This window comes from Euwallacea fornicatus, chromosome 25 (genome assembly GCF_040115645.1).
Source record: "Euwallacea fornicatus isolate EFF26 chromosome 25, ASM4011564v1, whole genome shotgun sequence".
NCBI lineage: Eukaryota > Metazoa > Arthropoda > Insecta > Coleoptera > Curculionidae > Euwallacea > Euwallacea fornicatus.
In genome coordinates this window covers 3,187,275-3,397,000 of record NC_089565.1, presented here as the reverse complement: position 1 = coordinate 3,397,000, position 209,726 = coordinate 3,187,275, and the positions used below count along the sequence as shown (strand labels likewise).

At 33.6% G+C, this 209,726-nt stretch overlaps 3 protein-coding genes and 1 long non-coding RNA gene across 9 annotated transcripts; 1 reads left to right on the top strand and 3 right to left on the bottom strand.

Annotated features, from left to right (window-relative positions):
• Positions 1-17,582: 17,582 nt before the first annotated feature.
• LOC136346861 (uncharacterized) lies at positions 17,583-18,950 on the bottom strand. Its single transcript, XR_010733379.1, has 2 exons — positions 18,340-18,950; positions 17,583-18,261 (listed from the first exon to the last, which is right to left on the bottom strand). It is a non-coding gene; the product is annotated as an uncharacterized lncRNA (long non-coding RNA).
• Positions 18,951-19,975: 1,025 nt separating this feature from the next.
• LOC136346860 (uncharacterized) lies at positions 19,976-189,907 on the bottom strand. Of its 6 annotated transcripts, none has more exons than XM_066296349.1 (19): positions 189,527-189,907; positions 151,343-151,501; positions 150,393-150,570; positions 139,759-139,869; positions 76,707-76,840; positions 47,529-47,619; positions 35,772-35,993; positions 33,735-33,903; positions 33,499-33,678; positions 33,231-33,446; positions 32,902-33,175; positions 32,637-32,845; positions 32,264-32,542; positions 28,915-29,263; positions 28,547-28,743; positions 27,858-28,489; positions 26,388-26,693; positions 26,152-26,308; positions 19,976-21,438 (listed from the first exon to the last, which is right to left on the bottom strand). In XM_066296349.1, exons 1-19 carry the CDS (start codon positions 189,562-189,564, stop codon positions 21,158-21,160), a joined length of 4,182 nt encoding a protein of 1,393 aa, XP_066152446.1. In that variant the 5' UTR covers positions 189,565-189,907; the 3' UTR covers positions 19,976-21,157. The 6 variants fall into 6 exon arrangements, with proteins under 6 accessions (XP_066152446.1, XP_066152445.1, XP_066152448.1 ...); XM_066296348.1 differs by having other exon boundaries at positions 32,637-32,851; positions 189,527-189,906; XM_066296351.1 differs by having other exon boundaries at positions 32,264-32,530; positions 32,637-32,851; positions 189,527-189,905.
• Positions 189,908-192,942: 3,035 nt separating this feature from the next.
• Positions 192,943-195,446, bottom strand: LOC136346977 (apolipoprotein D-like). Its single transcript, XM_066296561.1, has 4 exons — positions 195,218-195,446; positions 193,431-193,564; positions 193,169-193,371; positions 192,943-193,110 (listed from the first exon to the last, which is right to left on the bottom strand). Exons 1-4 carry the CDS (start codon positions 195,410-195,412, stop codon positions 192,971-192,973), a joined length of 672 nt encoding a protein of 223 aa, XP_066152658.1. The 5' UTR covers positions 195,413-195,446; the 3' UTR covers positions 192,943-192,970.
• A 2,519-nt stretch (positions 195,447-197,965) lies between these two features.
• Positions 197,966-201,034, top strand: LOC136346936 (leucine-rich repeat-containing protein 70-like). Its single transcript, XM_066296497.1, has 2 exons — positions 197,966-198,226; positions 199,555-201,034. Exons 1-2 carry the CDS (start codon positions 198,223-198,225, stop codon positions 200,946-200,948), a joined length of 1,398 nt encoding a protein of 465 aa, XP_066152594.1. The 5' UTR covers positions 197,966-198,222; the 3' UTR covers positions 200,949-201,034.
• Positions 201,035-209,726: the final 8,692 nt, after the last annotated feature.

Below are 209,726 nucleotides of genomic sequence, written 5' to 3'. Positions count from 1 at the left end.
ACCTGAACTAACCTGAACTAACCTGAACTAACCTGAACTAACCTGACTACTAACCTGAACTAACCTGAACTAACCTGAACTAACCTGAACTAACCTGAACTAACCTGAACTAACCTGAACTAACCTGAACTAACCTGAACTAACCTGAACTAACCTGAACTAACCTGAACTAACCTGAACTAACCTGAACTAACCTGAACTAACCTGAACTAACCTGAACTAACCTGAACTAACCTGAACTAACCTGAACTAACCTGAACTAACCTGAACTAACCTGAACTAACCTGAACTAACCTGAACTAACCTGAACTAACCTGAACTAACCTGAACTAACCTGAACTAACCTGAACTAACCTGAACTAACCTGAACTAACCTGAACTAACCTGAACTAACCTGAACTAACCTGAACTAACCTGAACTAACCTGAACTAACCTGAACTAACCTGAACTAACCTGAACTAACCTGAACTAACCTGAACTAACCTGAACTAACCTGAACTAACCTGAACTAACCTGAACTAACCTGAACTAACCTGAACTAACCTGAACTAACCTGAACTAACCTGAACTAACCTGAACTAACCTGAACTAACCTGAACTAACCTGAACTAACCTGAACTAACCTGAACTAACCTGAACTAACCTGAACTAACCTGAACTAACCTGAACTAACCTGAACTAACCTGAACTAACCTGAACTAACCTGAACTAACCTGAACTAACCTGAACTAACCTGAACTAACCTGAACTAACCTGAACTAACCTGAACTAACCTGAACTAACCTGAACTAACCTGAACTAACCTGAACTAACCTGAACTAACCTGAACTAACCTGAACTAACCTGAACTAACCTGAACTAACCTGAACTAACCTGAACTAACCTGAACTAACCTGAACTAACCTGAACTAACCTGAACTAACCTGAACTAACCTGAACTAACCTGAACTAACCTGAACTAACCTGAACTAACCTGAACTAACCTGAACTAACCTGAACTAACCTGAACTAACCTGAACTAACCTGAACTAACCTGAACTAACCTGAACTAACCTGAACTAACCTGAACTAACCTGAACTAACCTGAACTAACCTGAACTAACCTGAACTAACCTGAACTAACCTGAACTAACCTGAACTAACCTGAACTAACCTGAACTAACCTGAACTAACCTGAACTAACCTGAACTAACCTGAACTAACCTGAACTAACCTGAACTAACCTGAACTAACCTGAACTAACCTGAACTAACCTGAACTAACCTGAACTAACCTGAACTAACCTGAACTAACCTGAACTAACCTGAACTAACCTGAACTAACCTGAACTAACCTGAACTAACCTGAACTAACCTGAACTAACCTGAACTAACCTGAACTAACCTGAACTAACCTGAACTAACCTGAACTAACCTGAACTAACCTGAACTAACCTGAACTAACCTGAACTAACCTGAACTAACCTGAACTAACCTGAACTAACCTGAACTAACCTGAACTAACCTGAACTAACCTGAACTAACCTGAACTAACCTGAACTAACCTGAACTAACCTGAACTAACCTGAACTAACCTGAACTAACCTGAACTAACCTGAACTAACCTGAACTAACCTGAACTAACCTGAACTAACCTGAACTAACCTGAACTAACCTGAACTAACCTGAACTAACCTGAACTAACCTGAACTAACCTGAACTAACCTGAACTAACCTGAACTAACCTGAACTAACCTGAACTAACCTGAACTAACCTGAACTAACCTGAACTAACCTGAACTAACCTGAACTAACCTGAACTAACCTGAACTAACCTGAACTAACCTGAACTAACCTGAACTAACCTGAACTAACCTGAACTAACCTGAACTAACCTGAACTAACCTGAACTAACCTGAACTAACCTGAACTAACCTGAACTAACCTGAACTAACCTGAACTAACCTGAACTAACCTGAACTAACCTGAACTAACCTGAACTAACCTGAACTAACCTGAACTAACCTGAACTAACCTGAACTAACCTGAACTAACCTGAACTAACCTGAACTAACCTGAACTAACCTGAACTAACCTGAACTAACCTGAACTAACCTGAACTAACCTGAACTAACCTGAACTAACCTGAACTAACCTGAACTAACCTGAACTAACCTGAACTAACCTGAACTAACCTGAACTAACCTGAACTAACCTGAACTAACCTGAACTAACCTGAACTAACCTGAACTAACCTGAACTAACCTGAACTAACCTGAACTAACCTGAACTAACCTGAACTAACCTGAACTAACCTGAACTAACCTGAACTAACCTGAACTAACCTGAACTAACCTGAACTAACCTGAACTAACCTGAACTAACCTGAACTAACCTGAACTAACCTGAACTAACCTGAACTAACCTGAACTAACCTGAACTAACCTGAACTAACCTGAACTAACCTGAACTAACCTGAACTAACCTGAACTAACCTGAACTAACCTGAACTAACCTGAACTAACCTGAACTAACCTGAACTAACCTGAACTAACCTGAACTAACCTGAACTAACCTGAACTAACCTGAACTAACCTGAACTAACCTGAACTAACCTGAACTAACCTGAACTAACCTGAACTAACCTGAACTAACCTGAACTAACCTGAACTAACCTGAACTAACCTGAACTAACCTGAACTAACCTGAACTAACCTGAACTAACCTGAACTAACCTGAACTAACCTGAACTAACCTGAACTAACCTGAACTAACCTGAACTAACCTGAACTAACCTGAACTAACCTGAACTAACCTGAACTAACCTGAACTAACCTGAACTAACCTGAACTAACCTGAACTAACCTGAACTAACCTGAACTAACCTGAACTAACCTGAACTAACCTGAACTAACCTGAACTAACCTGAACTAACCTGAACTAACCTGAACTAACCTGAACTAACCTGAACTAACCTGAACTAACCTGAACTAACCTGAACTAACCTGAACTAACCTGAACTAACCTGAACTAACCTGAACTAACCTGAACTAACCTGAACTAACCTGAACTAACCTGAACTAACCTGAACTAACCTGAACTAACCTGAACTAACCTGAACTAACCTGAACTAACCTGAACTAACCTGAACTAACCTGAACTAACCTGAACTAACCTGAACTAACCTGAACTAACCTGAACTAACCTGAACTAACCTGAACTAACCTGAACTAACCTGAACTAACCTGAACTAACCTGAACTAACCTGAACTAACCTGAACTAACCTGAACTAACCTGAACTAACCTGAACTAACCTGAACTAACCTGAACTAACCTGAACTAACCTGAACTAACCTGAACTAACCTGAACTAACCTGAACTAACCTGAACTAACCTGAACTAACCTGAACTAACCTGAACTAACCTGAACTAACCTGAACTAACCTGAACTAACCTGAACTAACCTGAACTAACCTGAACTAACCTGAACTAACCTGAACTAACCTGAACTAACCTGAACTAACCTGAACTAACCTGAACTAACCTGAACTAACCTGAACTAACCTGAACTAACCTGAACTAACCTGAACTAACCTGAACTAACCTGAACTAACCTGAACTAACCTGAACTAACCTGAACTAACCTGAACTAACCTGAACTAACCTGAACTAACCTGAACTAACCTGAACTAACCTGAACTAACCTGAACTAACCTGAACTAACCTGAACTAACCTGAACTAACCTGAACTAACCTGAACTAACCTGAACTAACCTGAACTAACCTGAACTAACCTGAACTAACCTGAACTAACCTGAACTAACCTGAACTAACCTGAACTAACCTGAACTAACCTGAACTAACCTGAACTAACCTGAACTAACCTGAACTAACCTGAACTAACCTGAACTAACCTGAACTAACCTGAACTAACCTGAACTAACCTGAACTAACCTGAACTAACCTGAACTAACCTGAACTAACCTGAACTAACCTGAACTAACCTGAACTAACCTGAACTAACCTGAACTAACCTGAACTAACCTGAACTAACCTGAACTAACCTGAACTAACCTGAACTAACCTGAACTAACCTGAACTAACCTGAACTAACCTGAACTAACCTGAACTAACCTGAACTAACCTGAACTAACCTGAACTAACCTGAACTAACCTGAACTAACCTGAACTAACCTGAACTAACCTGAACTAACCTGAACTAACCTGAACTAACCTGAACTAACCTGAACTAACCTGAACTAACCTGAACTAACCTGAACTAACCTGAACTAACCTGAACTAACCTGAACTAACCTGAACTAACCTGAACTAACCTGAACTAACCTGAACTAACCTGAACTAACCTGAACTAACCTGAACTAACCTGAACTAACCTGAACTATAAATATTTGAAATTATTCTATCAGTTAATGCATTTTCTTTATATTTTCCAATTTGGCGTGGATTCGTTTCTATTTTTCCATTTTCTGAACTAACCTGAGCTTTTTTTTTTTGAACTAACCCGGGTTGTTTATTGTTTGTTTTCTAAACTAACCTGACTTGTTTTCTTTTTTGTTTCTTACCAACCCGGGTTCTTAATACTAAATAAAACAACTGTAGATATTTTCATTGTTTCTTCTTATTGCACATATACAATTCCACAAACATACAACAAAATAGCAATAATTAAACAAATAACAATTAAAAAACCTTATAATAATAAAGAATATATAAAAGAAAAAGAAATATAACAAAAAAAATAATAATAATAAAGACAAAATGAATATAACGCAAGAATAAAAGAAGATTAAAGAAAGAATGTTAAAAATATAAATAAAGAAAAAAAAAAAAAATGATAAAAAAGAAAATATTAAAAGAAAAAGAATAAAAAAGTACAGAAAAGAAAATAATAAAGAAAGAAAGAATAAAGAATAAGAATTAAGAAATGAAATAATCAATTAAAAACATAAAAGAAAAAAATGAATAAAAAAATTAAGGAACGAAAGTTAGAAATCTAAATAAAGAAAAAAAAAATAAATGAATAAAAACACTGATAATAAAAATAAAGAAAAGAGAAAGAATAAAAATTAAGAAACGAAAATGAACAATGAAAATAAGTAAAGAGAAAAAAACGAAAAGAAAAACGAAAGAAAAACATAAAAATTTAAAAATGAAAAATTAAGAAAGGAACATGAATAATAAAAACAAAGGAAAAAAATAAAAATTAAGAAAATGAACAATTAAAAAGGTAAAGAAAAAGATTATAAAAACGAAAGAACAAAATAACAATTAAAAATAGAATGAGAATAACAAATAAAGAAAAGAAAAGAAAGGAACATGAATAATAAGAAAACGAAAGAAAAAAATGAACAATTAAAACGGTAAAGAAAAGAAGATTATAAAAACGAAAGAACAAAATAACAATTAAAAATAGAATGAGAATAACAAATAAAGAAAAGAAAATGAACAATGAAAGAAGTAAAGAAAAAAAGATAACTGAAACGAAAATATAAAAATTAAACATGATAAAAAAGAAAAGAAAATTAATAATAAAAAAATTGAAGCTAAAAGAAAGAAAACAAAAATAAAGAAACTGAATGATAAAAAAATTAAAAAATAAATGAATATTAAAAACCAAAGAGAAAAAAATAAAGATAAAATAAAAAGAAATGATAGAAAAATAATAAAAAATAAAAATGAAAAAGAGAAAAAACTAATGAATAAAAATAAAGAAAAAATAGGTAGCAACAAATAAAAAATGATCAAGAGAAAACAATACATTTAAAAAAAATGATAATAAAACTGAAAGAGAAAAAATTAAAAATAAAGAAAGAAATAAGAATTTTAAAAAAATGATAGAGAAAGAATTAAAAATAAAGAAAAGAAAATGAATAAATAAATATGTGATACAAATTATACAAATCAAATTAATAAAAATATTTTAAAAAATATGTATAGATGGTAACTTTCAAAATTCTTAACCCGTAAAGTCAAGACGATGGTAAGAAAGGGTAATTTATGAGGGTGTTGCGGCTGTAGTCTGATTTTAGCAAAATGTGGATGCTTTAGGCTTTTGTCTTTACGAGGAAGAGGAGTGAAAGTCTTTATGAAGGGTAACTCTTATTGGAAGATAATGGGTTCCCGACATATGGCCATCCTGGACATACCACTAAGGCAGTGGGAATTCGTAGACGTAGCCTAAGGGTACATTACGTTACGTTACAACTGATGTACAAGTGATCGATAAATAATAAATTTGACGTTTAAAATTTGTCAATGGCTTTCGTGGCAAACTAGAAAATTAAACTATTAATAGACGTAGCGTGTTTTATTTGCGAATGTATTAAAGAAATGAGAATTTCGCCAAAACTAAAGGGAATGCGTATAATGTTACCTTAACAAAAAGTTGAAGAGGATTCAAATCTCGACGATATAGGATTCGTAAATACAGGGTGTCCCATTTAAAAATTTCGAGAAAAATGAATTTGAATATTCCCAAGTTGCGGGGCCTGTAGAAAGTATTCTGAATAAGAAACCGACTTTTTCGTTGAACAAGGCACTTGAGCATCCCTTTGTCTTCTGTTGTGTCAATTTTTGTTAAAATAATTAACGTGCTTTGAAAGTTATAGCGCATGTTATGGAACCATGTTTTGCTTCAAATTTAAACATTTTTCGACATAAGCAGTCAACGTTCCAATTTAATTTAAAACTAATTATCCTACAATGAAGAGAATTTTACGAGGAATCCAAATATACAATAATATATAGGGGGTTCCGTTAAAGAAAATGAATAAATGTTTTGACCTGTCTTTATGCAACACCCTATATGATAAAAAATATTTTTAAAATGTAGCCTGTATGTTCACATATAACTTTTATACGAACACTTTTTTTTAATTTTGTAAAATAAGGAAGATATGGTACTTTGTCACACTATTGCGCCACCCTGTATGTCGGAGATTTGTTAGTTCTTAAATTTTTAATGTAAGATTTGAGTTAGCAATGAGGCTGAAGAACAGGTTGACAGGTTGACGGGTTTATCGTGGAGATGAAGAGAACGTAGGACGAGGTCACTAGTCACTATTACCGACGCAATTAAGGGCCGTGTGTGAAGTTTCGGTCCGTGGGAAAACCAGGACCAGGACGAACGGGTACCGTTCCCTTGAGTCGAGAGGACCACGGGGAATGGGAATGGGAACTGTGAAGAAGGCAGTAATTAAAAAGAAGGGAAGTGAATTCGTTAGTCTTGCCTTACTATCCATTTACTTAATAAAACATTAAAATTATCAATGACATATTATATATTTGTCGGAGTAATGTTAGCAATATTCTCCTACGTTGGTAATTTTATGTTTCTATGATATCGATTGATAGTGAGACGAGGCTTACGAATTCGCTACCTTTTCCTTCCCAGTTCCGTTTCCCCATGGTCCTACGACTCCAGAGAATGGCACCTGTTCGTCCTGGTTTTCACGAATGGCCCTTATTGCCAACTCAAATTTTACATTTCTGGACTTGAGAACTGATAAATCTCCGACGTGTATTTATATATACGGGGTTATTCAGATTCGACGCTCTTCGTCGAGATCAAAGTAACCGTGAGAGATACGAGGCGGGTTAAATGGGGGCGAAGTCGTACAATTTGGAATATTCCGAAAGGAACGTTATAATTGCCACTTTTCATCTTCTAGAAAATACTTAAGTCGTGTAAATATTTCCTGCAACCTGCAATTTGATGAAAAATGATTTTGCTAAGAGTGCTTTGGAAAACAAGAACGAGGATACTTTGTTGTGACGTTTTATTTATGTGTTTAAGAAAACGTTTATGTTTGATACGTCATTTCGTTAAAATTCAAAAAAGGTGGCGATTATAACGTGCCATTCGTTTTTAATTATTTTTTCGGATATCTCCGGAAGTAATGGGAATTTTCCTAAGCTCCCAATTGTACGACTTCGCCCCGATTTGACCCACCTCGTATCTCTTACGGTTACTGAGATCTCAACGATGAGCGTCGAATCTGAATGATCCTGTGTGTAATACACTTACAAATCAAATTAAAAAAAAATAAATTGAATGGTACGCCGTAATTCTAGATAAGTGCGATAAACAGAATCTTGAAATCGGAAAGATGTGCTTCCGACAAAAATTTAAAAATATATATATCCAGGATGAGTCGGGAGGATCCTGCCAAACTTCGGGAGCGTGTCGTACGTGAAAAATAAATGTAAAAAAAAAATTCTAATGTTATCCGATTTTCGTTTGTTCGCGAGTTATGGCGTAAATCGAATTTTCTAACTAGGATTCTATTTACCATAAACGTACTTTTGGTATTGGTGATGTTGATGTATTAGTTGGCTTTCGAGGTCTCCAGACCTCACGCCGCTACCCAACATTTACTACGATATCCAAACGTTAATTTATAATTTGATTTACGCCGTAACTTGTAAACAAACGAAAATCGGATAACGTTTGAATTTTCTTTTACATTTATTTTTCATGTCTAACACGCTCCCGAAGTTTGGCACGATCCTCCTGACTCATCCTATATACAATACAAATTATACAAATCAAATAAAAACATCAATAAAAATATTTAAAAAAATACATATGTATGTCGGTGAATAATAGTGTTTGTGTCTATGTTTATGTTTAGTCTTTAGGGCATTTGTTTCTATGAAAAGGGGTGAAGATACCGCGATACCGCGATCGGGATAACTCTTCGATTGCAGACGTAGTCACGAGAAACCCACCCGCGAAAAGAACGAGGGACGAGAGTGGTCTGTGAATTCGTCGGTATCGTATAATTAATTGTATTGTGATGTGTGTGATTGGTGTCTTTCGTTGGTTAGTGTCTGTCTAGTTATTGATATCGAAGAATAATGGAAAAGCTGAACGACCCTTGTGCTTCTCTGGCGTGTGTATAAAAATTAAAAGAAATGATAAATTAAAGAAAAGGAAAAAATAATAATGGATAAAATAAAAATGAATCGTACGCGGTGATGATTCTAGATAAGTGAAACGAGCGAATATCTTGTAACCGGGAAGATCTACTAAAAATAAAGGAAAATATTGAGATCCCCTTTATTTTCGGTACCTCGACTTTTGACGATGTCGATTAAAAAAAAAAAATAATAATAATAAATGAGAAAGTTGAAGTGCCGAAAATAAAAAAGTCTGAATATTTCCGGTACCCCAACTTTTAATGTCAATTTTTTTTTGAGTCGCCTTCTTTTCGAAAGTGACGCTCGATTTTCTTTAGAGATTCGAATTCTTCGTTGACGATGATAAAATGTTTTATCCCGAACTCACCCCGCGAATGCTACTGGTCTGATTTTATCAAAATTATTATTATTGTTATTATTGTGAATTTCGTTACTTTTAGCGAAAAACGTATGTACTGTCGATGAAGAATTCGAATCTCCAAAAAAAAAGTTAAGTGTTCGGAAAAACGAAATTACGTAAAAAAAGTTGAGCTCCCGAAAATAAAGAAGACTTTGTTTGAATGTTTTTTTTTTGTAGATCTTTGCCTGTCCCTCACTTATCTAAAATCACCCTGTGTGTCGAAAATCGCGTAATGTATCGATCCGCTCCCGAACGATATTCCTGTTGATTACACTTTCTTTACCGTCTTAGTTTTTTAGTTAAAAGAAAAACGACGATGACACTTTAAAACCCTAGTTGGTATAAAGTCACTAATCCTAAATTTCTAGAACCCTTTTTTGCTTGGTAAATATTTTTTTTTAACGTGAGGTACTTTTAACGTGAATTAGTTAACGGAGAATCGCGTAGATTGGGTTAATGTTAACTTTGAAGTCGACTCGTGTTGTTTGTATGTAAATTTTTTTTTAAATAAATTTCTTTCGATATCGAATTTAACCGAGATGTTCCGTGAATCTATGCGAGAAATATAAATAAATGTGTGTCGGCGACTTGACGTGTTTACGATAAATAGTTCAAAAACAATCCGAAATAGATCACTGATTTGGATGCTTTGGTTTTGGGTTTGGAAAAAGAATAGAACCCGTCGGGTGAAACGAAACTAGAGAGGAAGATTAGAAAGAATGACCTGAGAGAAAAGACTACTGATTTCCTAGGAACAAAAAAAGAAAGAAAGGAGTGATGGGTTTTTTCGTTGCGATTGTTCTAAAAATCTAGATTGGTGACTTAACACTACTAATACCCGTTGGTGGATTGCTGCTTAAAGTGTCTTAGTCGTTTCTTTTCGAATGTCTTTTGAATTACTGAATTTACCCTGATGAAACCTTGCAGTGACGTATAGCTTTCAATTAAAAAATAAAAAATAATAAATTACAAAAATAGAAGGACATAAAAGTGAGAACTAATAGTCTCGTCCTTGCTACTAGTACCCTTCGATATGAGTAGCTTTAAACCGTTTCATGAAAAAAATTAAAAGAACTAACCTGAACTAACCTGACAAATGTAATTGTAACCCGAAAAATATAATAGTGACCTGGCAAATTAATAATAACCTGATAAATGTAATAGTAACCTGAATTAACCCGGCAAATGTAATTGTAACGCGAAAATTAAAATAGTACCCTGGCAAATATGTGTGTGTATATGTATATTTTGAAACTACGTTCTCGACTTGAATATAAAAAAAAATGAAATCGTTCTGGTTCTGTTAGAGAAGGTATCTTAAACTGACATATTTTCTAGAGTAACTTGCGAATCTAAATTATTATGACGATGAAGAAATCCAAATAAATATAAATGGACGACCGAGTGAATTGTTAGAGAGCCGAACGATCGAAAAAATTAGAAAAGAAAAAGTTACGAGAAAAACGTGTGCTTTGGCTCCCATTTTTTACGTTTCCCGAACCTTCCCGAATGTTAGAATGTTAAATGTTAGCCTAATCAAGCTATACGTCACTGCAAAATTTCCTTAAAATATGCTAAGAAACGCCCGAGTTATTGTTGCAAAAGTCACTTTTCGACTATCTCCGGTTAGCCGAGGTTCGCCAACTAATACCAGTTCGCCAACTAATACCAGTCACTACACCGTGTATATGCGAAATACGTCTTGAGTGGGAGTTTTCGATTTGTGTCGCGATGTCGACTTCGAAAAGTTAAGAGAAATCTCAAAAACCACCCGAATGTCCTGCTAACCGTAAAATGCTGACTTTGTTCCTATTGTTGTTATTTTATAAATGTAGATTTGTGCTTGAGACGTATTCGTTCCTCTTTTCTATTCTCTTCTAATTGTATTTGGTAAGTGTAAAATTTGTGTTGTTTTGTTTGGTGCCAAAACCCTATTTTTAAGTTATAAAAAAATTAAAGTGAGTTTGTGAAGTGTTTTAAATTAAAATTTGAAAAACTACTTAAAAAGTTCAAACACTGTTTCGATAACCCGTTATGTTTGAGGTTTCGTAAAGAAAGTGATACGAGATTGCTGCTTGTCCACCATTTGTTTAACGTGAGTGTAACAAAAAGAAAAGACAAAAACACGACGTGTCATAAAAATACTCTAAACTTGTATTAGTTAAAATATCTTGTCTAAAAAGTATGGAACGGAATGATTGTTTTGGAGTGGTAAAGAAGTCGTTTCGAGTTGTTTTTGATATTTCGGATTTCTGATAAATTTAACCTGAAGATTCGTATTAAGAAAAGAAAAAGAAAAAGAAAACTCCTACTTAAGACTCGCCCCTTGTGTGAGGGTGTGAGGGAGGATTATTCACCCGATCCGTTCTTTAAAAGTTCGTTGCTAACTCGAATGATGACTACCCCGGAAAATGCTTAATCTAAACTTAAATACAGGGTCGTTCACGCCATATCAGATACTCTGTGGAACGTATTGTAATCGACTTGAACGTTAGAGAGATTAATGTATTAAAGTTACGTTTCTACAAAATGTTATGTTTTGTTATTCGAAATTGAATCGATTCTTCGATTTCCAAATGAGATGAGTTTTGAAATTACTGAAAACTTATTGTCAAATGGCGTGAACGATCTTGTACCTAGGATATTTCTTCTCTGTAGGTGACGTGAATCGACTGTGAGAAAATCTTCTTTCTGTTCTTGTTTAAACCCTCCTTATCCACTGCAGAGTCTCGAAGCTATGTAACTATGTTGCTACGTTGCTACGTTGCTGTTGTTTTTTGTCTTTGTGCTGCTACTGCCGTCGTATTCTCCTCCTTCTCCTCCTCCTCATTTTTTTATATCCTTTGGTTAACCTAAAAAGGCTTGTATCAACATTTGTGCATTTATAAAACAAAAAAAATAAAGTGAAGTATTGGAATTATTTCTTAATGCAAATTGTAAATGTACTGTAAATCTTCAGGGTGTTTGGTACTTCGATGCAAACGATGCAAATATTTAAAGGAATGAAGAAGAGAATTAAAATTATTTTTTGAATGGACGTTTTGGTAATAATGTAGGTGATCTTACCTCCAGAATCAAATTTGTGTATTTGCAATGTGTTTTCTACATAATAATAGGTGAAAGTTTAGAGGCTGAGTTGTCCTTCAGGTAATTTTAAAATTAATTCATTTTAAATAATTCAGTAAGAAACTGTAGCTGTAAATTTTGATAAATTTCGTATAAAACATTTTCCTTACCTTTAGGAAATACACTGTAAATAAATATTAAAAGAAATGTACATGTTGGGTGTAAGTTAAGTGAGATCATTAATTTTAAGGGAAGGTTACTTCTCATATTTTCTCATATTTTATGAAAAAATCTTCATTTCAACCTGTCCCCTAATTTGCATTAGTTTTATAAATTGTGCGGTTTAGCCCCGATTTTTTAAAAATTATAGAGCTGTATAAACTACACATTTTCATCGAAAATGGAATCGTACCTTTGATAAACTTTTTACGGACTACCTCTGAAACAAATGAGTCAGTGTATGTAAAAATTCTCTCTACGTTGAACTTTCTACTCAAATATAGTAAACTATCTACTTGTTGTAAATAATGGTTTTTGTTAAAATAGCTGTGTAAGAAATGAAAGGAAAGATCCTACACTTGAAGTTAAAAAAATTATTCCTTTTATGTGTCTATATTTTACAGCTTCTTACTTTCCCTATAAAATTAAAAAAAAACTAAACTAACCTTGAAGATGTTTTATTGTTAAAATGGATGAATGCCTACTTTTTCAATTAAAAAATTCAGTTATTAATATAATACACACTTTGTATTACTGTTGTATTTTGAATTTTTTCTGACTGCATTCTAACAACAATTGATGAGGCCCTTTCTAAATTAGTTCCCTGTACAGAGACCCTACTGCTGTACCATAATAATAATTTTTTACTCGTACCTTGTTGGAAATAAGCACTGGATATTCAAATTAAAATCAAATTTCTGTGCTTACCTAGGATATTTTCTTCTCCGACAAGTTCTGCTCTCTGCTCCTTTTTACCTTGCTCACGCCAAATGTACCTTACGAATTTACCAAATGCCATTTCAGCTGCTAAAAAAAAGTTACTAAAAAATTATTAACAAATACCAACTCCCTGTTCCTGCTGAAAGAGTCGATGCCTATGAAACTTCGATGTGTCCCTGGCCCCCCTTGATCTCGTCGTAGAGAACCCTTGTAAAAAACATGTTACGTGTTCAGTGTTTGCTAAAGGGGGCAAACGATGACATCCTGTCTCTTCGTTGGTCACTCAGACTCTTTCGAGTCAAAGTTCTGGGGTCGAGCTAAACCTACCTACCTACCTACCTACTAAAAATGTATCAAATTGTGTCTTTTGTAAAAGCTAGATGTGTGAATCGATTGATTAGGAGCGAATTTAGGCAAATGTGGAAATTTTTGCCCAAAATTTCCTTGTACCACTTGCTTGCTTGCTCGTTAAGGTTCTTCGAGAACCTTAAACTTGAAGTTGGTGGTGCCAATCTTCTTTCTAGGTCCCCACGATTTGAGGTGCTGCGCCCTGTGAACCCTACGTTTTACCTATTTTAGCGAGTCGCCCCCTACCGTGTGTAGGTGACACCCTCACTACCTCCAGCTTCGATAACCATATCGAGCCACTTTCCAATGGTGTGCCCCCTTGCTGCTGGTGCCCCTCTGCTGTTGCTGCTGCTAACCTGAACCAAATTTTCTCTTCTCTGCTCTGTTAAAGTTTTATTTTGGGTTCTTACCTGATGTACCTTAACGCCCTTTTTCCGATCCTCCGTCTCGGCCCCCATCCCCCATTTTGCCCCCCATCCCATTTTGAACCCCCCGTTCTGTCGACGACGTTTTTGTCATCTTTATTCCCTCTAAACGTTTGAATCTGGATCGTTCCTCTTGAAATAAGTGGATTGATCCGTTTTTGATTCAAGAACAAGGAATTAATCCTTTGTTCGTTACGTTGTGAGGATAGAACGGGTGGTTCCCGACGATTGCGTCGAATTGAATTGCAACGAATTGCCGTCTGGGACCTTCCCTTTCGCTGACTTTCCGACTTGTGACGATCAGCACCAGCTCCCTCTGAGATGGCCCTTCGGTACCGTTCGATTCCTATCGTGGCCGCAGATGGAACCACCGGTAAAAAACCGTCTCCTCGCAAAATCCTAGAACTTAGACTAGTAAAGTTTTCGGTGGCTGTCGCCGTCTTTTCCCTCGGGATCTGGACCAGTTAACGACAGCGGCACTTGTTGCTGCACCTCTTCGGGGGGCGTCGTGAACGAAGGCCTCATCGGTGCTGGCCCCATTGATGATTCCTCCGTTTGCCCGTTCACCGGGGGGCGACTCCGGCTTGTGGTCGTTGTTGTTCTGCCGGATCTAACAATTGGGTTAAGACCCCCAAAGAGGGGTCGGTCGAGAGGCCGACTCCTCGTCAAGGTACCTGGAGGGTTTCTTCTCCACGTATCTTTGCGTTGCGTCCGTTTCTCTGCCGGGCCCTCTTTGGGCCCGGTGTCGTACAGTGTTGCCGGATTGTGCAAGAAATCAAAAAAATAAGGGAATTCTTCCAATGAATGCTTTTCTGAAAATTATTGGGTTTCCTCAATAATTTTCATCATTGTGGATGTTGAGGGGGTCAGTTTACATTAACGAATAATGCAAATTACCCTTCAACATCCCCTCATTACCCCCTTTGTACCATCTCTTCTCTCTCATTCACCTTCTTTTGTTATAATCTTTACCTGTAAATCGATTATTTTACATTAACAAATTCCATTAAACCAGTGCTAGATAACTGCTCCAGTTATTAACAAGGTAATTTTAGTTTTAACAACTTCAAAATCATATTCATTCATATGTATCCTTGTGTAATGAGTTTGAAGCACTTATCGCTTTAAAAAAGGGAAACGAAATATATTGAGGAATCTATCTTTTCTATCTTTCCCCAATGGCAAATTATAACTTTCTATTACCAAAAACATCTCGTATAAATAAAAATAAACGTTTGTTATAACGAAAGAAGGTGAAAATTATTGCAATTTCGGAGAGAGACAAAAATGGCAACGTCGCCGCCACCGCGGATACGAAGCGAGGTAACGACGATTCATAGGAAGAATTCCCCGAATGGAATGTTTAAGTGTTTATTATTCACCTATGATGGATTTCTTTAATGGCAATTTTTAAAGAAAACCATTGGATGAAATTCTGAAAATAATTATATGTATATTAATTAACACTGTTTCTTTATCTATGACTGTTATTTTTTATGCCACTATTTAAAATGTGCCGTTAAGTTACAATTTTCAATTATTAAACTACCAACAAAGAGTTGGTGGATGGTTTCGAAGACACATTGTTGATACATTGTGGTAGCCACATAAATAAGAACCGTGATAAAGATGTATCAACTAATTTACTATAATGGAAATTTAAACAAAAATTATTGTAATTTTGCTAAAATAAATATTGGTGATACAATGTGTCTTCGTTCATACAATGTAACTTGGTGATACAATGTATGAACTGATTTACTATAATGGAAATTTAAACACAAATTATTGTAATTTTGCTAAAATAAATATTCCCTTCCGATAAATATTTCTCACATTGTTTATAAAACAATACCCTAAGATGAAATAAGCAAATTTCTCCAAATAAATGCTGGATATATGAAAACCTTTGAAAGTATAAAAGTGGTTGCTTTCGAAAGAGCCAAAATTGACAAATGATTAGGGCTTGAATCACCTAAAGGGCAGGCGCGCCCCATTCACACTTGAAACGCAAGAAAGTCCAATTTTACTTATTCTAAATTGCAATTGAAAATGATAGACCAAAAATGACTGTACCTACCTTGGTGAAGGCTGTGGAGCCGTGGAAAAACTCTACTTTCTCAACCATCCCAGAAATTGAAGACCCAACTGATGCTGTATCTCGAAGACTCTGAAGAATAATGATAGTTGCTTGCTCTAGGGGGTAGTAGAATTCTTTTCACTTCGTCGGGGTGGAACGCTTCAGTTGCACATGTTTTGACTGTGGTTTCTGTACTAAAAACAGAGGAATAGTTTTGGGTAAATTCCAATTGCAAGGGAACAGTCGATGAAACTAATGTAGTCCTCTACGAAAAGTCTTTTACTTTAGGATAATGTCAATGATAAGTTTTTAGTGCGTTAGGAGGAAGGGAAATTTTATTATTAGTTCTCATATTTCGGGAATAGAGGAGCCTATACTTTGCAAAACAGGACTTTTTGGAAGATCCTCTAGGAACGGGCTTCTTTTTTTTTCTTACCTCTTCTTTCTTCGTTCCGTAGATAGTCTTTTAATCCACAGGGATGATACCTTTTCTTATTTATTGCTTCTCAATTTTAAATGAGATTATATTTCCATTTCAAATTTAAAACTTTAAGTTAATTCCCACTTTTCTGTTAATGAAAACACAAAACGAACTTTCGCGGTTCGATTGTTGACAAGGAATGTCTTAATTGTCATTCGATATGTTCTAATATGTTTAGTGGTGTAGTTCATAGGTTTTTTTTCCAAATCAATCCTTCCGTATGCCTGTTTTTGGGGTGATGGGGGATGGTTTTAAAGGGGCGCAAGCCGTCTTAAATGCGCCTCCTACGCCTATAGGTATACAGGTGAAAAATCAAGTGGGGAAAATTGTAATTGGGCGGGGAAGAAATCTGTAAAAGATTCCGTCCCTGGACGGTAGATGGCGCATGTAGAACAAGGGAGGAAACTGTAATTTGAATGGGAAGAAATCTGTAAAAGGTTCTTCCCCTGGACGGTAGAAGGCGCGAGCAGAACAAGGAGGGGAGCTGTAATTTGGATGGGAAGAAATCTGTAAAAGATTCCGTCCCTGGACGGTAGATGGCGCATGTAGCACATGGAAGGAACCTGTAATTTGAATGGGAAGAAATCTGTAAAAGGTTCTTCCCCTGCACGGTAGATGGCGCATGTAGAACAAGGGAGGAAACTGTAATTTGAATGGGAAGAAATCTGTAAAAGGTTCTTCCCCTGCACGGTAGATGGCGCATGTAGAACAAGGAAGGGAACTGTAATTTTGACGGGAAGAAATCTATAAAAGATTCTGCCACTAGACGGTAGATGGCGGGTGTGAAATAAGGAAGGAAACTGTAATTTGGTTGGAGTAGAAATCGAAGTTAATAGATGGCGCCACACGAAAAAAAAAATCGATTACTCTTAGATAAAGGAAAAATATCAATTGTTCGTTTTAGAAATGAAACAAACTACCCAGCATAAAAATTTAATAAACTCTCAAAATAACCGATAACGAGACATCGCTAGAAATTCAAATGGCAATGGATTTTTGTTTTCTTTTTCACCTTCTCCTAGTTAAGAGTATTATATTCTCTCTGTCGACGACTGGCACGATATGAACGCTTTTCAATTGTAATTAACGACAAAACGTTTTCGTTTTGAAATGTACATTTTAAAGAAATTTCCGCGTTTCGGTTTAGAAAGTGCTATTTGGTAAATTATAATGTTGTCCTCGCCCGAATAAACTTTCGGTGCTTCCAGGCCGAAACACTATACCACCGGTAAGGACTCGACAAATACGTTTGCTATTTTAAAAATAAGAACAAATCGATCGGAAAAGAAGTCGGAGTTTTGACGAAAAAACGATCGTGTAGAATTTATTACGTTCTGATAGTCATTGATATTTGTAATGATGATGATGACGACGACAAAGCCACTGTCCACCTTACTGTGGTGTCACCATCTTTCCCGAACAAATCCTACTCCGCCAATTGTCAAGATTTCGTGATTGTTATTAATAACGTGCTTTTGCTTAATGTACTCTACACTTACACAAAAAAACAAATGTTAGAAACCGCTAGACTTGCCTACGTAAGAGCCAATATTTACAAATGGTTTTGGCTTCCCAAATCGGAGGTGCTCACGGTTCACACTTGAAACGCAAGAAAGTCCAATTTTACTTATCCTAAATTACAATTAAAAATGATGGACCAAAGTTGACTGTACGTACCTTGGTAAAGGCCGTGAAGCCGTGAAAAAGCCCTACTTTCTCCACCATCCAAGAAATTGAGCACCCATCCAATGCTATATCTCGAAGACTCTGAAGAATAATGATAGTTGCTAGATCTAGTGGGTAGTAGAATCCTTTTCACTTCGTCGGAGTGGAACGGTTCAGTTTCAGTACTAAGAACAGAGGAATAGTTTTGGGTAAATTCCAATTGCAGGGGAACAGTCAATGAAAATAATGTAGTCCTCTACGAAAGGTCTTCTACTTTAGGACAACATCAGTGATAAGTTTTGATTGCGTTGGGAGGAAGGGAAATTTTATTATTAGTTCACATATTTCGGGAATACGGGAGTCTACTTTTTGTAAACGAGGAATAGTTGAAAGATCCTCTAGGAATGAGTTTCCTTTTTTTTTTCTTACTTCCTCTTTCTTGGTTCTTTAGATATTCTTTTAATCGACAGGGATGATACCTTTTCTTAATTTTTACTTTTCAGTTTTAAATTAAATTATATTTTTATTTCAGATCTAAAAGTTGAAGCCAATTTCCACTTTTTTGCTAATGAAAACAAATGACGAACTTTCGCGGTCCGATTACTGACACGCGAACGTCATAATTGTCTTCGATTTTTTGGGACTTCGGACAGTTACAGTGAAAACAACTCTGGTCGTGTTCACGAGAATGATTCACAGAGGGCGCCAGAAAGATAAAAAAAAAGTAACTTTGCTAACGGTTTGGAATGGAGTTCATAGATGTCGATATACAAAGGTATGTAACTTTGCTATTATTTGAACCTCGAATTCCTAGATGGCGCCATTGATGCAAAATTATCCACTCATAATTAGGGGAAGATTAGGAAAATATTCATTGTCAGGTTTGATGTTAAAATAAACTCTCAAAAGTAAAGAATTCTTAAAATGACCGATGACTATACTCCGCCAATGAGGAATCACTAGAAATTCATGTAGAAATGAGTTTATTTTCTTTCTCACCTCCTAGTTAAGTAGATGTTTTCTTCGTTGTCGACTGAAAACGTTGTTCTTTCACCCGCTGAACACTGAACATAGAAGTTTTAAGATATCGACGAATATAAAGATGAAAACCTTATATTTATGGAAAATATAGAATCTGCAACGTAGTTGCGTATATTTAATACCCTTAATAACACTTAGACATAATGACTGTTAAGGATAACAAAGTGGCAATTCATCGAGAACTTACAAGGAGGAGTTAGTTACGGGTTATTCCAGACACATGTATATTCTAGGAATTGAGAATAGCTTCATCTGCAAACACTGCCGTGCCAAAAAGGAATCATCGTAGCATTAGGATTTTTGTAACAGTGTCGTTTTCGTTCTAAAGAATTTGAGATTCCTGAAATAGGACAGGATTTTCTCCTTCTTAAAGAGTTCCGGTCATTTTACGAAGAAGGGGGTTCACATGTAGTGAAAATGGGTTGATTCGGGAACAAAAAGGTTCTCTAAAGACCTAATCGTAGAGCTTCCCTTTGAGAAATAAGGAAGTTATTATGGGCCGAATCATTGAAATTTTATTACAGCTTAAAGGCATTTTAAGTGTGTAATTTTTGACAATTTATGATTGCAGTTTGAAGTGAGAGGGCTTAAATAAACACTAACAACGTAATGATAATAGTTTATTATTTAGGATCTAGTTTTTGTACTAAATATATAAGTACCCTATATAAAAATACATCACTCTACACACAGTTTACTTATATAGACATGATTACATGTACCTATACGTTATATGGAGAAACCGTAATACCTGAAATTCATTTTACTGAACAAATTCTTATTTGGCTTTACCTACTATAATAGAAAATCGTGCAAAATTTAATCAAAACTTTATTCGATATCGGTTAGAGGTAAACAGGAAAATACTTCCAAACTGCTTTGTGATTTTTGATGACTTATTTAAGATTTTTCAGAATAATCCACTAGGTAATTTCTACCGTGGTATTCCTCAACTTATGCTTAGATTACCGAGATATTAAATATGCAAATTTGATCAACATTAAGGACTAAAAGTGAGTATCTATGAAGAGAACCTCTTTTCACATATACATTTCACATTATATCACATCGTACATGAACTGTACTAAACATTTATAATTCGTTCAGGTCTTATTATTACCTTCAAAAAACTAAGAAAGTAATGTCTCACAATTATTTTTCAATATATATATTTACAAAAAATGTCAAGCCTAAACTGCGTCGATCCTTGATTTGGTTGCCTTAAGTATATTTTGATGTATGTAATAAATTAATCTTTATACAGAGACAGCATCGAATGCCCGCAATATACATAATATACAAAAAATAATAAATAATAATGATGAGGAGATTTATGAAGAAAGTAAATACAACGAGAAATGATATAGTAAAAGTAACCCCAAGCGGATTTCCGACTCGACAATTTCACATATTCACGCCTTCAATGAATTGTCAATAATACGTTGGAACATTGATTCAGGTACAATATGGTTCATTTCATCTGGTAGACCATATAAGTTTTATAATTATTGCACCATCGGAAGCGTTGCACGTGCCAACCACGTACATATCCTTGTTCCATGAGCGATCGCTTGGACTAAGTTTGGTATTTGGACTTTAAAAACACCAATTATATATAGTCATCCATTTTTTTCTAATGGATTACATTATTCGCTGCGACAGCGACACTCGGATGTTTCGTTTTTCAGATAATGAGACCAATTGTAGTTAACTCTTTTTACGAAATTTACTTTGACGCAGAAAAACATTTTTTAAAAGTTGATAAAAATAGTTTTTAAAAGCAAATTCATCAAACTCTACTAACTTTCATCATCCTAAAACTAGACCTCGTAGCTCCGTTGGTGTCCGTCTCATCCTCAGCCACTGCCTCCAGCCTATCCTCAATGGAGCAACTGCGAGAGCTGCTTGTCGAACTAAATTCATCCAAAAAATCGAAGGAAGCTACCGCCTCCCTCTCCTTTTCGCCGTAGCGGACGAAAAAGTCGGATCGTCCGATGATGCTAGGTCTGGGCGGAGGGACGGATGCACGCACCACGGCTACCGGCGTAAAATCGGGTCGCGCAGCTTTGGCTGCAAGCAGGCGCAACGTTTCAGTCGTTTCACACAGTTGTCTCCGTCATCGGGGTGCATGGTGCCGAGGCAGAAGCTTTAAAATCCCCAACATTTGTACTGAGGTACTTTATGCAATAAATTTTGGGGATTTTCTTCGGGAGTGTGTAGTCAAGGAGAGGGAATTGGTATTTACAGATCTGAGATGGAAGAGGAATGAAAGGGTGCATTAGGAAAAAATGCAGCATATCCAAGAATAGAATGCACTGTATGAGGACATGAAAAATTGAAGATGCAAAGCAAGATAAATTAGAGAAAAGTACAAATTTTTTGCTAAACTCTCTCACATTCAAAATGAATACTTATTCTATTCAATTTCTAAATTTCGACTATTCTCCCATATATACAAAAAGGTTAATTAGAGATGTTGCTAAATTTTTAAAACCAAGTTTAGTTTATCGTTGTCGTATTCGACCCTTGATAAAGTAGCATCACTGCACTTTTTGTGTGCAGGTCATTATCGTTATCTTTTTAAATAGGTCGAGAGGAAAATCTACATGGGTAACAATATATTTCAGTGCAATGTTAACGACGTAAGTTAGACATTTCTTTTATTGCATTTTGGGTAAAAAATCTCTTTTACTGAATTCATTGAGTCTAGTTTAGCTAGAAGAACTGGATAATTAAGTAGTGCGAGAATTTATATTTCGTCAGAATTTAAGAACATTATTTCGATGAGCATAAAAATGCGCAACTTTTCCCTTATTTCACTGAATTCACTCCCTTTGTTGCTTTTTAAGTCCCCATACCTTGGATTGTTACCATGGACCAACTGTATAAATAAGAGAAAATAATAGAAACACCAATATGTTGTATTAGTAGGGAAAATAATAAAATCTACTCTACGAAATAAATAACTATCTAGAACTAATAAAATTATACCGGGTGATAGGTACAGAGAATTGGGCTTAATGGATATCTCTATCGTCTTTAATACACTCATCAACCATAAAAAAACAACAACAATTTAACAAAATATGATCGCATGCAATTTTTTTTGTCGAATTTTTAAATTCCTTTTTAGCAAATCAGAGTACATTTTTTCACAATTAATAAAATCATTAAGTTTTTTTTTTTAAGAAAGCTGAATGCACGTATGGTAACATATAGGAGAATATCAAATGATGGTCTTTTAATCTAAATTCGGAACACCCTGCGATGAAATTTTACACGTAGTTACATATAAGTGAAAATCGCTTTGGGCTGCTAACTACGGAATACGTCAGATGTTTGTCTAACATGTCGAATGCATTAAACTTGAGTTTAACTTATTCTTTGTAAATTATGTTCTGAATCATATTGACGTCTCCGCAGGTTCTAAAGATATTTAATTGAATATTTATTGAATCTCGACGGTGTGAAAAACTAAAAATTGTAACAAACACAAATGAAGTAAAAGCCGCGTCTAAAAAAAGTAAAATGTTTAATTGAAGGGAAAAATTATTAAATCATTCAAAATATGAGGTCGAAAAAACATTATAAATAAAATTTTTAAATAATTTATATGGAAAATGTTAATAGTGTGCGATACTATTAACATACGTGAAATCAAATAGGAAATGTCCTGTTGAGGACCAAATTCCTGTTTTCCAAAATACTTTGTGACTCAATTTATTGGTAGAGGCTCAGGAATACGATCTTGTATTTATCTAAGCTTATTCCAAATATGTTCTATTGGGGTCACATCTGGATTTAATATTAATTAGTACACGGTAGAAATATTTGCATTGTTGGGCTTTATCCTGCATTAGAACATATCCCGAACATATCTATCCCCCACATATCGTCTTCAACAATATTAGCATAAGGGAAAACTAATCAAAATTAGTAAAGTTTCAGTTTTTCAGACCCCTGAGATGCAATACCTATTTTGTGTTCCTCATATTGATTATGCATTCTGTTGACGAAAATCTGAAGAATTTTCCTTTCATCTGTAAAAAGAAATTTGAAAAATGGACAAAAATATAAAAGTTGCATAAAACCATATTTTGTTAATATTTATACTGTTGGGTTTTTAGTGTTGCTGAGTGTATAACTGTTTGATATTTAAAAATTAAGTTTAAAGTAAAAATGCAAATATTCAAAGAATTTTATTACTACAGGTTTAACCCAAAGTTTTTGATTTCAAATACAAAAAGACGCGTATTTTTCCATTTCCAATTCAAATATCTAAAATTCAAAATTTGTGTCTCTAATCTTTATATTAAAAATGGCGCTATATTAAAAAAAAACAATTGAAAGTAAGACTATTGAAACTTTAAAAATTGACATTCGATGTCAAAATAGCGAAACAATTATTAAAACACCAATTAAAAAGAAATCAAACGTGAATACAATTTGAGCTTTCGAAACATGCTCTTTATATTGCTAATATGATCCTGAATATTGAATTGTCAAACCTGAATGAAAAAGAAATTTTTGAGACGCAGAAAATGAACGCTGGTTTTGTATTTAAAATTTGTGGGCTTTTTTTTGTCTAAAAATATTAAAAATTTATAGAATTATATTAACTGCTAGAACATGCTTGTATGCACCGCACTCTGTTCCTTGGGGCCTCTGGTATTGATAAAGATACGATTCGAAAGGAGGAAAAAACTGCGATTTTAAACACTATGGGTGTGAGGTACTTCAGTAAAAATGCTCGGGATTGTACGTGTAATTTGCATGTTATTATTAATTTAGTGGGACTGTTGTCGTCTTGTTCGAAGAACATATTCTACAATAAATTTATCTGAAGGTTAACGCTAGCTAAACTACACTAGTCATGCAATGCTAAGTTAAGCAAAAATTTTTGATGACTAAAGCTAAGTTATTGATCTTGCAATCTATAGTCATTTAAATTAAATACACCTACAGGATGTTTTAAAATGGAAAATTTTGCAAACACCCTGTATGTATGTAGATCTCGTTATATTTAAGGCAAAAATTATTCACGTTGTGAAACAAAAAATATTAAGAATTTTAGGAAAAGTAGACTATTACTGGAGCCTTCAATAGATCTTTTTTGAAAAATATAGATAATTTTAAAAACATACAGACCATTATTGGAGCTTTCAACTAATTTTTTTCCTTAAAATCTAATCATTCAAAAGGTCAATATACTTGGAAGACCAAAAGTCTCGTATAAATTTATTAAATATTGAAGTAAATATATTTCATGAAAATGCTGGAACACGTCAAATATTGTTTTTCGTTTGTATTTTTTGACGAAACAGACATGTGTATAGAATTGTGCATATAATGGATAAATATACTTTCTTTTTTTTTATGGAAACCCATTTATATTTTGACGTTTTTGAGTTCTTTCAGAAATTTTGAACTTATTTCATCTGACATAACCATATCTAAATTCACCAGTTTTCGAAAATAATTACAAAAAATAAAAATAACGATAGAACTATTAATATTTAAAAGAGAACAATATAAACTACTATAATCTAATATATTAAACGTTCGAAATATCCCCTGTTCATCTAACTCTAACGGAAACTACCTTGACAGTAGGCAAGGTGCAATTTAAATCTCTCAAGATTTTTTAAAAACTATTTGAGGAGGTATTTATTAGCCTTCTTGAGTAACTTTATTTTTTAACCTTTCTATATTGTTGAATTCATTTAAATATACCCTATGTTTCAGATAATCTCATAAAAATAGTCTATATGAGTGAGGTTAGACGATCTCGCAGGCCGCTCTAATTGCCCCCTTCACCTAACAACGATTGTATTATTATTACTGCACATATGGGCATGTCACATGAAGTATGTTAAGAATTTCTTAAATAACTCAAAAACGTCATACTATATATGGGGTTCCATGAGAAAAAAAGGAAAAGTAAATTTATCTGCTACATGGGTAACTTTGTATACATATATGTTACGGCAAAAAATGCCTGACTAAAAACAATTTTGTTGTGTTGCAGCATTTTTATAAAAAATATTTCCTTCAATGTTCAACGAATTTATGCGGAACTTTTGGTTCTCTATGTACATATATCTGACCAATGCATGTGGTCATGCAATTAAGTCTCAAACATATTGGGGCCGCTTGAACCATTGGCCTCATGCGTTGAGTCCTCGCTCGCGAAAGTTATCGCGTGATACTTTTTTTTTCATTATGAAGAAATTCTTCAAAAGGACGTCCAGCTTGATGTTTTTCTTTCAATTGAACAGTGTGGGAGTTGCCAAGGCACCTGCCCTCTAAGAGAACCTTGGAAATGAAAGAACCATTCTTCGTCTCTGAAGACGCCAATATCGTTTTTTTTTTCTTTTTTTACTGGTCTTCCTCTACTATTTCCGTTTTGATCTTTTATGGCACGTGAGGGACAATTTGTACTGTACTTCGGCCCGGTATTTTTTTGCACCGGTGTACTTTTTACGGTGATGCAGAAGGTCCCGCACGTTTTTTTTATATTTATCTGCACGTTAACCCATCCTTTTGCTAACCGCGCCCTCTATCACTCTATTTCGATAACTAGACATGAACCCGCAAAGCAACGTGCTACGTTGATAGGTATTGCGCGACGTGATATTGCAATACAAATGCCCTTATTTAAATTTCATCGTCAACTTTTCGTACGGATTCATTAGAAAACCATCGCTCATGCGGTACCAGTGTGTTCGAGGGCTTACAGATTTTAGACTATACGGTGTAATTACAAAACGAGCCCTACCATACCTTTCTTTTGCCTGTGATATTTATGTATCCTATGGAGATGTCCATAATCTGGTGGGTCTTCAGTAGAATCACTTGCCACACTACCTCCACAGGAAGACGTTGGTGATGAGTCGCTTGAAACTGAGGCCATCATAACATCCAGGAGATTTGCTCTTGCCTGTGAATTACAATTTAATTAAAGCTACAATATGCACGTGTGCGTTAATTAAAAATGTAAAAAAAAAGTTTTTCAATACCTTTGGATCTGTTAAGTCAATGTCTTTCTCCACATGAATCCAACCAGTAGGTCTGCAAGCCTGATCCAATTTAGGATTGGGGACTCTGTCATTTGCATCAGAACCATGGTTTTCATCTCCATTTTTTATCATGCGATTTAGTTCGTCTATGACATCTTTTGAGGTGGCCCTTTCATGAAAACTCATGGCTCTATGCGGGGGACCTTCAATAATGTTACTGAGCACGCCTGAAGCACTCTGAGGCAGCTTTTCTGATGTTATGATATGTTGAGATGGGGAGCTGCTTTGGGTCACCTGGACGACTTTCTATAATACAGAAAATCATAGTTCCTTTACTGTTATTTGCTATAACTAAGAACCTAAAAATCCGAAAACTTTTACAGCTAAAATGCAAACAATGTACGAGATGAGAATTAAAGCGAACTTTGTGATAATTAAAACTAACAATGAGCTCCTGCTTTTGACTTGAATACTTAGTTTTACTGGAGTCGTAAAACGGATATAAAGCGGTAATGTCGACGCGTTCTTGTTTTAAGAGGCTTGGCATTAAGCAGATCTTTAAAAGTTATCCATAAAACTTTTGTTGCTGCTGAGTGTATACAGGGATATTGGTTCGTAAGTGGATTGCATTCCTCTAGAGTCCTTTATCGAGATAGTGGAGTTTTCATTCAATCAATATATAAATCAATAAAAAAAAGATGTCTACCAGCAATTGTACACGGTATTCAAATAAGGAAGAACGCTGGCTACATCCGGAAAACTATTTATTATGGAAACTGGAGAAAAAAATGTCATAACTAAATCATCCGTGAGAAAGTGCTGAAAAATATTTTCAAGTTTGTAACTGTATCGGTAGGTGTCGTTTTTACATGATTACTCGATAAAAAGCGATTTTTTGTAAAATTTATGGGGGACACGTATATTTTAAATGTAAAATATCTCTTTTTGAGACAATTTACCACAACTTCTGTAGAAAGGTTTGTTTTTTAATTTTTGAAACTAAAGAGCGGAGAAAACTTTTAATGTCAGTTCAAAAAATGTTTTCTCGCGATTAACTAAACATAAAACTTCTACTGTACTGTAATAACTTGTTGGAAAGGTTTTTTTTTGCAAGCTATAACGTGGCGATTATGTCATATCATGTTTGTCCAACACAAAATCGCTAGATGGCACTATTTGAAAATCATAGTAATTTTTTAAGCTATTTCAGAAAACTTAAATGGAAATGTATAATTTTTATTGCATCATGCAAAAGAGCATCAAAATTTGCTTAATATAGCCAAAACCCAGTGCAAATAGTGTAGTAAATAGTAGTGAATTACAGCAAGTTGAAAAAAGGACTTTCAAATGCATAAAATAGTGTCTTTGTGACCATTGCGCTAGACGTAATATCCAGCAGAAAACAATATTTATACAATAACCATCAAATAATGAGGATTGTAAACAAATTTAATTGAATAAAGAATTTACCTTAGGTTTCGGTTTATTGCTTTTGTGCGGAATTTTACTCTTTGGTATCCTTGTTTCCTGGAGATTTTCTTTATTGTTGTTATTATTGTTATTTACAATGGTCCTGGCCGGACTAACTGGAATCCTGGATGGAGTCTTCCTCCGTGGTATTTTGGAGGCGATTGTGTCAGGAGTGCTCACACTTGAACTCCGAGATTCACTGACGCAGCTTACCCCACTAATACTACTTTCAGTTGGTTGGATTAAATTACTAGTGTTTAAAGCTACATTATCACTATTTACAACATGGAGACTGTTTTGATCACTAACTACGTCTGGGTCCAAAACACTACTTTGATAATCGAGAGAGTTCAGTTCCACATTCACGCTACTACAAATGTCCACAGGATGATCGCTGATGTTGGAGCAGTTTTCACTTTCAACGTCCAGTTGAGTGGCTACGCAAATTTCTTCGGCATAAGACAGTTTATCGCTAATTTCGCATTTTTCCCTTTCCTTTTCCTTCAATTCGAATTCCTCGCATAGCTGCTTTAAAGTTACATAATTCTCGTTGTCACTGCATTTTGATTCGCTTTTTGGGAGACTGTAGTTGCTGTCCGTGTTTTTAATTTCCTCTAATCGTTGAGGAGGACCTGAGAGGGCGAAGAAAAAATCCTGAACGATTTTAGATTAATAAACTCAAAACAAACCTTCGATGTTGAATTCCTTAGTTACATCAGTGACCGATCGAGGTCTGTCTTTGCAGTGCGCGTACTTTTGCTGTTCTGCAAGGAATGTCAGGACATTCTGCAAAGTCGCATCTCGGTCTCCGTTTTCACTTAAAGCTCCACCAACACTTCTGGAAGACGTCGAAGCTAAACTCTTCGTACTTTCAAATTTCACCAACCTAAAATGAAATCTAAGTTTTCCAAATCGTAATGGAATTTTGAGCTTAGATATGATGGTATCTTAGAGCAGTTAACGGTGAACTCTTCGTATATAAACGTTGAGCATGAATAAAAACACACCAAAAGGAGACAAAAATCTAAGATTTATCTGAATTGTTTCATTTTATTACCTATAAAAATCTCTAGTAAAATCAGTTCCAATTTGAGGTAGTTCTCCAGTGTCATCACTAGCTGCAGAAGATCGTTTCGAGCAAGTCTCCGGTTCATGGGAATGACAGCAGTCCGAACCTCCACTAGACCAACTATTGTCCGGTGAAATTTGCAGATGCACAGCGTCGGATACTGCATACGGCCATTGTTTCTCTCCATTGGGACTGTCCATTAGAAGAGTAACCAACTCTCTCCCTTCCTTATCCATCATGTAACTGGAGTTGTTCCAGAGACATTCATTTGAATCTTCTTCCAACTCTAGGGCGTTGTTTTCTTGTATACTTGGTAATGTTGAAATTGAGATTTGACCTAATTTTAAATAAGAATAATAGGTACTGTCATTTTGTTGTCTTACAATTAATGTTTTCAGTAATATTCCATGAGGTCACGCATAAAAAAGAAACCATAACTCCTTAGTGCAGCGTTTAAGTTCATTTATCAATCTTTAGAGAGGACCCTGATGTTTGATGTTACATTAATATTTTTTTAATTCAGACATATTCAAGAGTTGAACAATTTTTATTTTAAAATGGTATCCGTCACTGGTGCATCGAAAAGTCTATATTTTAGGATTTTTCTCACAATAAGGTTTACGTACTTCTTAAATTGGAACCTCTTGGAGACACTTCTGATATTTGATAATTATATCAAATGAATTCAAAGTCGAAGATTTCAGTCGCGCACCAAAAGGTGAAGTCTTATATAAGTGGTACACAGGATGAGTTTTTTTTGTGTGCCACCAATATAACTCTGAAGTTATCAGTTAAAAAAAAATTGGCATTATCATTGTTTCAATTCAAGGTCACCTTCAGGTTCTAAGCAAAGTTAACTTTGATTTTTCAAATGAAAATCCCACATTTTTGTCACAGATTTTGATTTATTGTTGAAAACAAACATGTTTACACTTGAAAAATTTTTTTAATTTAATTTATAGTTTTGGAAGAATTTAGCAATTTTTAAGAATTTTTTTTCAACGAAAAATGTTTCTATCAATACATTCAATAGAAAAAATAAAAAAGAAATATAATAAATAGATATTCTATCATTTTTTTTACTCGCAGTCACACTTGATTACAGTATCAATTCAATTGTAAAATAATAAACATTTTAAAATAGCAATGCGTTTTTCAAAAGACGAACAAATTGGTATTATTTTTGTTTATGGCGAATCAGGTAGAAGTCCCACTGCAACTGTGCAGCTTTATGCTGAGCGTTTCCCACAAAACGTAGTTCCATCGTCGACTTTTGTCATTAAAATTGTGAGTCTATTTCGAGCAATAGAAAATGCTGAAATGCAAAAAAGTACTCTCAAAGGCTGTCGTTGGAAACAAAGACTGAAATTGGTATTTTAGCTGTCGTTGCACTTGATCCACAGGTAAGTTGACGTCAGCGAGCGGAAGAACCTGATGTATCAAGCAGTATCTCTCAATTTTGAAAAATCGTCAGTTTCATCCTTAAAATTTTTTTCTTTGTGAAGATGTTCAAAATCGAGTTTTCTTTTTTACTTGAGTTCAAAGAAAAATCAAACAAATTGATGTTTTTTTTCCACGAATATGTTGATTTCGGACAAGTCTAGATTCACAAACCATGTGCAAGTTAACATTCCCACAACATGCATTACTGCGTTGTTGAAAACCTCTATTGGTTACGAGAGTTGAAAACTAGCGTCCATGAACTGTAAATCTTTGATGTGGCATTGTGCGCGAACATTTAATTGGCCCTTTTTTTATCGATGGAAATCATAATGCTGCAAAGTAACTCGATTTTTTAACAAATGATTTGCTAATACTTTTTGAAGAAATAATTCTACATCGACGAATGACCTGGCCAGGACATCCACCCAACTTAACATATCCGTATTTCTTTCTTTGAAGGTACTTAAAAGAAATTGCTTACTCTGAATTGCCAAAAATTGCTAAAAACATGAAAGAAAGTATAAAAGTAGCTTACCGTAACATTCCACCAGAAAGATTTTTCAATATTCAACCTTTATTTAAAATGAAAATCGTTAAATGTATTGAAATAGAAAGATATCATTTTGAACATTTATTTTATTGAATTTATTTAAAAAAATTAAGTTTTTTTTAATCCTTTCTGTTCAATATATTGATACAAGCATTTTTCGTTGAAAGACAAATTCTTTAAAAATATCAATTTGTTCCAAAACTATCAATTTAATAAAAAAACGTTTCAAGTAAAACCAAGTTTGTTTTCCATAATAAATCAGAATCTGTCAAGAAAATATGGGGTTTCCTTTTAAAAAAACAAAGTTGACTTTGAGTAGAACCTAAAGGTGACCTTGAATCAAAACAGCGATGATGCCTAAAGTTTTCTCCTTTCACATAACTCTTTTTCATTAGAAACTTTTTTTTGTAAAACTGATAACTTCAGAGATATTTACGTGATACATTTGAAAAACTTACTCTAGTGCTCTGCAAAATAATTTTAAAAAAATGCTAATAGATCTATGGTTATAAACGTATTATTTTCGATATACAGAGTAGCAACGTTTTACATTGTTTCTTATATTTTGCATTTTTTTACGGATGCTTTGAGCTAAATTTTTGAAATTTCATACACTCTCTTTCTTTAAGACTCTTTACAAATGTCAAAACAAAATGTCAAAATCATCCATAGCGATATACAGGGTGTTATGTGCTTTGGAACAATATTATTTTGTACTCTGTCTCTCTTTTTGAAATGTTCGGCATGAATTTTGATACCACATTTAAATTCTTTCTTCAATTCTTGAGCTTTTTGGAGTCTTGCAGTATTTTCGTATCTTTCACCATTTTTGTAACGTTTGCATAAATATCTATAAATGAAAATTAAAAATCTAATGGAAGTACGGAAAAAAATAATCATCCGCCTTACTTATTAACTATTTGAAGCAATTCGTAACATTTCATCAAATTTCTTAAAATAAAAATAAATCTAAACAAAAAGAAAATTATAAAAACTGTTGAAAATGTCTTGCAAAATATGAGAAAGATGTGAAAGTTTATCACTCCGTATATCGAAGATGGTGTATTTTTTGAACCGTGGATCTATTAGCATTTTTTAAATTAATTTGCAGAGCACTATCGCTTTTTTGAAAAATATCCATGATGATATCTTACTCCTTGTATAAGCAAGGAATTGTTTATACAAGGAGTAGAAATGTATTGTAAAAGAAGGATTAAAATGTTTTTTGAAATTATCAAAGATTTTGGAAACACCCCTGCCTTTCGAGGTTTCTAATTTTAAAATAGCAATGAAATCGGAATTGTTCAATCAAGTTTCGTCCAACTTTTGTAGTATCATCTTTACCAGGCGTAGTAGCCTCAAATTTCTTCCATTGCTCCCTGAGATCGTCGTTCGAAAGGCTGAGACTCCAATCCTCTAATTCGGCACGATCGTATTCCAATTCCAGCATATCTCGATGCTGCTGTAAAGTTGATCTGGTTTCATCCAGTCTCAGCCATTGTTGGATGTACTCGGCATCCCACGTAGTACATTCCAGTCTCTCCTCAGTTGCACTGCTCCAGGAAAGTTGGGATGTTTTGTCTTCGGTGAGTTCTCCGTTAGAATTATTGCCTGAAATGCAAACTGGTGACATACATTCTATTAAATTTGATTAAAATCGCTTCCTGCCATATAAAATACACGAGGAGATGTGATTCTCGCAAAATTTGTTACTTACCAAAAAGAGCGTTTGTCCCTCTAGCCCGTCTAAGAGGATTTATTGTCTTTTCTGTAAGATCTAGCACAAAAATGGATGGACTGCTTGATATAGGCGATGTGAACGAGTAACAAGGTGTTGGCGCCGTTGTAATTTTAATGCAAAGATGTGAATCCGAGAAACTTCTCATAATGTGTTGGAAAGGGAGTATTTCTTTGCCTGGAGGGAAACTATTTCTGAAAAATAAAAACCTTCAAGAAGTTCTTAATTTCAAAGGATTCCCCACCTTTGTTTCAAATTCAGCAAATTTAATGGAATGTAAAGAATATCAGGATCTTTATTGTCAGTGACCAGTAGTCGAGTATCAGCGGACAGATCAGTTTCGTCGCTGGCCTCTTTTAGATCTTCAAGGCTTCTATGAGGCAGTGTAGCGTCGTTGGACGTCCTTGTCACATCAGCTTGGACGTCCGAGGACATCGTAGAATATCCTTCGTCCCTGTTTCCACTTTCCGGGGATTCGTTTCCGGTGGTTTCTTCCTCACTTTTCGAGCTGGATTGCGCTGTTGGAACAATGATAGTTGCTTGTGGAAACTTGTTCTTCTAAGAAGTTTTTACCAAGCACTGGCCGGGATCGCCTTATCCTAGTGGTTTGTAAAATGGGCAATTGCAAATTTAGTGAAACTGGACGTTTTGGTGGAACCCACAAAGCTGAATCCACAGCGCTTAGTGCCTCGAGCAGGCGCTTTGGTGTTACTTCAGTTCCTTTCAGTTCTGTCCACAGCTTTGTTAGGACTTGGTGTCTTTTCTTATCTTCTATGGAAAATCTAGTATCTGAAATTGCCAAATTAAAAAAGTAATTTTAACAAAGGACCATTTGACGAACCTAAAACATTTACACTATCAGCCGATAGTCTTTTCTCATCACTGGATACTAAAACTTTATCATAACTTTCAGCTTTAGGACTGTCGTCCAGAATTTCGGAGTTAAACGAATTGCAATGCTTAGTAGTCAAGCTTGTGGTTAGTAGCGCCGAAGGAGATGGTTCAGTTGGTTCATCCAAATCTATACAATGATGTTTTCCTTGCCACTGAAATGGATACCGACCATCATTTCCTTACCCTTTTCTCGACATTCTAAAGCGAGCTGTTTTGAAAATAATTCACGATGAGTTGAGGAACTTGGACTCTCTTCTCTTAGCTGATGTACCAACATGGAGGTAAGTGCACTGTTTTGAGACTCAAGTTCCTGGATTCTGTGGTTAAGGCAACCGACTTCTTCGCGAAGTCCCTGCAGAAAGCCGTAGATAATTATTTAGAGCTTCGAATATTTAATAGAAATGTTGCGATAAAGCTACAAAATATGAGGCAGAGCCAAATTAAAACCACAAAAGCAACAAAAAAAAATCTCGTGGGGAATTGCGTGATGTAGATTCGTAAAAATATAATTTTTGTGTCGTAAAAGGCCTAGCAAGAATCATGACGTAGGAACAAATGAAGTTGTTCACAAAATGGAAGTTTCAAAATAGGGACTTCACTACAGCGTTGCACTAGAAAGGGACAGCGTTTTGTTATTCGTTTTTTGTGAAGTGAAGAGGTGAAATCTATTGATATACACCACAGAATAAAGTTATAGTATAGAAACTCATGTATATCAGCAAGTACATGGATGGATTAATAATTTCAAAAACAGGGTGATTTCCGTAGCTGATTTTCCCTGACCTAGTCAAGCAAATCGTATTGTCACATTTGACTCCATTTCTACAGTTGAAGTGTTAGTGAAAGAAGATCGTCGTGTTAATCATAACGAAACCGCTGAAATTTTAAACATGAGCTATGGTTCTATACACCACATTATGGATGACATTCTCTAGTTCCATAAGTGTCAGAAAAGTAAGTGCCAAAGTAATTGACCCCAGAATTGAAACAACGACGTATTGATACTTGTAAGGAACTCTTGCGTCGCTATGAAACAGAAAAATATGTCTTTCTGACAAGAATTGTCACTGAAAATGAGTTCTGAGTGCACTATCATTAACCTGAAACCAAACCAGCAAGCAAAGAATGCCCTCACGTTTCTTAACCAAAGCCGAAAAAAAATCGCATTCAATTCTCCGCAGGAAAGATTATGGTGCCCCTGAGTTGAGATGCTAAAGGGTTAATTTTAGAAGGGCACATGCCTTAGGGATTTGAAGTTACTAGTGCCATCTTTTGCGATACGATAATGCGCGACCACATATTCGCTTGACCTTGCACCCAGCGATTACTATGTATTTGATCGCCTTAAAGAGGCTTTTGGTGGGAAGAAATTTCAAACTAATAATGATGTGTCTCAGGCGGTGCACAAATTGCTGTGCACACTATCAAACGATTTTTATTCTTCATATATTAAAGCACTTCCAAAACGATGAAAAAGGTGTAATGGGGATTACATTGAAAAATAATATATTCGTTTATGACATTATTTCAATAAATTAAGTTTAATATCGTATGTAAGGTTTTCCTTTGACCCTCCCTCGTACATAATGATTTAAACCGTAAGAAGTTTTAGCAACTCACGGTTCCAAGGATAGACCAAACTTAAATGAATTTCAGAGGAAGAAAATATTGAATACTGATTCACTTTATATACTAATGTGAGCATGGAATTAATTAGCATGTACGAGCTTTTTTGCATTCGGTGTGTTTAATTTGTATTCAAATTGTTACATGTTTCAGAAATTTTCATTTTCAGGAAAATGTGCAATTTCAATTAATATGTTTAACTCGTAGATCTAAAACATCACTTTTTCAAACAAACTATCCTGTATACGATGTGTTCAATATACAGATGTCCTACATTGGAACCTCGTAAACGCTAGAATAAACAGACTGAGAAATGGAAGAAAAGTTTCACATTGAAGGGAAATAATTTTTGTTTTTTCAAGTCAGTATTTATTACTGTTTACGAGATTCTCATGCTGGTCATTCTTATACTGAACACAATGCATTATTGCGCCTTTATTATCTATTTTTGTTCACTTTCGATTTACTTGTGGTCTTTTCAAGGAAATTTGTAATTGAAAATCACATGGAAATGTTCATAGTTTCATGAAGACGAAAAAAACAGGTGATTGCCAAAAGCGTAGTGAAGGATTAAAAGGAAAGAAGAAAGGATACCTTTTGAGCAAGCAAAGCTTTCACCACCTGATTAGCAACATCATCCAAGCATCTCTCGTATTGCTTCCTCGATTCTTCAGCGTGTCTTTTCAGGGCGGCAGTATGGGCCTGCAAAATCCCCTCAGGGTTGATTTCACGACTCACTTCTTCTAGCTGCTGCCTCAAGGTCGTGATTTCCAGATTTAGTCTGGTAATCGTGTTTTGGTATTGCTGACAACGATTCTGGAACAAAATTGCAAATCTGTTACAAAGAGTTATCGCATGGGTGCAACGTCAAAAACCCCGAAACGTGTGACGGGCCATTGAATAATTCAGCCGATTAAGGGTGGGCAAAAGTTTTTGGGATATTTCAAAGCTTTCTGCTACATTAGGCGCACGCACAGGCGGCTATCTCTTTTCACACTAATTAAACTCTGTCTTGCTCCCAGGGGAAGGAAAATGTAAAAATAATAACTTGAACTAAAAGGGGAGCTGGGATTGTTTTGTACTGATGTTCCTTTTAGGTAATGTACGTCAATAGGAATTAAATGGCCCGAAATGATAATTGTTGTGGAACTGTAACTGTATTGCTATGAAGAGAATCTCTTAATGATAAGTTTAATTTTAAAAACGAACTCAAAACCAAACGCTTTTTAATTTCCGCGATGTGTAAAATTTTCAATGTATTTGAATGAAGATTTGCATAATGGTCGCGAATATCCGTTTCAATTAATTCCAAATTTGTTTATTCAAGAATTAACAGATGTTTACTCTGTCATCCCCCAACGACCCCAGCAAAACTTAATCTCTAGTATTGTGGAAAGACGTGACTCACACCAGTTTGTTAAAGTGTTTGCAGTTGCCTTAGGTGTCAAAATACAGATAAGTGTTATTTAATTCGACTCTGTGAAATATCAAGTAATATGTTTTAAGAAACACGAACAGCCTTAGCTTTAAGCTATATCTACAGAGTGTCCACCTTGAACATCTTTTCTGTTACTTGTTAAAAAACAGTTAAAACACGTCGACTTTGATAGGGAGGGGAACATCATTTAGTGAAAAAGTTGTTTTTGAAAGGTCATCAATCTACCTCTGAAAACCACCCCTTTAAAATTTTAAAATTAGAAGAGGGGTTGTGTTACACCTCGTTTGAAAGGAAATTTTATTCACTACATAGTTAATCTTTTATTTTTTTAGTTTAGCGCGTTGGTTTTGTAGAAATTAAACAGAAATCAAATAACGTGATTTTAATAATAAATGTTAATGTAATGGATGCTGAGAGTGTACAGTTTTATTCGAAACTCTTTGACGTCCCAAATTTATTAATAACAATGATATTTCTAATATTTCATTTAAAATTGGGAAACCTAAATTTTTTTTGAAGTAGAAATTATTGACAGGTTGCGACGCGGGACCCAAGAGTTTTTAGAAGTAGTACTCAACTATTTACAATAGAAGGGTTGTGTTTCAACAGGCATCTCATTCTTTGGCTCATAGCATTTTAGTATTATATTTCAATTAGCGTCGTGAAGCTATCGTGAACGTTAGAACATCGAATATTCCTTTATGATTGTTTCGTTAGGAATGGTGAGTCTGCGACTTCAGTTCAACGCGAGTTTCGTTTCAGATTCGATATGAATGGAAATGATCCTGTTCCTACGCGTGACACAACCTTACGTTGGGTTAACAATCTATCAATAGGAGGTTCAATAATCAAAAAGGAGTCTTCCGGCACTCAACGTACTGTGTGCAGTCGATAAAACATTGAAAGTATGAGGCAAGCGATGCCGAGAAGCCCAGTTCGCTTTGCTTGGAAACATTCAACTACCCCTGGAATATAGTGATTATGCTATAGGACGGATTTGTAAGCTTCGTGCATTAGAAGAATAAAAGAAGCAATCCGACATCAAATCATAAAAATCAGCGGAGGATCTACTGGAAAGGGGGGAAAACAATTTTATTGAACGCCTTCAACATTGCGTGAACGACAATTCACAGCACATGCCAGATGTGATTTTCTGTTCATGGTGATAAATTTTTTTGTTTTAAAGCATGCTGTTATAATAAAAAAATAAATTATATATCAAAAACTAATGATTATATGATTATTTCAAAAACACTCGATTCCCATGCCGCATACTTTATTTTATTCAACACAGATCGCTCACGTTCAAACCTTTGACCTTCCATTGGGATGGAACAGCGTTCATAAAAACCGGATATATCCGGAATTCTGAAACTGGTACACATTCCAAGCATTCCATTGTGAAGTGTTTTAGCGCGAGTTAAAGAGGAAGTGCTATTTAATAAACAGATAGATCAGAAGGAAAGGAGGTCAGTCGATCACAGCAGGTAAGACAGAGTACTAAAACATAGAGACGAAAGCCAGTAAGGTTAATGCAGGATTAACCCCCACTGCCAAATTTATCAAGTCACCTATTTATTATTGTCTTGAAATTCAAGATTGAACGAATCAGAAGGAAACAGACTTTGTTTCAGATGTATCTTTCATTTATTTCATCATAATCTCAAAAATATTTGTTTTGACTATTGAAGAAAGATTGTTGTTATTACTTTATTTATGATGGAATGTAATTAAAATAGTAGGAAGTCATGTTTCAGAGTAACAATTATCAGCAAAGTTAATGATCTGGAGATTTGTAGATACGGCAATCAAGAAGATATTTACAATAGAGTGTTATGAAGACCGATTTTGTATATTTGGAAGCGGTCAAACAAGGGGATTGATTTGCTTTGCACGGTTTTACTTTTGGTTTAAATAACAATGTTGCACTTGCTCTGGCATTATTAATAATGTGGTCATATTTGCGAATGTACTGGCAGTCGATACGTCCATGTCTATCCCAATTTGGTTTTGGTTTTGGTTTTGAGAAACACGTAACGCACAGTATCATTCCCTTCTGTACAATTATAAATATATTTTTTTATGTTTTAGAACGTTGATGTTATACAAAGTAATTTGAAAAGTGGTGTTTAGTCTGAAAACTTCTATTAGGTAGGAGCATATTGATCTTTAAAATATACATATATATGTATGTATGTATAAACGTATATGTGTACCGAAGAAAATAAACAAAGTGTCCTGTTATCTTTTATTTTTTAATATATTATTTTTATGGTTATTAATATTGCTTATTTTGTTAAATTGACGCATGTATTTATTTAATACATGGTCATATGATTTAATAGGGAAGTGAATTTTAGTGCCTCTGGTTATAGTTCTTAACATATCAGTTGTTTTCTTTTTAAGGTATATTATTTAGACGTTCAGAAAGCCATCAATTGGAGTAGCGACACTCTTTGACTATCTCTTGGTCTAAGCTGCATAAATTTTTGAATTATGTTGGTACATTTTATGAGAAGAAATGTATGGTTCTTGACATTTGTAGCATTTAATAGGTTGGTTACAGTCTTTTGTATGATAGTCAAATACAATTAAAAAAATAATAGAAGTTGATAGCTTGTTCTCCAGTATCCTGAATATTTCGCCCAAAAATGAATGGTGGTATGGTCGTTCATTAGTCTCTCAGATGTGGTTACATCGCCTGTTATGATTTTCATTTTGAGTATTGATATTGACCTTAGTTTTAAAATGATTTTTCTGCAGAATTCCATTCGGAGAGTAAAGTGTTTCAGATATTTTAAAAATAAACTATCAGTTATGTTTAGATCAACTCTTACGGTTACAACCGAACAAGACGATGATGAAATAATAATAAGCACCAAGATATTATTATTATTCCTACTTGTGGGAGCGTTCTGCGCTACACAATTTGCAATTCAAACATTAATTTATCGATTATCCTGGCAATACAAATACACTGGGTCTGACATTTATGTTATGAGTCACCCCCATCGTCAGTAAACAATAATTACACAAACACCGGGGCCATATGCATGCGAACTTGTGCGGGAGTGCGAAAATTTGCAATACAGGGAAAGGGAAAGGAAAACACCACAACGTGCCCGAGTAATAAATAGGGGGCATCTGCTCATGGTTTGGCATTAATCAAGTGTCGGTTAGTTTATGAATTACCCCCATGTTTCCCAGTGTCCCTTTTCGGGATAATCTTTTCAGTTTTCGGTTCATCAATGAGTTGTCGTTAAGGATTTGCGTTTGGGTAGGTTAGACAAGAAATCATAATTTGCAATTTGTAATGAACCAGACGAGAAGATAAAGTAGGTTTATCGCTTTACCAGATCCTGAAAATGTCTAGAACTAACGTATATAATGTCTTGAACTAATTAAAGATAAACAGAGAATAATTAAAAATCATTCAGTATGAATAACTTCAAGTTACCTTTTTAATATTGTAGATATTTAATGTTGTAATGACCTTACAATTTTGTTTTCGTTGATAGAAGTCTGCTTGGGGGTGTTTACTTTTCTGGTCATCCGGATTTTGTTTTGTTGTATCATCCCTCATATGCCGCTGCAGTTCCATAAAATCAGTTTGTTTCGGCAATAGAATATTTGTGAATAGAATTATTCCAAATTTTCCCTTTTGGGTATTTATTATACAGGGCGTTTCATAAACATACCAACAAACTTTCAAGAAATATAGAACTCAGAAAACAAATATTTAGTTTGAGTAAAGTTAGGCCCAAAGTCGCTTTGCTTCGAAGATAAAGAATACTTATTTTCTTATTTAAACATTTTTTTTAAACGTTTAAAAAAACTTTTAAAAGAACGGGATAAAGACATGAAATTAGAGACATGCTATTGTGAGAGAAACTTTAAAAAATTGCAACTTTGAAACCTATACCGTTTTTTTGATAATAAGTAATAAGAAATTATTTTTTATCTTAAACACGGCTAATTAACAAACAAAACACTAAGTGGCCTTTTTTAAATTAAGTATTCATAAAAAAATTATATTTAAAAAAATCAGTGGCGTGCTATTTTTTTCATTGAAAACACCCCATTGAATGGAACCATGGACGCTACTGGTGTAGGTGGAAATATTCTGCCTACTCCAGAAAATGTACATTTATAGCGCCATAGCATGTCCCTAATTTCATGTCCTAACCCCAAATTATTTTTTTTTATATTTAGAAAATATAAAAAAAAGAAATTAAACATTCCGTATCTTGAAAACGAAGCTACTTCGTATCTAACTTTATGCGATCTTAATATTTGTTTTTATGAGCTCTACGTCCCTAAAAGTTTGACGGCATGTTTAATGAAACACTCTGTACATCGACTAGTGTCCTCATATGCTTTTTCACTGTACGCCACTGATACAAATTAATTAAACACGTATTTTAAATGAATGATTTTCCACTAAATTACTAGTGTAGAGATAGGCGATATCCGTTATTAGAATTTTAAGATATTCTCTTTTCTGGTTACATAAATGTTATGAGTTGTGTTATTATGAACCTGTGCATTACGCCACCATTCCTGTACCAATTAAAGTGCAACTTTTGCAGTTTGTGCGCAGTTCTTAAAGAAGTTATTTCGTACACAATTAGGGACGTAAAAGCTATGTTTTAGCAAACTTTACTTAATTTAATGTAATGTAACTTCCACCTTCAACTAAGTTTGTTTGGTCCTTTGTTCATCTTACATACTCTTTCATTACTCTAAACATGTACTTTTTTCTCCTTAAATGAAAATGTGAAAGCTCAAAGTTTCAGTTTGAACCTGACTTGAATAACACGTGAACTAATTGCTTGGGAAGTCAATATTAGATGGCTGTAGTAGAAAGTTACAAGCACATTTTCCACAATGGCCCCGTTAGATACGTGTCGTTGCATCAATTTAGATGAAGTTAATTAACTCCCTTTTGCTAGTTATATCGGGGAAATGAATACCTGGCTTTCCGAGGATACAGTTATGGGGTATTACGTGAGTATGTGGTTATATTTGATTCTTTTCTAACATGGGGAAGAAAAATTAGCAATCACATTTTAATGACTGCCTTAACCTGGAATGTGAAGAACAACGTAGGTGCTAACTTTAAAATCTAGCAAGTTTTTGGAGAAACTAATCAGGCGCCTATTTTCATTATTCCTATGGAAATTAGCTTGCAGCTAAAGTTGGCAGCACATTAATAATGTGGACCTAAAGAAGGTACAATTCAGTTAAAAATTTAGGTTCTGCGGGATTCTCATATCACGCTTGGTGATTCATGTTCAAAATTTGTCAAAACTTTCAAGTTAGTTCTGACATGTAGACCTATTTAGTTTAAGTTCACAGGTCTAAAATTTCTCCAAATTTTCTGGTAAATCTCGGCAAAGTGACTGACAAACAGGAGAAATTACACACCTTACAATCAAATTTATATTATTTCTATTTCCTGAATCACAACTTATTAGCTAATAAATTGATATCCTATGTGCATTATTTCTCAAATAATTTCACTGTAAAATTTGGTAGAAAACTAAAAGGACTAACAATTTTTACCAGCTGCACTCCACCACTGTACCCCCTCCGATTTACAATTGGCATAGGGAAAATTATGTTATAGCCGATACACGTGCGGATTTGGTTAGGTATAATTGGAGGGATTTAGCTCTAAATGTGCCCATTATACTATGTTTATGATCCCAAATATTCCATACATTAATGCACAGTGCGATTTCGGATTAAACCTGCATTTAATTTGGCTCTTTAGATTCAGATATTGCCGTTTCATTATTCATGGCTTAACCCCTCAATTGAAAAGTATTGTTGTTTCTATCACGCCTTATCGAATTAGTGAATCAACATGTTCCTTTCTTTACAAACCAAATTTCGGTAACCTCGTTTTGTCTCCCCATTCAGGGGAAATTAAATCAGGGCCTATCCCTTGACAGTGAAGCCATGTGGAAAACTTGAGGCATTCCCGTGTCACTCTCGATGAAAATTTGATGGTTTGATGGCCGCTTTTCTCCAAGTTTTAAGGACAGATTCACTGGAGATACTCGATGGAGCATATAAACAGAGCAACAAATTCCAAGTGGGGGCTGGGCAACGAGCATTAATACAAGGAATGTCAAAGGGGATGGTTGCACCCTCCTCGCGTCGTCGGGGAGATCTGTAGTATTCATGGGGTTAGGGTGGAAAATCCCTTTGTTTGCATGTTACCGCAAAGTTTTGCAGCAGCGACTCGTTCGGGACACATTTAAATTAACACTTAGTTTAGTGGGTGGTAGGGAGCCTAGATAGAATTTTAATTAAATTCTTTAAATGTTTTCATATTTTATTAAGAGGTTCTCCATTTCTGTGCTCAACTAGGTCGAATTACCATGTAAATGAGCTTTCCTAACAGCCAATTCTTACCATTCCTTCATAAAACCAATTTCTGAATAATTTCAGCCACACCATCGATATATCATTTTGCTGTTTAGACTATAAGTGGTCGAGAAATTCGGGCAAAGCCGTAGGGAAAACCCCGTTGAAAACGAGAGTCGTCTCTTTGGCGCTACGCATGTGATTTTCAGGGGTAAAGTAATGATCTTTTTTGTTCGGCATTAATACTGCTATTAGGAAAAGCAATTTGGGCGTATGAGAGAAATATTTTTAAATAACAGCTTAAGGAAAATAAAGTTCCGTAGTGATCAATGAGAAATTGATGATGGAGATTCAAGTTTTTCCTAATGACAATTGTGTAAAAAATTCTAGAATGATTTGAGCAAAAGTTTGATATGATCTACGAGAAAATTTATGAGAACTAACTGTTCTCACTTATTCTCCTTTCAGTTCTGAGAAATCGTTTCTCCCTCTTTCTACAGCAAATCGTCTTCAATCTTCACTATTTGTATGATTTGGATTCGTGTCACATTCTTAGACGCAGATTACATACTATTAAATTGTTCCATATTAATTTTAGAACACTCTGTATATGAGCCTGAATCTCTAATTTAACTTTCCTACCTCCTCTTCCATTTTAATACCTAATATTGTTCCAGTTTACATTTTCGACAAATAACTTGCATAAGTAAAATATGCAGGCGAAACTTCCCAACATGGGGTTAAATTTCAACGTACACTCACCAGTTTAATTAGCTGCATGCAAAGTGGTTCTCGCCAGAGAAAAGTTTAAAGAGCAAAATACTTTATTCGCCTAGCATGTTATTTGTCTTGAAAGCGGTGGAAAACGGGAAACAAAACTGCAAAGAATGCTAAACCACGGAAAATTGTTGGGAAAGAGCGCAGACACATTTTTCAGGTAGACGAGACGAGCTGAAATAAAATAACCAAGCATGTGCTATGTCTCAAGCATAACACCTTTCAGGAATATTCTTAAATATAGAATTACGAGGATAGTTCCAGAAGTACCTGACTTGACATATAGATGGCGATTTTCTTGTTGTTTTTTGAAACTTAAACTTAAAAAGCGTAGATCCAAAGTTTGAAGGTGTTGCGTTGATGTCTATTTGTTTTAGAGTCATTTTTTAGTGAACACTTTTAGAGATTTTGTGAACATGGAAAAAATTAACACGTGATTCAATACTTTTATTTAAAAGGTCTTAGTCCATCTAACATCAAAGCATAGATAGATTCTACTCTGGAGGAATATAACAATTATAAAATATTGGACGGTCATTGGAGAGGTCAAATGCGGTTGTAGAAGCTGTCCAGATGAACTTCTCAGTGGTCGATCAAATGTCACTCCACATCTGACCACTCAAGATATTGTGATATTTTTATTTCTAATTGCACAAGCAACAATCAAACAATTTAATTTGATCTAGCATCAGCTGAGTGGCTAAAAGTAAAAATGGCAAGTATAAGGTATTTGTAAATAAAATGTGGTAACTGAGCTAAAATATTTTAAATTGCTTTTTTTCACACGTTGAAAAACGTGACATATTAGAGTCGTACATTATGTCTAATAAAAAAATTTCATTTTAGAAATAAGTTAATGAAGTTTTTTGTATAAAATTAAAATAGTTTTAATTTCGTCCATAAATATACACAGTGTTCCATTTAAAAAAAGTTTATTTTTTAGTTATTTTTACAACACAATGTTTAATTATTTTTCTACTAGCTATCATCAAGCAGTACAGGAAAATGCAACTCTTTGCAATAAAAAACTAGGATTTTATCTCTACTAACAACTAAATTAATAATGGTGCGCACTTAATTTGGTACACCCAGAAACCATTAACCATTCCTGAGAAAAGTGTGCCCATCTCAAAGAACACTGTGTGGAGGAAAAATTTAATATTTTTCAATATTTTGTTTCTTTAAATATTAGGTCGGATAGTTCTGCATATTAATCAAGGTGTCCCAGAAAAACTGGTCTAAATGCATACAGCGTAATAAAACTAAATATGCTTAATAATGTAGTTGCGTGTTTTCATTCTGCTTGATGTTTAAGTCTTTTTCACTTGTCATGTATACAAGTTTGTATGTAACAATAGAGGTGCGTTATAGGGGAATTTTAAAGCAGGTGTAAATATTCAGTTAACAGAAATGAAAGCAAGTAACTTTTGTTAAAAGTAAGTTTAGTTGAATTGCCTTATTTTTTATCTCTTATCACCCAATACTCATTTGTGCCGTTGTTTGTGGAACACTCAGTGTAATGATAGAAAGAGTCTAGTTAAAATTAAGATTGTGATTCATAGTGATTTCAGCAATGACGAATTTAAAAGTTATGTGCCTTCTCCGTTCTAAATGCGACAACTTTATAGTTGTGCCATATTCTTGAAGGGTCGTCCTGGTAATGAATTCAGAGGCGGCGCAGCGGTCTCAGCTGTGAACGGAGGCAGTTAAATTGATTACGAGTTACCCCGGCGAGTGTGATGTCTAGCTAAATAATGCATACGCAAGTTGGCACCCCTACACTGCAGAATTAAATCCAGACAAGCTCATTTACAGTTAGAACCGTCTGTTTAATGAAAAACTTTCCGGAGAAATGTGATTGGTGTGGAAACGAAAACGTTCTTCAAATGCTTTGGAAAGGATTTGTGACATTTTCCCACTTCCAATATAAATCCCTTACTGACGTCATTAACCATCCCCGAAAATTGAAACTTTCTCCCTTGAATTTACCTAAACTACCCGTCTTCAAATGCGATCCATTCTGGACCATAATTATTAATTGTGAAACTTTACCCATACCGACGAATGATGAATGTCTCAAATTGTGCTGAGGGAATCTATCGTTATTGAATTCAACACAGCTGATCGCATTAAAATTCACTTTTCCATTCATAAATCTTAATTTGGCACGTCACGGTTCCGTCATCAATTTTGATTGAATATAATTTATGCATGGGAGGTAATAGAGTTACTAGTTATACGCATTTGCTGTGCCTGGTACAGATATTATCCAATAAGGAATTACTAAAATTGTTCATTTTTCTACATCTCTGAAGTTCTTCATTCAGTAAAATTCTATTAGTAAACTTATGAGGGTGCTCCAGTGTGGCATTGACTTTTCAACCGACTCAACGGTTTATGAACTGAGGAAAAATGCAAATTACAATCCGCATTACAACTTTTATGTAAATTGTCAACATGTCTAGACGGGGCATTACTTAAATGGATAATAATACCCGACTGACTTTAGCTCTGCACTACACTAGAGGGTGTTTCATATTTACCAGGCAAGTTGCCGTATTTGGAGGCAACTCATTTTCAAATAATGTAGGTTGATATGTATTGGCAATAGTTATTTCCATAAATAACTTTATTTGAAAAAATTGAAAAGACGGGCATGTAAGGCATATTAGGCAAGATGGAAAAGTAGGAACTTTATATTAATTATCCTTATTTGTGCATCCGTTATAATTCGAATTTATTTAGGTTAACTTTTTTTCTAAAACCACTAATTAACAGAGAAAAGAGTTTAACTTTAATGTCAGCTAAAAGAACCTTTTTATATAAAAACTTCATAATTTAGTAATTGAATATTGAATTTGCATATTTTTAAAGATTTGATTAGGAGTAAGGAAACATTCACTATTTTATAGTACGCTCCTGATTAAATTTTGTGTCATGTATTATAATGAAATTCTAGCTTCTGCAGTTATTTCAAATTATTGTTGCGCGGGTTTTTTTTAATTGACCCGAGTAATTACTCCAGCGATTCAGGTCATAAACATATTTATTTTTATATTGTCAAGGTACGACTGATTAAAATTAGTTTAATCATTAAAAAAAAAATATATATATATATGAATATTCTTTTATTGGAAATATTCCGAAAAGGAAAATTTATTTAATGTCACCAAAGAAAAAAGCTACATTTTACAACGGTCCGCGCACTCAACTAAGTTAACAAACTTTTACTGCAAACAATTTGCAATTCAGAGCAATAAAAGCTTCAGAGTTGAAATCTAAATTCTCTATGGACAATCGTAAAAACAGGCATTTAAATCGCGAAATTGTGAAACTCCTCTCCTTCGTTCGTTTATAGATTCGTTCGTCAACTAAATAAAATTGCATTAAGTCCTCTACGCCTTTCTTTTTTAAATTACGAATGAGATTTCTTAACGAACTAAAAGGAGAATTGTATTAAATTAGCTGAGCTAATCGTCTGAGTATAAGAGATTTTCCCCTTTCAATTATGGACTTTCCTAAAGTTGGACCGTCAATCGAGAGAATGAAAATAAATACGAAAACGATTATTGTTTTTAGGTTGAGAAAGGGTCTTGATTGGATTTAAGTAAACTTGCATAATCCCAACGATTTAATTCAACTTTCTTATATTTTCCAAAAGTAACAAGTTTTAACTTCATGTTTGTTTGAGCACCACCATTTTATAGGTAATATTACTTAGTACTATACAAGAAATAAAGGATTAAATTACAATATCTTACCTCGAAAGCAAGAGTTAATGCAGCTTTCTCCTGGCGCAGTTGCTCTGCCTGCTTTTTGTATACGAGCATTGCCCGGACGGTCTCTTCCATTCTGCAACAAACATTACAAATTAGATTTACTTCCATAAAGGAGCCTTTAATACAAAGCGAAATATTTCCTTTTTCATCGTCTAGACGGAACCTGCGAAGCGAACTTAAATATTTAAATATTCAGAAATAATTAAATTTAGCTGGTTGTTCGATTGTTTTGAGGGATTAATTATTAAAATTCCACGTGAAAAATTCCATAGTACGGAAAAATTCAGTAATGAAATATTTGGTTATCCTCGTTCAATTCGGGACCGTTTAGAGTAAGGGGAGAGATCCCCACGAGCCTTGTCGAGAAAAACTTTTCGCTTATATTAATTGGGGGGTTTTTGAAAATTAAGAAGACATATAGCCAGGGCAATATTCAGCCCTGCTGTGCCTTTGTGTCTACCCCAGTAAGGCCACTTCAACTCCCTGTTTGGGACTAACACGGTGTAGCCACTCTAACAGATTTATCTACAACTTTCGGTTTAGATAAATATCTACCGGAGTCGCATCGAGATTTTATATAGTTTACCGTATTTTAAACGTTTCACTATTGATAAGTACGGATTATTGAAAACCGTCGTACTTCTATACATTAGTATATCGATATTATTGATATTTTAAAAACTTACCCACTACGACTCTTTCGCATAAAAAATTAAAATTTGATTCGAGATCTTCAATAATCTTCAAAATCGATATATGTGGACACATAAAGGCTCTTAATTTTAAAAGATTTAACGAAAAGTTTAAATGAAGATTTTTTTTTTTCAGTCTAAAAATTGACCAATTTAGCCTATCGGTTCCTTTAACATTTAAATCATTGAATCTCTAAAATCTTAAATATATCTGCTATTCTTTTGCGAGCATGGAGCAAACTTAGATCTATTTGAACGCTAAGTCTTAAAATTTGATATCTTTTGTTTTCTAAAATATTGAGAATTTTCGAATTTGAACTTTTAAAAATCTGTGATTTTCACGTATTTAAACTACAGATATCGTCAACATTCACAAAATTGGAATATTAAATCTTTCAAATGTCCTATTTTGTATTTGGAAATTCTCAAATTTTAGATTTAGTGTCGTGGAATTGATCTCTTACAATTCCCTTTCTTAAAATATTTCTTCAATCAAGGAAATTTCCCAATAAAATAAATTCCGTAAAATAAATCCTCAATAAAGCTAGTTCCTCAATACAGCGAAGAACTTTGTGGATTACTGAGAGGGTTTAAAATTTTAAAATTTCATGAGCCGTAGAAGAAATTTGCCTGCAAATGTGGGAAATAATTAGTCATAACTGAAAATGAAATATTGCTTTAACTTTTCTAGAATTCATATTCTCAGTTTTTCCTCTGAAAAGCAACTATTATTTTTAAAGTAAATTCTGCAAATTGAAACACTAGAGGAAATTTATATAATTTAAAATTAGGGAATTAATTAATTAAACATTGCAAATTTTAAATGGTTTATGCTTTTCTAAATATCATATTTTTAGATTTCCCGTTTAAGGGGAAAACATTAATTCCTCTCTAGAAAAATTAAATTGAGAAATTTAGTGGATTATATACGAATTTTAGAACTCGAAAATTGCATATAAGTCATTGGACAAAATTTCCTACACAGACTAGAATGAATTTGTCAAAAAGCAAACTGTTTTTCCCTTGGTTGATTACGTATTTTTATATCCCCCTTTAGAAAGGGCATCAGAATTCGCCAATAAAGTAAGAAATTTGACAGATTTTAGAGAAAGAGAGTAAATGTCCAATATTTTGCTCCAGTTTTGTGTCGTTATACTTGAAATAATAGTTAAGTAATAGATAAATATTATTTTCAAGATTTCGCGATCAAATCGAGAATACATTTTTAGAAGCAGGGAAAACTCGAGCCGAAGATAAGAAACGAAACTATGGTTAGAAGAAAGAAATTCAAGAAACTGATCGAAAATATGGTCAAGAATAAATTAAGCAATGTTCCCGATTTATAATCATTGATGGTAAATGGTGAGCGTGAGTCAGATTAAGTTAATTTTTTGAAGACCCATCAGGTTCAACATATTTTTTTAAATTGAATTTTTGTGTCGGTGTCTGATGAAATTAATCTTACTTACTAACTTTAATTGATTTTTTTGTATAGTTTACTATAACTGTAGAGATGAAAGAATCTATTATTTATCAATAGGAGTTTTGCGAAGCGTAAGCAGCACTTACATATATTCATTATTATAGTTCAAGGAATAAAGGTATGAATAAATATATTATACATAGAAGACCAAAAGCCTAGCATAATAATACTTAAAAAATAACAATGTAAATTATTAGAATTTAATTTATTAAAAGTTGATACTGAGTCCCGTTGATTTCCTGACAGTGGACAAGTTGCAATTTAAATTCCTAAAGAACTTTTCCTATTATTTGTGGAGATTTTTATTGAATTTCTTGAGTAAATTTATGTTTTAACTCTTGTACATTGTTGTGCTTATTTAAATACACCTTAGGTCTCAAATAATCCCATAAAAATATGCGTAGGGGTGAGGTCATGCCATCTAGCTACTTTAATTATCACATCACGTAAATATTTCAACAACAGTTGAATTAAGACATAGGTATGTTACATGAAATATGTTAAGAATATTTTTAAAAATTAAAAAACATAATATATATGGGGTTCCATAAGAAAAAAATGAAAAAGTACATTTACCTACTACATGGGTAACCCTAATACATGTTTGTTATATCCAAAAATGCATAACTAAAAACAATATTTGGCGTGTTCCTGCCTTTTCATAAAAAATGGTTTCTTCAGTGTTTGACGAATTTATATATGATTTTTGGTTCGCTATTTAGGTATATCGACTCTCGATGTGTATCTTCTTAACACGAACTAATAAAATAAAGCTCTCCAGATGTACCGAATAATAATTAAAAACATCTCTTAATAAATTCACAGTCGCCAATATTCCATTTATTTCGAAAATATGTATGTCAACTTTGAAGAGAAAGTAGTGCAATTTCATGTTTTCTTATCTCATTCAGGCAAATAAGATCATTTCCAGGATAAATCGAACAAAAAACACATTCATCATACGATCGTCCATTGACCGTTTCGTGTACTGTTGATAAATAAATTCCGTCAGGCAAAATTCCTCTGTGATTAATGGATGTCGATGTTCAAAAAGTGTTGGGAAGCGTTGATAAATTAGTGTCAACAGTTTAGGTGATTTAGGCTAAATTGATGTTATATTTCTTTCGAATATCTCCCAAAATAATTTGTTATTTAGTGTTGTTGCGAGTGAATTATTGTTCTGACAGTGGATTATTTATTATAATAGATTTTGAGCAATAAATTCCCAATTTCGGCAAGACTCAAATGCAACGAAATAATGTTCCTAAAGTTGGACTCAAGCGCATAAATTCGATATGTGAGTACACACACGTTTATTTGCCGAGCATACAAGAGTAAATATCAATTTAAAACATCAAGAAATGTTTCCTTTTCATCCCGGTTTATTATTTCTTTTTATCCGAGCTTTCGTCTTCCGGTATTTCTCCAGAAATTTTCGTAATCTGCAAATCCCCTCCCGCAATAACGCTGAAGCAAATGCCGGCAATATTGCGCGGGTTTTCGAGGTTTTGGGCCTTAAGTAAATATTTGAAATTTAAATGATTTTAATGGAGAGCATTTTCTGGATCTGGGGTTTCAGGATGATCTGTTACTGTTTTAAAGGGAATACGTTCGAAAGTAGAATTTGAGTATCAATGTTTCGGAAATGGAAGTTCTTCATATTGAAGTTCCAAGACCTGTTTTTCAATTCAATTTTAATGAAAAACTGCAATTAAAAATATTATTATTTCTAAATAATTTTAAAGTGTGTCTAATTTTAGTTATTTTTTTTTTAACTACGATAGTTGATATCTGGGAAGATTATATCATAAATTACTCGTAAGGAACATTTCAATAAATCTACATTAATGGGAATATGATATTTTGTTTTTTTTTTGGCTTTTAATTGTGTATCCTATGATCAATCATACACAATACAAAAAAAAGATCAAATGGGTGGGTCTTCTAGTTAACTACATACATTTTACCCGTTTACCTTCTGTCAATAATTAATAATTTAATAATTTAAATAATAATAACATCAATAATTTAGGTAATAAATTAAAGATCTTAAGAAAAATTTTAATACACACCAATGGCGTTCAAGCAAATTTTTCTAAAGAATTTTATGTACCAAGATCTCAGAAAATACATTACCCTGTATAGTGGTTAGAGGCAATCTATTTTTGTATTAAGCAACCCCTATTACCTAATGCGAATATAACATTTGAAAGCTTTTTTGTAGTAGCTGAGGCATAATAAAATAGATATAATTTTTTTTTTAACTTTTAACATCCTGTAACTACGCTACCGATCGAGATGAGACACATGCTTATCTCAAATTTTTTCCTTATTTTGTATCAGAAAGTATATAGCTCAAATAATAACACATGCACATGTTGACGTTGTTTAATTTTGAAACGTCCTGTATACTAAATTTCCTTAAATCGTTTTCAATGAACCTGCACAATTGCCGATATGATGTTTCTGCTGGTGTTCAAAGAAACATTTATTAAACCCTCAAGACTAGCGATACCTCAGCTAAACTAACCTAAACTAATGCTTGAATTGTTTCCTAACTCAAATTAACTCTGCGGGAACTAAAGTCATTGCATCAAAATTTGCATGGAAATGAGAAAACTCTAATGCACCGACTCGAAATAAATATTGTAATGGATAAAGTGCAGGAGAGAACAATTATTTTTAATGAACCTAATAGCAAAAGTGTATAAGTTAATTCGAATGTTAATGGAAGAGTTTTAGTTTCCCAACAGTTGTTGGAAATTGGTCGGAATATTAAGCAATTATTTCGCAGTTTAAACTTCACATATTTGTATTCTTTTCATTGCTAAATACACTGGTACTTTTAATAAAGGCTTAAAGACCATTTTCGCTTCAGGAAAGTTGGTCCATGGACAGGGACGATAATTGGCAATATATGTGCCATAAGTTTCAGTTTTCCTGAAATTTATGAGCTTTCAGATCGATTTTGGAACGAATTAGGCTATAAACGCCCTTATCCGACCTAATAACCAGTCACTTAATAAGAATATAAACCGTGCGGAGCAAAACTTCAAGAGGCAACTAACGTCAGCTGTCCGTAATGTCTTCGAAAGAGAAGAGGGATCTAGTGGAGGAAAAGGGGAGCCAGGAACGTATTTTAAAGATGAGGGAAAATACCAAGGGTTTGTTTTTTCAAAACTCTGTTAGAAGAGAAAAATATTTTGCTTTTCCGCTTCAAGTTTTAATTACTTTATCATGTGTATGAGAAAAGAAAATACCATTCTGTCACTACTGATGGAATGAGTTCATTTTGAAATAGATCTTAGATCTGGAATGCGTATAATATCAATATAGGGTGATTGAAAAAAATAATGAAATTTGTATTGAAATTATCTGAATACGTCCTGCATTATGAGATTTATAAGAAGGTCCTCCTGTTAAAGAGCAGAGGGGCTGTTCTTAATAACTCGAGTCCCTCCTCCTGGCAGCTAGTCTTATATTACAGCACTTGTCATTATAGCTAACCCTCCATCACCCCTCTTCAAGGTGGTGCTTCGCGATGCCTTTGTAACATGAGGGTTTGAAAGAACTTGATTTGGGAGGTTTCGCGTTTGAAGGCGAAAATTTCAATGAAAATATTCTGGTAACGCAATTTAATGACAAAGCATTTTTACGTGATGATTTCAAATCTATCAATAATCCTTTGGTAAAAATAGATTTGAGATGAGATCTTGGCTTTAATAACCACAAAATAGCTTTCAAATTTTGTTTCTCTGAAAGTTAAAGAAATTTGATTTTTAGTTACGTTTTAGTCTCTCACTCACCCATAACTCATTCTCAATACCACGTTAAAGATCATAGATGTGTAGTATTTCTTGTTTCGGAAAATGGTACATGCATTAAATGGCAAAGATAGTTTTGGAGTTTTGTCTTTCTTGGAAATGTATAGCTAAATAAATACTCAATACTTGCAGGGTTATACTGAGGAAAATAAAATGAGAAAATAATATCAAATGGCATTCAATTGCATATTTTCCAAAAAGCTGATATTACTGATTGTCTCGCAAATACTGTGATAAATATTTGCTTAAAAAATAATTAAATAGCAGTAGTTGGACATTTGAGCTTTTTTCATATATACGGTTAGTCCCCTTTCTCCATACGTGCAATATTTAAATAATGCATGCTTTTTAGTGTTTAAAATTGATTTTTCATTTTTTGCCATTTTCATATCAGTCGAGTCAGAGAAATATCTTGTCCACTTAAGATCTCTTTCTCATAAGACACTTTTTTGTCAAATCCACCCTTAAAGAGATATTCCTTAATGAAAATATATCCTCCCTAACATTTGATTCCTGGAAACGCTTGAAGTTCGCATCGCATTTGGAAATATAAAGCCGATGCTAACAAAGCCGTTCCCCGTAAGGGGATATCTCAATGGAAAGAAAAGGATACCCTCGGAATTTGTATAAAGTTAATAAGAACGGGGCTTTTCCTCGCTCATCGATTCAAATTCGGGGAAGCGAAATATCATGCACGATCACGACGCAGCAGCATTTTTCAAGTGGGGAAGAGACTGATTTTGAATCTCTATCGCAAAATATTTTTTTTATTTCTGGTAACCAACTCTAGAAGTGAATCAATCACTTGACTAATGGTACCTCAAGTTTTCATCAACCTTAGAAGGGTCATTAGGTCTTTTGAAAGGAAAAACGCAATTGACCTAGAGCAAATGTAAGAGTAAAAGGACCTTTTTCGCTTTGAGCCAATCCATTGGACAACTAAGCAGTATAAGAAGTTTATCGGCAGTAATTTCTTTAACAGCATTGGTCTTTCATTTATTTTTCTCGTTAAAACGTCTTACCAACTAACAAGCCCGAAACAGTGTTTTCCGCAGGATCAATTTGTCTCGGGCTCCGCAGGGGAAAAAAGCCCCAACAAGCTCAATAGGGCAGAAATATAATGATGTATCGTGCTCCTGGTTATAGTCGCAGGTTTCGTTTATGATTGTTCAGTGAAGTTCCTTCAAAATAATTTGATCGATATATGATTTTATAAACCTGAGGGCAGCAGCATCAGCGATTAAATGTCGCTCAGATGCTAAATTCAGGAGTTCATCCCTTGCTTTTACCTTGCTACTGCTGCATTAAAGGGTCTAAAGATAATAACACCCATTCTTGAAGGGAGTAACTTTTCCCTAATGTCAATTAGTGCCAGGCCATGGACTATAACGCTTTCTACATCTCTCCTGCTCGTTAAGAGAACGCCTCAATAAACCTTATTTACGCAGCATAGACCACGCAGGTAAGACGAAACAATGAAAAACTCCACTTTCCCGAATTAATTTAATTAAGGAATCTCCGGCAGCTGCCAGAGGTATAAAAAGATGGCACCGGCCTATTATCTCGATAAAGACAAAGCTGATTCCGTTTGTTCAGCTCCTAAATCTGCCAAGTAGAATAAGAAGTTAAACAAATCTCGTAAAAATAAATCATTTCCTGTTTTACGGGGTTTTTACTGGACGTGGATGGCCGTATTTCCTTTCAGGGTTTGTTTTCAGTTTGGGATTCTTTTTTGTGTTTTCCAGGGTAATTTCAGAGATATATGTGTGTTTGTATAAGAATGAAGGTTATGATTTGCTGGATTTGTGGACATAAAGTTGAACAAATGGCACTTAAGGAGGCAACTCACTTGGATAATCCTGAGAAAGGGGTTGAAATAAGGATTGTTAAAGAAGAATGTTGTTGACGGGAAGATTACTTTAATTGGAGATGCTTAAGAGAGAGTGAGGAGAGAGGTGGAAAACCAGAGCAGAAGAGAATCCATTTGTACTTGCTTCAAAAAACATTCATCTTAGTTTATAACTAATCAAGGCTGCCAAATATTTCGGATTAACGGTAATCTGTGTGCTTTTCGTTTGACTTTGTCATTGTCCCTTATAAATGTTCTGCGAAATTGGTGTCTTCATACCAACTGCGCTGTTTTCTGTTTTCTTTCTAACTCTTTCTAATAGTGTCATGGAGTGATAAAAGATAATATGTCATGGTTTGATAAAAGATAAAGATAATGATGCATTACCTTCTAGTACATTCTTAGAGGAAGCCATATTCACGAGTGGCCAAATTCACGACCCTTTTAAATGGTTTACCATTTTCAGATTACTTTCTTATTTGGGAAATGGTAATTTGATGCTTTCGTGCCCCACGAAAGCGTGGTTCATGATCGTAGTTCACTACCTGTATAATCGCGCCTTTAGTTATCAGAGATGCAATTATGATGAGATGTAATTATGGTCATGATTTCGTTGCCATGGATTACTATTTCGTTTGCGGAAACGAAGTTGTACAACTGTAAAAAATGATTTTACATATAATACTTCTAGATCTTTGAGGTATGTTTATTTAAAAACAAATAGGAGACAGATGTTCTGTCGATTTTCATATATGTGTCTCTATAAGGTGATTTTTTTTTGCTGTTTTTCTCACAAAGTAATCGATAGATTTTAAATAGCAATATATTATTTAATACAATTTTGAAAGATTTTGAATTTAAGGCGTCACTTCACCTATGTTTTAATTTTTTTAAATCGACCATTTTGCGCTATCTATGACGTAAGCATCTTTTTAAAAATAAACAAACGTCAACCACCAGTATTTTCCGTTCTATGTAAAGCTGCTTTTGAATTTATTTAAAAATAATAATTTGTTCAAAAGTTAAAAAAGGGGCACGATTAAGAACCAGACCATAATTTTCAACGTCTTTGAGAATTTTATTTGTTGTTTTTTTTTAACTTGATGACTCAGAACTCATATTCGTTCCAACAAGAATTGAAAAAGGTTCTGAGGAGAGTTGTCACAATCAGATTTTAGATTTGATTGCTAGAATTCCCGATGGTAAATTCGTCCTCTGTTAGAACTAACATCACCCTGTATGTACTGCTCCCATCGGCATGTGATGTAAAACTGTATCGGAAAGGTTATGGAACTCTGGTTCTCATTACAGAGTGCGTCGAAAAATTCTAATGACAACCTTCCATGAATTACTTATGAGTTTAACAAATCAAATCTAATGTATTTACTATACCGTGCAGTTTTAAATTTTAATCCACCCCTTCAAACTTTTTGCAAACTTATTATTTTCTGATTAAAAAGCAGAATTAAATAAAGAAAAAAAAAACATTTTTTGATATTCAGTTATTTTTCAAAAGTTATATCGCCAGTAGCACAAAATGGCCAATTTTTCAATCTGAAATATTGGTCAAGTGACACCTCAAATTGAACGGCTTTAAGGTCTTAAAGGTCTAACTACATTCAATGGTGCGTTGCGATTCTAAATCTGTCGATTAGTTTTTGACAAAAACGGATATAAATTTGGTAAGAAATGCAATACACATTTAGTAAAATAACGTGAAAACAATGATGACAAATGAATGAAATGAAAACAAAAAAGTTGTTTCTTGATAAAAAATCTTTTTTTTAAATTTTATGCTCACAAACAAACTGAAACAACGTATGTGCATCAAATAGTGTTAAATGATTTATCGAAAATTTTGAGGGGAAAGGAGGAGGGGGGGGGGCAATTTAGAACCGCATTATGTAATATCAGTGTCCTATGCGCCCGTGACCCGTCCACACGGCTAACATTCGGAATCATTGCAAAGCCGTACGATGCCGGATAGAGATGAAATAATTTAATTCGCCGTTGTATATTTTCATCCTTAATTTCTAGTTTAATATTTGCTTTTGGTTGTATCGTTTCAATTGATATTTATTTAAGTTGTAATTGACGCTAGCAAGTGAAACAATAACGTTCTGGCTAAGTGGCAATTTGCAACATAATTCCAATCCACAGCTCAAACCGTAACTGTCCCACAGGAAACCATTGTTTGACTCCCGCCAATGCTTTAATTAATCGAAATATGGGATGACGCCCCCACACAAGTACGTTTTGCCTAATCATTATTTCGTTTAAGTGGAACATTCATGATTGGCACAAAATCGATACGATGAGAAAAAGTTAAATTTAACCTTTAAGGTCGAAATTCTAACACCTATCGTGGTGTAAAGCTACGGTTTTATGCATCCTTCAACCAACAAAACACCGGTGCAAAATTGGTGTAATAATAAAATACACAATGATTAAAAACGAAATATGAAATAAAAAAATTGAGGATAGAAACATATTATAACTGACAAAAATGGCCGAAGTTAAGATTATTTCAACTACATTCAACACATCAGATGCAGAGTGCTTGTCGCCCGTCGGATGACGGATCCCTGAGAAGATTTTTTAAAAATAATTTTTGGAATATCATATACGAATTTTTACTTAACGCGTGATAAAAAATCTTAAAAGGATTTTAACGAGCTAGTGGAAAACTCTCTAGTAAATTATTCAAATATAATAACCTTAAAGCAGTACTTTCGCGCCATTAACTCCGTTTATACGACAAAAGAGGGTTTCTTAAGTGGCTGAAATCGTTTCAAAATATAGGTTAACATTTTTCGTAGGCCCTAAAACACTTTTTTACCGACGCGGGTCCAATTTATGCTCAAAACTCTCATAACGATAAGCAGAGTATGAGAACCGCTTCGGGACAGAAGCATCGAAGGCGTTGTAAAGAAAAGAATAAAGTCAAATCCAGAAGAAAGCGAAATGCGTAATAATGGCCGCGGGGGGCAGGAGGACTCACTTTGGGGGGGAAAATGTTTATTTAAAGTTAGGGGTGCGGTATTACGTCAAACACGACGGGTGGCCCGATGGCTAATAGGATTCTGGAGGGAAAGCTAAGACGCTTATAAGGGGCGAGATTTGCATTTTTGTTTTTGTCAGTGACAAAAACAGACTCGTTATATTTTTCTCGGCTTTGTTTTGATACTAAACCCAAGAGGAATCCAATGAAGCACGAGTGTGAGTGTACTTCAAGGTGGAAACACCATGTGCAAGACTGCAATATGATTGCAAATGGAAAATTGTATCGATGGAATTTTTAAATGTTTGGTATTAGGGAGAATATAAGGAACCCTCCAACAACCATTATGTTTATTCCTATTAATAATGGAAGATCATATATTGCCAAATTGTAAGCACATACGTCCTTAATACTTTTGCCCTCATATTGCAAAAATAACCTCTTTTTACCTCAGATATAAATTATCGAGAGTCATATTCATCATAGTTAAGAAACAATAATACTTCATCATAATTTTAACTCCAACAACACATCGATTTTAAATCATCGCTTTTTAAGATACTTCTGTGCAAAATTCTTCTAGTTGTTAAAACAGACGTCAAGAGAGAAACACTCTTGCAAACTTTTGCTAAACCAAATTCCTCAAAAATTTACTCATGGTAGGAATTTATAAAATTGCAATTAATAAGATGAAGAATAGAAAATCATTGAAATTCTTATCGCAGAAATTCTTTGAAAGCGAGAATTTGTTCATAGTTTCTGAAGGATTCTTCTGGATGTGCTTCGTGTTCGTAGACTTTAATTTTTGAAGGTTTATCGGAATTAGGTATTATTTTACCAAATTCGGGTCTGAAAATCTCTTGGAAAACAGAAATCTTGAAAGAATTTTTAGCAGTTATAAAAGTTGAAAATGTGCAAATAAACAGAAAAACGAAAACTGATACAGGAAAAAATGGCAAAAAGAAAGTTATTCAAAATCACTTGTACAAAAACAGATTGTCAAGAGAAGTGGCTACTCGTCATTTAACATATTTTGGGCTGAATCACTCTGATATCGTCTGAACAATTCCAAAGCAGATTGATGAAGTTCATAATTTCCACCCTGACAAAGCTTTAAATTCTAGTAAAATTCACTGATTGATATGATTGGCGCACCACCACTTGTTCTGAGCCATATGTAATTTGCATCATTATTGTTAATAAGTGTGATACTGTTTTGGATTTGATTTTGTATATACGTATTGAAATGCTTCCAGCAAGAAATTAAAGTAAGTATGATGAGGTCAAAATTGTCACCTTGGTGGAAGAAGGGAATACTCAAAGTGAAATGGTCCGAAGGTTGGATGTCTATTATACTACTATTGATCGATGTCTTCAGTGGTTTAGAGAAACAGGTTGCTATACTAGGCAACTAATGCAAGGCCGACCAATATGCATAATCCAAGTAGACGATCAATTTATACGTCTGCAAGTTCTAAAACATTGATTTCTCACCGTAAATGCGATAAAAAATCGACTATAAAATGGCCGAAATGTTGCGATTTCTTCCAAAATAATAAGAAAAAGTCTCACCGAATCCTGATTGAATGCAAAACGTTCCGCAAAAGGCTGCAAGGGCTCTCTATCCAAAGCTCACAAGGAAGCTAGGCTCGAGTTTGCTCGAGAACAGGTCGATTGAGATTTGGCTGACCGGAAGAGTCTTTTTTACTTATGAAGTTAAAGTGGGTTTAAAATCTTCCAATGGGTACACTTTTATCTGAAGAGGACCAGGTGAAAGATACAGCCAAGCATCTATGGTTGGCCAAGTGTCTTTTCATGGTGGCTAAATAATATTTTGGGATGGCATTTCTTTGGAGGCTCGTACAGCCCTTGTAGTAATCCAAGGTAGAGTATTATTCTGTGAGAGGTATATTCAAGACGTTTTAAAAAAACATGTCGTACCTTTTACATCTCACATCGGCGACAATTTTTTGTTTATGGACGGTAATACCATATCGTACGGAGCTGTGATCGTGTTCGAATATCTGAACGAGGTTGGCATTCAACGTTTAGTATGGCCAGCGCCTAGTTCTGACTTGAATGTGATTGATCATGTGTGGGATCATCTCAAAATGATGTATTCGACGACAAGATCCTGTACCTGAGAACTTGACTGACCTGGAAAACGCGATTTTTCAAGAATAGCCAACATGCCCCAAAAATTCATTACAACCTTTTTAATGCCATTTTTTGGTTGAGGGAAGGTTTTCGAGCAAAGGCGGCATTATACGGTATTGAAACTGTTATAAACAGAAAATAAAGTTTATTTAAAATTTTTGTTCTTTTGTACATTTTTACCGAAACTCTGAAAAAGTAAAAAAATTGAGCTGCTCTAAAGTTATCCAATTTAACGTAGGGGAGGGGAAGTGATTTAATTCGTTTTTTTTCTCGATAAATAAAATTAATTAATAGGTATGTGGGTTTTATTAAAATTCCTATGATATTTACAGGTAGTGTGCTAATGTTGTTCGTAAGTTTATTTGTTTTCATTAACACAAGTTATAGTCCAATCTATATCCCGAAAATCTGGGGATGTTAAGGTTTGCAAAATATCCTTAGGGACATGCGCTGTAGCTTTGACTATATTAGAAAACTACTTATCTTGATAGTTGTGGGCGTTTATTTTTCTAGGGCAAAACATGAACATATTGAGGAGAAAAAACTCCTTTAAGTTAATCTGCTCAAAATCAGTCGTGCTGTAAGCACTTCGTTGATCCAACTAAACGGAAGTACAAACAGAAGCAGGGATTTAATGTTTGGCCTTTAAACGTTAATAAGATAAGGGAGTCTAAAGTAAACAGCCCCTTCAAATATTTGCCTTGAAGTCGAACCCTTCGATGCAACATCGCCATTACTTTTTATGCACGGATGGAGGTATCTCCGGTTTCCTTTTTTTTTCATGAACGGAAATCAAACGGATATGTACCTTTGCGTAAATATTATATTTGCTGAAATTTTGATTTGGATTCAGTCGAAAAAGCAAACGTGGTCGAGTTATAGGAGAGACATAAAACAAACAAAAGTACGTAGATAAAACGGAACAATGGGAGCCTCAATTTGCTAACCCGACATTGGCAAGTGGAGATTCTCAAAAGTTTTTATTGTATGATAAAAGTCCTTTATCGAAGAGTCTCTACGCTAAAGGCTAAAACACAAATAAAAATTTTCATTCTACAGGCGAGATGTGAAAACTTCAGCTATTTATCAACGATTTTGTTGCTTTCATGGTTTCGAAAAATCTGTGGATTAAATTTAATGGTGAGCTCAACGCGAAGGTTTAAGTATAATGAAGATGTCTGCCACCTTTAGATGTTTTATTATATTGAAGGACCTCCTTAATCTCAGATTCGTTTTAATTAGTAAACGTGTAGATATGTTGAATTAATAAGCCTGCCTAAAAATTGGAGCAGTTCAAGTTAGTGAATTTTCGGTTACGTGGAATTTAGAGATTATGTCTTGTTGAGATAGATTGGCTCAGGATGCTAAGTCTACGATTATTATACATTTTGGGTAACTTTCAATTAGCGTAGTTTCATTCAGATTGTAAAATGTAAAATACTATTTTTTAATAGGAGATGGATTGGGCGGTGTTGTCAAGTGCTATGGACTGCGAAACCATCTGACTTCAATTAATTGGATTGTTTTGTTTAGAGTGTTGCAGCAGTTTCGCGCATTTAAAACAACTTCATTATGCAGTAGAAATTGAGAGTCATGAGCAATTAATACAAAGAATAATGAATGTAGTCGAATACATTCAAAATAGATAAAATATACAATCGGCATACGATTCTCTTATTTCGTGCTGCCAAGCTTGTACCTGCACTTATGGTGGTATTTTTAAGCTCTAGTTATAATTATTTTATTATTTTTGTTTTTTAATTATTAGTAATAAAAAATATATTTATTATTTAATCATTATAATATTCATAATGCAAAAAGATAACATGCAGAGACTTTGAAGTGAAATAACTCGGAAACAAAGGCCTCCTGACAAAAACTTCATTTTACATTTTTTAAGTAGAATGTCAAACTATGCACATTCATTAATTTTTCATCTTGAGTTTTGAATCACTCTGCATCGCGAGATTTAAAATCACAAAAAATCTTGAGATTCGGTAGGTTTATGAGAGATCTTCCACAGTATGAATAGGGGTTTTGTAGACTAGAGATTTGATATAACTCTAAAGGAAAAAATCCAGGGTGTTGGGGTCAGGAGAAGGCGCGAGTCAGGCTACAGGACTTCCTTTTCTGATTCATCGGTATATATTGGCAAGTTCTTCATATGAGAAATTAACTTTTTTTGTGGGCATAAGTATATCAAAGAAAAAAAAATTCTATTGATTTCCTCCACCACCCTTTAAAGTTTGTTTGTATATCTGTATGTCTGTAATAGCTGAAAGACAATCGTTGCAACTAAACTATGCTGCACCCTCTTTGCCTTACAATATATACAACTTATCAATGATTTTTTGGCGAAAAATAATCTCGGAAGTAATGTTACATCCTGATCCGAAAAGTAGTCAAGATTTAATACATATCGGCTTAATAAAATCGAGAACGATGAAGTAAATCAGGCGACTGCTGGCCTCTTTTAAGTCTTCGCTTTGCGACTTCGCCTGTCATAATTCAGTTGCTGAGTCTGTTTTTTATCTGCCATATTTTTGCTATTTCAATTTCGAGCATGAAAAGATAAGTAAAATGTGAAGTTATGACCGAGAAGTTATTAGATTTTTGGTAAGATATTTTCGCTAGTAATGGCCGTTTAGTGCTCATGTCTTTCATAATGGGGTAATAACTAAGTGTGTAATGGTTTTGAATGCAGAGTTGCTGTTTTCAGGTTACGATCAGTAATAAGATTGAATTCGAACTTTAAGCCGTCACTTGTACCTTACAAGAATGTGCACTCGCAAATTAAACTACACACTTTATTTGGTCCGAACAGATAAAGACCAGTAGTAATTCAATATTTCAAGTTTAATCCGATCCAAAGTTGAATTTTGCCTTTTCGAATTCGCCTTAAAAGTGCTTTGTGCAGCGTAATAAACTAGCTAAAGTGCATAACGTTTTTGGGGTACGTTTGAATTCATTTTCAGTCGGTATTATTTTTAGAAGGGTTTCATAGAGCAACCAACACAATACCAGTGAATATCTTTCGGAGCCAAACGGAAAATAAAATATTATACTAATGCAGAAAACGAATGAGAAATAAAGACAATATTAATTAATTCATTAACTGCTTACATTATGAGAGAGGCCATCAAATTCCTAATGACATTAAGAGAAACTGAATGATACATTCAAAACCGGATAATGGAAGAACAAAAATCCTCAATGCGGAATAAGGAGAAGACATTTTGGTGTGAATACTGGAGGACTCAGAGACTACTAACATTAGATGTATCTCTCAAGCAACGAGGATTATCAAATCATTACTTTCTCGACTCCTATCGAGAAATAAGCTATTTCTATAATATTTTATGCTTGTTTAAAATTTGTTTCCAAGGGATATCCTATGCAGGATTCATTTCTGCAATTTGTTACTCCAAAAGCAACACCATGGCCCTTTGTTCTTTAATAAAATATTGTTCTCACTAGACAACATTTACAAGAAGTAAATTTCATTGGAGAAACAGCCACTCGTATAATATTAAAAAAATCTTCATTTAATCAAAGAACATCAATTTTTAATTTATATGTGATGTGACTCTTTCAGGCATATAATTTTAGGATCAGCTGAACATACCTTAAAGGTGAATGCAGAACCTTGCTTGAACTTCTTAAGAAACAACTCCTCTCTGTTTTGGAGGACGTTCCTGTAGCCTTAAGATAATATTTTTGGTTTGCACAGGTAAGAGATTTCTTGAATATCGGTTTTCCACATCGCCTGATTGATCGGAGTATTGAACATCTATGACCATCACGAAGTCCAGATTTAACTCCATTAGGTTGCTTTCTTTGTTTCATTTTTAAGTCATTGGTATATAAATCTGTGTTTAACAACAAAGAGGAGTGATGGAATGATATTCAAAAATGTGTCAATATAACGAGAAAACTTCAAGTTGCGAAAAAATTTTTGGTTTAAAACTTGGAAAATGTATTGTTGTAGAAGGTCGATATTATGAAAATGTTCTTTTGTTAAATGTTGGCTTTTTTAAGATGTAGGTAAGGTTTTTAGTTTAGCTAATTGTAGTATTGATCTCATTCACTACATTACACGTTAACTACAACTATCATCTGGATTGTTTTCTAATATATTATGAAGTAAAATGCTTCAAATAATAGTATGTTATACTTCTTTACTCAACTAAACAAATATTTTATTGTTTTCGCATTTTACCTGGTGAGCATGGCGTATCAAGAAACTAGTACTAATAAAAAATTAACGAAATTTCAACTGACTTGAAAAATTTGGAAAACCATTAGACATATGATTTTTTTGTAGAACCCCTTTTTGATGCAGACAGACTTAGGAGTAATCTCAAATCAATATATCAAAAACTAAAATTTATGTCCAGTTTTCAGAATTAAAACTATTTCTTTGACACCCCATCGAATGAAAACAAGCAACTTTTGACTAAGGTAAGTTTAGATGAATTGTTTAATTTTTTTACTTTCAGCATAATCTCTAGTCTCCGGCTCTGACTTCTACATTCGCGCTTTCTCAAAATTAAAATTCACCTTTAACGTTTAATTAAACGGGAGCAACCGAGCATACACCAACAAGATAACGCCAAAACAAAGTCAGCCTGAACTGCTTTTTGGCGAAATATGAACGAGAAACAAAACGAAGATACTCCGAAACGAGTTGCTAATTAAAAGTATCATTAAGGCCAACGATGAAACAAAATGAAAATGGTAATTCCGATGTTTAAATTTTTAATAAGCAAACTTAATTGGTTAGGTGGTAGTTGTCTATTATTCTAGAAATACTTATTTTACTTCGTTTTGCCCGACATGAATGAATAGAGAATTTTGTCCTAAAAGTAATTTTCAATTTTTTTTATTTTTTTATTTAATTTAAAAGTATGCTATTTATGTGACCGCAACTATTGGATATTTCTGGGTCTATCCTCGCACATTCAGTGAACCTGTCTCTTCGTTCATTACTTTCGGCTAGTTTTATTGCCTTTTGAAATCAACATCCCCGTTAAATTTGATAAATTATAGATTACTTGTACCAATGAAATTTTTCCCCGAATCCTACTTGATAGATTTTCTGATGATATAACAGTTTGAAGACTATGCGGAATGCTGGTAAACAAAGCAATATATCACTAAAATATCGGTAAAAACTTTTGGCATCTCGGGGCAATTTTCTGGTTTCGGTTTTATCGATGGAGAAGTGAACTAGCGAAAAATAGATAATAGAAACCAGCTCCATGTATACGGCTTTGTTTTGCTATTATATTTTACTTTGTATTGCTTTTAGAGCATAGTTTTATGGGCCCCAGACGAGACGCTCTTGGATCGTTTCTGGCTTACAAATAGGAATGAGAACGGTTTCAATCTGTGATAAACTAGGTGAACGAGTTTAGTTAGATACTATAGTAGGATGTATTGGAAATGAGTTAAATTGATTCAATGTGTGGTCAAGTGCGCTGAAACTTGGGCTCAGGTTCTTAACCGTTTATTGTTTCTGCAGAATAACAATTAAAGAATTTAACCAATGTAAACATACAAAACATACAGAGCAGTACTAAAAAAAGTTTACCATTAACTTTAGAAAATACCATTATTAGATGTGTTGAATGACTATGAAGTACGTTTTTTTCAACTTTTTTTTTTGTGAAAACATTTGTATAAAACGTTAATAACGACCCACATATGGCTCATTATTTACTTAGGGAGCTAATCGGCCAACCTCGCTATCATCCCCATTTCTGTTTTATTTATAGTTGCCGTGCAAATAAATGTTAAATTAAACGTTGTTTCATTTCGGATTTAATTTATGCTTAATTTTGCTAAGTTCATTGTAATTTTATAAAATCTAGTTAAATACAGCAACGGAAAACATCGTATATACTCTCTGGTTATAAATTTCTTATGATGCTCATGTAGGAGATTCCTCAGCACTACTCACTTCGGAACTTAATCTCGACGTTCAAGTTAGTTTTATATGTCAATAGGGTCAAATGTCATTTACCCCACATATGCCACTCATTCTATCATTATTGCAATTGACGGTCAAATTAAAAAATATCCGGACAAATTCAATACGCTTGGCTCATTTTGGAAAAACATTTTTATGATAGTTCAATCAATTTTCTTTAATTACTGAAACGAATTAAAGAGAATAGTCCCTATCTGCATTCTCAGATAAATTTTTATCTATGAAAATGTAGTGTTTTTAGTGTACAGTTTTAAACCATTTTCAAAAATAGTTTAAAACATTTATATGTTTAAACATTATCTCTGACAAATAGTCGTCAGATACAGCCTTCAAATTTTGAAATAACTAAATATGCCGATTTGAAAATTTTAATTCTTAATGATGGTAATTTGAAATTTTAAGTTTAAATACTGTGCATTTTTGTATCTTGTAATCTACATGATAGTTGATTTTTTTTTACGTCTGAACTAAACTCCAATGGCTACCAAGATTGGTCCTAAATTGCCTTCATACACCAAAATATCTTAGTAAGCAGATTTCAAATTGTTGTTAATAATCAATTCTATATGACCATTATTGAGTATTTTGGTTTCAAACCCTGAACATTTTTATTTATTATTTTTGTATTTTATTTTGTATGAAATACCTGTTTTGTTTATGAAGCATATTGAACCAGCCGCATAAATAGTTTAATCTCCAAATATGCAGATTTTAAATTTTCGTTAATTTTATAATAGCACCAATTTCATATTTTACATTTAAATACTGAGACTTGGGTATCCTGTAAATTTACATGAATTTTTATATATGAAACCACATTTAATGGCTGCAAATATAATCCTCAAACATTCTATATTTTGAAAACCATGTACATGAAGTATCGGGTACTTTAGTTACTACTAGCAATAGCTACATAATTTCTCTGCAGACTCACTTTACAAAATGTTAAAAATATCTATATATATATATACAGGGTGTTTCCTAAATGCTAGGCAAAAATTTAAGAGGAGGTCTGTGAGTAATTTAAAGAATTTTTTGTCCTTTGATAATTTTAATTAAAGTGCTTTGTTCCCTAAACACAAGGCCAGAAATCTTTATCGACTAAATTTTTTGTTTTTTATTAAAATGGTTAAAGTAAGTGGAGCAAGATAGTGTGAATCTTTAAAAAAACACTAGTAAACACGTTGAAAGTCATTTAATTTGAATACGTTTCCAAATTTGTTATTTTAAATCTTATTTTTAATCATGAATACCTATTCGAATGGTGAGATGACTGATATGAATTTCATGTACGAACTTGTTGATGGAAATTCGTTACGGGTCAGGCAATTTTACATTGGACGATTTCCGAATCGTAATGTTCCCAATCGAAAAATGCTCGAAAGAATTTATCTACGGCTTCGCGAAACATGTACATTAAAAGGAAGTGAAGGTGCAGGAAGACCAATGACAATGAGAACGGTTAGAATTGGTAGAAAATGTGTTAAACATAATAGATGAAAATTCAGGTACTTCGACTAGAAAAATTGGAAGGATTTTGGATGTTAGTAATAAAATTGTGAAGAAAGTTTTGAGGGAAAATTTGTTGTACCCGTTCCATATACAACGTGTTCAGGCTCTTCTTCCTTCAGACTTTCCCTTGAACATTATATTTTGTCACTGGCTTGTGCACACATTGGTGCAAATTCCGCAACCACTGTCGTTCATTCTTTTTACCAATAAAGCAAATTTCTCGAGAAATGCAATAAGAAATTTTCATAATAATCATGCATGAGCCGAAGAAAATCTATACGAAATACTAGAAGTTAATTTTCAACACCAATTATTGTTAAACATTTGTGTTGGAATTGTAGGTGATTGGCTAATAGGACCAATATTTCTACCGGAAAGACTTACTGGCACAGTTCATCGTAACTTTTTGGAACAATCAATTCTTTGAAACGGGTCTACCGGGAAATATTTCAGACAAAAAAATAAGCCACTGTTCTAATATTATGTGGTGGAGAACTATCTTATTGAAACCAAAACCTATCCAACGAGTTGAGGCAAATTATTATTTTTGTAGCAAGTTAGTATGAATGTAATTTGTGAGACAGATCATTAAAAACTCTTAATATTGATGTGCGGTAAAATTGTCTTTATAAATGTATGGGTTAACGGCAGTGTCTCCAAATAAACCAACTTATACGTTTAGCTCGAAACATGCTTTGATTATTGAATATGCCTGAGTTGGCAAACATGCACTTATTCATGACCTTAATGTAGGAAAGAATTTCTAAAATCAAAAAGTCGGATTTCAAATATGATGTTTTTACGTTACAGTAGAGTAACAATTGTAATGATGAAGCGTCACATGCTGAGAAAACCATAAAAACGTTTTCCGAAAATTCAGTTTTTTTCGAATACCTCCGAAAATTACTAGATTTTTTCAATTTTAAAACGACATCTTGATCTTCAAATTGCCCCAATTCAATCATTTTTGATTATTGAGATCTCAATAGTTGAGATTCAGAAATGGACACCAAGTACTGAAGCTATATGATAGGCAACTCAAGAAAATCATGAAGCCGTGCCGATACAATCAAAACTTTTTCCATTCTCCTAAAGAAATTCAATATGAAACAATCCCCCGAAAATTAAGCCCCATTTACATATTCCCGGTCCCGGTGGATCCGGCCTCATTTCACTTATATCCTTCGGCATGATGACACAGTGGCTGTTTACCCGATTTGCCCAAATTTCTATCTAGTTTAACGTGCTCGCTCCCTCATCGCCCCCGAAAATAAACGTAACAATTCAACTTGGCAACGCGCTAATCTAGTTATCTTATCCGGGCCACCACCCAGCAAAGTTACTTGAATTTATGTATATTGCCACAGTGGTGGATTTTGAGGAAAAAACTCCTTCTTCAAGGAGAAGGATCACCAGATCTTCTCTGCCCAGTTGCAACTGCATTCAATCTTCAGAAGAGTTTAGGTATCATAATAATTCAAGTGGAGTTCTGACAAAAAAATGACGAATGACCTTTTTCCCAAAACAGAAGAAATCCATCTCTGTCCTCTCATAGCCCCTGAAGTATAATATCACAAACAGGCCTAACTCTCGTATTTTATATTTACATAGCGAGCTTGTTATCACCCTTAGTTTACACGTCGAAACATAGAGGAAGAATAATCAATCTTTAGTCTGAAAAGCTCAAGTTACAACGGCAACGCATAATTCTGCGATTTGCTCTGTATGTCTTTTTTGATAGGGCTTCAGCTGAAAAAATGTATAGATAAAAGTCATTCTATCGTTCATAGCAGAAAATGTGTTGGCAAATTAACAAGGTAAAACTGTCCCAAAATGCATAGTTTGGTAAAACTTGTTTCTTTTGGTCAAGTTATCATGAAAATTTCTACGTCACTGAACTTTATACCAGAAAATAATATATTTAAGCGCGTTTATAAAATTTGCATACTTTCCTAAGGGTCTCACTAACGTGCATTATTAATTTAGGAGGTTCAAAAGGGTCAACTTATTATATTTGCTAAAAAAAATTGGTAAGTTCTGAAGGTATAAATAGTATCACGAATTAATTTTCAGTTAAATTGCGGCTTCCAACGAAAGTTCGTAAGAGATCAACTACATGTTATACCAAGAATTGATACATTTATATGACTAACTTTTATTGCAGTAACATTCTGAATAATTACTGCAGTGTTATTTTGTACAAATAAATTAAAATGGAAAGTACTACAACTCGATATTAAAAAAATTGCAAATAACTGTCTTAAAACGTCATAAAAACGTGGTACCTTAGAAAGACATTTGTGGGTACGGGTTCTTACACTTATAGGTCTTCTATTACCGCACCGAATGATCCCTAGAACTTTTATTCTATAGTTCTGAAACACCCTGTATTTGTGATCGAAATTTAGTTAGTGCATATGCCTCATAGAGTCTTCTTAATAAAAGCTTCCATGCTCTTCAAACCTTCGATGGACTGAGACTAGCCTATCACAATACAATTGCTCGTTTTCTACCTAATTACGTATACCGTTGCATTTTATACTAAGTAATAAAGCGTGTAATAGAATACTTTGAAAAATAGTGTTAATTTATCAATTTTTCAGCTTTTAAAAAAATAGGTGTCAATTTGCTTACTTTTCTCAGTTTCCTTAATTATTTTATGTCATTTTCATCCATGTCACTGCATTTTGTACTACCCGAAAATAAAACATGACTCTTCTTTCAAAACGATGACAATTCATAAATTTATGAGTTTCAAATAACTTCTAGTACTCACATGCTCGAAATTTAGGGATATTCTAGATTTGATCAATGAATAATTTTTTTTTATGTTGAACCGTGTCTTGAACTTACTTATGACAGTTATTTTTATCTCAATTTATCAAATGCCGAACTAAGCAATCTGCATAAAAGACGATTTATAAGTAATCATACAGAACGATTTGAAGGTATGCAAAAAATAAATCGCAGTAGAAGGCGTTAATGAAAACTATTCAAAAAAATATACAAGTTGAATATGGAATGTGTCCTCTCCGTGCATTTATGGTGGCCCTACAATGCCTTCCCAAACTCAGGATCAGGTTATCCAAATCTTGCTTATCACTATTATTTCAGGCCTGTTGGAGAGTTTGAAATAACTGATTTTGTTTTTGAAATATATTCTGGTATTCAAGAACCCTTCTCTGAAGCATGTAGTATGCATGCTCAATCAGGTCGAGATCGGGAGATTGCGCGGGCCAGTCTAAAATGGGAATATTTTGCTCTTCCAGCAAATTTCTAGGAACGCTGGCAGTATATAGAGGAGCATTATCATGCATTAAGATAAAATCTGGACCGAAGATGTTTCTATATAAAACAACAACAAATTCTAGAATGTTCTTAACAAAATCGTATGCTGATAAAAAATTATTTAGGAAAACGAGAGTGGCTCTACGACCAAGTGAAATTCTAGCCCACTTCATAATTTTACTTATTCTGTAGCTATGAACATCTTGGGTGTGTTAAATTCGACTTTGTATACCAGGTGCTTTTCAAACCCGTAGTCTACAAGAATCTGGGTGCAAACCAAATTGAATTCATCACTAAACAAAATGCTTCTTCACTAATTTGACTTTCCATATCACATGCTTTTGAGCCCATGCTAGTATAGCGGTGCGATTCGCACGGTTAAGAAGTTAGCATCTCCAAGGCCTTGTGGAGACTAAATTACCTTCTCTCATCCTCTTGTAGACAGTATGTCTTGAAACAGTTACATTATAAGTCCCGTGTAAATGATTAATTAATTGGGCTATAAATACTCAAGCGTCTAAGTACACATAACGGCCCATACGAGGAGTTGTTACTTATTGCCCACCCAAATGTCTCTCTAACATGCTGTTAGTCTCTCGATAACCGCCCTAGAGGCAAGAGTTAACGCTTTAGGTAGTTTCCCTGGTATCGTCAACAGTAACTTATGATAAGTTAGCTTCAAGCATTCTTACAGCTCGTAACATTTCATTTTCAGTTAAATGTTGTCTAGACATTTCAAAAGTAATGAAATCTAAAATGATTGAAGAACAATGATTGATGGGTATCTAACAAAATAAGTGCAACACGATGATTTCCTATTCCAAATTTAATATTGTTTTTGTTATGGTTTATTTATTTGTATGGTCACATTAATAAATACTTCAGATATGATACCATGCATACATAACTGTAAAGCAGAGAAAAAAAATTATTAATAAAAATCTTTAACATACTTATATTTCGAATACGTGCGAATTTGAATCATTGAGATGCAATACCTCCATAAAATCTAATTAGGTTTCTATCGGTGATATCGAAATCGCCACACCATTTTTTCCTCTTTTGAGGTCGGCATGCAATCTTACAACAAAATTACAGCATGAGTTTCTTTACAGTTTTTTTCGCCAATCACCCTCCTCAGTTCTAAATGAACTATTCTCTACCTCATGGCTTTTCCATCATAGTAAAACTTCCATACTCACCATCACTGATTTGACTGCTCGTTCAAACTTTCTCGCCCTCGTCTCCAGAAGAACTCTCATCACTCAAGTAAGATACGCAATCTCGAGACGCCAAAACATTCAGCTAAATAACTCATAGACCCCCGGGGAAACCAGACTTAGTAAACAGCAGTTCAATCATCGGCTTGTGATGAGCAAAAAGGGCGTAAATCGTATATAGGAAACGAAGCAATTTCGACAAGCGGCTGTCTCGTAATGTATAGAGCGTGTCTGCATTTTGTAGGGATGCTGTATCTATTAATGGTTCTCATCGATTTCAATAATAGAGAAAGCATATTTATTAGGAGTATGGTGGCATTCAGCCAAGAATCGTCATTGAGCGCTCTAATGTGTCTGCTCCTTGAGTACAATTTTTTTCATATATGCACTCGTTTTGCTAATGGAAGCATCTGCTCCTCACGTCACCAGCAAAATGGATGCAAAAACCGTCCAAACGCGAGACGAGTCTGCTTATATACATAAACATCGGGGTTTAATGCAGTTATCCGCCCCGTGAAGCTGCTACCAAAAGGCAACCCCACATGTTTCTGTTTAACTTGTCTTATCAAATTTACATAGTTTCGCATTAAGGGGGAAATAAAACAATCAGTCAACAGTTTATGATAAAGCAGACGAGACGTGGCCCGCAGGAAAAGCCGCCTTATCGAATTCCCGCTCCAGAGTTCGGTTACAGTCAGGTTGTCTTGGGGATGAATGGTTTAGGCTTATTAATAACGGGTGGGGATTTAATTAGCCCTTGCTGATAAATTTTGATGGAGGTTAATGAAAGATACATATATAGTACCTTTTTTGCTGCTATGCACGTGGAATTTTAGTGGGTGCAAGCAAAAGGCAATTAGACGATTAATAAGTGCGAGGGAGACAAGCTAGCGTTTCTCTTTCCAATGTGAGCCGTCAGCTAGCTTCGTTAATTCGCAAACAGTACACTTTAATCCAAGGACGGATTATGTCACAAAAAGGGCTTATTTTTCAATTGATGCGTTTTAAAGATACCATTTCTACTGTGCTGTTTGTGGACATAAGGCTACATTAAAATTTAACATGGAACTTGTTCTCGAAGAACGCAATCAAATTTACACGTATGTGCGCAATTTGTGTACTCCAAAATGAGGTACAACTACATGAATTTTCGGATTAAAGCAGAAACAAAACCAGATGGACAAGTGAGTGTCAAAATAGAATTCGTACCACTCCACTAGTCCGCTGCCGTCGCCGCTGCCGGTTTCTGGGAGAAAAGGGCGCTGTTAGCGGAACAGTGATTCAGAAATGCGCGCGTAGGGGTGCCTCCTATAATAATTGCTTATTTTTAAATTTTAATAGCATATTAAAACTCATTTAGATAAAATACCATATATTTAATATATTTTATCGAATCTAGTAAATAATAAAATATACTGTGTGTCATAAAACATTTCAAATCTAGTAGGCTATGAAATTATTTGAGTGCGAACCCGTGTGCCTTTGATATGTTTTGCGTAATCTCGACCATAAATGAATCAACCTAACTTAACTTAAAAATATAACTCCGTTCAGATATATTATTAGTTGGTTTTTATTAAAAATAGTCTTTTTTAAGACTCCACAGACTTGTGTGTTCGTTAGTTAAGGTTTTCTAAGTGCAACAAATGGTTTCCTCGAATACAAAATCTTTTTGGTTGAGTCTTATTTTCGGAACGGAAAGTTCATAAAAGGAGAATGGGTCTATAAAATTCAACCTTGTCTTTGAGAGTTTCGTGAAAAATTTCCCTACATTGCAGTTCTGCAATTGCAATTTCGCGATATTTTAAATTATGTTGTGAAATTGTTTCGCGAAACTGACAATGTTCAAAGTAAGTTGGAAAGTGATAGACCAATTAAATGAACCCTACAACTTGTTGAAAATATGAGACGAGTAGTGGATTACAATCCCAGTAAAGCTTTAAGAACACTTTCTGTAATAGAAATAGTAATACTTACAACTTTACTAATTAACATAAAAAAGCAAAAGGGTAAAGAAAATTAATTCTTATTTTGAATTTTAAGTTAAAATTTTGAGAAATTTATATGATAGAACGCGAAAGTCACTATCACTACAATTTTTATGTGAATATATTTTAAAGAAAATTATTTCTGACTTTTTCATTAATCAAACTTGAAACATTTCTGTTAAGAGTAGTTGTAATATTTCCCGTAATTTATAATCATTTTCATGAAACTTAAGATAGTTAAAGATTTTTGTAGTATGATTATTACCTTTTTCTTTTCATTTCATTATCTTAATAAGGAAGAATCTTATTTTAAAAAATATTCAAATGATAAAATCTTTTTGGAGGATCATGTCTCAGTAACGGTGTTCGGTAGAATTAAAGTTTATGGGAGCTGTTTTTACTATATTTGGCTCTGCTTGTACTTCCTTAAGTTTGGTACCAATTTTTCGGTACACTATACATAATTTATATTTAATAAGTGATATATAATAATAAAACTCAACCAATTCTGAAGTTCGTTTAAGTTGGTCTACCACGTCCCGATTTTCTTTGAACACTGTCAGTTTCACGAAATAATTTCGCAACATAATTCAAAGTGTTGCGAAATTGCAATTCTACCACTGCAATGTGGGGACATTTTTTACGAAACTCTTGAAGGCAAGGTTGAATTTTATAGGCCCATTCTCCGTTTATGAACTCGCCATTTCGAAAATAAGACCCAAACATACAAGCTTTTTGTTCGAGTGTAAATACCACTTTTTGCACTCAGAAAACTTTAATTAACCGACACACAAGCCCGTGGAGTCTTAGAAAAGATTATTATTAATAAAAATCAACTAGTAATACAGGTAAGTAAAGTCATATTTTTAAGTGAGGTTAGGTTAGTTCATTTGTGTTCGAAATTACGCAGAACATATCAAAGACTTATAGGTTTGTGCTCAAATAATTACATGGCTTACTAAATTTGATTTTTTTTAAACATAGTAGAATAGACCAATAAATTGAATTCCATTATATTTGTTCATGTGATGATGAAATCTTCGTTTATAAATGACTCTGCTTCTCTTGGTGAATTTGCCAGCAAAATTACTTTGGTGACCATAAGCCCTGTGTCTAGATCATAATAGAAATTGACATCTTTTCTTTCCTGAATACGTAAAATTATAACATAAATCCCTCATAAATTCGAGTAAAGAAAAATCTAAAGAATAGTTTCAAAAAGATAGAAAGAGATATAAGTGAAATTAGAATTATATAATATTAGGTTCTTTCGCAATACTGAATCATTAAACATGTCCACTCAGAAAATTTCTTTCATATTTGCTTTTTGTCATTTCTCGACTTAAAAATTGATGGTGACAAAATTTGAATTGTAAAAAAGGCTATTATTTACTGACTGTTCCTGAAGAATGAGAAAACGTAGTTCACCAAGAGTCTGGTCTCTTTCTGTTGATAGTTAAGTGTGGTTTTTTCTGCTTTCTGATTCTTCCAAATAAGTTGTTTGTATTGTAAAATATAGGTTACAAATATCTTGTGTTTTCTAAATTCCACATTTTTCCCCATCCTTAACGGAATATATGCACACAAAGTACAAAGTCCACGGCATCGTACACAAAACATAAAAAGATCTCTTCTATGGCTCAAAATCAAAGTTGCGAAGGCGGCAATGCTAAATATCAATTATTAAATCAACTAAAGCCACCGACCAATCAATGTTATTGGCAGACAAAGATAGCATAATGTCAAAATTAAAGTTTCGAGTTCTAGATCCCAGCGCTATTTAAGCGAAAGGCCCCAACTGTTCAAAGTAGATGTCTGTACAGAAACATAGATATGTAGACCAAGAATATCACTAATCGTCAAAAGAGTATCTATTCGGTGGTTTAGTTTTCGATCTCTATTGTCTCTGTTGCGAGTCAATAACGTTAGTCAATTTTTGACAATGGAGGAGAAAACGGTAGCCTGTCTCTTTCGTACTCATCAATCGTCTAATTGCCTTTTGCTTGCATTTACTAAAACTTCATGTGTTTAGCAGCGAAAAAGGTGCCGTATTATTGGGTTTGCAGTCGTGGATTACATAAATTTGCTTTGGGGCCAGCCGACTAAGAAGTCACTGCTGGTCACATAATTTGGCGTAGTGTTGGAAACACTAACCTGGCAAATTCCTGGGTGAGAAGCTTAAGTCGGGATCTGCAGCGAGTTGCTTCCTGAATAGCCTGTTTGGCTCGCGTCTCGCTGTCAACGCGCAATCTACGTTCTCGGTCAGCATCCCTCTGCGCTGATTCTCTCTGGAAAAAGAAAATATCACATTAAAGTTTTCTACAGTGTGTCCCAAGTTGATTCACTATCATCGAGTCTGTTACAATAAGTACAGAGCAGGTTAAATTGAGAAAGTTTTAAAGAATTTTGTGAGAAATTCATACCTGGTTTGTATATTGTTTTAAGTTTTACTATTTTGCCCAAAATTTGAAGAAAGCGAATCGTTGCATTTTTAGCTAGGCGTTGTAGCTTTTAAACCTATTTATATTTATGTTGTGAAGCATATGAACGTAGAGACTCTTTTTTGGAGAAGTGAAATATATTTATTATCGTCAAATTTAAGTTTTAAAGAGAACATTTTTCGTCAACTCCAATGCATTACTGAATTCCATGAGGTCCCTTCACTAATTTAGGTACTTATACCCGTGATAAACAATTAAAATTTAGCTGAAACACATCAATCTGGTAAACCTATTTTTTTCAGAGTTGAGTTAATAAATAAATAGTTCCATTAAATGTCATTTTTTAATATCAAATTTCTCTTTCTCTCGAAAACAATTGTGCTCTCATTTAGATTTAATGGTGAATAATTTCGTCTATACTCATTCTCTTCCAAACGATAATTAATCGACAAGGAAAGAAACCTAATTAGAGAAGATATTTATTTGATTTATGTGTGTTATACACGAGGCCTAAAAATAGATTTTACCTAAATAGTATGTTGCGTCTCTTTCATAAGAGGTAGGATATTTGTAAGACATCGTGGTAATATAGTAAATTTTTATCTTATTATTGAACAACGTTAGACGGTATAATAAAAATGTGACAAAGTACATTCTTGTGATGGATCAAAATACGAGGATAGTCGCAAGAAATTCTCGATCTGACATATATATGACGATTTTTTTGTTAAAAATTTGCCCGTATTATAAAGACATATCCTTAAAAGCTTATGCCTAAAGTTTGAAGTTGCTGCGTTGATTTCTGTTTGTTTTATAGCCGTTTTTAATGAACGCTTTTAGAGATTTTGTGAGCATGGAAAAAATTTGTAATCGATACGTGATGCAATACTTTCATTTTAAAGGTCTTAGTCTATCCAACATCAATGCGGAGGTACATTTTACTCTGGGGGAAATTGGTTCTTCATTGACAATTATTAAATATTAGGTGGTAGAGTTCAAACGCGGTCTAGCAAACTGCCAAAAAGAACTCATGGACTGGTCGATCTAATGATATTTCAGATATTGTGGTAAAAATACATAAAAGTGTACTGGAGGATAGACATTTAAAAAAATACTGTATATCACATTTTGACTAAACAATTGGATGTAGGAAAGATTTGGGCAAGATCGGGTGCAGCAATTAGAATTAATTGAAAAAAAAAACAGTGCCATGAGGGAACTTCACAGCAATGAAGCCGAGTTTTTGCATCGATTCAGAGCTATGAATGGAACATATGTATGTCTATCATTTGACACTTAGACGAAAGAGCAGTCAAAAGAATAGGCTCAAAAGTGAAAATCGGCACCAAAGAAGGAGGAAATTGATTCATCTGCCGGATGGGTGTTGGTGTCAATTTTTTGGGATACACGTGGGATAATTTCTATCGCCTATCTCGCTAAATGAAAAACAACAAACTGGAAATATGCAAATTTATTACAGCACATGAGTGAAAAAATTAGGAAAAAGCTACCGCATTTGGCGAAAAAGAAAATCTTGTTTCATAAAGACCACGCATCAGTCTGCACTTCCATCATCGACATGGCCAAAACCAATCAACTTGGACTCGAACTATTTTCTCAGCCACCCTATACAACAGATTCTGTCTTTCCAGATTATTTTCAAGTTCCAAACTTGAAAAAATGGCTCAGTGTACCGAAATTTACCAATAATGAAAAGGTGGAGTCCGAGGTGGATGCCTATTTTTAAACATTCGAAACATCTTCTTACAAACAGGGTATAGAAGTTATAGAACATCACTGGGAAAAGTGTGGTAATGTCAAAGGAAATTATGTTGAGAAATAATGTAACATTTTTCAAAATTTTGTTTTCTTAAAGTGTTAAGGCGGCTCCAGATCGAACGCGCCACATTGAACCGAGCTGTGCCGCGCTTCACTACGCAGTTCGACGCAGAGGCGTTAACTAGCGCAAAATGCGTTAAAGAAAAAAAATGATTCTGTGCTTTGTTTTAGTTGGTGCGCGCGTACACTATTTTAATTAAAATCAACGGTCACTCAACTCAAAATCTCACAGCCAGCGCACCAATTTACAACCCCGTCCAAAACAAACGCGCACAAACATTTTTCTTTGATGTACCGACAGTTGCCAGACTACGTACGATCTTGTTGCAGAACTGTGCAACTTGGCGCGCTTCAGCGCAGATTACTGTTCAAATCTAATGCGCGGTGTTGCGCAGAATAAATTTTAACAGTGCGGCGCAGCGCAGCGCGATCGATCTGAAACCGCCTTCTGGTCGGGTACTTCTGTAACTATCCTTGGAGGCCATACTGTATAACTAAATGAGAACAGAGTCAAGATAAATGTTGTAACAAAGGTTAAGAATGAATCAATTGCGGTTGTTAGCAGAAAAATACCTAGAAAGTTTTAGGAACCAAAATTGAAAAATGGGCGTACTTAATCAAAAATAACTTGCGCTAGGGGTGTCTGCTGGACTAAATAGGTATATGAAACTACGTACCATGGAATATGAATTATATCTCATATATTTCTGACATTTGCACAGAAAAAATGCCATACTGAGATCCCACTAAACAATTAATTACTGCTAAATATCACAACTAACAATGCACCACATCCCGAGTGCTGCACAGCCGATTAATAAACCGTGAACAGTTCTATCCCATTCCATTGTCTGAAGAATACTGTTTGTGGTTGTTGAACTAACTGGGACACTTTGTCTCTTAATTACCGACCGGTCAACAATACACGAAATGCACTATAGGGCTGTGTGCCAAAGATTGCAACCTTTAAGATTTCATTGACATTAACACCTCTTCACGCTTTTACTTTTGTTACGGTTGCAGGTTGTTAGTCTGCTACGGCCGATTGAATTGGTAATTTTCAATATAGAAGATTTCCGATCCAACACCCTGAATTGTGAAATTAAACTTTTGTCGTAAATTTTCTTAAAGATAAATAACCCTCGGCGGCATTTGCTCTTGTAATCTGGAATGAGATGGTCGGGTAGACGATCGACCGGCGTCAAGGGCGGATATTGCACTCCTCGCAATCCCCCCATAGAGGACATGCGGGCAGTTGTGGACTATTAATAGCATTTTGCTACCGTAAATCGTAATCGAAGTTAAACCACAAATCTGATGCACGAAACATGATCGCATAACTCTGCTCTCAAGATATAGGGGAGTTAAACTAATTACCACCAGGTCTAATACATCAGACACTTAACTAAGACATCTTATTCCCGTTATTATACACCAATTTGGAGCACAAACGACCCGCTGCTTCAATGAAGACCTAAATTGGATCGGTTCTTATCGTATCTATAACAACCAAACTTAAGGTAACTTCATGGTCTAGACAATCAATAAACACAAGATCGTTATTTGGCTCAGGGCGGAAATTAAATCCCCCATTACCAGGAAATGTTTGCAGGATATTAGAAAACGATCGAGGCAGTGTATTGTGTACCATAAACTTTATAAAGTTAATTGAATTAGTTTGATTGCTATCCTGCAGCTTTTGTATCGTTTTGAAACGTATTTTGAAATCGATGCTCTGAACTCGCAGAAACTTGAGCTATAAATCTAACCCACATCTTGGTATAGTTCGTGTGAGCTGGCACACCTGTTTAAGTGGGAAGAAATGTAAATCTACTAACCCGATTAGTTGTTTGATATTTGCTGACGTTCCCAGGCTTAAGTTCGTGTATAGTTGTTTCGTATGGAAATTCTTGTAATTGCGATGTTGTTCTTGCTTCTCAGAAACAGTCGAGAAACATTGCACAAGATCCAAATTTAAATATACGAAGGAGTAGAAGTGCGGGTTAAAAAAAAAGTTGGATATAAAGTGTGATTCAAATTGAGTTTCCATATTACAATGTAAAATATGTTTGAAACGAAAATGTATCGGTCAACGACAACGGGAGATTTATAACTTGACAAGTTAAACAAAAATTGTCATGGAGTAATGTACGACGAAGCAACATGTTAAAATTATTCAAATCTATTATGAAAATGGCCAATCACGGAAAAGTGCATTTCATGCTTTAGGTAAGTTTCTTGGCTCATAAAATCCACCTTCTGAGAGGACAAGTTAGAATGTAGTCCCAAAATTCAAACGAACTGCGGCAATTTCGTCACAATTGTATGATTTAGCTCTCGCAGATTTTTTCTTTTGCTATGGTGTTTGAAGAGCGGAGTCCACAAGAATAAACTGAACATTATTGAAGAGCTAATACAGGAGACCATATGAGAAATGACCGGCATAGAATCTAATTTGTGCCGTATAGTCTAAAATGTTCACTAGCAGATTAAGTAATGCCACACAAAGTGTGAAAAGTTATTTCCTAAAAATAATTTTTCATTAATATTTTCGAATCGTTTTTTGAAAAAAGTAATTGAAATTCGTTACTGTGTTATACACTTTTCTGCTATTTTTGAGACTATCAAGAAATTGCCACATCTTTTCAAGGGTGGGCAATACAGGTGGGTAGTGCTTAAAACGTACCTTAACCTTTATGAACTTAATTTTATTGACGATTTTATAGGAAAAATATTAAATTTGAGGATATTTACATAAAAAGGTACTCTTGTTGAAAACCAAAATCTCCAACAGTTTTCGATAAAATTGAGATTTAACAAGACGGTGGATTTTATTAAATATACATAGGATTTAAAATCTAGTTAACTTCGAAATAAAACAACGAAACTATTTTGACATTTCTGTACATGACAGTATTCATTAATAATGTTTGAGGATTTTTCGTTGTCACCAGAACAGTGTTTAATTACAATTATTGTTTAAGAAAATGAATAAAAAACGATTTTAAATTTGATGTTTATTTAATAAAATCCACCAATTTGATAAATGTCAATTTTATGGAAAACTGTTGAAGTTTTCGACTTCCAATCAGAGTACCTTTTTTATGTAAAAATATCCAAATTGAATATCTTTTCTAGAAAATTGTCAAGAAACTTGAGTACAAAGAATATTAGGCACTTTTTAAGCACTACTCTCCTTTATTACTCGCCCCTGAAAATATGTAGTATTTTCTTTAGAGGGATTCAGAAAGAGCCCAAAAAGTTATATTAAACTCTAAAATTTTATTAATTTATCTAGAAATGTTAAAAAAAAAACATTCTCAGAAACTAATTTTTCACACCTTGCATATCGAAAATGAATCGCAAGTATAATTATATTTATATACAGTTTTCATCATATTTTTAAACCTAGAATACGTGATCGAATTTATGGTACTATATTCAGAGACGTTTTGTATAGTAGCTTATGCAGGTTCTTAACATGTATAATGTACAGTAAACGTAACTTAAAATTTGAAAATCTGCATAAAACGAAACAAAAAGTTTTATAAGTTTTCACAAATGTCAAGGAAACACACATGATCAGGTAGAACTATAAACTTCTCTGCCATATGCACTGAAATTCATTACACCATAAAATATATGTCTTTGCTGTTTGTGGCATGTCATCTCTCTGACGAAGGACCTCATGTCGCTATCTAATGAAATAAAAAGGCTCCTCGTTTCTCTCGATTTTCTGGCGAGACTGCAATAAGTGGAAACTGTCCAAGTTCTTTGCTTTCCCCATTGCAACGTTTAATACAATTCCACGACTTGACGCTTAGATAACAGATATCAATTTCCCCTGAAAGCCCGAGATATGAGGTAGTAAACTTCCCCTAAAGATATTAGTATCCTCCCTTGCGGCTTAACCAATAAAAAGTACCCGTATGTGGTGTCTTTTACGGTGATATGTCGGTTACGGTCGTGCTTAAGTGGCTCTTGCTTTGGGAAATTGTTCTCGGAAAATTTGCATTCCAGATAACGAATAAAAGAAATCGAATTCGCTTTAAGTATCAAAAATCACTCTAAAAGAGGAGGAGCAATTAGGTTTGGTTGCAGGGTATGCACACATGTGTGCTTAATTAGCGTCCTTTGTTTCCTCCTTTGGCACTAAATCACAAATATGTAATTAAATGGTCCAGCAATTTTTTGCTGGCATCGTCAGTGCTGCTGCTGGTGCTAATACAGGACATATAAGCGACAAACATTACACAAACGATAACGACCAAGACTGTCGCCTGCAGGATGAAGCTTTAGGCATAAGTGCCATATTTACAATGATGCAATTATAGGACGGTGACGTCCTGAAACACAAAGGGAGATAATCTGCTACGTTAAACTTTTGAAAAGAAAATAAAGATATCATATACCTATATCCCAAAGTGGTCAGAATGTTCTTTTTCCTGTAATTTTGTGGAATACTAATGTACAACGATGTAATTACAGGACAGTGACGTTCAGAAACATAAAAGAAAAAGAATCTGCCATGTTAAACGATTGAAAAAAAAGGTACTACATACCGCTGTCTGAAAATGATCAAAATATTCATATTTTTCCTGTAATTTTATGGAATACTACTAAAAAGACAGTTTTCTGGTTATACCGTGTGTCTTAAAAATTTTCCGCTCTAATGGATCATGGAATTATTTAAGTGCGAACCCGTATGTCTTTGATATGTTTTACGTAATTTCGAACACAAATGAACCAATCTAACCTCACCTAAAAATATAATTCTACTTATCTGTATTATTAGTTGGTTTTTATCAAAAATAGTCTTTTCCAAGACTCCATCGACTTGTGTGTCAGTTAAAGTTTTCTAGGTGCAAAAAATGGTGTTTATATTCGAATCGAAATTCTTTTTGGTAGAGTCTTATTTTCGGAACGGAAAGTTCATAAAAGGAGAATGAGTCTACAAAATTCAACTTTGTCTTTAAGAGTTTCGTGAAAGATTTTTTCACACTGCAGTGGCAGAATTGCAATTTCGCAACACTTTGAATTATGTTGTGAAATTGTTTTGTGAAACTGGCAGCGTTAAAAAAAAATTGAGAAGTGGTAGAACAACTAAACGACCCCTAGAACTTCTTAACATTGTGAGGCGAGTAGCGGATGACAATCACAGCACATCATCGAGTCCACTTTCTGTAATAGATATAGTCTGTAGGTCGAAAGGGACCTAGAGACATACTTGCAACTTTATCAATTAATATAAAAAAGCAAAAGGGTAAAGAAAATAAATTCTTATTTTGAATTTTAAGTTAAAATTTCAAAAAATTTAAATGGTAGAACGCGAAAGTCACTATCGCTACAATTACTATGTGAATATGTTTTAAAGAAAATTATTTCTGACTTTTTCATTAATCAAACTTGTAACATTTCTGTTAAGAGTAGTTGTAATATTTTCCGTAATTTATAATCATTTTGATGAAACTTAAGATAGTTAAAGATTTTTATAATATGATTATTACCTATAATTTTCATTCCATTATTTTAATAAGAACGAAACTTATTTTAAAAAATATTCAAATGATAAAATCTTTTTGGAGGATCATGTCTCAGTAACGGTGTTCGGTAGAATTAAAGTTTATGGGAGTTGTTTTTACTATAATTGGCTCTGCTTTTACCTCCATAAGTTTGGTACCAATTTTTTGAAACACCATACATTATTTGTATTTAATAAATTTTATAATTTATTAAATATAATTCATATATAACAATAAAACGCAACATTCATATTTCTTTAATCACATGATTTACAACAAACGCTCAAAATGTTGTCCATTATTTTCTAAACACAAATTAATTCTATGTTTCATGAGAATTACTCTCACATTAATGAGAGTCTGGAGAAACACTTTCACATTCTTCTTGGATTTTGTCGTTAAGGTCGTCAGTTGTGAGTATTGGAATTTAAAAATTGTATTTTTTAACGTCGGGAACAAGAAATAGTCGAGTATGGTTAAATCCAGAGATCGTGGTGGATAAATGCAGTCCGTCTGTGAGCTATTACCCTATCGCCGTAGTGTTTCCCAAGATAATTGAGAGTTGTCGTAAGTTCATGGGCCGTAGCTCCATCCTGTTAAAAACATCCATACCGCAGTTCGTCAAAGTGACGTTGATTGAATAATTAAAAATTTTCATTTATTAAAACTCACATATCACCCCATTTAACGTCGTTTCTTGTAATTTCTCAATTTTGCAATTTCATTTGGTGACCTGAGAATAAAAATTGATTTTTGGAGACATTTGATGTTACTCTGTATTTACATAACCACGTCCTTGTTTTGTTGTTTAGCGCCTAAACTTTTTTTATTTATATTTCAATCGTTTCATCATGTATAAGTGTGATATCGTCAACTTGTTACAATTTCTATGCTGTTCTTTTTTTATCTTTTGTGTTCCTTTAGGCCACTATTGTATATGTCATGGGAGTATATATTATAAAGAAAGAGCGAAAGCGGCGATCTCTGAGGAATCCGTTGTTCAGGTGAAAAGGGAAAACGAAAGGGTGTCGTGAATTCGTACTTCTGCTTGTCTGTTTTCCAACAGTTTCTAGATAAAGTGTAGTCGGTATTTTGGTGTTTGAAATTTGTATAATTTGTAAAGTAGATTACTGTGCCAGATGCTGGTAAATATCTTTTTGTCATTTTAACTTTTACACTGTTTACTTATTACACTCTGCGATTTGCTGACAAGGTCGGCATTTTTGACAACATAAAGCTGTCTCTGAATATTTACGGTTGAAACGTGTTACGTCTGATTTATACAACTATTCTCAACTGCGAAAGTTAAAAGCAAATGGAATAGAAAAAATGTGATGGTGACTGTAAATTTTATTTTTATTAAATATCTTTATGACGTTATGAGTTCTCAGTTTATTCGCCTTCAATCCATAACGAAACCTCATCAATATTTTATTTTAAAACATTATCAAAACCTGTTAGGAAAAACATTAATACGATTTTTTTATGGAAATATGACTATGAAGATGGAACTTCAAGAGAACTTTTTGAACGTTTAATTTTTATATAAAAGGGGAAATAGGAATATATTTTACTAACATGTGCGGTAAGCGGTATTTGGTTACACACATTTGCCCTTGAATGAGTAATTCGGAGCAAAGTGTGAGTAATCAAGGAAGTCGCTCTCTAAAAATTACAAAATCCAATATGGCTGTTAATGGGAAAAATACCAATTAATATTTCTAGAAAAAAAAATAAGAAAAGAGGGAAAGTGAAATAATCAAATACATGTCAACGCTCATTTGATAAAGGTATGTCGACGAAGTGTGAACCCAAAAAATGTAAAATAAAAAAATTCTAACGTCCTTCCATGCCCAATTTCAATTCCTTTCAGTGCAGTTTCTTCCTCTAGGTAATCCAACAAATACTCGAGTTGAAATCATTGTTTAACTTAAGCTCCCATTACTCCTTTCCTCACAATACTGCAATTACTTTCCTTGAAACTGCAAACCCTGTGGATTCCTTTTAAATTGCATTAGAATCCAAAGTCTTCTTGTTTTATATTCCGATCTTAAGCAGCAAGACAAGCACGATTTATTCAATGCCGGCTCCTGCATCCATCCATTGCACTAAATCTCAACTTCAGCCTTCAAGAAAAATAACCCTCCATCCCCTATTTTGCTGTGTTGTTTTATTTTGATGGCGTTCAGAGGTGAAATAAGAAATCGGAAGTTAAAACCAGCTCCCATCCATAGTAATTCTAAAGCCGGCCTTATATCCACGTCGGTCCCTTTTAGAATAAATAAATGTCGGTACTAAAACGGCCGTAAACAGTCTGGCTACAGGTTGTCAGGTGTTTTTCGTTATTGAACTTCCTAATGCCATGACTCGAACAAACAATAGTAAGACGTATGCTTAAATAATGAAATTACTTTGAGAGCTACGGCTTCCTTTATTAATGATTCAAAGCTTTTATTCACTCTTATGGTCGTAAATCTGCAAAGTTGGTATCAAGAGGCGGCACCATTGTTTCTAAACTACTTTTCTCTACTAAAACTACGATTTATTTTAGAGCCAAATCCTCAAGATAAATTAAGAGGAGTCAAAGATTCTCATTAGGAAACTTTGTTCCAAGGCAAATATAAGAGATTTTTTTGTAGATAAATTAGCTATTGAAGTGCTCATAAATTGAATGTGACAAAAAATCAACTTAGTCATCTCGTATTAGGGGTCTTCACATTTAATCCGCCTGAATGCCAAAATCAATTTTTGAAATCCGTCCCATGGTAAAATACACATCCAAACAGCTCGAGGGGACTAAAGTAGCTTATAGAACTCGTAAAGCCAATTAAAGATTGCAACTTTTCCCCCAAGTTTTTGGGGTGCAAGGTGTATCATCCCAAGGCCGTGCCTTGCATGATAAGCCGAAACTTTTTCTATGATTCAGTGGCATTATGTCGACTTAGGGAGTTCCACGAGGGCGGATATCACGCCCCTTATTTTTCAGATATTGTGTTTTGGCTGTTCGTATTACGAGGATAGTCCCAGAAGTACCCGATCCAACATATATACAGCAATTTTTTTGTTAAAAATTTGTCTATATTACCAAGACCTAACCTTAAAAGGCTTATGTCTCAAATTTGACAGTTTAACGTTGATTTGTATTTGTTTTGGGTCCAGTTTTTGAGAATTTGTGAACGTAGAAAAACTGATCATCGATACATGATTCAATATTTTGCTCTAAAAGGTCTGCGTCCAACATCAAAGCGGCGTTAGATTCTATTCTGGGAGAATCTGTTCCTTCGTTAACAACTATAAACTATTGAGTGGTAGAATTCATATGTCGTCGTACCAGCTGTAAAGAGGAACTCTGCAGTAGTATTGTTTCATCAAAATAACACATTAATCCAGACTCCTGTCATCACTATGGACAAAATCAATTAATTTGACCTCGAACTATTTTCTTACCCATCCTATTCACCAGATTTAGCTTCCTTAGATTATTTTCTATTTCCAAACTTAAAAAAATCGCTCAGTGGAAAGTGTTTTACCATTGCAACTTTTTATTTTCTATAACGTAACAATGACATAATTGATATTTCAGTATTCGATTTCCGGCAATCATTATCAACCTCGTTTTTCTTATGGATGGCATCTTGGACTTTCAGATTTTTGAATTCAGCTTTTTTATTCATATTTTGAAAAAAATAGGATTTTTGTCTGGATTGTAATTGCAGTGTTCATAAGAAACTATTTTCAAAGAAACATAAAATCATAGAAAACATCAAATGCAATTTAGTTAAGTGTTAGTTTTCGTTTTTCTATTCATTTTTCTGTGTTCTGAAGACGGCAACCAAATTGGTCACCGAAAAGGTTAATCATCGACAAAGGTTTTTGTCCTAACCGTTAGTGAAGAATAAAAATTATTATCAGTTTTTCTTAACTAAGAATACCGTGCAATGCCATTACTATGACAATTTCCCTTGTTGTAAGAGGCGTTGTTCTCAAATAAAATAAAAGAAAGAAAGCTACATTTTGTGATAATTTCAGAGAAAAGACTACCTGAATGTCGATATTTTGAAGACCCTGCACAATTATCCGCAACAAATTCCTTTTAAAAATTACCGCAAAAATCGCTTTCAATATCGGTAAACGCGTAACTATCATTTAAATTGGTGTTTTCCCCCATTGTATAACATCGAGCCTGGCAAGCATTGTTTCTCCACGGGGGAAACACAATTGACTTTATACAAATTTTGACAGGAAAATTGACGGTCCCTAACAGTATTATTGGCTGACGCGATATGGATATGGTACGTTCACGCGAATAATACCCGAGGGAAGGCAAACCATTCGAGGCCTGGACGGCAACGCACAAAGCCGTTCCAGGAGCAACAAACGCATTCCAACGCCTGATGATAAGCTCTGTTACACTAATCATTGATTAGCAATCGATGTATGTTAAACGGAGAGTAAAGGGATTTACATTTTGACTCAACACTGAAGGCCTACTATGGAGGTTAGCTATGTATTATAAAATGGATCCGACATTAGGACCGCAAATTGCAGTGGCTTTCCAATCTTCCTGCAAGTGCATACGGGAAGTCACTAGAAAACGTTAATATCCTAGCAGCAAATTATTATCTTGATTATTGCATTAATCGATTGGTTTTAAAATACTTTTTGACGCTTGATATCCACTTCCTGGCAGGCAACGCAAAATAATAATTAATAATAACAATTTAACTGCTATAATAGACATAAAAAAATATTCAACAACCTGGGAGAAATATTCTTAATCATGGCTGTCTTTTCAAAGACTTTTTGGTAGGCTTAGAAGTAAAAAAGAACAATATCGCTAATGAACGAATAAGCTATGGATTGAGAAAATATCTCAAACATAATAGACCACCATATAGCCTAAAAGTAAAACTTTTGACAGCCTCGTAATTTGACTACAACATTACGTGCTGTATCATTTGAATAACCCTGTATTTTTCAACGATTTTTCACCAACTTTCTGATAGGGTTAAAAACTACAAATAGTTTAACATCGTTGATAAACAAATATAATGGGAATAATTGAGAGGTCTTAGTATTTACAGGGTATTTTTCCAGGGTTTTTTGGTATGTCATGAAACAAAACAAGATTGTTAATAAATAAATATTCCATAAATGGAGAAATCATCATCGTTTAACCCTTGAGAGTTATTCTTTGCAACGATTTTTCTTTTCAATCTCAATTTAAAGAAAGTAAAAATCCTTAACTAATAAATATCTGGACACAGGAAATTTTCCGAATGTGACAAGGGATCATTTTTCCAAGGAATTTTGTCGTAGATTTAAACACAGAGAAGTAAAAAATGGGTAGTAAAAATAGATATATGGATAAAAAATCTTCTTAATCTTTACAAGCCGTCATTTAGGGTTTTTTTGCTAATTTAAAAATAAAAAGAAAATTAGGTCGTTAATAAAAAAATACTCCAGAGAATGGAAGAAAATTATTTTTAAAATAGCTTGATAATCATTCTTTGCAGCTACTTTTCTGGTAGATTTGACCTCAAAATGGTGGAAACTTGCTGATAAACAAAAATTTTACAAACAGAAGGGATATTGTCTGAACTAAAAAAAAAATTTATAGAGTGAAAAAATTATACCTGCAGGTAAGACATATCTATTGAATCTTAACCGTCATCCTCTTTAAGGAATTAATTTCTTATCAGATTTCAATACAAAAAAAAACAAATAAGCAAGGAAAAAAGAAACTTGGAAGCAATATCCTGATGCTTTATAAATTTATTAAATTGGATGCAAAATTTATATGTTTAAAGTCAAAATCTTGTATTTTTGGTGCAAATCAGCGGTGCAATATAGTAGGCCATATTACTGGCTCACAATACAAATCATCACACTAGAGTGCCAATTCATTGGAAATTTAATTAAATCCATAGGAAAGAATATCCTAATACTAACACTGAGAGTTTTATTTCAGGGAAACAATTAGCTAAACGTCGAATCCAGGATTGGAATTTAAATTCTACTGATTGATGATTGGCATTAACACGAAAGTAACTGAATTATTCTGAATAATGCTCGTATAATTTACAGAACCTTCGATCTTCGATAATCTAGCTGATAAATTCAGTTTTCATAAATTGGAATTCAGCTAGTCAAACGTTCTTCATTTCCAGAAGTTGCCACGCGCTCTTTATCCGTTTCCTTTTCCGACTGCAACGAAAACTGGGCTACTTTCTCCCCAGAATACGTAATGGCCTATTTAGGAAAAAATAACCGGCTACCTGTTTCTTTTTTCAGGTTTCGGTTTATTTATGAATGACGTCCCTTCGCACCTCTTTTGTGGAAAGCTATTACCCGGTTATTTACGATATGGTTTTATCGGGCCAGTTAAGTCCTTGCGAAATATTTATGTGGTAATCAGGGTTTGGTCGTGGAATACTTTTTTATATTGTACAACTTTGAGCGAAAATTTTTAACCTGATGGAAACAGTTAAATTGATCAAAAAACCATGAATTTTTAACTGCAATAACGTTATAATATATTCATAGACAAACCAAAAACCTCGTATATCTCTACAGAATTGTTAACAAAAGGGAAATGCATTTTCGATTACACAATGGAAAATGTCAGAGTTATATTTAACTTTTATAATATGCTGGGATTGACACGCCATAAAGGCAAAGGAGGTGTTGAATAAGTTTCGAACAAACTACAATTTTTTAACGGAATATGGTTTTGATAAAAATAGGCAAAAAAATTACGTGCGAGCGTGTTATTTAAAGCACTTGTGCAGGAATCTAGGTCAACGTGACTAAAATTCAGCATTAAATTAGAATTCATTGTTTGGCCTAAGTCCTATCGGGGTTTAAGAGATTATGGTTTTTGCCCAACATACATATGAGTTAAATTTTTAACTTCGAACTTGGTAAATTCGTAAAAACATATTAAACTGATTTTCTTGGTTTAAAACAATCCCGTCTGATTTTAATGATAGAAGTGTCCGCGCTATTAATTGCAGATAACCACATAATAATTAATTAAACGGTAGCAGTTCTTGCCGATTTATAGTAGCCATAAATTTTGACAGGCGTAATCGAGCAAACGCCAATTTATATAGTTTTTGCAATTTATTGGAATGGGTTGCGATTTATTGGAATTGCAGAGTGCATGCTAATACAGGGTGGTCATTAAATAATGGTACACAGCGTAATGAAAGATACCTTAAATAAAACTAAGACGATCTGAGTTATGAACTCTGGTTCGGAAGCCGCTATTAACCGAATTACAGTGTGCTAAACTTTTATTTTATTTTATTTTTTTCAAATAACTTACATTTTTTATTCGTTCAAAGGTACTTAAAGGTAATTTGACGACTGGGATTCAGATCTAATATTCATTTGGTGGTATTAGTTAGAGGATGCCACTTAACTCATATTTCGCATGTTTAACTTCACAGGATAACAAAATTCTCATTGCATTTCCAAGAATCGTAAAAATTAGAAAAGCATACAGGGATGGCGATACATAAGCCGATAAAGGAATTATTAGTCAAGCAATTACTTTTGTATGTAAAGTAAAGTTCGTATTTTAACCTTTTATTTTGTTTGTCTTCTAGATATAAATTTATAAACCACAAGTATTCCTTAAAGCTGAAATTTTTAAATTCTTCACTATTTTTATTTGAAAACTTGATAGATTCATAGGACTAATACTATGGTAAATTAAAGTTTAGATTCATGAGTACTTTTGTTATAATAATTATTATGAAATATTATATTAAAGTCCATTTCGAGAACCTTTAGGAGAATTTTTTCTACCAGAATGAAAAACAATATAAAATCACAGTTTTCCCAAAAAACATGCAACGGGAACTTTAAATAATCAATTCATGCTAATCGCTCCAAGGATATTCGTAATACTTAAACATATGATACACACCGATTTGTTACTCGTCTATATCCCATACATATATATATATATATATATCTACAAAACGTCGTATAAGTAATGATAGGAAGCGTATTGAGTGTTAAAACGTAAAAAATAGGGCGATTCAGCTAAAACTGCCAAGAGTAACTTTTTTTTACTTTATAGGGTGTAATTTTAGACTTGAATATTTTCAGGATTTGCTGTTATAAATTTTTTAATACTATCACGAATGTTTGATCACAACGAATGTACTAATGAGGGGGGGGGGGGGGCTAGTAAATCAACAATTACTAGACTTCTACCGAGAGAGAAGCTGTTTTATATCTTTTACATTTGTTTAAAATCGTTGAAAAATGACTTTTGATCCAAGATGGTTGGTCTGCAATTTGTTGCTCCAAAAGCAGCACTATGAGTCTTCGTTATTTAATAGGATATTTTTGTTACGAGACCACAATTACAACGAGAGAACACGTTATATAAAGTACATGTTAACTGCAAACATGTATATCTGAATTGTTTTCTAATACGATACGAACTCGACTGCTTGTACTTTACTTTTACTGCATCATTTTTGGGGCACCATGTATAGGTTATCCCAAGGGCATCAAGGCCTCTTGAAACCAAACCCTCCTTAAAATACATTAGTTTCTTTATAGAGTTCCCAAAACACATTTATCGATGGAACGTGCTATAGATGGAATCTTATTTGGCAGTATAGATGGTTTTCCGGACAAAAAGATAATTCTGCGCGACACATTTGTAAGGGAGTTAGCAGGTGCGCTGAATTGCAGGGATTTTAAAGGGATAAAGGGATGTAATGTCGGCGAACCGTAACATCCCTTTTATTTAGGAATAAAGTGTCTATAAAAACGTATCCGGCAATATCCCTCGATAAATCTCTTCCTATCGAACGTTTTTTGTCCGTGTTCTCCTGCAACGCGATTTTTCTCGTTTAAGTTCGAGATTTCGGCAATTCTGCGCGCTTAATTTTCTTTCTGGATCGTTTGGATCTCGGGGGATCGAACAACGAAATGCTCTCAAATATCCTTTTTTTTACTCAGGTTACATTTTCTAAGAGGCGTTTTCTACGTCGCATTTATCATCGAAGAAATAGAGAGCATTCAGTCAGCCATCCATCATCACCGAAATTTATAGAAATAAAAACAAGATGATTCAATAACAAAAGGGTTAAAAGCCACTCAGTCGCCTAATTCCGTGCAATCTGTAGATATTGACACATTGTGGGAGGCCAACGAATTGAATTTATCAATCATGAGGACTTTAGAACGTGCCACAGGCCACGACGTGATCGGCATGTGGCATCCAGGATCTTAACCGGAATTTCGGTGGCTTTTTCTGGACTAATGTCACTTCGATCAGATCCTAAAGGGATGGACGTGCTCTGTTAATTGCATCAGGGCCCTTCAGCGCAGATTAGCGAAAGGAAGAAGGGTCATCAGGACATCTACTTAAGTAATTGCCTTGGTAATGAATAAACATGAGATTATAAGGATAGTCCCAAAAATACCTGACCAGACATATAGAGAGATAGTTTTACATTAAAAGTTTGTCTATATTACAAAGAGCTAACCTTAAAAAGTTTGAGGGTGCTACGTTAATTAGTGTTTTTCTCGGAGCAATTTTGAGCTAACGTTTTTAGAGGTTTTGTGAACATGGAAAAAATTGGTCATCGATACGTGATAAAAATCTTTTCATTTGAAAGGTGTTAGCCCATCTAACCTCAAAATAGAGTTAGATTCTACTCTGAGGTATCTGGTCCTTCGCTAAATACTAAAATATTGGGTGACAAAGTTTTAACGTGTCGTACGAGCTGCCAAGATGAACTCCGAAGTGGTTGACCCGATGACACTTCAGATCTGATCACTCCAGAAATTGTGGTAAAAAATTACAAAACAGTACTGAAGGACTGTCGGCTAAAATTGCGTAAGTTAACAGATATGAGAGGCATTTCAAAAAGTACTGTACGTGGTATTTTGTTCGAACAATTGGATATGAAAAAGTTGTGGGCAATATGAGTGCCGCGATTATTTGCAATTGAACAAAAAAAACGCCATGAAGATGTTTCACAGCAATAAAGCTGATCTTTCCGTCGATTCATAACCATGGATGAAACATGGGTCCAACACCTCACATCTGAAACGAAAGAGTAATGAAAGCAATGGACTCAAAGGAAAAAACCGTTCTATCTGTAGGAAAGGTAATGGTTCAGTTTTTTAGAGTGCACATAGGATAATTTCTATTTATTGTCTCCCTAATGAAAAGGATTTAAATTTCTTACAGTGTTTGAACAAAAAATTATTTGGAAAAAAATCTTGTTTCATTCAGTCAACGCATCAGTCCACATTTTCGCCATGGTCAAAATTAATCAATTTCGTTTCGAAAATTTTCCTCCTCCACCCCATTCGTTAGATTTAGCCCCCTCAGATTATTTTCTATTTCCTTGAACTTGAAAAAAAGGCTCGGTGGAAAGCAATTTGCTAATAATGAAGAGGTGCAGTGCGAGGTTGCTGCCTATTTTGAAACATTCGAAGATTCTTATTATAAATAGGGTATAGTCATAAAACATTGCCGGGAAAAGCATATCATTATCAAAGGAAACTTTGTTGAGAAATAATGTGATATTTCCCAAAAAATTTTTTCTTTAATTCTTAAGTCGGGTACTTCTGGAACTATTCTTGTAGAGGGTGTACACAAGAAAAGTACCTCCCCCCCTCCCTCCTCTAACTTTTTAATATATTGAAATAGAAAAAATTGTTTGCACGTTCATATAGTTTTCCAACATTATTAGTGATTTTATACAAGGTGTTTAATAAACGTGTGGCATCCCCATATTGCATTTTTTGAGCGATTAACTATTTCTTTTGTTACATTTTTAAATTGTGCGTTTAATTACGAATTCAACGATATAATTATCTTAAAAAACAATGTGAACTTTCAAGTGCTTTTTGTTAAAATTTTGTTGCTTTATTTCAATGTATTAATAAGTGAAAAGGGTATGGGAATTTTCACCTGGACACCCTGTACATCACATTTGAGGATAAATCCTAGAAATATGATTCATAATTGTTTCAATGGAATACTTTTAATTCAACTAATTTTGGCTGTAAGATTAATTATACACGACTGCTATACGAAAAACTATGTTGTTCCAAACGTCTTGGCGTGTTTCATTTTAAGCTGATTAATGATTTACGAAATTAATTTTCCTCATACAAGTAGGAAGTTTCGAGTCTAAGGAAGTTGTAAATGTAAATAAGTGCCAGGGCACAGGGAAATTTGCTTTGTAGCTGCTTGTTAACATTTGAATCATACATTATGCGTAATTTTAGATATGCAAAAGAGAAATTGAGTTTTAATTATGAAATTTTTAATTTTAATTATAGAATCATGTTTCTTGTAATCGGGAAATTTAATACATTAGGTGGGAAGTACTGAACAACAACAGTAAAATAATTCGATACTAGATATTCGACTCTGTTCAGGACAAAAAAGAATTTTTAATATCTGGCTCTGTGGAGCCAAAATAATGTTTCAAAGGATTTCAATTAAACAGACTGAAAATCAAATAATGTGTACTAAAGTGCTTTGCATTTCCAACTGACTGGGGAACCTATTTCAAAAGGGTAGATTTTTAGCTTATCTATCCAATATTTTACTAAAACAATAGGGCAGACTGGGGGTGGCCGCCAGAAACAATTTTGATAAGGGCTTTGAATGCAATTTTCCTACCACAATTTTTAACCTGTGTCACCCAATTTGAAGCTAGAATCAATATTTGCCGGCAAAGTACACAACCCTGAGCTACAATACATCTTCTAAAAGCTTCCTTTAATGTTCAATTCCGATTACAGAACACCCCCTTTAGCTGTACATATGTACTTTTCAATCCTTTATACGCGAACTGTTTAAATATTGAAAACCGCCATGTATAGGGTCCAAAGGGTAGTTCAACAGTTAGTCATTAAACATACAGAATCCTTTAGGTTTTGTGCACAGAGGGTGGCAAATGAAGGGCGAGTGCAAAGGCAAATTTGATGCATCCAAAAGTTTGAATAATCTAAGTCAAGATGAGGTCCTTATTATGCGGTCAACGCATCAAAATAAAAACCTTGAGATTTCTATTATACAACCTTCAGGAAGATAAAGAATTCCTCTCGAATAAGTTTAAAATCAATGGGCGGCAAGAGAGAAATGTCTATATCGATCCAGGAGCCCTTTGTTCGGGCTTCCGATCTTTTGCTTTATGCTGGAACAGTCAATTTACCTAGTGTTTGCCAATATTAAATTAGGAACTCAGTTTTAAGACTGCTATTGATTACTTCATGTTGGTAGTTAAATAATTTTTTCCTTCGAAGTGAAATTCGAAATTCAAAAAGCGTTAGAGTGAGCTATAGCAGAGCATCTGCACTTATAAACAAGACAAACATCACTTCTGAAGTTTGGAAGAATTAAAATTTCAATAAATTTAATATGAAACTGTAACAGGTCGTAGAAAAAGCACATTACATCACTCGCTTAAATTATTGCCCTCACCTGCTGCTGGGTTGTAAACTTTCCCTCCCTTGTTACTTGCTTCTTATTGCCCTCGTGAAGTTATATACTACTGTATTGAAACTAGATAAATAAATCGTTTGGAATCGCCGGAATTTGCTGATAAAGCACACAATAACCATGTTGCAAAGTGTTTGAGAACAGCACAGATTATACCATTTCAAGTCTCACTAAGTCAGCTTTTTGAGCTCGCTTAACTGAATTTATAAATCCATGAAATTATGAAACCAAGTTTCCATTAAATTTATTCGAGAAAATAAAAGAAAACCAAGTTAAAAAGTTTTTTTATGAAAGAAGAGATTGATCTGCTCCAGAAATCTTCAAAGTAGGTAAAACACTGGATATTTTCTAATCGCTAATTAATGATAGATCACAATCGAAATTGACCTCATCGTGATTCAGATAAGCGATGGTTCTTTGCCATTTTCCCTTAAGGAGAGTTGTGTCGTAGGGAGATGTGGAGGGGAAGGAATATATTTTGTTTTTAGTAAATCTGAGAAATTGGCATGAATATTAAAATATATCATAAAACCACTTTAAACAGTTCCCGAGGGAAAACCCTCCACATTGCAGAAGATACACGGAGGTAGCTGAAGAAGTATATCAATTATTCCATTATCCTATCCTTATCCAAGCCCTTGAGGGATTCCCAGAGGCTTGGCATCTAAATACAAATTAACGGCTCTCTAACACCGCATGGCATTTATGACCCAGGACCAAAACCTTATTATCGTCAAGGTGTATGAGAGTGCCTTGCCCGTATTAAATTTGGTTTAAACCCATGTATGACCGCAGTCCTAAGCCTGTTAGTCAAAAAGGGCCACGCTCTAAGGGCCTTAACGACGATTAAAGCCGGGCCCAAGAGTTTACTTAAAAAACAGATTGTGATTTTGCGAATAATTTATTTCAACGAAAATTGAATTATTTTGATGGCCCAGATTTTTCAGAGATAGGGGGCCTGAATGGAAATGGATTGAGTGTATATTTTATGTTTTAATGGCTCTAAATGTAGATTAAGTTAAGTGGGAGTTTGGGGAGTAGGTAGAAAAATGGAATGCAGTTTCGGCATAAACAGAAGTACTGGGTACTACGATAAGTATGATTAATCCCTAAAGGTTATTGCATTATATGTATTCATTTTCCAATTTCTCGTGAATCCACCAAAATTAAAAAGGAACTAACTATCAACAAAAAATTTTAGAGGAAACATACACTTCGCAGTTTATGATTAAATAATAATAAATATAACTAATGACTTGCAAGTCATTTTCAAATTGTTTAGATTGTGACTTGCTTTACGATACTCAAATTAGACTTGTATTTGACCAATAAAGGGCATGTAACATAAAATAGCCAGATACACTAAAATACCATATGGAGGTATCGTGGTAATTAAACGTTATCAATACCACAAAAGGTAAATTTTTATTTTATTTTATATTTCTCTTTAACAGTGTGTTAATGATTATTATCTCGTTAGTATGTTGTTGAACGGGTGATAAAAATAATTTTGAGCTTCGTTTCGTTTGGTAATACAGAAAATATTTTCAACCAAGTAAAACGCTATACTTTTCTTACGACCACGTATGATGTAAACAGTAATTAACTTATTTTAACAATTAAAATATTATTAATATCGTCTATCGCTGTGCTTCTCCGGTGCATTATTCTATTATAGGCAGTCAAGTATACGCAAAAGCGACAAAACTGGACAATATTCATTTTCATCGACTTATGAAATAAACAGAAATAGGTGAGAAAACACTCAGTTTTAGTTAACTTCATGCCATGGTTCCGTTACTGCCATCGGGTTTGAATTTTTTAAATAAGCTACTCGTATACTTCTAACAATACTTCCATGGATGGCGAGTTGCGTATATGCGTTACTGTTAAACTTTTATCTCTAGAGATTAAAGTTAACGTTAGGGATATTATATCTCTGTAGAGATGATAACGATGTTGTCAGTAAGGTTAAAATATTAGGAAAGTTGTCTTTTTTATACGGTTGTGAATTTTTTTAAATAACTTTCCAGAGTGCATATTCGCAAATATCAATGTCGTACTCAAAGAGCCACAAAAATGCTACATGCCAGAATAAAATCCACTTTTTTTTTTAATTTACACCTTTTCCACTTTGTAAATTTAGAAAAATTCTTTTTATTTCCATGAAAATAGTAGAAAAGGGAGGAAACTGATACGAAATTCTTTTTTCTCTCACTTCGTAAATTTCAAAAAATCCTTTGTTTTCATTGAAAATTGGGTTCGTGAATAATATATTTAATATGGCATGTTAAGTGATTTCTTTGATTTATGCAAATTTTTCTTTAGGGACACAAAGTGTCATCTAAGAGTAAGTACCAGGGCTCTATTGAAAGGGAAGAAATTTGGTCCTTTTTCACTTTCTAAAGAAATTTTAAACTGAATTCCGTAATAAAGAAAAACTAGTTGTTAAAAATTTGCTTTCGTAAATTTTTCCTTTCAATTTTTACCATCCTTAACTGGTGAAATCCTACAAATGTGTTCTCATTAGAATTGATTCGGTGGTCGAAATATATTAAAAAATATCTGTTGTAAAATCTAAATTTTGCAAGCCATCGATCAATGCCGAGCAGAAAAGGAGTAAGAACTTTATGTTAAGAGACTACGACAAAAATGAAATAAATAAACCATTTCTGAATGGTTAACTGTTATAAAACTTGCCAAAAAAGAACTATTTCAGAAGTCCTTCTTTCACAAATAAACAATTTTGTTTTAATGAAACTTGGCAAGTTTCGAAGGCTATAAAGAAGAAGTAGAGCTTTAGGCAGCAGAAATAAAGGTGTAGGTAATCTTAAGCTTAAAATGTCTCTCTTTAAAACATTATTAAATTTATTAGTGAAAGACAGTGATAAAATCAACTTAAATTGTCAGCAAACTCGCCTTAGGTCTAAATCCATTATGTCACCCAAAAGAAAATTAAAAATTTCACATTTAATCTTGATTTGAAACAAGAAGTTGGGGCTGTTGTGAGAATGACAGCCCCCGTAGGAAAAGGCCATCCTGCCGAGAGTCAACAGGAAAACTGGCACAAAGCAGCCTCGCAGGAGCCTTATTCTAATTATATGAATAATTCAAGATAAATTTACATTGCGAAGAGAAGCCCAATGTCAATTTCAAAAGATATAGTGTTTATCTTTCGCGGTGCTGGTGGTTTCCTTTTCCTTATTTCTAGATTTATTTACCCTTTGTAAGTGAAGTCGGGGATCGGTGTCAGGAGGGTCGTTTTGGCAATTTATTGTCTTAAAAAATTAATTCTACGCTTTTCCTTGAATCTTTGAATCATCTCAATTCTCCAGTCAAACCAAAGAGATCAAACATTTACTTTGAACTGGCAATAAAAGTTTATACACACATTCCTTCATTCTTAAACATCCGGAACTCAAAAACGCCCTCCTTTGTACCTAAAAGATTTCCCTTAAAGACGCACCCATGAGGAAAATGGAACTCGTACATTTTTAATAAACCTTCCTTTTGACGAAACTCTTAGAGGCCAAATTATCGTTTAATGGTGGTGCTTTTTTTAAGAATAAGCACACAAGAGCTCAACAAACTCAATAAATGCAGGATAATAGGAAAGTGAGAGTGGTTTTTTGGGCTTTTTTCGGATTAAATGAAACGCGGGTAACTTTCAGACGGAGAAGTGAAAAGTTTAAATTGAACTTTAAGACAAAAGCATTAAGAGATAAATGAACATAATTGTCAGAAGGCCGATCAGAACTCTATTAGGAGTTTTGGTCGGCCCTTATGAATCATAAAACCTATGGACTTCGGTATTTAGATTATAGAGTAAACTATTTTGTTTTGTTCCAGAAGAAAATTGTTAAATTTCCCCTGAAGTGTAAAGGCGATTTCATAAGTAAATATTAACTTTTTTTCCATGGTATTGCAAATATGCTCTATATTTTTCTATAGTCTGTTTCAAAATGTTTGACTATAACTAAGGGTTGGGAGTCACATAACTCCAATAAACCACAGTCATTAAAAAAAAACATTGTAGTTATTATAGAAAATACACACTATATACCTTGATTTTTTTCCACGCAATACTTGAGTGTCTTTTTAATGTTTATGTTGTGTGAAATTTTGTTCTGTTGTCGTCTGTGTGTGTTAGTATTTTCATTATTTATGTTTAAATGAACATTACATAAAACTTTAAAAACATTTTAAATTAAATTTCAGACTTTTCCCTTCTTTAAACTCCACCATTGGTGCTACATTTCTTCCGTATTATCATTGTTGAAATTTTATGAACTATTTTGTTTCTCAAGGGTCTAGGCTGAGTACAACCTTAAATTGCGAGAATTACCTGTTTACAATGAAAACTGTCTCTTGTATTTGCATATATTCGCGTCTCACTCTATTAACATAAAATCGTATTTATTAGTGTTATATAATGCCAAACATTTTAAACTAAACTCGGATCATCTATTCATCATATCATAAGAATATTAGTCTTTTTCTAATTCCTAATCATAAATGAACCAAAGAGATTGTCAGATTTTGCTTTTAAAGTTCAATTTTATGTTTCATATTTTGAAAAAACAGAAATATATCACTATCATATGGAAACAAATTTTATTATTTCATCTATATCGATCTTCTATTATGGGCTATACACCAGAGATGCATGAGACATAAGACATGCAATATGAGATAATGAGATATTCAGTAAATACTGTTTGAAGGCATACTAGGGCAAATTAATTGAATTTAAACGGATTCGGACTTGAAAGTGTTCTGGTATGTGATGCTCCGTCTCACATCTGTTCAAATCTAGTTGATGTCCCATCAAACCGGAAATCCATGAAAGTTCCAAAAAATCGATGAATGTTCAAGATATTGGCAGAAATCTATGAAAGTCTTTTGTGAATAGTCAAGAATACGGAGATGCTAAAACAATTCTTTGAACAACGGTAAATTTCAGTTACGTACTTATGGCCTTATCAACTACCTACTTGAAGTGCCCAATAGGTCATATGTTTTAATGGACTCAGCAACAGTATACATGGTGTGCGAAAAAATTCTATTACTTATGGACTCAACAATTAACTACTTGGATTATGTATAAATCAAACAGTTCAACGAACTCAAAAAATATACATACTTGGAGTGTAAAAAGGATTGTATATTCCTAAGGATTCCACAATAATATGTTGCTTATTATGCAATTAAAATGAAACTTAAAAAGACAAAAAATAAATTTAGCCTTTTGACTCATATAAATAATAAGTGATTGATTGATGACGTATTTTCGTACAGTTTGCCTTTCACTGAAAAGTGTATATACAGGGTTATTCACCCAATCCGTACATTAAAAGTTTACCAGAATCTAAAAGAGATACAAATTTGACAATTTGGAGTAAAATTAATTTTGACTCGTATAAGTTCGAAAAATTCAAATATAATACAATTTAGTTTCATTTAGTAAATGATAAGTAAGCCGGCAATTTGTTATGTTTCTTTGAAACGAAATTAGCAATGTCACATTATCATTATTCTGCAAGTGAAACTGAACTCAAAAGGAGAAAGCAAATAAGTAAGTGCCTGGCAGCACTCATTTTCACTCACTAAATAATAGTTGCATTAGTCATTTGTCATTAGACTTTGAAATGAAGAATACAGCTACGTTGCCAATTATTTTATTTCACTTAACAGAGACGCTGCCCTTTTAATACTCAGAGAGAAATATACTTAGAAAAAAAAACAAACGATAAATCGTCTCTGATGTACACGAGACAAAATAGGTAAGTTTTTACTTTTTTTCTTATTTCGAAATTTATTTTAAATTAATCCTAATTTTAGAAAAACTACATATTTTCCACAAAATTAAAATATTCCTAAGAACGAGTAATGTTCATGACCTGTTGCTATTTCGGCTTTCTGAAAATCTTATTTTCTCATATGTTCATTTTTGATTCTTCAGTCGCATCTTGCATTAATTTATGTATGTTCCCCTAGTGACACCTCAGTAAGCTTGTGTTGTTATTCAAAACGTGATGCGGAACATTTTTCATTTTTTGTATCTTCGAGGGTTAGTTTTGTCTCAAAAACTTTGATATATTATTCCCTGATGGGCTTGTATGTCACTACTCCATGTCTCCCTCAACCTCGGAGTTTTATAATGTATGCAACGAGGGCCGATAAATACAAATTGGAAAAGTTTCTTGAAGTTTACGTATATTCACAAGTCCCGGAGCGGTTAAATCCCTTAAGTAGATAGCCTAGATTTTGGTCGGTTATTCGAAATATTATTTTAAAATATTGTACTGAAATGTGATTTTTTTATGATTTATATTTAATTTCTTTAAACCATTTTAAAAATTAGTAAGATCTTAATATGACCTTGAGATTCAATCAAAATAGTTTCAATTAACTTTTCGAATTTCTAAGCTAACTAATAATTTTTAATAAATCAACATTTTCACTGCAATTTCTTTTTTCGATTGCCAACTCCATATTAATGTATGAATTGCATAAAGCACGGTCTTTTTACAGAATCAAAATGTAGAATTGCAGATAAAAAAATTATAATTCTACATAAAAATAAATATTGTCTCCATATTTTACTATCACGAACAAAATCATTGATATCCGAGAAACATCAACAGGCAAGTAGAAGAGAAAGTTTTTTTTCCATCGCTCTAAAGCATCTTGGAGATTTAGCTAGTGCTATTAAAAAGTGCCGACCAAAAATGGAGAAATTTTTTAATTTTAAATATCACTCTATAAATACATTCATTATCGGCACTTCAAGTATATTAATATGTTTAAATGTCGATAATAATTAATAAAGAAAAACCAAAACATTGATTACTTTTGTGAAGGAATGCTGATAAAACAATGTTTATTTTTATGGGGACATAAATGGAGAAGTTTTCAATGTTTTTAGCATAGAAGAAATATTGCTCATCGAAAAAAGCTGATATTGGAATAGTATTTTTACAGTTTGTCGTCAAAATGTCACATTAATTTGTTAAATCTAATAAAAAATCTTATTGTTAAAAAATATTGCAAGAGAGTTAAGCAGATCGATATTACAAGGCAGTTAAATTAAAACAAAAGTGTTGTTAACAAAGATATAAAATTGTGTCATGCAACGAGATCAATCGCAAGTAGACCCAAACCAGGATGACCCAAAAAATCGACAGCTACTACAGATAAATTAATTAAAAAGTTTTTTGAAATATCTATTTTTAATTGCTGTGGATATTAAAAAGGAATATCAGCATGCTTCAATTTTTATGAGGTCTATTACAAAAAAGTCTAAGCGAAGGGAAGCTACATACCAGAAGACCTGTAAAAAAGCCTTTTATGTAAAAAAAAATCGTTATTCTGGTTTGGTGTTTGCCATAGAACATTTAAATTGGTCTTTCAATCAATGGAAACAAGCATTATGTTCGAGTGAAGGCAAATTGAACATGTTTGGCTCTGATGGTACGAAATGAGTAAGACGCATAAATATTGAGAAATACCACTCTAAGTATACTATACAAACTATTAAATATAGAGGTGGTAAAGTTCTTGTGTGGGGGTACTTCTCTGATCATGGGATGGGATCACTAATAAAAATAGAAGGAATTGTAGATCGATATCAAATATCTGAACATTTTAAGAAATAAGATGTTACAATTTGCCGAAGAATTTGTACTTTTAGTTTGGAAGTTTCAATACGATAACAACCTAAACCATACTACAAAATTGGTCAGAGTTTCTTGAAGTAGAAGAAGTGCTTGTTATAAAATGACCAGCTCAGAGCCCGAATTTAAATCGTATTGAAAACATGTGGGAATAATTGGAACGCGAAGTTAAGCATAAAGACTCGGAAAAATTTACAAATAACGATCAATTATTTGTTGCTGTATCACAACCCCGGTGTGAAATTTCTGAAAATAGAATCAAGTTTTTGTTGGAGTCGATACCCCGAAGATGTGTAGAAGTGATAAAGAACAAAGTATTTATTTACGACCAAATATTAAAAGAAATTTATTTTTCGTAAATTTTCATTCAAGTTTTTGGACTTATGTCCTCTAAGAAAATACATTAATTTCTTTTGTATAAACTTTTTATTTTTATCATATATTATTATTATATATTAATTTTTTTTATATTTAAAAAAATCTTTCGTTTGATTATTTGTTTGTGCATCGTTAAATTTAAGGATTAGTATACACAAACGTAAGTAGGAAAGAAAATTCAGAAGTTTCTCCACTTTTTGCAGACACCGTAAGTGATCAATTACCTAAAAGCTTGCAATCTATGCAATATGCAGAGCTTCTTTTACCGGTAATTCCAACAATGTGCAGCCTTCGCATGCCTTTTGAATCATTTGCGGCATTATTTCCCCCCAGAAAAACGGCATGCCGATCATAGAATACGCCATTATCGTAATAATCTGACAACTTGAAATTATGCCGTAAAAACCAAACAGGCTATCGTTTACCATACAAAAAGGATATGCGGTCTCGGGCAGGTTAATTCAATATACCCACCTAAAAAATGGGTGTGCGTGACGCGTGCTTAATATCAATTCCATAAAAACTCTGGAAAACGTATACACACATACAGCTGGCCTTAAAGGGCAATATAACGACTACGGCATGGCTTTATTATGAGAAAAACAAAATAAAAATATTTTAGTTTTTTCGCATGCATGTCTCACGCTGGGCCGTGTGACGATAAAATTGCATTACACATGGAAGGTCGAACAACAGGGACTATTTCACTGAAATTAATTAACCCCTAGATGGTTGCATGGATAATTAGGTAAAATGTTTTTAAGAGGCTTTTAACCACCGAAGACATACACTTTTAAACTTCGAAATGTGGGTTTCAAACCAGATTTCTCAAAACTTTCTAATCATCTGGGATTCTATCTTTTGCATAATATTTTACACTTTCTTCGGTAAAACGTGAAATTGCGCTTATTTTATCGAAGCTTATCTCTGAATGTACCCATAATGTGCCTCATAAAATATTATTTAAAACATCGTAAATTATTTTCTATGTATGGATGGCGTTTTTTTAAAGAGTTTCATGTGATACTGAGGGCGCTTTAGATTGATACTTACATATGTACTATTATGAGAGACAAAATATGCAGGCAAGTGCTGTTAGAACCTTTTGAATATTGCTATCATGATCTTACTAGAAGCCTTGTTCTAAATGAATTCTGGATTCTCATTTGATTTTATAGTGAAATCACTTAAATTTTTTTTAATGTAAATTCTAGAGTTTGAAACAAGTAGGTTAAATAATTTTCCAACAGAAGAAATTAGCAAAATCCATGGATTTTTTTAACTTCTCCAGTACAACAAGAAACACCTTGAATGTAACATTATTGACATGCTCAAGTCTGAAATTCTCCAATCAACAGACTCCTCCTGTCCTAAATTTTCTGAACTTAATTTTCCTTGTCAATATTCACCAAGGATAAAGACATATTAGAGTAATTATTACCAATTCGCGAAATATATTTTACACATTTCTAATGCATCGAAACTAAAATTGTCAATATTTTCCACATGGCATTCGCAAGCAAATTAATGCCCCTAAAATTCGCACAATTTAATGAATTACACTTTCATACCTTGGGGGAGAAGATACCCCTGAGTTGATTTAATATGTATCAACGCGTATATACGGTACGTATTACAGAATGAACAAACAGTGTCATATGTGAGCAAAATGTAGCTCTTTGGCTGAATTCATAGAGGGACATAAATTCCGGTAAAAACAAATCAATTATGATGATAGGTAAAGGTGATTTAGTTGATATATTATTTGATAAATTGCAGGGGAATATTGGAATTATTATAAAAAGTGTGAATCAATCAACACCTTTTATTTTACCCTCCCACTATTCCGAAGTTTCAACAATTTTGTATTGAAGGTTGAAATATTTAATTAAACTGGAAGTGCCATTATTATAACTGAAATAAATTGGCCACGGAAGCCCCAGTGATGCCTCTGAAAGCCATCAAAAACAAGTTAAAACTGTCGAAATTCATCAGAGAGTGAGTTATATAAAGATATCTACAGTGAGTGCCTTGCTCTACACTTAATACCAGACTGTATCTCTAACGCTATTTTCACATAGCGAGAACCCAACTTACTTTTGGAGTAATACGGCTAGAACTCTTGGTTAAAGTGGCGCCCATTCATGAGGAAACCCAAGTCTTTGTATCAAAAAAATTACCACTCAAAAATTTTGTCCCTTTTGGCACTTAACCCACAGAAGTTTCCAGCTTCACAGTCCTCACCCACTTATCCAAACCAACAAAATCCCTCTTTCATACGCTTCTGGACGCCTGTAAAAACGGTTTTCAACGCCCCCCGAACTTGGTGTAAAATAAAAACAACTTTCACTATCGTTCTAGATCGAAACTCGCCGGAAATTCGCCGTGATGCAATCAACCCCACGTTAAAACACCCTCTGAAAGCCACGCGGCCAAACGGGCCCTTCAGAGGAGGGTGGAAAGGCGCATGGGCGCCGTCGGGGCTCCAACATAATTCTATGTAATATGTTATGTGTTTACAGCTGACAAACTTACATACCGGGTGTTCTGAGTTTGGTATCTTGTTGTGGGGGAGTCCCTTTGAAAAAAAGCCGACAGATGTTAAAAATATTAGGAAGGAATGGTGAACGTTGAGGAAAATTTGTAAGAGATCGAGTCATATTAGACTGTGTTGAAGCGTCTTGATTGAAAAGACACTAATGGACTTGAAAGACATAGTTTACTGGGTGAAAAGTCATAATAATTAACGATTTGAATAGTTATTTATCCACTTGTAAATGAGAAGAGTGCCTTGCTCATTTTACTCAGGATTACTAATCAAGAAAAATCTGAATTGAAAAGTGTGAAAGTCCAACATTGCGTCTATGAGAAACACCGAGATAATTACGGTTGCCGACAATGGATCAGATGAGATTCTTAAGATCCAAATTCCTCCACTTTCCTCAAATTTAACAAACCTCGCATTTTTTATGGTTACCAAGATCTCCACGGTTGAACTCCAAAAATAGGTACCCTGTATTAGGGTCAAACATGAATTACTAAAATTTTGAAAACATTTTTTCGTGTCAAATTAGAATAGTTTCAATTATTATTCTAACAAAGTGCAAGACTACTTTATTAATAATTTTCTGGTATGAATGTAAAAATCCAGTCATTGCGTTATATCATTGTCTCTCAGTCCCCTAAGCGATATAATTGTAACGAGGAGACTCAAAAAGAGGTCTACTCTTTTGATCAGTGAATGAACAAACATTTACCCTTTTTACGAATAAGATTTTTCCTAGAAGTTTAGCACTCTGTACAGTTGTTGAACAACATTCCTTAATAAATGGTATGATTACAAAATATGATATGCAAGCTCGGTTTTCTAGACACTTCGACTAAAATAAAAAAGAAACCAGAAAACGTTGACGGTTGCTATATAATCAGCCCTAAGAAAGTACTATAAAATTTTAATATATATTTTTTTAGTAAAAACTGCAGGGTCTAATATGCAGCAGCGATTGTAAATCGAAACATCAAGAAGGGTTAAAAAGAGGATCTTCATTTAGTGAGCCATGCTTAACTCGACCTGTACATTACTGTAGAGAATTCAGCGTCCATTATAAACTTATTGAAGTATATACGATTTCTATGTATGAAGTAAATTAAAAAGACCTTTAGTGACCTAAAATTGAACACTAAACAATAACACCGGATCCCTCGCCTTTTGGGTAAACACAAACACGTCCCAGATTCCCGGAACAGGCCCAGCGGACTTAATGGACCACATTAGGATATCTCTGAATTTATCGGGCCATAGAGAGAGGACTTTTATGAACACTTATGCGAGAAACGGAGGACCCACACTCTTCCTTAAAATGCTTCCCTAAGAAGTTGTGTGTGTCGCATAAAATAGTTTTAACGACTTGTGACACATGTTGTGCTAGGGAGAACAATCAAAAATGACAAATTCAACGTCTCTTATTCCTAGTTGAACCACTGAAACTGATTTAACAATCTTCTTTGTAACAACCTGCACTTTCCAGACCTTATGCACTATACAAAGTGTCATCGAATAGTCTTTCGATATTTCACATAATGATTTTTCAAGCACTTTTAAGATGGAAAGTTCTTATAAACACGTGTTTTTGATCGTTTAGTTTTCACGACACGGTGTATCAAATTTGAAAACAAAACATGTATTATTTGATATCTTCCTCCTATCTTTGTTGTATTTCTTATTTTTGTCGTTTCTTTCAGATAAATTTACGAAACTTAGTATCTGAGAGTTTTTTGTAATGAGAAATTCAAATTTATCGATGCTTTAGTTGTAACTTCTGGAAGAGATCAAAAGCTGCCATTAAGACACTTTTAAACAGCTGCAATTTTTTGTGCCACACTGCATGTCACTTTGGAATGGAAAAATCTTCTTCTCTACCTTGTCTGTTTAAGAAAAGCATATTTTATTGCCGTCGCTGGTAGCGACGGTTTTCGAGAAAAATCCATCTAAAGCTGATCATGCATGCTAATTATCTAGCTAACCGTTGCAGCTGTTGAAAAGTTTCCTAATTATCGCTTGTGGCGCAGTCTAGAAGATGCAACTAAATCGCTGATAAATTTGAATTTTTCATCGCAAAAGAAACCAGCATACGAAATTTTATAAAATTAGCTTAGATTGCAAGGTGTCAAAGAATATGTGGTTCATTTTTTCAACTTTAATGCCCCTTATCTTGGAAAGTAAACGACTTGGGACACATGTTTACAAGAACTTTAATTTTAAAATTACCTGAAAAATCACCCTGTGAAATATCAAACATTTATTCCATAACATCCTGTATACGTATTAAATATAAATCATGCCTGTACGCTGTCAGTATCGGCTTTCTAGTTCCGGCATTTATTCCGAAATGCATATTAGCAAAATCCAATAAAATTTATGTGACATTCTTCCCTGGGGAACTTTGTGGATCCGATTCCGCAGCTCGGAAAATGTACGTATCCGCATAGCTGGTCTATAGATACCTTATAGATGTTGCTTTAGGTGGCCTATGTGGAATAAAATGTTTAGAAATATTGAATAGGAATAGAAAAGTGGAAAATTTTCGAAAGTTTCTAAAAGTATCGACTAATCCACTACGAATACTTCGCAATATATTTTGAAGGCATTAGTCTGTCCAAGCTCGCACAATACCAACAGAATGCCAATTCCGAAGTTCTGCCAAACACATATCTGTAATTGCAAAGTGCCACTGTTCGAGCAAACAATTTAAACTATTAGCCAACTCCTATTAGAGCGACACGAGTTAGTCCTTGCAGTGCCATTTAATAACTCAGCACCTAAATTCGGCCCTTTCTTTATGCCTCGAAATACTATTGTGCACGTTCAGCCAAAATATAGTCATCAGACCCAATGCTGACCATTCCCCCCATCTGGTCATTTCATATGCGTTTCAGGATGGAGAGTTGTGAGGCTGTTTTCTCAAGCAAAACAATCTCACATGATAATTTATCACGTGGCCCCTTTAGGAGGGAAAACAGGCAAACGCTGTCTAGAAAAATTGGATTTTTCCATTAATTTATCGTGGCTTCAATGGGAAAACCCCTCGGTTGTTTTTCTTCTTGGTTTCCTCAATTATGTTGTTTGTTCCTTTGTGTTTGGGGAAAATCCTTATTTCGATAAAAAGAATGTAGATACGCCAATGATTGTAAGAGTACGATTATCAAGTGCTATAGAAGTTCACTACAATATGAAAATTTTACATTTAAGCACAGAAAAAACGGAAGTATGTTTAACAAATTTTAAAATAAAAGAAAAGTGGAAATTTTCTACACGTTTCTACGGAAACATCCTGTATACTAAATATATTTGTTTTATTTCTACAAGACCGACGTATAAAAATAAATAATAATAGGTCGACCATGCAGAAAATGAAATTATCTTTTAAATCGAGTATAACACAATTCCTCTTCCAACCTGAAAATTCAAAAGATGTAGTTTCCAGAGGTAGAGGTATGACATTTTTCAAACAACTTTTTTGTCAAATGATGTCCCCTTCCCTATTAAAATTGACGTGTTTTAGCTTTTTTTTTAACAAACAACTGAAAAGATATTAAAGGTAAACACTTTTCCCTGGGACACCTTGCACATGAAAAAAACTATTTCTGATTTAAACATTTTTAATTTAGTTATCAGACCATATCAAAGCAAAGTGTAAGTAATGTCAGGTGGTAAATATTAAGTTCTTTCAGATGGTGTTTCTCAATTTTTGGTATATAAAACTGGAAAATCGCAACTTTAACAAAGATACATATAATAATGTCATTAGAAATAAAATAATAATAACCTAAAATGTCTTAAACCATTGAAAAACGGCCCGTTATTTATATGACTTTTTCTATTCGAAATCAGCTATTAAATCATCTTCTAATATGTATATGTCTACCGGATTCATGAAAATTTAAACGTCACTGACATAATATATATTGAACTCTGTATTATTGTTGTTTGAAAACTATGCATTTGAATTCAATAAAATCAGGAACATACAAAACACAATTTCCAATCAAGAATCCACAATAAGGCAACTGTTAAATCTTACACAATTGAGATACACCAATGATTTGGTGTATATTATGCAGTGTACAGGCATTTTTAATTTACCTATTAGAGGTACCTCCAAATTGAGACACATCAGAAAAACTATAAATGGAACACACGATTTTTGCAAATGCCTGGATCTAAAACACTATGATTCATCAATAACCTATTTATACTTTGAGCACTGGGATAACATAGTTCTATTCAACTCGAAACATATTCATTTTAAGCCTGTAAAAAGAGGGTTGCATAGAATACAATGCTCAACTAAGCATCAGCGACAACAAGAAAATCAAATGTAAAATGTATCAATTTGAAAAATTATTCTATGTAAAAATGCTGTGATATGCCAATGACTCAATATATATTAAGTGCTGCAAATATCTTTTATAATTTGAAAAATTTTGCATTTAATTACAGTAAAAGCAATAGCGTACCAAACATAATTAGTAGGTAAGGACAAGGACCAAAAAACAAATATAACTAGAAAAACAGGAAGAATATCCTTTAAAAATTGTTGAGTTGTGATACATCAAAGATGTATTTAAGCACTGTAGCAGATTCAAGCTCACATAAATTTGTTTTGTACTCGGGCTCACTACGAATTTTTAATTTAAAATAAGGACCACTTTCAACATGATCTGGATACATTTACATACCTCTTTGGATCAAAATTTTTTTTCGCTCTATCTCAGATGTATTCTGGCAAAAATCGGTCTTCTGAGCGACAACTATTAAGCTATTTAATGAATGATCACTTTTTACAATTTTCTCATATTTCAAATCAGGACTAATCTCCGATTTCTGGATTTCCATATTAAAATCGGCGACAGAACTAAATGTGACTTCTCAACGCTCGACTGAGCAACGCTGATTTGCAAAGAGATTTGGCAAAGCTCCAAATAGTGAAGGGGAATGACTGAAGATCTGTGACCCATTTTCGCTGTGCTGCTCCTGCGGGAGACAAAAGGTCTGCAGTGCACAAAAACAGTTCTGAAACACCCACTTCTACACAGTTTTTGTGTTTCTAAGTGGAACGAGATACAATAGTTATATGTCTTGATGTCAAGTAAATTGGGTTTAACGATGAGCTCTATATCTTGTGATTTGGCCAACTTTGTTTGCCAAGTAATTCCAGAGCTAATTTATTTTTTAGAGGTACTTTGTTACCAGGTAAAAGGCCAAGTGTTTTCAATGGGGATTATTTGTGAAGGATATACATGGTGTTTCAGAACTATTGCATCAAACTTCTGGGAGTCGTTCAGGGCACAGTAGAAAACATCTGAGTGTAAGAACCCGTGTCCGCAAATGTTTCCCTAAGGCGCTGCGGCCTTATGATGCTTTAAGACCTGTTCTGTACAAAAATATTTCCATCAAATTTTAGTACGTCTCTTTTTAATTTATTTGTAGAAGATAACACTACACTAATTATTGAAAATAACCTCTGTGAACTTTATTGTACCTGTTTAAACGCCGTACATAGTTTCTGGGAACTTAGAAATTTGATCATAGTTTTTGAACGACTTTAAATGCCGCAACGATTCGTGCAATCAGGTCTTGTTCTGTTTGCACTGTCCTTTCATAAACGACAAAATTTACATGTCCCCATAGAAAGCAATCTAAAAGTGATAGATCAGGTGACCTAGGGGACCACGGCATTGGACTATCTTAGCCGATTCAATGTCGTTTAAACTAACTCAAACTAAACTCAAAGACAACATTTTGAACAATGCCGAAAAAATATATAGATGAACGTGATCTTATCGTTTCTAACGGAAAGTATGTTGGCAGTGTAATAAAGTAAAAATGTCAAAAATTACATATGGTTTGGCAAAAATTTGTTTTTTTGATCAAATTAATATGAAAATTTCTACGTCATTGCACTTTATACCAGAAAATAATACATTTAAGCCCGTTTATAAAATTTACATGCTCTCCTAAGGGTCTCAATAACGTACATTATTAACTTAGGAATTTTAATAGAGCCAATTTATTACATTTATTTAAAAAAAAATGGAAAATTCTGAAGGTGTAAGTAGTATCGCGAATTAATTTTCAATAAAGTTTCAGTTAATTTACGGTTTCCAACAAAAGTTCATACAAAGTCAACTACATTTTTTAAGGCCAACTTTTATAGACAACATTTTGAACAATTAGTGTAGTGTTATTTTATACAAACAAATAAACTAAAACTTTATAAAATATTTTTTTACCCAAAACTGTGTTTATACATCATAAGGTTTTAGTGCTTTAGGGAGACATTTGCGAACACGGGGTTTTATACTCATATGGTTTCTATTGTTGCACTGAAAAATCCTTAGAAGTTTGATGCTAGAGTTTTGAAACACCCCGTATATTCATCTACTTACCAAAATAACTTAGATGAACCTGCTTACCTGAAACAGAAAGAGAAACATAATTATCTGTTAAACCATAAAACAGCTTACGATCAAAAAGCTTTAAACCTTTCATACCAAGTAGCTTAAAACCAGCCGTCTTTTTAAAGAGGATCAGTTTGAATACACGTGTTTATAGTTTAAAATTTGATTTATTTTCGGTTCATCTGTTGTATCATATTAAGAGGTTCGGTTATTATTAACAGCTCTGTGTGTTATCTTATAAGTTATGGTTACACGTATTTTAATGCACTTGTTTGGGTCGGATATCATTAAAAGCATTTTTTCTTTACCCCAGAAAAGTCACGGAGCATTGTGAGAAATGGTTCGTGGTGATGTTAATGGTGGTAAGCGATTACAGTGACAACTTCAGTCGTGTTTGGTTAGAGAACATGAAAATGAAACATGATTTAAAATTACGCGAGCCAAGAAAGTTCCTACGCAGAATTGTTACAAAAAACCTACGAATTTCTAAAAAAAAGCTTTGTCCTTCGGGTTTACTAAATCACATCAAATTTTGCTTGTTTAGATGACCCAGGAAAATTGCGCTGTTGCGATTCCGCAATGTACGTATGCGGACCCTCTAAAACAAAATATCGCATAATCCTTTGAATATAGTTATATAGAGCTCTTCCACGCGAATAAACCTATTTTGAAACCATAACGGTTCTCCACATACGAACGGACAAAATATTTTGTAACTTAAGAATGCCAGAAATTGTGAAACTCTAGACAAATCCTTAATAATAGTCGTATGCAATATTGTTCAACTTCGTCCTCAGTAAGACGAGGATTCTTGGTAGTAAAATGAAAAGAACGCCTGGGGAGACGAAAAATTGTACTAAATATACGTTTCACTAATTGCGCATTTCGTTATTTCAAACGCTCAGAGAGGACTATTTATATCAGCAATAAAAATAAGAACAGAAATTTATTTTCGGGTGTCAGTGACGTCTAAGCTCTTTAAGAAGTATTTAAAAGAGCATTAGGGTAACAGTATTACCAAGTGCTCTGCTGTAATTATTCAATTCAAACAAATTTATCTGAAGAACGGCTGTAATTATTTAACTTTTGCAAACACTCTTCTCATGAAAGCCATTCGCATTAGATTCTACTTGGCTGCTCTGTTTAATCACTATTAATTGCGGAATCTACTTATTTGTTTTTAATTAGTTTATTTCCGCTTAATTTTTAACACCACATAATTTAATCTAGAACACAATATACCGGCAAATAATTGTTGTAGGAGAAATGAGCGGTAAAAAAAATTCCGAGGCTCACGGTTTCTTTTTAGGCAAATTGTCGGACTAATTCCACCTCATCATCAGACATTTTGATTGCCGCGCTTAATGTGGGAACATTTTTACGAAAAGCTCGCTCAAGTAGAGAACAGGAGAATTTATTTTATTAGATCTACGTGTCAGATAGTTCATAAAAGGGTCTTTGACATGGAGACTGTAAAACTCTTGAGAGATATTACCTACTCTTTGTTGAATGTCAAAGACACTGGAAAATTTCAACTGAATCAAAGCTAAAATAAGGAAATTTTCCCCAAAGGGAAAAGTAGTGGAATCCTCGATATGCTTAGTCGTATATTCGAATAGAAAGCTGCAGACCTAATAAAGCTCAACGGTAAATTGTTAAAAATTTCACTCGGTGGCAGGAAAATCGGCAACATGAGCCATATTTTATTCGTCGTCGAGTTTTCTATAACGAAACTGATGTAAACGAAAATTAAATCTGAAACGACAAAAGCATAGGTATTGCTTATTGAATTGTAAGAATTCAATTTCCTGTTCTTAATATAAAGAACCAGGAAGAGGCAGAAAGCCTCCGAGAGGCACATCAGGGTTTCCGTTGATGTACCGTTAGGAAATGTACAAATTTTCATTATTGGTCTCGTAAAAGAATATATCATGCATCAAGATTGTGTAGTACATATTAACGATCCGAACTTCAAATTTAAATAAAATGTAAGACGTGAGGGTCTAAATATTTCACAACCGCGGTGTATCCAGGGGCCCCCTTAACGACCCCACCATTGGGGTCTCGGTTATGCTAAAAGGTACAAGGTTGATTGAATTAGGGAAAACTTGCCGCAAAGAGTATAAGGATAGTTTTTAATTTCCTAGTGTTACAAATACTTTTAAAATTGAAATTTTCTTTTTTTCGATGTTTGTTTATGGATTGGAAACAACACATTGTAAATGAATTTGCTCGAAATATTCCTAAGGCTCTGTCAGACTAGTTTTAAACAGTGTTGTCAGTTTTCTTCTATTGCACCAAATTGCTAGAGTATGAAGTGTAACCGTAGTTTTTCTTATGATCCCCATATTTGATTGTCGCATAATTATATGACACTTTGCCACAATGCAACCGAGCTTGTATATCTTACGATAATCGAGGTGCCAATGGCGGAGTTCGCAAAACGCACCCCGTATGTTGTTTTTCACTACTAGATTTTACTGGCTTTAATAAAATTGTACTAAACTTATCTACAGGGTCCGGAAACAGGATTGAACTATCGATTTTAAAAAGCATGTTGTGAAAAATATGTAAATGTAATGATTTAAACAACCGGTACTGAAACCTGAACTTTATTATTGGCAATTTCTTAATGTCTGTAAATTATATTATTAAGATGTCCGCCATGCTCATTAACATACATTTGCAGTCACTTCCTAAAATTTTCCAACACGTTCTGAAGTAAATTTTGGTCAATTCTTTTTACCGTTTTCTTAATCCAATATTTTAAGCCTTGTATTGTTTAAGGACGAGTAGTGTATATTTTTGCCTTTAAATAACCTTAAAGGAAATAATCTGGTGCTGTCAAATCCGGAGGTCTTGGGGGCCACGGAATAGCATCAAATCCTAATATGAGGTAAAGTAAGAGTATTTGCCGTAAAACCATTAAACTACGCCTACTGGTATGAGCAATAGCATCAACTTGTTGAAACCATAAAATATTTTGCCCCTTTGTTTGAAGTTCTAAATTTACATATGTATCCAACATCATAACATATCGGTCAGAATTAACGATAACGGTGTGGTTGTCTTCCTTAAAAAAATATGATTCGATTATGCCAAAAGCGGATACTCCACACTACACTATCACTTTTTGGTTGTTAAAACGTTATTCATGCGGCTCCCATGAATTTTCATATGAAAAATAATGAAATTCTGTTGGTTTGCGTATTCAGTGAGATAAAATTGAGCTTCGTCTAATATGATAAGACCACTGAGAAAATTTCGATCGTTATTTAACAGTTCTGACATTTGTGTGCAAAAACGTAAAGGGGGTTTTCAGTCGAGGTCATTCAACTTATGAACAATCTGTATGTCAAATGGATGGTACTGTAAGTCTTCAAACAGAATGCGTCTAACACTTCGATACGAAATATTTAACACACTCATGTTTCTAGAGGCAAAGCACAACGGACGTCGCTGAGATGATTGCGTGGCCCTTTCAGTAATTTCTGGAGTACCAATTGTACGAGTACCACCAAAAAACTTTGTTACAACGCAGCCTGTTTTTTTAAAACACGTTACCCATTTTAGAAACGTATTTCTTGTTTGATTGCGTTCACGGCGTGGCACATGAAATTCCTTGGAGAAGCGCCTTTGCGTCAGTACTACAGATTGCGTAGTAATAAAACACTTAAAATAAAAACGCATCACTTTATTTCCGAATTAGCCATAACACACTTAATTGTCAAGCTGGCAGAAATAAGAAATGGCATTTTGACAAATATGACTATTTGTCTTTACCTGGTAAGCAAATTTTGAAAACCGTTCAATCTTGTTGCCAGACCCTGTACATTAAGCATAAATTAAATGTGAAATAGAAAAAGAATACGCATTGTGAAGCATAAAAGCAATGATGCGAAATCATAACGAATCAACGACGGAGGTGACGTTATGACCTATTAACTAAATAAGTAAATAATGAGCCATATACATGTTATTATTAAATTTTCATTCGACTGTTTTAGAAAAAAAAAAGGGGAAAAACATACTTCGTACTCATTTAAGACGATAAATAATAGTGTTGTTTAAAGTGAAGACGGAAAAACATTGTTAAACACATAGTTGGAAATAAACATGATCTGAGTCCCTGAAACTTTATAAACCCAGTTCGAGAAACCTCGAACAGAAAAAAATTCTAATACATTTCTCATTTCGATGAGAATACGTCTAATTAAATCACCCTTTGCGTCACTTTCCTCTGTTTCCCAAGTATTTTAACATATTACAAATCAGGCCATAAATATCCCTTGCAGAGATTTTAACGGATCATCAAACAAACCTCAGCCTAATTATTAATTAAGCAAATTGCTTACCATGTCAGTCAAAATGAGTGCAGAATTTCCTTATCAATACCAACACTATTTACTTTGTTCGTTAACTCTGCATGTATACACTCTATTCTCGGTATAAGCTCATTACGTCACAGGCAATTAACACGAATGAAACAGATTAATTTTAAAAGCAAAGAGAGTAACAAATTACCGTTGTGCTTTACAGGCTATTAAATGGTACTATGTTACGTAAGATGGGAACAACTCAAGAAAGGAACTAAGAGGTACTAAGTAGAAATATGTATTAGATGATGTTTGTGCCATTTGCAGTTTTCAAAGAAGAGTCAGAGCGAGATCTCCTGTCTTTTCCCAAATCAAAAGGATCATAATCCAGATTTACAGTTCTCTTTTATTTTCCTATGTTATTGGACAAAAAACTCGTAACTCCTTAATGTCTTTTAGTAGGAGCTTATCCGATCGCTAACAACATTTCTAATACCTTTGCCATGCCGTAGATTTATAAGAAGTAGTATCATAATAAAATATATGAGCGCTGTGTAATTACAACATAAAAATTTTACTGCCTTTAATAAACCAGGAGGCTTTAATATTAGTCTGTCCCTAAAATCCGGAAATGGGGCGATGGAGCTATAGGCATGCAAAACATTTTAGGTTTTATGTTCTTGTTTTGGGAGTGTTTGAATCGAATCCTCATAGGGGCTTTTGCCCCTAGTGAGACATCGTTAAGTAATGATGTAGATGGATACGGCAAATATTAATTATACAGGGTGTTGCATCGCCAGACCGATCATGGGAAGACTCATGTAAATTTTAATAATATTTAATATAGTCTCTCTTGTTCGGTTAAGGGCAAAATTGTATTAGACTTTTTTGAAAGTTCTTTTCTGAGGAAATCGCATCTAAAATAAAAAAGAAAAATGCTCTTCGCACCATTTGCAAGATATTTTGTAAAAACCTTTTCTAAAATCTGCAAACTTATATTACTGCCCTGATATTTTCCTTAATTAAATCACCAGTAACAAAACAATGTATTATTTATCAGTATTAGTAAACAATAAACATTCCTAATTCTATTTCCAAATTAATACATGTTCAAATAATCCCAACTGTTTTTAATGTAGTACCATTTAATTATGTTTACTTTTTCTGCTACTGTGTAAGGAATTTTTTAAGAGTCTTTAATAAAGATAGAGTCGTTTTGACAAAACTCGTTTACATAATGTCGCGGTAGATAATAACGTGACTGCCGCTGACGGTTTAATTGAGGAAAATATCCGGGTAGCAATATAAGTTCGCAAATTTTAGAAGATTTTTTTACAAATTATCTTGCAAATGGTGCGAAGAGCATTTTTCATGTTTTATATGCGAGTTCCTCAAAAAAAGACTTTGAAAAAAATCTAAAAAGTTTTATCCTTAAACGAACACAGAAGATAATATTAGATGACATTGAAATTTATATGGATTTTCCTATGGTCAGTCCGGCGAAGGAACACCTTATATATTATTGTAATAAATACAAACTTTTAGACGCAATGGAGAAACTCAAAAACATCCATTCTTCATGCGTTCTTTGTCATCACTACAATTTGCATATATTTTCTAATCACATCCATAATTGGAGAGTTGGGCCTCTAAGATTTTTCTTCCTTTATATAGTTATTTCTGGACATATGTAGTTTGTAATTTGGATCTTTGCGTGTGTATCGAATTAGGTGGCACGTACGTGTCTAGAATGTGTAGGGGAAACGTAATATTCAAGTAATAAAGACAGAGATAATATATATCTCTTCTGCAGACTAGCCTAATGGGCCCGAATTAATAATGACAGTGATAGTAGGGTTGAATAAAGATTGTGTATGAACGAATGTTTTTGACTTGGTTATTTGTTAGAATTCTAGCACGAGCAGGGGCGTGACAATATATGTTAATGATTTCATTGTGTGCGTATAACTATGAACAGTTATTCGTGATTTAGTTTTTATTTTTCTGGTATTTAGTTCATCAATTGATAGTTCTTCATCTCCTCATTTTTTACCTACCTTTGTTATATCAGCTTTTTTTATTTTTAATCAGAAACATAAAATCTTTGAGACGCCACTGGTCATGTTTTATGTTAACCTTAAATTGATTTGATACATACGATTCGTATATATTATGCACATGCAAAGATTCAAACTACAAACTATACTTTTCAGAATGAAAATAACATAAAACCAACAAATTTTTATCGAAATTCAACATATTTCTTTGATTGCTTATTAGGTAAAGAATTCTGTAACTTCTTTATTTTTATTTTGATTCGGCCCGCCCGGTCCCACCGGCCGATAAAATGCAAATTTCCATCTTATCCATTTAATTTTGTTGGCGAAATATCATAAATATGTGGCCTGTTTGAGGCATTAAAAATGCAAAGCTTTCAAGATTACTTTAAAAGTAAACGCCGAACATAAGCCCCGTAAAATCATCTTTCTGGTAATTTGAGGGCGTACCAATTTTTCAACATGGTTTGAGCCCCGCTAAATGCCGTTTGTCACGTCAATTTTACGGCCGCCAAAACGTATTAGCAGAATTAATTCCATGAAATACGTAGAGATTATATTTTTTAATCAACATCAAAGTATAATAGGATTCCATTAGTCTATGTGATGAAAAGGCACTCTGACATGGCCCAGTTTTGTGTCTATTTCAGACATTCGCTAAATATAACTGAGCAATCCAGTATAATGGCAATTTTAATGATTTAATTTTTTTTATTCAAAGAAATCATCTTCACCCTATACACTTACATGACAAGACTGGCATTCACTTACTTATACTCACATATACGAACTTTCCGAAATACATTCATTTCCCCGGTGTTTGAACCTCGAAGTTTCAGTAGTGAGGGCAATAATTTCTCAGTTTTGGCGCTAAATATTTACCTGAAATAAGGAGTGTTGCGAGCTACAGGTGCCTTAAGGCTTTTATAAATAATCTATTGTGTAAGAACACCGCACTGCGGTCGTCAAGGAATGACTTCTATATCTCGACACTATAAAAACTTAAAAGGTCATAGACCTTTGACGTTACCTTTCGACGCAATTTCAACGTTATTATTGGTCAGCATTGAACGGATTTGACAAACTAAAGACAAAACATACCTGTTATTTTTTTTATAATAGAACGGCTGCATATAGATAGTAAAGCGGTAAATCAAAACTCTGTTGTTAGACCCCCTAGGGGCGTTTTTGCTACTCTATCCGTCCTTTTTCAGTTCATGTGGAATGTGAAAGTAAGTAATTCTGTTTGTACACCCGAAATACTTGAGGCTTACGAAGCTGAACGTTTTGTTGCTTTAACGTTTAAACTCTGATGTAGGACCATGTAGAATTAAAAAGTAGCTTATATATGGGGTCAAGTTAGTACTAATTTTTGAAATTTTATTGTGAAATTAAGGTGGTCAAAATGCTTTTTCAATGCTTCAAAACCTCGATCGGTATAGATCCATATCACTCCAACAATGGTATCGCTAAAATAACGGAATTTCCAACGTAAACGTTCTCATTAAAATACCACTCCGATATTCAAGATGTAGCAGACAACACAAATTCAAAAATAAAAAATTAAAACGAAATAAAATCAAACTGACATCTGATGATAGACAATTTTAGCAATTTTCATGGAGAAACCGCGTGCCGCCCGAAACCTGTTATTAGGTTATCTGCTGCTTTTTCAAACATTTCCAAGTGAAAAAATAATTAAATTTGGCAACATTTTTCCTTAAACTTGAAATTCAAGTAATTTTTGAAGGAAATATGAGAGATAAATAATAGATAAAAGAAACTCCAGACAATTTTTTAAATTTTTTAGTCGAACACATTATGTTATCTGTAACGGAAAAACCACGAGTTGGACTGAAAAACAGACTTTAACTGCTTTGACATGAAGGGAGCCGTCCAAGCGCAAAACTTCTCAATCTTTGGAAGCTTCTCACAATTTTCCCGTTCGACCGATTTCAATGCTTAATCTACATCTTCAAGACCACTCAATCCTCTGAGTTTCGTTAGGATTAATTGAAAATTGCCCATCAATTGCTCTGTGTTGGGCCTCATTCGAACAGAAATGAAGCTATTCCTACGCCAGTGCTCCGGCCCCCTTATCGCATCGGCTTCTCACAGATATCATGAGCAAGCCCCGACTATTCTCATTCAATTGCGCCCCCGCGGTATCACGACTTAGAGAGAGAGAAAATTATGGTCAATGATTGAATACAAAATATGTCTATTTACGGCCAGGTAACACTTATAATACCATGGTTGGTAACAAGGAACATCATTTGTGCACTACCTTGAAGACATGATATGAATATGGATACAAAAAAAAGGTTTACTGTGACTCAAAAAACAACATCATAAATCCAAATTCGCTGCTATAAAATAAAAAAGGCATATCGCTCCTACCTCCTACACGGTTTATCAGACAAACTGACCGAAAATTTATAAGCGACTTCAGACATAAGATAACTTTTCTGAATAAAATATTATATTAGGGAGCTATGGCTTTGAGCTTTACTCAACTAATCAAAAATCTCCTTTTGAGACGCTGGATTTTTGTTACTTTGATTGTAAATATGAAATTGCACTTTAACGTGGTTTCTAATTGAAAAATTCTAAAACTACGGCCATAACATAAATGTTCAAAATCATAATCTGATGCGTAGAGGGCAGAAATAATGAATAAACCAGGATTTACTCTTCGTTTGTTCCCAGTGTCCGGCAATAAATAAATTTTGAAACATGGGCCCATGCCCGTGCTAAATGTATAATATGTGCCCGCATGCAAATGGCGAATTTTATCCCTTTCTACATGTTGATTTTGCGAGTTTGTCGCCGGGCAGTAAGGGGTAGATAACCAGACGAAACCCAAGCCAGACTTTATATTTTCAAATTTTTAAAGCAGGCCAATAAACTCGCTTCAAAATCACATTTCATCAAAATTAATTAACATGTTCACTTAGAATCTAAATTTTTTGGCCCTTCAAAAATTAATGAAAAATCTTCGTTAATTAGTCATTCGCTTCGAAAATTGAACAATATCCCGTGACAAAATAAATTATCGCGACCCGTCAGATCTCTCACCAGGGTGCGCAAAAAATATGCCAAGGGTCCATTAAATGGATTGCCAATTAGACGAGTTTTTGTCGCCAAATGCCAATTTAATTAGCATGTAACAGAAGGCGAATTTAATCAAACAATAAATTTCGCTAAAACATCGAATTCCGGGACTAAACTCGAACCGCACATGTTTTAATTGCCGCCCTTTTTTACTCAAGGGTTGACAAGGGATGTGTCCCCAGAGAAAAACTTTAAATAATGTTCTCGCGTTAATTGATTAGATGTTACAGTATTTTATTTGCAGCCGTTGCTGATTACTTGCCAAATAATTATTGAACATTCTAACTATCAAAATTATGGTTATTATCATCATCATTACTATCATCATTACCATCATCATTATCACTATGGTAATTATTTTCATCATCATGATTTTCTTCGAAGAGTAATACTGATCATTTGCAGCTTGATGTTCCAGGCAGTTTTCTTCCAGACAACAGGCAACAGCCAAGTTGAGCGGAATCTTATTTTTCATTGAGAAGTGATCTCACGATGCTATACATATGCAGCACGACTGCCTTTTGAGTTATTCAATGAATAAAATCCCGTCGTAATTTTAGTTCGTCAAGATGTTTTATAAACGTGTGCTGAATGATGCTAGTTGCTGACACTATGAAAGGGATGATCCGTATGATCTTCTGTTTTCATAGTCTCTCTGCATCTATTAAGAGTTCATCATATTGACTCTTTTTCTTTGAACTTTTTGCGAACATTTTGATTCAATGGAAACAGTACATCAATTAAATAACTAGTTTTCGATGTTTTGTCTTGGAATGCAATGTCGGGTTTATTATGGGTAGTTGCCTTACCTGAGTGAATTCCTAGATAATAATCTAATTTATACTGTGTGATTTCCAATACCGGTTCTGGTAAATAAAAATAATATTATTTATTGCCGAAATGACGGATATATCTAGTGGATTACTTTTGCTCGTGAATGATACCTGTTAAAATAGGCACTATTGGTAAAAAGTTTGTAATCACACGTCATATGGTTTATGGTTTCTAAGAATAAATGGCAATTACTATATTTATCGTCTTTGTAATTGGAATCGTTTAAATATATATATATATATATATATATATATATATATATATATATATATATATATATATATATATAATAGTTATTAATTGATATATCTTCATTTAATATTGTAAGCAAAAAACCCTTAGTTTCAGAGGGTAGTTGTCGATCTTGCAGAAATTTGTTTGACCTTGATTTACTCATTTGATTTCAGTCTACGTCTAGAAAATCCGCTATATTGAAAGGTAAGTTCTAATAAGTAGTAGTAAGAATCTAATATAGTTTATGTGACAGCCGAACTTTTAGTTTTTTATTTTGACCCAGGGAAAATCCTCTTAAAGTTATGCTATCTGTTAGGACACACCCTGTATAGAAGATAACGGTCTTTGCATAGTATTATTTTAATTGCATTTTATTAAAAAAAGAAATTAAAAATTTTAAATCTTCACAACTAAATTAAACCTTTCATTGCATATGGGCACAAAGGGACAAAGAAAAAACCTAACCAATTTTATCTGTTCGATATGTCAATATAAACAGTTCAAACAGAATGCAAATATGATTTTTGCGCCATTCATTGTTGGACAGTTTGAAAGAGCAAATGTTTAGAACTATGCTCGAAATTTACGAGCTTGTACAAACAGGCATTAACCGCTAAAACCGCAGTTTATAGACCTAACACAACAACGGCTTAAAATGCAGTCGCTTTGCAAATCTGCAATGTAATTAAACGTGAAAGGTCTGGCAAGTTTAATAGAATCTCGTAAAGCCACAGACTGTGTGTGGCATGACGCGTTTACGGATCTCGACTTCGTCTTTTGACAAATGCACTGGAATGCAAACAGTTTGCGACTGAAATTAAAAAGCGAAGCGTTGAGTCCGGTTGAGACATTGCAAAAATTTAGTACATTCAATTGTCAAAATTCGCAAACGTTGAAAAAGCTCTTCGATTAATGAAAGAAGATCCTTTCTTCCGTCGTCTTATTTTGGAGCAGTTACAAACTATTAAGGACGAGATACGAATAGCAAAGCTAACAGTTGCTGCGATTTTATTAAAAATGATTCTAACCATTGAAGAATTTAAATAAAAATCCCTTTTTTTAATTTTTTCTCTGCATCATATCCTTTTTGAATTTGTATTTATTTTTTTGTTTACGACCCAGGAAAAAATAGCTGACGAAAGCCAGAGTCTATCAAAACCATTGCAAAAAGAAAGTTTGCTTTTCTTCCTGACGACCTCACTTGAAATTGTACTCTTTTTCATGTATATGGCAAAGAAAAGTAACAATTTCATTAAAACTTTTGCAAAATAAGATTCACTTTTCTTCTTCTTTCTGATTCTTTCTTTGCAGTTTTTTTAACTTAAACTGATTAAGCTGATGTTCTTCGACAGTGGCTAGAAAATAGATCTCACAATTTACTGTGGCATATGAAATATAGGATGGTCTCTAAGGGTGTTCCGATATTTAAGGTGCTGATTCTCTGGATTGTTCAAAAACGAAAATGTTATAGTTCACAAACGTATGTTTTAAAATAAAATTTTTCTAAGATACAGAGGGCTAAATATCAGGAAAAATACAATATTTTCTTCATATTTTCAAAAAAACAACACAATATATTTTATTAAAACTCAGTGTACCTACATAGTAGTTCAAACTACATTTCTCTTCAATTTAAAGAAAAATGTTCTAATCGTAGACGTGCGTAGGAATTACCATGTTAATTTTTACAGGAATATAGGAGGGACGCCATTGATATTTTCCAAACTGGACACATTTTTTTAAATAACCGATTCAAAATACACTAAAAATGTTTCTTATATTTTTTTAATGGAAAAAAATTGAAAAAATGAATAAAATGTGTCTCGTTGAAAATCTATGCTAAAAATAATGGCAAATTTGTTAAAAAGGTAAAGTTGATAAAACAAAACAAATTCATGCTGCTTTTAATTGTTGTCCACGCCTTTTACTGCTTTTTATTTAACATCCTGTAGATCGGAACCGACTCAGTTTAGAACATACGTTTATGTAACACTTTTATTTTAGAATAATCCAGTTTGTCAAATATCAGAACACCCTTAGGAACCACCTTGTATTTCTTCATGTGTTCAAGACAAATGGGAGTCGCTTGATAATTAATTCTATTTCATGAGGTTCGAATTAAAATTATGGAAACTGTAACATGAACTACCTCCAACCCACGACAATCAAGAGAGACAGTTTTGGGATTTGTTCTGCATTTATAATAAATTTAAACAAATGGAAAAAGCCGATTTGCTCTTAAAAATATAACATTTGTCCGCGTAAATCGAACACAAAGCATTTAACATGGCAAGTAACTTTTCAATTGAAACTTCTCTTAACATCTATACAGTACCCCATATTGCGAAGTCACTCCCTCACTTCTCATATAAAATGAATATAAAATAGTATGTTATACAAAGAACACGAAATTCCTCACTCATTTCCTACGAATATTACGTGTGCGTGAGCGTAAGTGTCGTATGAGTATGATATTGTCATTTTGTAAAACTTTTAGACTATATCTTCTTAACAGCCTCAAATATTCGTGAAAAAATAAAGGGATTATGGTATTTTACTACATCAGAGATCAGACGCTAAAAGAATTTTTACGTTATTGGGCGATGTCAGTACTGAAATACAGGAAGGATATCAATTTAACGGCTCTATCCACTGCTAAAGTGTTTTCCTATACATCATATATTACTGAATTTACGAAGTATTACGAAAATAACTTTCGTAAATTTATTTAAAGATTAAGAACATAATTTTGACCAAAAACGTTCCTTACAACAGGGGTCGCAAATACAATTCTTTCCCATGAAAAAAACATCTTTTGAGAATTGGTAATGACGTGTTTATTTCATTTCAACACCTCTTTAAGTGGCCGCACAAACTAAGAATACATTTTTATACAGATTTTTTGGATCCAATAAGTTTTACAGTTAAAACTTAAACGTTAATTGATTCTTATTTTATTATTGTGAGAGGTCACATACCTTTAAATTATTGTTGTAATCTCTAATAAACTTAATATGTTACGTTACACATTTCACATCACTCACATCAAAATGAAAAATACAAATTTGCTTAGTTTTTACTACACTAAATATTTGATATGTCCACCATTTGAGTCCATGGATGCACTACTTCATGAATCCTCTCTTCAAAAAAGTTTTAAATTTGTTCTTCGGCTTCAGAACTGAATTCTCCCTGTCGACCTCGTCTTTGATATGTCGGAATAACACTACTTGTGTCCAGAAGCTTTTGGGAAACTTGCACAAATTCGTGTAGAGCTGAAAATGTTCTTTCTTGTTAACGATTAGCGTAAATTGCGTCTAGTTTCGACGGAATTCTGCAACGCCTCTCCATAGATCAAAAGCATGTCATGACACTCGCATAAAAAATACATTTTCACGAAGGTACTGTTAAAAAGTCGGAATAATTTCATGTACTAATAAAAGTTTAGGTTTTATCGACTCGATTATCAGGCATTAAGGAATTGCAAAAAATTATCATGATAAAAATAAACTCAGTTTGCTCGGTCACGTTCAGTACGGTGTTGCCGCTTAAGTTTACTTTTACCGTTTAGGTTGTATTATTAGTTATTAATTAACTTTTTAAATTGCTTTTAGCAATGTTATTTCTGAATAATTTTAACTTTTTTGCCGCACGTCAAACAATTAACATCTGTCAAGTACGTTTCTCATCATTTTATTAAAATTTTAAACTTATCATAGTTTTTCGATTACCAGCTTAATTTTTTTTTTTAACTATTAAATATTCGACCACTGTTGTAAGGAACTTTTTTGTTCAAAATGATGTTGTTAATCATCTGTTAAATTTACGAAAGGTACTCCCCTTATACCCTGTATTTTGCCTAACATTACTATTTTATGGCTTACTTTTCCTGTATTTTAGGGTGCACTGATTCTAATAATTTGGGTAAAACAAACGTTTGTCAAGACACCCATCAAGAATCTAATGTAATTTAGAGCGGACGGTTGATAGGATACCTAGTTGTTGCAGTGTAGTCACCAATGATGGGAGCTTTCAATTCGGCACTGATATAATTCCCTCTTCAGCAACTCTATACATATTAACCTTTCACCTTCAATGTAATACATTTGAGACATCAACCAAGATTACAGAGTATACCTCGGCACACACCCATAATGTATCCGATGTTACAGGCCGCAGAAGCGGTTAGAGGATATCTCACTGCCTTATCTCTAACTGACTGGATAAGGGCGGGCGATCAATAGGAAGGGGGATAAACTAATGACTTGCACCATTGTCTTTATTTATTATGGACATTAGGCGGTACGTGTTCAAATTTGCTAATAGTTTAGCAGTCGTCCGGATTAAGTCTAGGATGGATGAGGATCCCCGTTTGGGGGTCACTTTCCCTGATGCCATTCGACACCTGCTGTTCACTATTGATTATAGGGGTTGCAAAATTGCCTATAAACATCGACGATACTCGGTAATTTATTTAAAATTCCAAGTCGTAGACATTACACGAGAGCGGACTAAATACAGTCGTAATTTGCAATGGGCGCTGAAGGAATGAGATACACAGTGGATAAACAACAACAAATTAGCCATGGCGACATGGCATATCTGAACTAAATTCTCAGTAAACGTGCTACAAGGGGCACACCTTGATCAATAATTATTTGCAATTGTACGTAAGCAAAGAACACTTTGAATTGCAGAGAACTTCAGAAACCAATCTCAATCAAATACGTCCTGCTGGAAATAATGCTTCTTGTGTGCCTTCACTTTCTATTTCATCTTCACTAAGTCCGTAATAGAGCGTTGGTTCGTCTAGACGTCGACGCCTGACGTCGCGTCGAGACGTGCGTAACTAGTTTTGAATTGCAATAATGCTTGAACAGAATGAGAGTGAAAGTTTTTGTTTCATTCACATGGAATTAATGAAATGGAGATATTCGTTTAGGCAATGTCTCGATTTATAGAATTTTCTCGCTAGTTTCCAAGTTTTAAGAAAAAAGTGGGGACTTAGAAAGTCGTCTATAACATGAGTACACATACTTGTTGAATCTACGGATTAACAACTAATAAAATATTTAAAAATATATTTCTTGCCATCAACATTGTTCTTGAGATATTTAATTTGTTACCATTTTAGTATAATCATATATGAGGTTATAAGAAATTTCTCTCCACCATCACGCATCAAAATATATGTAGCAAAAAATCCAATGTTGATATAACATACAGTAAACAAACTTCTCTTAAATTATTAATTAATTTTAGTACCAGATATGTATTAATTGAGATTCGAATTTTACCCATTAACACCATTATTGGCATCCCATAATCTATTTTATTTTCTTCATCTAAACATTTTATAAATTTGCCAGAGTTCTACATTACAAAAAAGGAAGTTGAATAACTTGCAGCATTTTTCTCGAATAATTTTTTATTTTTAATAAAGAAAAACATTAATGCCTTACGAGGTTTTTACATTATTATATTGGTTTTAAGATTTCTCTGTTTGAAATATAACTGTAGCACTTTTGCTAAAAATTGGGCTAAAGTTCACAAACCACTTAATACCTTAAAAAAAGATAAAAGCTTTCGGGAAATGAAATTAGGATACTATGGCAGTTAAAAGAACAAATTCTTAAATCTTTCGAATGATAAATGGGACGTTACATCAAACAGACATCTCAGGGGGAACAAATTTAATCATTAAAAACGGAAAACGAAAGTAAATTTCTAAGGACACGGTTATCTAAAGGAACATTAAATTATTTCAGAAGCGGGCACATTAATCTCAAATTACTCAACGAAGTATAGGGAATTACTAAACCAAAAATAAACCTTTTATGCCTTCTTTTAGAGCGAGAGCTAACTCCTTGGGAGTTCCACGGTTGGTTAAAGAGTTTAATTAAATTCGGGATATTTTAATGTATTTCTTTTGTATGTGTGTCTGACAATATTATTTAGTGCCTGCACCTAGCGTCTGCTTTAAAATTTCCTTTAGAATACTTTTTATTGCAGTTTTACGCCGGCCAATGTGTTGTTGAATCTTTATAGAAAATCGTTTTCATTTCTTATAGGTATTATGAGTACGTTACAAAACCTCGAGCAGAAACATTACGTCGCATTAAATATATGCGGAAATTACATTAGTAAAAAGCAAATTTACTACAGTTGTACTTAGTTAACTTAACGTTAAAGCAAAAAAAGAATAAGATTAATAGCTTTAGCATACATAGGACGTGTCTAATGAATAAAAATGACACATTCGGGTCACACAAATAGCGCTGTAAACTTTCAATAAATGATTGATGATCACTGAAATATCAACTAATATTCTGTATTGTCTCATATTGTCATGGTGATGGATAGTCCATGTAGCAAGCTGACGTTTAAATCACGTCAGTTATTGGTCAACTTGAAGTTGACATGTCATTTCATCAAAAAACAACGTCATATTTTCTGTATATTTTTACTTTTAGATGCCATAGAAGGCAGGAGCATAACATTACGGTCATATTTTAAACATGCGACAATAAATATTTTGAAAAAAACAGTCAACAAGATTATAAATATATTTTGTAAGTTTAAGGTAGATCGTTCGTTCATTCTTTTCTTTAATTTAGGATTAACGCCTCACATACCATTAAATGGTGTTGGAGCGATGAAATTTCACACTTTCCTCAATTAAATCCAACAGAGAATAATGTAGAATAATGTTCACCCTTTAAATTGAATTTTTTTATGATGACAATTTGTTAAGTTTAGGAGCAGATTTAAGAGATGTTTAAATCTTAAAATAGAGAGAAAAGTTTAATATGATGATTTTTCTTTTCTTTCCATTTAACTATGTGTATCTATTACTACTTTATAATCTATCGTTATTCGTTTTAGACTTATTTGAAGCCTTTGAAATATATCCCTTCAAGGAAAAATTGTACTTCATATTGAACGTTATTTCTTTCTGGGTGGAGACCAATTATTCACCAAAGCCGCTCAAAAAACCTGGCAAAATTTATCATCTTATCCACTTTCATCGTCTATAATAGCGATCTATCGCCGCTTGGGCTCCCCCGCTACTTCTGTTTTGAACGTCCGAGCGATTTATCATCCTTGCACGATATTTATTTATTAGTTATTTATGGCGCGTGTTTCAGAAAAAATGGGCCAAAAGTGCCGACCAGATACGCCATCGTTAGTTATTGGCTGTTGTTTTGTTCTTGTACATAAAAGTTTTATGGTGGAGAGATAGGGTGGCATCGAAACTATCAATCATGGAACGTCGATTGCATGGGAATTTGCAAGCTCTGGCTTGCTTTGCCCAGCACTGGCTTAGAGCCAATTTTGCTAGATGGAATATATATTGAATCTTGGTTTTCACTTAAGATGCTGTATTTTGCAACACTCTTGTTTCAGGAAAAGCTTACGTAGCTACTGACTTTCTGGAATTACAATACTTTGATGCTTGATAAAAGATGCATGATAATATCAAAAGTTTAACTGGAGATGTTACTTAATCAGGATGTACTAAATCGACGGTAGTCTACAGAGTATCAAGACTTAGACTTTTTTAATTGTTACTGTAGGCGGAACTGTATGGCATTTTGTTAGAGATACGAATTCTTTTCAGAATTCTTTTGGATTTAATACAGTTGAGACTATCAAAATTAATAAAAGTAGTTAGGTTATCAATACTAATAAAAAAGTTAAGCAACCTTTCATCTAATTTGAAACAAATACTTTCAAGCAATTTATCATACCCAAAACCCTCCCTAGGAGGAATTTCAAGTGAATAAAACGAAAACTGTGGAATTTATTCCCAATTTACAAAATAAAAAATAATTTTAACACCCTCTAGAATTAACACAAACAACTTTTGTATAAGACGAGTTTAGTTTGACAGCTTTACTTTCTCACCCTTTAGCTAGAAACCGTGACGTACCCAATACTCCAATTTCCAGGACGAATCCACAGTCATCGTCAGGCGTGTATCGAATGCATTCAGCGAGTATTTTGAGTCATTCACCGTGTTTATCCTTCATTGACTTTGTCGAGTAGCAGATTTATCGGATACCCGAGGTATACATCCGATGACGACTGAGAAAGCGCCCTTGCTGTCCCTTTAGTAAGTCAAGTTATATACACTGTGTCCCATGGTAGATATAACAAGAAGACAAATGGGCTAATAATTATTGAACTTTGAAATGACATCTGGGGGCTAAATCTGCTTGTTGTAAATATATGGTATACGAAAAAATAAGTTGATTCCGTGTTATATCAAGTGTTTTATAAACAAATTTGTAAAAAACATCACCAATAAATTGTCGTCAAAACCTTAATTATCGTTTAACCGATTTTGTTTAAATTTGGCATTTACTTATTATTAAATATTTTCTTACTAAAAAAATTCGTACCATTTGTTTAAATGTAGTTTCAATAAAGCGTTCTTTTTTGTTTCATTTTTCTTAAATTTTCGGTGTTAGCTCTATAAGCACGACTACCAAAAGGAGAAAAACATTTTTTTAGCTATATCCCTTTTTACTATATTGAAAACTTTCGCTAAGTTTCCACAACATATTAGTTCACACCTTCTTATTATTTAGATTTTTTTTTTAATATCGAATAATGTTTTTAAAAGCTTTGACACCCTGTATCTTGACAACGAAGCATTACCGGACTTATGTTTATATAAACTTTTCGTCGTAAATTCACTAAAAGAATCACTTCTTGTGTCTTGACCACGTACTTAAATAACACTCTGTATATGACACCAAACCGAATTGTCATAAAACTTGCACACACTATAATTAATGTGTTGCACGATCCTAGTAAAATACGAGTTGCTGTGAACGTTCGGATTAAGCTAATGAGGAATTGTCAACAAATAATGTTGTAGCATAGACTGATACCTGACATTTAAACGATTTATGGTGGTATGCTAAGCTACGCGTCAGAAGTCCTATAATACTAGTTTGAAAACAACTCATTAGTAAAATGTCAACGAGCTGTGAGCATTTCGGAATTAATCTGTATTTTTGTGGTTCCGGGTTGTCTGAAGAAAACTAATGGATAAATACCTAAGGAAAAACGAAAATTGGTAATTATTGGCAAAAATCTTTTAACCCTTTTTTAAAAACCTTCTAAGCCGCAATATCAAATAGTGATCAAATTCACTCTGCTATTTTTTCATCAAATTTCCTTCCACATATTACTCTTCCAGCATTCCTCCATGATTCAATTAAAACTTTTATTGAATAAGCCCAAAGTTTCCTGGAATTGACCTAAAAGAGGTTAATTATCGACACCCACTTCTTTGGCAACTGAATTCAGGCATGAGCTTTCCATTCGATTTTCCGGTCCCTTTTCGCAGCTTTTCCAGGAAAAAGGTTCGGGAAAATTATTACAAGTAGGGCACTACAGTGATTCAGAGGCCCTTTATTGATTGGCTGGGAAGTTTTATTAGAAAATATGGTAATCTTATACGGATCTGGTGCGTGAATTTTGCAAAAGAATTTGTTTCCATTTGAAACGTCAGCACTGGGTTTATTGGGTGCGAAAGTGTTTTAGCTGATTGAGAATTTTCATACTGATGGGTGAATATACGAGTGGATTTTTCAATGTATTTCAGTCAGACTTCATCGTGTTCTCCATTAATCAGATGTTATATCCACAAAAGAGGACGTGCATATGAATTTGGCTTTGCCATGTCAGTGAAATGAAAATTGTAACTGGCCACTTTATTGGGTGAAATAGTGATGTAATATATTTGCCGAAGTCTAGACGGAGCCACGCTACTTAAGGATTATCTCTGCTTACGAAAATGGTATGAAGCCCGGAATGCCTTCATGAAAGTATTAAGGCATTAGAATGATTTACTCGAGATCACATTCCAACAAGGGGATTTTTTGGTTTTAATTATTAGAGTCCAGAGCACGCCCCTGGCCCTTACAAATAGCCCTGCGCCGTGTGTTGTATATTATAACTGTGGTTAGGGATGTTTTATGTACTGAAATGGGGGAAAGCCGTTCCCCAAGTCTACCGGATTAAAATCTTTACATCGGGGTAGGCCAGTTTTGGCCGCCGGTCAAAATTTGATGCAGACTGGTTCAATTAGAATGATCCTGAATAATATCTCCCCGTGGATGTCATAATTTAAAACAACCCGCCTAAACACACAAATTTTGGAGAGTTTCCACGTTTCTGATGTTTATTAATTCATCAATTTTATATACAGAGACATGATGCTACTAATGCTAAAAAATCCTAGTACAGATAGCATCATCAAAAGAATAATTTCAATGGAAACAATCAAATAATGGCCGATCATTGGTTAATTAATCCACAAAGTACATGGTCGTGAAAAATAATCTAGATAAAGTGGTCAGAACTTTGATCTATTTCTATTGTACTTTTATAGACTTATCTGAGCCAAAAACTATTCATGACTGGTTAATATCAAATGACAATGTTATATATCAATAATTATTAGATTTTAGTCTGATTGTTTGCAGTGTTAAAGTAAGGAAGTCATTAAATAACCCTTTCTGCCGTCAGTAATTCTGACAGTTGAATAATAGCGGTATTTACACTGTTATTGGCCTTAAGCCGTTTTTACGTTACGTCATCTGTAGGATAGCAATTAATGAAAATCCTTAAAATTATGAAACGACAATAATTTGAAATAAGAAAGCAAAGTGTGTTAGTTAATATGTCCCTTTACTGAATATAAAATGATTCACTAATTATCCCTATTAATGCATAATTTTTCACGAATGAACATTTTGTAAATTTATTAAGTGTAAATCGCATTCTTGTCACGTGATCAGTACCTGTCATTTGGACAGATTGTTATTTTTTACATTAATAGTTTGCAAACTGGAATGAAAGCTCAAATGTATTAGTAAGTGGGGTGACTTTTTGATTCCGAGCAGTGAAAAGTCTAAAATTTTTTGCAGTTTTTTAGTTTTTTCACAATAAACTTAACGAAAAAATGTATATTAATAGACTTGTTGGTTAAATACCTATAATTATTCAACAACACATTTGCCAAAACGTGTTTCACGTAATTTTGGATGAATTTTGAAGACATCATTGACGTTACTTACTGAGGATTCTTGATGGTACTTTTTCAGCGACGAGTGCCACGGTGCACAATCTCTTTTTTTCTGGGTTCTAAAAGAACATAATATTATTCAATTATGGGTAATTAAGTTTGAAACGCTCCTACGTTGAGAAAAACCATTTCTACGCCAATACAATTTATTGTGAAATACAAAATATCTGCATGAGTATTTGGGAAAAAAAGCATTGCAGAAACCCTAACTCTGATACTTTGTATGCAAATGATTAGGTACTTTCTTTGTTCCTTTTATGGAATTCAGCATTTTTACAAAACTCGTGTATTTAAAATTTAATAACAGATCGCTTTCTTGGATGTTCAAATATTCTAAAGAAGAAAATAATAAAATACAATTTAAAAAATTGCGCAATCTAAATAGATATGAGAATATTAAAATTTTAAAATCTTACATACCAAAGCATTTTTGAGCATTTCAGTTCTGCCATCAAATGTTCAAGAGCAATTACTCAAGAAAATAAAAGGTTCACCAAGAAAATTACCAAATCATTCGCTTGTATAGGTGTCTATATTATTTATTTACCTATTTCAACTGATATTTATTCGTTTCAATAAATCAAAAAACACAAAGGCCATTTTGCGGCCCTCAGTCACAGAAAGCAAAAAGTTGGGATTCTTTAAATATGCAGACGACATTGACACTGAGACCATTCTTGTTCCCTCGGTTTTGGCCAACAATAAATTATTAACCTTAAGTGGTTGTAACTGCCGTTATAACGATAATTTCAGATTTCAGACATAACCAAAAAGCCAGCAGGATGTGCGGAATTCCTCTAAATGGCTCGATTAAGCATAACTGGTTCTGGGAGTATTCGCGCCATTATGTTAATAGGGGAGCTCCATCGATATGAAAATTTCAGGATAAGGCCGTCTTTGTGATCTGGAAAAGGTATCATATTTTCAATTAATATTAAAGGGAAAAGTTCGTGATTTATTATTATTATATAGGCTGTATCTAGACTTAATCCAGGCCTGGCTTCCGACGTAACTACGAGCAGTACGGAAATAATTCCCAGAGAAACGTTCACTTTTCCAGAAATTCGTCTTTTCAGCGGAACGAACTTCATTCAGGAAATAGCGGGCTGAGATTTAATATATATTTTCCGTTTTCATCTCCGTTATAACTGAGGAGAGAATTCACAAAAATATCCACTCGAAGTTAAGTTCCAATGAACTTTTATTACTTTCCAGCTGCCAGTTTTTAGATAACTCTTTCAGAATAGAGCCCATGACAAAAAGGGAAATATGAAATAAATTCTTGTACGATACAGTAAACGTAGAATAGCGACTTATAAAAAAACCTTCATTGTGTGTTTAAGGCCCGGCTCAAGGTTCTCATCAAGGCAAACATCAAAGTTTCCTTCTCTACTTATTAGAAACTTTATGCCATAATCAGAGTAATTAATACCACTTTGAGAGAGTTTCGTACAAAATTTGGCTCTTAATAAATAACGGGGCTTTAACCAAAGGCCTAAAGGGCTTAAGTTGGGAAAATGGGCTGAGTCTCTTCTTCTTGAATGGTTTCAGGAGAAAATAATTATTACAGGTTTCGCAGAACCGGATTTGTTATTTTTAATCACTTGACCAGAATCCTAATTGATTTGACGCTTTGAAGAAGGAAGAATCATATGAGAAGACGGAATAAGAGAGATAATAAAAGTTAAAAAATTGGACATGAAAAGTGTTGGACATTTCAACTTAATTTTTTTAATTCGTTCATGTTACCAATTTCTAACGCGTTAAGAAGGGCTAATACGGGTCTGCTGTTCCCCCGTGGAAAAGACATAATGAAGTTAACTAAGCGAAGTTGATATTCCTTAAACTTGGATGCTTAAAATGTAATGCTCTCGCTATACAACTACCCTTTTTCTTTTAAATTAATTAAAATATTCCAACTCAAAATTAAATTCGCAGCAAGTAGTATTACATTTAAGTACACTGTAGTAGGTATATCAATAATAAAAATTACTTTCATATAGTTCCTTCTACATTAAATCAAAAGCTCTCCAATTTGGATGATCCTTATCTACCTACGTTATACATGGTATTTAAAATCCTCCCCGAAATAAATCGAGTCATTAGGAAAACAATGGATGATTAAACCCTTCCATAACTCTTCGCTGAGGTGGTCACGTAGGACAAAGGTGCGATCATTATCCGTTAATTTTTGGAAATAATGCAGTGGAATAAGGCCTGTTAGTGACGTAAAGAGGGAGACCATCAGCAGAAAATATATTCATGTGCACGGAACTGAGGAGGGGTATTTAATGGTTTTTCGCAGTGGCGTAGAAAGATGAAAACTGCTAGACCTTTTATATAAGAAATGGAGATGATTCTGTTATAATTCAAGAAGAATGAAAAAATAATCTATATGGTTTACAGGAATTTAGAACTGTTTATAAACAACAGAGTGTTGACGTATCTAATTTGGAAGTTATCTTTAGTTACTGGTTAATACAAGTGAATTCAGATTTGCACATCTAAACTTTCTTAAAATTTCCGACTAGGTTAGAAAATATCGTACAATGTTTTTACATAGTTTGTAAACCAATCCTAATTGGGTTAAGTTACTATTTCCGGAAGAAAACTCCAAAACTTCCAGAATAATCCGGATTTCTAAACATTCAGTTTCGTGTGATGTAAACATCACTATTGATTACTGCTTGATTCAAGATATATAGGTCCAGAATTTATTAAAGATTCAATTTAGTCCAGGCTACTAATTCTAATTACTTACAGACTTTGATTGTAAATCCTATTCTGAGTATACATATTTTCGGTTTATTAGTGAATGGTCAATAAACTTCTTAGTTTTGACTTTTAGGTATTTAGATTTTTCTATTCTAGGTTAATTAACACATACAACAACATTTTGAAATTAAGGTGTGAATATGCAGGGATTTGTGTACTTTTTTTATCATGATTTCAACTCACGCCACATTCAGGAGTACTTCTGAAAGTATCACATTAATTTTAAAAACTATCATTTGGGTTTCGAAAGTATGATTTCTGTTTTTGAAATCATTTATATTGGAATTTCAGAACTTTAATAAGCACAATTTTGACATATTGAGCTTTGAACTGGAACTTTCCTTAACAGCATCAATGACGTGGCTTAAATGTGAAATACAGCCTTTGAGATTTTTCTAATGTTTATTGTTGCTGTAAGGAGTATCTCTGTGACACTTTTGCAAATTTACACGTACAAAAACATATGTATTAGAGAAACACCATGTATCTCTCAAATAGTAATCCACGTTCAGATGAAAAGCATTTAAATTAAATCGCTTAATAGCATTATAAATGTATATATGATGATTTCAAATGAAATTATTATGAAGTATTATAAAACGTCATTTGATGTATTCAGAATAGTATATCCACGGTTCCTGAAACATTAGTATCATTATGGGTGTGTAAATAATCATTTTTCTTAAATGTGCTGATTGCTTAAAAATGGTTCCTGGTCAGGTCAGGTCATTTTAGATTTATAGACATAGAACTTTTTGCATTCCAGGTGAGTTTACTGGGTAATTTAGATCTGCACACATAATATATACATAGATTTTCTAGATCAAAATCTCTTTTCGGAACAATTTTTATATGCGAATACATAAAAGTATAGGAAACATTTGCATGTTTTCGCCCGCTAAAAGGATCGAGCAACATGAGAAATGTTTACTTCTAAAACCACGTTTGTAAAACTATCAAACCATAAATCACCTACCCTTGATGGTCTATATTACCTCCGATTTCTGGGGCAACATTATTTGACTAATGACACTTTCGTGTTTCAGATTTGAGACAAATTTCCGACTTGTAAATTTACTAAAATATATTTTCCTACTGCACATAAATAATAAGCTCCATATAATTCACGACATTTTACTATATTTATAACCCCAGTTTTTTCTATATTTGCGTGTATCGGCCCAAGATGCCAACTACAACAATTTTATTATAGGCAAAAGCGCCTTTAGGGCAGTTAGAGGCATAATTTAGACCCTTTTATTTCTTGTAAATAGCTAGTGTATGAGGATGTAATACGGAAACGAGTGAAGTTTAGAATTTCTGTAATAATGAGGGGATATGAAGGGCTATACATTTTGCATGACAGATGACTTTAATTGGATACAATTTCTGTTGGAAAGTTTTTAAAAAAAGTTTTGAAATATGTTGATATAGAAAACATTTATATAAAACTTACCTTGTTTAGTTGCTTCGTAAGTTTGTTAATAGTTTGTTTATCACGAAGCTCGTTTTTCTGGGCAGCTTCCAGCGCTAATTCTAGCTCGACTATCCTAGCTTCCAGAAAACTCTGTAAAGAAATTTCTCGTTAGAAAATTTATATGGTAGATGACAAATTTCTATGAGCGAAAAAACCATATACTCTTCTCGATTTTTTAATATCGCCACCCTTCAATTTTTCCCCATCTTTATTAAGGGCCCATTCAGCTGTGCCTGCTGAAAGCAGCACATTTGAAGTCTTTTATTACTCAATACAGCACGTCATTTCAATATGTTTTGTTTGTGATGAGAATGTACCCTTCGTATTATCAAACTGTGATCTGAGATTATGAAGTTGTGATATCCTGAGAGCAGGAAAAAGACATTTAATATAAGACTTAAAACATTAATACGGCAAGTTACATTGTTGATATCGCAAAATTTAGACAGTATTTTGCGATATCGGATAAAACAATGCCGGCCAAAAGTGGAGATACCTTTGAATTTTCTTTCTTAGTTACGATTGTGTATAATACTCCTTAATCAGATTTTTTTTATGCATATTCAAGTTAATCCTTAAATTAAATAATTCACACATAAATAAATAAATGAAGGTTTTATTATACAAACTAAATTAATGTATTTTGTTAGAGGACTTAACTGGAGAAAGTTTAATGAAAATCAGTGAAATATAAAATTATTTTAACATTTAATCGTACATTTTTTGTTCTTTATCGCCTCTCCGCATCTTCGGAGTATCGACTCTAACAAAAACTTGATTTTTTTTCAGAAATTTCACATCGAGCTTGTGATAGAGCAACAAATAACTGATCCTTATTTGTAAATATTTCCGAGTTTTTATACCTGACTTCGCGTTCCAATTATTCCCACATGTTTTTAATACGGTTTAAATCCGAACTCTAAGCTGGTCATTTTATAACAAGCACTTCTTCTACTTCAAGAAACTCTGACTACTTTTGTACTATGGTTTAGGTCGTTATCGTGTTGAAACTTCCAAAGTAAAAGTAAGGATTTTTCGGCAAATGGTAACATTTTATTTCTTAAAATGTACAGATATTTGATATTGATGAACAAATTCTTCCATTTTCATTAGTGATCCCATCCCATGATCAGAGAAACACTCCCACACAAGAACTTTACCACCTCTATATTTAATAGTTTGTATAGTATACTTAGAGTGGTATTTCTCAATATTTGTGCGTCTTACTCATTTCCCAAACATGTTAAATTTGCCTTCACTCGAACATAATGCTTGTTTCCATTGATTGTAAGACCAGTTTAAATGTTCTATGGCAAACACCAAACGAGAATAACGATTTTTTTAAATAAATTTTTTTATCAACATCAATTCACGAAAATATTGAATATTTTGGTTTTGTTTATCAACTATTAACACCATCTAAGCATATTCATATACTTAAAGTATCGATAATAAATGAATTTATGAAGTGGTTTTTAAAATTCAAAAATTTCTCTATTTTTGGCGGACACTGTATATTCAAAAAATTCTCCAAAGTCAAATTTCTGTAGTTTCAACATTTTATTCCGACTTAACGTCAAAAACAACGTTATTATTTTTGCATGTGGCATTAATAGACAGATTTCGTTTATTCGTTAAAACGGGCAATAATTTTGTGCACGACCGATTGCCGAGACAAAATAGCTCAGTCTGAAGCTTTTTTTACGTTTTTGAGCTCCCCAGTGTTCTAGACGATTATATCTGCGGATGACAGCAAGAATTTAGTTTTCTTTGTGTTCCCTTCGAATCACCGCTCTTCGAGACCCGCTGCGATTGAAAACTTGTGATTTATTAAATGGTCATGGGTCCCCCGAGGGTTATTATCTCAATTAGGGCGAATGGATGAGGGCTTTTTGCGCCTACAGAGCTGCTTTCGCCTTAGATCGGCCATTTTCCGTTTATTGTTTTGATTATTGTAAGTATGCAATTCAAATTATAAAGTTCGATTTTTGTTTCTCCTACTCAAAGCTTTGAAGAGGAATACCTAGTGCGCATTTTTAATTCTTCTATAGATGTATAGGTATAATATATATATTATACCTATTATATAATAATATATAATATATAGGTATTCTACAAAATCGTTATTACTCAAAATTTTTCATTAAAATGTTGTTTCTAGAAACTGTCATAGAAGGCTTTAAATTCGATATCAACCAGGCTATTTTTAATGAAAATGTGCAGTTTATCAAGCTCTACGATTTAAAAAAATCTGGGCTAAATCACACAATTAATAAATTAATTTTTACAGACCGTCCCCAAACAAATGGATCACACTGTACGTATACGTACTTAAGCCCAACTAATAGTGTTGATTTTTGAAAATTTTATATTCCAAATGAAGCGGTACCTAAATACTTTTTTCTGCCACTGTATGTATATCTGCAAAACTGATAAAGATCAAAACTCATTTGTAGCATTTGTGTGCTCAATTTTTCTCGAGTCCTGCTTTGAATCCAGATTAAACATAAAAGAATCCCGCTGATAAAAACGAACGGTAAAAAGGTGTTGTGCATATTCAGGCGAATTTCTGCGAAGCCATGCATTGTTTGGACTCTGAATCCGTACATCCATTAAAGCGGAATTCACAGTATTTTTGCGGGATCTCCAGTGAATGGCGCATATTTACTTTATTGTCCCAGCCTTAATAATTAATGCAGTCGGCATATCTGAGATGCCTTTTGAATACATTTCTTTTAAGCCCTGTATCAAAATGTTTTCTTTTATATAGATACTTTCAAAGTCATTTGTCTTTATCTGAATTGGCCACAGTAAAATATTTAATCCTTACCGACCCTCATGCAGCATTTCTTTGAACTTTTTCCGAGAAATAAATATGTTACGGAGTAAAAAGATTATCAAGAAAGACGCTCGTATGTCCGGATATTTGATAAATCTCCATTGTTGAGTTGGCACAAAAGTGAATATCATCCATTTTAGGCGAAGATTTATTAGAATTGAGTTTTCAATAGAATCTTACACGGTGTCACCCTCCTTTCATAAAAACAACTCAGCCGGAAAAAACTGATAAAGCCGAGCCAGAGAGCCGAAATTAGAATGGTATTTGATTGATCCTTTTCAGGGCTGGAAAGCTCTTTTGAAAAAATCTACTGCTAGCAGGATCTTTTTAAGGCCGATTTTTACCTTCTCGAGGACATTATTTACTAGCTAAAGACGTCAAAAACTAAGAGAAAGTGATTGACAACCATAAACCCGTCGAGGCCTGCTCAATAGGGGGTAAAGGAGCCAATTATCACCGAAGTTTCTAACAAAAAGAACGTAATTGAATTCTGAGAGACTTTATGAGCGCGAACTATTTGCATTTTAGATTGGATTCAAGCCAATTTTCCAGAGGGTTTGACACCCCCGAATTAACAAGACCGGGTAGAGTTGCAATTTGCATTGACGTTACTAAATTTAGCTTTATCTGAATGTTCTTGTTTGGTTAAACCATTCATATGAAACTCATGATATCTACGAAAAATATCCACTAAACATCTTAAAAACACAATAATAAATTGTCCCATATTTATCCAACTAATAGCATTTCGTCAAATCCATTATTCCGGTCTTTTCAACATGGCAAATTGGCATTCCCATATACACTGTTCCTTTCTCCCCTTTTTAATTTAGTTTGAAGAGTTTGAGCTTAATTCCCCTCATAAAGAAGGTATTTATCGAAAGCATGTTCGGTCTTTGTTAGGAGCTTTATGGATTGTAGCGGGAATTGGATTCAATGGGAATCAAATTGAGCCACGTAATTCGTAATACGTTACTGTAATTCTTTACGGATTTTTCCGCAAGAGTTGATGATATCTCGGAAAATATAATGGCCAAAATATAGGAAATCTGAGGTGGATTAAATTGGATTATAAGTGCCTACAGCTTTAAAGAGACATCCCATTTTTAACTGAGCTAATTAGCTCGTATGATCAAAGCAGCATCCTTATTGCCTGCCCAAAAACACGCAATTAATTCTGCTGACGTTATCGAAAAACTCGTATTTTTCTTCCGCATGAAAAATTTCTTTAATTATTTTTCCACCGTACTTTCCATTTGAAACTCCAACAGCAACGAAAAATCTTTTACGTTAATTAATCAGAAAGAATATTTCTTTCAAAATTTCAATTTAGTCCAGAAATGCTGGTAAGAATATCTGATGTTAACAAATTAAGATGAAATGAAACCAAAAAGAAACAATTTGCGATGAGTTTCAAACGGATATTTGGCTGCATCTGCCTCCTATACTATTTTTTACTCTTTCATAAGGGTTTAGCCGAGTTTTTTTGATGTGTTCGAATTCTTTTGTCGGTCAACATAAGAAATATTTCAAATACCTTTTTAAACAGGATGGTATTTGTTTTTTTTATAGCTATTTATCTATATAGATTCTTTTGTTCAGAATATAGTTTAATTCGACATATGTTAAGTAAATAGAAATATTACGTTCTTATTTGTTTCGTTAGAATACTTTCGTGACTGACTGTATATCTCGTCAGGCAGTGTTGAGAGTTTTGAAAAACCGTTTGTTCAAAATTCATATCACCAAAGTCTTGCATTCAGGAAATTTTGAACGGGGAGTAACCCTTTTAGGGAAAAACATGATAATGTTGGAGCAAACTCGGATAAGCGCAAATTTACCAAATCAGGCAAATTGAGCCATCAAAACAAACACGCCTGATCCACTAAAGACCCATACAAATATCAAGGATGTCGACCACAAGCACGTTTCGAGCTAAATCTATAGGTAGGTTTATTTGGCAATACGATCATTGGCTCATACATGGATTTATCGAGACAATATAACCGTAGATGGGTATTTACACTTTTTAAAGATCGATCTTATGAATTACTTCGAGAACACCATTTGCCTCAGTCGCTCAAATAACCTTTGATTTAAACAAGTCGGTGCTCTGCTTCATAACGCTAGGAGAGTGGCTGATTATTTGTCTGAATTATTTCCCAGTAGTCATTTCAGACAATGCAAACATACTTTGTCCGTCACAATAACCAGATCTGTCTTCATTAGATTATTATTGTTTATGGAGAGCTGCGAAAGACCTCATTTATAAATCTCTGCCTACTGATACCAATGAGCTGCAAAGCAAGATGATCACAACTCTAAAGGCCTAAATAAACAGAGGGATCATCAAAGGTCAATCCGGATTTTAAAAGACGCATAGAGATTGGTCATTAGACAAATAAGTTGAACAATCACAAAAACTTTTTTCCAAAATTAAATTTTTTTACGAATACCTTTGAAAGTCACTGGACTTTTTTAATTTCAAAACGACATATTCTTGAGCTTCACATAGTGAAACTTCGCCCCACATGAATCGACCTCGAATCTTTCATGGTTATCGAAATCTCCATGGTTCAGCTGTCAAGACGGATATCAAGCATATTTTCTGTGTGCGAAATTATTCCATTGTAACTAAATTTGTCACATCAAACTCATCAAATAACGGCAAAAAATAAAAAAATTGAAAGCACCTAATATGTATTTCCAACCCCTCTTCGAACCCTTAAAACACCCTCCCGAAGCTGGCTAGATCTTTAAGCTGACCATCATCCATCCGGCCTAAAAGCAGCTTTATCTGGATCGACGCAATCCCAGATAAAACGTAAGTATTATGGAATTCCGGATAATGTAGTCGTCAAGAAAATAGGCACATGAGCTTCCCGAAGCTGTTTTTATCCGGGTCGGCTGCAGTGTAAACAGAATTTCCCGAAATAGATTACTTATGGGATTGCAAAGGACGAAATGTGCCAAAATTGGATCTTCTTCTCGAACAGGGGCTTTCTGTCGACAGTAATAATTTTAGAAATTACCTTCGAAGATCAGTAAACTGATGTCTATGGATCAAAATTATAATTGAAGAAATCGAGCTAATAAAACCGTCATAAATATGCCTAGTACAATATTTTATAGACATATTTGCTGAAGCAATTTTGCCTAAAGCGTAAATAATATCAGAAGGAAAGTAGTATTTTATTGTAAAATAAGAATGAATTGCAACCCACAGTACCACAGAAGGCGGTAAATTATAAGCACACGTTCGCCAGAATGGCTGCTATTACTTAATATTATTATCTTGATCGTATCCCATATTAACCAATTAATTTAATACAGGTGCACTTAAACGAACTCATAAACGTATTGCTGGGACATTTATTGAAAAACTCGCTTCAAAATTGATTGTTTTTTTTTACCCACAAACAAGTCAATTGGGAAACTTCGAAATCCTGGTCACGTTCATCTAACATTAGTTCAAAAATACACAACCGACTTCAAACCCGGTAATTGAAATTAAAGGAATGGCATTTGGGCCCTAATACCCTTTAACTGATTACAGTTAGGGTCTTTGTCCCGTTCAACCGCAAGAGATTAGATTTTTGGGTCCACCATTTCTTGTCTTTCCGCTATGTATAAACATAAGCCCTAATTATATAAAATTGGCCCTTTGATGAAAAGGCCCCGGGACGGAGAAAATCCGAATTCAAGCAGGATTATTTGGATTGATATTTTACATAATAACGCCAGATGTAATCATCATTATATCGTTAAAGGTAATAGAGGGGAATTAAGATTTAGGGAGGGAACTGCTTTTATTGGTAGGGCGTACTCGATTGGTGAGAAACGAAGCGACTGGATTAATACGGTACAAACCTGAATAAAGAAACCTTTCAGAAAGCTGAACGCATATAATACATATATTTATATGGGGTGTTTGGCACATATGTCAATATGTCAAAATGTTTTTGCAGATTGGTGGGATCATCCGCAAGGTTTTTGGCTTGCGGATGACCTAGGTCCTAAATGTTGTAGTTATTGACAAATGAATGTCTTAAGGTTTTCCTTGAAATTACCCTAAATCTCTCATATCCCATATCACATCCTTAAAAATATTTTGTTTATAGTCGCATCAGTGTAGAGTTTTTTCACTTTTTCTATAACAAATTGTTATATAAAATAAATAATTTTCAAAAATTTTAGTTGCAACATTCCGAATTCCTACAATAACTTAAAAGCAGTAAAAACTTTGATCTTCGAAATCTATTTAAATAAAAGAATTAACAGCAGCTGAGAATTTTCTTTTTATTGAAAAGTTTCTTGTTTTGAATAAATGTGTGTCCTGTCTAGTAGTATGCTACACGTTGTACAAACGACTCAATAAGTGATGAAAATTTGGAATACATGTTTGCAAATGCTTACTATTAGAAGTGATCGTATCGTCGCGATATTCTGCACTTTGTTTTGGTAATTTAAGTCTTACCATTACATTTTTTAATAAGCAGAACCAAAACAATGAAAAAGTTTAACGATAAGAATTAAATTATCAAAACAGAGTGCAGAATATCACGGCAACGCGGACACTTAATAGCAAATATTTGCAAACGTGTCTGGGCGCTATTATTGTATTCCTAATTTTCACCAATTATTGAATAATTTGTATCACGTGTATCATACCATTAGAAAGGACAAAAAATTATTTAAAAGAGAAGTTTTTTAATAAACTTTGACAGTTCAAGTTTTTACTACTTTAAGTTGTTTTAGGAATTTAGAGCGTTGTATCTAAAATTCTTGAGGATCATTTCATTAAATAATGATTAACTTTAAACACGAGTTTATTACAGAAAAAAGTAGAAAAAAAATCTGCGTTGATACAACTACAAACAAAATAGTTTCAAGTGCTTAAATGAGAGATTTTAAGTAATTTCAATAAAAACATAAAAATATTAGTTATTCAGTTACGATAACACGTAAGACCTTGATCATTGGAGCCAAAAACCTTACAAATAACTCTATAGTCCACAAAAAAATGTTTACGGTTGATGCGTTAAACACCGTCTATAAGTAATATATAATAGATTTTAATTCTAGCAGGTTGTTTGTTAATGTGAGTGTACTAAAGTCTTACTATCAGTAATAAGAAAATTTATTGCTCGGTAAAGAAGTATAGCAAGTCGCGTTAGTGTCTGTGTCAAGCTAAACTTCCTTCGCAATGCAGCCCCTTTGAAGCGGTTTCTTTTTTCTCATAAATTACGATGCTTAGAATCTGTCGTCGCTCGTTAAGCCTTTTTACAGTTTTAGCCAAAAATTTAATTGGACGTGATTATAAATACCTGCCAGCCTTTTACCCTAAAAAGGGAATCTTGGAATGTTAGATCTAAGGGAAGGGGGAGGCTTTAAGCCTTTTAAGATGTCACCTCACTAAAATGAACGAATTTAGTAGAGATCTAATTTGTCAAAAACAATAATTCAGTTACAATTGCCACTTACTTACTATCTACAGAGAGTGCACAGTAACAGAACTAATCTGAACGAACCTGAACTAACCTGTAACTTTTTTCCTACAAATATGCAGAATAGTGGTTTTACCACAAACATCTGCCCGCTGAAAGTGATGTAAAAAATTTATTGCATGATGATATTAATAGAAAAAACTTCCAAAATATTCCGTCTCTTCAGAAATAAATGTCCAGTTTTCTAAAAACATTTATTATATATATATTTTTTTAATTATTCAATTTAGAAAATACAAGTGGCATACCCCTCATTCCCCTATAAGAATTGCCATGGTAACCTCTACGAATGTCTTTGGTTATAGCATTTTTCTTCAAACAGAAAGGATACATACTCTTTGGACTATCTGTGTAAATCTACCGAGTTTTAATAAAATATCTTGTACCATTTTGAAAATGCAAAGAAATATATTTTATTTGTTTTAATATTTAACACCCTACATCTCAAAAATAACTCATTTTTGGACATATATTTATATAACATTTTCATCTTAGATCAATCCAGAAAATTAAATCCTGAAATATGGGAATACCCTTAAGGACCACCTTTAAAGCTCTATAAAAGCAGATCCAGTATACTGTTACATTTATAAAACAAACAACATGCAGTAAAAAAGAATTCAAAGGTTAATAAGAGAAACTTTATTTTTGAAAAAAAGGAAATCAGATACTTATTTCCGAACAAAGGGAGTATAAAATAAAAATGCCAGATCCGTATTTACTGATATCTGGAAACATCTGCGTTGTAGAGAAAAAGGAATTAACAAAAAAATTATTAAATTTTCTTTGATCTAAATGACATATTTGCGTTATTTTTCATTAGATATTTTAATACATTTATTTTACTTTTTTTGAAAAATCTCCAACAACCTGGCAACGCCGTTTACAGCTTATTAAAAATTCTCCAAATGGCAACTCTCTTCTCACTTAACCGACTTTACAACTTTCACCGTTTCGGTGATAGCAATAGTGGGCCAATCTGTTGATGGGTTTGCTGTTATAGTCAATTTTTGTTTCATAAAAATTAAGTGCGAGATTGTGAAAACCGTCTGTTTCCAAGTTGAATTTGAGAGACAATTCGAAAAATAATGTATACTATTTTTTCCACTACCAAAAGATTGAAAATACAAACAAAAAGAATTATCCGACTGGAAATAGAAGGGGGTGTCATCATATCAGGAGTCCAACACTGAATCTATTGAGCTAACCCTGCTGCCTGTCACGTCCATAATGGCCCACTAAGCGATGATTTTGACGTTACGTTGAATGTTTATTTTCCACATTAACATCTTCATGTTATTTTCCAGACACATAAAACAAAGTTTAATTATTAGAAGGGATACATTTTCTCATCAAAATTTAATAAAATAAGATGTTTACTTTTAGAGGTGGCATATAATGGAATTTGTTATTTCTGATTAGTCGATACCAAACCCGTTATTATTCTGTAACACACAGCTTGACAATATTGCGAATTTTTAGTACAAAATAGTGTTTAAATTTTCGTAACTTTGATATCTTTTGCAACTTTTCGGATATTCATGAAAAAAACACAAAATGTAGCATTTCTTCCTCTTGTAAAAGGGGCAAAGCCCAAATTAATGACTCTTAGCGTTCTTGAAATATCGAAGTGTATGAGAGTACTCGTTTGAAATGCAAATCTGACTGTTCTGGGAGATTTTGTTGAGAATTAGCACTGGTAGATATAATTGTTTCGCACTTATCTCAAATAATATTGAGCATAAGTAACCATAGAATAAAGCAAATACTTGAAAAAAATAGGCAAAAAAATTAAATATGATTTTAAAACATAAGTCAAAGTCAACATATGGACTTAGGTTTACCAATATGTTTCATCAGTTATTTCATGTTCCTAGTTCTAGGTAAACGTTCAAATTTCCAAACCCAAATTACCTCGTATGTTTTCTACAATTACGTAACTAGGAACGATTCTAAAACAATTAATTTGCTTTGACATTTAGTTCTCTTTTAAACTTCTGAATGCTTGAAGTTCCCATACGTAAAAAATTTTCTATATTTATCTATATGATTTGGAGAAATGCAGTGCTAAAAGAGCACTACAAGAAACTTAGATGAATTCAATAAAACGTTCTCATCAGTCCTGAAAATTTTCTAATTATTCCAACAAAAAGTCAGAGCGAGGAAACACGTCCCTTAACTCGTTGAATTATAATAAGACTTGCCCAATACTCCTAACCAGTTGTAGCTTAAGAATATCCATAAATCTGTCCTTCAGCGCCACCTACCTGCACCCGAAACAGATCCTCGTCCTCGTCAGTTTGCAGGCCTCTCGTTACAGTAATCCTGCCAGAATTCGCCATTCCATTCACAGCAGGAAGAGGCGTTATCGAGTTCTCCTCCTCATGTTTTACGAACTGGATTCGACCCGCTTCCACGCAAATATTTGGCGCTAGAGGGAGGCACCTAAAGAGAAAAAGCCGCTATTGATTTGATGTGCTGGTTAAAAATAATCCTTTTGGGGGTGGCATCCATTAGTCGGTTCCAGATGAAAAGAGAACAAGTTAAATAGGTAAGTTGAAATTAAAATGAAATGTGACATAAAGCAGAAGCAAAAGCAAATCAAAACTTGAGGTAAAAGAGAGAGAAGCTCTTAGGTTCCTTCTTTCTCTCTTTCCTTCCAATATCCCTAAGATTTCATGATTTCATAATTATAAGCATTAATTTATAATGAAAATTTAAGTAACCCAAAAAACGAATAAAAAGTAAAATTTAGTTGGAACTTTTGTGAAATTAAGAGCTCGAAGTTTCCATTTTTTACAGCTTTCTATCCACCCATTTCCCATCTCCTCAATATAAGACAATTTGAAGTTAAAATTAAGGCGAACTATCACATAAAACGGGAACAAAATCGATTACAAACTTCAGATTTTTGTTGCAAGCACGAAACCAAGGAACAAAAAAGGAATGAAATTCAATCAAACTTTTTGCAATGAAAAAAATTGGAACTTTCTATGTTGCTTTATTTTTCAAGCTGCCCATTTTTTATTATCTTAATATGGAATTAAGAAGAAATTTTAAGCTAAAATTTAAGTTTGAAACCTAAAATAGTTAGAATTACTGAGGAAAAAATTTAAATTGAAGATAGCATTTAAAAATACTCGGAGGATTATCTATATAGGTAGAGGGTGTTGGCTTCCCTTATAGGAGCACATTAAGGGTTGGGGCGTAGATTTACCTTTGTGGAGGTGGTGGAGGAGGCGTATCTGCGCGCTCTGTCTTCTCGTAGCCCACCAAGTGGCGCGCATCTAGAACTGGATGGACCTGGTGGGCCGAACGAGGCTTATCTGTTTCCAAGGAATTGGTGTCAGAAGGTATTCTAGAAGCTCCGCTGGACCTGCCATATATATGATAAAATAAATTTAAATCTGCATATTTTCTCACACATACACAAAACTATAAATTACGACTAATGGTATAAAATTTGACAATAGAAGTTCGTGTCCCATAGATCACATTCTCTTTAGGTATTGTTCAATAACAATAATTTACACTACGTGGGTGTTGTAATATCCAATTTATCAACCGGGCATTTACTATATTAATTATGATTATTATGGGAAATTGTTGGCCATTTACTCGTGAATCGCTCGATAAATTAATATCATCATGGTGGAGCCAGGAAGAAGATAAATCAGCCAGTATTATGAGAAAGTCGTGATCATCGTGATTCTAGAATGAAATAGGAAGTATCGAATTCATTAGATCTAATGTTTATTTTGAGTGTTGGTTTTCTAATTAGGGCATTAAATTTGAAGATTTATGATTTATTTTGAGACTTTTCGTCTATAAATGTATGAAATTTCCTATTTGTTCGGAAAATTTTAAGGGCCTGTCACAGAGATTCCATTGAGACTAAAGAGTGATATTGAATGTGGGCTTTTTATCATCGAATTATGAATCTTGAATTGTTTCTTTTTCATTTTTTGTTTCCTTTTTTAATTTTGCTGATCGAAGAAATGTAGAATTTTGAAGGTGATTCAGGACTATTAGTAGTCTTGAATAATTTCAATTTTGGTTTTCTATAGAGTCATTTTCCTGAAGGTTGATATCTCAAGATTAATCAATACGTGCTTGAATCGCTTATATTCACGCAAAACAGCTTTATACCTCGAATCAATGAACCCTTGACCCCTATATGTTTCGATTTAGCCGAAGGCAACAAATCGTGACTCAAGTGCAACTCGTCCCAATTTCTTAACAAAAACGTAATGTGGGCACGAGCCCATCAGGAACACAAGTTCGTTCTCCACGACATCACCAAATCGATTTTCCCTCATATGCTTCGCATGTATTCGTGTTTTGTTCTAAGTTTTATTCTTCGCAAATTCCTTGTCTTTGTGATGCAAATTGAAACATGAGTTTGAATAAGTTCTCGACTTTAATGAATATGTAAATTATGTATTGGTTACAATTGACCATCAGGAATGGCTATTACCGGGGGAATTCAAAATATCCTAAAACATGTTCTTTAGTCATGTATCTGTTTATGGGGGTTCCCACGAGACTATGTTAAACTGAATGGCTTAGCGACATTATGTTAATAACAACGATGATCGTTTGCTTATAGTAGGCAATAAATATGATGTCTAAATGAGTAGGTAGAGTACATCATAACAATATTTTTATTTGTCATGAGCGCATGGATAAATTATTATTATAATAATTGATAAATGTGAAATCGATACCCAAATCTTTTCCAAGTAAATAAAGAAAAGCCATCAGAGATAAATATACATTACTGTATATTCAAAGTTTTAATTTTAAATCACGGATCAATTATGAATTCTGTTATTTTTTTACCCTTTTGGATGTAGGGATTAATATAATGTTCAGGCTACCTGATTTCAGAATAGGGTCAAACTCATATATATGAGGTAACCCACAAACAATGATGGAAATAAATTATGGGTGCTAGAGGGTAAAAAATAAAGCCATGCAGTTAAAATTGCCTTGTACAAAGGTTGCTTGTGACTAAAGAGTCTCAAAGTAATTTTTTTAATTCTGTAAACAAGAATTAAATTTCAGAGTTTTTGATTTACTGGTTGAAAATTGCTTCTACGGGTTTGTTACCACAAAGATTTTTTTTTATTAGGCAAAACGCAGGTTAATAGAAAAAAACACGAATTAAACTTTCTTATCGGGGCCAATAAATTCATTATTTTCGCAAATTCTAATTTTCTGAACCTGAACCTGAACTATTCTATATCAAAAAGTTATTCTCCAAAAAAACTCATATCTCTAGCCGTTATCGAGATATTTTCAATCAAGTTTGTCGGTGCACTGCTGAGGATTTATGAGTATCATTAACTCATTAACTACTGGCATTACGAGGTAGGCCCTGAAGATAATTACATGTTAAACGGGCGTTATTTCTGACATTTTTTGACCTACATAATTTTGGGACCAGTTGAACTTTCAGCAAAACTGAATGGGGAACAGTTCTTGAAATTCTTAAAAACAACGTACTTGTAATTTTGGAGGATGTTTTTCTAGCTTTAAGATTAAGACATGCAAGGAAATTCTTGAATATGCATTTTTTACATCGAGGAATTAGTAGGGGTAGAGAATATTTTTCGACCATGCTTTGAGTTAACCCCATTAAAGTTCTGTTTTTTATGTTTACTGAAGTCATTAGTACGCAGGTCCATACTGAACCGCAGAGAAAAGTTATAGGTTATAGGATAGTCATAAGGTAATATTATGAAGGTTTTAATGCAGTAGTAAACAGTAATCAGACCCAGTTCTAGGTGCGGCAAAATTTTGGTTTAAGATGGGGAAAATGCTGTAGCGTAGACGGTCGATATTTTGAAAATTTATTTTAGTTCATTTTTATAATTTTCAAAATGTAGATATTTGTTCAATTAAGGATTTCATGAAACAAAATCAGTACATTAAAAAAAAATCAGATGGCCAATGACAGATATTTCAAATGAATTTGTCGTGGCCAAAACGTAACTTGGGAGCAAATTGAAGTCATTACATCAAAACTTTTGAGATTTATTACCATAATATGAGATATATTCACAGAATTTAAAAAATTCACTTTGATGTTGTATATTAAAAAAAAATTGTATAAGGCAAATTTACCTAAGGCGTTCTATTTTTCACCCCCTACCACTCAATTTGCTTTGTCCCAGTGTTTCTGGGACACCCTATAGGGTATCAAGTCAAAATCAGCCTGTAAATATACCAACCACACTTGAATTTTTTACTAATGAAATAGCTCTTGCAATTCCCGATGGGATATATTGTTCTCAGGCACGAACATGTAATAATACCAATTCCGAATAAGAGATCAAATATCCTCGCCATGCAAGGTGATACAAAAGTGGTGCTTGGCTGACCACGACTAATTGCAAACCATAGAGTTGCAGATAAATTATTCTCCCATGGAGGTGTCATCCGTGTAATGCCTAATAGACCTTAAAACAGGTTAAATATACAAATTAGCTTGTGTTGAACATTGCTGCAATCAGTTTGGACATGTTCACGCGACTGGTGCGTTATTCCTGCTGTGGCTGAGATTTAATGATAATTGCTGGTATTTGCATAGTGGTAGGATGTTTTAAAAAGTTATCTATTAAACTTTATCACGTCTGTTCATTTTTGTTTTCAGAGGATTTTGTGTTCAACCTCACAAGCCATAACTAGCAATAACGAAACTCCTTGTTGAATATTATTATGTCACGTCACCGTCAACCGTTATTTTGCATTGTAAAAGAGACAGATTACAGACAAGACATTGCTACGCAAACAGCATACGAATCAGTCACAATACGTTCGTTCAAAACGGCAAAAATAAACACACCCTGTAAAAGATCGAAATTGCTATTCTCGATAGGGATTCGCATCCATTTTAAAATTGATTCAGAATGTGAAACAAAGATTACGGTAAAACTCAGTGAGATATAATCTGTCATTATATTAAAGTATACAGGGCTTCCAAAAAATATTGCAACACGTTTATAACTTTCATAAAGCAGATATTTTTTTAAAATTGCTTAAACACGTATAATTTTATTTAAAAAATATATTTAATACATTGTTTTCGATGGTCAAATTGTTCACCCCTATCCATCTACCCCTACTAACATTTTATTTTCAAATGAAAAGATACCCATTGTATTATATAAATTAAAGGTAATTCAATAAGAGATACAACGGTATGCTCATAACAAAAATTGAATCTACAGCTTCATAAAAAAAAAACAATTGGAAGTCCATATCCTAAAAAGATTTAAAGTTTTGATCTTGTCTTTTTTTATCTTTGCTTACTAAATAGATAAGGGTTTAAGTTTTTTTTTATATTAGCTTTATGAAATTTATAAACTTGTTGCAATTTTTTTTGTAAGTGTTGTATATAATTTTCAATAAAATATGATTGATACATATACGTCTGAAAGTTGTCGTACTTAAGTGCCTTTTAGTACTCAAATCTTTATTAAGTGCGTCGAAATCCATTTAATAAGAACTCTTCTTCTAAATTGGTAAGGCTTAATTTATTCATACACAGTGTAACAGTGTTGGTAGTTGCTGTTTATCTATTAGTTTAAAGCGGAAATGACGCTGATTAGTAAGAAAGGCTATAGTAGTTAATAATTATTATTCATAGTGCGGCAATAAGCAGGAGACTTATGCCTTATAAGAATGAATGAATATTCGTGTGAATGGTATTTTATGTGGTCAAAATTAAAAATAATTTCCCTCAGTATCTGACAGAATTTAATTTACTAATTTATATTGAAAAATAAAAATTTCAGACTTGATAAATTTATAAAGTTGTGCGAAGAAAATTTTCCCAAGATGTTTTTTTGCAGAAAATACCTAAATGTCTGGTCTTCAAACAAGTAAAAGTACGTGGAGTTTAAGAGCTTTAAAATAAATGTAGGAACCGGCACTAAAAAAGGACATAATAAATTGAGAGATGTGCCATTAACAAAATTTCTAACAGAACTATTGAACTCTTCAAATAACAGACAAATAAAATATGTTAATATTAAAATCGTTTCGAAATAATTCTGGAAACTAAACAATGAGACCTATGCTATACAACTTTAATATAAAAACAATAGTGGGTTCCCCAAGGAGTGATTTTGAATCAGAAGGTAGTGGTGGGGCAATAAGGACACACCATGCCAGTTTCCAGGCAAGTTAAAATATTCAGGACAGAAAATATGATTTTTAAAATTTTTTGTCTTGTCCGGTCCTTTAAATATATTAAAAAAAAAAGAAAATTATGCTATTGAATTTCTGTGTGGAAATAACTAACAATCCCAAGTATTTGCAATATGAAGATATACCTAAAGCAATAAGAAAATCTACGCTCTAGTGGCCAAAAAAATAATAAAAAAAAATTAATTGCAAAAGCTAAATGAGAAAAATTTTGATTAAATTTTCCTCATCACGCCACAAATTGTAGTAAAAGTAAAGTATGTAGATCTCGATATTGATTATGTAATAAAAGTTAGCGCAACCAAATTTAGTTTCCTGAATAAGAACGATTTGCGAGATATAATGAGGAAATTTTAATAAATGAAGAAGAGATTAATTATTAGTTAAATTGAAATTCCATGGAAAGAAAACCCTTGAAAAGGACACTAATCAATATAGGGCATAAATTAGGGCATCTCATAGTTTCCTAAAATAAGTCATAATAAAAATCATCTAAACGAAATTTAAAATCATGTTTCTTGGTTTCTCTCCTTTCTTTGGTTGTTTTAAACAAATTACAAACCATTACCACGTAATAATGTAACTCCCATATATGCACGAACTTAAACACCGCATTCATCAAAAGACGGAAGGGCACATTTCTAGCAAAGTATATTTTTCATTCACATAAGTGCTGGCTTACCTTTCCTGCACTCAACCAACCGTGGTTAGTTAGACTCATATTGTAGATAAAGGCAATTTTCTCTATCTTTGAAGACATTTCACACGCCATATACCTAATCGCCGTAGACAATACAGATCTTTCATCATTGCAAGTCGCGGTTCCGTATTTACGCCTTATCCATTCAAAGAATCTCTAGTTACAGAAATAATTGCAGATTGATATCATCAAAATTGCAATTGCGTCTATATTTAACCTTATGGTCAAACAACTCTAAATACCTCATCATTTGAAAAAGTATATTTAAATATACAGGATGTTCAAAAAAGAGTGCGAGATACTCAAAAAGACAAAATAAACAAACAAGCCTTAGTAAACATGGATGCGCAAAGTAACGGTTTCGAAGATGCGGCAAATTATTCTTTTTTGAAACGTTTACTTTCAATTATTTATTACTTTATTTTATTATATTATGGAAAAACAAACAAAACAAACTTCCAACAAAAAAAAATTAAATTACATGAGATGTTGAAAGTGCCCTCCTTCCATTTAGAAGCAGGCATAGCATCTTTGTCTAAAGGATATACCAACTTTTTCTAAAACCCTCTGATCGGATTGAATTTGTTGGCATTTTTGATTAATTCATAGCTGTAGCTTCTCGTAGCTGCTTACAGAAGTAGCATACAATAATGTTTTTAAATATAAAAAAAAATTGGAGGGCTTAAATCGAGCGATCTTGCAGGCAATAATACAGATACGCCCCTTCCTATATACTATACGCACGGATATTAATTTCCATTGTGACACATTACAGGATGTACTAGATTACAAGTAATACACGTCAAAAGAGTAATTTACTATCAATAATATATTAATGTAATGTTGCACAACGTGTGTCTGACAGGTGAATAAGCAACGGTCTCTCACATGTTTCATACGAGTAGCATTTCAGAAATACAATGGTGGAACCTATAAAACGGTGGCAATGCATTTTATGCCTCTTGAAACAGTTTGTTTATAACAGTAGAACTATTACCGTTCATGTTTGGACAACAGTAGTTATTTAATGTTGAAAGTTCAATGTGATCAATGAATATTTAACACCTGTAAAATATAGTTTTTAGTTTAGGTTGATGGAACCTATTAATGCCTTAATAAGGAAAATGCGACATGCTTAAAATTTTGCATTTACATAATACATGATTGTAACTGCATCTGCTAAATTTGGGCTTAACGGTAAATGACCCAAACGTCTGGAATTTTAATAATTTTCAACCATAAACTTATTACCCGTGTATGAAAACCCGTATATTTTAATTAAAAAAAGTTCACAGGCTACTGATTCTTGTTGCTTACTGTAATGAGTTCCTGGACTTCTGTATATGATTCTCCTCTCGAATGAATTTTGTTCTTTTTAACCAAAGAGGACAAATAACGTAGATGAGTTCAACGTATGATAAGTCAAACTTAATTTCTTCTAATGGTTAAAACATTCATTTAAATCCATTAAAGTCACTTCCCTCACGTATTACTTTGAAAATCATTTTAACCATAAATCCAAGGAACAATGCTCCAATTCCATTATCGTCTTGCAATTATCGTAGTTTTAGAACTCTAACTGTCTGAAGGCCTATAATAAAATCTTTACATTATTGCAGTTAGACCTGGCATGCACTTACTTGTTATTATTTAAGTGTAACGACCGTAACAAAATAATTGACCGAAGGAACTTGCAACGAACAAATAAACTAGTGACATTACGCGTTAGGTTCCGATGATTAGGTATAATTTATGCTCCAGAAGTAGCATTCCTCAAATGTTCACAGAATAGCAGCAATATCCATTTAAACGCGATTTCTTGAGGAAACTTATACTGCTGCAAAACTTTGCATACAATAAAAAAACAAGGAACTGAGTTTTTTCGTGAATATAAAATGCATTTAGTTTTTAACGCTGAACTGTTAAGAGGTTTCTTAGTCTTTTTACTTTTTAATCTGTTCGGAAATTATTGGAGACATCGAGTTGCACCCTATTTTCAGAAAATACTAATTGGGAATAACATTCACCATTCACTAGGGGCTTGAACGAAGACATCGTTAAAATTTCGGTAACATACATCACTGTTTTTAGAATCAAGATAAGAATTACTTAAAAACCACGAATTGACCCTTAATTAAAATGTTTGGAAAATGAACATGTAAAATGTGTGAAATAATATAAAAATTCTTCTTTTCAATCGCTGAGTGGTTCCTCAGCACTAATGCAAACATTGTTCCATTTGATTTTGTTTGAGTTGCAAAAAACATGCTGGCATATACATATTTGACCTATAAAATTCTTTATTTTTAATGTAGTTTTGGTGCTTTTTAATTCTCTTTTGTCATTATTTAGATGTTTCGCCAATATAAAATTTTTTATCCTCTCAAGAAATTTTATATACACGGTGTTTCGTGTTTCTAATAATTTTTCCATAGAATTTAAAGACTGAGATATAGTTGTGAATAAAACATTAATAAGGGCTATAACCCTAGTCTTTAATAAATAATGAAGAATGTTATTCGTAATTAGTTTTACCTAAATATAGAGAGCAATTTCATCACTCTCACAAATCCTATTGATGTGTGAGGCATTATTCCGAAAAAGAATTAATGAAAAAATAAACAATCTACTTCAAACATATAAATGATATTTAGCTTTTTTAATAGATAATACAGATGTATATCGACAAAATGAAACAATTTGTTTTGTGCCCATTGACACGTCGTATTATATAAAGTATGTACACGAAGTTTAAGCGTGTTTGCCCAAAAATACCTTCGAAATAATTTTCTCCAAAGAACAACAAAACGACTAAAACAGTCTTTTCATGCAACCTGCGTAAGTAGTGTTTGCCATAAATAAAGCCCCCATTTACCTACGCTTCATATACACACAAAGCGGGTCTCCCATACCTTTTTCAGAAGTATTCCAATCTTGCACATTTCATTATTTGACTTGTCTGGGAACGAAAGCGGAAGTTGTTCCCATAAAGTTCGAAATGCAAATGTGGTACCACGAACTGAAACACTATTAAGTCGATAAATGGTTCATTATCGTGTCGTAGCGATAGTTATTCAGAAAAAGTTAATGATGTACTCGAGTGAATCGTTTTATGGCACAATGGGGAATATGTCCATGAATGTGGGTCATGATAATAAATTACCGAACTAAAATAACTGTGTTTTTATTTAACGCAAAATTATGCAGTTTATTAAGTTATTAATATAGGTACCCAGGGACGTGCATCTTAAAACGAACTTCAGTATTATCACTTAAAATCTAAACTGGACGATCTTTCAACAAACTCTCATTCGGGGTTTTCCGGAGGCAAACATCGATCATTTTTGCTTATTTTAATAATCCGGTTTTCCAAGATTCGTATTATTCGAAGGTGCGAGCTTCGCTATAAAAGATAAGTAGGTTTATTCTATTATACGAACACTATTTAAGACCCACATTTTTGTGTATTGAAGATTATGGAATTACGCATTGTGCATTAGCGAAAATTAGCTGCAACTCCTCTATTAACAACTTCTTTTTGTTAAGATGAGAGCTGTAAATAAGTCGCTGATAAATTCTCAGTCCATCAATATGGTTAACTACCCAAGCCATATAACTTCTAATTCATTTTCAATTTGAGAAAGTTTTAATCAAATAGTTGAAAGGGCTTGTCGTGAGTTTAATTTGAACTATCCAGTATTAGCTAGAATGAATAGGAAGAAATTTTTAAAATAGCGCAATAAATTTATGGTTACTGGAAGAATATAAATTGATGTCATTAAACGACTGGAAGTGAGGAAAATCAAGTAAATGTTTTAGAATATTTTGCCGCTGCGTCGATGCAAGCAAGTTCTACTGACTTGGGCTTAAGTTATTTCCAGTTCCATCTTTATTCCTTTCTAATCACCTTAAACGACCACCTTTTTGTGAAGAGCTTGTAATTAAAACAGAAGAGAATGTCTTGAAACGAATTATTTGCACAGACGAGGCTCAGTTTGTTCAAATGGGTATTTAATAGAAGAAATTGTCATTTCTGAGCCTGAAAAAATTCTCATTTCACCATAGAAATTGAATGCAAAATCCAATTTTTTAGCAATGTTTTTGTGTTTGTAAAAGGACAATTGATTAGAATCTCACACGTACCGAGAACATTTAAAATGGGGAACGTTAGTTTGCAATAGTTACTAATTTTGTTGAATATTTTTAATAATTTGCCTTTACAAGAACGAAAAAAATGTGTGGTATTAAATAGAGAAGAATTAAACAATACGGCCAAACTTTGAAAGTGAGTGATGAGGAAATAGGTTTCCATGGCTCTTAACCACTCCGTTCCCCCGACCTAACACCCTTGACTTTTAGTTGAAGGAATGAATTAAAAGAGGAAGTGTACCAGACAGGACAGAAAGTACTGGAGGTCTTAAGTAGACACGCTAGGCATAATATCTATCTTCGATGTTATAAATAGTTGGAGTATTAGACCTATTGTTCCTAACATTACAAGCAACATTTTTTGCGTCTTCTAAGAAATTATCATTCTCAGCCACGTTTGTCGCGTACATAAATTGATAACAAGAATATGAAAAAACTGGACTATTGCAATTGTTGAAATAAACAAAAAAAAAGTAGTGAAAAACTTTACTTGAACACCTGCTATTCAATTCAACCGGGTTTAAATCTGCGGGAATTCACTTTTTCAAGTACACAGCATTAACAGGACGATGATTAATGGGCAGACGAAGATAAAGCAAGAAAATTATCGGCTGCACGCACCTGCCTCGGATAATAATGAGAATTTATTCGGCGTTTTGATCGTTCATTAACTTACAAGAGCAATGACACCTTAGGAGACATTGCATCTGCATAAAGCTTCTTCTTAGCTGGGGAATTTGAAATTGCCTCGGGAGCTAAAAAAAGTAATATTACTATATGAGTCATAACATAATCCTAGGTCATATCACCCCCCTATAAATGGGATCGTCAGTGCATTAGAAGGTTATTCAGAGTAAATTAAGCAGAAGGAAGGTCCATAAGCTCTCTTTTGATCAAAAATGCGTCTGCCCTTTAGTCTATAGGGAGTAGAGCTTTTAGCCTATTGAGTATTACTTTGTTGGTTAAAATAATTGAAAATCATGTCCCTTCAATCGAGGAACTTACAAATGAGCAATCCTCTTCAGACTCAAGCTACATTAAATTCCATCTAAAGTTGAGTAATTGCACTTAATACATGGATACATAAAAGGAACACCTGCGTACTTAATTGATACTAGAAGTTGGTTTAATTTTGATATAGATAGTTAAAGGAAACAATAAGCCGTTGATTCCGGAAGTATGGATGAATGATTAAGGAGGAACACATAATCTGGCTTTTTCAGTTCCGTTTGAGCTTAGGACAGAGATTATTTTTCCAATTTTAGAGCGGAAGTAATCGTCGGTAATTGAAATTGTATACGAATAGCTAAACGCATCTGAATGTTCGGTTCATTAATGCATTAGGAAATGTGTTGACTTCAGTGTGGAAGTCACAGTAAGTTGGATAAGCACATCCTTTAAGGTTTCCGATATGTTTCAGTTGAAAGGTCACTCTCGGACACGGACAAAATTTATACTTATATAAAGAGTTTGTTACTTGAATCTGATACTTTCTAATAATGCATAATTACCGTTTAGATTATGTATTTTACCAGTCATTCCGTGTATATTGATATAACGCACCTTTTAAATAACTGCAATTCTATTCAAGTGTATTTTATTCCAATCAATAATTGCCTAGAATTGCTATAAATAGCAAATAGAGGAAGAATATAACTTTGTACAAATCAAAGTATTGTAATTTACTTAATTCCCAGTAACCTTGTGTTAGTAGAAATTATATAAATGCTCGTTAAAAAAGAGAAAAGTAACTGTTTTACAACAAATAAATTTATTAATAAAGTCCTGTTGTATAAATACAAATTAATGTGTTTATCAAAATAAATATCTGATGCAAGTAGCGATGATTTCAAGTGAACTACCGGTAAGAATGCTTTGTTAGGGTTACACGAATCGATGCGTCATGGATGAATAAATCTTAATATTAATGTAAAAAATGATTTTGTGATAAATGGATTATAGATACTTCCCCAACAGATTCCATGTTACAAGGGAGATTACTTTTGCGAGCAGTTTCTAGAAGAAATAGGTTTCGTTTTGCCATATTGTATGAGACTATTCCCAGAAGTACACGATTTTACATATATTATAGATAACGACTTTTTTGTTAAAAACTTGGCTATATTACAAAGACTTAACCTTAAAAAAATTCTATCTAAAGTTTGAGATTGCTACATTTGTTTTGAAACCGTATTTAGTGAACGTTTTTCGAGATTTTGTGACCATGCAAAACATTGGACATCGATATGCGATTTAATACTTTTATTTGAAAAGTCTTAGTCCATCCAATATTAAAACAAAGTAAAATTCTATTTTAGGGAAATCTGGACCTTTATTAACAACTGTAAAATATTGGCTGACAAAATTTAAACGCAATCCTACAAGCTTCCAAGACGAACTCCGCAGTAGTCGACCGAATGACACTCCAGATCCGACCACTTCAGAAATTGTAATAAAAATCTATAAAACTATAGTGAAAGATAGGCATTTCAAAAAGTACTATACATCGCATTTTCACTGAGCATTTCGATATGAGAAAGCTGTGCGCACAAATGAATAAAAACAACGCCGTGAAAATGTTTTAAGAGAGTGTTTCACAAATTTTGCAATGATAAAGCCCAGTTTTTGCGTTAACTCATCACCATAGATGAAACATGGGCCCGACATTTCACAGTTGAGATGAAAGAGAAGTCAAAACAATGGATTCAAAACGGAGAACTGGTTCCAAAGAAGGCAAAAACTGTTCCATCTTCAAGAAAGGTGATGGTGTCAAATGTTTGGGATGCACGTGGACTATTTCCCTAAAAGGAAAACAATAAACGGAGACTATTAGACAAATTTATTGCAGCATTTGAGAGAATAAATTAAGAAGAAGCAAGCACATTAGGCGAAACAGAAAGTCTTATTTCATCAAGACAACGTATCAGTTCCCACTTTCGTCATCGCGATGGTTAAAATTAGTCAATTTTGTTTTGAAGGATTTCCTCACCTACCCTATTCGCTAGATTTAGCCCTCTTAGATTATTTTCTATTTTCAAACTTGAAAAAATGGCTTGGTGGAAAGATATTTCTCAATAATAAAGAGGTGAAATCCAAGGTTGATGCCTATTTCAAAACATTTAAAGTTTCTTATTATTAACAGGGTTGATATTGAAGACATGGAACATCGCTGAGAAAAATGTGTTAAATTCATAGGAGACTATGTTGAGAAATAATGTAATATTTTTCATTTTTTTTTCTTTAAGTGTTAGGGTACTGCTGGGACTATCCTTGTAAGTTATAAGTTAAAATCTGAGAGTACACTGTATTCATTAAATTTGAAGAAACCTGTTAAAAATTCCACAAAATTTCAGAAATCTAAATTTACAACACAACAATTAACAAATTACTTTCTTTTATTCTGCTGTCAACCAAACCAATCTAAGAAATCTCACTGAAATGTTTGAAGCCCTAAAAAATCAAATAGTAATTGGCAACACCATTGTCAGTAAGAGAGTTTCCACGTTGGTAGTTACGGCTATTACTGACATTAATATAATTGACATTGAAACGAACCCTTCGCAATTGATATGATTGTTACTATTGTTATTAAAAAAATTACAAAAGTGTATCAGCAAATAGATTCTCCGCGAGTTTAAAGCAGGTATGTAAATATTTGTTTTTCTTTAAAGTTAATCTGTAACATACCGAAAGGCTTGTCATCCATAACCGCATCAAACTAGAACTTATTTGATTTTGCTAAAGACTCCGTAAAATAATTAGTCATGATACTATCCATGACTTCATAAAAAAAATGTTTTTATGAGAAAATATGTTTCCAAACCGGTTTCGAAACCGACCTGAGAGCAAGATGAAAATCAGTATGGAAATTTATACAATCTCAATACTGGTATCGTTTTCAAAACGTTTTCAATTTACATGGTAAGGGAACGGCTACATTTCCTTTCTATGCTAAAGCTCCTGCCCTGTCCCTTACTAAAATTCTATGTATTTAAATTTCTACGAATTTATTTTTAAGCCGATTTATAAACTTTTTTGAAACGACATTATCAAAATGGACGTTGGATTTCGCTTCGGTGCCACCTCCCAACGTTGACGATATTTTCGTAGTACAGTGAGACAACCGATTTATATTCTTAAAATTGGATTTGATGCTCTTTAGTATTCGTTGGGTTCCACATCTAAACACAAAACTATGACCTCCCATTTCGTTTGACTTTTAGTCAAAAATAATATAGTCCCAACTATTGATTTCATTGGGAAACAAAACGATTAAATTGGTTTATTTTTGACGGCAGCCCAGCGGCGCCTGTGCAACAATTTAACATCTGACGGCATATATAAATGAGGCAATTAAATTTATTGGTATTTATCTTTCAGTGCCAAAGTCAATGGCAAATCTGAATCCAACGTAGAGTTTAAAAATCCGGCTTTACTTTAGTTAACGGTAAACTCTTATTATGCCTTATAGCGACTTCGGGCACCCGCACCAGTGCAGCAGTATAGCAGACTTTTCCGACTTTTCTTGTTTTATTGTGACATATGATAACATGTTCGATGTAGGGGCATGCCTTCACACCTGTCTGAATGTAGGGAGCATTCCCAGTAAGTGGGGGCACATATGCATGAAGAACTTATGGCGCGTTCGTATTAAATTTAAGTATGGTACTTACTCGGAGACTTGGTTCTTTCGGTATATGCCCATTAAGTCAGACGCAGATGGTTTGCCTCGCCATGTTACCGTCTTGAATGCACACTGGTGCGGGTGGATGAATCCATCTTTCGATACACGATAATCCAAATTAATTTTTTTTTAACTTTTTCAGAACATTTTCAATTTGCATATTATGTAGAAGCTAATGAATACAGGATATAACATATCATAAAGATATTTCCGGGGGCCACGGTATTCTGTAAAATAATAAAACATTGCTAAAAGACCCCTGGTCCTAAACGCACTATTATCGATATACAGGGTGGTATAGTGTTACATATTTTTTCCACATTTTCCTTTACTCTCGTTTGTTTTGAGTTAAATTTTAGGAAATTTCGGACCCTTATCTTCTTTATGACTCTTTTCAATAAAATGTCAAAATCGTCAATAATATCTACAGAGTGTTATGTTTTTTGGGGTGATGGACTACTTTATATTTTGTATCTTTTTTTTTGGAACATCCTGTGTGAACTCTGATTTAAAATTATAAATCCTTCTTCAATTCTTTAGTTTTTTGGTCTCTTGCAGCATTTTCGTATATATCACTGTTTTCGTAGAATTTGAAAAAATATCTATCGATGCAAATTAACAAAGTCCAGTCTACATATTTCGAACTGTAATCTAGAATGCCATGGCTAAGTTTCAACTATTTTAATAATTTTGTTTCGATTTTTAACATTTTGCATTTTTAAAAGTTTAACTCAAGGCATATGTGAGAAAACGGCAGATTGTGAGAAAAAATTTGAAGCTTTGCCACCGTATATTTCGAAAATGGTACGTTTTAAACCATGGGCCCATTAGCTTTTTTTATTATTATTTTGCGGAGAACTATCAACCTCTAAAACATCGCCATGATGATATGTTTCACCCTGTATATCAGACTTTCCATTCTTGCAAACTTTCCTAATTTTCTGCGTCTTCTTCAGCAGTATTCGAAAGATACAAGATACATTTCATACTTTTTCAAAATCTAAGATTAAAGAACATTAACACGCATTAAGCGCAGATAAGTTCAAAAAGTGGTTTGGGACACCGAAACTTTTTTCTCAATTGCCAGTTTTTCAAACTCCTGGGAGCTTTCGGCCAATTAACTTTTGCAGTAACAAGGAGATCAAAGCAAAATATCAGTCAATTTCTTTATTTCTATGAATACTAACTTGCTGGCAAAATGACCAGGAGGTTGAAACACCAGACCTTACATTCTTTGCAATTTTTTATTAGATAGTACCGCGCAAATTGAAAATGCTGAGTTTTCAATACGAATTCAGTCGTTTTTCATCTTGAAAGCTTAATGAGACTAAGACAGAGACAGGGACTTATGTAATTTCGATCTCGGCAGAAGAGTCTCTATTTTGGTCCCGGTTTCGATTATACACCCGAGACCGAGATTAGTCACGTGCTCTTGCTAAGCTCATACGTAAACCATAAATCTTACTTTGACAAATAAGAACGGTATGCCTTTCCGTTTTTGCCCGTTTTGCGAGTATAATAAGAAGCTTGATATTATTTATTGATAGCCTGATTGCAAACGCAGAAAATTGATTTATTATAATTATTGACATAACAAATGTGGAAACTTATCCTTTGCCGTCTTCAATGAGTTCATCGCCTTGACTTGTCCAGGCTAAAGTCCAGATTTTCATATTTCTGTTAATTTTGTCCGCAAAATAATTTCGATAGAAATAACGAAATTGGAGCGTCTTATCTTGTTGCTAAAATTACGAGGAGTTTGAAAAGCGATGCCTAAATGCTGAAAAATTAACGTTAAGATAAAATTATTAAGAGGATAATTTCCCAAGAAATGACGAAATAAAGGCAGGAATTCATTAGTTACATGCTTTTCGGGGAAATGATCTTTAAAATGGGGTGTCCCGTAATTTGATCTTTTGACACTCTCTTGGCCGAGCTTCTTTGGAACTCCTTCGAAAATGTACTGGGAATTATTTTTTACTCTATAAGGAACTTTCAGCAGGAATTTTTAACGTGAGAAACAAGTACCATGAAACATGAGAACGAGAGAAAAAAAATCGTGAAGCGATATAGTTTTATAAATACTCGAAACCTGTAAAACAATGAGTCTTAGCTTAAAAGTAAAACCTCAAGATAGTTTACCAGTCCTATTTCTAACTGTTCGATAAACCATTAAAAGACTGCAGGTGTCCGCTTTGAAGTTATGTTCCTCCTAATCTACAACATCAGTATTTATTGTGATTCCAAGTAACAACCGTTTAAAATCTGTTTTAATTAATGGATTAAATTTATTGGCTGTGTTATCCTCTATTCGATGTGAAAGTATGGTATCCCGTGGTTATATAGATTCGTACAATCAGAGAAGCTCTATTAATTAAACTTTTTATTTGAGAAAATATTTTGACGTTATCTTGATTATCAGTAAAAGGTGTGTCTTATGCGGATTAAGTGGTCTGTCGTAAGTAGGATTAATTATAGCTAGGTGGGTTTTATGATATTACAATGCTGTAAATCTTGGCATGTAAGTTCTTTCATCGAATGCTTAGAAATTTATAGACAGGCGAATACTCGTAGCAAATGTTCAGCACAAAAAAACATTTTTGCAACAAATCTTTGGATTTGCCTCAGGAACAAATACGGTGGAGACTCTAGGCCATCAACATAAAACAAATCGTAAATTTCCTTGTCTTTTTAAACATTAAATTTACTGTGACTACCTACATTTTAGTAATGAATTATGATTCGTATGCTGGGAGAGGAAAGTGTAAATTTAACGATGCTACGATTAGTTCCATTCACACTTCAAGATTGCTTTGCTTATCTTCTGGTATATCATTAACGTCGACGTAAATACTCGTATATACTTTCTCAGTCCTGTTTCTGATATTATCGACTAACACTAAGAAATCAGCCAAGATTTTCCATTCGGCTTCGCCGTTGAATTGTCTTAATCGTCTTATGAATGAAATCGTACCATTACCTAAATTATTTCGTGGGCAGCAGACCATACCATACATGGTAACTTGCTTTACCAACAGCATTATTAAACCCAATTTGGATGATTCACCAATTGAATATAAGCGCTATCGGGTTTCACTGAAGAAGACAATTCCAAAATTGGGACAATATGTGATTCGCTTTAAAATCTCTTTAATGCCTACAAGGGATTTAGGTCAGTAAAAATTGTCAGACATTCATCCGATAACGAGTAATATTGCGACAATTGTTGTGTTCTTTTAAACTTTTTTTCTTTAAAAATGTTTCTTTAACCATTCGTCACCTGTTTTTATCGGGGCATTATCAGTTTTTTCGCTGTTGCTTATTGGTCACAATCACTCTGAATTATTGTCTTCGTGATGCGAGCCAAGAAATATATAAGTGCGGATTTTACAATGAGAGGATAGACACGGCATTCGTGCCTGTAATTTGTAATCATGCAGTTCCAGTGATGGCCAAGAATTACAGGCTACGTGCCCGATGTGGTATGCTTAGGCCCGATTTACCCACACGACTTGTAAATACGAGAGACCTGAGTTAATTTTCGAACAAGGATGAAGCCACAAAATGCTTAAAAAAGCGACGTTTCTATTATGAGAATATCTAATCTTGTGATTCCCATGACCTTATAAAATATTAATATGTATTTAGATGGTTTTGTGCACTTAGTTATTCGGATCAAATCGAGTTGCTCTCATAAATCCATTGACCACTAAAAAATCTGACGCAGACAAAAAATTTGGGCCCCAGGTGCCGCAATTACCAGCCAAAGTCAGCCAACCAAGGGAGATAATCTGCATGAGCCCCGGAGGGGGGTAAGTCTGGCAGACCCGAGATTACAATCTCGTAAGAACGTAATGAACTCGTCAACTTAATCTCGTTCTATTCTAGCGAAGCAGGTTGTATTTTTTATCATTCAGAGAATGGAAGAATTTACCAATTTGCCTGAGGGACTTTTGTAATTACCACCCTAATGAGCTTGGATGAATTGATTCTTCCAACTCTTAGTAAATTGACCAAATTCATAACAAAATAATTATTTTTTTATAAAAGTAAAGAATTTGAAGGAATTGCTTCGAACGCACGTGTAAAATTGCAGACTCAGCTTACCGAGAACATGTTGAAATGACTACGCCCAACAAACAGGTATTCAATTTCATAAAGTTCTCTGTGCAGAACTCGACTCTAAGTCATACAGAGAACATAAGAATGAGAGGTTTTTAGGAAGAAATCTAGCTCCCAAACCATTGAAAGAAAACACAATAATTACCATTGAGTTCAGATCATGGTAATCAAAGAACGTGAAAATCATCCTATAACCTATTGGGTTTCACAAAATTTGAAAGAACCGATGTTCCTCTATTAATGTCATTACTAGAAAAGTAAAAAATTGTAAACGATATGGGAACATTAGCATCGTCGCCTTTTTTAAGCTCTGTCTAAATTACAGCAATAGCAAATAATCCATTATCTACCATATACCACCATGTCTTGGTTGATGCTACATCGTTGCTAGCTCTCTCAGATATTTTCCCAAGCATTTCAAAATAGTGGTGAGTTATATTTAATTTAATGACATCGTGAGGGTTTCTGTGTCAATAATTATAAATTTCATGTTCACTTTTTTCTATTGAAATGCTCGTAAAATAATAAATATGCATAAGAAAACCAATATCAAGCTAAAGCGGGTTTAAACACTGGTAAAATTAACAGCAATCATTATCTGGTTAATAAAGGCATGGGAACACCTTTCTAATGTTAAAGCCTGGTAGGAAACGCATTTAACTTCCTCTTATAGACGAACAATGCTCCTTTTTCATCATGTCTTCACTCCTTTGTCATATCAGATAATATACTCATAAACAAAGTGTATCATATGCTAATAGTTTCGTTGAAAGTAGAATGAAAAATTGTGACATTAAGACGATGTATTGTTAGCAATTCGTGCTTTATAAACGAAACAATGACTCTTTCACCTAATTGTTATGTTGCTGCTTTGTCGTAGGAGTTAATAGATATCTTGTGTTAGTATTGAGATTTCCTTTTTATTGCCTTTTTGTGTTATCCAAGTTATGTGGTTTTATATTTATTTATTCGATTAATTGGGTATTTATTCCTTCCGGAACATCCCACTCGACCCTCGGGGAAATTTTTCACGATAATACCTGTCACGAATGTCTTCAACTTAATCTGAGGCGCAATTTTATGATAATGAGGGGTTTTAGCCAGCTCTGGGCTAATCTAAAGAGGAAGTTTCGCAGGCTGCACAACTTCCTGAGAAGTGGCTCCAAGCACGAAATGCTCGAGCTTAACGCTTCTTGTCTAGATTTATTCGTAAAAGCCCTTATGCATAGAAAAAACTGCAACAAGTCACGTGCTTATACCGTGAGGCTCTAAATCGTACCCCTTCCCAGCACATCTCACCACGGGTTAACTTTTAAAAAAAAAATTTTAATTCAAAAGCAGCATTGAATAAAACGAAAAATACTACCTTTTGACATTTGTTTATTTTTTTAAATTGTTTCTTACATCACCAGTAGCACGAAATAGCCGATGTTTTAAAATTTCAAACATGGATGAAGTGACTCAAAATCTGTCGCCTAGTTTTTGAGAAAACCGCTTATAAATTTGATCAAAAATACAACACACTCAGTTATATAGTAGGTAAACAATTAAAAACATTATTCGTTGATGGGAATTTGGTTTGTTTTCGGTTTAGTGTTGATAGTTTTTCATTAAAAAAAAAATATATATATATATATATATAAAACTAGACAAAGACTGCTTGTAAACATAAAATCGAAAACCAAACAATTTCTTATTATTAAATGAGTTTTTTCATCCTTTACATACTATTTAACTAAGTCTATATTACATTTTTGATCAAGTGTATACCTTTTTTTTTTTTTAATCGTTAGACTCTGAATCGCAATACACCATTAAATATAGTTTTGAAAGATCTTTAATTTGATCCATTTCATCCATGTTAAAAAAATTTTATCGACCAGTTTATAGTATTGATGACGCAAGCAGGAATAAAAAAATAAACATACATCAAAAGATCTATAGTCTTGTGTTAAAAAGTAAAAAATGGGAGGGGGTGCTGTGTAGACAATTTAGAGCCTCAGGGTATTGCAACGTTGATGAGCAACATCCCATCAGTTTATCTTGTGACACCAGCCATTTGTTTCTTTCTTTTCTCCCCATTGTCGGAATGTTAAAATGCCCGTTAATGCGAGTTACGCAAGCAGATGCATTGTATCATTTGCCTTTGAAAGACGCTTTCTTTGATGCAAGGGTTCGAGGCATATAAAGTATGTGAAGCTGTTTGAAGACGTCGAGGATTTGGTTTTATCTTTGGAAAATTGTTTTTGTTAACAAATAATTATTTCTCTTTAAGTAATGTGGATCTTATCATTCGGTGCATCTCAAAATAGAGCTTAAAAGTTGTTTTAAATTTCCCACTTCAAAAAAAAATCAAAGCTGATTTTATCGCAAATTTTTACCTCTTCTCTGACGTGAACACATTTCTAGACAATTTCAAGGTGTGGATAAGCTTCTTTAAAGATAATTTCAAAAGTTATCTGTAACGTTCAATTAAATAACTTCGGGGTACCATTCAATAGCAAATAGCACTATTACTTATTAAAAAAAAACACTATATAAATATTCAGAATCTCCACCACTTTCATAAATATATTTTTAAGCGCATCTGTAATGTTTACCGGGTGAACACTCAAACTTCGGAAACAATAGGGATATAAACATCCCCAAAACTTTCTATAATGTTTTCAGACATCGTAAATATTGTTGAATACTCATTTTCTTTAAAATAGTCCAATTAGAAAAAGTTGAGTAAGATCAAGAGATCGCGATGGCCAACGAACAGATCTACCACGTCCAATCCATTGATTGAGATATACAAGATGTAAAATTTGTCGGGAAGCTAAAGCCCAATGAGTTGAATGTTCATCATACTGAATCCACATCAAAAAACGAGTTTCCAATTTAATATCTTCTAATAATAAGGACAAATCTTCATTCAAGAAATCTTTTTACTTTGTCCCCTTTTATAAGCCATCAATGAAATATGAATCAATTATTTTATTGTTGAGTATTCTACACTAAACATTTACAGACCACGGTCGCGAATAAACCGTTTGCGTCCAGCGAAGATCTTTCGTAGACTAATAGTGCATATTTATTAAATTTACTTTTCCATGATTTAGTAAAGCTGGCTTCTTCCGTAAAGACAACAAATAAAGAAAAATTGATTTTCGTTCGAATCGATTTCCAATGCCTATCCACAAAATTGCATACAAGGGCTATAATCATTTCAGTTCAGTTCTTGGTGAAAGGAAATGTGATAAGAATGGTGGATATTTCTCCATACACCTGTCCGCAATATTTCTGAATATAATGATCATTTTTCCGTACTTACATGTGGATTTATGTTCACAGCTGCTAGAATAGCAATTTCATTGTTTTCATAAGTAACCGTTTTGGAACACCGTTTGTTTGGAGGTTTAACACAACCAGTTTGTTTAAAAATCTGTACTACGCGGTAAAATGTGGAAAGGGATGATTTGTCCATTAGAACAACGATCCCTATAAATTTTGACAACAGCCTGACAATCTCAAGACGCGCTATATGCAAAAATCATACAAATTCTCATGTTGAAAATTAAAAAACAAAAGAAACATATTTTTCGGTTACAGCGCCATATGTCGCGAATCGAAAAAAAGTTTCAGACAAATCCCACGTAATTTTCGTCATAGAATCCGAATCTGTAATAAAAAAATGTGGGTTAAGATTTGTAAGGTACCCCCGCCCCACCCACAAGTGGTAGTTGAGTCGGAGAGTCGTGTTTGGTGTCATTGAGTTGGTCCCTTCGAGATAAACAAATCTCATTTCAAACTATTTCCAGTCCGCTGCGTAATTTCCGAGATATTCCGAATTGTCGGGTTAAATGGACCACCCGGTTAATTTTTTTACAGTACATTTTTATTTAGATGGTGTTTGCGCAAACCTCCCGACTTCCATTCAGCGCCAACATGGCAAACATTGCACTTGAGCTCGATCACCCATGGCGACACGGTTCAAAACCGACTAATGTTTAATTCATAACTTCAATGACTATGACCAATACATTATCATAAGCGGTACAATCATTATTCGGTTGTAAACGAATGCGAAGGTTCTTTAACATTAATAAATTCGCCGTGGCCGTTTGAAACATCGCAATGCCATATTGACTCTGGGCGTATACATCCATAAACTTTGCATACGTCACTTAATCGGTTGTCATAACTCGAGATAAGCGAGACAATTGGCATAATAACGTTTGAATTTAGACGTTCCATTCATGCGTTTCTGAGCAATCATCCCATCAATCAACAAAGTATGCATAAGGAGAGATTGGTGTCGATTTTGAAAAGGTATTGAACACAACTGCAGCGTCTGTTCTCAGATAGACAATTTAAAATATATGTATACAACATTAAAATGGACGATAATTTGCATCAAAAGCAAATAATCAGAGCCCTAACAATTTCTACAATATTTAGATACTTTAACGACTAATTTATTGGTCCCCCCGCTCAGAAAGAAGTGTCAAATTTTGTGTTTTTTTTTCAGAAATAAAGTTTATCTCGGTAGACTTTGAACTTTTTTCACTTGCTGTTGTGTACTTTATAAAGGTAATAGTATATACAGGGTGACTGATTTTTCATGCGTAATGAAAGGATCGTCGAAACTAAAAAAGATAAAGAAACAGTTCAGTAGGGAAAGGTTAATAGTTTTGTAAGGTGTGTTTAAAGCCATATTTGAAATTTAAACAATAGTGATGGCTTACTGGACACTTACCAAATTCCAAAGTTGGTCAAAAAGCTAAAACGTATGTAGTCCCTTTAACATCGCTGGTATCAAAAATGTAGAAATACAAAAGGTAAAGATAATTGTGCTGCTAATATGATAAAATACATTTTTCTAAAAAGTGGTCGTTTCTGAGATGTGACACTAAATTGTGCAGATTTGCCCTAAGTTAAGCGATCTGGTGCCTCTTATAGTTTCCAAGATCCCAATAATACAACTCGAATTTGAACCATCCTGTAAATACTGAATGATTTGATGAGTAATGTTTCTAACAGATTATATTCACTGCTTACATGAGTTTACAGGTACCCTTTTTTCGATTCGTTTTTACTGTACAATTATTTAATTGCTACGTAAAATGAACATGTGTATCAATAGTAGTCGAAAATAAACTAGTATTTAGTTTTCTCGTTTGCTAGTTCATTAAAATTATTGGTAATTTACCATCTTAACATGGGTGTATAATAAAAAATAATTATGTAATAAATTAACCGTTAAAATATATAAATATTGTAAATATTTATTTTGTACCATTATATAGTTGTTAGGGCTCGTATAGCAGGATATATTCTCCTTCACGAAGATCACGGTGATCTTGTGTGGGCTTCTATATGTAATCCGACACTGACGAAGTGCACCTGCACCCTTAAGTTTTGCCCGTATAAGCTATTCCAACAAAGGTGGACACAATTGGAAGCCATGTTTGACTTTATGCACAGTATCATATTTCATTTGATCTCTGCGTTCTTCGAAACGCATTCATTCTTCTGTCTCTATGTCTGATCTAGTCGTTTATCATTTTTGTGGTTGGAATTTCAGAAATGTTATGGTGAATTATTACTTGTCTGGTTTCGTGTACTTAAATTATTCAAGAAAATATTCACTTGATTCACTAATAAAAAACATTCAGTCAATTTACGATGATATTCCCAGAAGTATCCAACATAATATTTCAAGAAAAAATATTAGAAAATATTACATTATTTCTCAAAATAGACTTCTTCAAAAATTAACACATTTTTCTAGGCAATATTCTATTGCTTCTATACCCTGTTTATTGTAAAAAGCTTCGAACTTTTCAAAATTGTCATCAACCTCAGACTCCATCTATTCATTATTGGTAAATCCTATAGACCCATTAAAAAAAACCTCATCAAAGCTGTAGAAAACAAAGTGAAATTCCACACCATTTTATACTTTTAATGCAAATCGATGAAAATTGGGTCACCAAACTGCATTGGTAACGTGGGCCTGCCAGGATGAAATTCCTGTAGGCGGGTGGCAAACGAGATACGCCAATATCTCAGAAAAAATAATAGTCATATTCTCATAAGTTTGCTCTAGAATATTATGCAATTAAATCAATCGCTTCATTCTTCAGATTCTATCTTCACATAGTAAAACAATCTTTCCAACAATATCTAAATTGCCTATTTCGCTTTCCCCGGCATGATTAAGCCGTTTTGCAATAACGTTCGAAGCAGTATTATTATTATTACTATCGGCTACTTAAAGCCTCTCTCAGTAGGTACCCACTTATCCTCTTCCTGTACTGCAGGATTAATGTGACTCATTTAATCGAATACCTCCGAAGGAATTTAAAGCCACTCACTGATGTATTGTTATTGGGATATTTACATTCGCTAACTACTTCCGCTCAGGAATCGTGTGTGGGCCTTTAAGTTCCTATTAAGAATGTCCATTTTCAGTAATAAAGTCCAGCCGATGACCACATTTTTTTGAAAGAAATATTAATTAGTGTACAGATGCACACGTTAATGAACGAGACAACGCCAGGTGAAGAGAGCAATTAAAACTGAAGTGGATGGCAATTTGGAAAGGTACAGATGATTTTTCGAATTGCGACACTGCAGATGTTTCACACCTACAAACTAGTTTAATTCGATTTGTTTGTTTCAAGAAAAACGTTCGAAAATGGTATATGAAAGTGGAGTATTGTGTTTTGAATTCATTACCACTCAAGTTTACCTTCATTGGTTTCTTTCACGTTATAACTTCCTCTGCATTATTATCTGCCCATACTAACCACATAAACATGCATCAATATACTACGTGTTACTATGGGCAACATTTCTGGAGATATTAGCTTTCACGCTTCGCAGTACATTTGGTGCTGGTCTAGTTCTCATAGGAAAAAGCTCGGTATGTATATGAATTCCCATCGGCCAGGCGATATGGTGCGAAATACATGACTGCTATTGGAGTCTAGATTGTTTTATATGCACGCATGCATACCTAAACTTCAAAGGCTCTGCATATATGCGAATATTTTTAAACTAAGGCGCGGATATGTTTGTCGATAAAATACCATAAAGTGCCTATTATAATTGGATCTCATGAAATTACTATAAAAAGTTTCCAGAGGACACGTTTCGTCTTTTGTAAAGTATGAGTCTTTTGCTCCAGATTTGTTATGTAACATGTCTTTTCTGAATACTTCAGATGGTTATTTTCAGTGTCACTCGGCTAGCATATAAACTGAGCTTATACGTTTCGAGTCACAAGCGAAATATTTCTCCAGTTTCATGCCAAGATTGCCAGGTCAGCGGCCGTTAACTATTCCACCTGGAATTTAAATGCCGATTAACCAAAAGCACTAATCTACAAACAGATTAACATAACATAAAATTAGCATAGCTAGTAACTCGGACATAAAATTAAGATATACTCATTTTTCTCTTAAACCATTAATGTAGCAGTGATAAACGTGATTTTTGATGCCAGTAAATATTCGAATTTACTATGTATTTGAATACAAGTAGGCATTCGAATGCAAATTCGTATATCTATCCGATATTCGTACTGGAACCTGTTTTTACTATTAAAACTCTCATTTGCCACCACTGTGCTAATTTAGTAAAGATACATTGAACGCCACCTACTCTGCAACATAAAGCTGTCTTTGTTTACTACAAAAGCTTAATTGAAGATAAAAGCTATGACGCTGATCCTGCTTCCCAGTAGTGTCGTAGCTCTGCACGCAATTGACATGTCAGCTAGACTTTATGACTTTTTTTCATAGGCATATACCGAGAAAATATGGATATATGTCATTTAATATCCAATTTTAGTCGAAGATAGATAAACATATTCGTGGCAAATGACATATTAAACCGACAAAATTATAACATTCCGAGTACAGGGATTATTCTCATCAAAAACGTGATTTTTTTTAATCTTTTTGAGTGTCATTCATTTTTGATAGTATTATTTCCCAGTATAGTTTCAATTTTCAAAATAACTTAGACCTAATGAATATGAAATTTTACAGATAAAATATTGAGCTTTAGATAATATATACAGCCGCGCACAAAAGTCTTGGTACAGAATATTATTTCATTAAAAAGTGTTAATATCTTTTTTATACAAAAACAAAATTTAATTTTATTACATGGCAATAATAATAACAATTTGCATAAAAGAAATGAATTTACTGGATAAAAAATATTATTAGTTTTTCTAACAATAGGTTACATCCACAAAAGCCTTGCTACAGGATACACGTTTTTAATATTAATCTTTACAAAAATCAAAAATTCACTGGTTGACTATTTGTTTATCACATTTCTATGTCTACATAAAAATGCAAAGTTTCTAGTCAGTTGCACCTATTTGTTTCTTGTTTTTTTTTTTATTAATGTTAAACATGGTCAGAGTTAAGTGTGGGTGAACGAAAAATAGTTATTAATTTAAATAAAGAAGGAAAGTCTTAGAATGATATTTCAAAAATCGTAAAAGAAGTCGCTCTACGATCACAAAGTTATTAATCGTTTTAAGCTCAAAATTAGAAATCAGAATAAACCACGAACTGGGTATCCAAAATTATTATCAGAAAGGAAAACAACATACGCTTTAAATAAAATCAATAAATATTCTAAAAAAATATTTCAATGTTAACTTATAAAGTTAGGCAGTACTTTTTGTAAACATAGGTCTTTATATTATTCATACTATCAAGACTTCTGTAGAATTTATTTTTAATTAGAAAAAAATAATTTTGTTTTTCTATAAGCAGATTTAGATTTAAAAAATAATTTTCATAATATTTTTAGTATGTACACATAGTGAAATACATTCATTTAGTTGAAATTATGTATTGTCGTTATTTCAAAAAAATATTGAAGAATTTTATAGATGGTAATGCGGTTTACCAATACTTTTGTGGGTAACTCTATCCGTCTAAAAATAATAAGTCGATATTCCATCACTGCAAAACTCCCAGTAGCAAAAAGCCATGCACCTCTCGCATTTACTGGTATCTTCTCAGATACCTGAAGATCACTTCAAATTAAGATCTGTTGACTTAACTTCGCATCACTAATCCTCATGACACGACTAAGTTTATCTCATCCGGAAAGCTCACGTATACTCTATTTATAGCTGGTTGCCTATATATTTTCGCCTAGATCTACTCGTATATGCAAAGCTCTGAGGGGAGAACATTTAAGCGGAAGAGTGCCTTTATTTGCCTAATTTGAATAGCGAGCTAAAATTACTAAACTAAATTTGTCAGAAACAATTCTCAGAGGAGATACTCGAGTTTCGCATATTGTTTAAAATAGTCCCAATTATATGAAATGATAAACAATTTCATGACTACTTAAATCTACCAATTTAGACTCCATTTATTTTCAATTTGAGAGTCTCAGAAGGGCCGAAATGGCCCTCAAATACACTATCATTTGGAGTAATTATAAACGGCTCTCAAAAGTGCCTATACTTTTTGCAGTTTCTAAACTATCCCTAAACGTTTATTAAATCACATTTCCAGAACTTTTAAACCTCAGCTATCGAAATCTCTGGAATATTTTCCATGAAGTTCTAAATGACTGCTCAACTCCTATAAATGAAATTTGTGTTAACTGTGCCCGGAACGGAATAATTTAAACCTGGAAAAAAGTATTGAAGCATAACTTCATTCAACCGCAAAGATGTATATCACTAACATAAAAACCGCAAACTTTCTAAGTCTGTGTGCTTTTTTAACCATGTCAGACATGCTTCAGTTAATTGATCAACAATATTAGTCATTTGGGTTTGTTAATGCTTTTAAAATCTCTATTTGCTTGTAGAACAATACCTAAAGAACTATTTGCGTTTTGTATTTTGTGGTATTGTGCGGTTAATGCGATGATGTTGACTTACTTCCATAAAATTTCATCGATAATTGTGTCTACGATTATTAAAAAAGACAGGTTCGTGCAAGCCAACCTGGATCTTTAATAAAAACAATAAGACGATTATCTCTACATGGAAATATGCACATTGTTCCACGAAGCTAACAGAAAAGGAAGACGTAAATCAGTTGAAGATGTATTTCTTGAAGTTATGTAAACTCTAAATTGGTTTAACAAGGTTGGAAAATGAGGGGAAGGAAAGCAAAGTGATGTTATTCCGTGATTGTTTGCACAGTTTTAGCGGAGGCGTCACGCCGTCTGGCAACAAGGCTTCAGTTCACCGACCCACTGTTCCAATACCATTACTTGGTATACATACCAAACCGATTAAAAATATGGCACATTCTAGGCGGTTGCCTGATGATTTTACTGTGTTGTATCTGGTTCTTATCATTCTTCGTCATTTTGTTGACACTGCCCAATTTGCATAAAACTTCCTGCATATTGCCTCAAATAAAGATATAAGGCTAAGAGTTTAGAAGGATTCCCTTTTTCCCACGTCGGAATATCTTATGCCCATTTAATAGACACAACAATGCGTTAAAAAATAGCTTCAAGTTAATTATAGAAAGAGCCATCCATATGTCGAAAAAGAGTGTTTGAAAGTCGAATTCAAAACTGCGGGTGTTATTTATAAATAAACATGAGCCACGTCAAGCTTAAAAGTAAACTAAGAAATGAATTTCTTTGTCTTGAATATATAATTAAGGCACATCAACCAGTCTTAAAAAGAAATCGAAACGCATCGATTATCACGGCTACTTCAAGGAAACCTTTTGAGGCGCGACCAGTCAAATGTCACCTGCTATGATTTCATTACTGAGCAGGAATTGTGACAATCGCAAAGGAAGTAAGGTGTTGAATAATCTACAAATTATACAATAGTCCGAATGACTTGTCCATTTAAGTATTACAAAATCTTCTACAATCACGCAAAAGGGTTCAAAAACTCAACTCAATTGAGAAAATGAAGCAAATTTTCTCTATCTCGTATCAGACCATCTTTCATAGATCGCACCTGCCAGATTCAAGCTAAAACCGAATAATAATAGCGATTAGGAGCAACTTTCGTATCAGATACAATTACAAACTACAGAGGGCATTTCTATTACGTACAATAACTTGATTCAATTTATATGGCTCAATCAATTCAAGGATAATAAGAAACCTTAAACTTGGTATTCTTTCAAAAAGGGAACATAGAAATTGAATGTCATCTAGGATAACAGAACGCTAGTAGGATATTCAGTTTGAAAACAAAATCATTTATCAAGGCACAAAAGTGAAAGCTCAAAAAATGTTAAACATTCTCTATAATGTCCCATGAAAGCATCGTGGCATTTGCCTGAACTTTTATTATTAAAGCTCGTTAATGAACCTCTGACAAGAAATACCTACAAGTGTCCAATTCAAGAGATGGTCGACGTTGAAAAATGCGCTTATTACTTTTACCTGAGTTATTCCCTTAACCACAAAGAACAGATTATACCCTAAGATAGTATTAATTCGCTCTGCTGGACTGGAAGGTACTTAACTAAGCGAGAACTGTTGTCTATTCTTCAGGCGAGACGGTCTATCGTTACCCTCAGCTGACTCTCATCACCTGTTGGATACATTTAGGTGCATGACCAGCGACGGAGAGACGAGATTGACCAACAAGAAAGAAGTTCGGAAAAATGGAAAACTGTCAAGTTCTTCAGGCATTAACGGTATCAAGATGGATACACATTAATGGTCAATACGCGACCATCGCGGCCATTGATTGTTGTATACCGTACAAACAAACCAGCTCGATGTTTAACGTATGCCGACTGTCCTTTTACGGAGAAGTCAGATGGGTTCAAATCCGCACAGCAAGCCGGCCAACAGAAGCACTTCAATCTTCAATTACGACTTAGCGCAGTTTCAGAGGTAGAGAGGTAGATTATTGGGGATTCGCGTAAATTGTATTTTGCTCTTAATACTATCTCGATTAGGTTTCGGAAGCAATTTAATTAATTAAAAAGAGAACTATAGACCAAGCAGCGCAGAAGATCCAAGAGAAGTAAAATTTTCTATTATATTCAAGAGTAATATACCAGGTTATGTTAGCAGTCAATTATAAGGTTTCTTAATTGATAAGTGACTTTGAAAGCTTACAACAGAGGCAGACTGTTGAATACCATTTTGTTCAGTAATTAACTACGACTCTGCCACAATTTAATGTACTCTGACATATCTATGGTGAGTCTCGATTTTGGACCACTCTGTACACACAACCCAAGTCGTAATCTACTTGTTTACTTCCTTCTATCTCTAGTTTCAATAGAACATAAATTGTTGTGAAGTGTCTCCTCAGTCATCTCAAGCTACCAACTGTAATTAACTTTTTGCATTCAAAATGGCAATAATGACGAGCAATCTACTGCAACTGAAAGCTAACTTTTCCATGGAAGCAGTTGCTGAATAAAATACCTCGATGGAAATTAAAACGTGCGGCATGCTCGTTTTAACATGGGATTTTAGATCGGAACGTTTGAATTAATTTGATGACTTCGACTAAGACGCTAATTACTACACTTGCAATTAAAAGTCTGCGTAATCTGCAATATGTATTAAAATATTATGCAAATGTATTCCTAGGTTGTCTATATGTTGTCTAGCTGGTGCATCTGTAAAGGTTTGAAATAACTATCCCGTTTTCATTTTACTGAATAAGACACATCACAAGTACATCTATCTCGACCATTTCCTATTATAGAACTTTACCTACTCTAAACCCCAATAAAATATTAATAATTTGCTAGACTCGTCTAAAAGATGCGCTTTCATTTTATTAGCAGCCATACGAAACTTTACTGAAATCTCCACAAATGTTTATGACTAACATAACTTGAAGTCCAGATGCATGAATTGTATGTATTCCGGGTTATAAATGCACTTCAGGGGTTTATGGCTTTTTCGAGGTAATGAAGTTCCAACATTTACAAGTGTTAATCTGTAAGAAGCTTTCTATAGGATATAAGTAATGGAGAAATTTGCATATTTATGTTCCTACCAATAGATAGGGTCTTACTCATTTTCGCGGTCATAAATTAAAAGAATTTGAAAAAATATCAACGGCACATTTCTTCATGATATGAAATAACTATAAAGTATGAATAAAGATTAACTTTAGCAGGAAGTAGAAATGCCGCATTTAGATTTTGTTTTCAAAAATTAAAGAAAAGACTGCGATTTTTTAATTGTTCATGTTCAGAATTAGACGGACTTCCAGCAGAACTTATAAAGCTCTGTATCCAAACACAACCTGATGTAATCCTTAAACTAGTTAATCAATACAATGTAACCCATTTAAGGTGAAAATACACTTGCAACTTTCGCATTACTATATTTCAACGAACCAAAGCTCAAAAGACATATAACAGAAAGTTCTATCGATGCTGTAAAAATTGTTTTCAAACTTACCCAACTAAGTCCTATTATAACTTGTTTTTTGTATGAAAAATCGGAAAAAAGGATTAAGATAGTTTTTTTTGAAAAATAAACACGTCACTGAATTCAGCATTCTTTAAAATGGGTATGTACCAAATTTCATCAAATAATTATTATTATTAACCATTTTAGAGAAGTTCATTCGACAATTGAAAACAATATTATTTCAGTAGCGTGCTTTAAGAAAGAAAAAATATACTAATCTTTTTTTCCGATTCCTGACATAGAAAATAAGTTGGTAGGCCTTCGTCGGATAATCTAGGAAACAATTTTTACAGCATAAATAGAGCTTTTTCTGCTCTTTCTTTTGAATCTTCGTTCTTTGACTTCGAGTTATAAATACAAAAGTTATATAGGTGCTTCCATTTTAAATGGGCCACATTGTACGTAACAAGATAACAAGAATCTTCAAAAAGCTGAAGAGAAGTAAATCTTTGAAATGAAAGATTCTTGACTCTATATTTTATTCGCATTAAGCAACTGAAAATAGAACTTTTTTGTCTCTAAAATATTTTTCGCATCAGGTTGTATTTTTAGTTATTTACTGCGAAAAAAATATAAAATTCTTGAAAAAGTCATTGTCGCACAAATAATAATAATTACCCTAAATAACGCTTCATTTCATTTCAACAAAATTAGCTAAAATATTATTAAGTTTTTTCCGGAAAAACGAATTTTAAAAAATCGATAACCTATATCCTGAAAATGAAACATTACCAAACCTATGTTTATATAAACTTTTTGTCTTAGAACCACTCAAAGAGTAAGTTCTTGAAATATGGCCACAAATTTAAATAACACCCTGTATATTGTCCAATCCAGACGGATAATTCAGAGGCAATCCAGAACATCGCTGGAATTCCTTCCTTTGACTTACGCATACGCAAGGCAGTACACAATTGAGAAGTTAAAGAACCTCTAAAAACTACTTATCGACAAAACCCAATGACCACAAAACCCATGACGAAATGGATCGCGTGCCAATATATAACAGCTAACTATTACCTGACACAGTTACTTACAGGTCATGGTGGCTTTAGGCAATATACGAACCGCATTGTTAACCCCCCCAAATATATATGTACTTTTTATAGAATGTTGACTCAGCCTTATCACCCAAAAGGACGCTAAAGTATTACATAAACAAAGTGATTACTTTCGGTGCTTTTAGAGGGTACGCGAGGCAAGAGGTAGAAGCAGTGGAATTTTCAAGGACAAATTCCAGCGTTTATGAAATTATATTCGGAGTGATTTAAAAACTATCGGACTACCAAAAGCTGCGGATACTATACGTCAAATGATGACGATTGGAGAAAATATGCCTTATCTAAAATTTGATAATTTAGGATATCCACAAGGTGTTCAAAGTAAATTTTGTATTACTTTTTTTCCATTATTCTGAAAATATCTAAGTTACACACATGTAAATTTACAAAGTTATGTTTTTTAGGTGACAAATAAGATATGTTTTGCAATTTTCGCGTTGCTAATAGGAGGCGTCACTTACGGCCAGTTTAACAAAATTTACAGTTAATAACGTTTCATCCTGTATATCTAACATAAAATTTGATTCACAATCCAAAAGAGCAATAATTTTTTCATTAATTATGTATTCTTCTTTCATTTCGAAGTTTCGATCCGTGTTGCATGCCACTTGAAAAGCTAAAAAAATATTTTTTCCCAATAATACATATATGTCGTTTATAGTCGTCAACACCTCCAAAATTTCTTTAAAGATTCTCTAGCGCTTTTTGAAGAAATTTTATATTTTCCGTTTTTTAAATCAAAATTGAAGCCGCTGTGTCTGCCAGAGTAAACCTTATTGAACGCTGGCTTATATGTCAAATTATATGTTCAATACACTATTAAAGTTATGTAGGTTAAAACAAGAACACTCTATGCATTTTCAAAACCAGAGTATTGTATTTTTTAGTGTTCAAGTTTTAGCTCTGAAAGAGTTGCTCTGTAAACAGAAATAGATAATCAGCAGAAAAAGTTCTTATTTGCAAGAATAATGAAGGATAAATAAACACGGAAATTTTATTGTAACGTATTGTGCAATATCAGGAAGAAACAGACAACACATGCTATCAACAGTGTCTCACTTCGACCTCCTCGTATTTGTCAATATTAGCCCTCACGTCCCCAATGATTGATTCCAAGGGACAGTTTCGAAGCGGATGAAGGGAAAGAAGGAATAACGACGAGGTGTTTTAGTGGATAAACGCCTCGAACGCTGGACATATAAAGTCGTAGAGAGTTTACAAACGTCTGAGTACTCCCTCGACAATTTCACTACCCTCATCTGTGAAGAGTGAGTGAAATAAGCGAGAGAGTTGTGAATGCTTGCCCTCTTTGGGTTCTATCGGCTATGCTTTTTGATCTGACTAGATCAAAGCATCCGCCTAAGTGAACTTCCTATGATTATATGTTTATATGATGTATTACACATATTATGATTATATGTATGTTCGGGGCCTCGGGCGACTCTCGTCTGCGAAACACCTGGCATCACAGAACCATATACGACCGAGAAAACCTTAGAGTGAATCCTGGCCATTAGAAGACAAGGACTGGTGCCACTTCTCAGAATGTGATTTCTGTAAAGGGCTATTTTCACATGTTAAAAGATACGCATTTCAAGCTTAAAATAACACTGCGAAAAACAAAGTAACCAAACTGAAGACTGACTTATGGCACCAACTATTACATTTTGCGAATCTCGGGACGAGAACTTTACTTTTGTCGTAGTAATAATTAGATGCATTAAGCTGAATGATCCAAATGAATAATCAAAATGACAAGTGATTAGATGCGAATATACCACCGCGAAAAAAAAGATAATTCCAATTTATCAAGTTGTGTTTGTCGTCATATATTTGGATAAATCCACTAAATATTTGTGGCGCCTTGTTGCGTTAAATTGCTTATCACTTTTACAAAAGTTACATAGGAAAATTTTGATAATGTTACAATAATAAAAGTTATACAAGCACCTATTTATGAATCACATCATGGCGATTCTCTCTACATGTATAGGGCGACGCATTGACAATTACCCCCCCTCCCTCATCTAGTTCCTTTATTTTTCCCATTCGAAAAAAGTTGAAAGCAGGACCCGCCTTCATTTTAAAAGTAGATTTTAAGATAGGTCTCTTTGCCCTCTGAGAAGAAGGAGAAATTATTGATATTTGAAATCATGCAAATTTAAAGGTGTATTTCGAAGGTTGTGGAACACTCACAGAGACTTCGGGACCGCGGAAAAATCCGAAATTTTTTTCAAAGAATCACGTATTACAATAACGAAGAAGTCATTTTTTAATAGAAAAAACCGTTCATTTTTGTTGGACTAAAATGATATGTAACTCTTTCTCCTAATGTCGAAAACAGAGAAATTAGATGAGAGGTAAATTCTTAATGGATCATTCTGTATGCTTACGCCCAGACATTCGCGTGTGCGATAGACCGAATTATCGAAGCACTGTGATTAATTCGAGCTAATTAGCTCGCTTTAATTGTTCCTGACCACAAGTATTTATCAGTGACTGTGTCAACGCCCTGTTCCTACTATGTCTTGTCAATAGTGCACCAAAGAATGCCTCCATTATAAACTAAATCTCGATTGTTTGTCGAGTCATACAACGTGTTGATTTTAATAATTTACCGTTCATTGTTTGAGAAAGGAGTTGGGTTCCAAGAGAATTTTACCTCGTTTGGTTACGAGTGAAAACTTAAATCTCTTATTACTACCATTTTAGCAATGTTAAACTAAATAATCCGATCACGACTCGTATGAATGGCGAAATCAAAATCATAAATTTCCACGTTCATATTAAACTAATAGAAATCGATAAATAACAGAAAACCTCAACCATATATCGCACATTTGTGTAATTGCGTGTGGGCATATTATTAAGACGAATGCACCATGGGTTACATAACTCTTTCGCGTGTCCATAATTTCTGCCCACGGATCGGCTGGTTTTAGCCCTGTTTTAATGAATGTGTGCCGGCATTGTAGTTACGGAAATACCTACCATTGTATATGGTTCGAAAGTGCTTCATTTGGATCCTAAGAGGTATTTCATTTGTTGACAGTACAATGTCTGAACTTTTGTAAAGCTTCCTACGGTTTTGTTTGTGTTAATGTTTGCTCCGTATTTCCTGTAATCAAATTTCAGGTTGATCGACTCGATTGAAATCCAAAGTAGGACATTGGTGTAATCGAGTTGTGTGTAGGGATTTCGAAAGGTTTCTTGGGTAGCTATCACAAATTGAACGAAGGAGGTATCTAACGACGACATTTTAGTGCAGTTCATTAGATCATTACATCCTTTTATGCATGAAAACTTCCCAAATCCTTCTCGACAATGTCATGTTTCTTCAATAACTTTTTGTATCTACCAATCCCAAGGATCATTTTGAGTCGTATTTCCCTATTACCATCGCTCAGTTTTTTCTATTTAGCTATTTTTTTTTATTCAAAGGGAGCATTACATAGAATTAAAAATATTATCATTTGATGTATGTTTACTTGCTTACGTCGTCAGTAGCATAAAATGGCTGATTTTTTAAAATTGGACCATAAGTCAAATGACACCTCAAATTAAAGAACTTTCAAAATACATCCAATTGTGTGTTGCGAATCAAATTTTATAGATTAGATTTTGAGAAAAAAGGTGCAATTTTAATAAAAAAATATAATGTAAATTCAGTTAGATAGTATATATATAATGAAAAAATTTGTTTATTGATAAGAAATTGGTTTATTTTCGATTTTGTGTTCACAAGCAGTCTTTCGGTATTTTTGTTTACCTTTTTCTTCTTTTTATTTATTTCTTTTTTTAATTAGAGACTGTTTGTAAGCTCAAAATCTAAACCAAACCAATTTTCTATCCACAAACAAGTTTTTTCATTGTTTACTTATTTAACTGGATTTGTATTACATTTTTTTACCAAATTTGTACCTGGTTTTCTCAAAAAGTTATAAATGGATTTTAAATCGCAATGCAGCATTTGATATAGTTTTGAAAGATTTTTAATTTTAGATATTGCTTGACCCATGTTAAAATTTAAAAAAATCGCCCATTTTGAATTACCCGTGACGCAAACACGTAAAAAATAGTTTTTTTGTCCTATTTAATGTTGTTTTAGAATATTTAAAAACTAATCATTTGGTAAAGAGTAAAAAAAAAGGAGAGGGACAATTTAGAACCGAAAGGAATAATCAGAAGAATTTACTTTATTTAAATAAAAATGTAACGTACTGTGGGCAATTTATAATTGTTCTAACAAGGTACATCACAAAGTAGGTCATAATTGGCTTGTGCTTGTGCAGCTCAAGTGCTCTTATGATAAGATAAAACCAGAAAAATAATTACCATCGTCAAAATAATTGACTTTTGAAATTATAACCGATCTTAGGACATAAAGATACCTTTACCGTAACTAAACAGGCTTTATCTTAAATGATCAAAATTATTTCTTCAAACCCAAAGAACAATTCGAAAGACGTCCATAAATCTTAGATCTTAATTAGAACTCACAATAACATCAATCTTCCGTCTAAGTCTGATTGCAGTAGTAATTTTTTAAATTAAGGGAATTGCCGCATTCGGATGCCGTTATGAAGGAAATTTCATTAAGTTGGCTTTTAGTGTTCCGTAAAATTCCAAGTGTATTCCATCATACAATTTAGACCAAAGATCGATAACTCCCGGCCTTTCGCCGATCAACAGAAGAACAGCTGACATGCCCTGGCGGGTGGCATTGAATGTGACGTTCCTGGATCGATACTGTGCCAGAATGGCCTAGAATAGTCTAAACGGGCTTGGAAATTAATTTTAGTTTTATCGTGGTTGGAATAGATTTGGGTCAGATTTGATTAAAAAATGGAGGCAACTTTTTAATTTACGAATTACTTCCCCCACGAGGGAAGTGATTCGTTATTATCATTTTTTTGTCGGTAACTGAATGCTTTGAAAAAATTTTAATTCCATCATATTTTTCCGAAATGATTCTATTTTCGAATATATATAAACATTTTACGTTCGTTTGTTCAAGGCCGTAACTAAAAATACGCAGACTTGTCATAAGTCTGAGAAATCTACCTTTTTGGTTTCCAGCGCCGTTTCAACACCCCTAACATTTTTCCTTAGAATCCACACTTGAAACGGTCACGCAGCAGCCACACACAATCCCAAAGTAGTTCAAGTGCATTCAGAAGTAACACAACGAATTTATTGTTTCAATAAAATATATTCAAAAGCTTGGTAAAAATCATGATCCAGTCGTCACCATTTTACGATAGCAGCATTGAACTATTGAAAATTTCCTTTAAAAAAAAGCTTTAAATGTTTCCGAGATATCGACGACGAGGTCGGAAAACAAAACACACGGTCTCGTAACTCGCACCTACTCCACGGTTCGTAATCAAGATGCTGTGTCTGAAAATAAACAGTCGACGGTCTACGGACTGTTCAACGGTCACGTGATGCAGCTACATGCTCGTTTATTGGCGCAGTCGAAATGGATTGCAGTTGCGGCGCGCAGAGTTGAAAAGCCGCGGATGTGCATCACAGGTGTAAAAAAATATGTGTTTCGGGCACAGAAAGGCAACATAGTCCATTAATTGATTCTTTATTCATTTTTGGCCCAAGGAATTTTTACTTAAATTAATGTAACAGCGGCCATCTTGTTAAATCGATATGACATTCGAAGATTTCTGATTGGTATTGGACACCAAAATTAGAGGCACTTTTCAATGACATATTACTGCAAAGTGATACTCATCCGCCATTTTAAATTTCGAAGTCGCCATTATCTGTATGTGTATGAATACGCATATAGTCTTTTAAACGTTTTAGCGTCATTTTCTTTAATAAATATGGCTTTAAGTGCATTAAAAGACAAATTTGTAATACACTAAATGTTGTTTAATTAGAATAATGCTAAAAGTTTTGCTTACGATAAAATATTCTGAATTCGCTACCCAGTGGGATGTTATTCCATCCTAAATTTCAAAATGGCACCTGTTCGCCATTTGAATTGTTCAATACATAATTTATGTGAATGTCGAAAAACGCGCTCAACTATAACTGTTTTGGCGCAAAATTTGTTATCGCCATTGTGTTTAATAAACATGAGTGTAACCTGATTAGAAATCCAATTTCATATCCGCCACTTTGCTTAAGCAATATGGTAGTAATAGTTTTCAGAGTCATCGATAGCATAATTATAGCGCTTTCCAATAAGATATCACTTGACCCTCAATTTCAAAATGGCACCAATTCACCATTTGCAATTTCTATAATAAGTTTCTTAAACATGGACTTCATAATTAGTGAGACCTTCAATCATTACGATTTATCATTGACCACTCACGAAATTTTCAAAAAGTTTAAAAAGTGATTATTCTTTCGCAAGTGTGAGTTAAGCTTTTTAAGGAAATTGCTACTTTCCTATAAGCTCTTAATTTCTTAATTTTTTTTAAAGCTCTTTTAAATAGGCCTTTTCTTCGAATTAACTATCAAGTTTCATGTAGCTATTTTCTTCAATAAACTTTAAATCGACATCGCTGTCAGACTGAAAAGCATTTCACTCATTTTTAGATGCAATAAAGCGCCACGTCGCTATCTTAATTTTTTTACGCCTCATTTGTGTGTCAAAGTACTTATGCGAATATCTGTGAGTATAAGATCGTATTCAGACGTAAAAAGCACTGAGAGCTCTCTCGATAGCTACTAATAGCCAAAGTACCGTCCGTTGTTTAATATGACCATCCAAAAATGAAAAAAGCTTTAAATTAATACCCTGAAATTGTTCAGATTAATTTGCTTGTGTAAGTGAAGACCGAACCAAAAACGTGTTTTTCTTTTCTCATTTGTCATTTTATTAAATAAAGTGACACATTTCCTAGTATACATGATAATATTCAAAATTGGATCGCATTTTCACTGAGGTACTTTCACCAAGAACTTTGAGTGATTACATTCACAATGGTGCTGGTCCACCATCTTGAATCATTTTTTTGACAGAAGGTTGCATATAATAATTATGTAAGTTTCTAAAAATTTTACTCAGTGCATTATATTTTTTATAATCCTGAAGTGATCTGAATTTCTTTGCCTGAAGTAAGCCTAATCTAACCTGTTTGACTTTGATTGGATTTTCTTATAAATGTGAAACAAAGCACAATGATCTAAAAGAACTCTATATAGCATTTTTTTATAGTACCGTTGAGGCCTTCCTTTTATAAATAAGACACTAATTTATGGCTGCGCCCTCCTACATCTTATATGCACCGGAGAATGACGCATCTCTGATGCCATAGGGACACTAATAATGCATAGCAGCCCATCAGAGAGAGTTATATCATCAACCACCCTATAATACCCTACTAGTGACGAACAAAAATTAGAAATGGAGTGTCCTTTCGATCAAAACATTCGCAAAATTTTAGTAGACGTCGCCGATTATTTATTTTAGGGTAACTTGGGGCATTTTAGGTAACAAGTTAAGTTGAGCATGATTGACTGAATATTATTCACAGAGTACCAAAAGACCTTTTTCAACACAATATACCAACCAAGATATCCCGCATATGTACTGACTGTTCCTGGCGTCCTGAAATTAGTTTTTTTTCTTGTTAAACCAGAGACAAGACTTTTCTATTATAAAGTACCCTATTATGCATGGACCCAAAACTCAAGCGGAAAGTTTTTCCAGTTTTTTCGGTAGAATTTTAGGGAAATATATTTTTCAAGACATAATGGTGAATTCAGTAATTACAAACGCGTTTGTAGCATTTCCAGCATTTACACATAATTTCTTTTTTGATTTTGTTATCCCAACTAGTTATATAATGAAAGCAGATACCTTCATTTAATCATTCTCAGTTAACAAGTATAATCGAAATAATTATTTTATTTTATTTGAATACGTGGAATAAAAAAATTGAACGTAAGATTTAAATTCTGAAGTTTTATTAATTATTCAAACAAATGTTCAAATTGACAACCGATGTACTCCATGCAATAATAGACAGTTAGAGGATGGTAAGGTGTAGTAGTTTTAAAAGGTAAAAAAAAACAAATTAAAAAGCAAAAATACATACAAAATTGTTTTCAGAAAGATTTTAGCTATTCATTGATGTGTCACAGGAAGGGTGTTCTTATTTAATTTTTTTAAGTGGAAGTGTGTGGGAGTGTGAGGGTGAGTACCAACACATTTATTTCTAGGTTAAAGGTTGCTTATAAAAAATAAATATTTACGTATTTTTGTAATTTTTTTCTATTACAATAGTCTTTAAGATTTTTATGAGTGGACAGTTTGTAAAAAATTATCCTGTATATCCTTTTCATAGAATTTTTCTATCATATAGCAAAATAGGACAAAATCATGTATGAAACTTAGTAGCAAATGTTATTTTACGTCGTGCCTGCAGAATTCCACTTGATACATAAAACTATGCATTTGCTAACTAGTTGCATAAATAGCTATTTTTATGTAAAATAGAGCCTCAAGCTTAAAAAAAACAAACACTTTATTAATCACTAATAATCGTTGGTACAATTTTTGTTCTTAGGCAACGTGAGTCTTTCAGGATCTATGTGGTTTCTACTCAATATCTGGTAAATTTTTGCTCGTAATTCAGCATCAATTTCCTTATTTCTAGCCCAAATCCAGACCAAATCTGTCAGGAAACTTATGCTTCCTCTACCTGTTTTTTAAAAACGTAAATAGATACTTACCCGTGTGAAAAAGATGAAAGTTCGAGCAAGAATATAAAATTGTGTAATGGTTGTAATCAGTATTAACCACTTGGTAATAACCCGCTCCTGGAAGGTACCTATTTATGACCCTGGGAAGTTTGCTGATAATTTTGTACAAAAATATGCTAGGGTCTTTTTTTGTAGGGGAGGCGGTTCCTTCACTAATAGAGAAGATACCAGATCTTTAAAGAAAAAAGAATTTAAAAGCAATTTTTTCAAAACAGAATAATCCGAAACTTACACTCTACTTCTTGATTTCACATAAACATCCAACTGTCCTTTGAAGTTATTCTCTTCTATGTCCACGCTTACACAACTTGAAATTAACTCCATAACGTAGAAAGAACGCTCGATTTCATACCAATGTCCTGTCAACTTAAAGCATATAAAAAATCACTATAAAGTTTGTATCATTTAACAATGGTTGCGTAACTGGTCATGTTACGTCCAATTGGTGGTCTGGCACCCTTGGGTGCGACGAATTTGTCAGTAAATGATTTTTAAAATTATAGGTATAGTTGTGACTTACTATTTCAAAAATATTTATATCAAATATAATCAAACTAACTTCGAAAAGAACAAATACAGGCAATACGAGCATCATTTACTCCTGCCAGGTAATCTCTAGACTAGTGAAATGCATGATCATCATATGGGAGATTATGTATTTTACCAACCATCGACCACAAATCAATTGTCAGAAATGCTAATCAACTTCGATGAATTTTGTGATTGTTTCAAAAGAATTAACCCCCTCATAACTCAACCTCATTCAGATGGATGAGAAGCTAAATTTAATTCGCTTGAAACTACGTTCTTCTAAATACCTCGCTGATTTATGTTATTAATTTTACCAGGAATAAATGAATGGTGTATTAATTCAATCCATTAAGTAAAGTCACATTCATATAAATCAAATTGAAAAACTGTTTGATATAATAGAAATAACATTATGGCCCTGAAGGGAAACTTTATATGCAATTAGGGCTCAGAAACAACTTATAAATGCAATGATGATTTTTCTCGTTTGACAATGATGTTTACTTGCTTTATCCTACTAGAATCAGCAGATGCAAAAGAATCAAATAACCAAAAAAAGACAGCACACAACCATAAAAGTTACATTTCAGGGGTTTGCGTATTTTAGAGAGTTTTGGGCCAAATGCAGCTCAAAATTAAGAGCTAAAAAATAGCAAACCCATCGAGTGTGCACGTCACGGATTCGCGATGCATGTGTTTTAGCCTCAGTGCGCATGACACGGATCCGTGCCATGTGTAGATTTGCAGTTTATTTTCCGTTATGGATTGTCCATTGCTCGAATGAGCGCACATACAGGTTGGTACATAATTAATACCTTCGAATATCTAAAAATATTCTCATAAATCAATATTTTATTGTGTGATTATAGGACGTCGACATTAGAAAAAATATTGCAGATGGAAGTAAACGAGACCACACGGATCAAATTGTGCAGTTTACACTGCAACAAAAATCAAACTCTCAAAAACATTGTAGAGTTTGTTACAAAATAAGCTTGTCTTATTGTGAAAAATGTCCTGAAAACCCAAATCTTGGCGTAGGAAACTGCTTTGATACTTATGATGCGTAATAGAAGAATTTTTTTTAATTGACTTTTTTTCTTTTTATATTTTTAATAGTATACATAATAATAAAATAATAAAATTAAAAAAGTACATGTTATGCAAAATAAAAGGTCTCCGTGGTGCTTCGCGCAGTTACTAGACGCGGCACAAAAAGAGTCAATTTAGCCGCTAGTGAAATAATATACTATTTGACTGTCGTATTTACAAGGGGTATATGCCAAATTTTCATAGCCACTCACAAAAATATTGTTAAATGTTATCAACTATAGGCAGGTAGTTCATAACTTTAAATTATCTACACAATATGAGGTCAAAATTCATTTCTGTACCTAGAGAAGGAAGGTTCATTAAGAAAACTCATCAAATGAATATTATCTAGATACTTTTGATTTCGTCGCTTTCATTGCTCTAACTAAAACTTACCAAACTTGCATTGAAATTTGCCATATAGCCAATCCTCGGACATGCCCCTAAACCGTACATAAGGACGGGTTGTAGAACTGCGTCAAAAATGACCAGAATTAGCCAACCGGTTACCAGGCCCACCATTTTACGAACAACAACTGACGTATCATCATATTTGAAACACGCATGACAATCAATGCATCTGATTAGCATTAATGTACGATTTTTGACTCATGAACTCTAACTCAATTTACTATTACAGTTGGACTTTTTACCTAGAAGTTTGAAAACTGTTTTTGTTTACATATATCCGTATCTGGTATTTAGATTACCTGCAAATTTCGACTGATACAGAGAAGGAAGTAATGCTTGCATATGTAGATACGAGGATAGTGCCAGAAGTACCCGACCTGACATATAGATAGCGAGTTTTTTGTTGTAATATTTGGCTATATTAAAAAAACTTAACCTTAAAAAACTTACATCTAAAGTTTAAGGGTGTTACGTTGATTTGTATTTGATTTAGAGGCATTTTTAATGAACGCATTTAGAGCTTTTGTGTGAATATGGAAAAATTGACCATCAATATGTGAATCAATACCTTCATATGAAAGGTCTTAGTCTATCCAACATCAAAGCGGAGTTGGATTCTGCTCTGGGGGAATCTGGTCCTTCGTTAACAACTGAAAAATATTGGGTAGCATAATTTAAACGCAGTCATACGAGCTGCTAATTCGAACTCCACAGTAACCGGCCTAATAACGCTCCAGATTTGACCACTCTAGAAACTACGGTGAAAATTCACAAAACCGTACTGAAAGATAAACATTTCAAAAAGTACTATACATCTCATTTTGACCGAACAATTGGATATGAAAAACTTGTGCAAAAGATGACTGTCGCAAATTTTCTTTTATTCGAAAATTAAAAAAAAATATGGGTCAAGTAACACCTCAACTTAAAGGTTTTTCAAAATTATTTTGAAGGGCGTATAAAAATGCAAAATCTTACCATTAATTTTTTAGAAAAACAGCTATAAATTTGGTAAAAAATGTAATATAAACTCAGTTAAATAGTACGTGTATAATGAAAAAACTTGCTTGATGATAGTAAAGAGGTTTATTTACAATTTTGTGCTCACTAACAGTCTGGTTATTTTTATTTATATTTTTATTCTTTTTTTAACGAAAAGTTTAAACAAATTAAAAAAATAATAATAATAATTTGTAAAAAAAATTAAAATAGGAGGCAATTTAGAGGCGCGTGGTATAGTACCATCTGGTACCTTCACTTTACGGTTTAGAGCAGTCGCTCTCTATTCCCTTTGTATCGGATCATTCTGGCCGTAACACTACAATCCAACCAAGGTCAACTCTCGCACGATTTCGATTCGGAATCTCTACTGCTTCACGGTTTGCATTGCCTTCCCAGAAAGATTTTTAGAACAGTTGCGGGGGATGCACATACAGAATGCAATAATCTATTGTTGAAGGCAATTCCTCACTTTTCTAGACTGTAAAATCGAAAAACACTGCTTTGTGTAGGAATGCACATAGCCCACGGATAATCCTTTAGAGGCGCCTAAAGAATATTTTATACCAAACGAGAGAATGTTTAAAAAAGAGAATAGAAGATTATGAATGTATGAATCTATGATAACTAATTAATTAATTCGCTTAATATTATGGAGTCTTTTGCGTGGTTTGTGTCGTCATCAGGAAATGCGATATTCCGATATCGAGCTTCCTACAGCAGAGAATTCTTACAATGCACTACCGAAACGATAAAGCAGGTAACTAATATGCAATAATATCGGTTTACTGCTTAGCCGGAAATAAAGCCTATTTTTATGCGATATTGTGTTTCTAGGTGAGCTAAATAAATAAGACGTATTTGTTTTTCCTATTATCTGCCCACGTAATTTAATTTCTCAAGGCTTTCTGGCAAAAATTATAACACGATAAATATCAGAAAACTATAGAGTTTGCATCAGTCCTTCCAAACTCCAAACCCATTGGACCACTTGAGTTGGGTTTCGTGTTGGAATGGACAGACATTTGTGGAGAAGCCAAATCCATCGATAACTTAGCACAATCCAACTTTTCAATGTCTCCAAATTGCCAATATTTTCTCTTAACCAAAATTTACCTTGGAGTGGTGAAGTCAATTCTTCCACATTACAATCCCTTATTTCATCTATTACATATTCAAAGTGACCAGAAAAGTCATATGAATTCGAGGGGTTATAGAAACGTTTACCAAGCTATTCGCTCTCAAAGTAAGAAGTTAAAAAAAGTATTTTTAGTATAACTTTAAAACAATTGTCACGGCAACAATGAAAATTGACCGGTTTAAATAACTCATAGTCGTGCCTATTTGTGCCTATTCTCATAGTGAGAGAGTTAATACCAAGTTTTCACCGTAATGGACCTCCTAATTGATTTCTATTCCAGATGCGTACGAAATTTGAAATTTCTACAAAAAACTCAAGAAGTTAATAAGAAATTTCGAAAATTCGAAGTTCACTTTATTGTAGTTAAAGTGTTGTACTTCCAATCTGGTCATTACCAAACTTCGTAAATTGCGCTATTTCATTAAAGTTCTCTCTTGTGTCCCACAATCATCATTATTAAGTCTTCAACGTTCTTTATAGCAAAAGCTCTAGACGTAACGTAAAAATAACGCAAAATATGCGTCCACGTAACCTCTCTAATAAGTTTAACTTAAAGCTCTATAGACCATTTAAAAAGTGAGCGCTGGTTCTTTGGCGTCGACGGTTCTGTAATTATTGTTGTGGCGACTCTTGTACTGAGAAAATCGGCTCCTCTTGGTACTTCAATTCGTTGTCGGCAGTTGCGAAACGGTGTATTATTATAACACAGCGTGAGAAAAACAACAAATTATGTGAACAGTGAACGTCGCGTATATTGTGGTTTTTTTAATGGGATATTACAGAACCCGTTAACTAATATGTAGCTTTTTATGGTGCGTAGGTACTTTTGGCGGGATTGCTCGAAATTTATATGTGTAAGTAAAATATAAACAGTTACTAAATATATATAGTATATATAAAATCAACCTAAAATGAAAACGGTTAAATAGTGGATCTGTAAAGAGAAATCTTAAACGCAAACGTTTAAATCTCTCAAGGTCTTCATTAATAATTCTCCTAAGCTGTCAGAGTTTCACTATAGTCCCAAAAAGCGTCTTGGACCACAATCACAATAATTGCCTGCTCGCAATTGAAAAGGTACCGTAAATGTGCAAGCGCGTACCACCAGGTACGTTTGTTGTTGGAGAGAAACTGGTTTTTATTTTAATTTAACATTGCCCAATTTCTGCTGCCGAAATCGGATGTTAAATTCGTAACATTGTTTATCATTATTTGACCATTATCCAATACATTGGTCAAGCAGAAAATAGAACTTTTTCTTTAACATTAAGCAGTTGGAATTGAATTTGTATGTTTTTGATCATTTGAGCGCACTAATTGTAGCAGTTGTTATTAAGTTACTTTTCTTTTTTAATGACGACACGGAAACGTGTGAAAAACTTGCAAAATATTCATCGAACTCCCACTTCCGGCTTTATTTTTATGACGACAGTCCTGACCAATCTTTAACTGTTGAATCTTTTTTTGAGTTTCCAAAAGACGTATTTGCCACATCGAAAGATATTGTTTATATTTATTTATTTCATTCATTTGGACAACAAAAAGTAGTAAAATATAGACTAACTTTTTATTGTTTCTTCGCACACTTTAGTTTTCACTTAAGTTTTCATCTAAACTTTTCCTGTAATCAATGTGCTCAAATGAATTTTGTATATACTCTTTTCTTCTTCTAAACCAAAAGTTGGAGAAGTATTAAAAAAAATTTCACTTATTTCCCTTCAGGCTTCACTTCCGAAGTGGATTATTCCATGGATTCTAATGGTTTCCTTCTCAATCTTGTGTACGTGAGTTAATAATCAACCCTCTACAAAACTGCTGTTAACACTGTTATTATTTTGTGCACCACTGTAGATAAATTTGCCTAATTTTTAGTTCAGGAATTTTAGATCAAGCGTTGTTTAATCATTACGGGGCCACTTTATATATTACCCCCAGAAATTAGTAATAACTATTCCTTTCTTATCTGAAAGCAGCTGAAACATGAAGAGTATTATGGTATTATAGGGGGTGATGTTTAAATAAACATCTCCGCAAAATTACCCACACTTTACGAGAAAAGTTCAGTCACCAAATAAGTAATGACGGTCACTCGGCCAAACCGTATAACAAGTCTCCCATACGGGATTGCACACTTAACATTACATTAACCATATGTCTGCTAATGACTGGTCTTTCCTTACAGCAATAATGGCAAGATGGTTCCCTCCGATGGTACTTATGTTCGTGCTTCAGACGACCACTCCAGAAAACGATGATGCTTGCCAGGTCGGTCTCAGCGCACTAAAATGGCCTCAACTCACTTGTACCAACGTAGATTCTAGATATTTCGAAAATTTCGGAAGACCCTTGAATAGGACTCACTGGATCAAGTGCGTTAGGTGTGCTATAGGAATTGTCGATGAAAAGACCTTTCATTTTCCCAAAAATAACATTAGTTTCCTAGAGCTACAGGAGTCCCAAATATTAACTCTAAGGAAATTTGCCTTTAGCAGCTTTTTTTTGCTCAAACTGCTTAATTTGCGAGGGAATAGAATCGACTATTTGGAGCCAAAATGTTTTGCTGGACTAAAGAGACTGATGCATCTAGACTTAAGTTCAAATTTCCTAAAGATTCTCACTAACAACATATTTTCGGAACTAGGAAATTTAGATATTTTGAACCTAAACCGAAATCAAATATTTTATACGCAGCCATACGCATTTGCCGGTCTAATGAATTTGAAGTATCTATACTTAAATCACAACGACTTAAAAAAGCTAGAAGATAAAATGTTTAATCATTTAACCAACTTGAAAATTTTGTATATAGAACATAATGGCATAGTCGAGATCCATCAAAATGCGTTTCTTAATCTTAGAAACCTGAATTACTTGTATCTTAATAACAACAGTATTAGTTTTTTAGTACAATATAATTTCAAACCTCTCACTAGTCTGGTAGGTTTACAATTAAGGTCAAATGATTTAAAAGAAATCCAAGTAAGTTCCTTTAACGGTCTAAAACACCTCAAATCTCTATATTTAGGTGGTAACAAGATTAGTGCTGTGAAGCCCTATGGTTTCATAGGCTTAGATTCGTTGGTTATATTAGATCTAATACGTAATAATTTCAGTTCCATCGACTTCAGTTATTTCGATAAAATGAAGAGTTTGTATATCTTGTGGCTGAACGAAAATTCAATCAGTGAGTTTAAGATTAGTTCTAAAGACGAAGTACAAATCAGTTTAGGGGTAATAGACTTAAGTTTAAATAATTTAAGTAATTTTAACTATAGTCTTCTGTATAGCAAAATACCAAAAATCAAAGAAATCGTTCTCGCAAATAACTCCTTTAGCTGTGATTTTTTTACAAATATGTATAGCTTTACCGAAGAAAAGAATATTTCTTTGTGCATGTCTGCAACATGCAATTACAACGACACAAATTCTTATTACGATACAGTTTGTTCAGAACAATTCATGACTACAGATAATTCACTCAATGTAACTGATTTTTCCACCGATAGTGCACCGATCTTAAGTATTACTAGATTGTACATCTTTCTGTACACTTTTTATTCGATTTTGTTTTGTTAAAACGTTTAAATTTTACTTTTTATTTCCTACCTCATTATTTATTTTTGTTTTTGTTGCGTGGTCAAATAGAGAAACACTATTGTATATCCTATGGCATTCCCTTTTTTTCTATTACCTTCTTTGAGATGAGCGATGCAATTGCACACTATTATCAATTAAAAGTAACTGGGAATAAAATTCTCCTTTTACTAAGGACTCAAAAACCTCTTCAGCATTTCAGTACAAAGTCTGTAACAGCCTTTAGAACCTAAGAAAAAAGAACAGAAAACAGAAAATTTACAGTTAATTAAACTGTACAAAAGATGAATATCTAAATTAGGCGAAACAATCTGAAATTCCCTTTTCTCCCTCATTTTACCTGTAATTCGAGTTACAGACTTTAGTCCAAATAACGGTCTGTGTGAGTTGGTTTCCGGTAAATAATTGTTTCTCACCTTTGTAAATAATTTTTTGATCAAAATATGTAAGGAAGGAAATTTATCATTCCCTTCTTTCTATCTTGTTCTTTTTTGTTTTTCATCAATATACGAGGATAATCTCAGAAAAACTCGACCTGACATGAGATTTTTTTGTTAAAAAAATTTACTCGTATTGCAAAGACCCAACTCTAAAAAACTCATGCCTAAAGTTTGAGGGACTACGTCAATTTGTATTTGTTTTGAAGCAGGTTTTAGTGAACGTAATTAGAGATTTTATGAAAATAAAAAAATTGGTCGTCGACACATAATTCGATACTTTCGTTTAAAATATTTTATTCCATCCAATATCAAAGTGGAGTTAGATTCTATTTCGTTGGAAAAATCTAATTCTTCATTAACAACTGTAAAATATTGGATGACACAGTTTAAACGCTGTCATACAAGCTTCCATAACAAATTCCACAGTGACCAACTCGGTGACACTCCAAATCTGACCACTACAGAATTTATAATGAAAATACACAAAACTGTACTAGAAGTCCTATTATAGCAGACATAAGAAGCATTTCAAAAACCACTGGACAACGCATTTTGACCCAACAATTGGACATGAGAAAAATTGACAAAAACAGCACCGTGAAGACGTTTCAAGGGCGTGTTTCGCAAAGTTGCGCAGTAATAAAACAAAATTTTTACGTCAATTCATAACTATGGATGAAACATGGGTCCATCAATTCACACCTGAAATGAAAGAGCAATCAAAGCAATGAATTCAAAGGGAAAACCGGTTCCAAAGAAGGCGAAAACAATTCCATCTGTAGGAAGGTGACAACGTTAGTTTTTTGGGATGCAGATAGGATCATTTTTATAAACTATCCTCCTAAATGAGATTATACAAATTTATTGTAGCTTTTGGAAAAAAGTCTTGTTTTATCAAGACAACGCATACTTCCGTTACCGCGACGACCAAAATCAATCAACTTTGTTTTTTTTCCACAACCATCCTATTCTCCAGACTTACCCCATCAGATTATTTTTTATTTCCAAACTTGAAAAATAGCTCGATGGAAAGAACTTTGCCAATAATGAAGACGTCGAATTCTAGGTTAATGCCCATTTTCAAACATTCGAAGCTTCTCACTTTAAAAAGGATATAGAAGTCATAGAACATTGCAAGGAAAAGTGTGTTAATCTCATAGGCGACTATGTTAAGAAATAACATAATATTTTTCAGTTTATTTTAAATTATTATTGTTAGGTCGGATATTTCTGGAACTATCTTCGTACCTCCACAAAGCTAAAGGTTTCCATTTTAATTATAAATGTGATTATATTCGAAATCTTCCATGAAAAACTTATCAAACGGGGAGACACAATGGGGATCCCCATGCCACCCTTGATTTTTGCTGATAATAATCACTTTCACATTGAAAATAAGTCCTTAAACAATGCGTAAATTGCTCCATGATATGTAATCCTTACTAATAGATTTAAAATATTTGATAAAACACCTAGATAGGGGTGAGTTAATGCTATTCATAATGGGTCTTAAAGGTATGTTATTTTTTTGGATTTTAGAAGCACCATAAAAATAGGCGTTTCCTGCTGTGAGACATTAAATTGTATATTTTTGAACTGATTAAACTATTTTTATGTTTTTAAATTCGTTATAAATCTAATATTTCTATCGAGTCTTTATTCATTTTAGTGTAATTCCCATTATATAAAAGGCCCTTAATTATTTTGCTCATAGGTGATACAGTTAGTTATTACTACATTACCTTTGTCTACTAGAGAAACTTTCATTTCTTTATCTTTAACCAAACAATTGACCGGCTCATCGAATATTTTTGATCGACAGGTATTCCTTCATCTGATATCGAGAATGAGAATAATAATTGTTTTCCATTTTACTTGTAAAGAGCTTCTTATCAAACAGTGATGGAGCTATAAACGGGTAAGTACGGCATTTTATTGGTATTTTAATATTGACTTAAAAGTTAAATTATTAACCAATTAATATGAAATTGGACATAAAACGTTGTATGTCATGTGTATGTAATGCGGTTTTATTCCTCTCATCGATTTATGAACTCACTCGCAAGCGCTCTCTATTATAAATTGATTCATCTCATAAAACCACGAACGAAAGTACATAAATAACTATAAAACTTTGATTCACACGATCTCTCAAAATAATAATGTTTAAGGTGGCTTCTTCCGGCAATGCCAAAGAACGAGATGACTTTGAACGCATGAACACTAGCAACATTGAACTGGACTTGGGGAGAACTAGACATACTTACAGAACGAAAAGAATATTATATTTATTCGACCCATGATAATCAATCCCGGTTAGGTCGTGTAGGTAGACGATACTTCACAACCAGCAATTATTCGAACTTACAGCTTATTCGAAGGATAGCTTGAAAATCCAAAGAAATATACCACCTTTCTCAATGATGATTAATTACTTGAACTTTGATTGCATCTTGAAAGATGGTAAGCAGCCCAGGAAGCAAGTAATAATTATGGCTAACAACCGCAGTAATTCCATTATAGTCGGGAGTAGATATATGTTTAATATAAATTCAGCATTAGCTTCCTCCACTACGAAAAATACAAATGAGAATCAATCAAAGGCTGCAACTCTTCCTCGGTGAAGCACTTGCAGCGGAATCCGATATATTGTAATATGACGTGACGCTACCAGCCCTATAATTTAATTGGTGTAATGGGGCAGTTACAGGTCAGGGTGCCAAATAGCGTTGATGAAAATTTTGGGAACAGGAAAAATTTAACCCACGAAGAGCAAATTAGTTTAATGTTGAGAACTGAAGATATGAAGTCTAATTAATCCTGAGGTTTTTTTAAATTCAATTTATCGTCATTTTTAAGGAAATATAGAGTATATTAAAAAGACGAGTTTCCATCTCTATTTATTATACAGTGCTGAAAAAAGGCTTGGCTATATTTAAAGTGATGATATTTTGATATTGATATTAATAATTTGAATCTAGTTAGTGTCGAAACAACCATTTTCAAACATCGCTATTTAAAAAAAAATTAACACCCTGTACCTTGGAAATCATGCATTTCTGAACCTACGTTTATAGGATTTTTTTTTCATAAAACAACCCGAGTAATGACCTCCTAAAATATTGCTGTATCTTTTTTAAACATCCTGTATATATAAATATTATTTCCCACCAAATAATAACAACTATCGTGGCTTTGTCAGAAGTAGTACCTAATAATTGAAGCAGATCCACTGTAATAATAATATTTTCATTTCACGGTCGCAAAGCTGTGTTATAAACCATTAACTGTTGTACTTTTAATAAAAAAGTACCAAAAGAATAGAAATTCAATTATTTACCGTACCTTCAAGACGGTAAAAAAATACACCCCTAGCAATACAAAAAATTAAAAATGAAATTTAATCTCGACAACAATAATTGTTGTCGAAATGCAATTTTTGTTGTAATTATTACAACGGTTTTCACGAAACCGTGATAGGATGGAGGGATTGGTGTTGGTCTAAAGATCGTGACTTCTCCAGCAATTGCACGGTGCCCATAACCTGCATTCAAAGAGCGCAAGGAAAAGAATTTAGTGCATTCAATACTAATCACTATAAATGCAAATACTTGCACAAAAGCGAGTGCAATATCCGGCAATTGTAACCGCAACTGCTGATGGTATTATATGGTTTTACGGAACAATGCCTTTCAGGTCATTCCTTCCGAAACAGCGAAGGGTGGATTACCCATGTGGAAGTACAACCGGAAGTTCTTTACTGGGAGTCCTGCGCCCTAGAGGACACGGCTAATACTTCATTTATGATGCGAAACCGAAACCATCTGTCCTCTTTTTATAAATTGGTACCGTCCGAAAGAAGGTCATTAAAGTTAATGGAGAATTATATGCGTCTACAGAAATTTTATAGCGGAACCCATGATGGGAAAATTCCGGGATACCGAAATAATTGTCATTCAGTCGCAAACTGAGGCGATAAAAATCAAGACCTACATCGAAGAGTGGAGAATTATCATCAGCGGACGGGAAGACCGGCCCATTATCGTTCATCTTCATGGCAAGAGTGCGTACTTACTGTGAAGATCGACAAGAAGAATAAGATCATTGCGGGATCGGTGCAGCATGGCACCCATAACGATGTGGAGGTCATGTTGAGGAATACGGCGTATTATGTCATCGGATTAATTTGAAATATTAAGGAGGAAAATAAGTATAGAAAATTTCTTTTAAGCACTCTTTTTTTCTTGAAATACTAAGTAAACATCTCTATGATATTTTAGAAAAACTGGGAAACTTATTTCGAGTTTCTTTCTTTATTATTTCTTACTGAAAGTGCGATTGCATCAAGTCAACCGAAGCGTGAAAGTACTGGAAACGCTCGAACCGGAAGAATACAACCACCCACTTCTCTTCAGTAAGATAAGCAAATTGATATTTTACCGATATACAAAGACTTGTCAAGGAAAGATCTGCTTGAAAGGTGTTTATGGAGCCCTTCGCAGAAAGCTAACGAAAGTATGGATATGTACATTTGGCGTTACTCTCTCTAAAACTTGAAACGCGTTTTTCTCGAAATTCGAAATTTCCCACGCAGTACACTGCAACTTGAAAACTACTCGATTGATTTCGCTCAAATTTTAAGAGGATATTCCTTAACTCTTTAGCCCTTGCATGAATCTCCTGAATATTTCTTGTTTATTGCTATAAAAAAAATGGTCAATGACAGTTTCTAAAGAAAACAAGATCTATTTGGAATTTTCAGAATTTTCCTAACTTTTTAAATTCATACATAACACGTTTTCATAAATTAACGAATTTTTTTAGTACTCCTGTTATAGATGATTTTACCGACTTCCACAGTCTACCGCAGATTTTTGACATTATCATATGCACTCACGAAATGGAGATTTGCACCAAGACCTCTTATGTGTGTTTATTAAGCATGATCTACATTCATTAAAAACAGATACACATAATAACTAATAAACTCATAAAAAGTATGTGAGGATTGAACCTCAGAAGAACATTTTCGAAGAGAAGCGCAATTTTACATGAATTATTTAAAAATGCAAATTGTAGAAGCAACAGATTTTTTACGCGACTGTGCAGTAATAAATTTGATTGCGTTCTTCACATTTTTGCTGTAATAAGCATTATTTGCTTTGGATAGGCAGTATTATTTTTCCTAATGATAGAGTTATTGGACGAACACATGAATGTTTATAACGATACCTTTATTATTAATTTTTACATTATTAGAACATAAATAAATATTAGTGTAAATATCCTGTATACCGGGCGATAGAATTACAAACGCAGCGATTATTTCGGTGAAAAAACGTTGAGCTTTCGAAATTTTTCTAGATGAATAAACGTGCTAATTTAGTACGTTAGAATCTCCAGTTTTGCCGAAAGCTGGATAAATTTTATTATTTCAAATAAACCATCTTGTATATTTGTAAATTTTCAGATTCTACGTTAAAGTCTAACTGATTCACATGTAACTGAATCCATACTTATCTCTTACTATTTTTGAAAAAATTATGCTAATAATCATTATAAGTGCTACCGCTATATTATTCCTGGAAAACTTTACAATTTCTTCATAGAGACTCAAAAAGAGCACCGAAAGTTAAAATAAAATACAAAATTTCATTAATTTATCTCGAAATGTTTCGAAAATATTAATAAAAAAACCATCCTCAGGAACCAATGTTTCACACCCCGTATATCGAAAACGAAGCCCCTTTCGATTTACGTATATATGAAATTTTCATCATATTTTGAAGCCTAGAATACGTTGTTGAATTTATGGCGCCACATTCGGAAACACTTTGTATATCGAGCCATTCATGAATACAACTGAGCCAATTTATCCAGATGACGTGAAGATATAATTGATCAAAAGACATTTATGATTTTTGATATGATAAATTCCAACGTGCTCTATGTTCTAACCAAAATGCTGTTTTTATCCCTACAATTTTATAATTCTAACTTTTTTAAAACCAGAGTTATCGATTGATTAGTAGCAAGTCCTGTATCACCCAGTATACCAATGGTTTTTCCATTTTCAACGGATACCCTGTAATGACAAACTTTTACTTTATTTACGTTTAGACCACTAATCCAAATTACTGGACATTTCTTATAATTGAAACGATTTTCAAAGTGTGGACAGGCAGAGCTCTGTAAATAAGTACATAGATACATCACACAGACCACTTGTAAAGATGAAGTTATCATATAAATACCCATTCATAGTTTTTTCCCCAAGTTCTGATTGCTTTGTATGTGCATTTAAAATTCTCTCTGAAGCAACTTTCTTATTTAAGTCAGAATGTTCGCATATTAACAAGGAACTTTTACAACCAAGAGTATATATGACTAAATTTAGACTATTTGTCATATTCCTCTTCATGCTACCCCTTAATGCAGTTTGGTAAGTGTGAATAAAAATAATTCTAAGATATAATAGAACAACAAAATTACGATGCATACAACACTTCGCTCACATGAGCTAATTGAAAAACTATGGACAATTAAACAAAAAGTTGAGTGAACTAACAGAAATTTATGAACTATCTAATTAAAGTTTTAAATTTCAGTACTCCATATTTCTGAAACTATTAAATTTTGGATAAGGCATGTTTCCGCCAATGGCCACCATTATCTTCAACTTTTGGATTTTCCCATAATCAATTAATCTTAATGAATATTAATGAGACGACCTGTATATTCACCTAAATGTTATTAATCTGAACTAATCGACATTAGTAAAAAAAAAACATCCCTTTTCCAGGTTTACAAGATTTGGCATCTTAAACTATCACGCTAGTGAAGAAGAAAGCTTCATAAGAAATATGTTCGATTTCTTGACAGAATCGTGGACACTTCTTCTGGTTTTATCAGTGTTTAAAAATCGCACTTATTTTACAAAGTGTTTCAATGGAATAATTGAAATTATTGATAACAGAAAAAAATTTAAAATTTCTTCTATATTCTTGGTAGAAGACACAGAAAGATTTCAGTATGGTACTTTATTCATCTTAATTCTGTTGTATACTGTAGTATGGCTAGAAATGATTTCCAATTATAATGTTTTTGAATACTCAAACATAATCAAATCATTAACTAAAAGTGTTAGTTTACTCTCTGGTTGCTTCGGAACGCTTCATATAATATTGTGGTTGGATGCTTACGAAAAGATATTCAGTAAGGTATTGGAATTAATAAAGAATGAATTTGATAGCAGAAAAATAGATAAGCCTGTACCAGATAATGGCTTTGCTGAAAAGCTTCGTCTTTATCAAATGTATTACCTATTTTGTGCCCATAGTTATCGGCACCACATCTTTGCTTATGTCACTTTGTTTCTTTACGCTTGGCATTTTATTTATATAATTATCTCTTATGTATTTTCATTCTTGTATATTTCATTTATTGTTGTACGCCAAGACGTAGAACTAGAAAAGAGTGCTAGTGATAGGTTGCTTCAGAGCTTATATGTTGTGGGCATTTCATTCTTTATTATGAGGAGAGCTACGGAGATTTATCATATGGTAAGTGACTATTACATATTTATATGAACAAAAATGAATAAAACCAAGAGTTTCATGTAGAAACTTATAGAAAATACTACATTGGAAGAATATAAAAAAAATAGAACAGAAAATTCGAAATTATTTCTTTTTTTTTAATGAAATTTCGAAAAACCAAAAATAATTTTGCAGATCCGTATGCATCATCAAACTACTTCAACGAATATGTAACTTTAACCATATAACTCTCATTTAACCAATTCTGTATCTATTATTATTCACAAAATATCCATGCCCGATATACTCACCTTCTACACATCGTGCATAAAAAAAATATAAAGTACAAAAAAATTCCTAAATTGAAAACCAAATTCAACCTTCGGGAGATGAGTGTTTAACTGATCTCTCTGAATTGAGATGAGAACACGCGCAGTCTAGTAAGTTAAGCTTGTAAAGGCGTTTCTCTACATCTACAAAAATTCATTCTGGATTAAAAATCCGTTAGTAACAAGTTTTGAACAGGCATAAACTGGTGTAGAAGATACTTTCTTTTCCGTAAAAGTCTACAAAGTGATTGTAACGGTCACAATTTTTAGCGTGCTATTATTGGGTCTTGAAGGAAGTGAACCAGTCTGACCCAGTTTTTCATAAAGTCTTTTGAAAGTTCGGAGGTTGGGATAAAGTCTATTTTATTGTTGTCATAATTATGCGAATATAGTAATTATTTTATGAAAAATGTGACAATAAATTTCCAAATTAATTCCAATTAATGATTTTAA

Excerpts from the sequence above, each read along its gene's own strand:
- LOC136346860 (XM_066296348.1), bottom strand. The coding sequence starts at position 189,564 with ATGTTAGGGGTGTTGAAACGGCGCTGGAAACCAAAAAG. Across the intron at positions 150,571-151,342 it reads CCTCCACCACCTCCACAAAG|GTGCCTCCCTCTAGCGCCAA; the intron begins GTAAATCTACGC and ends TTTTCTCTTTAG. Across the intron at positions 33,176-33,230 it reads GCGATCCCGGCCAGTGCTTG|CGCAATCCAGCTCGAAAAGT; the intron begins GTAAAAACTTCT and ends TTGTTCCAACAG.
- LOC136346977 (XM_066296561.1), bottom strand. The coding sequence starts at position 195,412 with ATGCTAATCAGATGCATTGATTGTCATGCGTGTTTCAAATATGATGAT. Across the intron at positions 193,565-195,217 it reads CAAATTTCAATGCAAGTTTG|TTGACAGGACATTGGTATGA; the intron begins GTAAGTTTTAGT and ends ATATGCTTTAAG. Across the intron at positions 193,111-193,168 it reads CTTTCATCTTTTTCACACGG|ATTTGGTCTGGATTTGGGCT; the intron begins GTAAGTATCTAT and ends GTTTCCTGACAG.